The sequence below is a fragment of the Hyperolius riggenbachi genome, chromosome 9 (genome assembly GCF_040937935.1).
Source record: "Hyperolius riggenbachi isolate aHypRig1 chromosome 9, aHypRig1.pri, whole genome shotgun sequence".
Lineage (NCBI taxonomy): Eukaryota > Metazoa > Chordata > Amphibia > Anura > Hyperoliidae > Hyperolius > Hyperolius riggenbachi.
The window spans coordinates 99,442,449-99,698,790 of record NC_090654.1 but is presented as its reverse complement, the minus strand read 5'-3'; the positions used below and the strand labels follow the sequence as shown (position 1 = coordinate 99,698,790).

General features: G+C 45.7%; 1 protein-coding gene across 1 annotated transcript; it reads left to right on the top strand.

Moving 5' to 3' along the window:
- The first annotated feature begins 73,646 nt into the window (after positions 1–73,646).
- LOC137533496 (uncharacterized) lies at positions 73,647–206,106 on the top strand. Its single transcript, XM_068254874.1, has 21 exons — positions 73,647–73,866; positions 88,659–88,718; positions 93,161–93,321; positions 96,457–96,634; positions 98,025–98,090; positions 99,267–100,959; positions 106,602–106,691; positions 109,316–109,486; positions 114,824–114,994; positions 120,839–121,003; positions 126,468–126,550; positions 143,340–143,399; positions 168,916–169,076; positions 170,129–170,306; positions 174,603–174,668; positions 178,002–179,697; positions 186,541–186,630; positions 191,464–191,634; positions 192,673–192,843; positions 196,223–196,387; positions 205,720–206,106. The coding sequence occupies exons 2-21, from the start codon at positions 88,688–88,690 to the stop codon at positions 205,853–205,855; spliced, it is 5,703 nt and encodes a 1,900-aa protein (XP_068110975.1). The 5' UTR covers positions 73,647–73,866; positions 88,659–88,687; the 3' UTR covers positions 205,856–206,106.
- Positions 206,107–256,342: the final 50,236 nt, after the last annotated feature.

Sequence of the window (256,342 nt, the reverse complement as noted above, 5' to 3'; positions counted from 1 at the left end):
CATTACAAGTATACTATATCATCAAATTAATTCAGAAATGTTTGTGAGCAGCTCTATATAAGCACAAGATACAGAGCGTTACTCACCAGAGTCACTGAATCCTGCAGAAAAAAAACTTCTGCTCTGTGTTTGTTCAGTTTTATCTGCTATTACGGTGGCCATACATATATAGATAGATTTGGTGGCCAATCGACCATCCGATTAGATAATTATTATCAAATCGGATGAAAATCGGTACCGCCAAAAGCATGCTCGATTGCCAAATTGACCAAATTTGGCCCAAAATTGGTTGAACGTATTGATCAGATATGCTGCAATATGTCGGGCTGACAAGCTTGATCAGGTGCGCAGCGGTAATGGCGTGCGATAAGCACGAACGCCTGCCGTTGTGTCCAGACGGCAACCACGTGGGGCGAGAACCGGAGAGAGGAGTCCGGAAACAGCAGCGGCGGGCGGAGAAATAAAGCATGTATGCCAGGGCACCGGGGGTGCATGTACATTGTGAGGACAGCAGCCAGGGGCGGCGAGGCAGTGTCACGAGGCCATTTGCCAAAAGATTTCATGTGAAATCGGTCAGGAGTCAGCCTGCAGTTTATGGCAGCCAACAGATCTCTCTCTGATTAGACTTAGATCTGTCTATTGGTCAATCGGCCGCCAAAATCAGTAGGTGTACCTTTAGAACAATGCTGCAGCACATGCAGCATGTAACTGATATGCTCTAGAACAAAGTGAACACAGTCTGTTAAAGGACAACCAAAGTGACATGTGACATGATGAGATATGTGTATGTACACTGCCAAGCACACACATTTTTTTTCTTTCTTTGCTTGAAAAAGTTAAATATCAGTTTCTGCCCGGGCTGGGTCAGACTATAGCATAACCCTAACTGATAAGTAATTACAGCCATAAAACACTTTCCTGTCAGTACATGGTTTCTAAGAGCAGGAGAGAGATAAAAAGGGTCAATATTTCATAGATTTGAGCTCTGACATACTTCAATGAGGGTGTCATTGAGCAGAGACAATGAAACAGTGAAAACTTAAAAATTAGATTTAAATATAAAATAAAACTGTGGCATATCTAAAAAAGACATTTTTAGGAGACTGAGGATAAATAGAATTGTTTTTCTGATTAGTTTATTTTCACCTCGGATGTCCTTTAAGTGTAACTTTTCGTGAAAAAATTGTTTGCCATTGAACGATATCAAAATGTATCTAATCTTTTAGAGCAGAGAAGAAATTTTGATAATTCCACTTTAAATCTGCAGTAGAAGCTACCGGTATTTACTGGATATTTTGAATGAATACAAATGTAAAGTTATGTTCATAAAAGTATTTGTTTTATGATATAGTAAGCTCTAAGAACAAATGATTTAATTACATAACATGGTTTAGTAAAGCTAAGCTAAGTACTGGCTGGTTTATATGTGCGTAATTCAGTGTAAAGCCTTGCTTGCAGACATTTAATAAAGTATCTGTAAATACTATTTTGTAGTGACATTTTCTTCACACAATAAAAATGCATTAAGCGAGTTACTAAGGCCTCTTTCCACGGGCAGCTGAAGGCGGTGAATTGACCACCTGTCAGCTGCTCCTATTTGCCGATTGGGTATTTGCTAGCATTGGAGACACAGGTGGTGGACTGGCAGCCCCCTTTGTGTTGCTGCATCTGAACATGGCGGTTGCTGTGCTCAGACGTGAGTTACGATTTTTTTTGTTTGCTGCTGGGTAATGCTGCTGTGTGTCAATTGCGAGTGACACCTGTGATGTTACTTAACGCTGCCATTCGGCTGCATATAATTGCAGCCACATGGTGCTCATGGCCAGCAGTCGGGTAGCTGAACTGCTCAATAAACCATCAGTTCAGCAATCCATGGAAAAGAGGCCTTATGCTACGCGTATTCACTGCAGCCATATGACAGAGTGTCATCTCAAAGTCCTTTAAAGCAACCCGGCCAAGTGTGTTGGCAAATGTGGCCACTGTGGGAGTGGAGCCGAGTGAAGGGCACAAATGGGGGACAAGCAATGGCCATAACGGCCATCTACTGACGCTTGTTCACTCTGCGTTCAACCTGGTGGAACCAAGTGTTAGTAGACATGTAACAGCCGTCACTTGTGCTCCGCTTGTGCCTGCCACTCACCTCCAGTCCCCCAGCAGCCACATTTGCCAACACACTTGGCTGAAATTTTAAGGGCGATATTCCTGGATGTACCAATACTGTAATGCCAATAAACCTGCACTGATTTTGGATGGATAGTGCGAGTGATTTTTTTTTCTTTCTATATGAAGTAAATAATATAGTCAACAGTAAATAAAAGGGAATAACGTAAAAGAGGCTACTTAATTTTCTGTCCGTCCAGTCTGTAACAGCAGTGGCATGGAAAGCCACACATCTCTGGGGAACACATTGCTTCATTGCTGTATCAATTAAAAAAAACAAAAAACGTACAATTTGTAGAGGGAGGAGAGGATATTCCATAAAACTTTGATGACAATATTGGGAAAATGCATATCCTGTAACTTACAACTGTAGGGGGTCCATGCTGCACATACAGAAGTGGAAATAATTATTTAACCCACTGCTAAACAGCCCAGGCGTGGAGACACGTCTCTGCTCTGTGCTGCCCACTGATTGGCTGTGGCAGGGCCTAATGTACTGCATGGTTACTAGTTGCATTCATCACCATATTACAAATGTAAAGCAATGGGGACAGAGACTAAAAACATGAGATGTGTTAAAGGTAGGGTTGCTCGTAATGAGCGAACTACCATTACGTTTAATTACACGTAATTTTCCGCAATTATGTGTAGCTGAATTACGTGTGTGTAACCAGCTTACACCTATGGTTGTCAACCATAATTACGCATTAAATTACGCAATTACGCGTAAGCCGAGCGTAGTTGGATGTGGACACTTGTGTCGGTACGTGGAAAAATGTCTGCATTAGTTAAATGCACATTTTTGTAAGCGTATATCCATTAATTAGGTCAATGTGTTTGCTTATGTGTGATTTTAAACCCTACGCGTAAAAATGTATGCGTATAGCACATTCGTAAGTGACTTCACAATACACATGTGAACTACGCATAACTGCCGTAATTACGCATAGCGGTAGATTTTTAAGCGTAATTTACAAACTTTGTTTTACAATTACAATGCGTAATTATGAATTACAATGCGTAATTACATTTGGGCATAGTTTCTGCTCACTCCTGGTTAAAGGTGACCCAGAGATAGTATTTCAGGATTAAAGGGGACAGTGGCGGACAAAGCCAACAGTGGGCCCCCTGTGCTGAACAAATAAAGGGGCCCCATGTGAGAGGCCATAATTATTATTATTTATATAGTGCTGACATCTTTCGCACATCTCTGTACAGAGTATATATATTGTCTTGTCATTTAACTGTCCCTCAGAGGTGCTCACAATCTAATTCCTACCATAGTCTTATGTTTATATCATCTAGTGCAGTGATCTGCAAACTTGGCTCTCCAGCTGTTAAGGAACTACAAGTACCACAATGCATTTGCCTTTATGAATCATGACTGTGGCTTTCAGACTCCTGCAATGCATTGTGGGACTTGTAGTTCCTTAACAGCTGGAGATCCAAGTTTGCAGATCACAGGTCTAGTGTATGTACCGTAGTCTAGGGTCAATTTCGAGCCAATCAACTTATCTGTATGTTTTTTGAATGTGGGAGGAAACCGGAGTACCCGGAGAAAACCTACGCAGGCACGGGGAGAACATACAAACTACCACGGACCCTGCATTGCAAGGCGAGAGCGCTAAACACTACAGCACCGTGCTGCCCACATAACAGATGTGTCATAACAGATAATCATAACAGATTACAGTTGGATCCAAATAATATCGATAACATAAAAGTACATGGATCTAGGTTACATTCTGTAGGCATTCTGGTGCAGCTGCATGGGCCCTAGAGGGCATGGGGCTCCTGTGCGGCTGCTCGGCCTGCACAGACCTATGTCCACTTCTGAAAGAGGAATTCCAGGTTGTATTTGTTACGACTAACGTGAGTTGTGTTTTTAAGAACCAGTTATGTTCTTTCAATAATGCCCACTTTGCTGAACCATACTTTCAGAGAAGACTTAAAATCCAGTTTCCTCTTTAGCTATAATTTATAAGGTAATTCCTGTAGAAAGCTCAGATACTGCAGATTTGTATGTCTCCAGTGGATCCTCCACACTGCCCTGAAATGAAAGATAATAGACTTTTGGGGCGACTCAATGAGTTCAAAACGATCAATAATATGCCTAGATATGAGAATTACATCATGTCAGGACCTGAAACAACCTAGATCATAAAAGAATATGTTCATTTTCAATGTTGTCAAACCAATCAGTGTTACTTAATTGAACGTTAGTAGCAGTAGAGTATTGTACTGTGTTAGCCATCACTAAAAGCAAGACGTGATATCATTTATTGGCTAACTTAAAAGAATAAGCGTTAGCTTTCAGCTATTCAGCCTTACGCTTGCTGCTTCTTCTAGCCGCTGCGCTTCACATCGCATTCCATCACTCCAATACTTCCTCATTCAAAGTCGGAAGTAGGAAGTATTGAGGTGATGTGGAAAGTGGTGTGAAGCACAGAGGGCAGAGCCAGCAACAAGGGTGAGTTAACCTCCCCTGCAACGGCCAGCAAGTTTAACTATTTAAGGACCGAGCTAATTGAAATCTACACCTTGTTTTGGTGGGCTCCTGGCTGGCAGGGCGTAGATTTCAATTAGCCGCCGCTGCGTGCATCCGCCGTTTCCGCCGCTCCCCGTCGATCGCGCTGCTCAAACCCGACGAATCTCGCCGCATCTCACAGGCTCTGCCTGTCTCTATGACAGCAGAGCTATGTGAGCCGGTCAGGAGCCGTTTCATTGGCTCCTGGCCGTGTCTATCAATGTAAGCCACTCTCATCGGCTTACATTGATAGACACGGTCAGGAGCCAATGAAAGCGGCTCCTGATCGGCTCACATGGCTCTGCCGGCATAGAGACAGCAGAGTCTATGTCCTGGGGGTCCTGGCGAGTAGCGATGATGGCGGTTGCGGCGGGTGTGTGCGGCGATTCGTCGGTATTTCGTCGGGATTCTGCGTTCCTGTACCAGCGGCCTCTGGTCCTTAAGGGGGCAGAGACCGCTGGTACTTAAGTGGTTAAAGGCTCTTTTTCATTCGGAATCTGGATTGTGGAGCTCCAGCCTACTGATAACCTTTCAGGAGAGGCTAAACACCTCCTCACTTGTTATTTTAAATGAAGCCATGAAACACAGGAGGTAAGGGCCTGTACACACTGCTGCGCTTGCGTTGCGTTTTTAAAAACGCATGCGTTTTTAAAAACGCAAGGTCTTTTGAAAAAGAATGAAAATCGTGATGACTTGTACACACTAGTGCGATGCGTTTTTAGAAAAACGCAATCGCAGTGCCTGCTGCGCTTTTTTAAGCGCAGCGCATGAAAAACGCATTAAAAACGCATGCGTGGCCTATCGCCAGCACACGTGAGTGTGTGGGTGACAGGCCGGCGACAGCTCCTCGCCAGGTCCCTCCGCGTACACACGCGGAAGAGGGACCAGCGGCGCTGTCGCCGACGTTCCTCCTCCCCCCGATGGAAGCTCCGTATACCTCAATGGAGGTTGCTGTCGCTAGTCTGTGTACTCACGCGTACTAGTGACAGTTGCGTCGGAGTTGCGGCGGCGACTGTCGCCAGGCGATTGACCGCGCCAATCGCCTGGTGACATCAGCGACGGACGACAGTTCGGGGTGCACGCCCGTGCGACAGCGCATACTCACGGGCGACAATTGTAGCCCGTGAGTATGGGCCATAACAGCACTTGTACAACCCTCCCCTCCTCGCAAATCTGCAATGGCTAGTGTGGTGTGTGTGTGTGTGTATGGGGGGGGGGGGGGGAATGGGGGGCACAGGTCTCGGCCCATTCCTGGAAGCTCATCTCTTACAACAATAGCTCTCCGTAAAATCTAGATCTCACTTTAGGGCCTGTACACACTGCTGCGCTTGCGTTGCGTTTTTAAAAACGCATGCGTTTTTAAAAACGCAAGGTCTTTTGAAAAAGAATGAAAATCGTGATGACTTGTACACACTAGTGCGATGCGTTTTTAGAAAAACGCAATCGCAGTGCCTGCTGCGCTTTTTTAAGCGCAGCGCATGAAAAACGCATTAAAAACGCATGCGCTTGCGTTTTTGCCTGCGTTTTTCAGAAGTCAGTATCCCAGAAGACTCTGCAATCTCCTGATTCCTGTTGAAATGTAAACTAGAAAAAAAACAAAGGATTCTTTAGCCAATCAGCAATTACAAGAAAAACGCAAACGCACAAAAAACGCAGGCAAAAGCGCATGCGTTTTTAAAACTACAGGCACTTTAAAAACGCATGCGCTTGCGATTTTGCTTGCGTTTTTCAGTGTGTACAGGCCCTTAAGCATCTCCTGAAAGGTTATCAGAAGGCATAAGCTCCACAATTCAGTTTCCAAATGAAACCGAGCCTTACACTTGCAGTCCATGGCAGTGAATCAGTTAATTTTAGCGCATCATTTGGGTGCTGCCATAGGCCGTAATGAGAATTATGGCTATAACTGCAATCAGTGAATAATTTGGGCACCAGCGATAGCCAGAGCTCAAAAGAGGAAAAAAATAAATAAATAAACTTCATTCGGCTGCCTGCAATAGCTGGTTCTCAAATTACGTATTCCCCTGCATTGCAACTACTTGGATGGGGAATAGCATTAAAGGGATACTGTAGGGGGGTCGGGGGAAAATGAGCTGAGCTTACCCGGGGCTTCTAATGGTCGCCCGCAGACATCCTGTACCCGCGCAGCCACTCACCGATGCTCTGGCCCAGCCTCCAGTTCACTTCTGGAATTTCTGACTTTAAAGTCAGAAAACCACTGTGCCTGTGTTGCCATGTCCTCGATCCCGCTGATGTCACCAAGAGTGTATTGTGCAGGCCCAGTATGGTCTGTGTCTGCGCAGTACACTCCTGGTGACATCAGCTGGAGCGAGGACACGGCAACGCAGGCGCAGTGGTTTTCTGACTTTAAAGTCAGAAATTCCAGAAGTGAACTGGAGGCGGGGCCAGAGCATCAGTGACTGGCTGCGCCAACACAGGATGTCTGCGGGGGACCATTAGAAGCCCCGGGTAAGTTCAGCTCATTTTCCCCCGACCCCCCCTACAGTATCCCTTTAAGGCCACCCAGGAGTTTGCCTGCAGCAGGGTGAGCCATCTTTTGGCTTCAACATGCGGCGAAATTTGGCTACGGCCATTTCAAATGTATGCTGTGGCTGGGGAGGTTAAAGCAGAATATAACCCTGGATTTCAACTTTGCTCTAAAACATTATTTACAGCATATTATATGCAACCAGCATTTTTTTTTACTAGACCAGCATTGGAAGGGTAACACACAGAGCTTTAAAGTTCATGGAGAGAACTGCCGAAGTTTAGATAGATACATTTAAGTAAACAAAATGTAGCAAGTGAGGAATGTTACACACTCTTTGGCTGTCCTCCAGCTCCTGCACAGTCAGAGAGAGTGAGTCAAATTCCACAGTTGTTACATTTTGTTTTGCTTAAATGTATCTATGTAAGCTTCGGATGCGGCAGCAGTTCTCTCCAGGAACTTTAAAGCTGTGTGCAGAGGCGAGAAAGGTTCCAGCCTCAGGGCACAGTGTAGGAGGGGGGCGCACAACTCACTCAGCTGTCATTCCCCTATTGTGTTTGAAGCAGAAAGAAATAAGAAAAGGGGATACATGGCAGTGATTGTAAGCCAGATGACTAGAGATTAAGGTATTGGGGGGGGCCTGGGGCGCCTCTTAGTCTAATAGCAATCAGTGTGTGACGGCTGGGGTGGGAGGGATGGAGGGGTGCACTTTGCTGTGTCAGCCTTGGGTGCTGGATGACCTTGTCCTGGCTCTGATCTGTCAACATTGTGGAAAACGAAGTGATATATTTAAATTTAGTCCGTGTTTGACCATTGTGAAATCTTTCCTCTACCTGTTTACATTCTGAAATGTATCACCTGGATGAACCTCTTTAGTCCTGCCAGGTTATCTGTAAGGGGCAAAACAATAGACCCTGCAAGGGCTGCAGGGAGGCCCAGAAGCCACAGGGGGCCCAGTGGGGGGAGAAGTTTCTTTTCCCTGTCCTGAGAGACTGACAAAAAAAACTTTCTGCTCTCTGCGCAATTGTTTTAATGACTGTGTCTGCTCAGCCACTGATAACAAATCAAATCATACAAAGTTTTGCAGACAAAGATTTGTAGACAGACCCTATTCAGTGTGCAGCAGTGTCTTGTGTACAGCGCTGCTCTACCCCCAGCCTTTCTACCCCTCCCCAAGTGCTGTGTACTGTTATGATGCTTGAGGAGGGGGCCCCATCGAAAGTTTTGCAGGGGGGCCCAGTGATTTCTAGTTATGCCCCTGATCTGTACCACCTGGTTTGTGCAGATGTAGGAGGCTGCAGTAGGGCCCGTATTCACAATCACGAGTTGGGACAGCGCATGTTGGGGGGGCGGAGGGGAAGACCAGCTGCCGCTGAGTTTGAGCAGATGCAGAAGGCGGCAGCAGGGTCCGTATTCACAATAAGGAGATGAGGCAGCAAATGCTTATGGAGGGGAAGACTAGCTGCCACCAGGGCCCATATGCAATTAATGTTTTCTCCTGAGTTTTCTCCTAGGTGATATTTTTAAATTTGTCAATAAAATGCCTTTTAAGCCACCAGAAAGGAAGGAAATACTTAATTAATTTTGATAGTACTTTTTCACCTACTTTTTGGTACTTTTTTTAGTTGAAAAGTGCTGGAAAGTTATTTAAAATCGAAGATAAAAAAATATCTCCTAGGAGAAATCTCAGGTGAAAAAGTGAATTGCATATGGCCCCAGGTTTGTACAGATGCAGGAGGCGGCAGCAGGGCCCGTATTCACAATCAGGAGGTGGGGCAGCATATGCTGGGGGGGGGGGGGGGGGGGAGAAGGACTAGCTGCCACCAGGTTTCAGCAGATGCAGGAGGTGGCAGCAGGGCCTGTATTCACAATAAGAAGATGAGGCAGCACATGCCGGGGAGGGGGAAGGGAGCACTAGCTGCCGCCTGGTTTTTGCAGATGCAGGAGGTGGCAGCAGTGCCCGTATTCACAATCAGGAGGTGGGCAGCACATGCTGGGAAGGGGGGGGGGGGAGGGGGGCCAGCTGCTGTCGCGTTTGCACAGAGGCAGAAGGCAGCAGCAGGGCCCGTATTCACAATCAGGAGGTAGGGCAGTGCACGCTGGGGAAAGGATGAGGAAGCCTGGAAGCGCACGCTGAGGCGGAGGGGAAGGCTAGCTGCCGAAAGGTTAGCGCAGATGCAGGAGGCTGCAGCAGGGACCATATTCACAATCAGGAGAAGGGGCAGTGCATGCTGGGGGGGGGGGGGGGGAGGCGAAGGCTAGGTTTTTGCAGATGCAGGAGGTGTCAGCAGGGCTGTATTTACAAGCAGGAGGTGGGGCAGTTCACACTGGGGGGAGAGGAAGACCAGCTGCTGTCGAGTTTGCACAGAGGCAGGAGGCAGCAGCAGTGCACACTGGGTGGAGGGGAAAAATAGCTGCCGCCAGGTTTGCGCAGATGTAGAAGGCGGCAGCAGGCTAGCAGCTCTCTTGTAGTATGTCAGCAGCAGAGAATGTGAGCAAGATCATCTGCTGTACCAGTTTACAGTGCTGCTGCCCCTAGAGGATTCTGCCTTGCAGCATTGTCAAGCCGGTTCTGATAGTGGAGTGAGGACAGCCGTTGCTCAGCAGAACTAGCTGGGCGAAGCACCCAGCTGATAGGGCTTGGGGAGAACACTGGGTTTTAAAAACATAGCCTTTCTAGACATTTTAAAGAGAAGCACTCCTGGAACCCTAAACTAATAAATTGTGTCCCAATAAAACATATTGTCCCAGACATTGTGGGCTACTGATTTCAAAGACTAAGAGCTCAAGAAACATATTGGGTGTTTCTCCTCAGGACTTTGCAACCTGAAGGACTCAATATCTGCCTCGGACACAATTACTGAGCAGACCAAAAATACTTTTGAACCAAAAACCTGGTCACTTATACTGTACAGTAATTTGTATATTTTAGTCTTTAAAATATTTTTTTAGTTTTCGAGTTTTCCCACACTGAACAGAGATTTCCCACACTGAACAGTTTTATGTGGTTGCACTCCTGCAGACCCTTTCCCCTTGGCATTAGGAGTGCCCCTTCCCTAGCTCTTAATGGCTCTGCCTCTTCCCTGCCTCTCTGCTCTCTGTGATGAGACACACAGAGCAATACCTGCAGCGTCGGGACCCCGGGTCGTGACAATTGTTTTTCTTATGTCAGAAAATAGTGAGATAGAAAGGGCAAGTGGGTATGACCCAGTTGAGCACAAATCACAGATAATGAGTGCTATATCAAAAAACTTTATTAATCCAAATATATAGATATCATTAAAAAGACAGTAACATTTAAAAATGTGCCCACCCCGCACCCCCAGCAACCTCCCCAACCTGGATACTCGGCTGACTGACCTAAACCTGCTAACTGATGTATACTTCCATTGTAACTGATCAGTGTAATAATGCTCCAACTATACAGCCCCTATGTTAATTTAATACAGGGTGTCATGCCCATACATTCTCAAAACAAACAAACAAAAAAATATAGCTCGGGTTAGTCCTTGAACAGAATTTGAAACACTGTGGTGGAGGAGCACCCAGTGGTGGTCCTCTGATAGATCACATGCATTGCATTACAGACACCATAATAGCACAATCTCAGCAAATCCAGTATGGTAGGTCTGTATAGTAATGATCTGGTTAGTTGGCAGCAGAAAGCCTAAAGTTCCATGTGAGGCAAGGTTAGTGTAGCAAGAATATTGCATCAGCAGCTGAAACAATCCAGCCCTGCACAGGCTTACAGCAAGCAGGTCTAGTATTCATGCATAGGTATGGTTAGTCTGTGTGACACCAGCCTGATTCACCATCAGTAAAAGAACAGCGTAGTTCCATGCAGAGCCAACAAAGTACAGCAGGATTACTTATCCACAGCCGCCAATCATGCAAAGATGTTAGTCCAGCCAAAGGATAGAGCACATATGCCACAGAACACAGTCTGTATCAGGGCGGCCTGCTCCATGTGGCTGAGATGCAGGCAAGAAGATAGCATCAAGCAGGCATGCTGATCAAAGTTCATGTCCCAGAGGGACTAGCTTACGTGTCCCAAGAGTGGCTACTTCGTGCTGATGATGGACAGTTGTCTATGGGATCAAGCTGGAGTGCTGGTTTAGCCAAAGAATCCAAAGACTAACGCTGAGTCCACGTGTGGGAGGAAGATAGAGGCCGGGACGCAGCACATGCGTCCTCATTTTTTCTTGAAATCCACACTCAGATTACGTCGGTGTGGAAACACCTGAAATCGCAACCAGAGGGGGGCAAATTGGTCATCTCAATTGTTTTTCTTAAATGAAACTTAGGGATTTCTGGCCACAGGAGCGAAAATAAAAAAATTATCTCATAGAAGAAAAAGTTAATTGCATATGGGCCCAGTCTCTAAACTTTCTACTACTCTCTTGCTTTTTCACCCTATCTTTCCTTCCTTTCCTCTTAATATCATCCTCTCTAAAAGAATTCCATTAGTGTGTTACCCTAATAATTATAAGTATGGATATAGCATAGTAATAGCCGAATGTCCTACCATATTATTATTATGCATTTATACAGCACTACCATTTTCTGCAGCACTTTATAGAGTACATAGTCATGTCACTGACTGTCCTCAGAGGAGCTCACAATCTAATCTCCTCCATATTCTAATCATACATCCTACCATTAGAGATGGCTCGAACCTCCGATTTTAGGTTTGCGAACCTCCGCAAAAAGTTTGGTTCGCGTGGACTTTTAAAACCGCAATAGACTTCAATGGGGAGACTAACTTTGAAACTTTCGATGGTACTTTCTCAGTACCATGGTGACCACAGGTAATGGCCGGGAATCAGGGTTCGATTCCGGTCCGGAGTGGAAGCCTGAGAAACGGCTACCACCATACATCCAAGGAAGGACCCATTGTGCTGTATAAGTAATGTACCTGCCCTGACCGTGCTTTGCAGACCTGGCATCTGTGGTCAGATGGACCCTTGACCCAGCACTGTGTGCCAGAGATGACATCATTTGCCTTTAACGAGAAGCTGTTATGGAGGGCAAGTCTGCCATTCATTCAACTGTGTGACTGATAAACAAGTTTCCATATTTCTTTCTCAGTACCATGGTGACTACGGGTAATGGCCGGGGAATCAGGGTTTGATTCCTGTCTGGAGTGGAAGCCTGAGAAACGGCTACCACCACACATCCAAGGAAGGCAGCAGGCATGCTGTGGGCAAAGGAGCAGGAATGGCTACCACCACACATCCAAGGAAGGCAGCAGGCATGGCATGCAAGTCCCAACTCAGGGATGTAGTGATGAAAAATAACAATACAGGAGGACTTTCGAGGCCGTGCTGTATATGAGACAAATCAACTTTAAATCCTTTAACGAGAATCTTTTATGGAGGGCAAGTCTGCCATCCATTCAAGTGAAAGGTATGCACTGACTTGACTAATACAATGTGCAGTCACACAGGTGCAGTGAAAGGTATGCAGTGACTGGTATTACAATACAATGTGCAGCTGTCACACGGGTGCAGTTAACAGGTATGCACGGACTGGTATATTACACAGCGTGCGATCACACAGGTACTGTGAACAATTATGCAATGACTAGTATTACAAATGTGCAGCTGTCACACACACAGGTACCGTGAACAGGTGCAGTGTCTGGTATATAATATAACACTGCTTGCGGTCACGTAGGTAGGTGCACTACTGAACAGGTATGCAGTGATTGGTATTACAAATGTGCAGCTGTCATACGCACACACAGGTACTGTGAACAGGTGCAGTGACTGGTATATAATATAACACTGCGTGCACTCACGTAGGTAGGTAGGTAGGTAGGTGCATTGAACAGGTGGGTATGCAGTGATTGGTATTACAAATGTGCAGCTGTCACACAGGTACCGTGAACAGGTGCAGCGACTGGTGGTATATAACACTGAGTGCGCTCACGTAGGTAGGTAGGTGCACTGAACAGGTGGGAAGGCAGTGATTGGTATTACAAATGTGCAGCTGTCACACACAGGTAGTCACTGAATGTGCTGGGCCTGGCAGTGGCACAGTAGGAATTACCAAGGGGCCAAGGACCAGCAGCTGTAACTGACTGACAGGGCTGTATATGCAACACAAGTGTCTGTGGGACACACACACACAAAACAAATAGATCACAAGAACAACATTAGCTCTCAAAAGAGCTGTTGAGGATGAGGAGTGCTTTTTAGCTATAAGTATCAGTAAGAAGGAGCAACCTAACAAGCCTAACACAAGAGCCTAACTAAGCTTTCCCTGTGTCAGCAGGTTCTCTCCCTTCTCTAATTACTGCAGCCACACGAGTGAGTAAAAAGGCTGACGCTGCCTGCGTTTTATAAGGGGGGGGGGGGGGCTCCAGGAGGGAGTGTTGCCTGATTGGCTACCCTGTGTCTGCTGACTGTGATGTAGACGGTCAAAGTTGACCCTAATGATGTAGTATAGGGGGCGGGTCGAACTCGCATATAGTTTGAGGTTCACCGCGAACCACTGAAGTTCGCGCAAATAAGTTTGCGGTTGAACTGTTCGGGCCATCTCTACCTACCATATTATTATTATTATGTATTTATATAGCACTAACATCACTCAATTCCTGAGGGCTGCACTGCTCACAGCTTAAAGGAGTTAACAGCCAAAATTAAAAAAAAATGAGCTTTACTCACCTGGGGCTTTCTTTTGCTGCCGACTGACCCACGCCGACCTCTCCGCCACCGTCCCGGGCTCCCCACACGGTGCAGAGGCTGACCGTGGGGTTGGCCTTACTGCACCTGTGCGAACCGCCGATGTCAATCATCGCCACGTGGTCCGCGGCGCACTGCACCTGTGCAGTAGTTCTGCGCCTGCGCAGTGCGCCGTGGCGATGATTGACAGCGGCGGTTCGCGCAGGCGCAGTAAGGTCGGCCTCTGCACCATGCAGGGAGCCTGGGACGGCGGCGGAGAGCACAGAGGTCGGCATCGAACAGTCGGCAGCAAGGAGCTGGAGAAAGCCAGGTGAGTAAAGCTCAGTTTTTTTAATTTCGGCTGGTAACTCCTTTAAGGTTAAGAATATTCATCTGCTCCTTAGTAACATTCCATCTGCACATTCTGGAAAGCCTTGTACACACACTAGAGGGTTTTCAGCTGAGGCAACTGGTCAGGGCTATCTCAGGCGAGAATCTAGTGTGGCTATGAAAGCCCCAATGCACCACTGAGAGATCTGGAATGTTAGATCATCTCTGCTGAAAGCATTGTTCTCCTCCTTACTACTTCCGCTTGAAACAAAGTATGAAAAAGTATGCAAATTGAAGGTCTACATCTCCCAGCATGCACTGCAGTCGGGAATGCCGGGCCAAGGGCAATTCAAAGTGCGGCACCTGTGGGTTTACATCTCCTAATATGCACGGCCTTAAAGTGTACCAGAGCTGACGCAATCTAAAAAATCGATACTTACCTGGGACTTCCTCCAGCCCCATAAGCACGTGTGAGTCCCTCGCTGTCCTTCCCCGTCTCCCGCGCATGCGCAGAAGACCCAGACTGGACCCGACTGAGCCTGTTACTGGGGCTGATCGTGGCTGAACAGGCGACCCCGGGAGGACGGCAAGGGACTCGCACTTGCTTATGGGGCTGGAGGAAGCCTCAGGTAAGTATTGATTCTTTAAATTGCGTCAGCTCTGGTTAAACGCTTGACCATGGGCACTTCAAATTGCGGTACCTGTGGATCTGGCTGAACAATATGGCAAAGGCGGTGGCCTAGGGACCAGCCCCCTGAAGCTAAGTAATGGCTGGCACCCCTTAACGGTCCATATTATTGATGAACCTCCCTTAGGGGGTAGTATTGTTTACAGTATCTCTCATACAGTGGGTTGCAAAATTATTTGGCCCCCTTGAAGTTTTCCACATTTTGTCACATTACTGCCACAAACATGCATCCATTTTATTGGAATTCCACGTAAAAGACCAATACAAAGTGGTGTACATGTGAGAAGTGCATCTAGAGACTGAAATCCTTGCCCATTCTTCTTTGCAAAACAGCTCCAGCTCAGTCAGATTAGATGGACAGCGTTTGTGAACAGCAGTTTTCAGATCTTGCCACAGATTCTCGATTGGATTTAGATCTGGACTTTGACTGGGCCATTCTAACACATAGACATGTTTTGTTTTAAACCATTCCATTGTTGCCCTGGCTGTATGTTTAGGGTCGTTGTCCTGCTGGAAGGTGAACTTCCGCCACAGTCTCAAGTCTTTTGCAGTCTCCAAGAGGTTTTCTTCCAAGTTTGCCCTGTATCTGGCTCCATCCATCTTCCCATCAACTCTGACCAGCTTCCCTGTCCCTGCTGAAGAGATGCAACCCCCGAGCATGATGCTGCCACCACCATATTTGACAGTGGGGATGGTGTGTTCAGAGTGATGTGCAGTGTTAGTTTTCTGCCACACATAGCGTTCTGCATTTTGGCCAAAAAGTTCCATTTTGGTCTCATCTGACCAGAGCACCTTCTTCCACATGGCTGCTGTGTCCCCCACATGGCTTGTGGCAAACTGCAAACGGGACTTCTCATGCTTTCTGTTAACAATGCCTTTCTTCTTGCCACTCTTCCATAAAGGCCAACTTTGTACAGTGCATGACTAATAGTTGTCCTATGGACAGAGTCTCCCACCTGAGCTGTAGATATCTGCAGCTCGTCCAGAGTCACCATGGGCCTCTTGACTGCATTTCTGATCAGCGCTCTCCTTGTTCGGCCTGTGAGTTTAGGTGGATGGCCTTGTCTTGGTAGGTTTACAGTTGTGCCATACTCCTTCCATTTCTAAATGAGCGCTTGAACAGTGCTCCGTGGGATGTTCAAGGCTTTGGAAATCTTTTTGTAGCCTAAGCTTGCTTTAAATTTCTCAATAACTTTATACCTGACCTGTCTTGGACCTGTCTTGTGTGTTCTTTGGACTTCATGGTGTTGTTGCTCCCTATATTCTCTTAGACAACCTCTGAGGCCCTCACAGAGCAGCTATATTTGTACTGGCATTAGATTACACACAGGTGCACTCTATTTAGTCATTAGCACTCATCAGGCAATGTCTATAGGCAACTGAATGCACTCAGATCAAAGGGGGCCGAATAATTATGCACACACCATTTTGCAGTTATTTATTTGTAAAAAATGTTTGGAATCATGTATGATTTTCATTCCACTTCTCATGTGTACACCACTTTGTGTTGGTCTTTCATGTGGAATTGCAATAAAATTGATTCATGTTTGTGGCAGTAATGTGACAAAATGTGGAAAACTTCAAGGGGGCCGAATACTTTTGCAACCCACTGTAAGTGACTACACCACCCACAGTTTTGTAAATATTTTGTATCTTTTTATGGGACAACACTGAAGACATGACACTTTTATACAATGTAAAGTAGTCAGTGTACAGATTGTATAACTGTAAACACACAGCTCTTAAAGGGACTCCGAGCAGTGCAAAAACTATGGAAAGATGCATATAATTTTAAAGCTCTCTTTCTCCTCTTTCCAATGATATACAAACCGCCATCCTACGCCTTTTAGTTTTCGCTATTTTCGCGATTGAAATTGCCGCGGCCGCGATTTCAATCGCAAAAATAGAGAAAACTAAAAGTCGTAGGGCGGCGATTTAGGGGTCGTCAGAAAGAGGAGAAAGAGAGCTTTAAAATGATATCCATCTTTCCATAGTTACATTGTGTTACACAGGGCGACTTTTTCTCAAAGTCAGCAGCTCCATTCAGCAGAAAAAGTCGCCCAGTGTAATACAATGTAACTATGGAAAGATGGATATCATTTTAAAGCTCTCTTTCTCCTCTTTCAGACGACCCCTAAATCGTCGCCCTACGCCTTTTAGTTTTCTCTATTTTCGCGATCGAAATCGCGGCCACGGCAATTTCAATCGCGAAAATAGCGGAAAAAAGGCGTAGGGCGGCAATTTATATATCATTGGAAAGAGGAGAAAGAGAGCTTTAAAATGATATGCATCTTTTCATAGTTTCTGCACTGCTCGGAGTCCCTTTAACGTTTAAACCCCTGGCAACAAAAGTGAGTACCCCCTAAGTGAAGAATTTCAAAATTCCTCCCAGTGGTCATGCTACTCATTAGTGTTACAAGGTATCAGATGTTATCACCCTCATACTGGCCACTGGAAGCTCAACATGGCACCTCATGGCAGAGAACTCTGAAGATCTTAAAAAATTGGTGCTTTACATTCAACAACAACGAAACATTTGTAAAGCGCTGAAAAGTGCTGAAAAAGGAAACATTTTTAAAGTAGTGCATGATGTACGCAACTATTAATGTTGTAACAGCACCATCTAGTGGACATCATTCCACACAAAACGCAACAAAATCTGATAATAACAACAACATTTCTATAGCGTTTTTCTCCCATAGGACTCAAAGCGCTCAGGCTCTCTCAGATTCAGTAGTTGGTGGTAGGATGAAGTATTCACACAACAAAAGTTATATTTCTGCAAATGCCAAACTGAACAGGTGGGTTAAAGAGAACCAGAACTGAATAAAAGAAAAAGATTTATACATACCTGGGGCTTCCTCCAGCCTCATCCGCTTGGGTCGCTCCAATGCCACCGTCCTCCGCTGTCTGCAGCTCCAGTACCAGGTCCCTTCACTTCAGCCAGTCGGGGCCAGTCTACACAGGAGAAGTGCGTCCTCTATGTATCTGTCCAGCGGCTGCTGGAGAGTTACGCAAAGAGCGCACTTCTCTTACGTCAGACTGGCCCCATCTGACAGAAGTGACTGGACCCGATTCCGGAGCTGCAGACAGCAGAGGACGGCAGCATTGAAGCATTCATTCAGCTCTGGTACACTTTAAACACATCCAGAGATGGAGCTGTCCTGATCTGCTGAAGTAAGGAGTTCCATAACATAGGAGCAGCATGACAGAAGGCTCTGGGACGTAAGTAAGTAAGTAGTTATAGAAAAGTGCAAGGGCCTGTTTTTATTATCCCTGTATTTATTTCAAACAACAACTCTGATCCACAGATTGCAGCACTACTGACTCCACTTCTTTTGCCTGATCCAAAATCTTGCACTTGCATGCCTAGTATCTGAATGGAACAAGTCAGAGAAGTGCCCCTCTAGATTCACTGTTCTTGTCCCCCCCCCCCCAACAATTCTATTTTTATAATGTGTAAATGTAACTTTTCCCTTTAAAAATTTGCATTCCCTCTTACACAGAGCCGAATTCTAACTTCATAAACCTAACCAAGAAAACAACATTCCTCCTGCCCTACCTTCTAAACCAGGGGACCCCAAACGTTTTTGGCCGGGTCAACATACTTCAGACTGCTGGGGGGCCGGAGTATACATAAAATGATGTAGAAGACTTTGCGGCCAGACAGCGAAGCATACCCAGGTGACAACCTGCAGTCCAATTGGACAGCAGTGTCACCTGACATGGAATTTGATTGGAAACCAGCAAATTACTGCTTTCTGGCTTCCATGTGGATCGGTGGTGCCAGCACTGCTATTCTATATGCGGACCACTAATATTTAAAGATGTAGCAGACCGCATCTATAAGTAATACATTTTGTGCGTGGGGGCCGATTAAAAACACCTCAGGGGGCCTCATTCGACCCGCGGGCCTTAGTTTGAGGACCACTGTTCTAAACTAACCACCCTTATAAATGTCTAACCTTGTACTTTCTTTTCATCTACAGTGCCAGCACTCAATCCTCCACGACACCAATGAAGAACCATCACTGTACACACAATAACCATTTTATTGCCAGTGCAGGTGCTTAAACCACTACACTAACACAACTTTCTATGAATGAGCATGTAGTGTTCTCTCCACAAGCAAAAACACACAATGGGATTCCTGGCAGTGCTGTCATTACTCTACGCAAACTGGTGAGAAAGCACCTAAGTGAAATCTAGATTTTACGGAGAGCTATTGTTGTAAGAGATGAGCTTCCAGGAATGGGCCGAGACCTGTGCCCCCCATTTCCCCCCCCCCACCACACACACACACACCACACTAGCCATTTCAGATTTGCGAGGAGGGGAGGGTTGTACAAGTGCTGTTATGGCCCATACTCACGGGCTACAATTGTCGCCCGTGAGTATGCGCCGTCGCACGGGCGCGCACCCCGAACTGTCGTCCGTCACTGATGTCGCTAGGCGATTGGCGCGGTCAATCGCCTGGCGACAGTCGCCGCCGCAACTCCGCCGTAACTGTCGCTAGTCCGCGTGAGTACGCGGACTAGCGACAGCAACCTCCATTGAGGTATACGGAGCTTCCATCGAGGGGAGGAGGAACGTCGGCGACAGCTTCCGTCGCGCCGCTGGTCCCTCTTCCGCGTGTGTACGTGGAGGGACCTGGCGAGGAGCTGTCGCCGGCCTGTCGCCCACACGCTCACGTGTGCTGGCGACAGGCCACTTTTGCAGCCCGTGAGTACGGGCTATTTCTCACCTCATCTCTCGGCGACAGGATCTTTTCAGCCTGTCGCATACTTATAGCCTCTCCTCTCTATGGCTCCCTTTAGTAGTGTTTCTCATTTCATGCACCGCTGGAAAAAGCCATGCTGCGAGCCTCTGACAGGATTAAGAGGACCTGGAGCCTGAGAGTTGAGGTGAGTAACAGCACTTCTACAGCGCGCTGCTCCTCTCACAACTCTGCATGCTGGGTGCTATCTAATACTGGGAGTACAGCTGGCTATCTTACTCGGAAAGGGGGGTTGCCTAATACTGGGTGCACATCTGGTTACCTATCTTGGGCAGGGGGCTACCTAATACTGTGGGAATATCTGGCTATCTAACATGGAGAGGAGGGCTTCCTAATACTGGGGGCACATCTGGCTTCCTATACTGGGGAGGGGCGCTACCTAGTTATGTCAAAGTCGAGGAGAATCCTGGTCTTTATAAATACAGGTAGCCCACCTATTTCAGTCAGTGGTCTAGTTAAGCTTTCTTTACAGTTCTTTGCCTCAAGGAACTCAAACAAACACACACACACATTTTAAACAATTGTTGCGTGTGTTCTTTTCAGATGTGATTTTTTTAAAGAGTAACTGTCAGGCTGCAGAAGCTAATTTAAACCTCTATTCTCCTGTGTTAAACAGTTTAGACGGAAGTTAAAAAGGCAATAGTGAAGATAAAAATCTCTCGTACATTTGATGTGTGCTTATCAGCAAAGCTGTTAGACCCAAGAGGACGCAAGCCGCATACCATACTGCAAAGCATTCTGGGGCCCTCCCCTCGGCTGCTAAGGAGAAGTTACAGTATCAAGTTTCAGCAGCTTGTAACTCAGTCTAGCTCACAGCACTAATAAATCTCGGGCAGAGTACACTGCAGGAGTCCGCTATTGTTCCTAGCCACATGGCTAATTAATATTCACTGCACACTAGTGTTATTCAGTACGAGCTTTTCTGTGATCAGGAAGCAGGCAGGACATGACGACACATTTGGCTTCATAGGAGACAGACAAACATGGAACCTGCCATAGCTGTCAGGAGCATCAATCTCTGCATATACTATATACAAATTCTGTGAAGTACAAACGTGGACAGTGAAATGCATATGTAATGTAAGTACAGACTATATTTAGCTACTGATATATGTGTTTATTTTCTCTGAGACCTTATACCTAACAGCTCCTCTTTAAAGGATACAAAGGGAGCTGAAAAATAAAAGTTTTACTCCCCTGGGGTTCTTCCAGCCCCTAGAAGTCTTTCAGGTCCCATGCCGAAGTTCTGCTCTGCCCAAGGCCACCGCTGTGCCCACCGTAAGATCACGACCCTCAGCCGGATCATGGTCTTCTACACATGTACGCCTCTCGTGATCCGCTTCCGCAGTTCACACTTGAACTGTGCAAGCACTCCTGGCGATGGAAGCATAATTACAAGAGGGGCATGATGTGCATGTGCACAATGTAGACCACAACCCGGCCAAGGGTTGTGATCTTACAGAGGGCACAGTGGTGGCCTGGAGCAGAGCGGAACTTCAGTTTGGGATCAGGTAGACTTCTAGGGGCTGTAAGGAGCACCAGGTGAGCAAAAGTTTTCTTTCTCAGCTCCCCTCCTGTATCATTTAAACCTGTTTCTTTTGGTGAACATATTAGCCTACAGTTCAGCTATAAATAGTCCAAATGAAAAATGCAGCCATCTATAACCCCCATATAACAAATGCAACAGTAGGCCTGTTGTATCCCCTCCACAGTGCAGCATGCACCTCTAACATATAGCCTGTCTATCTGACATGCAGCCATTGGCTCTCATCTTTACCCCCCACATGGAGCTTGTGTGCCCCAGAGCGCAACTACTGCCCCATTCATTGCCACCTGTTCTTCTTAAGGTGCATACACACATCTGACTTTGGTAAATCATTGACCAATTTCACCACCTCCATCTAATATGAGAGCCAACAGACTTTGACTACTATGAATAGATTGTGTAAGTAAGCTATCATACTACTTGGAAGTGGTACAATTGGCTGTGTGTAATAGGCTTTACACGCAGTCTTCATCCCCAAATCATTGGTGTTCAGCTGGGCTGGAACAGCCAGTACAAAATGAGATATCACACATATGCACATGCATGTTTGCATTAAGGCCAGCGTGCAAATGTGTGTTTTTGTGCACAGGAACACACCCAGCGCAAATTAACCTGAGCATGTTCACCATTCACCTGGCGACCCACACCACCAGGTGACATGAGTAGTCCAATGTATTCTGCAAAAGGCCAATACTATATAAATACATACGTGTATTGTGTATAGTGTAGTTCTTGCTGTATTTTTATTGCGTAATATTGCAGTTTTGTCACTAGATGGCAGTCAGTGGTTTCTAAATAATTATAAAAAGGGAAAATGAGTGTGGAACAAAACTAACTTGGGAAGCTGGATGAAAAAAAATCTAATTTTGTGACGTGTGATTGCATTCCCACTTAAAAGTAATTGCAAATGTATTGCTCAACACAACTGTAAGGTGCCACCAAAGAGGTCAGAGCTGTACAGATGCCTTATAATAATTCCTGAAAATAAAGAAAACGTCTTTGAGGAAGGGACAAATAATGGAAGCAACAGATTTGGGCGCATGAGACAAGTGGACAAAAAGGGCGCCCCATTCACTCCCATTATAAATATCGTTTAATGGGCGCCGAACAGGGAAAAAAGGGCGCCAGAGATTATTAACGTTTTACAAACGGCGCCCGGAGATTTTTAATGTTTTATAACTGTGCTTGTGATGATTTACGTTTAGAAAATGAGCCTGTGACGAATAACGTTTATAAAAATACTAAACATATTTATCCTATTTAATTAATTATTTAACATTTTAACCCTTACTGATTGTAAAACATTATTATTCACAAAATAAAGCGATCAGTACGTAACATAAATTGCAATATATTTTTTACAATCACTATTTGTAAAACATTTATAAAACATTATTATCCACCCCAAAAAAATATTTAAATGTTTTTATTTAAATTTTGTATTTATTAATGTTTGTAAAACATTATTATCCATAGAGGGTCTTAGGTTTAACCACCACCAGGGGGGTCTTAGGTTTAGGCACCACCAGGGGGGTCTTAGGTTTAGGCACCCCCAGGGGGGGTCTTAGGTTTAGGCACCACCAGCGGGGTCTTAGGTTTAGGCACCACCAGGGGGGTCTTAGGTTTAGGCACCACCAGGGGGTCTAGGGGTTAGGGATAGGTACAGGGAGGGCTTTGGGGTGTTTAGTTTTAGGCACCACCAGGGGGGTCTTAGGTTTAGGCACCACCAGGAGGGTCTTAGGTTTAGGCACCACCAGGGGGGTCTTAGGTTTAGGCACCACCCCCCCTGGTGGTGCCTAAACCTAAGACCCCCCACTGGTGGTGCCTAAACCTAAGACCCCCCTGGTGGTGCATAAACCTAAGACCCTCCTGGTGGTGCCTAAAACTAAACACCCCAAAGCCCTCCCTGTACCTATCCCTAACCCCTAGACCCCCTGGTGGGTTTAGGTTTAGGCACAACCAGGGGGGGTCTTAGGTTTAGGCACCACCAGGGGGGTCTTAGGTTTAGGCACCTGTGAGGAAACGCGGAAAAGCCGCTGTCTCTCGAGGTGAGGCGGCTGTTTCCGCGTCCAGCATGGCGTCACAACGCGGAAAAAACGCCGCATGCCGCATGGGCAGTGCGGCGGAATCCGCATTGGTAACGGCGGAATCCGCATCAGAGGCGGCCCCCGCACTAGATACATTGCATGACAGTACTGGTGTGGCTGGGACTGATAGTCCACCAGGATTCAGACTTACACGCGCGCGAGCACAGAGGCAGAGTTTAAATAGCAGTTAGAAGGGTGTCGGCTGACCAGCTGGGTCAGCTGACAAATTCCACTGCTCTCATTGGACCAGCAATTAGGGAGGTCCTGGAAAGGTCCTAGAGTATATATACTGCTGGTTGTTCACTTGCTCTTTGTCTGGCGTGCGATCACATATGTGGGAGCACTCAGACCTGTAGTCAGATCCTTAAGTGTGCCGGGACCAGCTGGAGCTGTAATCCTACACTTAGCTAGATTCTGTTGATAGCTAAAGTACTAGTTTGATTGTGATTATATGTTATGACTTTTGCCTGCTTTGACTATCCTCCTGAACTCTGATCTTGTACCTCGATATTTCTGATACTCTGTTGCCGAACCCCGGCTCGTTCCTTGACTCTGTTTCTGCCTCCTGATTTTGTACCCCGATATATCTGATACCTCGTTGCTGAACCCTGCCTGTACTTTGACTCCGCCTTTGCCTCCTGATCTTGTACTTTATCTGTCCGTGTGTGTACGACGTGGCTTGTCCGACCTCGAGAACCGACCTTACCGTTAGAGGCGGTTCCTCGCTCTGTTAGCGATCCTTCCTCCTGAGGGTCACTTTCAGATATACCTTCCTACTGTCAGTCTGACTCCTCCCGTCTTGGAGAGCTCAGGTCTGCGGAAGGAATCTGTGCAGTACTCCTTGCTGCATTGAGGCCTTGTCCTCTAAGTGTTACTGTTACACCAAACACTACACTCTACTCAGGTGAACAGAGGTTAGTTTGTATATCGGATTATCGGTGAGACTGCAGATCACTTATAATCTGGTATATATCTGTATTTCCGGTGATACTGCAGATCACCGGTAATCAGATACTCTCTGCGCCCACCGATCGTTACAGAACGCCAGACCAAAATACAAAATGGACGCAAACACTGATTGTCTGGGTGTACTTGCCGCTTCGGTGGACAACATCAATCAAGTACTGGGCACTCACATAACTCTTATTGATGCCCTATCAGGGTCTGTACAAACCCTCCAGACATCAGTGGATCATGTGCGATCCTCTCCTAGCTCTGACATACGTATGCCTGTACCTGAAAGCTTTTCCGGCCACAGATCTGACTTCCGGAATTTTAGGAGTAGGGCGTTGTCCTATTTTGAGTTGAGACCCCAATCTTCGGGTACTGAGACCCAGAGGGTCACGTTTATTAAAACTTTGTTGTCCGGCGACTCCCAGTCTTGGGCGTATAGCCTGCCCGCCGGAGACAAAGCTCTTACCTCTGTAGAGGAATTTTTTAAAGCTATGGCGGTAATTTACGACGATCCGGACCTTGCCTCGACTTCTGAGCGGAAGCTCAAGCTTTTGCGTCAAGGCGAAGGTCCGGTCGAAGATTACGCGGCCGAGTTTAGGAGGTGGTCAGTTACGGCCAGGTGGGACACCTATGCCCTATTAGATCATTTCTTGTCAGGGCTGTCCGATGAGGTCTCTGATTTGATGTTAAGCCAGCCCGAGCCCAGAACAGTCGATGAGGCCATCTCAGCGGCCATCCGAATCGACCGCAGGTTGCGCTACCAAAAACAGACCAGGGGTAGTTCCCGTCTCAGAGGGGTATCTTACACCACGGTCCCAGTGACTCCACCTACTACTATTTCACCTTCTCCTGTCGTGCCTCCTTCCGAGCCGATGCAGATTGCTCGGTCAAAATTAACCCAGGTAGAGCGAAGACGGAGAATGACCGAACAGCTGTGTTTGTACTGCGGTGAAGGGGGGCATATAGTACAGAACTGCCCCAATAAGCCGGGAAAACGCTGCCGCTTAGGAGTGGTGGGGGGTAACACCCTGGGCGTCCGACTTTTACCCCTAGAAGAAAAACGATTGCTTCTTCCCTGTACCGTTACATGGGAAGATAAGACTGAGGTCACGGAAGCCTTTATCGATTCAGGCTCCGCGGCAAATTTTATGGATTCGGAGTTTGCTAAGAGATTGTGTATTCCGCTCACACCAGTACAACCACCCGTCCAGGTTACGGCAGTGGATGACTCTCCTCTGCAAGGGAATCACCCACTGTCTCAGACACCAGAGGTGGGGGTCACCATAGGGGTACTGCACTGGGAAAAGTTACAGTTCTTTGTGTTGCATATGACAACCTCCACCATTATACTCGGCATGCCATGGTTGCACCTTCATTCTCCACACATTGATTGGGCCACCGGCCAACTAATTTCTTGGTCAGCACACTGCTTTCAGCGATGTTTAGGGAAGGTAACATTGGGCCAAACCAGGGTTCATGTTCAGGGGGTACCTGAGCAATATGTGGAATATTCTGATGTATTCTGTCCCAAGGCTGCAGACAAGTTACCCCCACATCGCTCTTTCGATTGCCCCATTGATATACGTTCAGGTTGTATGCCCCCTCGGGGTCATTTGTACAATTTATCTGGGCCAGAGAAATTGGCTATGAAGGAATATATCCGTGACAATTTAGCCAAAGGCTTCATCCGGCCGTCCCGATCGCCTGCTGGAGCAGGTTTCTTTTTCGTTAAAAAGAAAGACGGGGGCCTGCGGCCCTGTATTGATTACCGGGGACTAAATAAGATCACGGTAAAGAATCGCTATCCGTTACCCCTGATAGACGATTTATTTACGCAGGTCACCGATGCTAAGATCTTCTCAAAGCTGGATTTACGGGGCGCGTACAACCTGGTGCGCATTAGAAAGGGCGATGAGTGGAAAACGGCCTTTAACACGCCAGACGGGCATTACGAGTATCTGGTGATGCCCTTTGGGTTATGTAATGCCCCGGCCGTTTTCCAGGAACTCATCAACGAGGTCTTCAGAGAGGTGTTGGGGAGATTTGTGCTGGTCTATCTAGACGATATACTTGTTTTCTCCAACAACCTCTCTGAGCACAGAATACATGTGAAATTTGTACTCAACAAATTAAGACAAAACTCACTTTATGCTAAGATTGAGAAGTGTATTTTTGAAGTCACATCTGTCGCCTTTCTGGGGTACATAATTTCCACCACGGGCCTGTCTATGGACCCCGCCAAAGTCTCCGCTGTTTTGGAATGGCCTCAGCCGGTTGGGTTGAAGTCTTTACAGCGGTTTTTAGGCTTTGCGAATTATTATAGAAGGTTCATAAAGGGGTATTCCACGGTTATCGCACCCCTCACCTGTCTTACGAAAAAAGGGGCAGATACCACCCACTGGTCTCCTGATGCATTAAGTGCTTTCTCCACTTTAAAAGATTTGTTTTGTTCCGCACCCATCCTGAGACATGTAGACACCTCTTATCCTTTTATTGTTGAGGTAGACGCCTCGGAGGTTGGGGTAGGGGCTGTGCTGTCTCAGCGGTCAGGCTTGCAGGGAAGGCTACACCCTTGTGCGTATTTCTCTCGTAGGTTCTCTCCGGCAGAGAGAAACTACGATATAGGCAACAGAGAGCTCTTAGCCATTAAACTTGCCTTTGAGGAGTGGCGTCACTGGCTGGAAGGAGCAGAACATACAATTACTGTATACACGGATCACAAGAATCTAGAATACATCGAGGGGGCTAAGAGATTAAGTCCCCGTCAGGCTCGATGGTCTTTGTTTTTTTCGAGGTTCAGGTTCATAATTACGTATACCCCGGGTAGCAAGAACATTAAGGCAGATGCCCTGTCCAGATGCTTTGAGTTGGAGACAGCACAGCCTTCTGCCCCAGAGACCATTGTCCCACAAAATTTGGTGCTGGCCGTAACAGAGACTTGGGAAGACTGGACAGAGACCTTGAGTCCTTTTCAGTAGGATGTCCCTGAGGGGAAGCCTGAGGGGGTTTTATTTGTGCCTCTGCCATTCCGTCTCCGGGTGCTACAGATATTCCATTCACACAAGAATGCGGGACATCCTGGGGCATCTAGAACGCAGGATCTTGTGGCCAGGTGCGCTTGGTGGCCGTCTCTGGCAGCCGACTGCAAAGAATTTGTTAAGGATTGTGCGGTATGTGCTAAAAGCAAACCCTCCCGGCTGGCACCTGTAGGGAGGTTGCAGCCTTTACCCACCCCGAATGAACCATGGACCCACTTGTCCATGGATTTTGTGGGTGAGCTTCCCAGATCAGAGGGCATGTCGGTCATTTGGGTGGTAGTCGACCGCTTCAGCAAGATGGCCCATTTTGTGCCCTTGAAAGGACTCCCCTCGGCCCAGGAATTGGCCGACTTGTTTATCACTTGTTCCGGTTACACGGCATTCCGGAAAACATAGTGTCCGATCGGGGAGTCCAATTCGTATCTAAATTCTGGAGGGCATTCTGTCATCAAATGGGCATGAAGCTGTCGTTTTCATCGGGCTACCACCCACAGACCAACGGTCAGACGGAGAGGGTCAACCAGTCGTTAGAGCAATTTTTGAGATGCTACGTTGCAGAGGCGCAGAATGACTGGGTCAAATTTCTGCCCTTTGCAGAATTTGCACAAAACAATTTGAAAAGTTCTTCCACTGGATTTTCTCCGTTCCAGGTTGTGTCTGGAAGATTGCCCAAATTTTCACCGTTACCAGTGGCCTCCACTCCGTTTCCAGCTCTGGAGGCTTGGCAAAGGTCTTTTAAAGACATTTGGCGGACGGTGAGAGACAGTTTGGAAAAGGCGTTTCTGAGTCAGAAGGGTCAAGCTGACAAGAAACGGTCTTTGGAGTGGAGATTCCAACCAGGAGACTTGGTTTGGGTATCCACACGTCACTTGGCCCTGAAACAGCCCTCAGACAAGTTGGGTCCCAGGTTTGTCGGGCCTTTCCCGATAGCCAGAAGGATCAACAACGTCACTTACGCTGTTGATCTTCCCGCTAGCATGCGTGGGGTAAGGTCCTTCCACGTATCCCTGCTTAAGCCAGCAGTCCATGTGGGTCCCACTCCTCCTCCTCCTGTGTTGGTGGATGACCAACCTGAGTACGAGGTAGAAAAGATTTTAGATTCACGCGTTGTACAAAACTCGGTACAATATCTCGTACATTGGAAAGGGTACGGCATTGAGGAGAGACAATGGGTACCGGGGAGTCGCATGCATGCGGACGAATTAAGGAGGGAATTTCACGCCTTACATCCCGAGAAACCTGGTAGGAGTTGTCCGGAGTCCACTCCTCGGGAGGGGGGTACTGTGAGGAAACGCGGAAAAGCCGCCGTCTCTCGAGGTGAGGCGGCTGTTTCCGCGTCCAGCATGGCGTCACAACGCGGAAAAAACGCCGCATGCCGCATGGGCAGTGCGGCGGAATCCGCATTGGTAACGGCGGAATCCGCATCAGAGGCGGCCCCCGCACTAGATACATTGCATGACAGTACTGGTGTGGCTGGGACTGATAGTCCACCAGGATTCAGACTTACACGCGCGCGAGCACAGAGGCAGAGTTTAAATAGCAGTTAGAAGGGTGTCGGCTGACCAGCTGGGTCAGCTGACAAATTCCACTGCTCTCATTGGACCAGCAATTAGGGAGGTCCTGGAAAGGTCCTAGAGTATATATACTGCTGGTTGTTCACTTGCTCTTTGTCTGGCGTGCGATCACATATGTGGGAGCACTCAGACCTGTAGTCAGATCCTTAAGTGTGCCGGGACCAGCTGGAGCTGTAATCCTACACTTAGCTAGATTCTGTTGATAGCTAAAGTACTAGTTTGATTGTGATTATATGTTATGACTTTTGCCTGCTTTGACTATCCTCCTGAACTCTGATCTTGTACCTCGATATTTCTGATACTCTGTTGCCGAACCCCGGCTCGTTCCTTGACTCTGTTTCTGCCTCCTGATTTTGTACCCCGATATATCTGATACCTCGTTGCTGAACCCTGCCTGTACTTTGACTCCGCCTTTGCCTCCTGATCTTGTACTTTATCTGTCCGTGTGTGTACGACGTGGCTTGTCCGACCTCGAGAACCGACCTTACCGTTAGAGGCGGTTCCTCGCTCTGTTAGCGATCCTTCCTCCTGAGGGTCACTTTCAGATATACCTTCCTACTGTCAGTCTGACTCCTCCCGTCTTGGAGAGCTCAGGTCTGCGGAAGGAATCTGTGCAGTACTCCTTGCTGCATTGAGGCCTTGTCCTCTAAGTGTTACTGTTACACCAAACACTACACTCTACTCAGGTGAACAGAGGTTAGTTTGTATATCGGATTATCGGTGAGACTGCAGATCACTTATAATCTGGTATATATCTGTATTTCCGGTGATACTGCAGATCACCGGTAATCAGATACTCTCTGCGCCCACCGATCGTTACAGCACCACCAGGGGGTCTAGGGGTTAGGGATAGGTACAGGGAGGGTTCTGTGTGAGAGTAGGGTTAGGTATAGTTTTAGTACAATTTTAATAATACTAATCAACAGTTATTATGAATGTACTTATATTAATATCATTGTTATAAACAATATTTTCACATTTTATTATAATAATAAACGATAAATCAAGATTATTCATAACAATATATAATTATAATGTTTAAACAAATAATACTGTTTTTTTAACAAACGTAATTATAAGTTTCAGTTTAGAAACAGGGAAGATTAACGTTTTAAGAATTGCCGATTTCATACACATTATTTAATGATTTATAAATTCTTAAAACACTATTTGTAAACGAAATTCTACACAATATTTTTATAAACGATAATACTGCTTATCGTTTACACCACGCGCCCTTTTTTCCCGATGCCCCTTTTTGATGTACGCCAAAAAATGCCCTTGTTTTCATATGGGCATTTTTGGGGTGTGAAGTTCTGTTTTCTTTTTCTGTTTTCCTTATTGAATCATCTGGATTGTGAGCAAAGAGAACATGGGGAGTAGGGGATAGTCAGATGAGACAGGTCAGTACGTCGCAGGGGGAATTTCGGTAAATTCATTGAAATTCGGGTGCCGGCAATGCCTGGAACCCGAATTACGTGGCCAAAAAATACAATTACGTAATCAGTAGAAATGGCTCGAACCTCCGATTTTCGGTTTGCGAACCTTGAACGCAAGCCTCTGCAAAAAAGTTTGGTTCGCGCTAACTTTCCGCAATAGACTTCAATGAGGAGGCGAACTTTGAAAACTAGAAACATTTATGCTGGCCATAAAAGTGATGGGGGTCTAACATCTGAGTTTTTGCATGGCGGAGTGGGATACACGCCAAAAGTCCCTGGGAAAAATCCGGATTTGACGCAAAGCAGCGTTTTAAGGGCAGAAATCACATTGCATGCTTAATTGGAGGCCTAAAGTGCTTTACAACATCTTGCATGTGTATACATCAATCAGGTAGTGTAATTAGTGTACTACTTCACACTGACAGACCAAACTCACTGTGTAACGCTCCACACACAGCTGTTTGTGTAGTGATGGCCGTGCTGGACTGGTGCGCACCATGACGAGAGTGCAGGTGATGGCGGCTTTCCAGCCCGTATGGTCGTCGTGCTTAGGTAGCTCAATGATAGAACAACAGTGACTGTCCAGCTGATCGAATTTGGTTTGTCCACAATGAAGGAACGACCTTATTATCTTGGGTGTGCAACCCCCCCCCCCCCCCCCGTCAGGTACTGTGAACAGGTGCAGCGACTGGTGGTATATAAAACTGTGTGTGCTCACGTAGGTAGGTGGGTGCACTGAACAGGTGGGTATGTAGTGATTGGTATTACAAATGTGCAGCTGTCACACACACAGGTAGTCACTGAATGTGCTGGGCCTGGCAGTGGCACAGTAGGAATTACCAAGGGGCCAAGGACCAACAGCTACGACTGAATGACAGGGCTGTATATGCAATACAAGTGTCTGTGGGACACACACACTCAAAAAAAATGGATCACAAGAACAACATTAGCTCTCAAAAGAGCTGTTGAGGATGAGGAGTGCTTTCTAGCAACAAGTATCAGCAAGAACCTAACTAAGCTTCCCCTATGTCAGCAGGTTCTCTCCCTTCTCTAATTACTGCAGCCACACGAGTGAGTGAAAAGGCTGACACTGCCTGCGTTTCATAAGGGGTTGGGCTCCAGGAGGGAGTGTAGCCTGATTGGCTACCCTGTGTCTGCTGACTGTGATGTATAAAGTTGACCCTAATGATGTAGTATAGGAGGCGGGTCGAACTCGCATATAGTTTGAGGTTTAACGCGAACCACCGAAGTTTGCGCGAATAGGTTCACGTGCGAACCGTTCGGGCCATCTCTAGTAATCAGTAGGGGAATAGGGATTCTCATTCTAATTTTGTGGGAATTACACTTACGCATTTTTGATGGGGAATCGGCATTTCCGACCGTGAACCGCCATTTCTACGTAAATACCTTGGTAATTTTAGCCAGGACTTTAAAGCATTGGACTGATCAGAGAATGCTGAGTCAACTCGGAAGTATTTGGCCAAAAAGAGAATGCAAAAAATGACAAAAAAAAGACTCATAAAACCCACACCCATCAGCATTGGCGTAAATTGAAATATATTTGATATGTTCCCGCAGATTATCTAGCACATGGAGAGCTGTCTCTTGGCTTTTCCCCTGCGGCCAAATTACCTATACCATATGTATGCATGGACTAAAAAAAATTGTTTTAAATGTTTCGGAAATCGCTTTGGAAACTGAGGTTCAAAACGCTAGCAAAATTGTGCGCGATTGCTATAGCGATTTGCAAACGCAAGTGGGCGCCCGGCCTGAAATTGGACTTGGCTAAGCAAAGTTTTCAAGGGCACGGAGACAACTACCACTAATTCAAAACAAAATATCATAAATACTTTTGTGTATATCTGGAGTTTCACAAATATGTTTATCTCACCAAATTCCTATTGCGGTTAATCATTTCTTTATAATGACTGTAATGTAGACTTATTGAAACCTGTGGGTTCACATGCTATAATACAAACATCCATCTAAAGAATGTACATGCAGAAGCAGTCAGCGACCTTAAACTAACCTTGACTGTAGAAGACCTCATGCTGCAAGATAAGGCCTGTGGTATGTTGCACAGATTACCAAGATCTCTATGTAAATCCATGTTCAAACAAGAAAATATTTGCCACGTAAAACATAAAAATTCTATTTATTTTCAATAAACACTTCCGATTGTTTTACAGTCTCTACATGATATCTGTGAAAGATAACGTTGTTTGCCAGAGCAGAAGGCTACTATGACAACACCAGTTTATATCAGCCTTGTGTGTTACTTAGTGTTGCTGACATCAAGTGTCCATTAGCTTGACACGCAAACCTAAGCCTGATTTAGTACCTCAGACATTATTAAGTCATAGTCTGATTCCGTCGCTATGATACATAAATAAATACGAATGGGATTAGTCAGGAACACTGGCAGGCTGATTTACTAAAGCTTAGAATTTGCAAACTGCAGTACTTTAAGGCTTGGTTCCCACTTGTTCTCACTTGTGCCAGACCAGCGGGAGCAGACAGTGTAAGGATCCCTCTGATGGTCCGGCTGCAACCCGGGGCAGATGTATTCTGTCCATAGGCTATATGGGGGAACAATTTTTTTTTAGCGATGTGCAATTGTGTCTGTGATGTCGCGACATGGGTACAGGTGCGATTACATGAACAATGTTTGGCAACGCCCGTGATAATGACTGTCAAGCTAGATCGGATCTTTAAGATCTCCGACGACTCCAGTGCAAAGTACCACAATCGCTTGACTTGAGAAAATCGTTCACATCCATATTGTGCCATCGCATGTTCCCGCGGTTAGGAAGATGGACCGGGGAACCTCATTCGGCGGGAGGTGTTGCTCTGAGTTTCCCCGATCCATCTTCATGTGAGTACATAGCTTAAAAGGGAAATGAAAGGCAGATGGAGGCTGCTATATTTATTTACTTTTAGACAACACTAGTTTACTGGCAGTCCTGCAGGACAGCCAGGTAACGTGCATTGTTTAAAAGGAAATAAATATGTCAGCCTTCATATCCCTCTCACATCAGGTGTCCTTTAACACAAGTAAATAGAGTTGCCCCGAATGGTTCGCACGCGAACGTATTCTCGCAAACAACGCTGATTCGCATTCGCGATCTAACGCGAACTTTATGGCTAGTTCGACCCGCCCATATACTACATCATTGGGCTAAACTTTGACCCTCTACCAGAGCAGGGACAAGGTCCTACAGCACCCAAGGCTGAGACACCAAAGTGCGCCCCTCCACCCCTCCCACCCCAGCTGTCACTCACTGATTGCTATTAGACTAAGAGGGCCACAGGGCCCACAACCTTCCCAACACCTTAATATCTAGTTATCTGGCTTGCAGTCACTGCTATGTATCCCCTTTTCTTATTTATTTCTGCTTCAATCACAATTAGGAATGACAGCTGAATGAGTTGTGCGCCCCCTCCTACACTGCGCCCTGAGGCTGGAGCCTCTCCAGCCTATGCCTCGGCCCGGCCCTGCCCTCTACATCACAGTCAGCAGACACATGGCAGCCAATCAGGCTGCACTCCCTCCTGGAGCCCCCCCTCCCCCCCATATAAGGCAGCAGCGTCGGCCATGAACTCACTCTGTTTGCTGCTGTTAGTGAGAGAAGGGAGAGGAACCTGCTGCAGAGATAGGGAAAGCTTAGTTAGGCTCTTGTAGCTTGCTCCTAGCTGATATTTGTTGTTGAAAAGCACCACAAAAAGAGCTCTTTTCAGAGCTAATGTTCTTGTGAAGTGTTTTTTTTTTTTGTGTGCCACTGACACTGCATTATACAGCCCTGTGTATTGCAGCTGGCCCTTGCTAATTGCTATACTGTGCCAGGCCCAGCACATATATACCTTTCACTGGCACTGGACCTATGTGTGTGACAGCTGCACATTGTATTGTGTAATACCAGTCCGTGCATACCTGTTGTAACTACACCTGTGACCGCACACTGTATTATATACCAGCAGTCAGTGCATTCATTTTCACTGGATTTGTGAGTGTGACAGCTGCACATTGTATTGTGTAATACCAGTCTGTGCATACCTGTAACTGCACCTGTGACTGCACATTGTATTATATACCAGCAGTCACTGCATACCTTTTACTGCACCTGTCTGTGTGACTGCACATTATTATACCAGTTATACCATTGTTATACACATTGTATGTAACCAGGGGTCAGCAGCACACAGGTCCCAAGGTGTGGGTGCAAGCAAACAGCGGGGGTCCCCACCTCCGCACGATTATAGCAATAAACACAAGGGTTTGTAGCACACCAGCTCTTTTATTCAGAGCAAAGAAATAGGATAACAAGCAGCAAGCTTTCGGACACTCCCTGTCCTTTCTCAAGCCAACATACAAATGAAACAGCAAAGGTATATATGCACATAACAGCAGGAAATGACATCACATGGAGTCTTATTGAGCTCAATTAGCCCATGCAATTAACCCTATAGTCACAAAATAAATTAAAAAGGAACATATTCATGTCATCCTGCAGCTCTGTACCCAGGTTGAATAGGGGTGGTGACCGCACACTGTTTTTAAAAAGGAAAGAGGTCTTTTGGATTAACGAATTGGATACGTTAAGCCCACAGGGTTTGAATCATGATTTTGACTTACATCTATTTCTTTAATTTTCTCTTACAGGTGATATATGAACTTTTTTGCTTTCCACAGTTATGAAAGGGAAAGAAGGGTATGGACTATACTACATGCAAGGGAGAGCTGCAGGATGACGTGAATATGTTCCTTTTTAATTTATTTTGTGACTATAGGGTTAATTGCATGGGCTAATTGAGCTCAATAAGACTCCATGTGATGTCATTTCCTGCTGTTATGTGCATATATACCTTTGCTGTTTCATTTGTATGTTGGCTTGAGAAAGGACAGGGAGTGTCCGAAAGCTTGCTGCTTGTTATCCTATTTCTTTGCTCTGAATAAAAGAGCTGGTGTGCTGCAAACCCTTGTGTTTATTGTTATACACATTGTTATACCAGTCCGTTCATACCTGTTAACTGCACCTGTGACCACACATTGTATTATATACCAGCAGTCAGTGCATCCATTTTCACTGCACCTGTGTGACTGCACATTGTTATACCGGCAGTCACTGCATACCTTTTACTGCACCCGTGTGACTGCACATTGTTCTACCAGTAGTCTCTGCATACCTTTTACTGCACCTGTCTGTGTGACTACACATTGTTCTATCAGCAGTCACTGCATACCTTTTACTGCACCTGTCTGTGTGACTGCACATTGTTCTACCAGCAGTCACTGTATACCTTTTACTGCACCTGTCTGTGTGACTGCACATGGTTCTACCAGCAGTCACTGCACCTTTTCACTGCACCTCTGTGACTGCACATTGTATTAGTCAAGTAAGTGCATACTGTAATACGCGAGGCAGCTGCGGCGAGCAGCACCGCCGCCACAGCTGCCTCCATGCGGCCATCCGACCGTGCGGGGTCTAGGACGCCGAGGACGGAACGTTTCCAGCTGCACGGGGTCGCCGTAGCGCGCGGGCGCGCGTACAGACGGAACCTTTATGCGGGGAGGAAGGCCGTCAGCTGACCTGCTGGTCGGCTGATGTCAGAGGAGTCCCACGGCGCCCAGGATTGGCTGATTCTGGAAGGGCGTGCCAGTGGGGTCTCCTCTGCTTCATAAGCCTGCAGGCTTCATTCACACACTGTCGGTTGTCGTGAATACTTGCATGTTAGCGCTCAGACCTTAGGCTAGTTCCCTGGTGTTGATGCTACGGATTTCACACCTGAGGCTTGATTCACAAAAGAGTGCTAACTGTTAGCACGGGCGTTTTCGCGTTGCGCGCGATCGTGAATTTTCGTGCAAAACGATAACATTTTAGCGCGCAAACGCAAATTTTCCCGCAAAATCTATATCGATTTCGCGGGACAATTCCCGTTTGCGCGAAAAAACGTTATCATTTCACGTGAAAATTTGCGATCGCGTGCAATGCGAAAATTCGCGCCAAAACGCCTGTGCTAACAGTTAGCACTCTTTTGTGAATCAAGCCCCTAGACTAGGATATTGTTATCTTGTTATTGTTATTTGTTTAGACTAGTTCCTGGGTGTTGATGCCAAGGATTTCACACCTAGACTAGGATATTGCTTACTGTATTGATCTCCTGTGTATGACTCTTAGCTTTTACCCTGACTCTGATCCTGCTTTCTGCTCCTGTACTTTCGCCTATCTGCCTACCCGTTGCTGAACCTCTGTCTGATTACCGATTACTCTCTTGTCTCACGATTCTGTACCGATACGTACCTTCCTGTTGCTGAACCTCTGCCTGATTACCGATTACTCTCCTGTCTCACGATCCTGTACCGATACTACCTCTCTGTTGCCGATCTTTGCCTGCCTGACCATTCTACTCACCGGTGGGCTCTCGCCACTGGTGAGGTGTTACTACGCCAGCTCCGCTGGTGAAACGGTTCTGCAAGGCAGTAGTACAGCCTTTATTACCTGCTCATTAGGTAATTTGTCATTGTAGTATTCCTGTGTCTCTTAGGCTGCAGTAGAGTCTGACTCACCCGCTCCTCTGGGAATTCAGCCTCTTCAGTATCGTTCCTCCAGCTTGCTGGAGGTTGTACTTTAAGGCACGGCCAGTGTACTGTTTATACCTCACCCGCCCCTCTGGTGAGGTCTCATTATACCATTAAAGTTATTGTTGCACCTAATCACTGCACACCCTGCTCCTCGTCTGCTATACTAGTATTATTGGTGATTCTGCAGATCACCCATAATCAGGTATAGCGTCTGTATTATTGGTGATTCTGCAGATCACCACATAATCAGAAATCTGAGCAACGACACAAGACCATTACAGAACAACAGACCAATAAAGTATAATGGAGGCACTCTGCCAACGGGTCGACGTGTTAACCTCCACCGTTAATGAACTCATTAAAACGGTGAACGCTCAACAGACTCAGATTGATCAAATAGCTGAGTCAGTTAACCGTTTATTGGACCCTAATACTCGAGTGTCTCCCCCTTCTGTGATAGAACTGAGGGTGCCCCCACTTGAGAAATTCTCAGGGCATCGCTCGGATTTTAGTAATTTTAAGCATAGATGCTTATCTTATTTTGAACTACGACCTGTTTCTTCAGGTACAGAAAGTCAGAGGGTCACTTTCATCAAAACCTTATTGTCTGGAGATTCGCAGTCCTGGGCATACAGTCTCCCTACGGGGCATGAGGCCTTGACCTCGGTGCAGGAGTTCTTTAAAGCCATCGCCGTAATTTACGACGATCCCGATTTGGCAGTGACTTCTGAAAGGAAGTTAAAAGTCCTCAGGCAGGGTCAGGGTTCTGTCAAGGCTTATGCTGTTGAGTTCAGGAGATGGGCAGTTTCAGCCAGGTGGTGGCAGTACGCGCTCTTGGACTGTTTTCTATCAGGGTTGTCCGATGCGGTGTCTAATCTTATGTTGGGTCATCCAGAACCCAAGACTTTGGACGAGGCCATTTCATTGGCCATCAAGATTGATAGACGGGTGCGCTATCAAAAGCAAACTCGTGCTAAGCCCTCAAAGAATTTTTCTCCCTGTACTTTCTCAGCTCCTACGCCTTCCTCTCCTGCAGCTGATGAGCCAATGCAAATTGGACAGACCAAGCTCTCGGAGGTAGAGAAGAACAGAAGGCGAGCAGATAAGTTATGCTTGTGTTGCGCTGATAAGGGGCATATGGTTTCTGCTTGCCCTAAGAAGGCGGAAAACTTTATCGCCTAGGAGTAGCTGGAGGTACTACCCTAGGTGATCTTGATATACCTCTAAGTAATAAACGTGTGTTGCTTCCTTGCACTATCACCTGGGAGGGTCAGGTTCACACTACTCAGGCATTTTTAGATTCTGGGTCAGCCGTAAGTGTCATGTCTGCTAGCTTCGCTAAGCAGTTCAGATTTCCTTTGATTCCCGTGGGTGAGCAGATTAAGATTACTGCCGTGGATGACTCTCTTTTGCCACTCAACATTACTCAGACTCCTGTGGTGTATTGCCAGATTGGGGCCCTGCACAGGGAGCAAATGCAGTTTCTGGTCTTAGAAATGTCCACATCCACGGTCATTCTGGGCATGCCGAGGTTAAAGAAGCACTGCCCGGACATCAATTGGAGTACCAGGCAGTTAATAAGCTGGTCTCCATACTGTCATGACCACTGTCTTAAGCAGATCCCTCTTGCAGCTAGTGAAGCCCAAGTAGTGGATACCAATGAACAGGATCTAGAACCCTCTGGGGAACAGGTTGAGTTGGATTGGGCAGCAGAGCTGGGTCCTTTTCAACAAGAAACTCCTGAAGGCAAACCAGAGGGGGTTCTTTTTATTCCCCTTCAGTTGAGATTTAAAGTCTTAGAGGCATTTCACACCCACAAAAATGCTGGTCACCCTGGGGTAGCTCGTACTCTGGAGTTGTTGACTCGGAGTGTATGGTGGCCCTCCATCAACTCCGATTGTAAAGAGTTTGTGGGAAGCTGCACCATTTGTGCCAGGAGTAAGGCTTCTAGGCGAGCTCCTGCCGGCACCTTACAGCCTCTTCCCGTACCCGAGGAACCTTGGACCCATGTGTCCATGGACTTCGTGGGGGAATTGCCCCTCTCTGAGGGTAAGACGATCATATGGGTGGTGGTCGACAGGTTTAGCAAGATGGCACACTTCATTCCCTTGAACGGACTCCCCTTTGCACAGGAATTGGCAGAATTGTTCATACTCCACATCTTCAGACTGCATGGGATTCCTCAGGATGTGGTTTCGGATAGGGGAGTCCAGATTACTTCCCGTTTTTGGAAAGCTTTCTGCCAACAATTAGGGATGAAGTTGTAATTTTCCTCCGGCTACCACCCACAGACCAATGGTCAGACTGAGAGGGTAAATCAGGCCCTCGAGCAGTTTCTCAGGTGTTATGTGGCCGATACTCAGACTGATTGGGTCAGGTTCTTGCCGTATGCCGAGTTCGCCCACAATAACCTGAGGTCTGCATCCTCAGGGTTCTCCCCATTCCAGGTTGTCACGGGGAGGTCGCCCAAGTTTTCACCTCTGCCAGTAGGGGCCTCACCCTTCCCAGCTTTAGAACACTGGTCAGTGACTATGCGAGGCATCTGGAATAAGGTGAAACAAAATTTGAAGTGAGCCTTTTCGTCTCAGAAAAGGCAAGCCGACAAGAGACGTTCGGTGGAGTGGAGGTTCGCACCCGGTGATTTGGTGTGGATTTCAACTCGACACTTGTCTTTGAGGCAGCCCTCTGTCAAATTGGGTCCCAAGTTCATAGGGCCCTATCCTATTGCAAAAAAGGTGAATAACGTTACTTATGTGATATCGCTTCCCCCCAGTTTCAGGGGTGGTAGGACGTTTCATGTTTCACTTTTGAAACCTGCCGTGTATGTAGATGCCACTCCTCCCCCCCCTGTGGTGGTCAATGGGGAACCAGAATACGAAGTATAAAAGATTTTGGATTCTCGGCGAGTGCGAAAATCCTTACAGTATCTGGTTCACTGGCGTGGGTATGGTCCTGAAGAGAGATCCTGGGTACAACTCTCTCGCATGCATGCTGAAGAACTCAGGATGGAGTTCCATAGGTTGCACCCAGATAGGCCAGGTGGTGCGTGTTCGGAGTCCACGCCTAGAGGGGGGCTACTGTAATACGCGAGGCAGCTGCGGAGAGCAGCACCGCCGCCACAGCTGCCTCCATGCGGCCATCCATCCGTGCGGGGTCTAGGAAGCCAAGGACGGAACGTTTCCAGGCGTAACGGGGTCGCCGTAGCGCGCAGGCGCGTGCACAGACGGGACCTTTATGCGGGGAGGAAGGCCGTCAGCTGACCTGCTGGTCGGCTGATGTCAGAGGAGTCCCACGGCGCCCAGGATTGGCTGATTCTGGAAGGGCGTGCCAGTGGGGTCTCCTCTGCTTCATAAGCCTGCAGGCTTCATTCACACGCTGTCTGTTGTCGTGAATACTTGCATGTTAGCACTCAGACCTTAGGCTAGTTCCCTGGTGTTGTTGCTAGGGATTTCACACCTAGACTAGGATATTGTTATCTTGTTATTGTTATTTGTTTAGACTAGTTCCCGGGTGTTGATGCCAAGGATTTCACACCTAGACTAGGATATTGCTTACTGTATTGATCTTCTGTGTATGACTCTCAGCTTTTACCCTGACTCTGATCCTGCTTTCTGCTCCTTGGCTGATGGTGTAATGGTTAAGGGCTCTGCCTCTGACACAGGAGACCAGGGTTCGAATCTCGGCTCTGCCTGTTCAGTAAGCCAGGCCAGCACTAATTCAGTAGGAGACCTTTGGCAAGTCTCCCTTACACTGCTACTGCCAATAGAGTGCGCCCTAGTGGCTGCTGCTCTGCTCTGGCGCTTTGAGTCCGCAAGGAGAAAAGCGCAATATAAATGTTATTTGTCTTGTCTTGTCTCCTGTACCTTCGCCTATCTGCCTACCCGTTGCTGAACCTCTGCTTGATTACCGATTACTCTCCTGTCTCACAATCCTGTACCGATACTACCTCTCTGTTGCCGATCTTTGCCTGCCTGACCATTCTACTCACCGGTGGGCTCGCCTCTCGCCACTGGTGAGGTGTTACTACGCCAGCTCCACTGGTGAAACGGTTCTGCAAGGCAGTAGTACAGCCTTTATTACCTGCTCCTTAGGTAATTTGTCATTGTAGTATTCCTGTGTCTCTTAGGCTGCAGTAGAGTCTGACTCACCCGCTCCTCTGGGAATTCAGCCTCTTCAGTATCGTTCCTCCAGCTTGCTGGAGGTTGTACTTTAAGGCACGGCCAGTGTACTGTTTATACCTCACCCGCCCCTCTGGTGAGGTCTCATTATACCATTAAAGTTACGGTTGCACCTAATCACTACACACCCTGCTCCTCGTCTGCTATACTAGTATTATTGGTGATTCTGCAGATCACCCATAATCAGGTATAGCGTCTGTATTATTGGTAATTCTGCAGATCACCACATAATCAGACATCTGAGCAATGACACAAGACCGTTACACATACCTTTCACTTCATCCCCCCAATATGGACAAAACAACCACCCGGCAGGTCTGTTCGAGGTCATGTTGTCGTGATTTCGTGCAGCCCTGGACTAAAGTACAGTGCTCAGAAGGCACGTGCCATCAACTCCCAAGATTGTCAGGATGTAGTTGACTATTTAACACAGAAAACCTCATGTTCCGCAGCCACCAGCACTACTACAAGCACCACATCCGCTGCATTTGACACTTCGCAGGAGTTATTTGGTGGGGAATGAACTGATTCACAGCCATTATTGTTACAAAAAGATGAAGGCGCTAAGCAAGTTGCACCATCTCATATGTCTGAGTTAGGTGTCACTATGGACGTAGGGTGTGGGGAGGAGGATGAAGTACCTGCTGTTGGTGAAGTTTTGGAAGTGTCTGATACAAGCGAAGCTGTGGAGGATGATTATGATGATGAATATGATGATACTGTCATGGATGTCACGTGGGTTCCAAATAGAGGAGATGAACAGGGGGACAGTTCAGAGGGGGAGTCAGAGAGGAGTAGGAGGAGACAAGTTGCTGAAAGAAGCAGGGGGAGCTCGTCATCAGAAACAGCTGGTGGCAGTGTCAGGCGGCATATATTGCCACCTATGGACAGCCAGCCAACATGCCCTTCAACGTCAGCTGCTGACGCCACCACCAAAGTACCATCATCCCAGGGCTCAGCGGTGTGGAATTTTTTGTGTGTGTTTGCCTCAGATGAGAGCAATGCCATCTGTACTCTCTGCCAGCAAAAATTGAGTCGTGGAAAGACCAAGACCCACGTAGGGACAACTGCCTTACGAAGGCACATGGTGAAAAAGCACAAATGGCAATGGGAAGACCACCTGAGGAAAAGCAGCAAACAAAAGCAAAGCCACCCTCCACCTCCTCTTCCTCCTTCAAGTGCAGCATCTTCTTCAGGCACTTTATCCCTTGCACCTTCACAGCCACCCTCCTCCACTCTGCCTCTCACCTTGAGCGGTTCCTGCTGCTCTGCCCACAGCAGCAGCCAGGTGTCCATGAAGGAAATCTTTGAGTGGAAGAAGCCAATGTCTGCCAGTCACCCCCTTTCCCAGCGTCTTGACAGCTGGCTTTGGCCGGAACTGTTATCTCGCCAGCTGTTACCATACCGGCTGGTTCCAAAAATTTGTGGTGATTGGGACACCGCAATGGAAGATACCAGGCCGCGATTACGTTTCTCAAAAGGCGATACCCAAACTGTACGGTGATGTAGAAAGGCAAGTGGTGTCATCTCTGGCACACAGCATTGGGTCAAGGGTTCATCTGACCATGGATGCCTGGTCTGCCAAGCACGGTCAGGGCAGGTACATTACTTATACTGCACATTGGGTCAACCTGGTGACCGCTGGCAAGCAGGGCATATGTGGCTCTGCAACGGACCTAGTTGTGACACCACCACGGCTTGCAGGCAGGCCTGCTGCCACCTCCTCTCCTTCTCCTCCTACTCCTCCTCTTTGCTGTCATCCCCCTCCTCTTCGGCTGAGTGGCAGTGCTACTCTACTGGTGCTGAGATCTCCTCTCCAACTACACACCCCCAGCTCCCCAGGGCCTATGCTGCATGCCAGGTACGACGGTGTCATGCCATCTTAGATATGTCTTGCCTCAAAGCCGAGAGTCACACTGGAGCAGCTCTCCTGGCTGCTCTGAACAAACAGGTGGATCAATGGCTGACCCTGCACCAACTGGAGATCGGCAACGTGGTGTGTGACAACGGCAGCAATCTCATTTCGGCTTTGAGTTTGGGAAAGTTGACACATGTAACCTGCATGGCACATGTGCTCAATCTTATAATCCAAAGATTTGTGTCTAAGTTCCCAGGCTTACAGGAGGTCCTGAAGCAGTCCTGGAAGGTGTGTGGGCATTTCAGGCGGTCCTACAGGGCCATGGCGCGCTTGGCCGATATTCAGCAGAGAAACAACTTGCCAGGGAGGTGCTTGATTTGCGATAGCCCGACTCGCTGGAATTCAACGCTCCTGATGTTTGACCGCCTGCTACAACAGGAGAAAGCCGTCAAACAGTACCTCTTCAACTACAGTGAAAGGACATGCTCTGGGGAGCTGGGGATGTTATGGCCGAAGTACTGGACACTCATGCGTAATGCCTGCAGGCTCATGCGCAGTGGCGTAGCTAAGGAGCTGTGGGCCCCGATGCAAGTTTTACAATGGGGCCCCCCAAGCACTCTATACATAACAATTGATACGGCGGACCAAAACCTGCCAATGGCAACTACAGTGTCAGAGGTGCAAGAAGGGGATGGGGAATAGCTTGTTAATGATTACCACTGTTCAAAGTATCTATAGAAGTGATTATTATGAGCACAGAACCAATAGAGAGCTAATACTGTAATTGAGGGTGGGCCCTTCGGGGCCCCTCTGCCCCAAGGGCCCCGATGCGGTCGCTACCTCTGCACCCCCTATTGCTACGCCCCTGCTCATGCGTCCATTTGAGGTGGTGACAAACCTGGTGAGTCGCAGAGAAGGCGCCATCAACGACTTGATCCCATATGCTTTATTCCTGGAGCGTGCCGTGTGTAGAGTAGTGGATCAAGCTGTAGAGGAGCGTGACCAAGAACAGGAGGAGGAAGAGTTTTTGGAAACATCACCTGTGGCATCATCAACAACTGCGGCATCACAGAGGAGGGGAGAGGAGGAGGAGGAGTCGTCTGGGAAGAGGAGTCAGATGAGGAAGGTGGTTTTTTTGAGGAGGAGGCAGAAGAACGACCGCAGCTGGCGTCGCAGGGGGCTTGTGCTGCTCACATTTCCCATGGTATTGTTCGTGGCTGGGGGAGGAGGAGAACTTACCTGACATCACTGAGGAAAAACAAGACAAGATGGTTAGTGCGGCAACATCCGAGTTTGTGCAGATGACGTCTTTCGTGCTGTCCAGCCTATTGAGGGACCCCTCTATAAAAAAACTTAAGGGGAATGACCTGTACTGGTTGGTAACACTACTAGATCCTCGGTATAAGCACAAAGTGGCAGAGATGTTACCAAATACCCACAAGGCTGAAAGGATGCAGCACTTGAAACACCATTTGGCAAGTATGCTTTACAGTGTGTTTAAGGGTAATGTCACAACAGAAGCACAACAGAATAAAGGTGCCACTGCCAGTAATCCTCCTCCTCCTCCCATGTCAACGCAGGCAAGGACAGGACGCTCTAGCGATCTCCTGGTGATGTCGGACATGCGGACATTCTTTAGTCCAATGCCTCGCCTTAGCCATTCCGGATCCAACCTCCACCAATGCTTCGACCGGCAGGTAGCCGACTACCTAGCCTTAAGTGTGGATGTAGACACTCTGAGCAGCAATGAACCCCTGGACTACTGGGTGTGCAGGCTTGACCTGTGGCCAGACCTGTCACAATTTGCCATCCAACGTCTGGCTTGCCCTGCCTCAAGCGTCCTGTCAGAAAGGACCTTCAGCGCAGCTGAAGGCATTGTCAGCGAGAAGAGAAGTCGCCTAAGTCACAAAAGTGTTCAGTACCTCACCTTTATCAAAATGAATGAGGCATGGATCCCAGAGGGCTACTGCCTGCCCGAAGACTAAGCCAGTCCCCACACAGCATCTCTGCCTGCACGCCAGCCACTGCTACCTGCCCCAAGACTAAGTCAGTCCCCCCACACAGCATCTCTGCCTGCAGGCCGCTTGACTGCCTTCTCAGCCACCACCAACAGGGTCCAGGACTCCAGGTGGATTCCTGAATTTTTAAGGCTGGCCGCTATAATAATTTTTCTGGTACGTGTACATGCCTGCCTAATTTTTCTGGCTGCACTGCGGCTGCAACAACAAAACAAAAGGCATGTACATGTGTCAATTCCCCTTCGCAATTGCTACCTTGCCACGGTGAAGGGGCTTGTGTATCACAATGAAGCAATGACCGCCGGCTAAATGAGTGTGTTGGGGTTGGGGGGCACACCTGACCCAAGAAAATAATAAGGTTGTTGCTTCATTGTGGACAGACCAAATTCGATCAGCTGGACACTCAGTCACTGCTGTTCTGTCATTCAGCTACCTCAGCCCGACCATATGGGCTGGAAAACCGCCATGGCCTGCACTCTGGCCATGGGGCGCACCAGTCCAGCACGGCCGTCACTACACAAGCAGCTGTTTGCGGTGCGTTACACACTGAGTTTGGTCTGTCAGTGTGAAGCAGTACACTAATTACACTACCTGATTTATGTATACACATGCAAGATGTTTTAAAGCACTTTAGGCCTCCAATTTAGCAACGCAATGTGATTTCTGCCCTTAACCCCTGCTGTGCGTCAAATTCAGATTTTTCCCCTGGACTTTTGGCGTGTATCCCACTCCGCCATGCCCCCTACTAGTGTTGGGCGAACAGTGTTCGCCACTGTTCGGGTTCTGCAGAACATCACCCTGTTCGGGTGATGTTCGAGTTCGGCCGAACACCTGACGGTGCTCGGCCAAACCGTTCGGCCACATGGCCGAACTAAGAGCGCATGGCCGAACGTTCCCCGAACGTTCGGCTAGCGCTGTGATTGGCCGAACGGGTCACGTGGTTCGGACCCGAACGCGCTCTGATTGGCCGAACGGTCACGTGGTTCGGGTAAATAAATACCCGAACCACGTCATATCTCCGCCATTTGTCTGTGGGTTTAGCTTTGGGTAGGCAGGCAGTGTAGTTCGCGCTCCAGCCACGCTAGCCAGGGTCCCCCCCAGTCATTGTGTGTCGCAGCTGGGAACAGTAGTACACCGCTCGCTCAGCCACACTATATATAGCATTGTTTACTGCCACTGTGTACCTCGCTCAGCCACACTATATAGCATTCTGTGTACTGTTCTGTGTCTGCTGGGAACAGTAGTACACCGCTCGTTCAGCCACACTATATAGCATTCTGTGTACTGTTCTGTGTCTGCTGGGAACAGTAGTACACCGCTCGTTCAGCCACACTATATAGCATTCTGTGTACTGTTCTGTGTCTGCTGGGAATAGTGGTACACCGCTCGTTCAGCCACACTATATAGCATTCTGTGTACTGTTCTGTGTCTGCTGGGAACAGTAGTACACCGCTCGTTCAGCCACACTATATAGCATTCTGTGTACTGTTCTGTGTCTGCTGGGAATAGTGGTACACCGCTCGTTCAGCCACACTATATAGCATTCTGTGTACTGTTCTGTGTCTGCTGGGAACAGTAGTACACCGCTCGTTCAGCCACACTATATAGCATTCTGTGTACTGTTCTGTGTCTGCTGGGAACAGTAGTACACCGCTCGTTCAGCCACACTATATAGCATTCTGTGTACTGTTCTGTGTCTGCTGGGAATAGTGGTACACCGCTCGTTCAGCCACACTATATAGCATTCTGTGTACTGTTCTGTGTCTGCTGGGAACAGTAGTACACCGCTCGTTCAGCCACACTATATAGCATTCTGTGTACTGTTCTGTGTCTGCTGGGAATAGTGGTACACCGCTCGTTCAGCCACACTATATAGCATTCTGTGTACTGTTCTGTGTCTGCTGGGAACAGTGGTACACCGCTCGTTCAGCCACACTATATAGCATTCTGTGTACTGTTCTGTGTCTGCTGGGAACAGTAGTACACCGCTCGTTCAGCCACACTATATAGCATTCTGTGTACTGTTCTGTGTCTGCTGGGAACAGTAGTACACCGCTCGTTCAGCCACACTATATAGCATTCTGTGTACTGTTCTGTGTCTGCTGGGAACAGTAGTACACCGCTCGTTCAGCCACACTATATAGCATTCTGTGTACTGTTCTGTGTCTGCTGGGAATAGTGGTACACCGCTCGTTCAGCCACACTATATAGCATTCTGTGTACTGTTCTGTGTCTGCTGGGAACAGTAGTACACCGCTCGTTCAGCCACACTATATAGCATTCTGTGTACTGTTCTGTGTCTGCTGGGAATAGTGGTACACCGCTCGTTCAGCCACACTATATAGCATTCTGTGTACTGTTCTGTGTCTGCTGGGAACAGTAGTACACCGCTCGTTCAGCCACACTATATAGCATTCTGTGTACTGTTCTGTGTCTGCTGGGAACAGTAGTACACCGCTCGTTCAGCCACACTATATAGCATTCTGTGTACTGTTCTGTGTCTGCTGGGAACAGTAGTACACCGCTCGTTCAGCCACACTATATAGCATTCTGTGTACTGTTCTGTGTCTGCTGGGAACAGTAGTACACCGCTCGTTCAGCCACACTATATAGCATTCTGTGTACTGTTCTGTGTCTGCTGGGAATAGTGGTACACCGCTCGTTCAGCCACACTATATAGCATTCTGTGTACTGTTCTGTGTCTGCTGGGAATAGTGGTACACCGCTCGTTCAGCCACACTATATAGCATTCTGTGTACTGTTCTGTGTCTGCTGGGAATAGTGGTACACCGCTCACCCGCCACTGTATAGCATTGTGCACTGTGTCGCTGCTGGGAATAGTGGTACTGTATAGCATTTCTGTACTGCCACTGTACTGCTGCCAGTCAGCGTGTACTGTAAGGATAAGTGAAATGAGGAAGAAATCCGGTGAAAGAGGGAGGGGCAAGGGAAGAGGTGTTTCCCCTGACGGTTCACGTACAGGCCACAGGGGAGCACCCAAGAAAACCCACTCAATACCGCCCATGTTGTCCAGGACAACAACCCTCACAAATCCAAAAGAACAGGACCAGATAATTACTTGGATGACCTCTCAAGCGTCCAGCAGTGGGTTAAGCAGCACCAGCACATCACGCACGAGGTCCGAGTCCTCAGCCAGTTACAAGGAGCCAGTGGGCACAAAGCTGACACAACCGGCAGCGACACCACGCACACAACTGCCAGATAACCAGTCCGATGAATTACCTCAGGACACAATGGGGTATTCGCAGGAGCTATTCCCAGCCCAACAAACTTCCACCTTTCAAAGGTCAATGGAGGAACAGCCAGAAATGTTGTGCCTGGATTCACAACCGTTAACTGTGGGAAATGCACCGCGCACTGAAATACAAGGCGAGTCCGAAGAGGACTCGGAAACCCAAATCCCAGAGCAATTTGGGCAGGAGGGGTTGCCATTGCAGGAGGTCGGCCGACAAGATCTGGAAGACGACGTTGGAGTGTGCTGCGCAGAGGTTGTTGTGGGGAGCTCTACTCCACGGCGGCGGCCCACAATGACATATGACGAGTTTGAGGAGATGGAAGAGGAGGGTATGGACAATGTGGACAGAGACCCAGATTTTGTTTGTGAACGAGAACATCGCCGTCGTAGCAGCAGCACAGATGAGTCTGTTGAAGAACCCACTGCTGCACGAGCTCGCCTTGTGCCACAAGGTAGGCGGCGCGCAATTTCAGGCACCACAAGCGTGGAAGTTCAAGTGAGAGGCAAAAGAGGAGCAAACAGAAATCGCCAGCAAGGAGGCAGGTGCTCCAAAGTCTGGGCTTTCTTTGAAGACTGCACTGAGGATGTTACCATGGCGATTTGCAAGGTGTGCAAGACCCGCCTGAGCAGGGGGAAAAGTATTAACAACCTCTCCACCACCAGCATGAGCCGTCACATGCTATCCAAACATCCCACTCTTTGGGCAAACGCGTCAGGACAGGGTACCAGAAACAACACTGCCTCCCTTGGGTTCACCAGACCCGCCTCAGCAGCAGCAGTAGCCCAGCCATTGCGTGGTTCACAACATTCACAAACATCAGACGACGCTGACACTGTCACTTTCCGGAGTAGTGCTCTTGAGGTCTCCCAGTGTTCTTCAAACACAACAACCAACAGCCCTTCCGTGTGCAGCGCTACGGTTCAGTTGTCTGTGTCGGAGATGTTTGAGCGCAAGAGGAAATTGCCAGCAAATGACCCCCGGGCCGTGGCAGTAACAGCCAGCATAGCCAAGCTTCTGGCCTGCGAAATGCTGCCATATCGATTGGTGGAGACAAACAGCTTCAAGGGCATGATGTCAGTGGCCATCCCACGTTACGTGGTTCCCAGCCGCTACCACTTTGCACGCTCTGCAGTGCCTGAGTTGCATGAGCACGTGGTCAGCAAAATAACCCGAAGCTTGAAGAATGCCGTTGCCTGCAAGGTTCACCTCACCACTGACACCTGGACGAGTGCGTTCGGCCAGGGTCGATACATCTCCCTTACCGCGCACTGGATGAACCTTGTGGAGCCTGGCAGCGATTCCTCACCTGCTACGGCACGGGTGTTGCCCACGCCACAAACAGCTGCACCGCCGTCCCTCACACTGGATAACAGCAGCACCTACCTCTCTGACTCCTTCTCCTCCAACGCATCTCAAAGCTGTACCTCATCCGGAAACGCTAACCCAGCAGCAGTAGGATCGTGGAAGCAGTGCAGCACAGCTGTTGGCATGCGTCAGCAAGCGTTGCTGAAGCTAATCTGCCTTGGGGATAAGCAGCACACAGGGGAGGAAATTTGGAAGGGAATAAAGGAACAGACGGATTTGTGGCTGGCACCGCTGGACCTGAAACCGGGCATGGTTGTGTGTGATAATGGGAGTAATCTCATTCGCGCTTTAAGGTTGGCTAAGCTGACACACATCCCTTGCCTGGCGCACGTGATGAACCTAGTAGTTCAGCGGTTCCTGAGGACATACCCAGGCGTGGCCGATCTTCTGTTGAAGGTGCGTCGAGTGGCCAAACATTGTAGAACTTCCAGTACTGCTTCGGGGGCACTCGCCAAGATGCAGGAGCGCTTCAATCTCCCCCACCATCGCTTGCTGTGTGATGTCCCTACGCGCTGGAATTCTACGCTGCACATGCTAGCCCGCTTTTGCGAGCAGAAGAGTGCAGTGGTCCAGTACATGACGGCGCAGTACCGAGGCGCATCCGGCCAGCTGCCAAGCTTCTGTGGATCCGATTGGGCCAACATGTTGGACCTCTGCCAAGTCCTCCAAAATTTTGAGCAATCCACGTTGCTTGTGAGCAGTGACAACTCTTCAGTCAGCATTACCATACCACTGCTGTGTTTACTGAAGAGGTCGATGTTAAAAATCAAGGAAACAGCTGTCATGATGCAACTGGGGGAATCTGAAGGAGAAAACGATCAGCGTGATGGTACCAACATCAGGCCATCCGCCTCAGGGAACGCTGGCCCCAGCAGCTATGACGAAGAAGAGGAGGAGGAGGAACAGCTGGAGTTGGAGCAGGAGTTTCATGCCACCACTGACGAGGGCCAGAGCGGTGCACGTTGGACTTCCACAATTCAACGCGAATGGTCAGCAGAAGCAGACCAGGAGGAAGGTGACGACTATGATGCATCACAACAACTATCACAACGCTCACAAGAGGATGATGAGGATTCTGGTGGGACTCTGGCACACATGGCTCAATTCATGCTAGACTGCATTGAACGTGACCCACGCATTGTGCGCATTCTGGACAACACCAATTACTGGGTTTATACCCTTCTGGATCCACGGTACAAACACAATGTTCCAAAACTGCTTGAAGAAAGAGTCAGACAGGTCAAAATGGAAGAATACCAGCAGGCCCTTGTGGAGACTTTAGAGAGGAGATTGACATCCTCCCCCTCCTCTAGCCAGTTGTACGCAGACAGACTGACTTCCGCAAACCCAGGACGACCAGGAGGGCAGCAAACAACGCAAGCCGCAGCTAGTACCCAAAAGGGAATGGTATCGGCAGTGTCCTTGGAGTGGGAAAATTTTCTGACACCCATGCAGCAGCAGCCCACTGAACAGCAAGCGTGCAGATCCACCTCCAACACCGATCGCCTGGAGAAGATGGTCAAGGACTACATGTCAGATGACGTAGCTGTGTCTAACAATCCATCTGCACCCTTCAACTATTGGGTATCGAAGCTAGACACCTGGCACGAACTGGCAATGTACGCAATAGAGGTGCTGGCTTGCCCGGCAGCCAGCGTTATGTCGGAACGCTGTTTCAGTGCTGCCGGAGGCATCGTCACAGATCGGCGTATCCGCCTCTCCACAGAAAATGCAGACCGTCTGACTCAAATTAAAATGAATCAATCCTGGATTGGAAACGACTACGCAACACTCCAGGACCCCAACCAAGTAACATGACCAATGAACATCTGGGATGGTTTAGCGTTTCCGGTCCCTGTTTATTGAACCTCTCATCTGTATTACACTTATGACTGCATGGCGGCAAAAAGCATTTCTATATCCGCACGCTTTTTGTCCTCATGCAAGGCCTGTGTTGTTGTGTCTCAAAAAGCTTGGCCTTCTCCTCCTGCGCCTGCTCCTGTTCCATCACGTCTGCTGCTGCTGGGTTAGCATTTCCAGTCCCTGTTTATTGAACCTCTCATCTGTATTACATTTATGACTGCATGGCGGCAAAAAGCATTGCTATATCCGCACGCTTTTTGTCCTCATGCAAGGCCTGGGTTGCGTCTCAAAAAGCGTGGCCTTCTCCTCCTGCGCCTCCTCCTGTTCCATCATGTGTGCTGCTGCTGGGTTAGCGTTTCCAGTCCCTGTTTATTGAACCTCTCATCTGTATTACATTTATGACTGCATGGCGGCAAAAAGCATTGCTATATCCGCACGCTTTTTGTCCTCATGCAAGGCCTGGGTTGCGTCTCAAAAAGCGTGGCCTTCTCCTCCTGCGCCTCCTCCTGTTCCATCATGTGTGCTGCTGCTGGGTTAGCGTTTCCAGTCCCTGTTTATTGAACCTCTCATCTGTATTACATTTATGACTGCATGGCGGCAAAAAGCATTGCTATATCCGCACGCTTTTTGTCCTCATGCAAGGCCTGGGTTGTTGTGTCTCAAAGCGTGGCCTTCTCCTCCTGCGCCTCCTCCTGTTCCATCACGTGTGCTCTGTGCTGCTGCTGGGTTAGCGTTACCGGTCCCTGTTTATGGAACCTCTTCTCTTTATTACATTTATGACTGCATGGCGGCAAAAAGCATTGCTGCTATATCCGCACGCTTCTTGTCCTCATGCAAGGCCTGGGTTGTTGTGTCTCAAAAAGCGTGGCCTTCTCCTCCTGCGCCTCCTCCTGTTCCATCACGTGTGCTGCTGCTGCTGCTGGGTTAGCGTTACCGGTCCCTGTTTATTGAACCTCTTATCTTTATTACATTTATGACTGCATGGCGGTAAAAAGCATGCTATCCGCACGCTTCTTGTCCTCATGCAAGGCCTGGGTTGTTGTGTCTCAAAAAGCGTGGCCTTCTCCTCCTGCGCCTCCTCCTGTTCCATCACGTGTGCTGCTGCTGCTGCTGGGTTAGCGTTACCGGTCCCTGTTTATTGAACCTCTTATCTTTATTACATTTATGACTGCCTGGCGGTAAAAAACATGTTACCTGTGCAAAGAAACATGACATTTTCAGCATTTAAAAGACAATTTTTCCTTTGAAACTTTACAATCAATTTTCTCAAAAACTATAAGCTCTTTTTGCTAAATTTTTTTTCCTCTTGTACCCACTCCCAAGGTGCACATACCCTGTAAATTTGGGGTATGTAGCATGTAAGGAGGCTTTACAAAGCACAAAAGTTCGGGTCCCCATTGACTTCCATTATGTTCGGAGTTCGGGTCGAACACCCGAACATCGCGGCCATGTTCGGCCTGTTCGGCCCGAACCCGAACATCTAGATGTTCGCCCAACACTACCCCCTACAGGTGTTAGACCCCTTGAAACATCTTTTCCATCATTTTTGTGGCCACAATTAGTGTTTGTAGTTTTGAAAGTTCGCCTGCCCATTGAAGTCTATGGCAGTTTGCGAAGTTAGCGTGAACGCAAACGTTTGCGGAAGTTCGCGTTCGAGGTTTGCGAACCTAAAATTGGAGGTTCGAGACAACTCTACAAATAAAGTAGCTGTTGCAAGTATAAAACAACTTACACAAATAATGTTAAGCATTAGGGGATTTTCATAAAGCCCAGTAAGCATGTGTGCTATCAGTGCGCATAGTTGTTTTGAATATATCCCTGTATGTGAGCTAAACAATGGTGTACTAAAGGAATTTGACACCCGGTGCTGATTATTTACAGACAACCCCCCCCCCCCCCACACACACACACACACACAAACACACACACAAAACAACCCATTTTTTGGATGGGAGGATTGACAGGTTGGGGCACCGAGTATGTTGCCGCAAATTTTGGGGAATTTGGGGGGAAAAGGAGTCGTCAGGATGTGGATGGAGCTAACTGTTATGAAACTCTGTACTCCATACAGTGCTGCAGAAGATGTCAGTGCTATATCAATCTATATATGTAAATTCTGGTGTGTGTGTGTGTGCGTGCGTGCGTGCGTGCGTGAACGAAACTTGGTATACAGATCCCTTACTACCTGGGATGATAGGTTCTGGGGGTCTCGCGCCCCCCCCCCCCCCCTGCACACATGGGCGGAGCTACAAACAGCAAATCAGATTTCACCTATTCAAGTCAATGGAAAAATGTAAAAGGCTGCCATTCTCACAGTCATCAAGCCAGAGACCACACACTTGGCACAGTTGGTCTCTTGGTGACTGAGGTTACAAATCCAGGCAAAGTGGGTGGAGCATAAAGCAGCCAATCAAATTTCAGCCATTCATTTTAAATGGGAAAATGTAAACTGCAGCCATTCTTACACTGTTAATCGTAGGGCTCTCAAACTTGCCACAGTTGGTCACTGGGTGAATGAAATTAGGATTCAAGAAAGTGGGTGGAGCCTACAACAGCCAATCAAAATTCACCTATTGATTTTCAAGGGGAATATTTAATTTGCTGCCATTCTTACACTGTTAATGGCAGAGGCTTCAAACGTGCTACAGTCGGTCATTGGGTGACTGGGGTTTAAATTCACTAAAGGGGCGGGGCCATGAACAGTCAATCAGATTTCCTTGGTGGATAAACTGCTTCCATTCACACATTTTTGATGTCAGGAACCTGAAAGCTCACAAACTTGGTCATAGAGTGTCTGTGTGTCAAGGTTACAAAAAGTGGGTGGAGCAAAAAACAAATTTCCCTGGGAAAATATAAACTGCAGCCATTCTTACATCGTTAATGGCAGGGTTTTCAAACTTTGCACAGTTGGTCACTGGGTGAATGAGATTAAGATTTTGGAAGGTGGGTGGAGCCTACAACAGCCAATAAAAATTCACCTTTTGATTTTCAAAGGGAATATTTAAGCTGCTACCATTCTCTTACACTGTTAATAGCAGATGCCTCAAACCTGGTACAATTGGTCACTGGGTAACTGGGGTTCAAATTCAGAAAGGGGGAGGAGCCACAAATAGCCAGATTTGTTTATTTTTCAATGGGAAAATATAAAGTATTGATAGCAAGGACCCCAAAGCTGATAAACTTGATAATTGAGTGACTGTATGTCAAGGTTAGAAAAAGTGGGCGGTGCCAACAACTAAATTTTTAACATGGCAGGGTTCCCAAACTTTACACAATTGGCCACTGAGTGACTGGGGTAAATATTCAGAAATGTGGGTGGAGCCTACAACAGCCAATCAAAATGTACCTATTGATTTTCAAGGGGAATATTCACATTGCTACCATTCTTACACTGTTAATGGCAGAGGCCTCAAACTTGATACAGTCAGTCATTGGGTGACTGGGGTCCAAATTCACTAAAGGGGGTGGAGCCACAAACAGCTAATCAGATTTGTTAGATTGATTTCAGCCATCTTGTTATTGCCACGGTTCTCAAACTGGGTGGGTAGGTGACACAGTTGGCCACTGGATGACTGGGACTTATTTTCAGGAAAGTGGGTGGAGCCTACAGCAGCCAATCAAAATTCACCTTTTGATTTTCAAGGGGAATATTTACATTGCTGCCATTCTTACACTGTTAATGGCAAAGGCCTAAACTCTGCTACAGTCAGTCACTGGGAGACTGGGGTTTACATTCTGAAGGGAGCAGGCCAAAAACAGCCAATCAGATTTGTTTAATTTCAATGGTAAAATGCAACTTATTGATGCCAAGGACCCCAAGGCTCATAAAATTGGTCATTGAGTGACTATGTCAAGATTACAAATAGTGGGCGGAGCCAAAAACAACTAACTTTTTCATGGGAAAATGTAAACTGCAGCGATTTTTACAGTGTTATTGGTAGGGTAAACTTTGCACAGTTGGTCACTGGGTGACTAGGATTAATATTCGGAAAAGTAGGTGGAGCCTACAAGAGCCAATCAAAATTCACCTATTGATTTTCAAGGGGAATATTGAAACTGCAGTAATTCTTACACTGTTAATGGCAGAGGCCTCAATCCTGCTACAGTCGGTCGTTAAGTGTCTGGGGTTCAAATTCAGTAAAGGGGTGGAGCCACAAACAGCCAGATTTCTTTGCTGGATAAACTGTTTCCAGTCACACTATTTTGAGGCCAGGAACCCAAAAGCTCACAAACTTGGTCATTGAGTGACTGTGTGTCAAAGTTACAAAGAGTGAGTGGAGTTAAAAACAGATTTTTCTGGGAAATTGTAAACTGCAGCCTTTCTTCACTGTTAATGGCAGGGTTCTCAAACTTTGCACAGCTGGGTTACTGGGTGACTGGGATTAATATTCAGGAAAGTGGGTGGAGCCTAAAAATGCCAATCAAAAATCACATGTCACATTTCAAGGAGAATTGCTGCCATTCTTGCACTGTTAATAGCACAAGCCTCAAACCTGGTACAGTTGGTAATTGGGTCACTGAGGTTCAAATTCAGAAAAGGAGACAGAGCCACAAACAGTGAATCAGATTTGTTTCAATTCATGGGAAAATACAAATTATTATTATTGATGCCAAGGACCCGAAAGCTCACAAACTTGGTCATTGAGTGACTGTATGTCCAGGTTACAAACAGTGGGCGGAGCCAAAAACAAATTTCACTGGGAAAATGTAAACTGCAGCCATTCTTACACTGTTTATGGCAGGGTTCCCAAACTTTGCCCAGATTAATATTGGGTGGAGTCTATAATAGCCAATCAAAATTCACCTGTTGATTTTCAAGTGGAATATTTACATTTTTACACTGTTAATAGCAGAGGCCTCAAACCTGCTACCGTTGGTCTTTGGGTGACTGGGGTTAAATTGCTAGAGAGGGGGTGAAGCCACAAACAGCCAATCTGATTTGTTTAATTTCTATTGGAATATACAAATTATTGATGCCAAGGATTCCAAAGCTCACAAACTTGGTCATTGAGTGTTTGTGCGTTAGGGTTAGAAAGTGGGCGGAGCCAACACCAGTGAAATACATACCTGGGCAACGCCGGGTCATCATCAGTGGGTGGAGACAAATACAAGAGTGAGTGGAGTTAAAAACAGATTTTTCTGGGAAATTGTAAACTGCAGCCTTTCTTCACTGTTAATGGCAGGGTTCTTAAACTTTGCACAGTTGGTCACTGGGTGACTGGGATTAATATTCAGAAAAGTGGGTGGAGCCTACAAAAGTGAATCAAGCTTCACCTATTGCTTTTAAAGGGGAATATTTAATTGCTGCCATTCTTGCACTGTTAATGGCACAGGCCTCAAACCTGGTACAGTTGGTTATTGGGTGACTGGGGTTCAAATTCAGAAAAGGGGGCGGAGCTACAAACCGCCAATCAGATTTTTTTCATTTTAATGCAAATTATTGGTACCAAAGACCGCAATGCTCACAAACTTGGTCATTGAGTAATTGTGTGTTAGGATTAAAGAAAGTATGCGGCGCCAACACCAGCCAAATACATACCCGCCGGGCAACGCCGGGCAATCAGCTAGTACATAATAATAAGCAGGGCATTAGACTATGAACATGGTACGAGTAGATTGTGAGCTCCTCTAAAGGACAGTCAGAAAAGGGGGACATATGAAAGAGGGGGATGAATGGGGGGGGGGCAGGTAAAGAGGTAGAGGCACAAGACAGAGAGCCTGGTGGGAGAGGAGAAGCTGCAGGAAGGACTCTCATCCGGACTGCAGACATCACCATTGCTGTTTGGCAGGCACATGCTGTTAAAATAAGCCACTAAAATCTGAAAAGAGGAAAGGGTCATGGGGAAGATAACAGGGTGGGAGGGGGAGCTCAAAAAAGATAAGAGTACCTGCAATCAAGCTAATCTAAATTGCCTGGAGCTTGCTTTTCTGCTCACTACAGAAGTTAGCTGTCAGCATTTAGCACTTGTATCACTGGCTTTTGCAACAGCAGACTGCCCTGCATTATTGATTAATTACTCTGATCGGGATAAATAATCAATAGTCCAGGGCACTTAGGTATTACAGCAGCAAGTGCACATGGCTACTAATGACAGGCAACTTCTGAAGTACTAATTGCATCCTGCCACCTCTCCCTACTAATGTCCCAGCTGCAGCACAGCAATCATTCTGTCAGGCTTAACGTTCCGAGCAGTGTTCATGGTGGCAGCTTCTCCTTATGCGTGTGCGGGGGAACTCCCATGGTTTTATCACGAATGCTAGTCCTGATTCCACCTTGCGCAATGGCGTTCGCAAATACGCATGCGTGGCGTCCTTGGCGCCAATTTCAAAGGACAGGGCATTCCTCTTTAATGGACAGTGCTGTTTGTTCTGAAAGCTTAGGCTAGCCCAGTGTTTCTCAAACCTGTCCTCGTGACTCCCCAACGGTGCATGTTTAGCAGGCAACCTCACCTGTGCACATGTGGGGTAATTAGTGTCTCAGCTAGGTGGATTCCATGTAGCTGAGACATTCATTACAACACCAGGGCATAAGTGAGGTTGCCTGCAAAACATGCACCGTTGGAGAGTCACGAGGACGGGTTTGAGAAACACTGGGCTAGCCTGTCCAGTGAGCCTTGCTGATTTCCTGATACCCATATTTGACCCTAGGCTTGTGACCTGACTTCCACTTGAACTCCGCCTGCGCCGACCCTTGGCTTGTTACCCGACTACCGTTAAACTCTGCCTGTACCGACCCTTGGCTTTGTGACCCGACTTCCACTTCTGCCTTGTGTACCTACTCCTGGACATCTACAGAACAGCGTCACCTTTTCTCCTTGGCTACCGATGGGGCAATCCTAAGGGTCATGACCTGGTGGCCACCAGGCAGCAAAGAAGTCCGTTGCCCACTAGGGGTATTGGCCCTTCATCCCTTGCGGGGTGCTCTGGTGAAGACCCGTGGCCACTTAGACTCCATGCCCTGGAAGAGCCCACGCCAACCACCTGTAGCTGGGTCAACAGGCCTGACCCATGTACTCAGCCTAACATATTCTCTCTACCCACCCTGTGCGTGACCCGGGGAGGGGGGAGGTAAAGTTGATATAATGATCATTTATACTAGGCTAATTTTTTCAGAGTTAATTGTCTACTGTACGCTCTGAATGCTCTTACTTAACCACTTGAGGACCCACCCTTTACCCCCCCTTAAGGACCAGCGCTGGTTTGATTGATCTGTGCTGGGTGGGCTCTGCAGCCCCCAGCACAGATCAGGGTGCAGGCAGGGAGATCAGATTGCCCCCCTTTTTTCCCCCCTATGGGGATGATGTGCTGGGGGGGTCTGATCTCTCCTGCCTGCTGTGGGTGGCGGGGGGGGGCACCTCAAAGCCCCCCTCCGCGGCGAAATTCCCCCCTCCCTCTCCTACCTGCTGCCTCCCCTGGAGATCCGGGCTGCACAGGACGCTATCCGTCCTGTGCAGCCAGTGACAGGACGTCCCCTGTCACATGGCGGCGATCCCCGGCCGCTGATTGGCCGGGGATCGCCGATCTGCCTTACGGCGCTGCTGCGCAGCAGCGCCGTACAAATGTAAACAAAGCGGATTATTTCCGCTTGTGTTTACATCTAGCCTGCGAGCCGCCATCGGCGGCCCGCAGGCTATTCACGGAGCCCCCCGCCGTGATTTGACAGGAAGCAGCCGCTCGTACGAGCGGCTGCTTCCTGATTAATTAGGCTGTAGCTGGCGACGCAGTACTGCGTCGCTGGTCCTGCAGCTGCCACTTTGCCGACGCACGTTATGAGTGTGCGGTCGGCAAGTGGTTAAGATGTTGGTCCAGAGCACCTTGACGGAGACCACATCATCGGTTTTTGTTCTTGATAGAATAATACCTACCTCCTTTTCCCATTGTTCCAACGACTATGGAAGACAACATAATGGTCCGTACACACGCCGGACTTTAGGCAACGACGGGTCCGTCGTTGCCTCCCGCTGGGTGGGCGTGCCAGCGACAGTCCGGCGTGTGTACGCTCTGTCGTCAGACTGATACGGCTGTTTCTGAGCGATCCGCCCGGCGTGTGTACGGACCTTAAGAGTCACTGGTTGGTCCATTCGTTTGTGTTGCATCAAGTATGGCACTGGATGAGAGGAGGTTTCCAAATCAGATTCCAGCAAAGGAGCACCACAGGGAGTTTTCTTTTTACAGACCATTTATTATTTGTGCTAGTAAATCTGTGAGAGGAATATGTAGGATATAGTTATGGTCATGTCTAGGAGAGCTCATAGAGAAGCATGTGATCAGTTTGGTCCAGTGATAGATATGTAAGTCTCTGATTTGCTAGTCATGATCATATGCTAAAGCTGGATATGTTCACAGCAAATCAGAGCTTTGAAAATCAAACAAATCACATGCTTCTCCATGGGTTCTCCTAGACATGACCATGTAGGATACTAATGTAAACATCCTTTTAACAATTTGCTGTTTTCCTGATCTATCCTGTGCTTTTGAAGTGTACCAGAGACGAATAACTTTAAAAGTTTTATACATACCTGGGGCTTCCTCCAGCCCTATCCACACGGATCACTCCCACGGTGCTGTCCTCAGTCTTCTCCCTCCTCGGTACCAGGTCCCGTAACTTTGGCCAGTCGACACCTGTGCAGTGTGCTCTCTCTGTTTCTCAGGTGGCAGGGAACTCAGAACGCTCCCAGCCGCCGGAGAGACAGAGGGAGCGCACTGCGCATACGTCAACTGGCAGCGACTGGACAAAATTACGGGACCTGGTACCGAAAAGGGAGAAGACTGAGGACAGCGGCGTGAAAGTGATTCGCGTGGATAGGGCTGGAGGAAGCCTCAGGTATGTATAAAACTTTCAAAGTTTCTCATCTCTGGTTTACTTTAAAGGCTCATACTTTTCCACACGATCAACCTGACGACTTGACCGACCGCATGACCAAGCAATTGCACAACTTGTAATTTCAGGGCACCAACCAAATGAACGACCCACTCATTTGCATACTGAGCACTCAAGTGAACGACGGACTGCACGATATGACCGCATTCAAAACAAGTACAAGTCATGCAAATTACGTGTACACACGTGGCCAACCACACACTATCAGTGCAACAGTCATGTGAGTTGAGCCGCCTGTTGGACTGGGCACACCTGGCTGCTGTTATCAGTCGCTCGTCTAGTCATTTCTTACAAGTTCACTCGCCCGACTATTGTCCAACAGACCAAGTTTGAACATTAGTTGGGCGGAAAAGTTGCATGTGTGTTCGAGCTTTAATACTGTTTTTTCTGTCAAGAAAAAAATTACTCTGTAGTCTTCTGAGAGATGCAGAGAAGTGATTTGGATTGGGCCCTATAAGTTTGAATAGAAGAAGGAGAAACAGAGAACACTATAATGCATTATCTTTGTGCAAAATTATTATTCTGATTGGAATGTGGAGGGTGTAGACAGATACATTAAATAAAATCAGGATCAGCTGTTACTGTATGAGATGGGAATCATTGTGTACTGGGGGAACATGCTGAGTAAGCGCTTTCATGGGACAAACATCTTATGTAATGTGGATTGAGCTGTGTTTGTACTTGCAGGCTCATGTGAAAGATACGAATGCAACAACAACATGCAAGAAACAACAAAGAAAAAAAGACATGGTTAGTCATGCTAGTCACAAATGCATTCCGTGTGTCTGGGAAAATCATCATTTATGAATAAAACTGCCTCTAGGCATAGGTGTGCAATGGGACATGCAGGCACGATCTGCCTGGACTCAAGTTTTGCATGCCATCTCTGTGAGGTGGGCACCATTAATTGGTGAAAGGACAACTATCAATAACACATGAGCCTGCAAGTACAAACACAGCTCAATCCACATTACATAAGATGTTTGTCCCATGAAAGCGCTTACTCAGCATGTTCCCCCAGTACACAATGATTCCCATCTCATACAGTAACAGCTGATCCTGATTTTATTTAATGTATCTGTCTACACCCTCCACATTCCAATCAGAATAATAATTTTGCACAAAGGGAATGCATTATAGTGTTCTCTGTTTCTCCTTCTTCTATTCAAACTTATAGGGCCCAATCCAATTCACTTTTTATCCCAAGTTTTCTTCTAGGATTTTCATCTTCTGTTTAAAATAACTTTCCAGCACTCTGCAATCAAAAAAGTGAAAAAAAATACTGTCAAATGATTGCTTGCTGGCATTTTATTGATTAGATGGGAACATATCATCTAGGAGAAAACTTGGAGAAAAAGTGGATTGGATCAAGCTCATAATTTATTCCTGTACTAGTGACCTAAGCCTGTTTAAAAATGGGCTCTAGGTCTGTCACCGCCGTCACATGTCAGCGCGCATACGTGCGCACCCTCTCTCCCGCATGCTCCCGCTGCGCGCGTGCGCATACACGCCCACTCCCAGGCCGGCCCCCTGGCCTGTCCTGCTCCTGTCCCAACGGCTGTCCATGCAGGATATACGCAGACACACACAGGGACAGGACACAGAGACACTTAGGTATTATTATATAGTATTTATTGAATGCTGATATACTGCATAGCCCTTCATTCTGATGAAAGGGGCTTTAACAATCTAATGTTCTTGAGACGTGGGCCACACTATGCTGGATGCACAAAGGTGCATACACTGCCTGAATATGCTGTGTCTATCACAGTGTCCGTCACCTCATTGACACTTTGCACAACTGTGCATCCACTCAGATCTGCTGCTGTCATGACTGTTTGGGTCCATTGCTGCCTCCACTGGGGACAAGTTTAGCAATATCGATGGGAGGCTCACCATACACCAGGTGGTTCCAGGTGCATTGTAGAGAACATATAGAAAAGAAAAGCGCCTCTATAGTGCATTAAAAGTTATCTTTAATCCAGGTCACAACAAACATTACACTTACTAAATGCAAGGGTTCAAAAAGCATGTAAGAGGCCGTCCACGTCAACTCCTCCTTCCCAGAATCTGGCCAGGACCTGGGATTGCTGAAGGAAAACTCCGGTGTGTGTAGTAGAAGATACGAAGGACACTTCCTGGGCACATGGGAGCCCGACATTACTACCGATTTCGGCGTGGTCCATGCCTTCCTCGGGTCCTGGCTAGATTCTGGGAAGGAGGAGTTGATGTGGGCGGCCTCTTACACACTTTTTAAACCCTTACATTTAGTAAGTGTAATGTTTGTTGCCTCCTGGATTAAAGATTTTTAATGCACTATAGAGGCGCTTTTCTTTTCTATATGTTCTTGTAACATATGCTGAATAGGCAGCTGCAGTGAACAGCGCTACCACCGCAGCTGCCTCCAGTGCTCTGACCAGCAGCGTTTCTGGGCCTCAGGCGTCTAGCATGCCGAGGACGGAACTGTCAGTTGCACATAGGGTTGCCCTGTCGCGCGCGCGTAGACAGGACCTTTATGCGGGAAGGAGGCGCGTCAGCTGACCGGCTGGTCGGCTGACATCAGAGGGGACGCTCGCCGCTTCCCATTGGTTGATCGCTGGGGGCGTGCCTGGAGGGTCTCCCTCTGCTTCATAAGCCTTGCCATGTCACTCACAACTTGTCTGCTGTTGCGAATACTTGGTGTTAGCGCTCAGACCCTTAGATAGTTCCGGTATGCTTTGATCCTGGAGGAAACCTGGGATTTCACACAAGATAGGAATTGTTTGATAACCTTAAGCATTACCTTACTGTTATTATTTGTATATGACTCTGGCTCGTTCTGACTACTCTCTTGCTCAGTGATTCTGTACCTTTGCACATCTGATCTTGTTGCCTACCCTGCCTGATTATATCTTCCTGACTCTGCCTTCCGATTTTGTACTGCATCTGTCTGTCTGTTGCCGAACCCGATCTGTCTGACTTCTCTACTCTCACCAGAGGGCCCTTGTCTCTGGAGAGAGGCTCTACACTGATAGTACCCACCAGCTCCTCTGGTGAGGTACAGCTCTTATCAGTAATACTGTTGCACCAAACACTATCTGTATTTGTTGTCACATCAGCTTCTGATATACCAGCATTATAGGTGATTCTGCAGATCACCTTATAATCAGGTATATATCTGCATTATAGGTGATACTGCAAATCACCTAACAATCAGAATTCTGACGATTGCTGACACAAATCGTTACAGTTTTCTAGTATTATATGTTCCTAGGTTAATACTTTAAGTTATGCCTGGATAGGGTAAGCAATAGTAGAATAACTTCATCATGCAAATATTCTGAAACTTTTTACAAAATATTTCTCCTTGCATGTATCTGGACACCAAAAAAAAAAAATAGATGGAGACTGGGTGTCACCACAAGAGATCATGGGCAGGGCCAACTATTGGTCATAACATAGAAGTATGCTGCAGTCACTGTATCAATGTGCCACGTTCCCTTTACCCATACATTAAAGTCCAATCGTAGCAGCGCGTCCGGAGTTTTCTTTCAATGTTGTCACCTGTTCACATACCTAGGTCAAGGAAAATTGGCACATAGCGTGTAATCTTTTAGCACTAGTACACCCTGTGTAAACACACACACTGTGCAAGGGAGTTCTATCACCACATACAGGCTGGGGGTCACACTCCCCCCCACGTTTCCCTGCTCACCAAAGATATGCTTTAATTCAGGCACATTAATATACACCAGCAATATGGTCTAGAAAACATAAAAACAACTGCCTCTCATGGCATAAAATCTTCTTTAATACAGCTAAAGGCCCACAAACATACTAGCAGTCAGTGCGTACCTTTCACTGCATCTGTGACTGCACATTGTGTTAGTCCAGTCAGTGCATACCTTTCACTTCATGCCCCCCAATATGAACAAAATAACAGGCAGAGGTAGAGCCAGAGGCTGGCCACCCGGCATGTCTGTTTGAGGTCATGCTGGCGTGATTTTGTGCCGCCCTCGACCAAAATACCGTGTTCGAAGGCACATACCATCAACTCCCAAGATTGTCAGGACGTAGTTGCCTATTTAACACAGAACACCTCATCTTCCTCAGCTTCCGCATGGAACCGGGATATATCTTCCTCCTCCTGCTCTGATTCTGACACCCCTCTTGACACTCAGCCAGCAGCCACCACTGCTAATACTAGCACCACATCCGCTCCATTTGAGAGTTCGCAGGAGTTATTTGGTGGGGAATTAACTTTAACTGATTCACCATTATTGTTACAATGGATATAAGGTGTGAGGATGATGAAGTACCTGTTGTTGGGGCAGTTCTGGAGGTGTCTGATACAAGTGAAGCAGTGCAGGATGATTATGATGATGATGATCCTGCTATGGATGTCATGTGGGTTCTCAATAGACAAGATGAACAGGGGGACAGTTCAGAGGGGCAGTCAGAGAGGAGTAGGAGGAGACGAGTTCCTGAAAGAAGCAGGGGGAGCTCATCGTCAGAAACAGCTCGTGGCAGTGTCCGGTGGCATGTATCGCCACCTATGGACAGCCACCCAACATGCCATTCAAGGTCAGCTGCTGCCGCCACCACCAAAGTGCCATTATCCCAGGGCTCAGCGGTGTGGAATTTTTTTTGATGACAGCAATGCCATCTGTACACTCTACCACCAAAAATTGAAATCGTGAAAAGACTAAGACCCATGTAGGGACAAGTGCCTTATGAAGGCACATGATGAACAAGCACAAACAGCAATGAGATGACCACCTGAGGAAAAGCAGCACACAAATGCAAAGCCACCCTCCACCTCCTCTTCCTCCTTCAAGTGCAGCATCTTCAGTTGCTTTATCCCTTGCACTTCCACAGCCACCCTTCTCCACTCTGCCTCTCACCTTGAGCGGTTCCTGCTCCTCTGCCCACAGCAGCCAGGTGTCCATTAAGGAAATCTTTGAGCAGAAGAAGCCAATGTCTGCCAGTCACCCCCTTGCCCGGCGTCTGACAGCTGGCTTGGCGGAACTGTTAGCTCGCCAGCTGTTACCATACCAGCGGGTGGACTCTGAGGCCTTCTGAAAATTTGTGGCAATTGGGACACCGCAGTGGAAGATACCAGGCCGCAATTATTTCTCAAAAAAGGTGATACCCAAATTGTACCGTGAAGTTGAAAGGCAAGTGGTGTAATCTCTGGCACACAGCGTTGGGTCAAGGGTCCATCTGACAATGGATACCGGTCTGCAAAGCACGGTCAGGGCAGGTACATTACTTATACAGCACATTGGGTCAACCTGGTGACCGCTGGCGGCAAGCAGGGAGTACATGGCTGTGCAGAGGACCTAGTTGTGACACCTCCACGGGTTGCAGGCAGGCCTGCTGCCACCTCCTCTCCTTCTCCTCCTACTCCTCCTGCTACACCTTCTTCGCTGTCATCCTCCTCCTCCTCAGCTGAGTGGAAGTGCTACTCTACTGGTGCTGTGATCTCCTCTCCAACTACACACCCCCAGCTCCCCCGGGCCTATGCTGCATGCCAGGTACGACGGTGTCACGCCATCTTGGACATGTCTTGTCTCAAAGCCGCGAGCCACACTAGTGCAGCTCTCCTGGCTGCTTTGAACAAACAGGTGGATCAGTGACTGACCCCGCACCAACTGGAGGTCGGCAACGTGGTGTGTGACAATGGCAGCAATCTCATTTCGGCTTTGAGTTTGGGAACATTGACACATGTACTCTGCATGGCACATGTGCTGAATCTTATAATCCAAAGATTTGTGTGTAAGTACCCAGGCTTACAGGAGGTCCTGAAGCAGTCCAGGAAGGTGTGTGGGCATTTCAGATGTTCCTAAGCGGCCATGGAGTGCTTGGCCGATATTCAGCAGAGAAACAACTTGCCGGTGAGGCACTTGATTTGTGATAGCCTGATTCACTGGAATTCAACGCTCCTCATGTTTGCTTGACCACCTGCTACAATAAGAGAAAGCCGTCAATGAGTATCTGTACAGCTACGGCGCTAGGTTAGGCTCTGGGGAGCTGGGGATTTTCTTGCTGAGGTACTGGGCAGGCACTCATGCGTTATGCCTGCGGCTCATGCGTCCATTTGAGGAGGTGACAAACCTGGTGAGACGCAGTGAAGGCACCATCAGCGGCTTGATCCCATATGCTTTCTTCCTGGAGAGTGTCGTGCATAGAGTGGTAGATCAAGATGTAGAGGAGCGTGAACAGGAAGAGGAGGAAGAGTGGGAACAATCATCAGCAGAACCAAATTTGTCATCAACACCTGCGGCAGCACAGGGGAGGGAGGAGGAGGAGGAGTCGTCTGGGGAAGAGGAGTCAGATGAGGAAGGTGTTTTTTTAGGAGGATGCGGAAGAACAATCGCAGCAGGTGTAGCAGGGGGCTTGTGCTGCTCAACTTTCTCGTGGTATTTTTCGTGGCTGGGGGAGGAGGAGAACTTACCTGATATCACTGAGGAAGAGCAAGAGGAGATGGCTAGTAGGTCGGCATCCAACTTTGTGCAGATGGCGTCTTTTATGCTGTCCAGCCTGTTGAGGGACCCCCGTATAAATTCACTCAAGGGGAATGAGCTGTACTGGGTGGCCACGCTACTAGACCCTCGGTATAGGCACAAAAGGGCGGAGATGTTTCCAAATCACCAGAAGGCAGAAAGGATGCAGCACATGCAGAACAAGCTGGCAACTATGCTTTACAGTGCGTTTAAGGGTGATGGCACAGCACAACGGAATAAAGGTGCCACTGCCAGTAATCTTCCTCCTCCTCCTATGTCCACGCAGGCAAGGACAGGACACTCTAGCGATCTCATGGTGATGTCGGACATGCGAACATTCTATAGTCTATATCCGCACTAAAGGCCAGGTAGCCGACTACCTGGCCTTTAGTGCGGATATAGACACTCTGAGCAGTGATGAACCCCTGGACTACTGGGTGCGCAGGCTTGACCTGAGGCAATTTGCCATACAACTTCTGGCTTGCCCTGCCTCAAGCATCCTGTCAGAAAGGACCTTCAGCACAGCTGGAGGCATTGTCAGTGAGAAGAGAAGTCGCCTAAGTCAAAAAGTGTTCAGTACCTCACCTTTATCAAAATGAATAAGGCATGGATCCCGGAGGGCTACTGCCTGCCTGAAGACTAAGTCAATCCCCACACACAGCATCTCTGAATGCATGCCGTGTGACTGCCTGCCCAAAGACTAAGTCAGTCCCCACACAGCATCTCTGCCTGCCTGCCGGCCGCTGCTGCCTGCCCCAAGACTAAGTCAGTTCCCACACACAGCATCTCGGCCTGCCTGCCTGCCGGCCGCTGCTGCCTGCCCCAAGACTAAGTCAGTCCCCACACAGCATCTCTGCCTGCAGGCCGCTTGACTGTCTTCTCTGCCACCACCAACAGAAACTAGGACTCCAGGTGGATTCCTGAATTTTTAAGGCCGCTGCTAGCAGCGGCCGCTAACAAGAATAATAATAATTTTTCTGGTGCGTGTACATGCCTGCCTTATTTTTCTGGCTGCACTGCGGCTGCAACAACAAAACAAAAGGCATGTACATGTGTCAATTCCCCTTCGTGATCGTTACCTTGCCGCGGTGAAGGGGCTTGCATATCACAATGAAGCAATGACCGGCTATATGAGTGTGTTGGGGGGCACACCCAAGATAATAAGGTTGTTGCTTCATTGTGGACAGACCAAATTCGATCAGCTGGACAGTCACTGTTGTTCTGTCATTGAGCTACCTCAGCCCGACCATATGGGCTTGAAAACCGCCATCATCTGCACTCTCGCCATCGTGTGCACCAGATCAGCACGGCCATCACTACACAAACACCGTTGTTTGCCTAGGCATACAACGGTGTCACACTCTCTCCCTCTCCTCTACCTGTAAGTACTGAGCCTTCACTTACTGCACCTTTTTTCACTCATTGTAGGTGTCCCAGCCAATTTATCATTGGTTAGACGTTTATTCCTTCTTTCCGTGTTTGAAAGGAACCTTTTGGGCATTAGTGCAATATAGTTCCCCTATATACCACTTCACTATGTACTTCAGATTGTGTTTCTATACATGATATTGGGCTCCCTGGGGTTTTTTGCGGTTATACACCTCTGTGATTTGTTTTATTTTTTAGGGCTCATCAGTGATAGAGTTATATATTTATTTATTATTTTTTACTTCATTGAGGATTGGGAGATTATGATATTTACTTATAGCTATTGATTATACAATTGTGAACGCTGTTGTCATCACATTTAGTGATTTTTAATATGGTTTTAATCATGTTTACTATTTACCAATAAAATCTTTTTTACTATTATACTAGTTATTTGGAATTATATTATTTATTTGGAGTGGTTGGTGCTATTTTTATTGGGTACTTCTTCTTTATATGGTTACAAATTTCAAAATGCCCAATCAGCACATCCCTTCCTAGTGATTACAAATTGTAGTATTTTCCGCATATTTTTTGCTTGTTTATTGTTGATGGTGCTTGTCCATATTGGTTGTTTACAATAAGGTAGTTATTGGTAGACTTAAATTCTTGTGGTATGCATGTAGTGATTGTAATGAAACGACAAACAGAAGGTGGCAAGTATTGACACGTAATAGGTAGTAGTTACAGGTAGAGGATGATGAGGATGATGAGCAGTGGCAATATAGGTTAGGGCCCGTTTCCACTCTCGCGGAAACGGCCGCGAATCCGCAGAGTTTCCCCGCAGGCAAATTGCGCGGGGGAAACTCTGCCATAGGGGATAACGGCGCCGCCGGCCGACTCGCTTGCAGTAGCGATTCGGCCGGAACCCCCTACAGAATTCGCGACGGAGGCTGCGATTCCCATAGCCGTGCATGGCACGGCTCATGGGATTCGCCTGCGATCCCGCCCACCAGCTCAGTGCCGGCGTGCGTCTACGAGACGCACGCCGCACTAGTGGAAACGAGCCCTTATGAGTAGCGGCACATAGTAGGTAATTACAAGTGACAGGTATCTTGGATTGAGCAATGGCAGATAGTGGGTAATGAGCAGTGACAGGTGCAAGTGGAAATTGAGAAGTGAAAGGTATTAGTGGTAAGATGAGTACTGTGTGACACGTAATGAGTGAGGAGTCCTGTGTTGCATCCTGGTACAGGGTGAGGGTGACAAGTACTGTACTACAACTCTCTATTGCTGTGTCTACCTCATTGCTTTATCTACAGTATATTTACATTCAACAATGTGTGCTGTAAAACTCATTGTCATCTGTATTGCAGTTTTACAGTTCTTTGTCTATAGAAGTTGCTAGTATTATACTGTATGTGTGTAATGCCAAAGATAATACTGCTCATAATAAAAAATAAAAATTCTCCTAACTATACAGCAGAGCCAACATCAAGATGTTACATGCCTGTGGATTTCCACTTCAGTGTTTTTCCATGACACATACAGTACATTACCTCCACTGAATACATCCCACCTGATCCACTGTCATTTAATTTTACCCATCACAAATGGACCATGCCTTCTCCACTCCCCATGCTTCTGGGGGGTGCCTCCCCATCTCCGCACATAGAAGCTGTATGTATAACGTGAGTTACGCTATTTGCATAGCGCACATTACACAGTTTGCATACAACATGACCTTTTGCACGAGAAACCTTTAACTCTCGAATAGTTCGTCAGGGGGTTCTGATATTGTGGTGAAACCCCTCCCACAGTGTAATGCCATGGCCATGGTTTTGACTGTTTACTGTCTGTAAACCTTATTGCATTGTGGGAAATAACGGCTGTTTCAAACTGCCAAGCAAGCAATATCTCCCTCTGTGCATAAAACTTCGAGCAAATGAACATTCCACAGAGGTCACAATGCAGTGGCGTAGCTAAGGAGCTGTGGGCCCCGATGCGAGTTTTACAATGGGGCCCCCCAGGCACTCTATATATAACAATTGATACGGCGCACCAAAACCTGCCAATGGCAACTACAGTGTTAGAGGTGCAAGAAGGGGATGGGGAAGAGCTTGTTAATGTTTACCACTACTCAATGTATATATAGAAGTGATTATTATGAGCACAGGACCAATAGAGAACTAATACTGTAGTTGAGGGAGGGCCCTTCGGGGCCCCTCTGGCCCAAGGGCCCCGATGCGGTCGCTACCGCTGCACCCCCTATTGCTACGCCTACATTGAGTAAATAATTTATAAGTGAATAGTGTAAAATATAAGCAATTGTATTCATTACGTTGTTTTCACTACAGTTCCTCTTTATAGCAAACCTGAACTGAAAAATAAAAGTCATAACAAAAATACGTACATCATACTTGTCTCCAGAGTAGTCTACTCATCAATCTTTTTCTTCCTCTCTTGCGTCCACTTTGATCCATGGAATTCTCCGTCTTATCAAACTTAGGAAGATCCGTAACAGCTTCGGGTTCAGCATTTCATTAACCACTAATATCGCCCACTTGAGTCATAGGGAACATAAACATTACCTCGCACATCAGTTGTCCATTCATTTATAAATGGTGATGTTCGTAATGGCCGATTTCAACTTTGAGTAGCTTTGACTAAATTTTTCCTAGTTTTGATTACTCATAATTTTGATAACGAGTGGAATGGATTACCATTTCGATTTTGGTTTTGAGTTGCAATTTAGTGTATTATGATAAAATGTGGTCGTAATTTTCAACTTTAATTAAACTTGCATTGTACACTCATATATTAGTCATATACCGTATACAGTACATACATACATTCATTGACATACATGTATTTAAAAAAAAGCATTCAGAGTGTGGGAAATAAAAAAAAAATGACTCGGGGTCCCTTCTCCCAAGCTTCTTTAACCTCCTTGGCGGTTAATTTTTTTTGCCTAATTGGCAAAAATCCTTTTTTAAAATTTTTTTTTTTTTGTTTCATGTAAAGCTACCAGAGTGGTAGCTACATGAAACACCACTAGTGGGCGCATGTGTCCCTCTAGTGCGATCGTCGCCGGCATCTATAGCAAACAGGGGAACGCGTATATAACGCGTTCCCCTGTTTGGCTTCTCCTGTCGCCATGGCGACGATCGGGATGACGTCATGGACGTCAGCCGACGTCCTGACGTCAGGCACACCCGATCCAGCCCATAGCGCTGCCCGGAACTCATTGGTCCGGGCAGCGCAGGGCTCTGGCGGGGGGGGCCCTCTTTCGCCGCTGCGTGCGGCCGATCGGCGATCAAGCTGTGCGCGCGGCTAGCAAAGTGCTGGCTGCGCGCACAGCAATTTACAGATTAAAAATCGCCCCACCAGGGGCTGAGATCTCCCCCTGCGCGGCATAGCCCGAGCTCAGCTCGGGCTTACCGCCAGGGAGGTTAAACCTTTGTCCCCCATGCAGGCTGGGATAGCCAGAATGTGGAGCAGTGGCCGCGTGCATACCAGCCTGCATGGTCCATAAATGGGGGGACTCTGGAAGAGGGGGCAGTCAAATCTCCCCCTCTCCCCCAGAGCCTTTGTCCAGTTCATGGACAAGGGGCTCTTCCCCACCTCCTGTGCCCAGGAGAAGGTGGGGGCCAATGACGCCCTGGGAGGGGGGGTTCATGGGGGCATCTGGGAGTCTCCTTTAAGTAGGGAACCCCCAGATGCCCGCCCCCCTCCCAGGCTGAAATGAGTATAGGGGTATTTATTATCCCTTACCCATTTCCACAAAGAGCTAACGTGAAATACCTCTTGGTCACCAGAAGTGGGGAAGAGACACTTGTCCATGGATTGGACAAGGGCTCTGAGGGAGAGAGGGAGGACTACGCCAATGTGGGTGGACGCGGCGGCAGCCCCAGGACCGCCTAACGACGATTGGCGTAAGGTCTTTGGGGTGTGGTTTGCGGGCGATTGTGTGGAGCTCCACCTTCAGTCTCCCAGCTGCGAGACTGTTAGATGGCGAAACCGACGTCTTTTATTGCTGTACAGCGCGCTGCGATCTGCAGCAGCGCTGTACTCGGGACAGATGTGTGACATGGCTGTCCCCTCCATTGGCTCAAGGGTGACAGCTGATCACAGTAATAGGCTGGCGGGGGGAGGGAGGGGGCGGGGACACAGGGAAAATTAAAAAAAATACAGCATTTTATTTAGGCTGCTTTCACAGTGGGACGTTACAGGCGCACGTTAGAGCAGCCTGTAACGCACCCCACCGCACAGTAATGCAAAATCAATGGGCTGTTCACAGTGCCCACGTTGCATTACATTGTAACGCTGCACCTCAAGATAACGTACTGCATGCAGTACTTTAGACGCGGCTAAGCCACGTTAGACTGCTTGCACATGCTCAGTAACGTTGGGGAGGAGGGGAGAGCGGCCAGGCACATGGCTAATTAATATTCACTGCACGGTGTGACGTGCGTGTTTACTTCCTGGAGCGGCCGCTCTGTGCGGCGATTGGCCGGCGGGACCACGTGATGCCGCATGCGTCCAAGAGTACACATCACGGCATCACGGACGCCAGAGTGAGCTGCACAACGCAGCTCAGTCTGACGTCCACAACCAGCACCACCAGGCGTTGCGTTAGGGGCACGTTATGCGACCATAACGTCCCCTAAAACGCAACGTCCTGGTAGGAAAGTAGCCTTAAAAATAAAACAAATATTTATATAAAAAAAAAAACCATTGAGGGAGCGATCAGACCCCCCTAGAGAGCTCTGTTGGTGGAGAGAAAAGGGGGGGTGGGGGGGGGGGGGGGGGAGGGGAATCACTTGTGTGCTGAAGCCTTAAAGCTGCAGTGGCTTTTTTGTGAAAAATGGCCTGGTCTTTAGGGGGGTTTAACACTGCGGTCCTCAAGTGGTTAAAGCTGACAGCAACTGATATAGTGGAAAAGGGCTCTAAGGCTTCCAGTTCTGACTAGATCTAGTCGGAAATGGAAGGGATTGATATTAGAAGAGAATGGTGAGCTTCTAAGAGGAACCGACGGCGAGGTAAGTATGTTATATTAATTTGCATTTGTTCATTTTAAATAATGTTACTTGGTTCAGGTTCCCTTTCAGGTGCGCTACCTGTGCACATAAACTGTACTGACATTTAGTTAACATACCTCATTGACCATTGTATATCACCTAGATTTGCCAGGCACACCAGTAATTTCTATTTATTATATGTAAACATAACAACAGATTGTTGACAGGATACATTTATCACCCTCCACAGATCTCTTCATCAAGACTTCAGATGCTGCTGCCCTATAAGTAACCCTACAGTTACATAGTACTAAAATATTGCCCAGCGAGTTGTGTAAGCTACAGGCCAGCACTGAGCACAGTACCTGACAGACTGCATTCTTGGCTTTCTCTTGGAGGCTATCCCAGGGCTGAGTCAGGATGTCAGCTGACGCAGATGCACAGTGATGCAGAGGGAGGAGGTACTTACTGTCACTAAGCTACAGTGTAAGAAATATCTTTCCATAAGCTTTGTATATTAAAAAAGGTCTCTATTGCTTTATGACAGGAAATCACATTGCCTTTTCACTCCTCAGTATTAAAGCAAATACAGTACGTCACAGCAAGATAGGAGGATTAACAGTAGGGTGTGTGATGAGAGATCAGAGTTCAACCAGGAAGCTGAGCACAAGGAATAGAGACCAGCACGTGTGCATTGCTACGGCATAAGATTTAACTCAAAGGTAAGGCAAAAATTCACCAGGAAAGAAACTTCACTTTCTCTGAGAGACAAATCTCCCATAATACTGCGTAAAGAGTTAACAACTGTTAATTAAGCCAAAGTTGACTCCAGGTAGTCTCGGGGAACACAGAAAACATGGAGTGCCTGAGCAATTAAAGGGAAAGCCTATAGTCGTAAGCTACCTAATCCAGCCTTAAGCTAAATAAACACACTAGAATTCAATTACCTAAAAAGATTGTTCGTAGTTGTAGCAGGAGAAATTGTAGTGTGTGTACGGACGTAACATGACGCAGCTGACAGCGTGGTTAGTGATCCACCATGATGGATCCTTAAAGCAAACCTGCAGTGAAAATGTGAATAGAAAAAAGAACCCAAGGTGAAAATAACCGACGAGATAAACAATTATAAATATCCTCCTACTCCTGAAAATGACTTTTTTAATTATCCTAGAGTTTTCTTTTATATTTAAACATTTACAAAGTAGGTTGAATGTTTTATAGTCTCTAATCAGTGGCAGCCTATTAAGTGTCCCAGTTAGAAAAAGGTCAATAGTTCATGTATTTTATCTCTCCCTGCCCTCAGAAGTTGTATTCTGCCAGGAAAACGTTTATGGCTGTAATTTGCTTATCAGTGATGTTTACTGTATTCCCAACAAGGTACCGACAAGACAGAAGCGGTCACTGCCATGCCTAGAAATGAATTCTTTCAGGCAGCAAAATAAAACAAGTAAACAGCCTGGTTAATATGTTTTGTACTGTACACACAAAAGTTTATCTCATCATGTCACATATCGCTAGAGATGCCCGAACGGTTCGCCCGCGAACTTATTCACACAAACTTCGATGGTTCGCATTTGCGGTGAACTGCGAACTATATGCGAGTTCGACCCGTCCCCTATACTACATCATAAGGGTTAACTTTGACCCTTTACATCATAGTCAGCAGTCACAGGGTAGCCAATCAGGCTACACTCCTTCCTGGAGCCCCCCCCCCCCCTTATATTAGCTCTTTTGAGAGCTAATGTTGTTCTTGTGATCTATTTTTTTTGTGTGTGTGTGTGTGTGTGTGTCCCACAGCCCTGTCAGTCAGTCGCAGCTGCTGGTGGGACCTTGGCCCCTTGGTAATTCCTACTGTGTCACTGCCAGGCCCAGCACATTCAGTGACTACCTGTGTGTGTGACAGCTGCACATTTGTAATACCAATCACTGCATACCCACCTGTTCAGTGCACCTACCTACATATGTGAGCGCATGCAGTGTCACTGCACCTGTTCACGGTACCTGTGTGTGTGACAGCTGCAAATTTGTAATACCAATCACTGCATACCCACTTGTTCAGTGCACCTACCTACCTACGTGAGCGCACACAGTGTCACTGCACCTGTTCATGGTACCTGTGTGTGTGACAGCTGCACATTTGTAATACCAATCACTGCATACCCACTTGTTCAGTGCACCTACCTACCTACGTGAGCGCACACAGTGCCACCGCACCTGTTCATGGTACCTGTGTGTGTGACAGCTGCACATTTGTAATACCAATCACTGCATACCCACCTGTTCAGTGCACCTACCTACCTACATGACCGCAAGCAGTGTTTTATACCATTTACTGCACCTGTTCACGGTACCTGTGTGTGTGACAGCTGCAAATTTGTAATACTAGTCATTACATAATTGTTTACAGTACCTGTGTGACCGCACACTGTGTAATATACCAGTCCATGCATACCTGTTAACTGCACCTGTGTGACAGCTGCACATTGTATTGTAATACCAGTCAGTGCATACCTTTCACTTTACCCCCCCCCCCGATATGGACAAAACAACAGGCAGAGTTAGAGCCAGCGGCAGACCCAGAGGCAGGCCACCCGGCAGGTCTGTGCGAGGTCGCGCTGATGTGATTTTGTGCGGCCCTGGCCCAAAGTATAGTGCTCAGAAGAAAGCACGTCCCATCAACTCCCAAGATTGTCAGGACGTGGTTGACTATTGAACACAGAACACCTTATCTTCCGCAGCCACCAGCGCTACTACAAGCACCACAACTGCTGCATTTGACACTTCGCAGGAGTTATTTGATGGGGAATTAACTGAATCACAGACATTATTGTTACAACAAGATGAAGGCGCTAAGCAAGTTACACCACCTCATATGTCTGAGTTAGGCGACACTATGGACGTAACGTGTGAGGAGGAGGATGATGAAGTACCTGCTGTTGGTGAAGTTTATGAGGTGTCTGAGGCAAGCGAAGCTGGGGAGGATGACAGAGGCGTAGCTAGGGTTTTCAGCGCCCGGGGACAAAGACTATTAATGCGCCCCCTAAGGTGAAGGCGCGTGGCCAAATGTGGGCATGGTTATGGGTGGAGCCAAATGTACATGGAGGTTAGCAGGCTCACGCTCACCCACCCTCCCTCAGTATGTACCTTCCAGCATGTTCCAAGACAAATTCAGCAATCATGAGCCCCCCCCCCCCCATCAAGACAAATTCTGCAATCATGAGCAAACATGAGACCCCCAACATGACCAACTCAGCAATCATGAGGCCCCCAACAAGACAAATTTAGCAATCATAAGGCCCCCAACAAGACAAATTCAGCAATCATGAGGCCCCCAACAAGACAAATTCAGCAATCATGAGGCCCCCAACAAATCATGAGGCCCCCAATAAGACAAATTCAGTAACCATGAGGCCCCCAACAAGACAAATTCAGCAGTCATGAGGCACATAAATAGACAGCATTTCACATAAATAGGCAGAATGCCCCCTTAATATGGTAGACACCTCTCACCTGGCAGCAGTTCCCCAAAATACACTCAATCTGACAGCAGTGGTTCCCCAAAAATAGGTCCCCCCAGGTCTATAGGTGTCCCCAGAATAGGTGGCCAGCAGTATAGATGTCCCCAGAACTAGTAGCCAGGGGTAGAGATGTCCACAGAACAGGTAGCCAGGGGTATATGTGCCCAGTATATGTAGGCAGGGGTATGTGTCCCCAGTATATGTAGCCAGAGGTATATGTGCCCAGTATATGTAGCCAGGGGTATAATATGTGCCCAGTATATATAGTCAGGGGTATATGTGCCCAGTATATATAGTCAGGGGTATATGTGCCCAGTATATGTAGCCAGGGGTATATGTGCCCAGTATATGTAGTCAGGGTTCTATGTGCCCAATATATGTAGCCAGGGGTATAATATGTGCCCAGTATATATAGTCAGGGGTATATGTGCCCAGTATATGTAGCCAGGGGTATATGTGCCCAGTATATGTAGCCAGTGCATACCTTTCACTTTACCCCCCCCCCCCCCCCCGATATGGACAAAACAACAGGCAGAGTTAGAGCCAGCGGCAGACCCAGAGGCAGGCCACCCGGCAGGTCTGTGCGAGGTCGTGCTGATGTGATTTTGTGCGGCCCTGGCCCAAAGTATAGTGCTCAGAAGAAAGCACGTCCCATCAACTCCCAAGATTGTCAGGACGTGGTTGACTATTGAACACAGAACACCTTATCTTCCGCAGCCACCAGCGCTACTACAAGCACCACATCTGCTGCATTGGACACTTCGCAGGAGTTATTTGATGGGGAATTAACTGAATCACAGACATTATTGTTACAACAAGATGAAGGCGCTAAGCAAGTTACACCACCTCATATGTCTGAGTTAGGCGACACTATGGACGTAACGTGTGAGGAGGAGGATGATCAACTGAGCGCGCCCAGACTGGTGCTGCTGCTCTCTAAGTCTGCTCCAGACATTACATCTCATTTCTGCTACTTTAAACCTCTTAATGAAAAGACTGGACCGAAATTTCAGTGGATTCTAATGTAGCACTTCTCCAGCAACACCTATAACCTTTCAGAACACCTGGATTACTTGGGATGGCAAAGATTTAAGCTGGATTGGATCTTCCTTGGTATCACACACGGCTGAACACTGCACACCTTCCTTGGAATTGACCTGAGACCTTAAAGACTTTCTGCCTCTTTGTGCCTGCCCTCTCCCATCCTGTGAGTAACTTTCATCGATTATCTACAGCATCTATGCTCAATAGACTATATTTTTCTACATATATTATACATTATATCTTCAAATTCCTGAACAAAGAACTGTGTTTTCAAATTCATGCTGTCCATCCATACATCTCTGTGTAAGGACAATTCAGTCTATACAGGCCCTTTGATCTCTGCAGGATACCAGCCACAGCTGACAAACTTCACACCTTGACTCTAAATAGGACCTATCTCAGCAGGAGCCCTGAGCTGTCTCTTGTCCATCCTAATGTGTAAACATCAATATTCAGCAGAGAGACTTCTAGCTGTATACCAACCAAGAAATATCTATCCAATTGACAAATCCACAATAATTCTACTGAAGTCTGTTGGAATCTTCAGAAAGACAAAGAGAGGCTCGAGAGGACGTGGGAAAAGATATTCTTCACCGCAGAACCAAAATAACTCTGTGACAAAATCTGCAGAGTACACCCAGCCAACAACCCTAATAGCTCCAGCACAATCCAGCAGAGATGACAGCCACACATCTGGAGACTGTTCTGTCTTGGAGTCATCAATCTCAGACCTCAGCTCCAAGGGTAGCCCCATCAAGGCTGTCCTCTGTAATGTCAGATCGATAAACAACAAAACAGCAATCATACATGATCTAATAGAGTCTTCTGATCTGGCCTGCCTGACTGAAACCTGGCTTTCTGAACCAGTTGGCCCCACCCTGGAGGCTGCCGTGCCAACAAACTATTCCGTGATATACTGCAACAGAAAGGAACGCAGGGGAGGAGGGGTTGCACTTTGCTTTAGATCAGCTTTGAAAATCAGACCACTTACTGTAGGTCCTACCAACTCGTTTGAATGCTTGGGGGTGCAACTTTCAGCTGAGAAAAACATTAACATATTGCTGATCTACCGCCCACCAGAAAAATACTCAGACTTCCTTGAGGAACTTGTAGACCTCCTATGCAACCTAACAATGGAACACCCCAGATGGATTGTTCTTGGAGATTTCAATACATGGGTGGATGACTCTTCTTCAAAACTTGGAATAGAGCTACCTCGTGCCTTACATGAACTGGGCTTCCTCCAATCAATCAGCTCTGCTACTCACAGGAAAGGCCACACTCTGGACCTTATATTCCATACTGGGCTGTCAATAGCCAATGTGGAAATTAATCCTGTTGCCTGGTCAGACCATCACACTATCCACTTCTCCCTCTCAATACCAGCTGTCAAACACCAGGTCAAGAATCAAATAAAATATCGCCGCTTAAAAGGGCTAACACCTCAACATATCCGAGATAACCTTAGCTTTGATGAATTGACTGACTCCAGCTTGGACCCTGATACTCTGGTGTTTAAATACAACAAATGTGTGTCCTCCACCTTTGAGACCATTGCTCCTCTGCGCACCAAATATCTTACTCCACACCATCATGCACAGTGGTTTGATAACGCTATAAAAGAGCTGAAAAGACAAGGCCGAAAACTTGAGAGACTGTGGCGCAAATCTCAGTCCCCAGAAGACAAACATGCCTTAATCCTCCACTTGAAGAGCTACCAAAAGGTAATCACGGGAAAAAAATCATCCTTTCTATCACAAGAGATTGCAAATGCAGTTAACAAACCAGCCCAACTGTTCCGCACAGTGGAAAAACTCTGCAACCCGGCATGTCAAAAACTTAACATCGAGTCTTCAAAGGACCTCTGTGACCAATTTGCCCATTTCTTCACAGACAAAGTCTCCGCTATAAGGTCCGCCATCCAACTTACAGCATCTGAGCCTAATATAGCGCCGAAGACCATTAGCAGAGACAATGTAACACCTTGGTCAAACTTCAAAGAAATTGATGAAGAAGTCACATCAAGCATCCTCCTTCACGTCCGCCTAACTACCTGTGACCTAGATCCTGGCCCAACACAGTTCATGTTGAACTGCCCCGACCTGTTCGTACCGGTATTCCTAAAAATTGTTAACTGTTCCTTAAAATCAGGGATATTTCCTGCTTTACTGAAGGAAGCAATCATCAGGCCTCTCCTCAAAAAACCCTCCCTGGACCCAGATGCAATGACCAGCTACAGACCTGTCTCTAACCTTCCCTTTCTGGGCAAGCTAATTGAAAAAGCTGTTTACCTCCAGCTAGAAGCCAAAATCCTACAAAACAGTTATGACCCATTCCACTCTGGCTTCAGGAAACACCACAGCACTGAAACGGCCCTCATCCAAATATGCAACCACCTGCTCATGGCAAGAGACAGAGGAGAGTGCTCCATCCTCATACTGCTAGACCTTTCTGCAGCCTTTGATACAGTTGACCATGACATCTTGATAAACAGGCTACAGGAATACTGCGGCATTGATGGCATAGTTCTTCAGTGGTTCCAATCCTTCTTGAGTGGCAGAACCCACAAAGTGTCTATGGGGCCCTTCCTGTCCACCCCTGTATCACTTAGGTATGGGGTGCCCCAGGGCTCAATCCTCTCTCCCCTGCTTTTCACGATTTACATGTTACCGCTGGGAAAACTAATCCAAAAACATGGCCTGACATACCACTGCTATGCAGACGACACTCAACTATATCTTTCCTTCAAGCCTGGTGTGACAGACCCAACTCTAACTATAAACGCCTGCTTACGTGAACTACAGCAATGGATGAATGACAACTGGCTGAAACTAAATGCAGACAAAACTGAAGTCCTTCTGATAGGAGGGCAGAGCATGATAACAAAACAACTTAACTTGCAGTCTTCACCACTGGGAATAGGAGGCACGGATCTGCGCGGCTCTGATCATGTGCGTAGCCTGGGAGTTCTAATTGATTGGGATTTAAACTTCAGAACTCAAATCTCTGCTGTGGTGAAATCATCCTATTTTCACCTGAAGAACATTGCAAAAATCAAGCACCTCATACCCCCAGAAGATCTGCCAACCTTAGTCCATGCCTTCATCACATCCCGACTGGACTACTGCAATGCTCTCTACACTGGCCTTCCAAAAAAGGTCTTGTACCGACTACAGCTGATACAGAATACTGCTGCCAGACTGCTAACCAACCAACCCCGTCACTGCCACATAATGCCAGTCCTGCACTCCCTTCACTGGCTACCTATAGAATGGAGGGTCCTATTCAAGATCGGCCTACTGACATTTAAATCCCTGAATAATTTAGGCCCTGGATATATGAAAGATATGTTGCAGCTGCGTAGCAATCCCCGCATTCTCAGATCAACAGGTTCTAATAATCTAGTCATACCCAGAGTCCACTTGGAAACTTTTGGTCCCAGAGCCTTCTGTCATGCTGCCCCTACGTTTTGGAACTCCTTACCTCAACAGATCAGGACAGCTCCATCCCTGGACGTGTTTAAATCCAGACTGAAAACCCACCTGTTCAGTTTGGCATTTGCAGAAATATAACTTTTGTTGTGTGAATACTTCATCCTACTAATTACTGAATCTGAGAGAGCCTAAGCGCTTTGAGTCCTATGGGAGAAAAGCGCTATAGAAATGTTATTGTATTCTATTGTATTGTACCTGCTGTTGGTGAAGTTTATGAGGTGTCTGAGGCAAGCGAAGCTGGGGAGGATGACAGAGGCGTAGCTAGGGTTTTCAGCGCCCGGGGACAAAGACTATTAATGCGCCCCCTAAGGTGAAGGGGCGTGGCCAAATGTGGGCATGGTTATGGGTGGAGCCAAATGTACATGGAGGTTAGCAGGCTCACGCTCACCCACCCTCCCTCAGTATGTACCTTCCAGCATGTTCCAAGACAAATTCAGCAATCATGAGCCCCCCCCCATCAAGACAAATTCTGCAATCATGAGCAAACATGAGACCCCCAACATGACCAACTCAGCAATCATGAGGCCCCCAACAAGACAAATTTAGCAATCATAAGGCCCCCAACAAGACAAATTTAGCAATCATGAGGCCCCCAACAAGACAAATTCAGCAATCATGAGGCCCCCAACAAATCATGAGGCCCCCAATAAGACAAATTCAGTAACCATGAGGCCCCCAACAAGACAAATTCAGCAGTCATGAGGCACATAAATAGACAGCATTTCACATAAATAGGCAGAATGCCCCCTTAATATGGTAGACACCTCTCACCTGGCAGCAGTTCCCCAAAATACACTCAATCTGACAGCAGTGGTTCCCCAAAAATAGGTCCCCCCAGGTCTATAGGTGTCCCCAGAATAGGTGGCCAGCAGTATAGATGTCCCCAGAACTGGTAGCCAGGGGTAGAGATGTCCACAGAACAGGTAGCCAGGGGTATATGTGCCCAGTATATGTAGGCAGGGGTATGTGTCCCCAGTATATGTAGCCAGAGGTATATGTGCCCAGTATATGTAGCCAGGGGTATAATATGTGCCCAGTATATATAGTCAGGGGTATATGTGCCCAGTATATATAGTCAGGGGTATATGTGCCCAGTATATGTAGCCAGGGGTATATGTGCCCAGTATATGTAGTCAGTTTTCTATGTGCTCAATATATGTAGCCAGGGGTATAATATGTGCCCAGTATATATAGTCAGGGGTATATGTGCCCAGTATATGTAGCCAGGGGTATATATGCCCAGTATATATAGTCACGGGTATATGTGCCCAGTATATGTAGCCAGGGGTATATATGCCCAGTATATGTAGCCAGGGGTATATGTGCCCAGTATATGTAGCCAGGGGTATATATGCCCAGTATATGTAGCCAGGGGTATAAATGCCCAGTATATGTAGCCAGGGGTATATGTGCCCAGTATATGTAGCCAGGGGTATAATATGTGCCCAGTATATATAGTCAGGGGTATATGTGCCCAGTATATATAGTCAGGGGTATATGTGCCCAGTATATGTAGCCAGGGATATATGTGCCCAGTATATGTAGCCAATGGTATATGTGCCCAGTATATGTAGCCAGGGGTATAATATGTGCCCAGTATATATAGTCAGGGGTATATGTGCCCAGTATATATAGTCAGGGGTATATATGCCCAGTATATGTAGCCAGGGGTATATGTGCCCAGTATATGTAGCCAGGGGTATAATATGTGCCCAGTATATATAGTCAGGGGTATATGTGCCCAGTATATATAGTCAGGGGTATATGTGCCCAGTATATGTAGCCAGGGGTATATGCACCCAGTATATGTAGTTAGGGGTATATGTGCCCAGTATATATAGTCAGGGGTATATGTGCCCAGTATATATAGTCAGGGGTATATGTGCCCAGTATATGTAGCCAGGGATATATGTGCCCAGTATATGTAGCCAAGGGTATATGTGGCCAGTATATGTAGCCAGGGGTATAATATGTGCCCAGTATATATAGTCAGGGGTATATGTGCCCAGTATATATAGTCAGGGTATATGTGCCCAGTATATGTAGCCAGGGGTATATGTGCCAAGTATATGTAGCCAGGGGTATAATATGTGCCCAGTATATATAGTCAAGGGTATATGTGCCCAGTATATATAGTCAGTGGTATATGTGCCCAGTATATGTAGCCAGGGGTATATGCACCCAGTATATGTAGTTAGGGGTATATGTGCCCAGTATATGTAGTTAGGGGTATATGTGCCCAGTATATGTAGGCAGGGGTATATGTGCCCAGAGTAGGTAGCCAGGGGTATATGTGCCCAGTATATGTAGTTAGGGGTATATGTGCCCAGTATATGTAGGCAGGGGTATATGTGCCCAGAGTAGGTAGCCAGGGGTATATGTGCCCAGTATATGTAGTTAGGGGTATATGTGCCCAATATATGTAGGCAGGGGTATATGTGCCCAGAGTAGGTAGCCAGGGGTATATGTGCCCAGTATATGTAGTTAGGGGTATATGTGCCCAGTATATGTAGGCAGGGGTATATGTGCCCAGAGTAGGTAGCCGGGGGTATATGTGCCCAGTATATGTAGTTAGGGGTATATGTGCCCAATATATGTAGGCAGGGGTATATGTGCCCAGAGTAGGTAGCCAGGGGTATATGTGCCCAGTATATGTAGTTAGGGGTATATGTGCCCAGTATATGTAGGCAGGGGTATATGTGCCCAGAGTAGGTAGCCGGGGGTATATGTGCCCAGTATATGTAGTTAGGGGTATATGTGCCCAATATATGTAGGCAGGGGTATATGTGCCCAGTATATGTAGGCAGGGGTATATGTGCCCAGTATATGTAGGCAGGGGTATATGTGCCCAGGATAGGTAGCCAGGGGTATATGTGCCCAGTATATGTAGTTAGGGGTATATGTGCCCAATATATGTAGGTAGGGGTATATGTGCCCAGAGTAGGTAGCCAGGTGTATATGTGCCCAGTATATGTAGTTAAGGGTATATGTGCCCAATATATGTAGGCAGGGGTATAGGTGCCCAGAGTAGGTAGCCAGGTGTCCCCCTCCCCAGCAGGAGGGGAGCAGCGCAGAGAAGAGGGAAGCTGTGAGCAGCGGTAGGGAAGGGGAGCAATCTACCCCCTTCTTCCCTCACCTTAGGTGCTCTCCCTCCCTCGCTCTCCCCTCCATTACTGTCCGGGTGGCTGGCAGCGGCGGGCGGAACTTACCTTCGTCTCGTCGCAGCGCCGGATGGATCTGCCCGCTGCTCTGGTCTGGTCCAGAGCAGCGGCTGCGGGACCCGAACTTCCGGCCGGCACCGGAGCGAGACGGAGGTGAGTTCCGCCCGCCGCTGCCAGCCACCCGGACAGTAATGGAGGGGAGAGCGAGGGAGGGAGAGCACCTAAGGTGAGGGAAGGAGGGGGGTGATTGCCCCCCTTCCCCACCGTTTGCACAGCTCTACCTCTTCTCTGCGCTGCTCCCCCCCCCCCCCCCCCAAAAGAAAAAAAAAACCCTGCAGCTCAGCTAGGCGGAGGGCGCCCTTGGGGACCCGGCGCCCCGGGGCACTTGTCCTACCCCGACCCCCCCTAGCTCCACTCCTGGAGGATGATTATGATGATTATGATGATACGGATGCCACGTGGGATTCTAAGAGACAAGATGACCAAGGGGACAGTTAAGAGGGGGAGTCAGAGAGGAGTAGGAGGAGACGAGTTGCTGAAAGAAGCAGGGGGAGCTTGTCTTCAGAAACAGCTGGTGGCACACATTGGCGTGTCTGGCGCCATGTATCGCCACCTATGCACAGCCAGCTAACATGCCCTCAACGTCAGCTGCTGATGCCACCATAGTGCTATCACCCCAGGGGGGCTCAGCGGTTTGGAAATTTTTTTATGTGTCTGCCTTAGATCTGCATAATGCCATCTTTTCTCTGTGCTGCCAAAAATTGAGCCGTGGAAAGGCCAACAGCCGCGTAGGGACAACTGCCCTATGAAGGCACATGGAGAAAAGGCACAAACTGCAATGGGAAGAGCACCAGAGGATAAGCAGCACACAAAAGCAAAGCCACCCTCCTTCTCCTCTTCCTCCTTCAGGTGTATCAGCTTTCTCCCTTCCACCTTCACAATCACAGCCACCCTCCTCCACTCCACCTCTCACCTTGGCGGTTCCTGCTCTTCTGCACACAGCAGCAGCCAGGTGTCCATGAGGGAAATCTTTGAGCGGAAGAAGCCAATGTCTGCCAGTCACCCCCTTGCCCGGCGTCTGACAGCTGGCTTGGCGGAACTGCTAGCTCGCCAGCTGTTACCATACCAGCTGGTGGACTCTGAGGCCTTCCGAAAATTTGAGGCCATTGGGACACTGCAGTGGAAGATACCAGGCTGCAATTATTTCTCCAAAAAGGCGATACCCAAACTGTACCGTGAAGTTGAAAGGCAAGTGGTGTCATCCCTGGCACACAGCATTGGGTCAAGGGTCCAGCTGACCACGGATGCCTGGTCTGCCAAGCACAGTCAGGGCAGGTACATTACTTACACAGCCCATTGGGTCAACCTGGTGACCGCTGGCAAGCAGGGAGCAGGCCTGGCCCTAGACTTTTTGCCGCCTGATGCAATCTTTAAAGAAATCGCCGCTCCCCCCCCCCCAAGCCGTGGGTGTAAGGGGCCGCCGAGCTGGAGGGGATAGCGGGCAGGAAGGGGGTATTGGGTCTAGCGGCGGGGAGGGGGGTCGGACCCCCCCTCCCTCGCCTGGGTCCCCCGTCCTCCGCTCCCCTCCAGCTTTAAAAAGTTACGTTGCTGCAGCTATTGTAAGAGGCACGGGCGGGGATCACTCACCTTTTCCGCGTTCCAACGTAGCTCCACTGACGCTCTGAACAAACAGGTGGATCAGTGACTGACCCCGCACCAACTGGAGATCGGCAACGTGGTGTGTGACAACGGTAGCAATCTCATTTCGGCTTTGAATTTGGGAAAGTTGACACGTGAACCTTGCATGGCACATGTGCTGAATCTAATAATGCAGAGATTTGTGCCTAAGTACCCAGGCTTACAGGACGTCCTGAAGCAGCCTAGGAAGGTGTGTGGGCATTTCAGGCGGTCTTACATGGCCATGGCACGCTTTGCCAATATTCAGCGGAGAAACAAATTGCTGGTGAGATGCTTGATTTGCAATAGCCCGACTCGCTGGGATTCAATGCTCCTGATGTTCAACCGCCTGCTACAACAGGAGAAAGCAGTCAAACAGTATCTCTGCAACTACAGTCAAAGGACATGCTCTGGGGAGATGGGGCTGTTCTGGCCGAAGTACTGGACAGTGGACACTCATGCAAAATGCCTGCAGGCTCATGCGGCGGTTTGAGGAAGTGACAAACCTGGTGAGTTGCAGTGAAGGTGCCATCAGCGACTAGATTCCATATGTTTTCTTCCTGGAGCATGCCATGCTTAGAGTGGTGGATCAAGCTGTGGAGGAGCGTGGACAGGAACAGGAACAGGAGGAAGCGTTGTGGGATCAATTCTCATCAGAACCAGATGTTTCCTTAACACCTGCGGCAGCACAGAGGGGGGAGGAGGAAGAGTTGTGTGGGGAAGAGGAGTCAGATGAGGAAGGTGTTTTTTTTTTTGGAGGAGGAGGAGGCGGAAGAACAACCGCAGCAGGCGTCGCAGGGGGCTTGTGCTGCTCAACTTTCCTGTGGTATTGTTCGTGGCTGGGGGGAGGAGGAGAACTTATCTGACATCACTGAGGAAGAGCAAGAGGAGATGGTTAGTACGTCTGCATCCAACTTTGTGTAGATGGCGTCTTTCATGCTGTCCAGCCTGTTGAGGGACCCCCGTATAAAAAAACTCAAGGGGAATGAGCTGTACTGGGTGGCCACGCTACTAGACCCTTGGTATAGGCACAAAGTGGCGCAGATGTTTCCAAATCAGAAGGTAGAAAGGATGAAGCACTTGTAGAACAAGCTGGCAACTATGCTTTACTGTGCGTTTGAGGGTGATGTCACAGCACAACGGAATAATGGTATCACTGCCAGTAATCCTCCTCCCATGTCCACGCAGGCAAGGACAGGACGCTCTAGCGAATCGATCTCATGGTGATGTCGGACATGCGGACATTCTTTAGTACAACATCTCGCCTTAGCCCTTCCGGAATCTACCCTCCACCAACGCTTTGACCGGCAGGTAGCCGACTACCTGGCCTTAAGTGTGGATGTAGACACTGTGAGCAGCGATGATCCCTTAGACTACAGGTGCGCAGGCTTGACCTGTGGCCAGAGCTGTCCCAATTTGCCATCCAACTTCTGTCTTGCCCTGCCTCAAGCGTCCTGTCAGAAAGGACCTTCAGCGCAGCTGGAGGCATTGTCACAGAGAAGAGAAGTCACCTAGGTCACAAAAGTGTTCAGTACCTCACCTTTATCAAAATGAATGAGGCATGGATCCCGAAGGGCCCAAAGTCAGTCCCCACACACAGCATCTCTGCTTGCACGCCGTGTGACTGCCTGCCCCATGACTAAGTCGCTCCCCACACAACATCTGTGCCTGCAGGCCGCTTGACTGCCTACTCCGCCACCACCAACAGGGTCCAGGACTCCAGGCGGATTCCTGAATTTTTAAGGCCGCTGCTAGCAGCGGCCTCTATAATAATTTTTATGGTGCATGTACATGCCTGCCTAATTTTTCTGGCTGCACTGCAGCTGCAACAGCAAAACAAAAGGCATGTACATGTGTCAATTCCCCTTCATGATCATTACCTTGCTGCGGTGAAGGGGCTTGAATATCACAATGAAGCAATGACTGACGACTATATGAGTGTCGGAGGGGGGGGGGGGGGGGGCTCACCAAAGATAATAAGGTCGTTGCTTCATTGTGGACAGACCAAATTCGATCAGCTGGACAGTCACTGTTCTGTCATTGAGCTACCTCAGCCTGGCGACCATATGGGCTGAAAAGCCGCCATCACCTGCACTCTCGTCATGGTGCGCACCAGTCCAGCATGGCCGTCCCTACACAAACAGCTGTGTGCGGTGCGTTACACAGTGAGTTTGGTCTGTCAGTGTGAAGCAGTACTCTAATTACACTCCCTGATTGATGTATACACATGCAAGATGTTTTAAAGCACTTTAGGCCTCCAATTTAGCATGCAATGTGATTTCTGCTCTTAAAATGCTGCTGTGCATCAAATCCCGGGACTTTTGGCGTGTATCCCACTCCCCCATGCAAAAACTCAGATGTTAGACCCCTTGAAACACCCCTTTCATCACTTTTGTGGCCAACATAAATGTTTCTAATTTTCGAAGTTTGCCACCCCATTGAAGTCTATTGCGGTACGAAAGGTTAGCGTGAACCTAACTTTTTGCGGAGGTTCGCGTTCGAGGTTTGCGAACTGAAAATCGGTGGTTTGAGCCATCTCTACATATCACCTCAGGTACACTTTAAACATTACAATGCTCTGTACAATAAATTAGTCATTACCATCATTTTTGTCTTCAAGGTTACTTGCTTTCTCCACAAGTGTACAAGATGGGTCAGATCCCTGCAAGATATTCTGAAAGTGAGTTTTATTGTAATTTTATAAATAAATGCGTAAAAATCATTCAGTTTGTGTACTTAATAAAATATTGGATTATTTGTTACAATTTTATTTGAATCCCCAATCTCTTTTTTTAGACATGTCTATGTAGTACCATTGAGGCATCTGATAGATTTTGTGCCTGATTTATTATTACTGTGCTAAGCATCAATAAGAAACAAACCCTGATGGCGGATTTAAAGGACAACTATTACGTAAAATGCACTATAAATGACTTTTCTCTTTGTCACTAATAGAAGGTAGTAAAAATCTGTCAGGTTTTAGACTAGTTCATCTCTTCATGGGGGATTCTAAGGTATTTCCTTATTCACAAAAGCACTTACTGCGCTGCAGTTCCTCAGTTCATCTGCCAAAATAATGTGCAAACTAGAAGGGAGGTTGGCTGACAACTCTGTATAGATGCTTTATATGGGCTGCTTTTATTACCAATAAAGCTAATGCTGCTAAACTCCCATGAGGAGATGGACTAGTCAAAAATTGTCAGATCTGTTAGCATATTTAAGTAATTTACAGGGCATTTTACTGTAGGAGAAATGTACATATTACATGTATGCATTGTAAATTTTTTTCTATGATAGTTGTCATTTAAGAAAGAAAGGATGCTGCACTCAGGTGTGTTTGTGTGTGTGTGTGGGGGGGGGGGGGGGGAGGAGGGGGCATGCACATATGTCACTGATGTGTCACTGACGGTGACTCATTGGGAATTTAAAAAAAATGAGTCCCAGTCAACGTTAAGGAGCTTTATGTTTGAGGCAATGGTTACAGTGATGATGCTTAGCATTGTTAAAACATGACTTTTCTTAATCATCTCTTCAAGAACAAATAAGTGCATATAAGTATAATGTTAATATTTTGTAATATATACAGGATCTTCTCAAAAAATTAGCATATTGTGATAAAGTTCATTATTTTCTGTAATGTACTGATAAACATTAGACTTTCATATATTTTAGATTCATTACACACAACTGAAGTAGTTCCAGCCTTTTATTGTTTTAATATTGATGATTTTGGCATACAGCTCAAAAAAACCCAAATTTCCTATCTCAAAAAATTAGCATATTTCATCCGACCAATAAAAGAAAAGTGTTTTTAAAACAAAAAAAGTCAACCTTCAAATAATTATGTTCAGTTATGTACTCAATACTTGGTCGGGAATCCTTTTGCAGAAATGACTGCTTCAATGCGGCGTGGCATGGAGGCAATCAGCCTGTGGCACTGCTCAGGTGTTATGGAGGCCCAGGATGCTTCGATAGCGGCCTTAAGCTCATCCAGAGTGTTGGGTCTTGCGTCTCTCAACCTTCTCTTCACAATATCCCACAGATTCTCTATGGGGTTCAGGTCAGGAGAGTTGGCAGGCCAATTGAGCACAGTAATACCATGGTCAGTAAACCATTTACCAGTGGTTTTGGCACTGTGAGCAGGTGCCAGGTCGTGCTGAACAATGAAATCTTCATCTCCATAAAGCTTTTCAGCAGATGGAAGCATGAAGTGCTCCAAAATCTCCTGATAGCTAGCTGCATTGACCCTGCCCTTGATAAAACACAGTGGACCAACACCAGTAGCTGACATGGCACCCCAGACCATCACTGACTGTGGGTACTTGACACTGGACTTCAGGCATTTTGGCATTTCCCTATTCCCAGTCTTCCTCCAGACTCGGGCACCTTGATTTCCAAATGACATGTAAAAGTTGCTTTAATCTGAAAAAAGTACTATGGACCACTGAGCAACAGTCCAGTGCTGCTTCTCTGTAGCCCAGGTCAGGCGCTTCTGCCTCTGTTTCTGGTTCATGCTTCCATCTGCTGAAAAGCTTTATGGAGATGAAGATTTCATTTTTCAGCACGACCTGGCACCTGCTCACAGTACCAAAACCACTGGTAAATGGTTTACTGACCATGGTATTACTGTGCTCAATTGGCTTGCCAACTCTCCTGACCTGAACCCCATAGAGAATCTGTGGGATATTGTGAAGAGAAAGTTGAGAGACGCAAGACCCAACACTCTGGATGAGCTTAAAGGGATACTTAAGTCAAAAATAAAAAATGATTTTTACTCACCTGGGGCATCCCTCAGCCCCCTGAAGCTGTATGGTGCCCTCGCAGCCTCGCTCCGATCCTCCTGTCCCCGCCGGCAGCTACTTCCGGGTTCAGCAACAGCTGCTGACAGGCTGGGAACGCGAGTGATTCTCCGCGTTCCCAGCCGCTATATCACCCTCTATGCTGCTATAGCGTATATGTTATACGTTATAGCAACATAGAGGGTGATATAGCAGCTGAGAACGCGGAGAATCACTCGCGTTCCCAGCCTGTCAGCGGCTGTCGCCGAACCCGGAAGTAGCCGCCGGCGGGGACAGGAGGATCGGAGCGAGGCTGCGAGGGCACCATACAGCTTCAGGGGGCTGAGGGATGCCCCAGGTGAGTAAAAATCATTTTTTATTTTTGACTTAAGTATCCCTTTAAGGCCGCTATCGAAGCATCCTGGGCCTCCATAACACCTGAGCACTGGCACAGGCTGATTGCCTCCGTGCCACGCCACATTGAAGCAGTCATTTCTGCAAAAGGATTCCCGACCAAGTATTGAGTGCATAACTGAACATAATTATTTGAAGGTTGACTTTTTTTGTTTTAAAAACACTTTTCTTTTATTGGTCGGATGAAATATGCTAATTTTTTGAGATAGGAAATTTGGGTTTTCTTGAGCTGTATGCCAAAATCATCAATATTAAAACAATAAAAGGCTTGAACTACTTCAGTTGTGTGTATTTGAATCTAAAATATATGAAAGTCTAATGTTTATCAGTACATTAAAGAAAATAATGAACTTTATCACAATATGCTATTTTTTTTAGAAGATCCTGTATATATATATATATATATATATATATATATATATATATATATATATATATTCTCCCTCTCTAGCTTTCTTAACATCTCAATCCATTGTGTAGGTTGGGCGGCCAATGCTTTCTGGACAATATCATCTGATATTACTTTAAAACTTGGGAAGTACCCTGGTCACAATGTTATTTTGTTAGAAGACTTCATCTACATTATTGTCTGAAGCCTGTTCCTATGAGCCTTCTTTGTAGCTTATAGAAATGCTGCCCGCAGTGCTTGTCCTCTTCAAGTTCTGGTCTGGAACGCAATTGATATAATCCTCTTGTTTTCAACTCTGTTTGTAGACTTTGTACGATGATGTGACAGGATGACAGGATGATACCACTGGGTTACTTCAGTGGTGGTGGCAAATTCAAATAAGTCCTAGTGAGCTCATTTGAAATTCTCATTACCCCTTATGTGATCCAGCTGCTGCATCATTCTGCAGAGTCTATAAATAGAGGTGGGGCTGGTAGGGTTACGTCTGTGGGGTTCTGGAGCTCAAAGAGAACAGACACTGGGAACAGCATCTTTGCAATTAACATAGAAGACGTCAAACCACACGTAGTAGCACTAGATGCAAGCAAGCCGACAAGATTCTTCAAGTACTATGGAGAGAACTTATAGCAATCAAAATAATTGGCAGACCAAGATGGAGTTATGGAAGAAGAAGAACCTTGAAGACTGTTAGCCACACACAGAAGATATAAAATAATGCAAATGTTTGGTTTATTGAGCTTGGAAACCCCCAACTAGTTGACCTCCCTTTTGTCTGATACAGGGGCTTCACCCTCCAGACCAGGTGTTGTTGTGGCCACACTTTTTATGGGTGAGGAAAGGCCATGATGGCCATACTTGTTATACGATCTCACTTATGAGACCGCTGGCAGATGGTCCCCAGTCCTACAGGCTATGGAGACAGAGAAAAGGTGTAAACGTTGGGGGCGACCATAAGAATTGTTGAGGAGCCCCTTGATGCATAATTACACCCCTGTGTTCAGATTATATAATAGACTGGTTATTCATCTCATGTCATTGGATTGGCTTCCATACAGAGCTATACTGTTAATAATGACAAATACCAGCCCCAAAGACAGTATTAGAAACAGTGCAAGCATTACAGAATCCTCATGTCTTGCAGTACAGTCTGTATGACATAAATAGATGACAACACCATATAGTGGGGGCTTAATGTACATAGGCAGGAATTACAATGACTGCCTCCCTACCAATGCATCAAATGCTTAACTGAGATGAATGCGGTAACAGAGTCAGTTTATCCTAAGACAGTGAGGCAGGTGTCTAAGGCCTTGTAGGGTTCAGGGTCTTATTGCCACCATTTCTGATCCCCATTCCTCATCTTACCTTACCAAGGAAGCCAGGTGAACAGCAGGGGAGACAAATAAGCTATCTTGCCTAGGGCCCAATTTGATGTTAATCTTTCTTTGGGTGGTAATGCACTCATTTAATACAGCTTGTACTTCTTTTACCATAAAAAATAACCTTCATTCCATTATTCAGATGCCACTGAACAGTTCCATCAACAAATGTCTCAACATGACATTGATGAACTTAGACTGATCTTCGACTATTTCAAGTCTGACCTGATCTGCATGTTGACCTCCATCGATACAAAACGCCTCCTGGAGGAACTGAGCTCTCGAATTATACTCGACAATGAGGTAACTAGGAAATCTAGTAGGAGGATCAATAAAAGCATGGGAAGTTTTAAGTAGATGAAAATTTTTTTTTCAGATTCCTACTGTCAATCTTTCGGTAGCTCACAATGCCCTCTACAATATAACAAAGAAAAGATGTGTAGTGGGGCATAATAACAAATAAAATAAGAAAAATAAATAAAAATAAGGGACTGCAGGATACCCAGTTGCTTAAAGAGTACGTGAAATGTATGTATATTTGAGGAGATAAAGTTGTGTACATACCGTACAGTCCCAATCCTACTTAGAAGTATTTTTTTTGTGGGTTTTTTTTTCCTCTTTTCTCACTGTAAAGCCTCATACACACTTAGGCCTGGTGCACACCAAAAACCGCTAGCAGATCCGCAAAATGCTAGCAGATTTTGAAACGCTTTTTCTTCTTTTTCTGCAGCGTTTCAGCTAGCATTTTGCAGTTTTTTGAAGCATTTTTGGTGTAGTAGATTTCATGTATTGTTACAGTAAAGCTGTTACTGAACAGCTACTGTAACAAAAAGCGCCTGGCAAACCACTCTGAAGTGCAGTTTTTCAGAGCGGTTTGCGTTTTTCCTATACTTAACATTGAGGCAGAAACGCATCCGCAATCCAAAATCTGCAGCAGCCCGGGAGTATGCGTTTCTGCAAAACGCCTCCCGCTCTGGTGTGCACCAGCCCATTGAAATACATTACCCTAGCGGATCCGCACCCGCAAGCGGATCGCAAACCGCAGCCGAACCGCTCTGGTGTGCACTAGGCCATACAAGGACTGTCAAGAACAGCGGGGACTCAATCCCTCAGGTGACTGTTTGGGATTGGGTACCGTACAAACGCATCACTAGCCTGACACATTCTGTTGCTATGGAGAGGGAAACAACGGCACAGCACACAACAAAGTGGGAAGAGTAAAGAGGAGAACAATTGCCTTTGTCTACACTTAGATGACATGATCCAGCAAGCCGGATCTCTTGCCGATGTATTAGAGCAAAAGTCTCAATGGAAATAAACTTCCAGGGTACCATGAACACCAAAGGGGTTTCTAGTGGTCATGGGCCCCAGTGCAACTTTTTCACTGGGCCTTCCCAACACTGTATGCATAACAATTGTTTGATTCAGACCAACAAAACTAGCTTTTCAAGCATGGGCAGTGTGTGAGAAAGCTGTAAGCAGAGAAAAAGGGTTTGTTAATGATTACCACTATTCAAAGCTCATATAGGGGTTATCACTACCAATAAAAATTAAACAAATCTATACAGTGACTGGATGAGCATCCTATGCGGGCCCCTCAGGTCCAAGGGTCTTGGTGTGGTCACAACCCCTGCATCCCCTACTGCTCTGCCACTGATTTTGCACAGAGTTACACAATTACCCAAATGTTGGCAACTGCAATACAATGCATATCGACTACAGATCGCATGCGCAGATGTGTTGCATCCCAATCCATGGGAATGCAGACTGTACTTTGATCGCACAACATGTGCAGTGCGCAAGGGCGTAACAAGTCCCCGTGACCTCTGGCGCTAGATGGGCCCGATTCTGGGGTGCAGATTAGCAAGGCAGTGGATCTTTATACTTTACCAGCAGGACTGGTCCTCTTCCCTTCCTCTTCAGTGTAGCCGTGCAGCCAATCACTTTGCAGCTCCCGATGTCACAAGACATGCAGTGTCTACACTGAAGCTACACTGAAGAGGAAGGGAAGAGGACCTGTCCCGCTGCTGGATGAGGTAAAGTTAAAGGACAACTGTAGGGAGAAAAATATGGAGGCTGCCATATTTATTTCCTTTTACGCAACACCAGTTGCCTGGCTTTATTGCTGATCCTCTGCCTCTAGTATTTTTTGCCATAGACCCTGGACAAGCATGCAGCAGATTAGATGTTTCTGACATTATTGTCAGCTCTGACAAGATTATTGCATGCTTGTTTCTGCTGTGATTCAGACACTACTGCAGCCAAATAGATCAGCAGGGTAGCCAGACAACTGGTATTTTTAAAAGGAAATACATATGGCAGCCTTCTCACTTCAGTTGTCCTTTAAGTATGAAAGCTCCACTCCAGCTGCTCTGCTCCTGGTCGGGTGGAAAGGGAGTATATTTTGTTCTGCCATCCGGTTAGGTGGACGCAGGATGAGCCGAATGGTGGCTCACCTGCTGCCACTGAAAGTGTGGGCGGCATTAAAGAGAAACTCCAACCAAGAATTGAACTTCCCAATCAGTAGCTGATACCTCCTTTTACATGAGAAATATATTCCTTTTCTCAAGCAGACCATCAGGGGGTGCTGTATAACTGATATTGTGGTGAAACCCCTCCCACAAGAAACTCTGAGGACCGTGGTACTCCTGGCAGTTTCCTGTCTGTGAACCTTGTTGCATTGTGGGAAATAACTGTTTACAGCTGTTTCCAACTGCCAAAAAAGCATGCAGCAGCTACATCACCTGCCAAAAGTAAAAATGTCACCATGTAATAAATGTCATAATGTAAATCAGGGATTTAAAAGATTTTACAATGGGCAAACACTGACTAAATCATTTATACATAATTATTGTAAAAATAAAGCACTTTTTTATTACATTATTTTCACTGGAGTTCCTCTTTAAATACTATTCTTTCTTTGAGTCACTCGGAGGGAAAAGAAAATCGTGGCAATCGAATTACACTGAGAATTTCGCTGTGCTGCTATAGACGTAATAACATTACATCTATAATGGTGCCCAGTTCAGGTGCAGCTCATCATGAACGTGCCCTGAAATGACCTGCTTTGGGGGAAGCTGGAGAGCGTTTGGGAGCTGCACACACAGGGGTGTTTGAAGGGTGTGGGCATGGGGGGAACACACAAAATGCACTATTTTTTATATTACAGATAGCAGAAGGGGGGGGGAGCCCTGCCAAATTTTGCTGGGCAGCCCAGGATATCTAAATTACATCCTCTGCAGTGCGTTATAAGACACAGCACTATACATAATATGATATGAATGAGCCATTAAAGATCAAATAAATAAAAGGTCTGTTTCATTACATTAATATCTGAATTAAAAATATTCCTTTGTAGATTTAAAAACAAAATCCATATTTTTAAGACATGCGATTTGTGTTATTATTATTTTTTTCATTCTTGCAAATTTCTTGTAGTTCTATCTGGAAGTAAAGAGAGACTTGGGAGCCTTCGCATTTGCTGAGAAGTTGTTACAGAACATTGTGGACAGTGGAAAAGGAGCTATAGTGAGATTCTCCGAAATCCTGTATGTCCTACAGGATGATTTCTGTTGTTCTAATTTTTACACCGTCCAGAAGGAAGTCAACGAATTAGGTAAGAGTAAGTTGTCACAAGAAACAAATGTAAGATGCTGCATGTGTCACAGTTTCATATAACAGACAAAAAAACCACCAGAGATGTGTTATATAACATGAGGAGATATAACCATTGTGGTTGCAGGGGTGTAGCAGTAAGCAAAATTATTAGTACAACAAGGAAAATGTGTGCATCAACCAAGTTAAAACCTGATAAATCTGGCTTTGCAAATTTGGCCTAATTGGCTTATCACTAGACATAGCTCATGCAAACCGCTTTGCGGTGTTAGTTTTAGACCCTGCATATTTTGGCATGCAAAAGCAAATGCATATTTGAATGAGCAATGTCTCGTGATAAGCCAATCAGGCCAAATTTGCAAAGCTAGATTTATCAGGTTTTAACTTGGTTGATGCACACATTTTCCTTGTTGTACTAACAGTAAGCAAAATTACTATTACTACTATATCTGACTATAAATTTCAAGTTTTAGTTAGGCCAAAAGTCATCGGTATCAACTTAGACAATACCAAGACATGTCCAGTTGTCCGTAAATTACGGATAAGATCCAGAAGTACCCATTTTGAAGTTTATAAACCCGAAATCTGCAATTCCCACTACTTGCCTGGTAACCACTTCTAAATGTTGGCTTATTTATCTTTGTGTCACATAATTATGATATAAGTGAATCGAAGGCACAATTATACAAATACTAAGGCTCTGTAGAGAATATTCTGATATGGCCCTCTGGCTCAGCCGACCTTGAGCAATTATGTTCCCCCTTTCCCTGAATATATGAGTGAGTGTGATGCAACCCCCTTTTATAGGGAACCTAAACTGAGAAGGATATTGATTTTTGCTTTTAAAAAAATACCGGTTGCCTGGCTCTCCTGCTGATCCTGTGTCTCTAATACTTTCAGTCAAAGCCCCTCAACTAGCATGCAGATCAGGCGCTCTGACTGAAGTCAGACTGGATTAGCTGCATGCTTGTTGCAGGTCTGTGATTCAGCCACTGGCTTCCTCCAGCCCCATGAGCATAGATGCGTCCCACACCGTCCTCCTGAGTGCCACTGTTCAGCCACAATCACTCCCGGTAATCTGGCTCAGTCGCGCCAGTTAGCTCTTCTGTGCATGTGCGGCCACTCAGGGCGTGTTCAGAAGAGCCGACTGACGCGACTGAGCCAGATTACTGTTTGGGAGTAATTACGGCTGAACAGAGGGATTCAGGAGGACGGTGTGGGACGCATCCGTGAACATGGGGCTGGAGGAAGCCGCAGGTAAGTAACAAATCATTTACTTCCGATGTCTCAGGTACACTTCAAGTACTAGAAAAGTTTACAGATGATGGGGCCTAATTTCATAATGACACATCATTATAATTACTGTTTATTCTATTCTTTTTACCTCCTAGGTGACAATCTGTTGCAACAAATCTTACTGGACACACATGGACATTCTCTGTCTCCAGAGCTGAAAGGTAGGTATTAGCCACTGGACTAACAGTAGTCTAAGATTGGCTAGGCCTAGGTTTCTAATAGGTACAAGACATAACCACAGTCAGCCAGGCAGTCAGCACATGACAACCTGGTGTAAAAAGAGGTGGGAAATTGCTCAGAGGTAGACATGCACTATTAGATAATTTTAATAGGTTAGACTTTAGAACCGATTACAGTAGAATATCGAGTTGAATATAAAAATTATTAAAAAATAATGAAACATGTCCAGTCTCTTTTTTAAAACAAACTGTCAACTGAATGTTGATTTTACATGTCTGTGCTGTACCTGATCCATTTGGGTGAGGGCAGTATGCAGTTGATATAGAGCAGTACAAAGCTAGCAGCTACAGTAGTGTGATCGATAATAGACAAGATTTCTGCTTAAAGGAAGCCCAAGGCAAGGTGAAAAAGTTGGCTTTTACCTTTTAGTCCTCCATGGTCTTGAAGGTCCCTCTGTGTCTCTCGTGGCCAGGAGTGTTCTGTGCAGGCGGCAAGACTCGTAACTGTGCATGAGCAGCATGTTTCCAGCCATGGGGTTACGATCAAGGAGGTTCATCACCGGACCAGTGCATAAGTTGTAATGCGCAACCCAGCCAACTTGCAGACTTTACTGGGGCTGACATCAGAACAACGAAGGGGACTGGGATGATACGGAGGGAGCTTCAAGACTATAGGAGGATGGAAGAAGCCCCGGGCAAGTAAAAGCCAATTTTTTCACCCCTCCTCTGGCTTCCTTTACATCTCAAATATCTACTGCTGCAAGGGGGAGACCAACTACATATAATCACTATTGGGAAGACATAGCTTACCCGTCTCCCAAAAATTATGCAGTGTATAAACATCTTTAAAATTATAACAGTTTGGAAGGTAGACTGAGCTTTGTATACCATAATATTGATGAATAAACTATTCTCCAGATGTTTTCAAACCTAAAAATAAAATACACTATTACTTAAAACTTTGAGTTTAATGCTACTTTTCTTGCCTACTTTTTAACAGTTTATCAGTTGCTCAGTGCTGAGAATAGGTTTTTGTAGATCAGATGAAAAAACATCTCCTATGAGACAACTCAGGAGAAAAGTTTATAGAATCAGTACCAATGTTACAAATGTCTCCTTTTTTGTTGTTTTCACAATTATTCCAATTTGCTTTGGCAGAAATGCAGGAGCAGCACAAGAATTGTCTGCTAGAGAAGACTATAGCAAAGGACAGGACCACAGAATCTGCAGAAGAGAACCAACACAACTACGTTCCTGACCGATACATGGATATGATCATTTCATCTGTCCGCCCCTTTCACCGTAGATCACAGCACAAGCTTATTGATACAGTAATAAAACATGAACATTTCTTACAAGGCAGACAAAACGATGTGGCATACATTTCTCCTAAAAGATTGTTCTGCTGGACCAGTCATCTAAAATGTGTACCACATGCAGCGATGGTAACTGGTGTGCCAGGAATCGGGAAGACCACACTGCTCCAGAAGTTTGTTTGCAAATGGGTGAATGGCAAACTTTGGCAAAGATTTGCTTTCATTTTTTTCTTCAGATTCCAGGATCTCAACAGGATTGATAATATCAGCGTCAAGTCAATGATCCTTCAAGAATATCCATATCTAGAGGATAAACTGGGAGACATTTTACAAGATCCCAAAAAGCTGCTCTTTATCTTTGATGGCTTAGATGAAAGCATTCATGGAATCGACTTTAAAGCAAAAAGGTTGTGTAGTGCCATAACAAAGGAAGCAAGTACTGGGACAATTGTGGTTAGTTTGGTGAGGCAGTCTTTACTTAAGGGTTGTTCTGTGCTTCTAACTAGCCGACCAGATAGATTAGCTGCAATGGACATCAGTGTATTCAAGAGAATATTGGAGATCATTGGGTTCTTAACCAAAGACAAGCAGACGTATTTTGAAAAATTCTTTAAAAACAAAATCTTATCGGATAAAGCATTTAGCTATGTAAGGCAAAACAGCGTACTCTACGCTTTCTGTTATATCCCATCATACTGCTGGATCATATGTACAGTTCTGTCAGCTTGCTTCACATCCCAACCAACAAGTGATGAACAAAAAATGTTGTCACTTCCAAGGACATTAACGGAACTCTTTGTGTCTTTAGTTGCCAATATCCTTTCCATGCAAAATGTAGATAAAGCTACTGCTCGGAATCTGTTGACTTCTATTGGGTGGATGGCAGAATATGGTGTCATGAAGCGCATCACCAGATTTGATAAGCAAACCTTGTCTTTACATAAGGTAGACAGCACATCAACAGCACTGTCATGTTTTATGAAGGAGTCCCAAAGCTCTCCCAAGTCCTATTCCTTTATACATCCCATCACCCAGGAGTTTTTTGCAGCCTTAGTTCATTACATAAATTATTCTCCTGAAAAACTACACGAATCGCTTGAAGAAGCCACGTCACATAAAGATAACCGGGCTCAGCTCTTCCTCTCGTTTCTATGTGGCCTCTCGGATATTTCTACTAGATCAGTTTTAGAGCCTTATGTGGGTGACTTGTCCTCCGATACAGCCAGAGATACTGCAACTTGGATCCAAAAATATGTCCAAACCTTGGAGACAGATGATGATATAAGCAGAACGTTTCTAAATGTGTTTTTTATACTCTTTGAGATGAAGGATAAAGATTTTGCTTTAGAGTGCCTTGGATCTGGTAGACAATTTAACTTTTACAGTGTCCATCTGACACCACTGGACTGCACTTTGTTGGCTTTTGTGCTTGAATCCTGCAGAGAGACGGAGGAACTGTCCCTTAGTATGTGTAATCTTCAGATTGAACACATGGAGAAACTTGGTCCTTCTCTGCACACGTTGTGTTCCCTCAGGTACAAGCAAAATGCTTATTTTTATTTCTCTCTTTGATCAAGTAAATGTTTTAACTCCCAGCACTAAAAGGAATCCAACGTTAGAGCATATTATTATTGTTACCGTATATACTCGCATACAAGCCAAATTTTTGACCCCCAAAAAGTGGGTCAAAAGTTGGGGGTCGGCTTGTATGCGAGTCATGTGGTGGAGGTCCGCGCCCCCCCCCCCCCGCCTGGTCATCCACCAACCCCCCAGTGGCCGCCGCTACCGCTGCATTTACCTTACCCGGCGCCGCTTCTTCTATTCCCCTCCTGTCCGGCTCCGTAATTCACAGCAGCGCTCTTCACGGCGGCTGCAGCAGAGGGAGAGCGGTTCCCATAGTAACCGCCGCTACAGGAAGTCGCGCTCTCTACTGCTTCCTGCCTTATCACAGCAGCCCCTGCTGTGAATTACAGAGCCAGACAGGAGGGGAATAGAAGAAGCGGCGCCGCCTCAGGTAAAAGCAGCGACGGCCGCGGTGGAGATGGGAGGCGGGGGGCACTACCTAGCAATACTGGGGCACTATACTAGCTATACTGGGGCACTATACTAGCGATACTGGGGCACTATACTAGCTATACTGGGGCACTATACTAGCTATACTGGGCACTATACTAGCTATACTGGGGCTCTTTACTAGCGATACTGGGCACTATACTAGCTATACTGGGCACTATACTAGCTATACCGAGCACTATGCAAGCTATACTGGGGCACTATACTAGCTATACTGGGCACTATACTAGTTATACTGGGGCACTTTACTAGCGATACTGGGGCACTTTACTAGTGATACTGGGCACTATACTAGCTATACTGGGGCATTATACTAGCTATACTGGGCACTATACTAGCTATACTGGGGCACTATACTAGCTATACTGGGGCACTTTACTAGCGATACTGGGCACTATACTAGCTATACTGGGGCATTATACTAGCTATACTGGGCACTATACTAGCTATACTGGGGCACTTTACTAGCTATACTGGGCACTATACTAGCTATACTGGGCATTATACTAGCTATACTGGGGCACTATACTGGCTATACTGGGAACTATACTAGCTATACTGGGACACACTAGGGGAATAAGGCGGCCAGCATTTCCTACCCCCGGCTTATATGGGGGTCAATCATTTTTACTATTTTTTTTAGGTAAAAGTGTGTGTGTGTGTGTGTGTGTGTGTGGGGGGGGGGGGGGGGTCGGCTTATATGCGGGTCGGCTTATATGCGAGTATATACGGTATTATTTTTTATTTACTGTTTATAGCGCCAACATCTTCTGTAGCGCTGTAAATAGACCAAAACAAATAATGGGGAACAACTATACATAAGACATACAAGGCATCACAATGTACAGTCATGGCATTAAATTACAAGTGCATACATAGTTAATGTGTAGTTGGTACATGTGCCGATGCTGAATTACATCAGTATGAGAAACACTAGGAGGAGGTCCCTGCCCTTGCGAGCTTACAATCTAGAGAGCATATGGAGGCTATCATAATTACTTCCTTTTAAACAATAACAGTTGCCTGGCATCCTGTGCTCATATTTTTGGTCAGCAGCGTCTTAATCACACACCAGAAACAAGTATGCAGCTAATCTTCTCAGATTGTTGTTAGAAACATCTGATCTGCATATGCTTGTTCAGGGACTATGGCTAAAAATATTAGAGGCAGGGGATCAGCAGGACAGCCAGGCAATGTGCATTTGCTAAAAGCAAATACATCTGTCAGACTCCATATGTCTCTCACCTGGGGTTCCCTTTAAAAGAAATAAAAGCATTTCAATCTAAATCTAATCCACATGAATCGAAATGCATCCATCTTATTTAATGTTCTTAAAAATCATTCCATGCTTTCATCCATTTGTATTGATTCTACAGAATAATTATTAAGCAGAGGTGGCAGCTGAACAAACCTTAGTAAATAATCTGCTGGATTTGGTCATTTCAAGTAGACCAGGCAGTTTGCCACATGTGAAGGTTTAGAGACACTTGGAGATAGCACTCACAATATGCAGGGCCGGATTTACCACAAGGCACTGTAGGCACATGCCTACAGGCACCTGATGATGGAAAGGCGTCTCACTTCCCTCCCCTAATGTCTCTTTCCCTATGCAGAGTCCCGAGCATAGTATAAATGAGAGGTTACTCACCCTGCATTCCATTGAGGAGATCTCCCTTCAGTCGGGGCACCGCTAGCTACTTAATACTGAGGGTACCTCTGGCTACCTAATGCTAAGGGACACCTGTAACTACCTATAATGGGCAACGGAAGTAAGGGAGAAGTGACAGCTGGGACAGCCAGCACATTTGCAGTGCGGTTTGCTGGGGTTTGTAAGTTCATGGAGGGCAAAGTCTAGGGTGCCAGGACATCTGTGCCTATAGGTTCCAGTGATGTAAATCCGGGCCTGACAATATGGCAGCATTTGACCTGGTATTTAACATTTCTTTTAGCAAGGGCAGGGCAGGGCCAAGGCAGAGGCAAGAGAGGCTCCAGCCTCAGGGCATAGTGTAGGAGTGGGAGCACAACTCACACACATAGATATCATTCCCCTATTATGTTTGAAGCAGAGAGGAATAAGAAAAGGGGATACATGGCAGTGACTGCATTCCAGATAACTAAAGATTAAGGTGTTGGGGAGGTCAGGGGCCCTGGGGTGCCTCTTAGGCTCAACACACACCATACAATCTTGGTTGTTCAATCTTACCACTTTCATGTAGTATAAGAGCTTATCCAATCAATCATTCAAGGTATTTTCAATCTGTTGGCCCTTATACTACAAAGATTTGGTAAATCTGTACAACCAAGATTGTATGGTGTGTGTTGAGCTTAAGTCTAATAGCAATCAGAGTGTGATGCCTGGGGTGGGAGGGATGGAGGGGCGCATTTTGGTGTCTCAGCCTTGGATGCTGGAGGACCTTGTCCCTGTTCTGAGCAACGGAATAACAAAAAGCATGCATTTTATAAGAGCCATGTGTTGAGTAGGTCAATGGTAGACTGGGATAGCAAACAATAGGAAAAGGACACCAAAAGTAACCTTTAAACAGATTCTTAATGAGCATTGTAATATCTGTACACCTTATACAAACCACATTTGTAGGCATTTAACCACCCTGGCGTTCTATTAAGATCGCCAGGGCGGCTGCATGAGGGTTTTTTGTAAATAAAAAAAAAACTATTTCATGCAGCCAACTGAAAGTTGGCTGCATGAAAGCCCACTAGATGGCGCTCCGGAGGCGTTCTTCCGATCGCCTCCGGCGGCCAAAATTAACACGGAAGGCCGCAATGAGCAGCCTTCCGTGTTTGGCTTCTCCTGTCGCCATGGCGATGAGCGGAGTGACGTCATGGACGTCAGCCGACGTCCTGACGTCCGCCGCCTCCGATCCAGCCCTCAGCGCTGGCCGGAACTATTTGTTCCGGCTGCGCAGGGCTCAGGCGGCTGGGGGGACCCTCTTTCGCCGCTGCTCGCGGCGGATCGCCGCAGAGTGGCGGCGATCGGGCAGCACACGCGGCTGGCAAAGTGCCGGCTGCGTGTGCTGCTCTTTATTTCGTCAAAATCGGCCCAGCAGGGCCTGAGCGGCAGCCATCGGCGGTGATGGACGAGCTGAGCTCGTCCATACCGCTAAGATGGTTAAAAGGTCCCTATGGATTAATAAATCATCTTAGACATGATTAAGTATAAAAGGGAGTCATTGATGGGACTGAAAATGATGGGGGAACTGAATCTGCATTAAAGAAATATAAAGATTGTAATAAAAATTGTAAAAAGGTAATCAGACTGGCAAAACTTAAAGCTGAAAATAGATGTAAACTAGTACAAAAAAAAAAAAAAGATAAAAAATTACAAATATGTTAATTTCTAAAAAGTGAAGGTTGAGACCATAGGTATTGTATAAGACTAAACTTGGTTTTGGACAATCAAACTAAAGCTGAGATATTATATGCCAGTTGCCTGACTTATGTGCTGATGCACAGTCTCTTAAAGCAAACCTGTGAGTTCAGTAAAAGAAAAAAAAACAGGATACTTAACTGGGAAGAGGGAAGCTTCTGGATCCTCTAGAGCACAGTTCCCCAACACTGTCCTCAAGGCCTGGCAACAGTACATGTTTTGCAGAAAACCACATACATTCACAGGTGAGGTAATTAGTTTCTCACTCTCAGCAGAGCTGATAAACTACCTCTGTGGATCTCCACAAAACATGCACTGTTGGTGGGCCTTGAGGACAGGGTTGGGGAACACTGCAGAGGGTTCCCACATAATCCTCTAGACCAGTGTATCCAGTGTATCTCAACATTTTATTGGTATGTACCCCTTTTAAAACCCTGTACTCACCAAGTACCCCTTAGCATAGTAACCATTATCACGAGTATCCCTTGACAAATATATATTTAGGCTTCTTTCACAGTGGGACCTTGCGTTTTGATGCAACGTTAAAGTCGCAACGCAAACAACGCAACGTCCCAAAAATGTCACAACCCAACTCTATGCCCTGTTATTGTTGCATACAGTAGGGCATACAGGCAATGAAAAGTATGCTTCCAGGTCATTACTGAGCATGTGCAAACAGTCCACCGCAGTTAACGTGCATAACGCACAGCATGCAGCACTTCCTAATAATGCTACATGTACCACACAAAAGCAACGTGTGCACTGTGAATGTTGCACAGACTTAATATTGCTGTGCGTTAGTCCACGTTAAAACTTTTTCTAACATGCGACTTTAACGTCGCACTGTGAAAGCGGCCTTAATCGTTGTACATGATAATTGGTTCTAAACAATTTCCAAGCATTTACTATTGCTTTAAATTAGCTAAAATACTAATTTGGTGTTTAAATAAGAATTATAATTTTCTAAAACTCTAAATGTGTTATTCTTGGCTAAGTATATCAAGCCCGAGTAACCCCTGGAACCATCAGAAGTACCCCCTGGGGTACATGTACCACACGTTGAGAACCTAGGCTCTAGACCACTGCTGCTGCCCAGGATCCTCTAAAAGTTTGCAGACGTGCTCTAATCTGTGAACAAGCATGGCCGCACTGCGCAGGTGAACTGACGGCCCATGCCTGTGCAGTAGCTCAAACGGGTGCGAACCTGTTCGAAAAGCACTTGTCAGATAGGTTCAGAGGGTCCTAACGCTGGAACAGCGAGCTTGAAGGGGGCAAGGGAAGCCACTGGATTATCCGGAGGCTTCCCTCTACTGAGGTGAGTATCTGCTTTGGACACTTTTTTCCTTACTAGTACTTTTTATTTATACTTTAAAGGATTTCCGATGCTAGGGGGATTAAACAGATTGTGGCCAGCGGGACAACGAGGAGGATGTGGGCTGCGGTGAAGGACTGAGATGGCTGTTAGGGGCTGGAAGAAGTCCCAGGTGATTGAAATCTGTATAATCCCCCTCGCATCGGAAGTCCTTTAAGTCACTGGCCGAGAATGAGCATGCATATCAAATGCTTTGACTCTGGTCTGAGTCTACTGGCTGCCTGCTTGTTGCAGGTGTGGGACTCAAAACCAACTGAAGCCAAAAGTTAAGCATCCAGGCAAACTTTTTTAAAGACCTAAACTTTTTGTGTGCTTTTTAAGTAAATTATTGTATTCATTCTTAACAGAGTCACTGACAACCGCATGATTGGTAATGATGGAGTCCAGGTAATATGTTCCGCATTAACTCATCCTGAGTGCAGGATCCATACGCTGTGGTAAGTTGTCCTCTCACACCAGGCTATACGAGTTTATTCTGATGCATAATTTGTTTTAAATCTATCACAGCTTTAGTACTAGTAACATGATCTTAGAAATAAAATTTGTTTTATTTTATCAGAAAAATGGGATAGTGGCTCAAGTTCTCTCTCACCTCTTGATTGACCTCTCACCTAGCTCTCTTGATATAATACATACTAAGTGGTAGGATGATCTTAATGGACATCTTTTGTAACAGAAGTGGTCAAAATCTCTGATCCTCACCCAAAAGTCTTCACTTTCTAAGCATGCTCAAGAGAGGAACTATAAGATTCTTACTACCATTTTTTTTCAGAATATAAGACGCTCCTGACCATAAGACGCACCTAGGTTTAGAGGACAAAAACCAGGGGAAATACACACACACACACACACACACACACACACACACACACACACACACACACACACACACACACACACACACATATATATATATATATATATATATATATATATATATACTAAACCTGGTGCATCCATAGTGAAGGGGCATCTTGTGGATTATGCTCCCTCTGTACCTCATGCCTCTTTGTGCCTCCTGTGTCCTACATGTGTCCACCTTTGTCCTCCTTGTGTCCTCCTCTATGCCCCTTTGTGTCCCCCTGTGTCCTCCATTTGTCCCCCTGTGTCCTCTTCTGCATGGCCACAGTACAGGGAGTCCCGACATTGCGGCAGGCTGGATGTTCGTATTGGCAAGTGTTCACAAGTCAGGAATGGCCTGCATTTGGACTATAAGACACAGTTACAGTTGAACCCCCCCAATAAAAATTCTCATCACTATTTATTTATGTGAGATCTAGGGGTTTGCCTCCCTTGCAGGATGTTTATGCTTTTGAATGCTCTCACCAGCCTTTGATAATCTTCCAGCTTGTTGTGGTCTTTGGTTGACTCATCTACCCCAGCAGCGTTCTTCTTATCTCTACTGACTTCTCTCTCTCTGCTCATCTTTTTTCATTTTCTGTTCTTTCTTTGGGGTTTTCTCCCCTCTGCATATTTCTTTATGAATGGCTCTTGTTCCTAATAGGCATCCACCATCTTTGGATTCCGTTTATTTATTTATTTTTATTGTTTTTACTGGTTGACATCTACATTATGATGTATATTTGCCATGTAATGATACTGTACATACTTATTGCCATATTTCTGGTTGTTATATTATTATTATTCCTTTTTGATGTCTTTGAGCCAATAAATCTTGTTTTACAAAAAAAAAAAAAGTTTCCTCTCACCTCTGACAAGGGCAATAATTTTCATGTTAGAGGAACTTGTTTCCTATAAATCTGATGTTATATTATCAACACCTTCCCATTGGAAAGCTGTAAGTTTGCAACGCTAAGAACAGTTATACCTCGTTATTTCTACAGTATATTGTTTTCATTCTATAGTGTATCTTCTGGCTAAACAAACCTTAGACTCCCTAACCAGTTAGTAATAGTATATCTCATGGACCTCCAAGCCTGGTTTCCTGCTTTGAGGCTTTATTGCGGCAGTGTCCCTTGCCTTGATCTGTTGTGGGCTGGAGAAAACTGCACTCCATGCTAGAATCTGGCCTTTACAAATTATTTTTAAAACATAAATGAACTTATTAAATCTAAAGTGATAAAAAGGCTAATTCCCACAGGTTGCTGAACTGCCCCGATGAATCAATAATAGTATTTAGCTTAGGGGCATAACTAGAGGGGAGCAGCTCCTGCAAAAGCGGGAGGCCCAGAGCTGTGGGGAGGCCCAACTACTAACCTTCCCTTCCTCCGATACAGGGGACTATACTTCAGATCAGGTGTTTTTGTGGCTACACCTGTTATGGGTGTGAAGATCATGATGGCCACACTTGTTTTATGACCCTTGTGAGATGGGCCCCAAGGCCGTCAAGGGAAGCAAGGTAAAGTGTGTGAACATTAGAGGGCTCCATCAAAGTTCCACTGGGGGTGCGTGAGGGGGCATGAATTGTAGTTACTCCACGGTCTCTGCTGTATATAAAGGAAAGTTTAATACTTTTTTATGTTCAGACAGAGCAAAACTGTTAAGCTACATATGCTTAAAGTGAATGGGAACCGCATTTTTTAAAAAATGAAGCAAATACTTACCTAAGGAGAGGGAAGGCTCTGGGTTGTATAGAGCCTTCCGTCGCCTCTCTTGGTACTCTCTATCCTGTGCTGGCTCCCCCCATTTCAATCCCCCGCCAAAAGGGTATTTGGAAGTCTTCGGGAGCCGTGTCCTACCGAAGACATGCGGCTCCATACTGCACACACGTGAGCGTGCAAGAGAGCGTGCTTGTGCAGGTGCAGTACAGGGCCGCCCTTCTTCAGGAGCACTCGGGCTCCCTGAAGACTTCTGAAGCCGGCCGGGTAAAGCAGTATTTGACTAATTTAGTCAAATACCGCTACCAGGCGAGCCAGCACTGGAACGAGGGGACCAGGAGAGGAGCGGGAGGGCTCTATAGGACCCAGAGCCTTCCCTCACCTTGGGTAAGTATCTGTCTGTCTCATTTTTTAAAATGCGGTTCCCATTCACTTTAACTCATAAGAAATTGTGGACAATGGTTTGCCACTCACCTCTGTATTATACTCTGTTTTATTGGTAGGTTGTCCGGCATTGGGCTAACAGACCTGGCTTGCTCCTATTTAGGGTCTGCAATAAGCAATAATCAATCCTTAAGAATACTATACCTGGATTATAACAGTATGGAAGGCCCTCACTTCTGTGACCTCATGACGGCCCTGTCCAGTCCAACCTGCAAACTAGAGGCGTTGCAGTAAGTATAGCAGATGAATATGGGCTGACATTAGATGGGTTAGTAGTTCTTTCATACATGTGCCCAAATGGAAATGCAATGCTGCTGAACTGAATCTACACAAATTGATTAATATTTCAATAAACTGCATGACAATTTACTATTAAAGCAAACCTTTGTATTCTAGTTCTAATCCTAAATAAGATTTTCCTGAAATCTCATAGTCTTATTTTGTTTTAAAAGGGATTGCAAACCATAGCTCTGTGTGTTTTAATTTGCCTCACTAAGAAGGGGGTATGTGACAGTCTATGTTTAAAGGATACCACAACCGAATGGTTGTGGTAAAATTGATTCCTGCACTGTGTAGGGGGTGATGAGCGCATACCTGCATTTCCTCCCGCCCCCCTCCGTCTGCCGCCGTTCATACGTTATACACTCCGGTGTGCGGCGACTTGCTTGACCTCTGCCCCGGACATACTGCGCCCTGTGTGCGCAGTATGTCCTTCCCCCTTCGCTTCTGGCCTGCGCATAGTGCCAGGCTCAGAAGCACGCTGTCCCCTTTTTGCTGCGTGTGCGCTCCATCACACCGAGCGTCACATGATTAGCATGTGACGCTCGGTGTAATGGAGCGCATCGCAGCAAAAAGGGGACAGCGTGCTTCTGAGCCTGGCACTATGCGCCGGCCAGAAGCGAAGGGGGAAGGACATACTGCGCACACAGGGCGCAGTATGTCCGGGGCAGAGGTCAAGCAAGTCGCCGCACACCGGAGTGTATAACGTATGAACGGCGGCAGACGGAGGGGGGCGGGAGGAAATGCAGGTATGCGCTCATCACCCCCTACACAGTGCAGCAATCAATTTTACCACAACCATTCGGTTGTGGTATCCTTTAACCCAATGGTAAATCTGCACAGCAATCAAATTACAAAAAATGGCAAAAAGAAAGCTGTTTATCTAGCTGTAGAAATCCCTGTAGACGTCCATCTTACTTCTTCTCCAGAACCTGTCCAGGGCTCAAATTTGACCCATAAAAACCTGATCTGTACTAATTAGAAATATTTAGAAAACATTGATTAGAGTTAGAGGTGGGAAGACAAATCCGTTGAATCCATGAATCCCTCGAATCTTGTAAAACAGGGGTCCCCAACCACCGCGCCCACTGCCGGTCCGTGGGCAGTTTCTGGCTGGGCCGCAGGCCTCTCGCTATCCCTCCCCCCGCGGCTGCCACTACTGATACCTTAGCTGGCGGCCGCTTCCTCTTTCATATTGCGCTGATTTTTCCCTGTCCTCCATGCCTGTGTTTTTCATTCACAGCAGCGCGTCTCCCGGCTGCTGTGAACAAGCAGGAAGCAGGACAGCGGTTCCCCTGGTAACTGCAATATACATCGCTGTTACAGGAAGCTGCTTCCTGCTTGTTCACAGCAGGGGGGTAACTGCCTATACTGGGGCAACTATAAGCCCCATACTGGGGCAACTATACTAGCTATACTGGGGCATCTACTACCTATACTGGGGTAACTATACTGGGGAAGCTATACTCCCTATACTGGGGTAACTATACTCTCTATGCTGGGGCAGCTATACTAATGCAGCTATACTCCCTATACTGGGGTAACTATACTCCCTATACTGGGGTAATTATTCTCCCTATACTGGGGAAGCTATACTCCCTAAAAGATTGAAGATTCATGGAATCGAATCCCGGTGCCATTTACTGCTAGCCGAATCAGCTGAATCCCGATGCTGCGTCCCCGCGCAACTGCTGCATTCCGCTGCATCCCGCCGCTCTCTTTCGCTAGCCAGCCAACCACCCCCCCTAACCTCCTCCGCTGGAAGGCACCTTTACGTTTACCTAGCTACCTACAGTGGTAAGGCACCTTTACCTAGCTACCTACAGTGGGATGCGAAAGTTTGGGCAACCTTGTTAATCGGCATGATTTTCCTGTATAAATTGTTGGTTGTTGCAATAAAAAATATCAGTTAAATATATCATATAGGAGACACACACAGTGATATTTGAGAAGTGAAATGAAGTTTATTGGGTTTACAGATAGTGTGCAATAATTGTTTAAACAAAATTAGGCAGGTGCATACATTTGGGCACCACAAAAAAAAGAAATGAAATCAATATTTAGTAGATCCTCCTTTTGCAGAAATTATAGCCTCTAAATGCTTCCTGTAGGTTACAATGAAGGTCTGGATTCTGGTTGAAGGTATTATGGACCATTCCTCTTTACAAAACATCTGTAGTTCATTCAGGTTTGATGGCTTCCTAGCATGGACAGCTCTCTTTAACTCACACCACATATTTTCAATTATATTTAGGTCTGGGGACTGAGATGGCCATTCCAGAACATAGAACTTTGATGAACAGAGGCGCCAGCAGAATAAAAACAATAATTAAAAGTTTTAAAATATGCTGGGGAGGCAGTGGTGGACTTACCTCCGAAAGCAGACTAGACTACTTGTCTGACATAAATAAACACTTTATTAGTACCCCAATAGATGCAACGCATTTCGCAGGACCAAGCCCGCTTCATCAGGCAATAAAACAGGGGACAAAACAGTAGCTCTCAGGTAGCACATATAGCGCCTCTGGGACACAGAGGCGCTATATATGTGCTACCTGAGAGCTACTGTTTTGTCCATTGTTTTATTGCCTGATAAAGCGGGCTTGGTCCTGCGAAACGCGATTGCATCTATTGGGGTAATAATAAAGTGTTTATTTATGTCAGACAAGTAGTCTAGTCTGCTTTTGGAGGTAAGTCCACCACTGCCTCCCCAGCATATTTTAAAACTTTTAATTATTGTTTTTATTCTGCTGGCGCCTCTGTTCACCAAAGTCATTATAGTGTCCATCCTTGGTGGAAGGGGGACCCACCCCTACCTTTCTTCTATCTACGGAGAGCGACTTCTTAAAGGGAAGGTTCAGGGAGGGTGGGTAAAAAATAAAAATCAATTTCCACTTACCTGGGGCTTCCTCCAGCCCGTGGCAGGCAGGAGGTGCCCTCGCCGCCACTCCGCAGGCTCCCGGTGGCCGACCCGACCTGGCCAGGCCGGCTGCCAGGTCGGGCTCTTCTGCGCTCCAAGGCCCGGAACTTCTGCGTCCCACGCCGGCGCTCTGACGTCATCGGACGTCCTCCGGGCTCTACTGTGCAGGCGCAGAACTACTGCGCATGCGCAGTAGAGCCCGGAGGACGTCCGATGACGTCAGCGCACCGGCGTGGGACGCAGAAGTTCCGGGCCTTGGAGCGCAGAAGAGCCCGACCTGGCAGCCGGCCTGGCCAGGTCGGGTCGGCCACCGGAGACCACCGGGAGCCTGCGGAGCGGCGGCGAGGGCACCTCCTGCCTGCCACGGGCTGGAGGAAGCCCCAGGTAAGTGGAAATTGATTTTTATTTTTTACCCACCCTCCCTGAACCTTCCCTTTAACCCTGAGTGAGGACAGGTCTAATCTCCTCACCTGCATTCACAGTGGTTGCCTCAGCGGTAACCCTTGTTTGTCAGTATAACCTTCTCACATTACATTATTCACTATTGTCCTGAGCATACTACACCATATTGGGCTCTCGGTGTCTTTTTCTTAGAACATAGAACTTGTTCCTCTGCATGAATGCCTTAGTGGATTTTGAGCAGTGTTTAGGGTCATTGTCTTGTTTAAAGATCAAACCACGGCACAGCTTCAGCTTTGTCACTGATTCCTGGACATTGGTCTCCAGAATCTGCTGCTACTGAGTGGAATCCATGCATCCCGCATCCCTCAACTTTGACAAGATTCCCAGTCCCTGCACTGGCCACACAGCCCCACAGCATGATGGAACCACCACCATATTTTACTGTAGGTAGCAGGTGTTTTATCTTGGAATGCTGTGTTCTTTTTCCTCCATGCATAATGCCCAAATAACTCAATACTAGTTTCATCACTCCACAGCACCTTATTCCAAAATAAAGCTGGCTTGTCCAAATGTGCTTTAGCATACCTCACCTCAAGCGGCTCTATTTGTGCTGTGGGCAGAGTGCTTCCTCTGCATCACTCTCGCATACAACATCTCCTTGTGTAAAGTGCGCGGAATGGTTGAACGATGCACAGTGACTCCATCTGCAGCAAAATTATGTTGTAGGTCTTTGGTGCTGGTCTGTGGGATGACTCTGACTGTTTTTACCATTCATCACTACTGCCTATGCGAGATTTTTCTTGGGCTGCCCCTTCAAACCTTAACTTGAACTGAGCCTGTGGTCTTCCATTTCCTCAATACGTTCCTAAATGTGGAAAGTGACAGCTGAAATATCTGAGGCAGCTTTCTGTATCCTTCCACTAAACCATGATGGTGAACAATCTTTGTATTCAGGTCATTTGAGAGTTGTTTTGAGACCCCCATGTTGCTACTCTTTAGAGAAAATTAAAAGAGGATGGGAACTTACAATTGAACCCCTTTAATACTCTGTCTCATAATTGGATTCACCTGTCTATGTAGGTCAGGGGTCACTGAGCTTACCAAGCCAATTTGAGTTCCAATAATTAGTTCTAAAGGTTTTGGAATCAATAAAATGACACAAATTTATGCACCTGCCTAATTTTGTTTAAACAATTATTGCACATTTTCTATAAATCCAATAAACTTCATTTCACTTCTCAAATATCACTGTGTGTGTCTCCTATATGATATATTTTACTGACATTTTTTATCGTAACAACCAACGATTTATACAGGAAAATCATTACGATTAACAAGGTTGCTCAAACGTTCGCATCCCACTGTATACTGAAGGCACCTATATCTAGCTACCTATACTGAAGGCACCTATACCTAGCTACCTATACTGAAGGCACCTATACCTAGCTACCTATACTGAAGGCACCTATAGCTAGCTATCTATACTGTAGACACCTATACCTAGCTACCTTTACTGAAGGCACCTATACCTAGCTACCTGAACTGAAGGCACCTATACCTAGCTACCTATAATGAAGGCACCTATACCATGCTACCTATACTGAAGGGAGGCACCTATTCCTAGCTACCTATACTGAAGGCATCTATACCTAGCTACCTATACTGAAGGCACCTTTTCCTAACTACCTATACTGAAGGCATCTATACCTAGCTACCTATACTGAAGGCACCTTTACCTAGCTGCCTACAGGATTTGTGAGATTTGAGATTTTGAGAGGTTTGAGATATTGTGGATTCGTCCCACCTCTAATTAGGGCTGCAAAAGAGTAAAGGAATATTTAATACACTCAACACTGAATCTCTCCAAGAGAATAGTTGTTCAGCAATTGATTAGTCTATAGCTACAATAAGAGATTTTTATGTAATCCCACCTGCTTTTTTTGTTCAGTCTGTTCCTTTCTTCCAGTTTGCAGAGCACAAGGCTGAGCGACAGCTCCTGCCCCCACCTGGCATCGGCCATAAGAAATAACACATCTCTGAAGACACTGGACATATCTTTCAATGAACTGATCGGTCCTCACTTTGGTGACCTGATGGAAGCACTGTCCAGTCCAACATGCATAGTAGAGAACTTGCTGTAAGTGAATCATCAGTATACAGAACTGTAGAGGTTGTAGGGCTGAGGTGAATATCCAGCATTTATTACTCCTAGTATTTTATTTTGAACAAATAATTTTAGTAAATAGGGTAACATTTTCTAAACATAATACCTAATCCAGTTAATTATTGAAATTAGTACTTCTACTATTACTACCATTGCCGTTTTAGGGGCAGCGGAGCCGGGTCGCTGCCTGGAGGGGTAAGAAGCACGGCCTATGCAGACAGAGAGAGGAGAGCTAGTGGTAAGTGACTCACTGTCCGGCAACGGGATCTGTCTTCCCCTTCGGCGTCCTGGCTACCACAGCTGTTGACTGATACCGCTATAGCTTTTGGAGACCAGGAGGCCTAAAATGGAAGACAGATCCCTTGTGTCTCTCCCATTGCTGGACGGCGAGTCACATGCTTCTCACTCCGCTGTGCTCTCTGTCCCGATATTGCTCTCCATTACCAATGCGCACTCCACCTTCTACGACTGCCCGACATCTTGCAGCATGTCTGACCGATTAATGCGACCAAATTCGGCCCGAAATTGGTCGCATTGTCGATCGGGCATGCACTTGGCGGCACCGATTTTCATCCAATTTGATTATTTTCATCCGATTTGATTATAATAATGGAATCGGATGGTCGATCAACCACCAAGTCGCCTGATGTATGGCCACTTTAAGGAAAGCTAATTCATGAGATAACTGCATAAAGAGATGTAAGTCATGAATAAGGTCAGATAAGGAGAGATTAATCATGAGTATGGTCAGATAGGAGCAGGGCCGGTTCTCTCATGAAGCAAGGTGAAACATTTGCATCAGGGGCAGCATGTTTGTGCTGTGTTTACACTAACTGCATGCAGACAGAGCAGGAGGAGAAGCGAGAGGAGAGTGAGGTGTAGAGGTCATCATTGGGGAAAAGCAGCTTGTTGTGCTCTGTGGGGAGTCTGACAGTGAGTGATGAGGGGGGAGGCAGGAGAACAGCAGTGTTTCATTTGACTTGCACAGCAGAAGGGAGGAGGTGGCACTGCTGTCCTGACTGAGGATGAATGAAGGATAGCTTACTGGCTGAGGGTGAGCAGTTTGTCACAAACTCAGCCAGCCAGTGTGCTATAGTGTTGAGCTGCAGCATGTCATGTGAGAATATTAAATGAAGCAAAGTGAATTGTTGGGTGCCGTGCCATCATTCCAAATCGGGAGGGGTGGGGGGCATCCTCACAAGTTTGCCTCAGGCACCAAAAAGTCTAGAACCGGCCCTGGATAGAAGTGATAATTCATTGGTTATTCAGTATGGGGAGATAATACGTGAGATACGTTTTGTGAATCAACCCCTTTTTCACCAGCATAGGATATTAGTTGGCCAAAGAGGACTTGTGAAGAAGCACATTTTAGCTCGCTTTTCAAGCAGAGATGCTGAATGACATGCTAGTTTCCTAAAATGGGAGTAAAATCAGTAATGCATTGATCAGTGGCTTATTTTAACATAGTTTTGAAAAGTATAAGTATGTAGCCCATTAAAGGATGATTTAAGGACATATCATTGAATGGGGCATACATAGAAACAACACCTTCTATACCATTTTTATTTTTAAAAGTCCTTTACGAGATATCAGCTGCAGAAATGAAACACTCTCTCTAGTCATATAAATGACATCACCAGAGACATATCAAATTAAAATGGCACAATAGCAACTTGCGCCCTTCCCTGATGGCCACCTGGCTTTTTTTGGTAATATGTGCAGGGGAGTAGCATCAACCAGGCCCCTGGTCTACCTCCAGTCGCCAGGCACCTGCCTTAGTTGCCTTGAGGATGATCTGGCTCTGGACATCTCTACTTATAGGAGTTTGGAAATAACAGAAGCACTGTAAGAACAAGTAAGCAAGCATTTCACTTAACCACTTCAGCCTGGATGGACGAGTATAGTCGTCCAGATAGGCACCGCTTAAGTCTAACTGGACGCGTATACAATTCCAGTGTTTAATCGTCAGGTGCACAACCGCCACTCGTTCCCAGCTTTACTTCCGTGTCGGTGGTTGGGGAAGGGAAGCAAGGCTTCCCCGAAGCAATCGTAGTGCCTGTAATGAATGGATATGACCACGATCAGGGGGCCATGTTAATTCCTAAAAACGAAAGAACCAAAAGTGTAAAAAAATAAATAATAAAATGAAAAAAAAAATGAAACAATTCCTGGTAAATCAGGATAGTGTTTCTAGTGCCATCTAGTGGTGGAAAGGTAAGTTGCAGACACCACACACCAATAAAATAAATAATAACATGAATCCCTTCCAAAGCCCCCACCCCCCACCCTTGTAACTAAGCAAACATGTAGCAAAAAAATAGTTGCCTTAGGGACTCACCTTTTTAAAAAAATATGTATGTCATGAGGGTAGATTACTGTTATATCAGAATATGGACCTGCAATTGACAGGGGACACACCAAAAAAAACCCCAAAACAGAAAAAATACACCTTTATTTCCAAATAATATATCAGCGCTATACATTGTACTAGGGACATAATTTAAACTATAGGGGAGGGGGTTATAACTATATGGGTGGGGGGGGGGGGGGTTCATGCCGGCATCTGGGAGTCCCCTTTATGAAGGAGACCCCAGATGCCCACCCCCCTCCCAAGAGAAATGAGTATAGGGGAGCAAAGTACCCCTTACCCATTTCCACAAAGGGTTAAATAAAATACAAACACAACCACGAGCAAAGTATTTTAATATTCTTAATTAACCAGAAATACTTACCTGTACCTTTAACAGGACACATTCTAAGCTATACTAACCGGCTCATGAATGAGCCGGTTCTTTTTGTATTGAATCGAATGAGATGGTTCTTTTTGTATTGAATCGAATGAATCGGCTCTGAGCCGATTCATTCGATTCAATACAAAAAGAACCGGCTCACTGGACGCATTCTAAGCTATACTAACCGGCTCATGAATGAGCCGGTTCTTTTTGTATTGAATCAAATGAATCGGCTCTGTATAGCTTAGAATGCATCCTGTGTGGATGCGTAGCTACTGGTTCCCGGCTCTCCTCCCCACCTGGCTGCACCTGTCACACCTCACCTAGCAGCACCCATGGGTGCTGCTAGGTGCCAGGCTAGGTGAGGTGACAGGTGAGGAGGTGGGAAGGACAGTGGGAGCCTGCAGCTATGTGTCCCACAGGACGCATTCTCTGCTATGTGGGGGGTGACGGAGATCTTCAATCAACTGTAACAGAAGATCGCAAGATTGGAGGATACTGTATTCGCTGGATCATTACCGAGGATAATGGCTTGGGAATTTTTCTTTTAAAGGTACAGGTAAGTATTTCTGGTTAACGAAGAATATTAAAATACTTTGCTCGTGGTTGTGTTTTTATTTTATTTAACCCTTTGTGGAAATGGGTAAGGGGTACTTTGCACCCCTATACTCATTTCTCCTGGGAGGGGGGTGGGCATCTGGGGTCCCCTTCTTAAAGGGGACTCCCAGGTGCCACCATGAACCCCCCCAGGGAGTCGTCGCCCCCACCTCCTCCTGGGATTGGACAAGGGCTCGGGGGGAGAGGGGAAGGCTTGACTGCCCCTCGCCCCCAGAGCCCCCCCCCCCCATACCATGGACCATGCGGGCTGGTATAGCTCAGGGTGCAAAGCCCCATTTGGCCGGGGCTCCGCATTCTGGCTATCCCAGCCTGCATGGGGGACAAGGTGTTACAGAGCCTCCAGAGGGGGGACCCCACATCGTTTTTTTTTTAATTTCCCACCATCTGAACATTACAAAAAAGTTGATAGCAAATAAAAAAAAAACAATGTGGGGTCCCCCCTCTGGAGGCCCTGTAACCCCTTGTCCCCCATGCAGGCTGGAAACTTTTTCTTAAAGGTACAGGTATTTCTGGTTAATTAGGAACATTAAACTTTTCTTGTGGTTGCGTTTTTATTTCACTTAACCCTTTATGGAAATGGGTAAGGGGTAATTTGTACCCCTATACTCATTTCTCCTGGGAGGGGGGCATGCATCTGGGTTTCCCTTCTTAAAGGGGACTCCAGATGCCACCATGAACCCCCCCGAAAGTCGTCGCCCCACCTCCTTCTGGGGCACCGGAGGTGGGGAAGAGCCCCTTGTCCATGGATTGGACAAGGGCTCGGGGGAAGAGGGGAAGGCTTGGCTGCCCCTCTCCCCCGGAGCCCCCCCAAACCATGGACCATGCGGGCTGGAATAGCTCAGGGTGCGAAGCCCCAGTCGGCCGGGGCTCCGCATTCTGGCTATCGCAGCCTGCATGGGGGACAAGGGGTTACAGAGGCTCGGGAGGGGGGACCCCACGCCATTTTTTTCCGATTTCCCACACTCAGACAGAACATTCCCCAAAATTAAAAATGTTTAATTTTATTTTAAATATTATTTCCCACTATTTTTTTAACATATCCTGCAAATTTGGTGTTGCTAGGATGTAAGGGGCCTTTACTATCAACTGCTGGGACATATTTCCCATACTCTGTCTTTGACCGGCGGTATTTAAATGTATCGGTTTCTTTGAACTTTTAAAATCAATTTTCTCAAAAAGAATAAGGTCTTTTTGAAAAAAAATGTCCTCTTGTTCCCACTGTTCTTCTTAATATTCCCATCAAATTTGGTGTTTCTAGCATTTAAGGGGGCTTTGCTATTAACTGCTAAAGTCGGCGGGCATTTAATTTTCCCACGGTCAGAAGGAGAATTTCAAAATCGATTTTCTCAAAAACTATAAGGTCTTTTTGACATTTTTTTTCCTCTTGTTCCCAATTTTCTTCTTAACATAACCTGGTTGGTGTTTCTATCTTTTAAGGGGCTGTGTTATTAAACATTAAAGTCGGCGGCCAGACATTTTCCAAATGGCAGCAAAGCAGGGCTTAAAACGATAAATATCGTTCAGGCAGGACAAAAAAAGCAGGTTTTAAAACGATAAATAACATTTTGACGGTCTGCGCCATTTTTTAACTTTATAAAACGCTAATTATTGTTTAATAATGATTTTCAATGAGGCACCATTTTTATAGCGCCCGCGCCTGGCGCCATTTTTCACTGCTTCCGTAAAAATGGCTTTTGGCGTTAAGGTAAAATGTCCTGTAGGCTGAAGTGGTTAATATATCATGATTGCTTGCACCACAGTTCAAGGACAAAAATGTTGTCTTGGAAAACAAAAGGATACCTGAGGAAAACTGCTTACCGGTATTAAAGCTCATCAAAGCATATTTATTCGTTAAAGAAACAAAATGTCATAAATGATCATTTAACTGAAAAAAACGAGAAACAAAGCTATCGGTGTTAACAGAAAAAAATATGAAAAGGTTCCAATTACGTCACAATGGGATTACACTGTGATAAGGTAGGGCGAGTGAGCGGCGGTGGTCAGAGAGCGACGAGATTGTCGGAAGTGGCAAGAACGTGCGTCGGCGGTAAAGTGACATCTATGCCCTGGCAGGTAGGGAATCAAAACAGGGCATAGATTTCAATCACCACCGTCTGTAAAACGGTTTATAACTCTGTGAAGCTGCTTTTTCTCTGCTACTGTGTAGCTTGAAAATCTGATGTGATCTGATGTCACAGCACACTGGGAACTACCATTAGAGAGGCAGTGGAGAGCACAGCTTCCACTGCACCTCAAAGTCCAGCCATCACCTGCTGTCACCTAATGCCATGACTCCCCTGCTTTGCTCCCAGTTTCACAACAAATGCTTGGCAACTGTAAATAGGAGAACATGCCATAGAGAAAAATGTGCTACAATTGGCAATGGTCCTCAATGGTGTGATTGGAAATTTGTGTATGATTATGAGATACTGACTGTTCCCTGCCTAACCTCTCTGTCCTCTGCCAGGCTACGGGGTATTTTGCTGAGAGATGAGCATCTCCCATTGCTGATGCCGCTGAGTAATAACAAGAACCTCACTCGTCTGGAATTGTGTCACAACTATATCACAAGTGCCGGAGTCAGATACATTAAGGAGCTCATACTGAAGTCCCCAAGCCTTATTGAATTAATGTACGTACAACAAAAGCCAGGCAATCAATGTTTCTTAATAGATTTTCATTGCTAATTTACTTAGTGCTGATGTATGTTGTAATGCTTTGAAGAGAACACTGTACCATAGACACACACACCCCCACACACACACACGTCCACGTCCACACACACTCACACACACGTCCACACACACACACACACACACACACACACACATCCACACACTCACACACACGTCCACACACACACACACACACACACACATCCACACACACACACACGTCCACACACACACACACGTCCACACACACACACGTACACACACACACACACACACACACACGTACACACACACACACACACACACGTACACACACACACACACACACACACACACACACACACACACACACACACACACACACACACACACACACACACACACACACACACCATTTAATAGCTGTTGTGTGGCTATAGAGCTATGAGCCCCAGTGCATATTATAAACTGTCCTTATAACCACCACCCCCTCCACAGCATAGTGTGAATAATATTTGCATGACAGACTTTCTAAGGGTAGCTGCTGTATGAGAGGGGTGTAAGCATAGGAAAAGGAATGGTTTGGTGATGTCCACCTTTATTCAGCACACATAGTGCCATTGTGCAATTTTCAATTTTAATTGGTGGCGCACCCAGGCTATGCATATGCATAGGTTAGGTTTAGTTAGTGTTAGGTCCCCTCCCATCGAGGATGACTTCTCCGCAGTGGGAGGGACGAGTACTTTACAAGTTGCATGCAAGCTGTGAGGGCCCGTTTCCACTATCGCGAATTCGCATGCGTTTGCTGCATGCGAATTCGCATAGCCAATACAAGTGGATGGGAGTCTGTTTCCACTTGTCAGGATTTCTAAGCGTTTTCGTCCGCGTGAAAAATCGAAGAATTCGCATACCGCTATGCGGTTCACATACAATGTATTTAATAGGAAATTCGCATGCGGTTTTGTTATGCGAATATTCATGCAAATTCGCATACTATTTCACATGGAATCAATGGAAAAGCACACAGACACTGCCATGGTTAAATTCACATACATCGTCATCCATGCAAAATCGTATGCAAATTTGCATGAAAAATGTGCATATATCCGCATGCAAATTTTTACCACGCGATTCCCACCGCACAAGTGAAAATGGGCCCTGACAGGAAACCAACATCCTCCAGTGGTAGACAGGTCATGTGTATGCTAGGTGTGTATTTTACCCTACAATTGGGGCTTGCACTCTCTTGCAGGTAGGCACTTATCTGTTTTTAAGTAGCGCTGCTCATTTCCTTGCCATGCACATAGGGCCATATGCAATTGATTTTTTTCTCCTGAGTTCTCCTAGGAGATCATTTTTATCTTCAGTTTAGATGAACTTTATAGCACTTTGCAATGGAAAAAGTACCAAAAAGTAGGTGAAAAAGTACTGTCAAAATTATTTTGTATATGTGTTTGCTTGCTGGGGGTGTAAAAGTAATTTTATTTACAAGTTGTGAAAATATCACCTTGTAGAAAACTCAGGTGAAAAAATGAATTGCATATGGCCCATAGGGGCTTATGCAATTCACCTTTTCTCCTGAGTTTTCTCCTATGTGATATTTCAAACCAGTCTATAAAATGCCTTTTAACCCACCAGCAAGCAAGACAATAATCAAAATAATGTTGACAGTACTTTTTTACTTACCTTTTGATACTTTTATTAATTGCAAAGTGCTGAAAAGTTGAAAAATTATCTCCTAGGAGAAAACTAAGGAGAAAAATGAATTGCGTTTGGGCCATACAGGTATTGTCAGCACCAATAAAGAGCCAGGTGGAAGAACTGGAGGAGGGTTCCATATGCGCCCTCTGGTCCAACCTCTGCACACAATCTCTGCCACTGTTTATTACCTTGTTGAAGGTAATGGAAGCAGCCAGCAAATAACCAAGATAGGGGCCTGTGTGCAGCCTCTACACAAATACTGTCCCTGGAGCAAAACTTAGCAGCCCAAAACTGAAAGGCATTAGGGCACCACCATGAGACAAACCTAGTACAGTGTTAGGTAAGAAATAGTACAACTTATACAGTATTCAGTTTTGTTTATTTCACATTTTCTAAAAACATAAGCCTGACCCGAGCATGGATGTGCTGCAAAAGTAAAAAAAAAAAAAAAATCTAAAGTAAGCACTGCAAATGCACAGGCAGAAGAAGTAAGATGAAATCTCACTTGTGTCTAAAAGGTGAACAACATACACCATATGATTTATTTTTTCTTTTTGATTTAGATGTTTTAAATGCAAACAATTTTCTTGATTAATTGTAGTGTTTTAGGCAGCGTTTGTTTCCATCTGTGCGCTTCTGTCCACTTATCAATCTGTAACATTGATGTACTGATAAAAAGCGCACTGAGTGGAAATGAGGCTTGAAGAAACAGAACAATCCATCATACACTGTTCATTTTTTTTTTCTAAAAATTAATCAGAATTTTCCAGAATAAACTAGGGGACTGGCACTACTCTTCTTCTTCTCTCCTCCTTTCTCTTTTTCTTGCTGTTGATACTTTATTTCTTCTTCTCCTCTGGAGTTTTCACTCCTTTCCTTATGTTAAGGTGATAATATTGCCTCCAAATTTGGTCTTATATATGCTACTATGTTAGCAGGGTGTCAGGATCTTCAGCTATTGAGGCCCTTGAAAGCCTATGTAGGTGTGAGAAAACGCGGAAAAGCCGCCGCGTGTACTCAGAACAGGGCGGCTGATTCCGCGTCCCACGCGGCGGTTTGCACGCATAGGCCTACATCCAGTAATATGGCCGAACGCGGAGGAACCGCCGCATGCCTTGATAGTGGTGCGGCGGATTCCGCGTCCATCGCGGCGGGTGATTTGCAAAACATGTCTGGTGTGGCTGGGACTGATAGTCCACACAGGTTCAGAAGGACGCGCGCGCGAGCCAAGAGGCAGAACTTTCATGACAGCCAGAAGGTAGTCAGCTGACCAAGCCGGTCAGCTGACGATTCTACCAGTTCCCATTGGTCCAGCACTTAGGGGAGGCGCTGGTGAGCGCTTTGCTATATATACTGGGTGCTGGTAATTCTCTGGTTGTCTGCCGTTGCGATCACTTCGTGGTAGCACTCAGACCTTGTCTGTATCTGTGTTATTAGACCAGTTTTCAAAGGTGTTGATGGCCAAGGATCTCACACCTTAGTCTAGGAATTCTGTTATCATCTGTATATTTGTATTATCTAGTCTAGTTCCTGGAGTGTGAGAATCTTGGAGCTCACACTCAAGTCATTGTTGATTATTTGTTATGACCTTTTGCTTTCCTGACCATTCTTCTGATCTCTGATTGTGTACCTTTGTCATTCTGATACTCTGTTGCTGAACTCGGCTAGTCTCTGGAATCCGCATCTGCCTCCTGTCTCTGTACCTTGTCTGTCTGTTGCCGACCTGGCCTGTCTGACCTCGAGAACTATCTTCCCTGTCTGGAGATAGTTCACAGACCTGTCAGTGACACTTCACCATTGGTGTCACTCACCTTCTGTCCTTCTCTCTCTCTCAGCCTTGCTCCTCCCCTTGGGGAGCTTTAGGCCTGTAGAAGGAATCTGATCCCTAGCAGTATCCCTTACTGTCTAGCACCCATCTTACGGGTGCGTTCCTCAAAGTATTACTGTTGCACCAATACACTCTCATCTCTCAGGTGTCCAGAGGTTAGAGATATATCTGATTATCGGTGATACTGCAGATCATCAATAATCGGGTATATTCTGTATTCTCGGTGATACTGCAGATCACCGGTAATCAGATCCTCTCTGTGTTACACCGATCGTTACAGTAGGTTTGATATATTTACTTTACTCTTTATGCTACGGTTCCTAGATGTACAGTCCAGCCTCCTATTATATTATGGCTCATATTTTTATTCTGATTGGATGTCATTTTATACTACAGAATGACTTGCATTATACAGTATTTCTGACTGTATTTTATATGCTTTTAGAAATAAAAAAAAATTAAATACAAAAAAAAAGAATTTTCCACAATAAACGATAAATCAAGTGATCGAAAAATTCAGGAAATTCAATTGAATTTTCTTGATTGCAAAAAAAAAAATACATTTATAAGTTTCTATGCAACCAATCTTTTTCATCAAAAAGACAGGAAACTAGAATGTTTTGGATGAAATGTGTATGGCCACCTATAGGGGGTCAGCTCCATTCTACTCATAAGATTTTCCAGACTACACAGTCTAATCCTTTTGCCTAGGCTCCTCTTTAACTGTCACTCAAGATCTTAAAAAGTACAGACAAGTCCCAGTTATTTGGAACTCAGCTAACCAGCAGACTCAACCAACCAGCGCAAATCGTACTCACAATGGTGAAAGCCAACTTGCTGGGAATGCACGATGAGATTTTTCAGTCGATTTACTGTCCGATCTCGATTTTCTGATCGATTTTCTGATCTTTTCTTATCAATTTCCATTCACTTCTATGAGAAATTGATCAGAAAAACAATCGAAAATAGGATCGGATATGTCGGAAATGATCTATTGAACCATCTATCTGCTGAAAAAAGTTATTGTGTATTCCCAGCATTAGGCTGTTTGTGGGCTCTGCTGTGCTTCAAGACTGGGTTCCAATTCTTTTCCAAGGCTAATACACTTTCAATTACCATATTTTAACATTTAATACAGAGTTCATGGTATGTATATAGAGTGTGGTAAAGTACTGTATTAGCTAGGCCTATTTTTAACATTCAGTCTCAAACAACCAGAAAGCACACTTATCTGGCATCAGCCAATCCCCATTGGTGCCGGATAATAAAGATTCTACTGTTTATAGGTTAACAAAAAATCTTTGTTTTTTTCCTCAAAAAATAAAATTCTTCTGAAGGTGAACAAAATTAGTTATATTCGCTAAAAATTGGTAGTGGAATTTTGTTTCCTAATACCAGTAAATTATTTCAAAGTCCAATTTCAACAAATTGTCAATGTAATAAATACCTCCCAGCATCAACAGATAAATAATATTTGTTGAATGTGAAAATAAAATCTATACAGTACTCATTTAATCCTCTGCTGAAAATACGGCATACGGAAAATACGACCCTGACTGAGCTTTGTGATATCAGAAGTCTGGGTGTTGTCTCACTGCTGTGCCCTACTCTAGCAGTGTTTGAGGAAGGGGCGTGGCCCATGCTGTCACCCACCCTCCCTCGCACATTTTTTATTGGACAGGCTGCTCGCCCTCTTCCTCTATCAGGGGATTTGGAGAGGGCACACAGTAGCTTCCAGGGATGCGTATGGGCAGAATCACCTGACTACTAGAGTGACTCAATCTGAATCCTGAAGAGTTAGATTTTTTTTCACTTTTTCACTAATACTGTATTTATCTACTGGGGTGGAGGCATAAGAAACAGTAGATCATTTTTTTAAATGGGTTTTTACTCATTTTTTTTCTTCCTTCCAGCATGTTTCTTAGGAACAGACTGCCTGATGAAGACATAACAGCTCTGTTTGAACTGGAAGCTCAGAAACCAGGCCTGCGAGTGCATACATGAATGTACTAACTAGACCAAGGACCCTCCGGGATATAGTATTCCAGAAGCACTGCAAGAAGAGATCTATCAGCTGTGTTTCTTGCTGTAAAAGGCATGTTTCCCAGCACATGCATGAGAAGGGGAGACCATCTTTTTAGACAGGAATGTGAAAAAATCTTGCAATTGGGTCTCAAGTGTAGCCATGAGAAATTGTGATTACACATTTACACACACATACTCACCAAAAAGCAAACAAGTTGACACTCACGCCTTGACTCCAATCACCAGCAATGAGAGGGCTAAGTGATGTGAGCACTACGCCTCCTCCCAGAGGTGATTCTGGGAAGCCAGTCCACTTAATGACATAGCAGCCTGACTCCAAATACTGACAGAAATCAAGCTCGAGTTAATATTGTTTCTGAAAATGTTGGAGGCCCAGGTGAGGAGGGGGGGGGGGGGGGGGGTACCATGATTTAGTTGAATAAACATTACATAGTTACCTTACCATCAGTTCCTCTCAGAAGCTCACCATTTTCTTCTGACAATAATCCCTTCCAGTTCTGACAATCTTTTGTCAGATCTGAAATATATCAGTTGCTGTCAGTAAAATATCAGTTGCTGTCAGTTATAGCTGAGAGGAAAACTGATGTACCAGGTAATGTCCATGTTTCCCTATGGCTCAAGTGGGCGATGTTACAGTTTAACTGTGTGCTGACCAGAAAGCTGTTATGGGTAATGGCCAATTTCAAAATGGAGGACGGAAAATTCCCTTGATCACAGTGAACAAACAGGACGCGGGACAGGAGAAAGACACTGAGGAGTAGACTACATGGAAGGTTTGTATGACTTGAGTATGCTTATTTTGACTTTTAATTTTCAGTTCAGGTTTTCTTTAACTGGGTCCTCATTCATGTCAAGTTGTCAAGTGATCAGGCCCAAGCAAGTCTAAATAAAAAGAAGCTAAATAGAACACATCCTGATGCGTTTTATGGCCAATGGCTGACTTCCTCAGAGGACCTGTAAATTAACAAGGTAGCACTGCTAAGAATACTGAGGGCCCGGAGCAATATTAACACAGAAATGGTCAAAGCAGTTAATTTGGATGTCCAGCTCATTCGTTTACTCAGGTGCCACCATGGACTGCAATGTAAGGTAGTTGAACTCAGCTGTAGTGCGGTACTTGGCTACAGCAGTTAGTGTTAGGTTTAGTTATAGGATGGTTAGAGATGAGGTTAGTGTTAGGCTTAGTTATAGGAGGGTTAGTTTTATGGGATAGACTTAGAGGTTAGGGTTAGGCATAGTTATGGGGGGGTTAGTGTTAGGGGAAAATGTAAGGTAAAGTTAGATTTGATCATGTTAGCGGCACACACATTACTGACGCAAATCCGTTTTTAGAATAATGTTAATGATATTCAAAATGATGTCAATCCAGCCCCTTAAATTAAAATGCACCTCTATTAAGTGTATGCTAAATGGTTACTATTGAATAACATACTAATGATTTAAACATTGCTATAAATAAGTTAATTAGCAGCTGGAATTGCCTTAGATTTGGTCTGTACTGCTTGTGGCAACTCTGCTAGATTTCTAAAGTAATACTAAGGATACCACAGACCCAGGCTACACATAGAAACTATAATGCTTTGCTTTTCCATTGCTTTAAATAAAGGAGCAGTGCACTGCTATAATAATACAGAAAGGGGCTGTTATACGGTTTAGTGAATATGATGTTTATCTGGAAAGTTAATAGCTTGCACATCTTTTATTTGATGACTTCATTTTGGAAACTCTGTTTCCGTTGTTAGCTACAACCTGTCCCAAAGAAAATTTGTAACTACTATAGACTTCCATTGTAGCGATATATATATTTCTGTTACAAGCCATAAATCATTACTAGCAGAGACCTATAGTTGGTAGATAACATGGGGCCCTGGGCAAAAGTTAAAGTGAATCTGAAGCGCCCCCACCCACCCCTCAAAAAAAATCAAAAGACTCCAATATTCTCTAAGAGAACAGAAGGCTCATGATCCCATAGTGCCTTGCTTGCTGTACCTCACTTCGTGCCCTCATTCCACCGCTGTCCCCAGGTGAAGTTATTTGACCAGCTCTGTCGTATTACTCTTTGGGACACCTCGTGCCTGAGTACTTCCAAATATGAGCAAATAGATATTGCACATACACAAGTCTGTGCTCATGCATGCACAGTACAGATGTGCTCATCTTCAGAAACACTTGGGGACGTTAGTGCTTCCGGATCTTCATGAGGAGTCCCAGAGAGCAGTGTTAAGTGCCCTTCACTCTCCTCCCTCCCACCACCCAGATAGCATCATTAGATTGCCTTTGCCTCACTCAGGAAGCAGCATGAGGCGGCCATTGTTTACCCTCCCCCATATAACAGCATTAGGATACCTTTTTCCCCCCCTCCCAGATAGCAGCATCCATTTGTCCCCCGCCCCCAGATGGTATTAAGTTGTCCCTCCTGGGTCTCGATATGCTGCAGAGTGCAAACTTCAGAGTGTTCTCAATTGTCTGGCCAATGGGCTACCTCCTTCTCTCTTCAGTGTATTTCTGGGTCTATCCTCGTTGGCACCCTTCTCCATTCCCCTCAGGCATGTATGAACTTGCATAACATGTCAGACATGCTGCAGGGATGAAGACGGAAGGACACCAAAGGAAGAAAGGGGGAGAGCACCGGCCAGACAAGTGAGAACCACTGGCATAACTATAGCCTCTGCAGTCCCTGCAGAGCCCTGATCTACATACACAGGTGAATCCAATTGTAAGAAAGAGTTTTTAAGGGGGTCAATTGTACGTTTCCTGTCTCTTTTAATTTTTTCTGAAGAGTGGAAACCTGGGGGTCTCAAAACAACTCTCAAAACCTGAAGACAAAGATTGTTCACCATCATGGTTTAGGGAAAGGATACAGAAAGCTGTCTCAGAGATTTCGGCTTTCTGTTTCCACAGTTAGGAACACATTGAGGAAATGGAAGACCACAGGTTCAGTTCAAGTTAAGGCTCAAAGTGGCAGCCCAAGAAAAATCTCAGATAAACAGAAGCGATGAATGATGAGAACAGTTAGAGTCAACCCACAGACCAGCACCAAAGACCTACAACATAATCTTGCTGCAGATGGAGTCACTGTGCATCGTTCAACGATTCGGCGCACTATACACAAGAAGATGCTGTATGTAGAAGAAGCCTTTTCTCCACCCACAGCACAAACAGAGCCACTTGAGGTATGCTTAAAGGATCTCTGTCGCGAAAATCTTAAAATTTAAAATATATGTAAACATATACAATTAATAAGTATGTTTCTTCCAGAGTAAACTGAGCCATAAATTACTTTTCTCCTATGTTGCTGTCACTTACAGTAGGTAGTAGAAATCTGACAGAACCGACAGGTTTAGGACTAGCTCATTTTATTCAGGAAGAAACTTACTTCTTATTTGTATGTGTTTTCGCGACAGTTCCTCTTTAAGCACATTTGGACAAGCCAGCTTAATTTTGGAATAAGGTGATGTGGACTGATGAAACTAAAATTGAGTTATTTGGGCATAACAAGGGGCGTTATTCATGGAGGAAAAAGAACACAGCATTCCAAGAAAAACACCTGCTACCTACAGTTAAATATTGTGGTGGTTCCATCATGCTGAGGGGCTGTGTGGCCAGTGCAGGGACTGGATATCTTGTCAAAGTTGAGGAACGCATGGATTCCACTCAGTATCCGCAAATTCTGGAGACCAATGTCCAGGAATCAGTGACAAAGCTGAAGCTGCACCAGGGCTGGATCTTTCAACAAGACAACGAACCTAAACACTGCTCAAAATCCACTAAGGCATTAATGCAGAGGAACAAGTACAATGTTCTGGAATGGCCATCTCAGTCCCCAGACCTGAATATAATTGAAAATCTGTGGTGTGAGTTAAAGAGAGCTGTCCATGCTCAGAAGCTATCAAACCTGAATAAACTAGAGATGTTTTGTAAAGAGCAATAGTCCAAAATATCTTCACCCAGAATCCAGACTCTCATTGGAACCTACAGGAAGTGTTTAGAGGCTGCCTGCCATTTCTGCAAAAGGAGGATCTACTAAATATTGATTTCATTTCTTTTTTGTGGTGCCCAAATTTATACACCTGCCTAATTTTGTTTAAACAATTATTGCACACTTTCTGTAAACTCAATAAACTTAATTTTACTTCTCAAATATCACTGTGTGTGTCTCCTATATGATACATTTAACTGACATTTTTTATCGTAACAACCAACGATTTATACAGGAAAATCATGACAATTAACAAGATTGCCCAAACTTTCGCATCCCACTGTAGTTACGGCCCTGGTGAGAATGCTCCACTTTGTGCACTCTTCAATGAGTTAGCGCTGCGTAATATGTTTGCGCTTTATAAATACAATAGATAATAATGAAAATAATGAGTCGTAACATAAGGAGGGAGACCTGGGGCTGGGGAGCCCATACACCCAGCTCTGGAGCGGTGGACAATTACCCAGTTTGCCCCTATGGAAGCACCGGCCCTGACTGCTATCAATCTCTGCTGCTGATTGTGTGCTGTCCCCTTGAAAATGAACTTTTCTTTTTAGTTATCAAACCTTCCATTAGAAAATATGTTGTGTAGTTTCATTTGCTGCTGATATGAAACTTTGAAAATTGCTAAAGAGAATTAAAATGGTAAATAAACTGGATGAGTCGTCATATTAGTGGCCTTTTTTTGTTAGCATGGAGAACTCTGATCTTCATGAAGGTAGAGGAACCCTTTTTCAGGCTTTCATGTCATCGGACTGCTTGTTTTCTTTTACGGAATTGGGGAGTTCCTTCTCTCCTACGCTTCAATGTTCTCAGCAGAAACCATCAAACAATAAGGTGGTCAGACACAAAGTGGACACACTCTTTCACTGTTAACAGTGTGCTATTGTCCGGACAGAAATAACACAACCACACTATAAATATAATACGGTATTGCCCCATGTTCTAAACACAGCAAATTGGCATGAAGTCAATGAAGTCTGAGGTTGAGGATAGGGCTGAGGGGGAAGGGATAACAATAGACCTTCATGTTTTTAAAGGGAAAGTCTATCAGAAAATTCATGTTTAAAATACAGTGTTGGAGTAATTATGTTTTCAAAATGTTATTGGAAGGTACAGCAGTGTACAATGTTATGCAATAAACTGTACGGTATCGCAAAACCTTCAGTTTTCAAAAAAGTATGTAACTAACCATCCAATACAGTGTGCTCTACTCACCCAACTTAGTACTAAGCACTATGGTGAGCAGAATAGACTACACCATCATATTAGAAAGTAAATTAACATAAAACAGGTAAAATAATGAATAAAAGAAAAATAATGTAAAAAGTAAATTGGCCTAATTAAGGCCAAACAACCAGTATAGAACAGAAATAATCAACTTGACCATTACTTTTTAGGTTGTGAAATTATGACAATTTTCAATTACGGTACTCTATTCTTATCCACTTATCACCTTATTGATAATAAATCATAACAAATCCTCATCTCTTTAGTCCCATAATTCCCAATGAAGGTCAAATCTGACAGATAAATTATGGTTGGCAAACATTCGTTCATATGCTCCTGAAGGAGGTTTTTCCAGATATAGAGATGTCGCGAACATTAGATTTTGGGTTCGCGAATGTCGAATCTGAACTTCTGGGAAAAGTTCAAATTTGCGTGAACCGGGCGAACCTCCATAGGCAGGCAAATTTCACAAACTAATAAGACTGTTTGATGGAAAACGAGTTTCAAAAGCTCTAACGCCTGGACATGGGCATGGCGGAGGGGGATCTATGCCAAAAGTTCCACCATAAATTATGTAGTTGACACAGAGTCGGGTTTTAATTCCTAAAAAGCAGAAATCACAGTACATTCCTACATTTGAGGAATAAAGGGCTGCTTTAAAATGTCCAGAGTGGTAATGTAAGTGTTATGCCCGCTTCACACTGACAGACCACACACCACGTTTACCGAGATTGAGCACTAAGAGGTCTGTAAGGCCCTTAGGTGTGTGGGCGCTGCATGCACGCTCAATTGAAGCAGAGTGGCTCAGTGTACAGCTGAATTTGTATTGTAATTTCTTCTTGGGCCTATTTGTGAAAGTATTTGTGTGTATTGATAAAAAATTATGTTGGAGGTTATTTATGTATAGAAAAGTTATTTATAACAAATTAAAAAATACAAATGCATTTGTAGAAAATAAAATTTTTTAAGGTAATATGTAATTTCAATGATAATTTTCAAAAAATGCTAAGTCAGCAGGTGTCAGGCTGGCAGCAGGCATGCCTGCCAATTCGTGGTGGGGGTGGTGGGGTCACCCAACTCCACTGCAGAGCCACACAGTGGAGGCTTGCCATCGGTGTTCAGCAGGTGTCAGGCTGGCAGCAGGCATGTCTGCTATTCGTGGTGGTGGTGTCAGCACCAACTCCACTGCAGAGCCACACAGTGGAGGCTTGCCATCGGTGTTCAGCAGGTGTCGGGCTGGCAGCAGGCATGTCTGCTATTCGTGGTGGTGGTGTCAGCACCAACTCCAATGCAGAGCCATGCAGTGGAGGCTTGCAAGCAATGAAATGCAGGCTACCTGAAACTCCATCATGATGTCTGAAGAATGAGAAGGGAGGGTGGTGGTATGCGTTAACTGGCACCCTCCTTTTTTTAGTTTACCTTGTTTGACAAAGTTAATTATGACTAATTAAAAAAATACAATTTTTGTTTTTTACAAATTGAAAAGTTTACAAATGGAAAATTGAAAAATTATTTATAAAAAGAAATTTTGAAATGTTAAGTCAGCAGGAGTCAGGCTGGCATCAGGTCTGCCTGCATTCGTGATGGTGGTGGTGGTGGTGTCTCCCAACTCCACTGCAGTGGAGGCTTGCAGTGTTGGACTGGGAGCTGGAAAAGCTGAGGAAATCCACTTGCTGGCCAAGCAGCAGTAGTCAAGTGTTGCTGCTCACAGTCAAAATTTGCTGCAGGTGTCTATTGGGAGTGATAACACAGGGTTACTGCTGCTTAGCCAGCAGGTGGATTTCCTCAGTTTTTCCACCTCCCAGTTTAACACTAGAGGCTTGCCAATTGCCATTGGTGTTCAGTGGGGTGGAAGGCTGACAGCAGGCCTGCCTGCCATTCGTGCTGGTGGTGTGGTGTCACCACTAACTCCAATGCAGGGCCACGCAGTGGAGGCTTGCAAGCGATGAAATGCAGGCTACCTGAAACTCCATCATGGTGTCTGAAGAATGAAGAATGAGATGGGAGGGTGGTGGTGTTATGCATGAACTGGCACTCTCCTTTTTTTAGTTTACCTTTTTTGACAAAGTTAATTATGACTAATTAAAAAATACAATGTTTGTTTTTTACAAATTGAAAATTGAAAAGTTTACAAATTGAAAAGTTATTTATAAAATTCCACAATGTTTTTTTTTTTAGAAATGTTAAGTCAGCAGGTGTCAGGCTGGCAGCAGGTCTGCCTGCCATTTGTGGTGGTGGTAGCACCAACTCCACTGCAGAGCCATGCAGTGGAGGCTTGCCAGTTGCCATTGGTGTGTTCAGTGGGTGGCAGGTTGGCAGCAGGCATCAAAAGTACCAAGTCACTAGTAGAAGGGGAGGCAACGGTTGGTGCAACTGCTCTTGATCATAATATCAGGAACCAGAGACGACCCGTACGGTGCCATAAAGAAGTTGTGCTGTGTACAAACACCTGTGCCTTCTCAAGTTGCGAATGTAAAAACTATCTCTAATCCACAAAAACTGAGAAGCATCACACAGAAAATGTTGCTTCAGATAAATTGCAAGCTTGGAGGAGAGCTGTGGGGAGTGGACATTCCTCTGAAAAATCTGATGGTGATTCGGAATGAATGTCTACCATGACCCTCATTGTGGTGGGCTGTGCCTTCCCCATTTCCATGCATAGAAGCTGTATGTATAACATGAGTTTCACTATTTGTGTTGTGCACGTTACGCAGGTTGCTTGCATGACAGTAAACTTGAAGAGGAACTTTAACTCAAGATTGAACTTCATACCCCCTTTCCCCTAGAAATCTATACCTTTTCTTGAATAGATCATTAGAGGGGTCTGTATGGCTGATATTGTGGTTAAACCCCTCCCACAGTGTGATGCCATGGCCCTGACAGTTTATTCACTGTGAAGCTCATTGCATTATGGGAGATAACGGCTGTTTCAGACTGCCAAGCAAGCAGTATCTACCTCTATGCATAAAACTCTCAGTGAAGGGACATTCCGCAGAGGTCACCTGGCAGGACTAAAGATGTTGCCACCTGTAATACATTTCAGAATGTAAATTGGGGTGTGGAAAGATTTTACAATGGGCATACACTAAATCATTTATAAGTTAGTATTGTAAAATATAAGCAAAGTTATTCATTATGTTATTTTCACCACAGTTACTCTTTAAAGCAAACCTGAATTGAAAAATAAACATACTTTGTCATATTTATAGCCCACGTAGTCTGCTCATCATTCCCTTTCTCCTCTCTCACGTCCTATTTGTCCCCTGTAATTCTTGGAATTTTCCATCCTTCATTTTAAAAATGGCAATGAACCTGTAACTGCTTCTGGGTCAGTGCTCTGTTAACTAGTAATATCACCCACTTGAGCCATAGGGAAACATGAGCATTACCTTGCACATCAGTTTTCCTTTCAGTTAGAACTGACAGCAACTGATATAGTGGAAAGGGCCCAAAGGCTTCTAGTTCTGACTAGATCTACTCGGAAATGAAAGGAATCATTGTTAGAAGAAAATGGTGAACTTCTGTGAGGAACTGATGGTGAAATAAGTATGTTATATTCATCTGCAGGTACATCATATGTTTATTTAAAAAAAAATGGACTTGGTCAGGTTCTCTTTAAGGTGCGCTGTGGGTGCACATAAAATATACTGGCGTTTAGTGAACATACCTCATTGTGCATTGCCTATTGCCCAGATTTGTCAGGTGCATCAGTAACTTCTATGTTTTATATGTAAACTTAGCAACAGATTGTTGACGGAATAGATTTGTAATGTTATCCTCCACAGATCTCTTCATCAAGACTTCGGAATACTGCTGCCCTCCAATGCTAGGTACACACGATACAATTTGCTGTTAGATTTACCTGGCAGATCGATTTTTTTCAACATGTCCGATCTTAATTTCGATCAATGCTCTGATCGATTTTTCAATCGATTTCCATAAAAGTGAATGGAAATTGATTGGAAAATCAACCAAAATAAGATCGGATATGTTGAAAAAAATCGATCTGGCAGGTAATTATAACAGAAAATTGTATTATTATTCTTTAGTATTATTTATATAGCGCTGACATCTTCCACAGCACTGTACAGAGTATATTGTCTTGTCTCTAACTGTCCCTCAGAGGAGCTCACAATCTAATCCCTACCATAGTCCTATGTCTATATTGTATAGTGTATGTGTTGCAGTCTAGGGCCAATTTAGGGCGGAGCCAATTAGCCTATATGTTTGTTTTTGGGATGTGGGAGGAAACAGGAATGCCCAGAGGAAACCTACGCAGACACGGGGAGAACATACAAACTCCTTGCAGATCTGGACCTGGCTGGGACTCGAACCGGGGACCCAGCGCTGCAAGGCGATAGCACTAACCACTACACCAGCGTGCTGCCCTGTATTGTGTATACCTAGCATTAGGAACCACATAGTACTAAAATATTGACCAGAGAGTGAGTTGTGTAATCTACAGGCCAGCGCTGAGCACAGTGCCTGACAGACTGCATTCTTAGCTTTCTCTTGGAAGCTGTCCATGGGCGGTGTCAGAATGTCAGCTGATGCAGATGCACAGTGATGCAGAGGGAGGAAGTACTTTACTGTCACTAAGTTACAGTCAGTGTAAAATATCTTTCCATAAGCTTTGTAGGTTAAAAAAAAATCTCTATTTTATGACAGGAAATCATCTTGCCTGTTTACTCCTCAGTATTAAAGCATACAACGTACAATACAGTATGTCACAGCAAGATAGGAGGATTAACAGTAGGGTGTGTGATGAGAGATCAGAGTTCAACCAGGAAGCTGAGCACAAGGAATAGAGACCAGCACATGTGCATTGCTACGGCATAAGATTTAACTCAAAGGTAAGGCAAAAATTCACAAGGAAAGAAGCTTCACTTTCTTTGGCCCAGTGCACACCAAAACCCGCTAGCAGATCCGCAAAATGCTAGCAGATTTTGAAACGCTTTTTCTTATTTTTCTGTAGCGTTTCAGCTAGCATTTTGCGGTTTTGGGAAGCGTTTTTGGTGTAGTAGATTTCATATATTGTTACAGTAAAGCTGTTACTGAACAGCTTCTGTAACAAAAACGCCTGCAAAACCGCTCTAAACTGCCACTTTTTAGGGCGGTTTGCGTTTTTCCTATACTTTACATTGGATGCAGAAACGCCTCCGCAATCCAAAAAAATGCCTCACCCCGGCAGTATGCGTTTCAGCAAAACGCCTCCAGCTCTGGTGTGAACCACCCCATTGAGATACATTGACCAAGCGTATCTGCAGCCGCAAGCGGCTGCAAAAACGCCAAAAAACCCGCTCGTTGTGCACCAGCCCTTAGAGAGACAAATCTCTCATGATACTGCGCAAAGAATTAATAACAACTGTTAATTAAACCAAAGCTGACTCCAGGTAGTCTCGGGAGCACAGGAAACATGGAGTGCCTGAGCAATTAAAGGGAAAGCCTACAGTCGTTAGATATAAACACACTATAAAAGGGAGACACAGAGAGCCCAATATAGTGTAGTATGTACAGGATAACGTGTAAATGATAAACAGTGAAGTATATACACTCACAAACAAGGATTATCAGGCAACCACTGTAAATGCAGGTGAGGAGATTAGACCTGTCCTCACTCAGGATTAAGATGTCGCTCTCTGTAGATCAGAAAGGTAGGGGTAGGTCACCCTGTATGGACACAGTGTATTTGCTAGAGAACAGAGGTGCCAACAGAATAAAAAGTGATAAAAACGTTAAAATTGCTAGGGAGGCAGTGGTGGACTTACCTCCAGAAAGCAGACACGAACAACTGTCTGAATCAAACAATTGAATTTATTTAGCGTACCCCAAGAAATGCAACACGTTTCGCAGGCACAACCCGCTTCATCAGGCAATAGAATAGGGGACAAAAGACAGTGGCTCGGTAGAAACACAAATAGCACTATTCATGTTTCTACCGAGCGACTGTTTTTTGTCCCCTATCCTATTGCCTGATGAAGTGGGCTGTGCCTGCGAAACGCATTGCATTTCTTGGAGTACTCTTAATAAATTCAATTGTTTGATTCAGACAGTTGTTCGTGTCTGCTTTCCGGAGGTAAGTCCACCACTGCCTCCCTAGCAATTTTAAAGTTTTTATCACTTTTTATCCGGTTGGCGCCTCTGTTCTCTAGCAAATACATAAACATACTAGAATTAAATTGCCTAAAAAGATTGTTCGTAGTTCAGGAGAAATTGTAGTGTGCGTATGGGCGTAACATGACGCAGCTGACAACGCAGTTAGTGATCCACCATGATGGATCCTTAAAGCAAACCTGAAGTGAAAATGTGAAGAGAAAAAAAGATTGTATCTAAAGTCCTTATCCTTAATAGATCTTTACTCCCCATAGCTTATTTTGATTTATAGGTTGAAATCTACCTTTAAACATTTTTAAGTGTTTTTTCAGCTTCTACATAGACAAATCTTGAATGTTTGAACTTATTGGAATTTTCACTTAGATCCCCAAATAAGTAACCCATACAGGGACAAAAATACACTGTACTAGGACTGCACATACACATGTTTATCTCATCACGTCACTTCATTTTTCCACCACTTATAGTCCATGGACCCTCTATGGCTTTTTGTAATTATTCTGGAGCTCCTGAGAAGAGAAAATGAGAGGCAGCATTAAATAGGTAACTTGGGTTCTAACTGTTCTCCATTCTTAAGGTGGCCATACATCTGTAGACTTGGCGGCCGATCAACCATCAGAGTTGATAACTATTATCAAATCTTATGAAAATCCATGCTGCCTAGAGCCTGCCAATCAACAATTCGACGAATTTCGAGATTAAATTGGTCACATGCTAGAAAATACTGGGCCGACATGCTTGATCAGGTGTGCAGGGGTAATAGTCGATCAAAGTATTAATGCATGGGCACCGGAAGGGGGTACATGTACATTTGGGATGGGGCTGGCGAGGTGATGTCACTAGGCCAATTTCCGAAAGATTTCATTCTGAAAACGACAGAGAATCGGCCTGCGGTTTATGGAGGCCGACAAATCTCTCCGATCAAAGGGAGAGATCTATCTCTTTGTCAATTGGCCGCGAAAAACAAATTGGTCTATGGCCACCTTAAACCTTTTAGCAGCCCAACTCGAGTTATCTCATTTTGGATAATGCAGGGCAGCTGTAGCCGGCAAAACTTGGGCTCCCTGATGCAGCCTAATGCAAAGCGTCAGGGAGCACTTCACATTTACTTGTTCCGGCTACTGGATCGGCTCTCCTCTTCCTCCACTGAGCGGGCGCTGTAATGTTGGCATCCTCTTTTGGGTCCCGATCACATGATATCACATGTGATTTGGACCCAGAGGATGATGTCAGCATAGCAGCGCAATTCGGTGGTGGAAGATGGGCGATGGAAGAAACTCTTGACCAACCGGGTGGCGCTGTAACGCTGACATCATCCTCTGGGTCTCAATCACATGTTATGCCATGTGATCGGGGACCCCGAAGAGGATGTCTGCATTACAGCGCCCCACTCGGTGGAGGAAGAGGAGAGCCCATCCAGCATCTGGAACAGGTAAATGTGAAAGCGCTCCCTACCTCCTAACGGAGGCACAATGGGGGAGGAAGAAGAAACACAGTGTGAATACAGTAACAAAAGTTTGAATTAGGCAAGGGAAAGTTTAAAATAACTTTTTCCACTGTCTCTGTTCCTGTTGGGAAGGTACACCTACTTCCTGTCAGTACAGAAAAGTGAAAAAAATTATCCTTTATGGAGACCGAGTAAAACACACTAAAGAGGTTCTAACCATGGATGAGCAGGAACATTTGCATTGCTTAAGTTTCAGGATTTCCACAGATCCCTTTAAAAATTGTTGGGCAATATTACACTAGTAGTAGTACTGGTAAAAAAAAAAGTTTTCTATAAGATAGTGCTGCCCCATGTACCTGGATTATGCAGTGTTTTTTTCTCTGAAGAGGCAGCTCAGGTAATGTTGCATTGCATTCTGGGTATGGGCACTGAACGAGGACAAACTGCTTCAAGTATCCTAAAGATCCTTCAACATTGTGCAGCAAGATTTCTTGTGTACGGGGTGCACCCAGGGGGATCCGAAGGGTCCTAGATGTGTGTACTTTGCTTTAGTTCTATTGCTGGTGGCCCTCCTGTGGTGTTAATACATTTGGCCTGTAGATGGCACTGTTCTACTTGTAAAACTGTAAGACTATATGTACTCTTGTGGGTTGTTGGTTCCTGTTTTCCTGCTAGCTAGGAACATGGCGTGAAATGCTGCTTCATGTATAGGGCTGCTGAAGCCTGTAAACCTGGTACCAGTTATTCTGCATCCGTGACTATCGAACACAACACCTCCCTTCCTAAGCAGTGACCTATGGGACACAAGTTGTAATACAACATTATAGATGGTGTACTTGGTTATACCTCATTATTATTATAATTATTATTATTTTTTGTATTTATAAAGCGCCAACATATTAGGCAGCGCTGGACAATAAATATATACAATGATACAAGGATGACAGACATAACAAGGTTATGCAACATAGGACAAAGTTATACAAGGCAAATTGTACAAAATACATGATCATGTGATATGGGCTGGATTGGTAGGCCAGTTATACAAGTACAGGCTGTCATAGGACAGGAGCACATGATCCTGTAGATTACACTAGGGAAGGGTATACCTGTGAACAAGCTCCGAGATGTAGGTAGGGCAGCTTTTGTGCACAGATTTTATGATATGATTCATGTACACAGTCAGCTAGTATGAGTTGACTTTAATACTGGACCTTCTTGTTGATTCAGTGGCATTATTTTCCTAAGACTGCTTAAAGTGAACCCAAGGTGAAAATAAACCGATGAGAGAAAAGAGAAAAGACGCCTTAGAGGGGATCTAATTAACATGTATAAATACATCAGAGGGCAATATAATAGCTTGGCGTATGAGCTTTTTGTTCCTAGGCCTTCTCAAAGGACTAGAGGACATGATCTGCGCATGGAGGAAAAACGTTTTAGCCATTTATTTAGGAAAGGGTTCTTTACAGTAAGAGTGATTAAGATGTGGAATGCATTGCCACAGGAAGTCGTTATGGCAAACTCTATGTGACGAACAGCCCCGCAATCTCGTCTAACTTACTCCAGTACCATCAGGGATTAATCGCCTCTGATGGCTTGTAAGACTGTGAGCAAGTTGACGTTAAAATAGCGGTTGCTGGGTCGTCAGGTAATAATGCGACAACGCGCGCCAATCTTGTCTAATCTGACACCGTTACCATTCGGGAAATAGACACATCCGATGGTTTGTAATATGGTGAACAGAGTCACGCCAAAGATTGGTCGCACCGCTGCCGTTAATGTGACTTATTTGCAGTAACACACCAATTCCTGTTCCCTTTGCTGCAGTTTACCATAAAGCCTCAGACCCTGAGGGAATCCTGAAGACAGTCAGAACTGCAGGCAAAGTAACCTTTTGGATTGGTTGGTGAGTCCACACACAGTCCAATTTCGATTGTATATACAATCGATACAATCTGTGTTCTCATATAGAGGCCAGGTCGCTGCCACCAATCCGCAATAAAAGCGTACGAATGCGCTAATTCTAACTCTAGCTAAATACTGTAGGAAAAAGGGTTAATTAGACAACCTTTCTAGAGATAGCAAAACTAACAATATTTAATATCAAAACAGTTATGGTAACATGTCTCTCTGAAGATGTGAATTCTTTTGGCGGAGATTTGTTTCAGAACAGCACTTAGACGAACGATTTTTAAATTATTTATTTAAAGAAATAATGCAGAACAAAATATAGCAATAGAAACAAATGGATACAGAAATAATAAGGGTTCAATATGAAAATAATAGCTGATTACAGTCTGAGCAGTTTGTCAAGTTACCGTGTCCTTTGCAGTAAGTCCCACAGAAGATTTGTACTCCAATTCTGGAAAGTTCTGAGGAATAGGTATTAATCCTTTTATCATCCAGCCCAAATCCGTGATGGTACAGGATGGCTGGGCAAAAGACTTCCTTCTCTGTCCAGCATTGTTGGTTTTAATTCTTCCTCTGCCAGAGGGCGGAGTTGTAAAAGGAGATGGGTGTTGTATACCTTCTCCCGCCCTTTGTCATGACAAGCAGAAAGAATAGGAAATAACTGGAATGATCATAGCTCGGCAACAGCCGACCAAAACCAGCAGCGAGTGACACGGGCGCGCTTCTAGCGTTCTCTGTGGCACGCAGATACCAAACATGTGCATCTTGGGGTATCCCGAGGCAAATCACACTGTTGCTTGTTTTCGGATAATGGTAGGAACGTTCTGATTGGTTCTACCACACACAAATCATTACTAATTATGGTCTGCTAATTTTGTAATGGCTAGCCTCGACAGAAAACTGATTAATTTAGTAAAATGTCTGAATGACTTATTCCTTCATATCCAGGTGAATTAAAAGTCATTTTCTCTAACCCTCTAACTCCCCTCAGGCTAGATGCAGGAATGTGAATGGGTCCTAATGAGTTTACAACCCGGCCTGTTTGTCCAGGCCTAGCTAGTATCGCCTTTGAAGAAGATTTGTGTGCTATGTGAATGGCTCTGGTTTTAGGGTTTTATTGGGGATCTTCAGGAAGTGTAAACAAGCACTCACATTCCCCCAGTGCAGGGGTTGTGAGATGGGAAAACATTAATTTTCTAACAGCAGGCTAATGAATTTAAAGGGGTACTCCAGAACCGATTTTGTGCGCAATTTACATGCGCTTGCCGCAATGGTGTTCGCGAAATCGTGACACTCTATACCTGCATTTAAAGGGGGCTTAGATGCATTCCTTGCATTGAAAGACATCCATGGCTACAATTACTAGGTAATGCCTAATGATGTTGATCCAGGGATTTTATCTGATTGCCATCTGGAGTCGGGAAGGAATTTTTCCCTTTAGGGGCTAATTGGACCATGCCTTGTAAGGGTTTTTTCGCCTGCCTCTGGATCAACAGGGATATGTGAGGGAGTAGGCTGGTGTTGTACTTTATACTGGTTGAACTCGATGGACGTATGTCTTTTTTCAACCAAAATAACTATGTAACTATGTAAGATAAACAATTATAATTATCCTTCTACTCCTAAAAATGACTTTTTTTTAAGTATCCTAGAGTTTTCATTTATATTTAAACATTTACAAAGTAGGTTGAATGTTTTTCAGTCTCTAATCAGTAGCAGCCCAATAAGTGTCCCAGAGCTAGAAAAAGGTCAATAGTTCATGTATTTTATCTCTCCCTGCCCTCAGAAGTTGGATTCTGCCAGGAAAACTTTTATGGCTGTATTTGCTTATCGGTGATGTTTACTATATTCTGTCAAGACAGAAGCTGTCACTTCCATGTCTAGAAATTAATTCTTTCAGGCAGTAAAATCAAACAAGTAAAACAGCCTGGTTATCAATATGTTTTGTACTGTAAACACACGTTTATCTCATCATGTCACATATCGCCTCAGGTACACTTTAAACATTACAATGTTCTGTACAATAGATAAGCCATTGCCATCATTTTTGTCTTCAAGGTTACTTGCTTTCTCCACAAGTGTACAAGATGGGTCAGATCCCTGAAAGATATGCTGAAAGTGAGTTTTATTGTAATTTCATAAATAAGTGCATAAAAATCATTCAGTTTGTGTAATTGCTTAAAGGGACTCCGAGCAGTGTAGAAACTATGGAAAGATGCATATCATTTTAAAGCTCTCTTTCTCCACTTTCAATGATATATAAACCGCCGCCCTGCGCCTTTTAGTTTTCGCTATTTTCGTGATTGAAATTGCCGCGGCTGTGATTTCAATCGCGAAGATAGAGAAAACTAAAAGGCGTAGGGCGACGATTTAGGTGTCGACAGAAAGAGGAGAAAGAGAGCTTTAAAATGATATCCATCTTTCCATAGTTACTTGTAATACACAGGACGACACTTTCCAAAGTGTCAGCAGCTCCATTCAGCAGAAAAAGTCACCCTGTGTAATACAATGTAACTATGGAAAGATGGATATCATTTTAAAGCTCTCTTCCTCCTTTTTCTAGCGACACCTAAATCGTCGCCCTACGCCTTTTAGTTTTCTCTATTTTCGCGATTGAAATCGCGGCCGCGGCAATTTCAATCGTGAAAATAGCGAAAACTAAAAGGCGTAGGGTGGCGGTTTATATATCATTGGAAAGAGGAGAAAGAGAGCTTTAAAATGATATGCATCTTTCCATAGTTTTTGCACTGCTCGGAGTCCCTTTAACCACTTGAGGACCACAGTCTTTCTACCCCTTAAGGACCAGAGCCTTTTTCTCCATTCAGACCACTGCAGCTTTCACAGTTTATTGCTCGGTCATACAACCTACCACCTAAATGAATTTTACCTCCTTTTCTTGTCACTAATACAGCTTTCTTTTGGTGCTATTTGATTGCTGCTGCGAGTTTTAGTTTTTATTATATTCATCAAAAAAGACATGAATTTTGTCAAAAAAAATGATTTTTTTTTTTATTTTCTGTGCTGACATTTTTCAAATAAAGTAAAATTTCTGTATATATTTTTGTCCAAATTTATTCTGCTACATGTCTTTGATAAAAAAAAATCCATTCAGTGCATATTTATTGGTTTGGGTAAAAGTTATAGCGTTTAAAAACTATGGTGCCAAAAGTGAACTTTCCCATTTTGAAGCATCTCTGACTTTTCTGACCACCTGTCATATTTCATGAGGTGCTAGAATTCCAGGATAGTATAAATACGCCCCAAATGACCCCATTTTGGAAAGAAGACATCCCAAAGTATTCACTGAGAGGCATGGTGAGTTCATAGAAGATTTTATTTTTTGTCACAAGTTAGCGGAAAATGACACTTTGTGACAAAAAAAAAAAGTTTCCATTTCTTCTAACTTGCGACAAAAAAAAAATGAAATCTGCCACAGACTCACTATGCTCCTCTCTGAATACCTTGAAGTGTCTACTTTCCAAAATGGGGTCATTTGTGGGGTGTGTTTACTGTCCTGGCATTTTGAGGGGGTGCTAAATTGTAAGCACCCCTGTAAAGCCTAAGGCTTCTTGCACACAGGGACGTTACAGGCGCACGTTAGTGCAGCCTGTAATGCTCCCCCAATGCACAGCAATGTAACACAAGTGGGCTGTTCACACTGCCCACGTTGCGTTACATTGTAACGCAGCAAAGTGCTGCATGCTGTGCGTTCTACGCGGCTAAGCCGCGTTAGACTGTTTGCACATGCTCAGTCATGTTGGGGAGGAGGTGAGAGCGGCCGGGCACATGGCTAATTAATATTCACTGCACTCAGTGACGTGCAGTGTTTACCTCCTGGAGCGGCCGCTCTATGCGGCGATTGGCCGGGCGGGACCATGTGATGCCGCATGCATCCAAGAGTATGCATCACGGACGCCAGAGTGCGCTGCACAACGCGGCTCACTCCGAGGTCCACACCAGAGAGCACCAGGCGTTGCGTTAGGGGCACTTTATGTGCCCTATAACGTCCGCTAAACGCAACGTTCTGGTGTGTAACTAGCCTAAAGGTGCTCATTGGACTTTGGGCCCCTTAGCGCAGTTAGGCTGCAAAAAAGTGCCATACATGTGGTATTGCCGTACTCAGGAGAAGTAGTATAATGTGTTTTGGGGTGTATTTTTACACATACCCATGCTGGGTGGGAGAAATATCTCTGTAAATTACAATTTTTTGATTTTTTTTACACACTATTGTCAATTTACAGAGATATTTCTCCCACTCAGCATGGCTATGTGTAAAAATACACCACAAAACACATTATACTACTTCTCCTGAGTACAGTGGTACCATATGTGTGGCACTTTTTTGCACCCTAAGTGCGCTAAGGGGCCCAAAGTACAATGAGTACCTTTAGGATTTTACAGGTCATTTTGCGACATTTGGTTTCAAGACTACTCCTCACGGTTTAGGGCCCCTAAAATGCCAGGGCAGTATAGGAACCCCACAAATGACCCCATTTTAGAAAGAAGACACCCCAAGGTATTCCGTTAGGTGTATGGTTAGTTCATAGAAGATTTTATTTTTTGTCACAAGTAAGCGGAAATTGATTTTAATTGTTTTTTTTCACAAAGTGTCATTTTCCGCTAACTTGTGACAAAAAATAAAATCTTCTATGAACTCACCATACTCCTAACGGAATACCTTTGGGTGTATTCTTTCTAAAATGGGGTCATTTGTGGGGTTCCTATACTGCCCTGGCATTTTAGGGGCCCTAAACCGTGAGGAGTAGTCTTGAAACCAAATGTCGCAAAATGACCTGTGAAATCCTAAAGATACTCATTGGACTTTGGGCCCCTTAGCGCACTTAGGGTGCAAAAAAGTGCCACACATATGGTACCGCTGTACTCAGGAGAAGTAGTATAATGTGTTTTGTGGTGTATTTTTACACATACCCATGCTGGGTGGGAGAAATATCTCTCTAAATGACAGTTTTTTGATTTTTTTTACACACAATTGTCCATTTACAGAGATATGTCTCCCACCCAGCATGGGTATGTGTAAAAATACACCCCAAAACACATTATACTACTTCTTCTGAGTACGGTGATACCACATGTGTGACACTTTTTTGCAACCTAGGAGCGCTAAGGGGCCTAACGTCCTATTCACAGGTCATTTTGGATTCTAGACTGCTTCTCACGGTTTAGGTCCCCTAAAATGCCAGGGCAGTATAGGAACCTCACAAGTGACCCCATTTTAGAAAGAAGACACCCCAAGGTATTCTGTTAGGAGTATGGTGAGTTCATAGAAGATTTTTTTTTTGTCATAAGTTAGCAGAAATTGACACTTTGTGAAAAAAAAAACAATGCAAATCAATTTCCGCTAACTTGTGACAAAAAAATAAAATCTTCTATGAACTCGTCATACAGCTAACAGAATACCTTGGGGTGTCTTCTTTCTAAAATGGGGTCACTTGTGGGGTTCCTATACTGCCCTGGCATTTTAGGGGCCCTAAACCGTGAGGAGTAGTCTTGAACCCAAATGTCTCAAAATGACCTGTGAAATTCTAAAGGTACTCATTGGACTTTGGGCCCCTTAGCGCAGTTAGGCTGCAAAAAGGTGCCACACATGTGGTACTGCCGTGCTCAGAAGAAGTAGTATAATGTGTTTTGTGGTGTATTTTTACATATACCGATGCTGGGTGGGAGAAATATCTCTGTAAATGACAAAATATTGATTTTTTTTTTACACACAATTGTCCATTTACAGAGAGATTTCTCCCACCCAGCATGGGTATGTGTAAAAATACACCACAAAACACATTATACTACTTCTCCTGAGTACGGCGATACGACATGTGTGACACTTTTTTGCAGCCTAGGTGCGCTAAGGGGCCCAACGTCCTATTCACAGGTCATTTTGAGGCATTTGTTTTCTAGACTACTCCTCACGGTTTAGGGCCCCTAAAATGCCAGGGCAGTATAGGAACCCCACAAGTGACCCCATTTTAGAAAGAAGACACCCCAAAGTATTCCGTTAGGTGTATGGTGAGTTCATAGAAGATTTTATTTTTTGTCACAAGTTAGTGAAAAATGACACTTTGTGAAAAAACAATAAAAATCAATTTCCGCTAACTCTTGACAAAAAATAAAATCTTCTATGAACTCGTCATTCACCTAACAGAATACCTTGGGGTGTCTTTTTTTCTAAAAAGGGGTCACTTGTGGGGTTCCTATACTGCACTGGCATTTTACAGGCCCAAAACCGTGAGTAGTCTGGAAACCAAATGTCTCAAAATGACCGTTCAAGGGTATAAGCATCTGCAAATTTTGATGACAGGTGGTCTATGAGGGGGCAAATTTTGTGGAACCGGTCATAAGCAGGGTGGCCTTTTAGATGACAGGTTGTATTGGGCCTGATCTGATGGATAGGAGTGCTAGGGGGGTGACAGGAGGTGATTGATGGGTGTCTCAGGGGGTGGTTAGAGGGGAAAATAGATGTAATCAATGCACTGGGGAGGTGATCAGAAGGGGGTCTGAGGGGGATCTGAGGGTTTGGCCGAGTTATCAGGAGCCCACACGGGGCAAATTAGGGCCTGATCTGATGGGTAGGTGTGCTAGGGGGTGACAGGTGGTGACAGGAGGTGATTGATGGGTGTCTCAAGGTGTGATTAGTGGGGGGAATAGATGCAAGCAATGCACTGGTGAGGTGATCAGGACTGGGGTCTGAGGGCGTTCTGAGGGTGTGGGCGGGTGATTGGGTGCCCTAGCGGCAGATAGAGGTCTATTCTGATGGGTAGCAGTGACAGGTGGTGACAGGGGGTGATTGATGGGTAATTAGTGGGTGTTTAGAGGAGAGAACAGATGTAAACAATGCACTTGGGAGGTGATCTGACGGCGGGTCTGCAGGCGATCTGATGGTGTGGGTGGGTGATCAGATTGCCCGCAAGGGGCAGGTTAGGGGCTGATTGATGGGTGGCAGTGACAGGGGGTGATTGATGGGTGGCAGTGACAGGGGGTGATTGATGGGTGATTGATAGGTGATTGACAGGTGATCAGTGGGTTATTACAGGGAAGAACAGATGTAAATAATGCACTGGTGAATTGATAAGGGGGGGGGGTCTGAGGGCAATCTGAGCATGTGGGGCGGGTGATTGGGTGCCCGCAAGGGGCAGATTAAGGTCTGATCTGATGGGTAACAGTGACAGGTGGTGATAGGGGGTAATTGATGGGTGATTGATGGGTAGTTAGTGGGTGTTTAGAGGAGAGAACAGATGTAAACAATCAGGGGGCAGGGGGGGGAGATCAGTGTGTTTGGGTGCAGACTAGGGTGGCAGCTTCTGAACGGCCAGCGGGTTGTCGTCGTGAGTGGGCGGAGCAGTTGCCGGGGGAAGCGCGCGTCATCAATGACGCGATCGCTCCCCCGGCATGCCGAAAGGACGCAACGCCCTTGGGCGTATTGCGGTCCTTTCGGCGTCCACTTTGCCGCCGCCCATCGGCTGTGGGCGGTCGGTAAGTGGTTAAACATTGGACTATTTGTTACAATTTATTTGAATCCCCAAATTCTTTTTTATATATGTCTATGTAGTACCATTGAGGCATCTGAGAGATTCTGTGCCTGATTTATTATTACTGTGCTAAGCATCAATAAGAAACAAACCCTGATGGCAGATTTAAAGGACAACTATTAACCAAAACGCACTATAAATTACTTTTTTTCTTTGTCACTAATAGGTAGTAAAAATCAGTCAGGTTTTGGACTAGTTCATCTCTTCATGGGGGATTCTAAGTTATTTTCTTATTCACAAAAGCACTTACTGCACTGCAGTTTCTCAGTTCATCTGCCAAAATAATGTGCAAGCGAGAAGGGAGGCTGGCTGGCATCTCAGTATAGATCCTTTACATGGGCTGCTTTCATTAACAATAAAGTTAATACTGATAAACTCCCATGAGGAGATGGACTAGTCACATATGTCACTGATGTGTCACCGACGATGACTCATTGGGAATTTAAAAAAAAAATGAGGCAATGGTTACAGTGATGATGCTTAGCATTGTTAAAACATGACTTTTCTTAAACATCTCTTCAAGAACAAAATAAGTACAAATAAGTATAATGTTAATATTTTGTAATAAACTATATATATAAATTATGTACAAACTATTGCAGCGCTTTCTCTATCAAATATATTTCAAGCAGCAAATAGTATATTGCAAGGACTCCCTTCTCACAATGAACATACAAAGACAAAACAATAATAAAACTCCTGCACTAAAAAGCAATATAGCTTTAACTTTAATAAATGTCAACCATAACATTAAAACCACCATCTGGCAGCCATAAGAGCAATATTCAAACCCCTCAGTGCAAATGTGAAATGAGACCTCAATCACTCACCACAGTCATACCCCACACATACACTGATCCCATGGGATGAGTGTCGGGTTTCCGTTCCACTAATTGCAGTTAGGGAAACACTCTAACTGCAATTAGTGGAACGGAAACCTGATACTCATCACATGCGATCAGTGTGGGGTATGATTGTGGTGAGTGATTGAGGTCTGAGTTCACATTTGCATTGAGGGGTTTGAATATTGCTCTTATGGCTGCCAGATGGTGGTTTTAATGTTATGGTTGACATTTATTAAAGTTAAAGCTATTTTGCTTTTTAGCGCAGGAGTTTATATATATATATATATTTTTTTATATATATATATATATATATATATATATATATATATATATATATATATATATATATACACAGTGGGATGCGAGAGTTTGGGCAACCTTGTTAATCGTCATGATTTTCCTGTATAAATCGTAGGTTGTTACAATAAAAAATGTCAGTTAAATATATCATATAGGAGACACACACAGTGAGATTTGAGAAGTGATATGAAGTTTATAGGATTTACAGAAAGTGTGCAATAATTGTTTAAATAAAATTAGGCAGGTGCATAAATTTGGGCACTGTTGTCAGGCTAATATAACCAGTTCGGCCTATCTGGACGAGCTTCCTCATCCAGATAGGCACTGCTGCTCCCGCCGCATGGTGCACGTGATCGGGCGCGCTCCTGCGCGTGCTCCCGCCGCTAGCCCCCCGATCAGTGAATGGGAATAAAATTCCCATTCACCGATCTAACTTCCCCGCACAAATACCGACGCTTTCTATCCAGAGAGAGCAGTATTTCTGCCCCCAGGAAACTTCTCCTCTGCTTTTTAGTTCCTGGATGCGAGATCGTTCGCATCCAGGACTTTTTTCACTGTGGCCATCTTGTGGCCAAATAGTAAACTGCACCCACATACATTTTTAATCAAACAATAATATTATTTTACATTTAAAATTAGCAGTTTCCCTCCCACACCAAAAATTACCCACATACATTTTTTATTAAAAAATAAGTAAATAAAAAAATACAATAAAAAAACAACATAAATAGTTACCCAAGAGTCTGAACTTTTTAAAGAGGAGCTGTTAGGTATAGGGTCTCAGAGAAAATAAACACATATATCAGTAGCTAAGCATTGGCTGTAATTACATTACATATGCATCTCACTGTCCATGTTTGGATTTCACAGAATCTTTATATAGTATTTGCAGAGAATGATGCTCCTGACAGCTCACGGCAGGTTCCATGTTTGTCTATCTCCTATGAAGCCAAATGTGTCGTCATATCCTGCCTGCTTCCTGATGATTAGACTCACACAAAAGATCGGTAATGTAAAACACTACTGTGCAGTGAATATTAATTAGCCATGTGGCTAGGAACAATAGCGGACTCCTGCAGTGTACTCTGCCGGGAGTTTTTTCAGTGCTGTGCGCTGCTGTTGTTGTAACAGGAGCCCTGTAACTTATCACTAGCAGCCGAGGGGAGGGCCCCAGAATGCTTTGCTGTATGGTATGCGGCTCTCGGCTTCTTAAGAGCTTGGGTCTAACATCCTTGCAGTTCAGCACACATCAAAACTAAGAGAGATTTTTAACTTCAGTATTGCCTTTTTGACTTCATTCTAAACTGTTTAACACAGGAGAATAGAGGTTTAAATTAGCTTTTGCAGCCTGACAGTTACTCTTTAAATATGCATGTCAAGAGAGTATGTTATTATATTATTTAAAATTATAAGCTTATAAATAGTGATGGACGCAAATTGAAAAAATGCACCTTTATTTCTAAATGAAATATCGGCACCATAAATTGTGATAGGGACATCGTTTAAACGGTGTAATAACCAGGACAGATGGGCAAATAAAATACATGAGTTTTAATTATGGTAGTGTAACGATTGTGGAATTCTCTCCGTGATCAGCTGACACTGCGGAAATCCTCCACAAACGTATAATTTGCGGGAACCCAGCAGAAGGTGCAATGCACCTGTAGAGGGAAATTCCTGTCGGCAGGTGGAGCTGTGGAGTGCAGAGGAACAGCTCCTCTGCCCTACCACACACGCCAGACAGGAATTGTACGAAGGGAAGAAACGCAATCGCAAGAGAGGCGATTGAGAATGAGCACAGAGACAGATTGTATGTGTGTGCACCAAACTAGTTGCCAACCCGCGACGGTGCACACACCACAGCAGATATGAAGTAGGAACGCGATCGCGAGAGGTGCGATCGCCAGACGTGACACAAGGCTACAGCAAGGCGGAGCACGAGAGTAGCAAAGGCACAGCAAATCATACAATGAGGAGATAAGGAAAATAACAAACGCTAACTGAACGCGAACACCGCACTCATTCGCAACAGTGCACGCGTTCATGCGCGGTCTCCAAGTGATAAGCACGATAGAGACAAGCACGCCTAACTAACCACTGACAGACAAACATGAAACAGAGGACGCGAGCGCTTGCTTAACGGTTACCTCACCGAGCCTCCAGCAAGCGTTCGTAGCTGACAAGACAGACACACGAAAACAGGGACAAGCGAGAGATAGGATCCACAGCACTAGCGAAAAGAGGCCAGTGCGATCCAGGGAGACAGAGAGATGGAGATCAGACGGATCCACAGCACTAGCGCTAGGCGAGTGCGATCCAGGCAGACAGAACAGAAGGATCCACAGCGCTAGCGCAAGATGCTAGTGCGATCTAAGTACAGAGTAGCAGACCAGAAGGATCCACAGCACTAGCGCAAGAGGCTGGTGCAATCCAGGAAGACAGAACAGAAGGATCCACAGCACTAGCGCAAGAGGCTGGTGCGATCCAGGAAGACAGAACAGAAGGATCCACAGCACTAGCGCAAGAGGCTGGTGCGATCCAGGAAGACAGAACAGAAGGATCCACAGCGCTAGCGCAAGATGCTAGTGCGATCCAAGTACAGAGTAGCAGACCAGAAGGATCCACAGCACCAGCGAAGAGAGGCCAGTGCGATCCAGGAAGACAGATCAGAAGGGGCTACCAGTAACAACCGCTGTTCTGGTTAGCACCCAGACACACAGAACGATTTCCTGTCGACCACCGCTGGGACAGGACAATCGCAACAGACAAACAAAACAGATAAACAATCCTAACTGCACTAGGGAACCTGCCGAGTGCAGTCCCAGGAATTACTCTAAGCTGATATTCAAACAATGAGCAAGGCTGACACTCTCCAGATACAAAGGTAGAAAGTAACCTGCGCTGTGCTGGTACTCAGAAGGTGTAAGTGTGCTGCTCCTTTTAGCTGGGTGGCGCCAGTAATCCTAGGTAACAGAAGAAGAAACAACGGAGCGCTCCTTGGTGCATTAACTTTTTAATCTTGAAAAACACGCAACATAAATACACTTACAGTGTGTTGATGAAAAGTGCGCTTGTCAGGCCTGCGGGCGGTCCTTTCCCTGCTCCTATGCCTGGCCGGGACAGCAGGAGCGGCGTAACCACGCCTGACGAAGGTGTGGTTACGCCGAAACGCGTCATGACGTCATACGGCTCCAGCGCACCAGGCTTCGCCCACCGCGTGTCACTCCCGCCGATACCACCGCTCCTGCTGTCCCGGCCAGGCATAGGAGCAGGGAAAGGACCGCCCGCAGGCCTGACAAGCGCACTTTTCATCAACACACTGTAAGTGTATTTATGTTGCGTGTTTTTCAAGATTAAAAAGTTAATGCACCAAGGAGCGCTCCGTTGTTTCTTCTTCTGACACTCTCCAGAGTGTTTCACAGGAAGAATCCTTATGACCAGCCAAGGTCTGTGATATCACATGGAATATATAGAGCAGGCCTACAAGGGATGTGGCTAGGCAATTTGCATGACAAACGTATGCAAATTCTTCAGCAGCAGCAAGCTGGAAAACTGACAAAAGGTCTCTCTTCCAGAGACCTGCAGAATGCAGACCTGAACAATGGTCAAAAAGCTGCCTGCCTGCGCAGGCAGCTGAGCAGATCATTACAGTACCCCCCCTCTAGGGTCGAATTCCAGATGACCCTCAAAACTGCTATTAGCAAAAGACTCTAACTGAAGACTCATGAAGGTCGGGACAGCCCGACAAGGTCCAATTCCAGAGTCAGTCCACCCGAAACCGACCTCATCGGAAGCAAACGCCACCGAAACATGCCCATCAGTACTACCAGTCTCAGTATAACACCCATCAGAACTGTGAACGCCATCGACACCCTCCAGACCATACCCACCACCTTCCAAGGAGCGTCCGAAAATACCAAACCTGCCACAATACCTGTTCAAAGTGTCCCTTACAACACAAAAGCCACTGTTGATCTTATCCAGGGTACCAAGCAAAATTTCTCCTGGAATCTCCCAGAACCTTTTGAAGCTCCACAGAGATCCCAAGAGGGCAGAACAATCACCAGGCTCACATGCAGAACTATCAAGAACCCCTATGGAACCAATGACAATCCCGGATTCAGAATTACGAGGACACCCATCAAGATCAAGACTTTCAGGGACCACTTCTGGGCATGCAAGCAGGCAGGCCATATCAGAGCATGTCTCCACCGAGGAAGCATCTGAGCATGCTGGTAACCGAGGCACACTTGGGCTTTCTGGGTCACAGAGCACATTGGGGTACACCAGCACAGGAGAAACCTCAGGACATGTCGGGGAACTGCCAACCTCAGAGTCCGATATGAGAAAACCAAAACCAGGACCGGGCATAAATTCATCACGAGTAGGGGCCACAGGCACTGGTCTTTCAAAAGAAGACTCGGACTCAAATTCAGAAATTTCTGTGACTGCAATATCATCATTGACTACACATGCGTGAAGCTCCATCAGAGCTGCAAAGGTAGTCAGCACAACAGCAATGCCTACTGAAGTGGGCAACACCTCAGAAGGACTTGGGGGGCAGGAGACATCTCCTACAAGTTCTGCACCCTTTGGGAGGAACTCGGAGGTCTCCAGGACATCCGACAAGACCTCAGGAACATCATTTTTCAAGTTTTCTGAGAAGGATTCTGAACTATCCATGTTACAGGGCAAAACTGGAACTTTATTTTGTGAACAGGGCAGATGTCCCAGGGAAGGTTCCACCATAAACTGGGACTGAATTTCATCATCATGAGCGGAACGTACAGTAATATTTACTGGAACACACACTGACTCCCTAACTTTAATCTCGCTGCACCCAGAATTCTGCGTAGCAGTCAAACTAGCTTGCAACTCCAAAATTGCAGAAAAACAGGTGAGTATAGTGGCAATACCTAGACGAGCCTCTAGGGACACTGCAGGAGACTCTAAACAAGGCCATCTTAACTCATCCAGAGTACAGGGTGCAGAATCAGCATTTACCTCAGAACAAGAAAGGGACTCACAAATGTCAGTGTGATTGGACATCATATTGTTATTCATGGTACAGGGCAGGCTCAGAGAAACTTTCTCTGGACCCAGCAAAGATGTTTCAGAGTCAGATTCGCAAACCGAAGCGCTGTCTCACTCTTAGATTCGGCTAACAATGTCAAATCCGAGGAGCCAGAACGCAAAACCTGCGAATCAAAAATCACTTTAGGTTGTGAAACTGACGCTTCCATAGCGCAAACCTCCGCGATCTGCGGGGCAGACTGTAAGGTGTTCAGGACAGAAACACTGGAGCAACTGTCACCAGGCAACGGGCCCTTACAGGTGTGAACAGGGTGAGACAAAGAGGCATCTGCAGTAGAAATAGCGACAACATCAGGAAAAACTTTATTAGACATATTAATTTTACTTTTGATGCTGCAAAATTTAGGAATTTTCCCCATGGCAGAATCACAGATGGAAGATCTTAAAGGTCTGTCTCTAAATGATAAAGGGTCCCACACATCCTTGAGAAAACTGGCACATTCATGCTGATCACAATCTGCAGGAACATCAGAGAAACAGACATCAGATCGCACAGATTTAAACTGCACGCAGTCAGGAGCGAATCCTCCAGGATTCGCACAGGAATCAACCACAGTGGCACACCCACTTATTTCAGATCGCACAATGTCACGACCCACATGCTTTACCCCAGAAAGGCAGGAACAATCATCCGACACTGATGTCTCTTTATTGGAATCAATTGATTGGTGTGGGTGCAACTCATCCAAAATCGTCTGCCACACACACATCACTGGATCCACAAAACACCTGTCACACTCATCGGAATCAATCAAAAGGTACACAGAATCGAGACATTCATTCAAGACATCTTCGCTTTTTGCGATGTAAAAATCGCAAAAGGCTTTCCAATCAAAATCAAATTCCTCCATCAAGGCCCCAATGTCCCATGAGGCAAATGGAGGTTCAAACAGGCCAGTATCCAGATAATCTCCATATGGGTGGAGTTCAGGAACAAGAACAGATTTTTTAACTGCTTTAATATAGTGGGCGATCCTACCTATAGTAGGATCCACACAAGCTTTGGATTGAGGCAAAAAACCCGGAGACAGATCAACATCATGGTAAACATCATTATCATACTGAATGGTTTTGCACATTTCAGACTTGACAGAAACAACCTCTTTATTTGTGGTTGCTAGGGGCAACGGATCTTTCCGCTGGGAAGCCTTCCTAGATTTTTTACGTTTAGACTTAGAGGCTTTGGATGGCTGTTTTTTGGATGAGGATGAGCTGTTAATGCAAATCTTTGCAGGCTGAGAGATTTTGCACTGAATAGATGGAACAGCTGATTGAGCTGCCGACAACAACTCGTTAAGGGGATATGGTAACTGAGGTAGTCTCAGCCAATTATGAATTGTATAGGCCAAGAATTCCAGGGGTCTTTGACTCAGGGTGGTATGATCTAACACATCATAAGCCCACTTTAACATTTCGCCCCCAAACAGAAGATAGGCCATTTGGGGGGCCCGGGTAGACACTGGGGTGCATTGGAATTCAGGATTCATTAACAGTTTAGTGCACTCAGACAAAAATTCATCCGCTGTTTCAGGTTTAAGATTTTTAAATCTCTTAAAGGTACAGGAGCCATACTCGACAAAATCATACAAATCGGAAATTCCCTCTACACTGGGAATTTTGGTTGGGCTGGTCATACTGTGACGATTATGGAATTCTCTCCATGATCAGCGCACAGGATGTGCGCTGACACTGCGGAAATCCTCCACAAACGTATAATTTGCGGGAACCCAGCAGAAGGTGCAATGCACCTGTACAGGGAAATTCCTGTCGGCAGGTGGAGCTGTGGAGTGCAGAGGAACAGCTCCTCTGCCCTACCACACACGCCAGACAGGAATTGTACGAAGGAAAGAAACGCAATCGCAAGAGAGGCGATTGAGAATGAGCACAGAGACAGATTGTATGTGTGTGCACCAAACTCGTCGCCAACCCGCGACAGTGCACACACCACAGCAGATATGAAGTAGGAATGCGATCGCGAGAGGTGCGATCGGTAGACGTGACACAAGGCTACAGCAAGAGTAGCAAAGGCACAGCAAATCATACAATGAGGAGATAAGGAAAATAACAAACGCTAACTGAACGCGAACACCGCACTCATTCGCAACAGTGCACGCGTTCATGCGCGGTCTCCAAGTGATAAGCACAATAGAGACAAGCACGCCTAACTAACCACTGACAGACAAACATGAAACAGAGGACGCGAGCGCTTGCTTAACGGTTACCTCACCGAGCCTCCAGCAAGCGTTTGTAGCTGACAAGACAGACACACGAAAACAGGGACAAGCGAGAGATAGGATCCACAGCACTAGCGAAAAGAGGCCAGTGCGGTCCAGGGAGACAGAGAGATGGAGATCAGACGGATCCACAGCACTACCGCTAGGCGAGTGCGATCCAGGCAGACAGAACAGAAGGATCCACAGCGCTAGCGCAAGATGCTAGTGCGATCCAAGTACAGAGTAGCAGACCAGAAGGATCCACAGCACCAGCGAAGAGAGGCCAGTGCGATCCAAGAAGACAGATCAGAAGGGGCTACCAGTAACAACCGCTGTTCTGGTTAGCACCCAGACACACAGAACGATTTCCTGTCGACCACCGCTGGGACAGGACAATCACAACAGACAAACAAAACAGATAAACAATCCTAACTGCACTAGGGAACCTGCCGAGTGCAGTCCCAGGAATTACTCTAAGCTGATATTCAAACAATGAGCAAGGCTGACACTCTCCAGAGTGTTTCACAGGAAGAATCCTTATGACCAGCCAAGGTCTGTGATATCACATGGAATATATAGAGCAGGCCTACAAGGGATGTGGCTAGGCAATTTGCATGACAAACGTATGCAAATTCTTCAGCAGCAGCAAGCTGAAAAACTGACAAAAGGTCTCTCTTCCAGAGACCTGCAGAATGCAGACCTGAACAATGGTCAAAAAGCTACCTGCCTGCGCAGGCAGCTGAGCAGATCATTACAGGTAGCGTATATTAATTTCAAACTATAATGGCCAAAAACTGAGAAATAATGAATTTTTTTTCTTTCTTTCTTAATCTTCCTGTTAAAATGGATTTAGAAAAAAATAATTCTTAGCAAAATGTACTACCTAAAGAAAGCCTAATTAGTGGCGGAAAAAACAAGATATAGATCAATTAATTGTGATAAGTAGCAATAAAGTTATAGGCAAATGAATGGGAGGTGAACGTTGCTCGGATGCATGAGATTTTCGGCACTGCGGTGCTGAACCGGTTAAAGAAAATAAGTGCTACTTACCCGGGGCTTCCTCCAGCCCCAATCTCCCAGCATGTTGCTCGCCGCAGCTCTGCCACCAGCCGTTCACCGCCGCTGCTTCCCACTCCCCGGCGATGACGTCAGGCCGACCTCCAGGTCAGCCTGTACTGTGCCTGTGCGAGCGGCGCTGTCAATCACCGCCACGTGGTGATTTCACTTCTCAGATATCACTGTGTGTGCAGGGCCGGATTTAGGCCAAGGCCACCTAGGCCATGGCCTAGGGCACCACAGGGGGAAGGGCACCAAAGCAGCAGGCTAAACTGGTGCAGCATTTGCAAGCTTGAAAATGCTGCAATGCAGGAAGATCAGGCGAGCGCCTGACTGCGGCACACTGCTGCTAGCCGCAATCAGGCTACCTATACTAGAGGGGGGGGAGGGTTCATCTGGCAATCTATACTGGAGGGAGGAAGGGAGGGGTTCTCTCGCTACCTATACTGAAGGGGGGGGGGAGCTGGTGACAGTGGCCTTGGGCGGTAAAGAGTACAAATCCGGCCATGAGTTTATTACTCGGCCATACAACTTAGCAGCCAAATTAATATTGCCTCCTTCTCTTCCCACCAACAGTGCTTGCAGTTGGTGGTATCTGATTGCTGCTGCGATATAAAAAAAAAATTAAATTTTTTTCCTCCCTCCCTCCATATATGCCCCATATATGCGCCGTAAGGCAGATCGGCGATCCCCGGCCAATCAGCGGCCGGGGATCGCCGCCATGTGACAGGAGACAGCCTGTCACTGGCTGCACAGGACGGATAGCGTCCTGTGCAGCCCGGTTCACCAGGGGGGGCCAGGTAAAAGAGGGAGGGGGAGGATTTCGCCGCGGAGGGGGGCTTTGAGGTGCCCCCCCCCCCGCAACACCCGGCAGGCAGGAGCGATCAGTTCCCCCCAGCACATCATCCCCCTAGTGGGGAAAAAAGGGGGGCGATCTGGTCGCTCTGCCTGCACGCTGATCTGTGCTGGGGGCTGCAGAGCCCACCCAGCACAGATCAGCTAAAACAGCGCTGGTCCTTAAGGGGGGGTAAAGGGTGGGTCCTCAAGTGGTTAAGAGCAGGGAACACGTGCGCATGTGCGCTTGCGTTCTCTGCTAATCTCCGCCCTCCAGGACTTGACACCAATCGGTGTTCGGCAGTCCTGGGAGAGCCACTCTGCGGCGTAAGGCTTCATACACACTTGAGATAAAAGTCTTTGGAAAAGGCAAGATCACAGACCAATTTTACCCCCTTCCATGTAGTATGAGAGCCATACTCTACACAGTCTACTCTATTGAGCTGAACTCGCCATCAGATAAAAATCTTCGCAAGATGCTGCACACAAAAATGCTGTTCCTGCAAAAGACCCGTTACTGCAAAATGCATTCATAGGGCTCAGTTCTGTTAGCGTTTAGTAGATAATTACCTCATGGAATTTGATTTACCTCATGAGGAAAATAAACTTTTGAATTCTGGTAGTTTAAGTAAAGTTTTACCTCATGTAATTTCATGAGGTAATTCATGTGGTAATTTTCGACTAAAAATGTGTGGTATTTAGAAGTGAAATACCTCACACTTGAATTCTGAAGAGAAATAGGGGCGTGTTTGCATGTCTTTTACCTCACATAATTAGACCTACCTCTACCACATGATAAATGTAGTGGTGTGACAGAATTGTGATATCTGTCACATAACATGGAGCCTTTTCAGCTTGTTCTGTGTTCAGGACCCCCATATTTTGCTGAAACAAGTAAAAGTGACCTGACCAACGAATCCCCCCCCCCCCCCAGCTTCCATTTTGTTTTAAAAAAGAAAACGTGCTCCAAAGCCTGTACAATCCTTCATCTGCCGCACCCCTCCTCAACATTAAACATTACCATTCCTCAACCTTTGGTTGGAAAAAAAAGTAAAAATGCTCCAACCCACAGCTAGTGTTGGGCGAACACCTAGATGTTCGGGTTCACGAACGTTCGCCGAACATCGCCGCGATGTTCGGGTGTTCGCGCCGAACTCCGAACATAATGGAAGTCAATGGGGACCCGAACTTTCGTGCTTTGTATAGCTTCCTTACATGCTACATACCCCAAATTTACAGGGTATGTGCACATTGGGAGTGGGTACAAGAGGAAATTTTTTTTAGCAAAAAGAGCTTATAGTTTTTGAGAAAATCGATTTTAAAGTTTCAAAGGGAAAACTGTCTTTTAAATGCGGGAAATGTCTGTTTTCTTTGCACAGGTAACATGCTTTTTGTCGGCATGCAGTCATAAATGTAATACATATAAGAGGTTCCAGGAAAAGGGACCGGTAACGCTAACCCAGCAGCAGCACACGTGATGGAACAGGAGGAGAGTGGCGCAGGAGGAGAAGGCCACGCTTTGAGACACAACAACCCAGGCCTTGCATGAGGACAAGAAGCGTGCGGATAGCAATTTGCATTTTGTCGCCATGCAGTCATAAATGTAATACAGATGAGAGGTTCAATAAACAGGGACCGGAAACGCTAACCCATCACAGATGTTCATTGTTCATGTTACTTGGTTGGGGTCCGGGAGTGTTGCGTAGTCGTTTCCAATCCAGGATTGATTCATTTTAATTTGAGTCAGACGGTCTGCATTTTCTGTGGAGAGGCGGATACGCCGATCTGTGATGATGCCTCTGGCAGCACTGAAACAGCGTTCCGACATAACGCTGGCTGCCGGGCAAGCCAGCACCTCTATTGCGTACATTGCCAGTTTGTGCCAGGTGTCTAGCTTCGATACCCAATAGTTGAAGGGTGCAGATGGATTGTTCAACACAGCTATGCCATCTGACATGTAGTCCTTGACCATCTTCTCCAGGCGATCGGTGTTGGAGGTGGATCTGCACGCTTGCTGTTCTGTGTGCTGCTGCATGGGTGTCAGAAAATTTTCCCACTCCAAGGACACTGCCGATACCATTCCCTTTTGGGCACTAGCTGCGGCTTGTGTTGTTTGCTGCCCTCCTGGTCGTCCTGGGTTTGCGGAAGTCAGTCTGTCGGCGTACAACTGGCTAAATGAGACATTTCATGAAATTCAGACGTTGCTAACGGCCATGGCTGAGATTTATGTACGTCAGCATCACTACCATTGAAATTGCCCAAATAAACAGGTTTTTGTGACCCTAGGCTATGACCTCTTCGGCCTAGGGGCCCGAAACTCACCAGTCATGTTCCCCCTAAGGGTCCCTACAATGCTAGAAAATTTGCCACTGCTGAGCAATTGCCCTTTGAAAAGATGTGAGATTTTGGAAAGTGAAATAGGGAGGCAATGAAAGCCTATGGGGGATTTTACGTCAGCATCACTACCATTGAAATTGCCCAAATAAACAGGTTTTTGTGACCCTAGGCTATGACCTCTTCGGCCTAGGACTGCATTGAACACGACCCACGCATTGTGCGCATTGTGGACAACACCAATTACTGGGTTTATACCCTTCTGGATCCACGGTACAAACACAATGTTCCAAAACTGCTTGAAGAAAGAGTCAGACAGGTCAAAATGGAAGAATACCAGCAGGCCCTTGTGGAGACTTTAGACAGGAGATTGACATCCTCCCCCTCCTCTAGCCAGTTGTACGCCGACAGACTGACTTCCGCAAACCCAGGACGACCAGGAGGGCAGCAAACAACACAAGCCGCAGCTAGTGCCCAAAAGAGAATGGTATCGGCAGTGTCCTTGGAGTGGGAAAATTGTCTGACACCCATGCAGCAGCACACAGAACAGCAAGCGTGCAGATCCACCTCCAACACCGATCGCCTGGAGAAGATGGTCAAGGACTACATGTCAGATGGCATAGCTGTGTTGAACAATCCAACTGAACCCTTCAACTATTGGGTATCAAAGCTAGACACCTGGCACAAACTGGCAATGTACGCAATAGAGGTGCTGGCTTGCCCGGCAGCCAGCGTTATGTCGGAACGCTGTATCAGTGCTGCCGGAGGCATCGTCACAGATCGGCGTATCCGCCTCTCCACAGAAAATGCAGACCATCTGACTCAAATTAAAATGAATCAATCCTGGATTGGAAATGACTACGCAACACTCCCGGACCCCAACCAAGTAACATGAACAATGAACATCTGTGATGGGTTAGCGTTTCCGGTCCCTGTTTATTGAACCTCTCATCTGTATTACATTTATGACTGCATGGCGACAAAATGCAAATTGCTATCCGCACGCTTCTTGTCCTCATGCAAGGCCTGGGTTGTTGTGTCTCAAAGCGTGGCCTTCTCCTCCTGCGCCGCCCTCCTCCTGTTCCATCACGTGTGCTGCTGCTGGGTTAGCGTTACCGGTCCCTTTTCCTGGAACCTCTTATCTGTATTACATTTATGACTGCATGCCGACAAAATGCAAATTGCTATCCGCACGCTTCTTGTCCTCATGCAAGGCCTGGGTTGTTGTGTCTCAAAGCGTGGCCTTCTCCTCCTGCGCCGCCCTCCTCCTGTTCCATCACGTGTGCTGCTGCTGGGTTAGCGTTACTGGTCCCTTTTCCTGGAACCTCTTATCTGTATTACATTTATGACTGCATGCCGACAAAAAGCATGTTACCTGTGCAAAGAAAACAGACATTTCCCGCATTTAAAAGACAGTTTTCCCTTTGAAACTTTAAAATCGATTTTCTCAAAAACTATAAGCTCTTTTTGCTAATTTTTTCCCCACTTGTACCCACTCCCAAGGTGCACATACCCTGTAAATTTGGGGTATGTAGCATGTAAGGAGGCTTTACAAAGCACGAAAGTTCGGGTCCCCATTGACTTCCATTATGTTCGGAGTTCGGCTCGAACACCAGAACATCGCGGCCATGTTCGGCCCGAACCCGAACATCTAGATGTTCGCCCAACACTACACGTGACCCGTTCGGCCAATCACAGCGCTAGCCGAACGTTCGGGTAACGTTCGGCCATGCGCTCTTAGTTCGGCCATATGGCCGAACAGTTTGGCCGAACACCATCAGGTGTTCGGCCGAACTCGAACATCACCCGAACAGGGTGATGTTCTGCAGAACCCGAACAGTGGCGAACACTGTTCGCCCAACACTACCCACAGCCTCTATTTTTTAAAAAAATAGGTAAAACTGCGGCAAGCACCGATTTCCCTCCCCCCTCCTCCTCTGGTTAAAAGTGCTCCAAGCCCCCCCCCCCCCCCCCAGCAGCCTCTAAAAGTAAAAGTGCTTTAACCCCCCCCCCCCTCCAGACCCCCAGCCTCTAAAAGTAAAAGTGCTGATCCCTCCCCCAGCTTTTAAAAGAGCTCCGACCCCCCCCCCCTCCTCCCAGCCTCTAAAAGTGCTCCTACCTCCACCCCCAGCCTCTAAAGGTAAATGAGCTGGATTATTTTTTTTTCCTTTTTATAATGGATACCTATACATTTACTTTTCATGGGTTGCTACATAATCAAATACACCTTCCCTCCTCAAAAAACAAACATCTTCCAAAGACTATCCTAACTTATGGAAGACAATTAAAGACTATTACTTATTTGCTGCAGGCTTCCCACTGAAATACCTCATGTTTTACCTCACTCTATGCATTTACCTCATGTTTTACCTCATGTTCGGAAATGGAGAAAAATCTTTCAGAATTGATAAAAGAAGAGGAAAATACCTCATGAGGTATTTTACCTACAAAAATGTATTTACCTCACATAGCTAACAGAATTGAGCCCATAGTCTGATATCTGCAGATCCTCATACACACCTTGTTTAACAGACATTCATCTGCAGATCATCTGCAGATCAGATCCACCAGGATGGATTTTCAGATCTGAAGTCTGTTAAACAAGGTGTGTATGAGGATCTGCAGATATCATAGACTATGAATGTATTTTGCAGGAGCGGATCTTTTGCAGATACTGATCTTTTGAATGTATACAGCATCTTTGTGTGCATCTTGCAAAGAAATTTGATTGGTTGGTGGCTCCACCCACTTGCTAACCCTGAGGGCATGTTTCCACTAACGCGAATTTGCATGCGTTGTCTCCATGCAAATTTGCATAACCAATACAAGTGGATGGGCCTGTTTCCACTTGTCAGGAATTCTGTGCGGTTTGCTGTGCAGAAAAAATCTGTACGGCAGACCCGTCAGAATTCGCATGCCGCACACCCGCACGCGAATCGCCGGTAATGTAATTTAATAGGAAAACCGCAAGCGTTTTTTGTCTTGCAGTTTTCCATGCGTTTTCGAATGCGTCGTCGCATAAAAAATGCTTACCAGCATTGACATGGTTAAAATCGCATAGCGCAAACCGCGAGCGATTCCGCGTGAAAAACCGCATGGAAACGCAAACGAATCCTCACCCGCATGCAGATTCGTTGGCGCAATTTTCGTGTCAAAAACGCAACGCACAAGTGGAAACGTACCCTAAAACAAAGTCACCCAATAACCAACTGTGTTAACTTTGGGGTTCTTGGCATCAGTAATGTAAAAATGGGAGCAGTTTGAATCTCTCCATTGAAAACAATAGGTGAAATTTGATTGGGTGTTGTTCGTCCAACACACAGTTTCAACATTTTACACACACCCCTCCCCTTCCCCTGTGACATTGTGATTAACTATACAAAGTATTTGGACTCTGACATTAATACTTTCATGAATGGCAGCATTTTTTTAATTATCCCACTGAGTAGAAATTCAAAGATATGAGAGTGACAGCAGTTGGAAAATGTAAACTGTCGCTTTCAACTGCCATAAGGCAGTTTAGGTGCTGATGATGTCAGGTGGATGAGATGGTCCAGAGGGTAAATGTCACTGCCTGCTAATCACAAGGTTAGCGGTTCAAGTACCACCCAGGACATGGGCAGATGGCAAAAAAAAAAAAAAAAAAAAAAAGAAACTCTCTGAGCCAAGGACACCAGTGTTTTTAGGTCACTGGTTTTTTTTTTGACACAGCATAGCACAGACTATTTTACACTACAAGGTGAATGACCCTTTACTGAGCCCCAGCATGTCCTCACACTTTAACCACTTCACAACTGAGGGGTTTTACCCCTGTAGCACCAGAGCAATTTTCACCTTTCATCACTCCTTCCATTCATTCGTCTATAACTTTGTCATTATTTATCGCAATGAAATGAACTATATCTTGTTTTTTTCGCCACCAATTAGGCTTTCTTTAGGTGGGACATTATGCCAAGAATTATTTTATTCTAAATGTGTTTTAATGGGAAAATAGGAAAAAATGTGGGGAAAAAAATCACTATTTTTCAGTTTTCGGCCATTATAGTTTTTAAATAATGTATGCTACTGTAATTAAAATCCATGAAATGTACTTGCCCATTTGTCCCCTTTATTACACTGTTTAAATTATGTCCCTATCACAATGTTTGGTGCCAATATTTTATTTGGAAATAAAGGTGCATTTTTTTCAGTTTTGAGGCCATCCCTAATTACAAGCCCATCATTTATAAAGTAACAGTGTTATACCCTTTTGACATAAATATTTAAAGAGTGCAGTCCCTAAGGTAACTATTTGTGTGTTTTTTTTTATTCAAATTTTTTTTTATTACCCCAACAAAAAAAAAAAAAGTGGAGTGTGGGAGGTAATGAGTTAATGTAAAACTATATACAGTGATGTGAAAAACTATTTGCCCCTTACTGATTTCTTATTCTTTTGCATGTTTGTCACACTTAAATGTTTCTGCTCATCAAAAACCGTTAACTATTAGTCAAAAATAACATAATTAAACACACAATGCAGTTTTAAATGATGGTTTTTATTATTTAGTGAGAAAAAAACTCCAAACCTACATGGCCCTGTGTGAAAAAGTGATTGCCCCCTGAACCTAATAACTGGTTGGGCCACCCTTAGCAGCAATAACTGCAATCAAGCGTTTGCGATAACTTGCAACTAGTCTTTTACAGCGCTCTGGAGGAACTTTGGCCCACTCATCTTTGCAGAATTGTTGTAATTCAGTTTTATTTGAGGGTTTTCTAGTATGAACCGCCTTTTTAAGGTCATGCCACAACAGCTCAATAGGATTCAGGTCAGGACTTTGACTAGGCCACTCCAAAGTCTTCATTTTGTTTTTCTTCAGCCATTCAGAGGTGGATTTGCTGGTGTGTTTTGGGTCATTGTCCTGCTGCAGCACCCAAGATCGCTTCAGCTTGAGTTGACAAACAAATGGCCGGACATTTTCCTTCAGGATTTTTTGGTAGACAGTAAATTCATGGTTCCATCTATCACAGCAAGCCTTCCAGGTCCTGAAGCAGCAAAACAACCAAACACTCTGCAGCTTTAACAGTTTATTGAGGGCCGGATTTAGGCCAAGGCCACCTAGGCCATGGCCTAGGGCACCACAGGGGGAAGGGCACCAAAGCAGCAGGCTAAACTAGTGCAGCATTTGCAAGCTTGAAAATGCTGCAATGCAGGAAGATCAGGCGAGCGACTGACTGCGGCACACTGCTGCTAGCCGCAATCAGGCTACCTATACTAGAGGGGGGGAGGGTTCATCTGGCAATCTATACTGGAGGGAGGAAGGGAGGGGTTCTCTCGCTACCTATACTGAAGGAGGGGGGAGCTGGTGACAGTGGCCCTGGGCGGTAAAGAGTACAAATTCGGCCATGTGTGTGTGTCTCCTATATGATATATTTAACGGCGCGTGAGCCGGTGGCTTGGTGTTCGGCGGGTACACGATTGCTGCGGGTGCGAATGCGCGTGGCGGTTGCGCGCTCTCGTGCACTAACATGCGGCGGGGCAGCGAGAAACACAGACCTAGAGCCCATTTTTAAACGGGCTTGGGTCTTCTAGTATATATATACTGTATATATACAATATATATTTATATATATATATATATATATATATATATATATATATATATATACACACACACACACACACACACACACAGGTATATATATTCTCCCTCTCCAGCCTTCTTAAGCCTTCTTAACCTCTCAATCCATTGTGTAGGTTGGGCAGCCAATGCACTCTGGCCAATACTATCCGATATTACTTTAAAACTTGGGAAGTACCCTGATCACAATGTTATTTTGTTATGCTGGGACTACACGATGCGTTTTTACAATCGATTTTCCATCCAATCAATTTTCTATTTGTTTTTCCTGCTTGACCTCCCACTCAATTCTCTCATCTTTTGTTATCTTTCCCATTCACTTCTATGAGAAATCGATCAGAAAAACCATCGAAAATAAGATCGGACATGGCAGAAATTATCTATCGAACCATCAACGCTGCGTAATATGTTGGTGCTTTATAAATACAATAAATAAAAATAAATAAATAAATCTATCTGCCGAAAAAACGTATGGTGTATTCCCAGCATTAGAAGACTTCATCTACGTTATGTTGCCTGAAGCCTGTGCTCTTATGAGTCTTCTTTGTAACTTATAGAAATGCTGCCCCCAGTGTTTGTCCTCTGGAACGCAATTGATACAATCCTCTTGGTTTCAACTCTGTTTGTAGACTTTGTACAATGATGTGACAGGATGATACCACTGGGTTACTTTAGTGGTGGTGGCAAAAAGTCCTAGTGAGCTTATTCTCATTGCCCCGTATGTGATCCTGCTGCATCATGCTGCAGAGTCTATAAATAGAGGTGGGGCTGGTAGGGTTACGTCTGTGGGGTTCTGGAGCTCAAAGAGAACAGACGCTGGGAACAGTATCTCTGCAGTTAACATAGAAGACGTCAACCCACACGTAGTAGCACTAGCTGCAACTGCAAGCAAGCCGACAAGATTCTTCAAGCACTATGGAGAGGACTTATAGATGGAGTTATGGAAGAAGAAGAACCTTGAAGACTGTTAGCCACACACAGGAGATATTAAATATTGCAAATGTTTGGTTTATTGAGCTTGGGAAGCCCCAACCAGTTGACCTCCCTTTGTCAGATAAAGGGGGTTCACCCTCCAGACCAAGTGCTGTTGTGGCCACACTTTTTATGGGTGGGGAAAGGACATGATGGCCATACTTGTTATATGATCTCACTTATGAGAACGCTGACAGATGGTCCCCACAGGCTATGGAGACAAAGAAAAGGTGGAAACGTTGGGGGCGACCATCCGATTTGGTGGTAAGCCCCTTGATGTATAATTACACCCCTGTGTTCAGATTATATAATAGACTGGTTATTCATCTCATGTCATTGGATTGGCTTCCATACAGAGCTATACTGTTAATAATCCCAAACACCAGCCCCAAATATTGTATTAGAAACAGTGCCAGCATTACAGAAGCCTCACGTCTTGCAGTACAGTCTGTATGACATAAATAGATTACAACACCATATAGTGGGGGGCTTAATGTACAGGCAGGAATTACAATGACTGCCTCCCTACCAATGCATCAAATGCTTAACTGAGATGAATGCGGTAACAGAGTCAGATTATCCTAAGACAGTGAGGCAGGTGTCTAAGGCCTTGTAGGGTTCAGGGTCCTATTGCCACCATTTCTGATCCCCATTCCTCATCTTACCTTACCAAGGAAGCTAGGTGAACAGCAGGGGAGACAAATAAGCTATCTTGCCTAGGGCCCCATTTCATGTAATCTTTCTTTGGGTGGTAATGCTCTTTTTTTAATACAACTTATTGTACTTCTTTTACCATAAAAAATAACCTTCATTTCATTATTCAGATGCCACTGAACAGTTCCATCAACAGATGTCTCAACATGACATTGATGAACTTAGACTGATCTTCGAGTATTTCAAGTCTGACCTGATCTGCATGTTGATGTCCATCGATACAAAACGCCTCCTGGAGGAAATGAGCTCTCGAATTATCCTTAATAGCAAGGTAACTAGGAAGTCTATAGGAGGATCAATAAAAGCAAGTAGATGAAATAATCTTTTCAGATTCCTACTGTCAATCTTTCGGTAGCTCACAATGCCCTCTACAATATAACAAAGAAAAGATGTGTAGTGGGGCATAATAACTAATAAAATAATAAAAAGAAATAAAAATAAGGGACTACAGGATATGATACCCAGATGGAAGTGACTACAGTGTGACCCTCACTGATAAGACATTCCAACTATAAAACATTCCTAGCAGAAAATGGCTTCTGAGAGCAGGAAGGAGATAAAAGGGTCAATAGTTCATAGATTTTAGCTCTGGCACACTTTAATAAATGTGTCATTGAGCAAAAAAAATAAAACAGTTAAAACTTAATTTAAATATAAAATAAAACTGTGGAATATCTTAAAAAGTAATTTTTAGGAGAAGGAAGATAGATACATTCGTTTATTTCATTAGTTTATTTTGGCCTTGGGTGTCCTTTAAGTATGAAGCTCCACTCCAGCTGCAAGATCTTGGTCGGGGCGGGAGGGGAGTGCATGCTGGTCTGCCATCCAGTTAGTTGGGTGAAGAATGAGCTGAATGGAGGCTCACCTGCTGCAACTAAAAGTGTGAGCGGCATTAAATACTATTCCTCCTCTGAGTAACTCGGAGGGAGAAGTAAATCGTGTCAACCGTATTACACTGAGCATCCCGCTGTGCCGCAATAGACGTAACACCATTACATCTATAATGGTGCCCAGGTCAGGTGCAGCTCAGCATGAGCGTGCCCCCAAATGACCTGCTTTGGGGGAGCCTGGAGAGAGTTCGGGAGCTGCACACACAGGGGTGTTTGAAGGGTGGAGCCATGGGGGGCAGCACACAAAGTGCACCTTTTTTATATTACAGATATGTGTGTGGGGGGGGGGGGAGGAGCCCTGCCAAATTTTGCAAATAAATGAAAGGTCTTTTTCATTACATCTCCTTTGTAGATTTAAAAACAAGATCCATATTTTTTAGACATAGGATTTACTGTATGTTGTTTTTTTTTCATTCTTGCAAATTTCTTGTAGTTCTATCTGGAAGTAAAGAGAGACCTGGGAGCCTTCGCATTTGCTGATAAGTTGTTGCAGAACATTGTGGACAGTGGAAAAGGAGTCATAGTAAGATTCTCCGAAATCATGTATGTCCTAGAGATGGATTTCCGTTGTTATAATTTTTACACGGTCCAGCAGGAAGTCAACGAATTAGGTAAGAGTAAGTTGTCACAATAAACAAATGCAAGATGCTTCATGTCTCACAGCTTCACATGATAACAAACAAACACCAGAGATGAACTAATAAAGTTCTTTTGAAGGTGGGTGTTTACCATTTATCCATAGACCAAACAGCTATAAACAAGATGATGCTATATCTGAATCAGCGGCGTAGCAATAGGGGGTGCAGAGGTAGCGACTGCATCGGGGCTCTTGGGCCAGAGGGGCCCCAAAGGGCCCTCACTCAACTTCAGTATTAGCTCTCTATTGGTCCTGTGCTCATAATAATCACTTCTATAGATACTTTGAATAGTGATAATCATTAACAAACTGTTTCCCATCCCCTTCTTGCACCTCTGACACTGTCGTTGCCATGCAGGTTTTAGTGCGCCGTATCAATTGTTATGTATAGAGCACTAGGGGGGCCCCATTGTAAAACTTGCATCGGGGCCCACAGCTCCTTAGCTACGCCACTGATCTGAATATAGGAACCCTTTACATTTCAAGCTTTAGTCAGGCTAAAAGTCATCAGTATCAACTTAGAAAATACCAAGACATGTCCACTTGTGTCTAAATTACGTGTCATTCAATTAACGTGTCATCGAGCAAAGGCAATAAAACAATAACAACTTGAAAAGTAGATTTAAATATAAAATAAAACTGTGGAATATCTTAAAAAGTCATTTTTAGGAGAAGGAAGGAAGATAGATACAATTGTTTATTTAATTACTAAATTTTTCACCTCGGTGTTCTTTAAACTGCACTCAAAGTGAACCTCGGGTACAAAAACACATACTTACCTAAGAAGAGGTAAGCCTCTGGATTCTAAAGAGAGGCTTCCCACACCGTCCTTTCATCTGTCATTGCAGAGCATGGACCTCCCAAAGATTACCAACAAAGGCTTGCCGGTAAGATGTGTGGGGGCCGCGCTCCTCTTCAGGCATGAGCGCAGTCATACTTAACCTGCAGAAGTACGGCTGTGCCTGCGCAGTAAGCCGAAGCCTCTTGGGCACACAGCCATGCTTTTGCCAGATGAGACGCGTGGCCCAATGATTGGGAGGGTCCTGGGCAGTGGCAGAGGTCCGTTTTTTTTATTTCAGGCTTGCAATGTAAACACTATAAACTATATAAGCAAATGTTTATGGACACCATGTGAACTGAAATGTCAAATGCAAACTAGATCACATTTCCTAAATACTGTATCAGTGCCTAACTAACATCACATCACAGACATCGTAATGTCTGAAAGCCCTGCAAACCCAAAATTTAGAGTGGGGTGCGTTATACCAATAAAGGGAGACAAACTCCATATTAGTGCTTTGAAATTAAATACTAGATATGGATGTGGTTGTCATGCGGCCATGTAGTATATCTCTGTACAGGGTCTGAGTAGTAAGAACAGTATGATATAAATAAACAGTAACTCAATTTTAGTTTCATCAGTCGACAGCACCTTATTCCAAAATGAAGCGGGCTTGTCCAAATGTGTTTTAGCATACCTCAAGCGGCTCTGTTTGTGCTGTGGGCGGAGAAAAAGCTTCCTCTGCATCACTCTCGCATACAGCATCTCCTTGTGTAAAGTGCGCCGAATGGTTGAACGATGCACAGTGACTCCATCTGCAGCAAGATGATGTTGTAGGTCTTTGCTGCTGGTCTATGGGTTGACTCTGACTGTACTCACTATTCATCACTTCTGTTTATCCGAGATTTTTCTTGGTCTGCCACTTCGAGCCTTAACTTGAACTGAGCCTGTGGTCTTCCATTTCCTCAATATGTTCCTAACTGTGGAAACAGATAGCTGAAATCTCTGAGACATCTTTCTGTGTCCTTCCCCTAAACCATGATGTTGAACAATTTTTGTCTTCAGGTCATTTGAGAGTTGTTTTGAGACCCCCATGTTGCTACTCTTCAGAGAACATTAAAAGAGAAGGGAAACTTACAATTGACCCCCTTAAATACTCTTTCTCATAATTGGATTCACCTGTGTATGTAGGTCAGGGGTCACTGAGCTTACCAAGCCAATTTGAGTTCCAATAATTAGTTCTAAAGGTTTTGGAATCAATAAAATGACCAAATTTATGCACCTGCCTAATTTTTATTTAAACAATTATTGCACACTTTCTGTAAATCCAATAACCTTCATTTCACTTCTCAAATATCACTGTGTATGTCTCCTATATGATATATTTAACTGACATTTTTTACTATAATAACCAACGATTTATACAGGAAAATCATGACGATTAACCAGGTTGCCCAAACTTTCGTATCCCACTGTATGTTTCTAAATGTTTTTTCATCACTGCAACACTAGAGCTCCAAAAAAGGGATAAAGTGACCATGTAGTGAGAGGATTATGGAGGTTTCCGTATTTATTTCCTTTTAAACAATGCAAGCTGCCTGGCTGTCCTGCTAATCCTTCTGGCTTCCGTAATGCCAGCTGCCTGGCTGTCCTGCTAATTTTCTGGCTTCAGTAGTATCTAAATCACACACCCGAAACAAGCATGTAGCAAGCTTGGTCAACTACAGATCATGATCCCCCCCACCCCCCATTCACACCCCTTCCTTTAACTCCCCTTTTTGACCCGCACAGCCAGCCCGTCTTGCAACACAGGTCACAAAATAAGTGAGGCCATTATGATCTGCACACTCATAGCTAATTAGCTACAAAAACACGTAATCCGGAGGATCAACCCCTGTATCAGAGGAAAGATTAAGTTACTAGTTGGTGGCCCCCCAGACCACTGCGCCCCCATGCAGTTGCTCTCGCATAGTTACACCCTAGAAGCTAGCCAATCATCATTAAATTATTCATCATTAAATAAATAAATATGGCAGCCTCTTTTTTATTTCGCACAGTAGGGTTGCTTTAAATAACATAGTAGTGAGAAAAAGCTATTCATTGCAGACATTACAGGGAGGTGACAGGTACACATGCCTTTTAGCAAATTATAGTACTGACTACAAACAGCAGTAGATTGGCTCTAGGGATCCTCTTTGTGCTGGGGAAGGAACGTCCACTATTCTGTGTAATAAGGAGCTACTGGATACAGCCTGCCAGAAGCCAGATGGAACCTTTTAATATTTTTATGACAAAAAGTGCAGGCAAGCATTACACTAAGCCTTGTGCACTGCCAATCAATGCAAATTTACTCATGTGCATAAAAATAGGAGGCTGAACTAGAGCTTAGAGCTTTAAAATTAAAAAACAATAATCACCTAAGGAAAGGGAAGGTTCTGGGTCCTATAGAGAGCCTTCCTGGTCTCCTCATGGTCCCCGTGTTCCAGCGCTGGATCTCCAGTTAGCAGTGTCCGGCCGATCGATCAGAGACTGCTCTCTTCCATCACTTCTGTCGCTGAGGGTCTCTTCGGTAATCGTTGGAAGCCGGAGTGCTCCCAAAGACTGACGCTCCGTACCAGGGCCGGGCCGAGGCATAGGCTGGAGAGGCTCCAGCCTCAGGGCGCAGTGTAGGAGGGGGCGCAGAATTCATTCAGCTATCATTCCTAATTGTGTTTGAAGCAGAAAGAAATAAGAAAAGGGGATACATGGCAGTGAGTGCAAGCCAGATAACTAGATATTAAGGTGTTGGGGAGGATGTGGGCCCTGTGGCGCCTCTTAGTCTAGTAGCAATCAGTGAGTGACGGCTGGGTGGGAGGGATGGAGGGGCCTCTTAGTCTAATAGCAATCAGTGTGTGACGGCTGGGGTGGGAGGGATGGGGGAGGGGCCTCTTAGTCTAATAGCAATCAGTGTGTGACGGCTGTGGTGGGAGGGATGGGGAGGGGCCTCTTAGTCTAATAGCAATCAGTGTGTGATGGCTGGTGTGGCAGGGATGGAGGGGCCTCTTAGTGTAATAGCAATCAGTGTGTGATGGCTGGGGTGGCAGGGATGGAGGGGCGCACTTTGGTGTTTCAGCCTTGGGTGCTGGAGGACCTTGTCCCGGCTCTGCTCCGTACTAAGCATGCTCAAGCACACAATCTTCCACATGTGCAGTACAGAGCGGCCGTCTCCGGGAGCACTCGCACTCCCAAAGATTGCCGAAAAGTGCCTCAGCGGCGGAAGTGACGGAAGAGAGCAATCTCCGACCAAGACTGCTAACAGTGGAAGCATCACTGGAACACAAGCACCGGGAGGAGAACAGAAAGACTCTATAGGACCTAGAGCCTTCCCCCTCCTTAGGTATTTTTTTTTTCATTTTCGCTTCGGACTTTAAGTAATAGAAACATTTACAGATTATGAGGCATAATTACATAAGTATAATTACTGTTTATACTATTGTATTTACCTCTTAGGTGACAATCTGTTGCAACAAATCATACTGGACGCACATGGACATCCTCTGTCTTCAGAGCTGAAAGGTAGGCATTAGCCACTGGACGAACAGTAGTCTGTGATTAGCTAGGTTTCTAATAGGTACAAGACAGAACCACAGTCAGCCAAGCAGTCAGCACATGACAACCTGGTGTAAAAAAAGACAGGGAATTGCTCAGAGGTAGACATACGCTATTAGACATCTTTAATAGGTTAGACATTAGAACCGATTAGAATATCAACTTGAATGAACATTTATTAAAAACTAAAGAAACACATCCAATCTCTCTCTCTTTTTTTAAACTAACTGTCAACTGAATGTTGATTTTACATGTCCAGCCTCGGACAGGCCCACCGAACCACCGATGGTCCCATCGGTGGGCCCCGGCCGTCCCGCCTCCTGGGGGCCCCAGTGCTAAAAAGGAGGGGGGCTACGCGCAGGAAGGGGGGACATTGTGCACAGATCGGCGGGGAGGGGCGGAAGCCTCCCCCCCCCTCCCTCACCTATGGGCCCCCCTTCCGCGCTCCCCCCCTCTCCAGAATTGCAGCCAGCGGCAGCAGCGGGGATGAATCACTTAACGGCATGACACGGAGATCCATAGCTCTGCGTGCCGCTGGCTGGTCTGGTCTCTCTCTGGCTCCTGAACTGACTGTCCAATCACGCTCTCGCAGGAAGTACTGCGAGAGCGTGATTGGACAGTCAGTTCAGGAAACAGAGAGAGGCCAGACCAGCCAGCGGCACGCAGAGCTATGGATCTCCAGTCGTCATGCTGGTAAGTGATTCATCCCCGCTGCTGCCGCTGGCTACAATTCTGGAGGGGGGGCCCCTAGGTGAGGGAGGGGGGTTTCTGGTGCCTGCTGCCCACATTACGATTTTCAGGTGTCTGCTGCCCACATTACGATTTTCAGGTGTCTGCTGCCCACATTACGATTTTCAGGTGTCTGCTGCCCACATTACGATTTTCTGGTGACTGCTGCCCTCATTGCGATTTTCAGGTGTCTGCTGCCCACATTACGATTTTCTGGTCACTGCTGCCCACATTACGATTTTCTGATCACTGCTGCCCACATTGCGATTTTCTGATCACTGCTGCCCACATTGCGATTTTCTGGTGACTGCTGCCCACATTACGATTTTCAGGTGTCTGCTGCCCACATTGCGATTTTCAGGTGTCTGCTGCCCACATTACGATTTTCTGGTCACTGCTGCCCACATTACGATTTTCTGATCACTGCTGCCCACATTGCGATTTTCAGGTGTCTGCTGCCCACATTACGATTTTCTGGTCACTGCTGCCCACATTACGATTTTCAGGTGTCTGCTGCCCACATTGCGATTTTCAGGTGTCTGCTGCCCACATTACGATTTTCTGGTCACTGCTGCCCACATTACGATTTTCTGATCACTGCTGCCCACATTGCGATTTTCAGGTGTCTGCTGCCCACATTACGATTTTCTGGTCACTGCTGCCCACATTACGATTTTCAGGTGTCTGCTGCCCACATTGCGATTTTCAGGTGTCTGCTGCCCACATTGTGATTTTCAGGTGTCTGCTGCCCACATTACGATTTTCTGGTGACTGCTGCCCACATTGCGATTTTCTGGTGCCTGCTGCCCACATTGCGATTTTCTGGTGCCTGCTGCCCACATTGCGATTTTCTGGTGTCTGCTGCCCACATTGCGATTTTCTGGTAACTGCTGCCCACATTGCGATTTTCTGGTGTCTGCTGCCCACATTGTGATTTTCAGGTGTCTGCTGCACACATTGTGATTTTCAGGTCTCTGCTGCCCACATTACGATTTTCTGGTCACTGCTGCCCACATTGCGATTTTCAGGTGTCTGCTGCCCACATTACGATTTTCTGGTCACTGCTGCCCACTTTTGGGAGGGGGGTATCTGCCACCAACCTGATTGCATTTTGGGGGGGTATCTGCCGCCAATTTGATTGCATTTTGTGGGGGTATCTGCCGCCAACCTGATTGCATTTTGTGGGGGTATCTGCCGCCTACCTGATTGCATGTTGTGGGGGTATCTGCCGCCAACCTGATTGCATTTTGTCGGAAAATCTGCTGCGATTTGACTACTTGATGAATTATCATGAGGCATGTAACTACTTGAATATTTTATCTAAAATGTATCTGGTCGGACCTAATCTCTGTGAATAACACCGCTACTTATGTTGTGTTTTTTTTTTTTTAAGTCTGCCCATGACTCATCGTGACCACGCCGATGTTCCAGTGCGTGGTGACACCCATTTACTTTCGCTGCGGCGCGCTGCGCGCGCCGCATGTGGACATATCCCTATTGGAGACTGTCCTCAGAAGTGCTCACAATCTTTTCCCTACCATAAACTCATGCAAAATTTCTAGAGTACATGTGTATGTGAGCCCAAAATGGGGGGGGGGGGGCGAGGAGGAGGGGATCGGGGGGGGGCCCGGGCTGAAACTTCCTTGGTGGGCCCTTAGTGTCCCAGTCCGACCCTGTACATGTCTGTGGCTGTACATGATCCATATGGGTAAGGGCAGTATGCAGTTGTTATAGGGCAGTACAAAGATAGCAGCTACAGTAGTGTGATCGATAATAGACAAGATTTCTATTTTAAGGCAGCCCAAGGCCGGGTGAAAAAGTTGACTTTTACCTTCTAGTCCTCCATGGTCTTGAAGGTCCCTCTGTGTCTCCCATGGCCAGGAGTGTTCTGCGCAAGCAGCAAGACTCGTAACTGTGCATGAGCAATATGTGTCCAGCCATGGGACCACGATCAAGGAGGTGCATCACTGGACCAGTGCATGAGTTGTACTGCGCCACCCAGTCAACTGGCAGACTGGGGCCGACATCAGAACAATAAAGGAGACTGGATTGATACAGAGGGAGCTTCAAGACTACAGGAGGATGGATGAAGCCCCAGATAAGTAAAAGCCAAATTATTCACCCCTCCTCTGGCTTCCTTTACATCGTGTCTAATATCTACCGCTGCAAGGAGGGGGGAGACCAGCTAAATATGATCACTATCGGGAAAATATAGCTTACCTGTCTCTCCCAAAAATTGTTCAGTGTATAACTATCTTTAAAATTATAACAGTTTAGAAGGTAGAGTGAGCTTTGGATACCATAATTTTGATTAATAAACTATACTCCTGATTTTTTCACACCTAAAAATAAAATACACTATTACTTGATATGTTGAGTTTGATGCTACTTTTCTTTACTTTCATTTATAACACTTTTTCCGTTGCTCGGTGCTGAAAGTAGGTTTTGTAGATCAGATGAAAACACATCTCCTGTGAGAAAACTAAAGAGAAAAGTTTATAGAATCAGGACCTATGTTACAAATGTCTCCTTTTTTGTTGTTTTCACAATTATTCCAATTTGCTTTGGCAGAAATGCAGGAGCAGCATAAGAATTGGCTGCTAGAGAAGACTATAGCAAAGGACAGGACCACAGAATCTGCAGAAGGGAACCAACACAACTACTTTCCTGACCGATACATGGATATGATAATTTCCTCTGTCCGCCCATTTCACCGTAGATCACAGCACAAGCTTATTGATACAGTAATAAAACATGAATATTTCTTACAAGGCAACCAAAATGATGGGGCATACATTTCTCCTAAAAGATTTTTCTGCTGGACCAGTCATCTAAAATGTGTACCACATGCAGTGATGGTGACTGGTGTGCCAGGAATCGGGAAGACCACACTGCTACAGAACTTTGTTTGCAAATGGGTGAATGGCAAACTTTGGCAAAGATTTGCTTTCATTTTTTTCTTTAGATTCCAGGATCTCAACAGGTTTGATAATATCAGCGTCAAGTCAATGATCCTTCAAGGATATCCATATCTAGAGGATAAACTGGGAGACATTTTACAAGATCCCACAAAGCTGCTCTTCATCTTTGATGGCTTAGATGAAAGCATTCATGGAATCGACTTTAAAGCAAAAGGGTTGTGTAGTTCCATAATAAAGGAAGCAAGTACTGGGACAATTGTGGTTAGTTTGGTGAGGCAGTCTTTACTTAAGGGTTGTTCTGTGCTTCTAACTAGCCGACCAGATAGATTAGCTGCAATGGACATCCGTGTTTTCAGGAGAATATTGGAGATCATTGGGTTCTTAACCGAAGACAAGCAGATGTATTTTGAAGAATTCTTCAAAAACAAAATCTTATCGGATAAAGCATTTAGCTATGTAAGGCAAAACAGCGTACTCTACGCTTTCTGTTATATCCCATCATACTGCTGGATCATATGTACAGTTCTGTCAGCTTGCTTCAAATCCCAACCAACAAGTGATGAACAAAAAATGTTGTCACTTCCAAGGACATTAACGGAACTCTTTGTGGCTTTAGTTGCCAATATCCTTTCCATGCAAAATGTAGATAAAGCTACTGCTCGGAATCTGTTGACTTCTATTGGGTGGATGGCAGAATATGGTGTCATGAAGCGCATCACCAGATTTGATAAGCAAACCTTGTCTTTACATAAGGTAGACAGCACATCAACAGCACTGTCATGTTTTATGAAGGAGTCCCAAAGCTCTCCCAAGTCCTATTCCTTTATACATCCCATCACCCAGGAGTTTTTTGCAGCCTTAGTTCATTACATAAATTATTCTCCTGAAAAGCTACACGAATCGCTTGAAGAAGCCACGTCACATAAAGATAACTGGGCTCAGCTCTTCCTCTCTTTTCTATGTGGCCTCTCGGATATTTCTACTAGATCAGTTTTAGAGCCTTATGTGGGTGACTTGTCCTCTGATACAGCCAGAGATACTGCAACTTGGATCCAACAATATGTCCAAACCTTGGAGACAGATGATGATGATATAAGCAGAACGTTTCTAAATGTGTTTTTTATACTCTTTGAGATGAAGGATAAAGATTTTGCTTTAGAGTGCCTTGGATCTGGTAGACAATTTAACTTTTCCAGTGTCCATCTGACACCACTGGACTGCACTTCGTTGGCATTTGTGCTTGAATCCTGCAGAGAGACGGAGGACCTGTGCCTTAGTATGTGTAATCTTCAGATTGAGCACATGGAGAAACTTGGTCCTTCTCTGCACACCTTGTGGTCCTTCAGGTATAAGCAAAATGCTTTTTTTTTATTTTGAACAAAGTAAATGTTTTAACTGCCAGCACTAAAAGGAATCCAAGGTTAGAGCATATTATTATTATTTTTTATTTACTGTATATAGCGCCAACATCTTCTGTAGCGCTGTAAATTGTACAAAACAAATAATGGGGAACACATATCTATAAGACATACAAAACATCAAACATCATATTGTACAGTCATGACATTGAATAGTAGAAATACAAGTGCATACATGGTTAATGTATAGTTTTTACATGCGCATATGTTAAATTACAGCAGTATGAGAAACACTAGCAGGAGGTCCCTGCACTTGTGAGCTTAAAATCTAGAGAGCATATGGAGCCTATCATAATTATTTACTTTTAAACAATTATGTATTTATTTATTGTATTTATAAAGTGCCAACATATTACGCAGCGCTGGACATTAGTTTAGGTTACAGACAATATTTAGGGGTGACATACAGCAATATGACAATACAGGAATACAAGAAAACCAGTTCACGCAGTACAGTATGAGTACAAGGTAATGCTTAGTCAGTCACTGGATGGGAGCATGTAAAATAGGCAAGTCGAGTTCACTCACATCCATAGGATGGGTGTACGGTAATGGAGGTGCATGATCAGGTAAGAGACACAAAAGAAGGAGGACCCTGCCCAAAGGCTTACAATCTAGAGGGAGAGGTAGGGACACGAAAGGTAGGGGACCAGAGTTCAGCTGTGGGTTTAGAGCACTTGTGAGGGGTGGTAGGCCAGAGTGAAAAGGTGAGTTTTGAGGGCCTTCTTGAAGATGTTGAAGGAGGAAGGAGGGGGCTGCCCTAATGGGTGGAGGTACGGAGTTCCATAGTGTTGGAGCAGCTCTTGAGAAGTCCTGGAGGAGTGCATGGGACTGGGTGATGCGGGGGGCAGTTAGGCAAAGTTCATTGGAGGAGCGGAGTGAGTGGCTAGGTGTGTGGAGAGATTTGTAGGTCAGACACAGTATCTTGAATTTGATTCTGGACTGGATAGGAAGACAGTGGAGGGATTCACGGAGGGGAGCCGCCATGGTGGAGCAGTGGGAGGAGTGGATAATTCTGGCTGCCACATTCATGATGAATTGCAGTGGGACTAGCGCTGCTCGGATACCCCTTTTCAAAATCCGGATTAACCCGGATCTGGATACCCAGAATTTCGATCCGGGTCGGATATCCGAGTACAAAATTTTCCGATCCGAATCCGAATCGGATATCCGACCCTAGTATTCGGCGGATTCGGAAAATTGCTTTAAAAACATTTTTTAGGGTATATGAGGCATGTAGCATCATTATTTTGTAAAGAGGAACACTAATTGATGATGTGGGGACTTAAAATCCCCCTCCCCCCCAAAAAAAATGGCTGTCAATTAACATTAGGCCTAGGTTCCAGACAGCGGTCGTGCAGCCCACATTGTGTCCAAAGTCCAACCGCACAACTGGGACATGACAGTTTTCAGCCAAGACACCTCCAAAAAATTACGCAGCAATTGTGTTTTGGGTTAAATATAGGTGGTATCAGTGGCCTGTGGCACCCTGGCCTGGCGGTGCTAGCTGCACAGGAAGCAGGAGCAGGGCAATGCAGCAGCAACAGGTGTAATGTGTGCCAGGAGCATGCCGGACATGTCACATTGCATTTGGCACTTAGCATGTGTCACTTGGCACGTGTCACGTCGCACGTGTCACTTGCCAAGTGTCACGTAGCACTTGGCATGAGGCACTTGGCAAGTGCCGCGTGACACTTGGCAAGTGCCACGTGACACTGACTGCAGTACTACAGTACTAACTGCACAATAACACAGTATTCCTATCTCCTAATCCCTAACCTATACCTAAAGCTAATAGCTGGCCAGCAGGCAGCAGCTGGCCTGGTCTGTGCACAGCACACACACAGACACATAGCAGCTGCCTGCAGCACACACTTTGATTGTCACACAAATGGCTTCAAGCTAATTAATGATTTAACAATATTGTAGTGATAGTGAAGGGGTTAATCACTGAACAGCTTATCACTGTGTACACCCCTTGGCCCAGCAGCACTGGAGCACACATTCTGACTGTCACACTATGACATCAATCAAGCTAATTAATGATTTAACAATAGTGTAGTGATAGTAGTGAAGGGGTTAATCACTGAACAGCTTTAGGTTTGTAACTGTGTACAGCCCCTTTTCTAGGTCACCAGCACTGGAGCATGTCTCTCAGTGAGCATCCAGCAAGCTAAGACGATATGTCTCATCATGGCAGGAGGACATTTCATATTTTCTTTAACTACTTGCCGATCGCTCCACGCCAATTGGCGTAAACGCGGCAGCAGCCCCAGGACCACTCCACGCCGATTGGCGTGAATGGCTTTCAATGGGGTTTGTAGGAGATTGCGCGCAGCATGAATGATGGAGCTCCCCCCGCCATCAGTCTCCCAGCAACGATTGCCGCTCGGAGACTGTTAGATGGTGAAACAGCCACCTATTTACTATGTACAGCGCTGCGATCTACAGCAGCGCTGTACTGGGGACAGCCATGTGATACAGCTTTCCCCCTGGGGGAGACAGGAGCGATCCGCTGTGATAGGCTGACGCCTGTGATAGGCTGATGGAGGGAGGGAGGGTTATTAAATTAATTTAAAAAAATTGAAAAATTAAAAAATATATATATTTATAATAAATAAATAAACAGTCCTGGGACGATCTGACCCCACCAACAGAAATCTCTGTTGGTGAGGAGAAAAAGGGAGGGGGATCACTTGTGTGCTGAGTTGTGCAGCCTTGCAACGAACCCTTAACCTCCTTGCCGGTCTAAAAAATCCGGCAAGGAGGCAGCGCCGCACATTTTTTAAATTTTTTTTTTTTTTAAATCATGTAGCGAGCCAAGGGCTCGCTACATGATAGCCGCTAAGCGGCGGCATCCCCCCACCCACTCCGATCGCCTTCGGCGATCAGAGTATGCAGGGAATCCCGTTGAGAACGGGATTTCCTGCAGGGCTTCCCCGGTCGCCATGGCGACGGGGCGGGATGACGTCACCGACGTCATGGACGTCGGGACGTCATAGGGAATCCCGATCCGCCCCTCAACGCTGCCTGGCACTGATTGGCCAGGCAGCGCAGGGCTCTGGGGCGGAGCGACTCGGCGCGGCGGATTGCGGCGGATCGGCGGCGAGCGGCGGCGATCGAAAGTTACAAGCAGCTAGCAAAGTGCTAGCTGCTTGTAACAAAAAAAAAATTATGCAAATCGGCCCAGCGGGGCCTGAGATATCCTCCTGCGCAGGTTACCCCGAGCTGAGCTCGGGATAACCGGCAAGGAGGTTAAAGCTGCAGTGGCCTATTTTTTAAAAAATGGCCTGGTCACTAGGGGGGTTTAACACCGTGGTCCTTAAGAGGTTAAGATAACTTTTAAGCATTTTACAATTGAAAAAGTAACCGAAAGTTGGTAAAAAAAGTACTATCAAAATTATTTTGAGTATTTTCTTGCTTTCAGTTGGTTTATGGCAAGGTGTAAAAATATCAACTAGGAGAAAACTCAGGAGAAAAAGGGAATAGCATATGGGTTCCCTTTAAAGGGAAGGTTCAGGGAGGGTGGAGAAAAAATAAAAATCAATTTCCACTTACCTGGGGCTTCCTCCAGCCCGTGGCAGGCAGGAGGTGCCCTCGCCGCCGCTCCGCAGGCTCCCGGTGGTCTCCGGTGGCCGACCTGACCTGGCCAGGCCGGCTGCCAGGTCGGGCTCTTCTGCGCTCCAAGTCCTGGCACTTCTGCGTCCCACGCCGGCGCTCTGACGTCATCGGACGTCCGCCGGGCTGTACTGCGCATGCGCAGTAGTTCTGCTGGGGTGGGAGGGATGGAGGGGCGCATTTTGGTGTCTCAGCCTTGGGTGCTGGAGGACCTTGTCCCTGCTCTGAGCAAGGGAATAACAAAAAGCATGAATTTTAGTAGAGCCAAGTTTGAGTAGGTCAATGGTAGATTGGGATAGCAAACAATAGGAAAAGGACACCAAAAGTAACTTTTTAACAGATTCTTAATGAGCATTGTAATATCTGTACATGTTATAGAAACCAAATTTGTAGGCATTTAAAAGGTCCCTATGGATTAATAAATCATCTTAGACATGATTAAGTATAAAAGGGAGTCATTAATGGGACTTAAAATGATGGGGGAACTGAATCTGCGTTAAAGAAATATACAGATTGTAATAAAAATAGTAAAAAGGTAATCAGACTGGCAAAACTGAAAGCTGAAAATAGATGTAAACTAGTGAAATACAACAAAAAAAATTATGTTAATTTCTTCTATAAGATTGAACTTGGTTTTGGACAATCAAACAAAAGCTGAGATATTATATGCCAGTTGCCTGACTTATGTGCTGATGCACAGACTCTTATAGCAAACCTGCATGTTCAGTAAAAGAAAAAAATCAGCATGGGCATAGCAATAGGGGTTGCAGTGGTTGCGACCACATCGGGGCCCTTGGGCCAGAGGGGCCCCAAAGGGCCCTCCCTCAACTGCAGTATTAGCTCTCTACTGGTCCTGTGCTCATAATAATCACTTCTATAGATACTTCGAATAGTGGTAATCATTAACAAAGTGCTCCCCATTCCCTTCTTGCACCTCTGACACAGTAGTTGCCATTGGCAGGTTTTAGTGTGCTGTATCAATTGTTATTTATAGAATGCTTGGGGGGGGGGGGGCATTTTAAAACTTGCATCAGGGCCCACAGCTCCATAGCTACACCACTGAAAATCAGGATACTTACCTAGGTAGAGGGAAGCTTCTGGAGTCTCCAGTGGGTTCCCACGTCATCCTCTACACCACCGCTGCTGCCCAGGATCCTCTAAAAGTTTGCAGACGTGCTCTAATCTGTGAACAAGCATGGCTGCGCTGCGCAGGTGAACTGATGGCCCACGCCTGTGCAGTAGTAAAAATGGGTGAAACCTATTCGAAAAACACTTGTCAAATAGGTTCATAGGGTCGTAACGCTGGAACAGTGAGCTTAATGGGGGCAGGGGAAGCCATGGGATTATCTGGAGGCTTCCCTCTACTGAGGTGAGTATTTGCTTTGGGCACTTTTCCCTACTAGTACTTTTTTATACTTTAACCACTTAATGACAAGCTGACTTATAAAGATGTCCTGCTAGAGCCTCTTAATGGCTCCAGGACGTTTTTATAAGTCAGACAGTGCTGCTGCCGCTGTGCGCGTGCACTTGAAAATAGTGGAAAAAAAAAACCCACCAAAGAAAAAATACACCATTATTTCCAAGTAATATATTGTCACCATACTTTGTACTAGGGACATAATTTAAATCTTGTGATTACCAGGACACAAATAGGTAGATAAAATGTGTGGGTTTTATATACAGTAGCAGTGTTTATATTAAAACCATAGGGGATGAAATTGGAGAAATACTGTAGTGTATTTTTCATTTTATTTCCTTGTATTTCCCTTTAAAATGCATAGAAAATAAAGTAATTACTGAAAACAAATATCAACCCCAAAAAGCCCAATTGGTGGTGAAAAAACTAAACAAGATATAGATCATTTCATTGTGATTAGTAGTGATTAAGCTATTGGCAAATGAAAGGGATGAGCACGGAAAGGTGAAATTCGCTCCTGTCCATTAGGGTAAAAACCGCCTTGGGGAGAAGTGGTTAAAGGACTTACGATGTGAGGGAGATTAAACAGATTTTACTCACCTAGGGCTTCTTCCAACCCCTAGCAGCCGTCTCAGTGCCTCGCCGCAGCCCCAGTACTCCTCGTTTTCCCGCTGGCCACCCGTAATGATTGCGACCCCGCCGGCGGGTCGGTTCTTCTGCACCTGCAATCGTGCCCGCGCATCCACGTCACCTCGCGCATACTGCGCCTGCGTGCAACTACTGCACAGGTTCAGTATGCACCAGATGATGTGGACGCGTGGGCATGAGTGCCAATCCGCCGTTGGGATCTCATTCACTACGGGCGGCCTGTGGGACAACGAGGAGGTCGAGGGACTGAGACGGCTGCTAGGAGCTGGAAGAAGCACTAGGTGAGTAAATTCTGTTTAATCCCCCTTGCATCGGAAGTCCTTTAAAGAGACTCAGAGCTGATAAAATAAAATATTGTATACATACCTGGGGCTTCCTCCAGCCCCATCCGCTCGCATCGCTCCCATGCCTTCCTCCCCTGCTGTCTGCAGCTTCGGTATCGAGTCCCGTTACTTCCATCTGTCGGAACCAGTGTGACATAAGTGAAGTGCACTGTTTGCGTATCTCTCCAGCAGCTGCCAGAGAGATACGTAGAGGGTGCATTCCTCCTGCGTAGACAGACTCAAACTGACGTAAGTGATGGGGGCCCGGTTCCCGAAGTTGCAGACAGGGGAGGACAGCGTCGTAGGAGGGATCCGGGCGGATGGGGCTGGAGGAAGCCCCAGGTATGTATAAACGGTTTCTTTTAATCAGCTCTGGTACACTTAAAGTCACTGGCCCAGAATGAGCATGCAGATCAGATGCTTTGAATCTGGTCTGAGTCCACTGGCTGCCGGCTTGTTGCAAGTGTAGGACTCAAAACCAACTGAAGCCTAAAGTTCAGCATCCAGGCAAACTGAGGATGGCCAACTATATCCCTTTAACTGGGTGGCTATTTTTTTTTTTAAGACCTTATTATTATTATTATTATTATTATTATTATGATTTATTGTATTTATAAAGCGCCAACATATTACGCAGCGCTGGACAATAAATAGGGATACATACATTGCAACAAGGGGTGACAGACAGAGAGGTAGCAAACGGTTATACAACATAGCACTTTTTGTTTGCTTTTTGAGTGAATTCATTGTATTCATTCTTGGCAGAATCAGTGAAAACCGCATGATTGGTGATGATGGAGTCCAGGTAATATGTTCCGCATTAACTCATCCTGAGTGCAGGATCCATACGCTGTGGTAAGTCGTCCTCTCATACCAGGCTATTAGAGTTTATTCTGATGCATAATTCGTTTGAAATCTATCACAGCCTTTGGTACTAGTAATATGATCTTCGAAATAAAATTTGTTTTATTTTATCTGAAAAAATGGGATAGTGACTCAAGTTCTCTCTCATCTTTTGATTGACCTCTCACCTAGCTCTCTTGATATAATACATACTAAGTGGTAGGATGACCTCAACAGACATCTTTCGCAGCAGAAGTGGTCAAAATCTCTGATCCTCACCCAAAAGTCTTCCCTTTCTAAGCATGCTATAAGATTATTACTAAATGACATAAATGGTATCCTGCCAAATTATGTTGGAAATGTGGTCGGGCTTTGGGTTATTATCTCCAAAAGTGGTGGGTATGTGATAAAATCCGGGGTCCGTTAAAAATGGTGCCAGTTATCGTAGTTAAAAAACGGCACCCCATAGAGAACCACTATCACTAGTTATTTTTCGTTTTTGACAGCTAAGAAACGGTGCCGGCTTTAAAAACGATATTTATCGTTTATATTTATATTTGTATTGCTCACAAACGATATTTTTCGTTTTAACCCTTGCTTTGCTGCCGTTTGGAAAATATCTGCCCGCCGGCTTTAATGTTTAATAGCAAAGCCCCCTTAAAAGCTAAAAACACCAAATTTGCAGGGAATGTCAAGAAGAAAATTGTGAACAAGAGGAATTTTTTTTTTTCAAAAAGACCTTATAGTTTTTGAGAAAATCAATTTTGAATATTCTTCTTCTGACTGTGGGAAAATGAAACGCCCGCCGACTTTAGCGGTTAATAGCAAAGCCCCTTTAAATGCCAGAAACACCAAATGTGTAGGGAATGTTAAGAAGAATAGTGGGAACATGAAGAAAAAAAAATGTTCAAAAAGACCTTATCGTTTTTGAGAAAATCGATTTTAAATCTTCAAAGAGGAAAATGTATCTATTTAAATTGCATACTGACATTTCCGCGGCGGAAACAATTCCCGCCGACTTTAGCAGTTAATAGCAAAGTCCCCTTAAATCCTAGCAACACCAAATTTGCAGGATATGTTCAAAAGATACTGGGAAACAATATTTAAAAAAAAATTGAAAAATTTTATTTATTTATTTTTTTAAATTAAAAATTTTGGGTTATGTTCAGTGTGGGAAATTTTTTAAAAAAAATGACGTGGGGTCCCCCCTCCCGAGCCTCTGTAACCCCTTGTCTCCCATGCAGGCTGGGATAGCCAGAATGCGGAGCCCCGGCCAACTGGGGCTTTGCACCCTGAGCTATACCAGCCCGCATGGTCCATGGTATGGGGGGGGGGCTCTGGGGGGGAGGGGCGGCCAAGCCTCCCCCTCCCCCCCGTAGCCCTTGTCCAATCCATGGACAAGGGGCTCTTCCCCACCTCCGGTGCCCCAGGAGGAGGTGGGGGCGACGACTCCCTGGGGGGGGGTTCATGGTGGCATCTGGGAGTCCCCTTTAAGAAGGGGACCCCCAGATGCCCACCCCCCTCCCAGGATAAATGAGTATAGGGGTACAAAGTACCCCTTCCCCATTTCAACCAAGGGTTAAATGAAATAAAAACACAACCACGAGAAAAGTATTTTAATAATCTTAATTAACCACAAATACTTACCTGTACCTTTAAAAAAATGTTCCCACGACAATATATCCTCGGAAATGATCCAACGAATAACAATATCCTCTTATCTTGCGATCTTCAATTAACTTGATTGAAGATCTCCCACGCCAATTAGAATACTATACCTTACAATGCGTCCTGCGTAGGGACGCATAGCACGGCTCCCGCTGTCCTTCCCCGCCTCCTCACCTGTCACCCTCACCTAGCCTGGCACCTGGTGCACCCATGGGTCCTAGGTGGAGGGAGAGGTGTTTGCCACACTAGGATTCCTGTCTGGGCCTCTTCACTTGAAAATGTCCCAGGCGGGGGACGGAGCTTCCAGTGGGTGGGCGGGGCTTATAGCGAGTGGGGCCTTTTTTGAAGATTTTAAAAAGGGGGGATGCCTGGGCACCCAGAGCACTCCCCTGTGCACGTGCCTGCTCAGCAGGGTTCTTCTTATCTCTACTGACTTTACTCTCTCTTCTCATCTTTATTCTTATTTCATTTTCTGTTCTTTCTTTGGGGTTATCTCCCCTCTGCATATTTATTTATGAATGGCTCTAGTTCCTAATAGGCATCCACCATCTTTGGATTCAGTTTATTTTATTTTTTATTGTTTTAACTGGTTGACATCTACAGTATCCTATATAATAAAACCCTACTGTCTCTGCGTCCCGTGTCCCTGTGAGTGTCCCATCTGCGCTCTGCGCATGTGCAGGGACGCAGAGATAGTGAGGGGAGTGACGTGAGCTGCACGGCCAAGGGGCTGTCAGGTGGGCGTGTGCGCGTGACGGGGGCGCGCGGCATGTTTGAGCGGGCACACGTGGCTCGGGTGTGTGCGCAGCGGGCGCATGTGCAATGAAAACCTAGCCCATTTTTAAACGGGCTTAGGTCCAGTAATGATGTATATTTGCCAAGTAAAGATACTTTACATACGTATTGCCATATTTCTGGCTGTTCTTATTATTATTATTCCTTTTTGATGTCTCTGAGCCAATAAATCTTGATTTACAAAAGAAAAAAAAAAGTTTTCTCTCACCGCTGACAAATGCAATCATTTTCATGTTAGAGGAACTTGTTTCCTAACTGATGTTATATATTTAACACCCTCCTATTGGAAAGCAATAAGTTTACAACGCTAAGAGGTTATACCTCGTTATTTCTACAGTGTATTATTTTCATTCTATAGTGTATCTTCTGGCTAAAAACCTTAGACTCCTCAACCAGTTAGTATACTTCATGGACTTCCCAGCCTGGTTTCCTGCCTTGAGGCTTTATTGCAGCAGTGTCCCTTGCCTTCATCTGTTGTGGGCTGGAGAAAACTGCACTCCATGCTAGAATCTTTCATGTAAAAATTATTTTTAAAACATAAAAGAACTTATCCAATCTAAGGGGCTCGATTCACAAAGCGGTGCTAACCCAGTTAGAGACTTTAGGCGTGATAACCATTTTTATTATGCCTAAACTCAGTTTAGGCATGATAAGTTTAGGCATGATAAGTTTAGGCATGCTAAGTTTAGATAAGTTTAGATCGCATGCAAAGTCCCGCACGCAAAGCAGCGCCGTTAAACTCTATGCAAAGTGCACCAGACTTTGCTAGCGCAAAACTTTTGATCAGCTGTGCACTGCGGTGCTAACCCAGTTGGCGCTTAAACTTATCACGCCTAAAAACTTATCACACCTAAACTTATCACACCTAAACTTATCATGCCTAAACAGAGTTTAGGCGTGATAAAGGGCTTTTCACCAGGGTGCTAGCACCGCTTTGTGAATCAGGCCCAAAGTGTGAAAATGACCAATTCACACAGGTTGCTGAAGTTCCCGGATGTATCAATAATGGTACTTAGCTTAGGGGCGTAACTAGAGAGGAGCAGCTCCTGCAATAGCGGGAGGAGGCTGGGGGAGCAGAGTTGCTTTGGGGACTCAACTACTAATCTTCCCTTCCTCCAATGCAGAGGACTATGCTTCAGATCAGAAGCCATTTGCAATTAACTTTTTCACCTGAGTTATCTCCTAGGAAATAATTTTCAACATCTCTTTAAACTAACTTTGTAGGCATTTTATAATTGAAAAAGTACCCCAAAATTGGTGGAAAAGCACTATTACTTTTATTTTGAGTATTTTCTTGCTTGCCGGTGGCTTAAAAGACATTTTATGACAATTTGTGAAAATATCACCTAGGAGAAAAGTCAGGATAAAAAGTTGATTGTATATGGCCCATATGCAATTAACTTTTTATCCTGACTTTTCTCCTAGGTGATATTTTCATAATTGGTTAGTTAAATGCCTTTTAAGCCCCCAGCAAGCAAGTAAACACTCAAAATAATTTCTATAGGACCTTTTCATCTACTTTTTGGTGCTTTTTCAATTGCAAAGTGGTAACAAATTACTTTAAAGAGAAGATGAAAAAATTATCTCCTAGGAGAAAACTCAGGAGAAAAAGTGAATTGCATATGGCCCGAGTTGTATTTGTGGCTACATCTGTTATGGGTGTGAAGATCACGATTGCCATACTTGTTTTATGACCCTTGTGAGATGGGCCCCAAGGCCATCAAGGGAAGCAAGGGAAGGTGTGTGAACATTAGGGGGCTCCATCAACGTTCCACTGGGGGTGTGTGGGGGACTCATGAATTGTAGTTACTCCACTGTCTCTGCTGTATATAATGGAAAGTTTAATACTTTTTTTTAATGTTCAGACAGAGCAAAACTGTTAAGCTACATATGCTTAAAGAGAACCCGTGACCAAGAATTAAACTTTATCCCAATCAGTAGCTGATACCCCCTTTCCCATGAGAAATCTATTCCTTTTCATAAACAGACCACCAGGGGGCTCTATATGACTGATATTGTAGTGAAACCCCTCCCACAAGAAACTGAGGACTATGGTCCTGGCAGTTTCCTGTCTGTGAACCTTGTTGCATTGTGGGAAATAGCTGTTTACAGCTGTTTCCAACTGCCAAAAAAAGCAAGCAGCATCTACATTACCTGCCAGCAGTAAAAATGTCATCATGTGATAAATGTCAGAATTTAAATCAGGGATTTAAAATATTTTACAATGGGCAAACACTGACTAAATCATTTATACATAATTATTGTAAAAATGAAGCACTTTTTTATTACATTATTTTCGCTGGAGTTCCTCTTAAACACATAAGAAATTAAGGACAATGGTTTCCCACTCACCTCTGTATTGTACTCTGTTTTATTCTGTAGGTTGTCACGTATTGGGCTAACAGACCTGGCTTGCTCTTATTTAGGGTCTGCAGTAAGCAATAATCAATCCTTAAGAATACTAAACCTGGATAATAACAATATGGAAGGCCCCCTCTTCTGTGACCTCATGATGGCCCTGTCCAGTCCAACCTGCAAACTAGAGGAGTTACAGTAAGTATAGCAGATGAATATGGTATGACATTAGAGTCATTTTTTCGTACATTTGACCAAATGGAAATGCAATGCTGCTGAACTGAATCTACACAAATTTAATATTTAAATAAACTGCATGTAAATTTCATATTAAAGCAAACCTTTGCATTTGTAGTCCTAATTCTAAATAAGATTGTCCTGGAATCCCATAGACTTATTTTGTTTTAAAGGGGGTTGTACCCATAACTCTGCGTGTTTCAATTTGCCTCACTAAGAAGGGTGTGTGGGACAGTCTATGTTTAAAATTCGAATGTTTATTCTGTTCCGATACAGACAAATCTTAAACTTTTCATCTGTTCCCAATGCTCCCAAACACGTTTTACTCAGGCACACATGAGTTTTACAACTTATTTATCATTGAGAGCACAGTTCCAACATAAGCAGAACTGCAGAGAAATTTACTAAATTGTCAGTAAACTTAAAATGCTGTACTTTGAAGTTCTCTGTACTTTGTTAGGAGTACAGTTGCCATGATGACACTATGCAGAAATTGTAAAAGATTTGTGAATTCACATCCCGATGCCATTTACTGTTGCCGAAGCCACCGTAAGCCCAACGCTGCTCCCCCTGCCCTCCTACGTTCACCACCTGTCCTCCTCCGCACCTCCTCCTCCGCCTCCTGCATAGATAAAAGCATCAGCTCACCTATCCAGTGTTGAGCGCAAAGCCGCAGACCTCTCTCTTACTCCTTTGTTCCCCAGTAAAAGCCGCTCGTTAGGGAAACAGAGGAGTACTCCACTCTACTCTGTGAGTCTGTGGCTCTAGGCTCCATGCTAGATAGGTGAGCCGATGCTTTTATTTATGAGAGGGGGGTGGGCAGAGGATGCAGGGTGGGAAGTGATGAACAGAGGGATGGTGCACAGGAGCAGGGGGGCTACCTATACTGAAGGCCCCTGTACCTTGCTAGCTATACTGAAGGCACCTATACCTACCTACCTATACTGAAGGCACCTTTCCCACCTGCTTTTCTTTGATCAGTCTGTTCCTTTCTTCCAGTTTGCAGAGCACAAGGCTGAGTGACAGCTCCTGTCCCTACCTGGCATCGGCCATAAGGAATAACACATCTCTGAAGACACTGGACATATCTTTCAATGATCTGATCGGTCCTCACTTTGGTGACCTGATGGAAGCTCTGTCCAGTCCAACATGCACAGTAGAGAACTTGCTGTAAGTGAATCATCAGTATACAGAACTGTAGAGGTTGTAGGGCTGAGGTGAATATCCAGAATTAATTACTTTTAGTCTTTTATTTTGAGCAAATATTTTTTAGTAAATAGGGTAACATTTTCTAAACATAATACCTAATCCAGTTAATTATTAAAATTAGTACTTCTACTCCTACTACCATTTCCGTTTTAGGGGTTGCGGAGACGGGTCGCCACCCGGAGGGGTAGGAAGCGCGGCCTATGCAGAGAGAGGAGAGCTAGTAGTAAGTGACTCACTGTCCGGCAACGGATCTGTCTTCCACTTCGGCGTCCTTATTACCACAGCTGTTGACTGATGCTGCTATAACTTTTGGAGACCAGGAGGCCTAAAATGAAAGACAGATCCCTTGTGTCTCTCCCATTGCTGGATGGCGAGTCACATGCTTCTAACTCCGCTGTGCTCTCTGCATGATGGAGGGCTCTGGTTGCCTAACACCTAGAGTCATATCTGGCTACCTATACTGGTGGGAAGAAATCTGTAACTGGCTAGAGCTAATACTGGGACACCTCTGGCTACCTATTCTTGAGGGGGGGGGGGGGCTACATCTGGCTACTTATTCTGCATGGAGGGTACATCTGGCTACGTACACTGGGGGGGCTACATCTGGATACCTATCCTCGAGGGGGCTGCATCTGGCTAACTAATATTGGGGGCTCCTCTACCTCTGTCTATCAATAATGTGGGTCCAGGATGGCAACCTATAATGGGGGAGGGGGAGCTACATCTTGCTACCTAATACTGTAGGGCTCCTCTCGCTACCTATACAGGGTATCACAGCTGGCTACTTATACTGTGGGTGTCCTCTGTTGACCCGACATCTTGCAGCATGTGGGCAGCACGGTGGCGTAGTGGTTAGCGATCTCGCCTTGCAGCGCTGGGTCCAACCGATTAAAATGTGACTAAAATGATCGAGCATGCACTTGGTGGCACCGAATTTCATCCGATTTGAGTGTAATAATCTAATTGGATGTTCGATCAACCACCAAGTCACCTGATGTATGGCCACTTTAAGGAAAGCTAATTCATGAGAAAACTGCATAAGGAGATATAAGTAATGAATAAGTTCAGATAAGGGCCCATATGCAATTCACTTTTTCTCCTGACTTTTCTCCTAAGAGGTAATTTTTCATCTTCGATTTAAAATAACTTTTTAGCACTTTGCAATGGAAAAGGTACAAACAAGTAGGTGGAAAGTACTATCAAAAGTATTTTTAGTATTTGCTTGCTGGTGGTTTAAAAGGCATTTTATTTACAAGTTGTGAAAATATCACCTAGAAGAAAACTCAGGTGACAAAGTGAATTGCATATGGGCCAAGGAGAGATTAATCATGCGTATGGTCAGACAGAAGTGATAACTCATTGATTATTCAGTATGGTGAGATAATACATTAGATACGTTTTGGGAATCAACCCCTTTTTCACCAGCATCGGATATCAGGTCCCATATGCAATTCACTTTTTCTCCAGAGTTTTCTCCTAGGTGATATTTTTAAACCTGTCAATAAATTGCCTTTTAAGCCACCAGCAAGCAAGAAAATACTCAAAATAAGTTTGATAGTACTTTTTCACCTACTTTTTGGTACTTTTTTAGTTGAAAAGTGCTGGAAAGTTATTTTAAATCAAAGATGAAAAATTATCTCCAAGGAGAAAACTCGGGTGAAAAAGTGAATTGCATATGGCCCCAGGTGCCTACTTGGCAGCCTTTTTGTGAATTGGACTTCTGAATAGTGTCTACAGCTTGTACCCGCAACCTAGAAGACTTGTGATTGAACAATAAAGAGTGAAATTGTTCCTTTAAAACAGGGGTGTCAAACTCAATCAGAGAAGGGGCCGAAATCTAAAACCCAGCCTAAATCGCGGGCCGAATGGTTTACTGAACAGTCATAAACTGACAATGTTAACCAGAAATGTGAATTTAAAATGAGTGGAACAATCTTTTTCCTTAACAGGGTTGTCAAATCAACTCACATGCTATCAAGCAAAACAGTAATATTGGTATCAAGCAAAACAGTAATATTGGAATGTACCTGAAATGTTCATTGTTTTGTTTTTTGGCTAGATGTCTGACACCATTGGCTGGGTACAGATGGCAGCTTCTGCTGTGTATTTGTATGCCCGCACTGTAGGCCAGGAACTGGCAGCTTCTGCTGTGTATTTTTATGCCCGCACTGTAGGCCAGGAACTGGCAGCTTCTGCTGTGTATTTTGATGCCCGCACACTGACACTCTCCCCTCTGCTCTGCCACCCGCACAACCACCTACTTGCTCACCCTTTGATGCCCGCACAGTCACTCTGCTCTGCCACCCGCACAACCACCTTCTTCTTCCTCACCCTTTGATGCCCGCACACTGACACTCTCCCCTCTGCTCTACAACCCACACAAACACCTTCTTCTTCCTTACCCTTTGATGCCCGCACACTGACACTCTCCCCTCTGCTCTGCCACCCGCACAAACACCTTCTTCTTCCTCACCCTTTGATGCCCGCACACTGACCCTCTCCCCTCTGCTCTGCCACCCGCACAACCACCTTCTTCTTCCTCACCCTTTGATGCCCGCACACTGACACTCTCCCCTCTGCTCTACAACCCACACAAACACCTTCTTCTTCCTTACCCTTTGATGCCCGCACACTGACACTCTCCCCTCTGCTCTGCCACCCGCACAAACACCTTCTTCTTCCTCACCCTTTGATGCCCGCACACTGACCCTCTCCCCTCTGCTCTGCCACCCGCACAAACACCTTCTTCTTCCTCACCCTTTGATGCCCGCACATTGACACTCTCCCCTCTGCTCTGCCACCCGCACAAACACCTTCTTCTTCCTCACCCGTGCAGCCACATCGGATGTCGGGCTATAGGTCACGCCTTCCGAATCTCGCGCGACTGGATATCTGCGCGTGCGAGAGATCACAAGCCACCGCGCGTCATCCTGCTGGAACGCAGCACGTGCAGTGATGACAGCGCGATGTGGGCCAAATTGCGCGGCGGCGCTGTGTTATGTTTACTGCGCGGTTTGGGCCAAATTGCGTGGCGGCGATGCGTAGTCAGGACAGCACGGTGCGGGCCACATTGCAAGGCCTCGCGGGCCGGATTTGGCCCGCGGGCCTTGTGTTTGACACCTGTGCTTTAAAACCACACAGTCCAGCCATCACCTGCTGTCACCTCATGCCATGACTCCACTGCTTGGCTCCCAGTTTCACAGCAAATGTTTGGCAACTGTTGATGGGAGAGAGAAGAACGTGCTACTGATGGCAATGGTCCTCAATGGTATGACTAGGAATTTCTGTATGTTTATGAGATACTGACTGTTACCTGCCTAACCTCTCTGTCCTCTGCCAGGCTGCAGAGTATTTTGCTGAGAGATGAGCATCTCCCATTGCTGATGCCGCTGAGTAGTAACAAGAACCTCACTCGTCTACAGCTGTGTTACAACGATATCACAAGTGCCGGAATCAGATACATCAAGGATCTCATACTGCAGTCCCCAAGCCTTATTGAATTCATGTACGTACAACAAAAGACTAACAATCAGTTTTTATTATTGGTTTTCATTGCTAATTTACTTAGTGCTGATGTATGTTGCAGTGCTTTGAAGAGAACATTGTACCAAAGAGAGAGAGAGAGAGAGAGTCACACACACACACTACATGCTGTTCATAGCTGTTGTGTGGCTATAGAGCTATGATATTAGGTGCACATTATAAACTGTCCCCATAACCACCACCACCCCCTCCAGGGCCAGATTTAGGCCATTGCCTAGGATGCCACAGGAGCAAGTGCACCAAAGCAGCAGGTTAAACTGGTGCAGTGTTTGCAAGCTTGAAAATGCTGCAATGCAGGGAGATCAAGCAAGCGCCTGACTGTGGTGCTAGCTGCCTGTGCAGCAGCCACCTTGCTCTCTGTGCACGTTTGCATTGTGGCCAGCCGCTATGGACTTGGGCAGCATTGGAGACAGAGGGGAAGAGGAAGCTTCTGCACTGGAGATGAGAGGAGAAATGAGTGACACTGAAGGCTGCTGCGGTGTGATGGCTACCTATACTGAAGGGGAGGTGGGAAAAGGAGGGATTAAGGGAGTCATCTGGATACCTATACTGGAGGGAAAGAGGGGAGGGGTCATGTGGCTACCTATACTGGGGGGGTCATCAGGCTACCTATACTAGAGGGAGGGGGGGGGGTAATTTGGCTACCTATACTGGAGGGAAGTGGGAGGCGTCATCTCGCTACCTATACCAAAGGGGGGCAGCTGGTGACAGTGGCCTTGGGTGGTAAAGAGTACAAATCTGGCCCTGACCCCCTCCACACATCCACTGCATGGTGTGAATAATATTTGCATGATGCAGATTTTCTAAGGATAGCTGTTGTATGAGAGGGCTGTAAGCATAGGAAAAGGAATAGTTTGGAAATGTTCACCTTAACCACTTGCCGACGGCACGCTTATACCGTGCGTCGGCAAAGTGGCAGCTGCAGGACCAGCGACGCAGTATTGCGTCGCCAGCTGCAGCCTAATTAATCAGGAAGCAGCCGCTCGTACGAGCGGCTGCTTCCTGTCAATTCACGGCGGGGGGCTCCGTGAATAGCCTGCGGGCCGCCGATGGCGGCTCGCAGGCTAAATGTAAACACAAGCGGAAATAATCCGCTTTGTTTACATTTGTACGGCGCTGCTGCGCAGCAGCGCCGTAAGGCAGATCGGCGATCCCTCGGCCAATCAGCGGCCGGGGATCGCCGCCATGTGACAGGGGACGTCCTGTCACTGGCTGCACAGGACGGATAGCGTCCTGTGCAGCCCAGATCTCCCGGGGGTGGCAGGTAGGAGAGGGAGGGGGAGGATTTCGCCGCGGAGGGGGGCTTTGAGGTGCCCCCCCCGCAAAATGCCAGCCAGGAGGAGCGATCAGACCCCCCCTGCACATCATCCCCCTAGTGGGGAAAAAAGGGGGGCGATCTGATCGCTCTGAGTGCCCTTTGATCTGTGCTGGGGGCTGCAGAGCCCACCCAGCACAGATCACCTAAAACAGCGCTGGTCCTTAAGGGGGGGTAAAGGGTGGGTCCTCAAGTGGTTAATTCAGAACACATACAGAGATTGTCATTACCACTTCAGCACCAATAAAGAGCTAGGTGGAAGAACTGGAGGAGGGTTTCATATATGCCCTCCGGTCCAGGCCCCTGGTGCGGTCACAACCTCTGCACTCTGTATTGCTATATACCACTGCTTGTTACCTTGTTGAAGGTAATGGAAGCAGCCCGCATATAACCAAGATAAGGGCCTGTGTGCAGCCTCTACACAAATACTATCCCTGGAGCAAAATTTAGCAGCCCAAAACTGAAAGGCATGAGGGCATCACCATTAGACCAACCTATTAAGGCTGGTTCAGATGGACGTCTGTGTGGCATCGCGTTTGGGGGTGTTGCGGCGGCTGCGCGTTCAGGTTTTCAGTAGCCTTTGCGTCGCATTCCGATGCGGTCATGTTTTTTCTTCCCCTAGGGGGACATTAGCTGTCACGGTTGGCCGCCCCCTGGAAGCTACATGTCGCTTCCAGGGGCAGCTCGAACGCTAGCGAAAATCGGGATCAGAACGCCACGATCGTGCAAACACGCGCAAAAGCTCGGTGTAAACGATCCCATTCACTTGAATGGGAGAGTTTAACGCGACGTTCCGAACGATTGCGGTAAAAGCTCTGCTAGCGTCCGTCTGAACCAGCCCTTACAGTGTGAGGTGAAAAAATAGTACAACTTATTATCAGTTTGTTTATTTCGCATTTTCTACAAACATAAGCCTGACCCCAGCTTCGATATGCTACAAAAGTGAAAAACAAACAAACAACAAAAATCTAAGTAAACACTGCAAAAAAAAGTAAACACTGCAAATGTTCAGGCGGAAGAAGTAAGATGAAATCTCACTTTCTATTTATTTATTTAAGTATTTATATAGCACTGACATATTACGCAGTGCTGTACAGAGTATATTGTCTTGTCACTAACTGTCTCTCAGATGGGCTCACAATCTAGTCCCACTTGTGTCTAAAAGGTGAACATACACACCATATGATTTTTTTCTTTCTTCCTTTAGATGTTTTAAGTGCAATCAATTTTCTTGGTTGATTGTAGTGTTTGAAAAAAAAAATAGAACAATCCACCAAACACTATTCATTTTTTTTTCTAAAAATTACCGGTAATCAGAATTTTCCACAATGAACTAGGTGACTAGCACTTCTCTTCTTCTTTCTCTTATATCTTTTTCTTGCCGTTGATATTTCTTCTCCTCTGGAGTTTTCTCATCTTTCCTTATGTTAAGGTGATAATATTGCCTCCCAAGTTGGCCTCATATACATTAGCATGGTGTCAGGATCTACAGCTATTGAGGCCCTTGGAAGACTATGTAGGTTTGATATCTACTTTACTCTTTATGCTACGGTTCCTAGATGTACAGTCCAGCCCCCTCTTATATTAGGGTTCATATTTTTTATTCTGATTGGATGTCATGTTATACTACAGAATGATATGTATTATATTTGTGACTGTATTTTCTATGCTTTTGGAACAAAACAAAAAAAAAAGAATTGTCCACAATAAACAATAAATCAAGTGACCAAAACAATTCTGGAAATCCAATTGAATTTTCTTGATCGCAAAAAAAAATTACATTCATGTGTTTCTATGAAACCAATCTTTTTCATCAAAAAGGCAGGAAACTAGAATATTTTGGATGAAATGTGTATGGTGACGTTTAGGGGGTCATCTCCATTCTTCCACTCATAATATTTTCCAGACTGCACCCAGAGGCGTATCCACAGACGTGCAGACGTGGCTAATGCCCTGGGCGCCGCCTCCTTCCAGCTAATAGGGGGGCGCAATTCCCTCTTCCTCCTTCCTGTGCTGTGTGTTGATGCCACTCATGCTGTGTAAATAGCAGGTGAATGTATCACAGTGAGGGGATGGAGCATTACAGCTAAAAGCTCCCCCTTGCCTTCAGCTGAGTAACAGTGTTACTAGAGGTCCTGCAGGCTGCAGCCATCACCCCTGCCTGAGCACGGAAGATCAGTGATGGCTGCTCAGGGCTTCTAGACTAGGGAATGCTGCAGCTCCGCTCCGTATTGTCTGCTTTCCCTCCCTGCTCAACTCCTGGGGACAGATTACATTCTTGCAGCTTTTTCCCCACCACGGATGATGCAGAAAAGTTCAGTGACAGGCAGATCTGCATCTCTCCCCTTCTACAGCTGCTCTACAATCGCTTGGCTCTGTCTTCCTGCTTCTCTGAACAGACCCAGCCGGACGATTACAGAGTGGCTGCAGGAAGGGGAGAGATGCCGATCTGCCTGTCTCAGAACTTATGTGCTACAGGTGGTGGGGCAATGAGTGCTGGAACACTGTACCCACCCACCCCAAACAGATACTACCACCCACCCCAGCCAGATTCTGCCACCCACCCCAGCCAGATTCTGCCATCCAGCAGCCAGATGCTGCCACCCACCCCAGCCAGATTCTGTCACCCACCTGCCCCAGCCAGCAGCCAGATGCTGTCACCCACCCCAGCCAGATTCTGCCAACCAGCAGCCAGATGCTGCCACCCACCCCAGCCAGATTCTGCCATCCAGCAGCCAGATGCTGCCACCCACCCCAGCCAGATACTGCCACCCACCTGTCCCAGCTAGCAGCCAGATGCTGCCACCCACCCCAGCCAGATTCTACCACCCACCCACCCTCAGCAGCCAGATGCTGTCACCAACCCTAGCCAGATTCTGCCATCCAGCAGCCAGATGCTGCCACCCACCCCAGCCAGATTCTGCCACCCACCTGCCCAAGCCAGCAGCCAGATGCTGCCACCCACCCCAGCCAGATTCTGCCACCCACCTGCCCCAGCCAGCAGCCAGATGCTGCCACCCACCCCAGCCAGATTCTGCCACCCAGCAGCCAGATGCTGCCACCCACCCCAGCCAGAGTCTGTCACCCAGCAGCCAGATGCTGCCACCCACCTGCCCCAGCCAGCATCCAGATGCTGCCACCCACCCCAGCCAGATTCTGCCACCCACCCTCCCCAGCCAGCAGCCAGATGCTGCCACCCACCCCAGCCAGATGCTTCCACCCACCCTCCCCAGCCAGCAGCCAGATGCTGCTACCCACCCCAGCCAGATTCTGCCACCCGTCTGCCCCAGCCAGCAGCCAGATGCTGCCGCCCACCCCAGCTAGATACTATAACCCACCCGCCCCAGCCAGCAGCCAGATGCTGCCACCCACCCACCCCAGCCTGCAGCCAGATGCTGTCATCACCCAAAACCCACCTCAGCCAGATGCTGCCACCCCAGCAATCAGCCAGATGCTGCCACCCACCCCAGCCAGATTCTGACACCCACCTACCCCAGCATAAAGCCAGATGCTGCCACCCACCCCAGCATGCAGCCAGAGTCTATAATCACCCGAAACCCACCCCAGCCAGATGCTGCCACCCCAGCAAGCAGCCAGATGCTGCCACCCATCCCAGCAAGCAGCCAGATTATTTATTTAAATTTGAGGCACATGGCTACTTAAATCTAATATATCGGGGACCATGGCTACTCAATTTATGTTACAGGGGCATTTTAAACTAGTATTGGGGGGGGCGCAAATTCAGTGTTTGCCATAGGTGCCTTATTACCCAGATACGCCTCTGCACCCAGTCTAATCCTTTTGGCCTAGGCTCCTCTTTATCTGTCACTCAAGATCGTAAAAAGTACAGTAGAGTCCCAGTTATTTGGAACTCAGCTAACCAGCAGACTCAACCAACCAGCTCAAATCGCCGGCATCTAGTGCTCACAATGGTGAAAGCCAACTTTTTATGCTGGCTGTGGGCTCTGCTGTGCTTAAAAACTGGGTTCCATGGCTCCTCCGAGGTTGATATACTTTCAAGTACTGTATTTTAACATTTAATGCATGGTACGTACAGTATTAGAGTGGGGTAGAGTACTGTATTAGCTAGGCCTATTTTTTAACATTGAGTCTCAAGCAACCAGAAACCACACTTATCCGGCATCAGCCTATTTCCATAACCAAGATTCTACTGTTCATAGGTTAACCAAAAATCTTTGTTGTTTTCCTAGCAGGGCTTGAGGGAGGGGGTGTTGCCCATGCTGTCACCCACCCTCCCTCGCACAGTTTTTATTGGGCAGGCTGTCCCGCCCTCTTCTTCTATCAGGGGATTTGGAGAGGGGGCACAGCAGCTTCCAGGGATGCTTATGAGCAGGTTGTCAGTCATCTGACTACTAGAGAGACTCAATCTGAATCCTGCAGAATTTAGATTTTTTTTCACCTTTTCACTAATACTGTAATTATCTACTGGGGTGGAGGCATAAGAAACATTAGATAATCTTTTTAACTCAGTTATTACTCATTTTTTTCTTCCTTCCAGCATGATTCTTAGGAACGGACTGCCTAATGATGACAGAACAGCTCTGTTTGAACTAAAAGCTCAGAAACCAGGCCTGCGGGTGCATATAGGAATGTACTAACTAGACCAAGGACCCTCCGGGACATAGTATTCCAGCAGCACAGCAAGAAGAGATCAGCTGTGTTTCTTGCTGCAAAAGGCATGTTTCCCAGCACATGCATGAGAAGGGGAGGCAATATCTTTTCAGACAGCATGGTGAAAAAATCTCGCAATTGGGCCTCAAATGTAGCCATGAGAATTCTGATTACACATTTACACACACATACTCACCAAAAAGCAAACAAGCTGAAACTCACGTCTTCCCTCCAATCATCAGCAAGGGGAGGGCTAGGTGATGCGACCATCATGCCTCCTCCAAGAGGTCACTCTGTGAATCCAGTCCACTTGGTGACATAGCAGCCCACCTCCAAAAACTGACAGAAACCAAGCTCCAGCAAAATGTTATTTCTGGAAATTTTGGAGGCCCAGGTGAGTGGGAGGGCAACATAATTTAGTTGGGAGGAGAGAGGGTAGAGAAATATTTTTAAAGTGTAGGGGTCCTCATCAAAGTGTAACTGGGTCCTCATTTATATCAAGTTGTCAAGTGATCAGGACCAAGCAAATCTAAATAAGAAGAGGCTACACATAACACATCCTGATGTGTTTTATGGCCAATGGCTGACTTCCTCAGAGGACCTGTAAGTTAACAAGGTAGCACTGCTAAGAATTCTGAGAGCCCCGAAGCAATATTAACTCCTAAATGGGCAAAGCAGTTAATTTGGATGTCCAGCTCATTCGTTAACTCAGGCGCCACCATAGACTGCAATGTAAGATCGCTGAACTCAGCTGTGGTGCAGGTTAGTGTTGGGCGAACACCTAGATGTTCGGGTTCGCGAACGTTCGCCGAACATCGCCGCGATGTTCGGGTGTTCGCGCCGAACTCCGAACATAATGGAAGTCAATAGGGACCCGAACTTTCATGCTTTGTAAAGCTTCCTTACATGCTACATACCCCAAATTTGCAAGGTATGTGCACCTTGGGAGTGGGTACAAGAGAAAAAAATTTGGAAAAGAGCTTATAGTTTTTGAGAAAATTGATTGTAAAGTTTCAAAGGAAAAACTGTCTTTTAAATGTGGAAAATGTCATGTTTCTTTGCAGACACAGAGTGGCAGTAAACAGAATGCTATATAGTGTGGCTGAGCGAGGTACACAGAGTGGCAGTAAACACAATGCTATATAGTGTGGCTGAGCGAGCGGTGTACTACTATTCCCAGCAGACACAAAGTGGCAGTAAACAGAATGCTATATAGTGCTGGGTGAGCGAGGTACACAGAGTGGCAGTAAACACAATGCTATATAGTGTGGCTGAGCGAGCGGTGTACTACTATTCCCAGCAGACACAGAGTGGCAGTAAACAGAATGCTATATAGTGTGGCTGAGCGAGGTACACAGAGTGGCAGTAAACACAATGCTATATAGTGTGGCTGAGCGAGTGGTGTACTACTATTCCCAGCAAACACAAAGTGGCAGTAAACACAATGCTATATAGTGTGGCTGAGCGAGGTACACAGAGTGGCAGTAAACAGAATGCTATATAGTGTGGCTGAGCGAGCGGTGTACTACTATTCCCAGCAGACACAGAGTGGCAGTAAACAGAATGCTATATAGTGTGGCTGAGCGAGGTACACAGAGTGGCAGTAAACAGAATGCTATATAGTGTGGCTGAGCGAGCAGTGTACTACTATTCCCAGCAGACACAGAGTGGCAGTAAACAGAATGCTATATAGTGTGGCTGAGCGAGGTACACAGAGTGGCAGTAAACAGAATGCTATATAGTGTGGCTGAGCGAGGTACACAGAGTGGCAGTAAACACAATGCTATATAGTGTGGCTGAGCGAGCGGTGTACTACTATTCCCAGCAGACACAGAGTGGCAGTAAACAGAATGCTATATAGTGTGGCTGAGCGAGGTACACAGAGTGGCAGTAAACAGAATGCTATATAGTGTGGCTGAGCGAGCAGTGTACTACTATTCCCAGCAGACACAGAGTGGCAGTAAACAGAATGCTATATAGTGTGGCTGAGCGAGGTACACAGAGTGGCAGTAAACAGAATGCTATATAGTGTGGCTGAGCGAGCGGTGTACTACTATTCCCAGCAGACACAGAACAGTAAACAGAATGCTATATAGTGTGGCTGAGCGAGGTACACAGAGTGGCAGTAAACAGAATGCTATATAGTGTGGCTGAGCGAGCGGTGTACTACTATTCCCAGCAGCGACACAATGGGCTCGATTCACAAAGCGGTGATAACCCAGTTAAAGACTTTAGGCGTGATAACCATTTTTATCATGCCTAAACTCAGTTTAGGCATGATAAGTTTAGGCATGCTAAGTTTAGGCATGATAAGTTTAGGTGTGATAAGTTTAGGCATGCTAAGTTTAGATAAGTTTATTACGCGCGCAAAGTCCCGCACGCAAAGCAGCGCCATTAAACTCTATGCAAAGTGCACCAGACTTTGCTAGCGCAAAACTTTTGATCAGCTGTGCACTGCGGTGCTAACCCAGTTGGTGCTTAAACTTATCACGCCTAAAAACTTATCACACCTAAACTTATCATGCCTAAACTTATCACACCTAAACTTATCACACCTAAACTTATCATGCCTAAACAGAGTTTAGGCGTGATAAACGGCTTTTCACCACGGTGCTAACTGTTAGCACCGCTTTGTGAATCAGGCCCAATGACTGGGGGGACCCTGGCTAGCGTGGCTGGAGCGCGAACTACCCTGCCTGCCTACCCAAAGCTAAACCCACAGACAAATAGCGGAGATATGATGTGGTTCGGGTATTTATTTACCCGAACCACGTGACAGTTCGGCCATCAGAGCGCGTTCGGGTCCGAACCACGTGACCCGTTCGGCCAATCACAGCGCTAGCCGAACGTTCGGGGAACGTTCGGCCATGCGCTCTTAGTTCGGCCATGTGGCCGAACGGTTTGGCCGAACACCATCAGGTGAAGTTATTTGACCAGCTCCGTTCCTTCCAAAGATGAGCAAATAGATATTGCACATGCGCAAGTCTGCGCTCATGCATTGCACAGTACAGATGTGCTCATCTTCAGAAGCACTTGGGGACATTAGTGCTTTCGGATCTTCACGAGGAGTTCCAGAGAGCAGTGTTAAGTGCCCTTCACTCTCCTCCCTCCCACCACTCAGATAGCATCATTAGATTGCCTTTGCCTCCCTCAGGAAGAAGCATGAGGTGGCCATTGTTTACCCCCCCCCAGGTAACAGCATTAGGATACCTTTGTCCACCCCCCCCCCCCCCCCCCTCCAATACACCTCAGAGTGTTCTCAATTGTCTGGCCAATGGGCTGCCTTCTTCTCTGTTCAGTTTATTTCTGGATCTATGCTCATTGGCACCCTTCTCCATTCCCCTTAGGTATGTACGTACTTACATAACATGTCATAGACACCGCAGGGATGGAGACGGAAGGACACTGAAGGAAGAACGGGGTAGAGCACAAGCCGGTCAAGGAGAATGCTCCACTGCGTGTAATCTGCAACAAATCGTATAGTAAGGAGGGAGGGGGCCCATACAGCCTGCTCTGGGGCGGTGAACAAATATCCAGTTTGCCCCTACGGAAACGCCGGCCCTGGCTGCTATAGATCTCTGCTGCTGGTTGTGTGCCGTCGCCTTAAAAGCTAACTTTTTTTTTTTTAGTTAATCAAACCTTCCATTAGAAAATGTATTGTGTCGTTTCCTTTGCAGTTGATATCATGCAACTTTAAAAATTGATAACGAGAATGTAAATGGTAAATAAATAAAATGGATGAGTCTTCTTATTGTGGCTTTTTTGTTTTTTGTTAGCACATAGAGAACTCAGATCTTCATGGAGGTAGGGGGCCCCTTTCTCAGGCTTTCATGTCATCAGACTGCTTGTTTTCTTCCATGGAATCACTGAGCAGAGAGAGAACATTGGGGAGTTCCTTCACTCCTACGCTTGGTATGCCAGGAATGTTCTCAGCAGAAACCATCAAACAATGAGGAGGTCAGACACAAAGGACACACTTCCTTGAGAACTCTTTCACTGTTAACAGTGTGCTATTGTCAGAACAGAAATAAGACAACCACACTGTAAATATAAGACTGTATTGCCCCATGTTCTAAACACAGCAAATTGGCATGAAGTCAATAAAGTCTGAGGTGGAGGATAGGGCTGAGAGGGAAGGGATAGCAAAGGGAAAGTCTACCAAAAAATGTATGTTTAAAATACAGTACTGGAGTAATTATGTTTATAGCGACCCTAAAGCTATAGAGATATGGAGGATGCAATATTACAGTATTTCCTGCGGTGAACCTTGAGTCAAAAAGCACATACTTACCTAAGAATAGGGAAGCCTGTGGATCCTGTAGAGGCTCTGGTTTCCTCCTCGCCACTGCCACCACTTCGCTGGGACCCTTTGGAAGATTCAGGCCATGCTCCTCTACATGCAGGAGCGCAACCATGCTGCAGCCATGCGAGCACAGCCGCACCTGCGCAGTAGCACAAAAGTGGGTGAGGCTTACTGTACAGGCATGACTGTACTCATGCAGGTGCAGTATGGCCGTACTTGTGCATGAAGAGGAGTGCGGCCCAGTTCCTCAATCCGACAAGCTCATCTTGGATTTATTAGGGGGGTCTGCAAATGTCAACGGAGGTCTAGAGGACGGTGTAAGAAGCCTCTACAGGATACCGAGGCCTTCTTCTTCTTAGGAGAGTATGTGTATTTTGACCTGAGGTTCATGAACACTAAACAGCGTGATGGTTAGCACTCTCGCCTCACAGCATTAAAGCCTTGGGTTCAGTTCCTGGCCTGGACAAAATCTACATGGTGTTTGTATGTACTTCCCACCTTTGCTTGGGCTTTCTCCAGGAACTCTTGTTTCCTCCAACATCCCACAAATATAATCATAAGTTACCAAATTAACTAACCAATGAGCAAGTTGAGCTAATGCATTTTTGAGCCTGAGGTACATCCTTTGTTTCCCTACATTCTCTTTTAAAACATATAGGGAATGAGCTGAATTTTGGGTAGAATGGGCCTGCATGGAGTAAATGTAGCAGGGATGTCAAATTCCAAAATTCCTTAGTTCCTTAGTTATTCCAGAGTCATCCGATGACTTGAGCCTGCAATGAAAAGCCTTTCTAGACACTGGGGTTGGTCAGGGTGGCCAGTGTGTGCTTCTTGCATTTGTGTACATTGCTCACAATGAAAGGGAATGAGAGGACAAACACAGGGAAATTGGCTTATGAATAAGTGAAAAGAGGAGTGCTGTTTAAACATTACAACCTTAATTTAAATATTACAACATCAGTGTGTCAGTAGAATGCTTTACATTCAGTATTGCGGAAAGGAAATCCCAGTGAATACTTGCATTCCCGCACACACACAGATGTAAGGAGTATTGTAAGACGTATAGCAACACATGACAGCCCAGCCGGTCACTTGTTTGAGTGGTGTATATACCAGTACTCATGTCCAGCTGTAGATTTAGAATTTAGGCTCATGACACTGGAAAATGACAAGGATCATACTGAGATCATAATCATGTTTGCAGAAAACACCTGCTTGTGCAGTAGAAGCAGAGCAGGATCATCCACCAGGCAATCTAGGCAGGTTCCTTGGGCCTAGTGGGTGTCAAGTTGCCCACCTTAGCTTACTAAAAGGACCACAAAGGGGCACCAAATCTACTACCTTGCTACCTACCTAAGTGTGTCTGTCTCACTACCGAAATAACTGTACAGGTAATAAAATGTCTATCACACGTTGCCCATTAGGCTTGACCACTATGTACATAAATAAAGTTGATTAAACTTTTCCCTATTTAGCAGTTTATGTAAAGTGAACAAACTGTATAAGGGATTTGCTTACAACCTGTTGGTGGTCAGAGACACCATTCAGAGTTGTTTGTACAGAAAAAATACTGATAGCTTGTCAGCTAGGTAAATGATCCTGTAGGGGTCTTTGCTGATCCCCCCCAGATATCTTTATCATGGGGTGTAGCTATCCCACATCATCATCACCATCAGTATATGTACAAACATCTGGGGTTCCACACACAACTGTTGGTGTATGGCCAGCCAACTGACAGTGTAAAACGAAGGCTTATAAAATGCAGCCTATCTCATGTATTGATTACACCATAATCGTGATCCCCATAGGGGATAGAAATGCCTTCATAGAAGGAAGCTGGGTGAATTAGTAGCCACCATTAGGGTGCATGAGCCGTGCAAATAGTTAAATGCCCAGAAGTGTAACTCAACAATTGTTTCACCTCCTCAAACAGAGGCGTCGTCAGGAGTGTATAGTACACAGCACAAACAATATTTACATTATATACATTCAAAACCCTCCACCCAACCAGCAGAGATTCCCCCAACAACACGCTCAGGTTAGAGCTGATTGTGTCAGAATGCGGAAGGCTTAAATAGCGCTGATCCACTCCGCCCTTTTAGGTGGGTGCCTCCCCTCCTGTATATGTCTATCCTCGTTTCTCCCTCACCTTCATTTCAATGTATGTCGGCGCGCTGTCTTGGCCAATACTCTATCCCATCTCCGCATCCACGCTATGCCCATCACTGGTCTGTGACGTCTGTTCCTGTGACGTCACATCCGCCGGCTACAATCCCCGCTGATAGGCTGGTAGGGAGAGGTTGGGCAGCATGATTCACCTAGGTTGCTATAGCAACCTGTAAATAATGTGCGGAGCATTTGTTTACTATTCATCCTCACAAGGAAACCACTGTTTACATCATCTTGTGGACTAATTAGAAAACGTATGGCCAGACCATATAACGCATCCATAGCATCGTCCTAATGTACCATTGGTAGCTAATTTTAGCGCTTCATTAGGACGTATCTGCATAGATGCTTTGCGCTGTGTATATGTGGTGTATGTCCATGTATGCGGTCACTGTTCCTGGACCTTTCATTCTCTAGATCCTAGGGCACAATTGACAGGGACAAATAGAAAGGGAGGGACAAATAGAGAGACAAGAGGGGGATCATAGGGGGGGGGAGGTGGGACGTACATGTCCGCAGACCAAAATGATGGCATTTGTGTCTGTTTAGAAACAGAAAACAGGGTGCCTCAACCCATATTATACAATAAGTTTAATCAAACCTAAAAACAAGAGGGTTTATCATGAGGGACTGCATAGACAATTCAGATAAAGCCTTTTACAGAGAACTCCTCATTGAGGCCCCTAGGGGCCACACAATCAAAACGATAAATCCATGCCAATTCCAACTGTAATAGTTTTTTATCAAGGTCACCTCCTCTTTTGCCTTGTTTCCATTGCTGAACCCCCCAAAACGATATACCTAATGGGTTCAAAACATGGTGTTCATTCATGTGTTTGGCAATTGAGGTGTCTCTTTTATGTTTTATGTCGCCCAAGTGTTCCAGCACCCTATCTTTCAAGGCTCTTGTCGTCTTTCCTACATATAAAAGATCGCATTCACATGTTGCTGCATACACTAAACCCTGTGTATTGCAATTTATAAAGGACTTGATTGTAAAAGTCCTATTCACGGTTCTCACCCAAAACTCTTTCTTTTTTGCTACATTTGGGCAGGCTTTGCAGTGACCACATTTAAAACAGCCATTCGGCTTTGGTGGAAGCCAATTTAAATGCGTCTTTTCATCTTTCTTTCTAGAGAAGGTGCTATGGACCAAAATGTCTTTTAAATTCTCAGTACGCTTATATGTGATAGACGGTTTTACTGATAGATGTTTGGTCAGCTCCTTGTCCTGATGCAGGACTGGCCAATACTTTTCCATTATTTCATAGATTTGGTGCGACTGTTTAGAAAAAGAGCCTATGAGTCTGACTTTGGATGTTTCTTTTGGCCCTGGAAATCGTTTTTTGTCCTTGAGGGTGTCCTCTCTCCTACTGCCCTTTGCTCTCATATAGGCCCTCTCAATTACCTTTTCTGGAAAACCCCTTTGCTCAAATCTATTTTTCAGAAGAATGCTCTCCTCTTCAAAACTCTCCTCTGTGGAACAATTTCTTTTTGCCCTTAAGAATTGGCCAACTGGGATGCCTGCCTTTAAAGATCTAGGGTGGGCGCTCTCCCAATGGAGTAAGGAATTAGTTGCTGTTTCCTTCCTAAAAAATTTTGTATTAAGAGCCCCATCTGTATTTTTTGTAATTTCCAGATCTAAAAATGCAATTTTCCTGGCATCGATTTCATATGTAAAGTGCATTCCTATGGCGTTGGTGTTTAGAAGTTCCACAAAACTGACAAAGAGATCTTTGGGCCCCTCCCACAACAATAGTACGTCGTCAATAAATCTCCCCCAAAAGGAGATGTGGGATGTGAAAAATAGAAGGTCCTCATTGAAAACACATGTGTCCTCCCAGCAGCCCAGGAACAGATTAGCATATGAGGGGGCACATGCCGTCCCCATAGCACTGCCCCTGAGCTGGTGGTACCACCTGTCATCAAACATGAATGTATTGTGGGTGAGGATAAAGTTGAGGGCCTTCAGGAGGAATTCAGAGTGGGCATTAAGATGTACGCCTCTAGATCTGAGAAAATACTGGACTGCCTGGATGCCAAGATCATGTCTGATGTTACTATATAGTGCCTCTACATCCAGGCTTGCCAGTAAAGTCGTCTCAGATACCTGTAAATCCTGTAGTCTCACCAGTACATCCTTTGTATCGCGTAGATATGATGGCAAAGACTCCACAAAGGGTCTCAGAAAGGAATCTACATATTGGCTGAGGGTGTCAGTCAAATTCCCTCTGCCTGACACAATCGGTCTACCAGGGGGATCAGTCTTGTGCTTATGTATCTTTGGTAATGTGTAGAAAACTATTACAGTTGGAATTGACATGGATTTATCGTTTTGATTGTGTGGCCCCTAGGGGCCTCAATGAGGAGTTCTCTGTAAAAGGCTTTATCTGAATTGTCTATGCAGTCCCTCATGATAAACCCTCTTGTTTTTAGGTTTGATTAAACTTATTGTATAATATGGGTTGAGGCACCCTGTTTTCTGTTTCTAAACAGACACAAATGCCATCATTTTGGTCTGCGGACATGTACGTCCCACCTCCCCCCCCCCCCTATGATCCCCCTCTTGTCTCTCTATTTGTCCCTCCCTTTCTATTTGTCCCTGTCAATTGTGCCCTAGGATCTAGAGAATGAAAGGTCCAGGAACAGTGACCGCATACATGGACATACACCACGTATACACAGCGCAAAGCATCTATGCAGATACGTCCTAATGAAGCGCTAAAATTAGCTACCAATGGTACATTAGGACGATGCTATGGATGCGTTATATGGTCTGGCCATACGTTTTCTAATTAGTCCACAAGATGATGTAAACAGTGGTTTCCTTGTGAGGATGAATAGTAAACAAATGCTCCGCACATTATTTACAGGTTGCTATAGCAACCTAGGTGAATCACGCTGCCCAACCTCTCCCTACCAGCCTATCAGCGGGGATTGTAGCCGGCGGATGTGACGTCACAGGAACAGACGTCACAGCACCAGTGATGGGCATAGCGTGGATGCGGAGATGGGATAGAGTATTGGCCAAGACAGCGCGCCGACATACATTGAAATGAAGGTGAGGGAGAAACGAGGATAGACATATACAGGAGGGGAGGCACCCACCTAAAAGGGCGGAGTGGATCAGCGCTATTTAAGCCTTCCGCATTCTGACACAATCAGCTCTAACCTGAGCGTGTTGCTGGGGGAATCTCTGCTGGTTGGGTGGAGGGTTTTGAATGTATATAATGTAAATATTGTTTGTGCTGTGTACTATACACTCCTGATGACGCCTCTGTTTGAGGAGGTGAAACAATTGTTGAGTTACACTTCTGGGCATTTAACTATTTGCACGGCTCATGCACCCTAATGGTGGCTACTAATTCACCCAGCTTCCTTCTATGAAGGCATTTCTATCCCCTATGGGGATCACGATTATGGTGTAATCAATACATGAGATAGGCTGCATTTTATAAGCCTTCGTTTTACACTGTCAGTTGGCTGGCCATACACCAACAGTTGTGTGTGGAACCCCAGATGTTTGTACATATACTGATGGTGATGATGATGTGGGATAGCTACACCCCATGATAAAGATATCTGGGGGGGATCAGCAAAGACCCCTACAGGATCATTTACCTAGCTGACAAGCTATCAGTATTTTTTTCTGTACAAACAACTCTGAATGGTGTCTCTGACCACCAACAGGTTGTAAGCAAATCCCTTATACAGTTTGTTCACTTTACATAAACTGCTAAATAGGGAAAAGTTTAATCAACTTTATTTATGTACATAGTGGTCAAGCCTAATGGGCAACGTGTGATAGACATTTTATTACCTGTTATAAAATTTCGGTAGTGAGACAGTAATTAATTGCATTGTGGGTGTACCGAACACCAGCAATCTTTTCAACGGCTAGGGAATGGCATATCTTTCAGCCGATCTCCCAACCGTTGATGCCCTCACAAAAGAAGTGAGAGACACTTTATGCATGTCTGAGACAGGAACAGAAGATGAATCTATAACAAAGAGAGTTGATATTGAACCAGGTTTCCGAGAAATTTTCAAAACATATAAAGAATATACAAGATCAGTCTGGGAGGTGGCCAGCTTCGATGTTTATTTAAATGAGAAAATTACAGTCAGGGGTTTGAGAAATCTTACGAAGCCCCACTCACATACTGAGGATAACGAATTCATGAGAGGGTGGGAGGAACTTAAGACCAGGCAAACCTTGGAACAAATGAAATTTCTAAGGGATTATGAGAGTAAGTTTTTAGATAAGACAAGAAATAAATTACAACAGCAACAAAAACTTATCTTGGAAGCTTCTGGACACCCAGACTTTGAGAGATTTGAGGCAAAGCTAGAATCTCGTATAAACTTGTATAAAGAAGATATTAAGAGACGGAAACAACGCAAATTTACAAGAGATAGTGAGGATTTTAAAAACAATAAAGTCTATTCGTGGGTAGAGAAAAAGGTACCTACACAAAACAGTGAAGAGACTCAGGGAGAGAGTGACTCCCAGTCAGAAATTGAATCAGACTCATCAGCAGGAACAGACAGATCACATACTAAACGACCAAAGAACCCCAAAGGGAAACCTTCACCTACCTATAGGGGTAAGAAACCCAAAAAGAACCCTCAAGACAATAGGGATAAAAGGGGGGGAAGTGGTTTTTTAGGGCAGACCATAGAGACCCCACAAGGTATCCCAACCAGACCTTCACCGAAACAAACACCGACTCTCAGAAACAGGGAGAAATGGGGGTACACTGGTCAGCGAAAGGGCAAGACTTTACACCAGTGGTAAACACACCACTCAAGGTAGTGAATCTGTCCAGTGTAGTACTGACAGAGGATCAATTGTCTGTTCTACAGAGAGGTCTGACATTTGTCCCTTCAAATAATTTCTCAGCTTTCAAGTGGACAAAAGACATCCATCTCTTTGCGAGAAAACTGGCCCTTATCAAATTACATGAATCACAGAGAGGGAGAGAGAAGAATTCCGATCGGTTAGAAGTGTTAGCTCTTGAAGCTTTTAATGATTTACAGGCTGAAAACGAGGGGTCTAGAGAGATGACTCCATCCAGTAGTCTACACCTGAAAAGCACATACTGTCCCCCCTTCTCCCAGTACACCCATATTCAAACCTTTGTAAGTATGGTAGTGAGGGATCTGCGTAAATTGGAAAAACAAACCTCACAAAGAAAAGATAGGCAGACTAACCTCACTGACAGAGAGGTCACAGCACTGAAACACCTCTCAGGCAACAAAGAAATTGTAATAAAACCAGCGGACAAAGGGGGGAATGTTGTTGTTATGGATGAATACATGTACATCCGAATGTGTGAAAAAATATTAAGTCAGAGGGACCAGTATGGTGTGCTTAAAAGTAATCCCATAAAAGAACACAAAACAGCCTTAAACAATCTTTTAATGGAAGGTCTAAGCTCTGGTGCCTTGGATAAAAAAGACTATGAACACCTTAAACTGTCGATTAAACATCCATTAGCATCAGTCTTCTACACATTACCAAAGATACATAAGCACAAGACTGATCCCCCTGGTAGACCGATTGTGTCAGGCAGAGGGAATTTGACTGACACCCTCAGCCAATATGTAGATTCCTTTCTGAGACCCTTTGTGGAGTCTTTGCCATCATATCTACGCGATACAAAGGATGTACTGGTGAGACTACAGGATTTACAGGTATCTGAGACGACTTTACTGGCAAGCCTGGATGTAGAGGCACTATATAGTAACATCAGACATGATCTTGGCATCCAGGCAGTCCAGTATTTTCTCAGATCTAGAGGCGTACATCTTAATGCCCACTCTGAATTCCTCCTGAAGGCCCTCAACTTTATCCTCACCCACAATACATCAACAGGTACCACATGAGTTTGATGACAGGTGGTACCACCAGCTCAGGGGCAGTGCTATGGGGATGGCATGTGCCCCCTCATATGCTAATCTGTTCCTGGGCTGGTGGGAGAACACATGTGTTTTCAATGAGGACCTTCTATTTTTCACATCCCACATCTCCTTTTGGGGGAGATTTATTGACGACGTACTATTGTTGTGGGAGGGGCCCAAAGATCTCTTTGTCAGTTTTGTGGAACTTCTAAACACCAACGCCATAGGAATGCACTTTACATATGAAATCGATGCCAGGAAAATTGCATTTTTAGATCTGGAAATTACAAAAAATACAGATGGGGCTCTTAATACAAAATTTTTTAGGAAGGAAACAGCAACTAATTCCTTACTCCATTGGGAGAGCGCCCACCCTAGATCTTTAAAGGCAGGCATCCCAGTTGGCCAATTCTTAAGGGCAAAAAGAAATTGTTCCACAGAGGAGAGTTTTGAAGAGGAGAGCATTCTTCTGAAAAATAGATTTGAGCAGAGGGGTTTTCCAGAAAAGGTAATTGAGAGGGCCTATATGAGAGCAAAGGGCAGTAGGAGAGAGGACACCCTCAAGGACAAAAAACGATTTCCAGGGCCAAAAGAAACATCCAAAGTCAGACTCATAGGCTCTTTTTCTAAACAGTCGCACCAAATCTATGAAATAATGGAAAAGTATTGGCAAGTCCTGCATCAGGAAAAGGAGCTGACCAAACATCTATCAGTAAAACCGTCTATCACATATAAGCGTACTGAGAATTTAAAAGACATTTTGGTCCATAGCACCTTCTCTAGAAAGAAAGATGAAAAGACGCATTTAAATTGGCTTCCACCAAAGCCGAATGGCTGTTTTAAATGTGGTCACTGCAAAGCCTGCCCAAATGTAGCAAAAAAGAAAGAGTTTTGGGTGAGAACCGTGAATAGGACTTTTACAATCAAGTCCTTTATAAATTGCAATACACAGGGTTTAGTGTATGCAGCAACATGTGAATGCGATCTTTTATATGTAGGAAAGACGACAAGAGCCTTGAAAGATAGGGTGCTGGAACACTTGGGCGACATAAAACATAAAAGAGACACCTCAATTGCCAAACACATGAATGAACACCATGTTTTGAACCCATTAGGTATATCGTTTTGGGGGGTTCAGCAATGGAAACAAGGCAAAAGAGGAGGTGACCTTGATAAAAAACTATTACAGTTGGAATTGGCATGGATTTATCGTTTTGATTGTGTGGCCCCTAGGGGCCTCAATGAGGAGTTCTCTGTAAAAGGCTTTATCTGAATCGTCTATGCAGTCCCTCATGATAAACCCTCTTGTTTTTAGGTTTGATTAAACTTATTGTATAATATGGGTTGAGGCACCCTGTTTTCTGTTTCTAAACAGACACAAATGCCATCATTTTGGTCTGCGGACATGTACGTCCCACCTCCCCCCCCCCCCCCCCCTATGATCCCCCTCTTGTCTCTCTATTTGTCCCTCCCTTTCTATTTGTCCCTGTCAATTGTGCCCTAGGATCTAGAGAATGAAAGGTCCAGGAACAGTGACCGCATACATGGACATACACCACGTATACACAGCGCAAAGCATCTATGCAGATACGTCCTAATGAAGCGCTAAAATTAGCTACCAATGGTACATTAGGACGATGCTATGGATGCGTTATATGGTCTGGCCATACGTTTTCTAATTAGTCCACAAGATGATGTAAACAGTGGTTTCCTTGTGAGGATGAATAGTAAACAAATGCTCCGCACATTATTTACAGGTTGCTATAGCAACCTAGGTGAATCACGCTGCCCAACCTCTCCCTACCAGCCTATCAGCGGGGATTGTAGCCGGCGGATGTGACGTCACAGGAACAGACGTCACAGCACCAGTGATGGGCATAGCGTGGATGCGGAGATGGGATAGAGTATTGGCCAAGACAGCGCGCCGACATACATTGAAATGAAGGTGAGGGAGAAACGAGGATAGACATATACAGGAGGGGAGGCACCCACCTAAAAGGGCGGAGTGGATCAGCGCTATTTAAGCCTTCCGCATTCTGACACAATCAGCTCTAACCTGAGCGTGTTGCTGGGGGAATCTCTGCTGGTTGGGTGGAGGGTTTTGAATGTATATAATGTAAATATTGTTTGTGCTGTGTACTATACACTCCTGATGACGCCTCTGTTTGAGGAGGTGAAACAATTGTTGAGTTACACTTCTGGGCATTTAACTATTTGCACGGCTCATGCACCCTAATGGTGGCTACTAATTCACCCAGCTTCCTTCTATGAAGGCATTTCTATCCCCTATGGGGATCACGATTATGGTGTAATCAATACATGAGATAGGCTGCATTTTATAAGCCTTCGTTTTACACTGTCAGTTGGCTGGCCATACACCAACAGTTGTGTGTGGAACCCCAGATGTTTGTACATATACTGATGGTGATGATGATGTGGGATAGCTACACCCCATGATAAAGATATCTGGGGGGGATCAGCAAAGACCCCTACAGGATCATTCACCTAGCTGACAAGCTATCAGTATTTTTTCTGTACAAACAACTCTGAATGGTGTCTCTGACCACCAACAGGTTGTAAGCAAATCCCTTATACAGTTTGTTCACTTTACATAAACTGCTAAATAGGGAAAAGTCTAATCAACTTTATTTATGTACATAGTGGTCAAGCCTAATGGGCAATGTGTGATAGACCTACCTAAGTGTACCAGAGATGTCCGTAATACAAAGATTTTATTCTCACCCGGGGCTTCCTCAAGCCCCATGAGCACGGATGTGTCTTTTACTGTCCTCCTTGGTGCCTCAGTTCAGCGGCAATCAGCCCCGGTAAATGGCTCAGCTGCGCCAGTAGGGCTCTTCTGCACATGCGCGGAGGGACTGCGCATTCGCAAAAGAGCCGACTGGCGCAACTGAGCAGGATTGCCTGGACTGATTGCAGCAATATGGAGGCACCCGGGAGGACGATGAGGGATACATTCCTGCTCATGGGGCTGGAGGAAGCCCCGATTGAGAATAAAATCTTTGCATAAGGACATCTCAGGTTTCCTTTAAGTGACAGGACAATATACTCTGTACAGCGCTGCAGAAGATGTCAGAGCTATATAAATACTAGATTAACAATGAGAAAACTCACAGCTTAGGAGAACTAGCCCCAAACCCTCAAATGTGAGTAAAGCGCCTGGACCAGGCCAGCATGGTCCCATAAATCAAAGGCTTGTTCTTTTATCTATTGAGTTAACCAGTAAATTCACCTTACTAAAAAACTTTATACTTAAAGGACAACTGAGGTGAGAAAGATACGGAGGCTGCCATATTTATTTCCTTTTGAGCAATACCAGTTGCCTGGCAACCCTGCAGATCTATATGGCTGCAGCAGTGGATCAGCAGGATAGTCAGGAAACTAGTATTGCTTAAAGAGGACCTTCAGCCTAAACAAACATATTGGCCTCGATTCATAAAAATGTGTTCGGTGAAGTAAATCAGTGCGGGGAAACTCCGCGCTCGGTATTTCTGACTTCTGGGTGGGCATTCATAAAATGTTGCTAGATGCGATAGCAGAGTGGAGATTTCCTGCTGTAGGCTGGCGGTAGGCTTGCGAAAAAAACAGGAGCTGGCTGAGTTCCTCAGTGCACTGCTCTCTCAGCTGCTGCTTGGGAGGTCTGTCCCATTCACTGCAATGTATTCCGCACGCTTCTCGCCACATCCGAGGTAGCGGTAATCCCCGTCTGCATACCGCTTCCTCCAATCTTTATGAATTGACATTTTGTTACTTTTGTTAAGCTAATCACCGCACAAGGCAGTGATTTATCGTTCTTCTCAGGAATGTCGGCTTTTCATGCGGAAAAAGCCTTTATGAATACAAATTTTGCTATGTGGTCGGTAAAGTGAGCTGTTTTCAGCATTTCCGCATGCGGGACTGCTTTATGAATCGAGGCCATTGTCATTACATTAGTTATGTTAATTAAAATAGATAGGTAATATAATCTCTTACCCACCCTGCTGGACAGGGCAAATGTTTGTGATTTCATGGGGGCAGCCATCTTGACAGGGAGCATGAGACACAGTTCCAACTGTCCTGTGTCTTGATCACCCATCCCAGCTGCGCTTGCTAGGCTTCAAATCTCAAATTCAAAATTAAAAAATTAAAAAATATGCTCCAAAACAGCAGAACAAGAACAACAACATCAGAAATGTCATCAGGCTTTGCAACAGCATCAGGGGAAAAATGCCCAGGCAGATTTCTTTGATGGGCGGAGCTTAGCATCTGTGCAGCTAAAAATGAGGCTTGGGTAAGAAAAACAAAGATCTGATTTATTTATTTATTGTATTTATAAAGCGCCAACATATTACGCAGCGCTGGACAATAAATAGGGATACATACAATATTTAGGGGTGACACACAGCAAAATGACAATACCTGAATACAAGAAAGATCAGATCATGCAGCACAGTATGAGTACAAGGTAATGCTTAGTCAGTCACTGGATGGAGCATGGAGATTAGGCAAGTTAGGTTCACTCAGATGCCTAGCATGGGTGCACAGTAATGGAGGTGCAAGATCAGGTTGGACACAAAAGGAGGAGGACCCTGCCCAAAGGCTTACAATCTAAATGTTAAATGCTGTGCTGTTGATGCTGTGAAACTGTTAAAGAAACACCAAGCCTTTTCAGTGCTGCTGAGTAGATTTTTAGTCTAGAGGTTCACTTTAAATGGAAATAAATATGGCAGCCTCCATATTCTTCTCACTTCAGTTGTTCTTTACCAGGAAAATACTTTATTTCAGTTTGGAAGCCTGAAATATTTTAAACAGCCAGCAGGTGGGGGTATTGTCCGCACTATTCTGTTTGGAAGAAGCACTTTGCATTGTGAAGATTGCTATTGTACAAATGACATTTCCAGGTTCTGGTTAGTATTTCTGCATATACTAAAATAGTAAATAAAAGACTAAAAATCATATCAACATAATTATGTAAAAGGAAAAGAGCTCTAAACTTACAATTTGTATTTTCATCTGGAATATTTCTAAGACAATAGAGATAAGCCAAGATTCACAGATATGTAGAACCTGACTCCTCTTTATAACTACGGGTCTTTTTATAGTAAATGGAATATGAGTTTCCTGAACCCAGTTTTTTTTAAAATCCAGAGTTCTAATAGTAAATCCTGCTAATGTGCAACTGATATCATTTTGTAACACTATAGATCCCATTTGCTTTAGAACAATAGCTCTTTCTTAAGGTGGCCATACACTCGTCAGATTGGCAGCAGATAGATCATCAGATGAATTTCTTATCTATCTGATGTGTTTTTAGAACATTTTTCACTAGGATAGAATTCCAATAGATTTCAGTTTAAAATCTATTGAAATTCGATCTGATGGCATTTTTTTGCCATCAGATTTCCATTAGGGCCAATGCAAAATGATAAGCAATCTCATCAGATCGACCTAGATTTTCCACCCTGCCAGTTCGATGGAAATCCATCGAAATCCATCGAAATCGGCCGTCGATTGGTCGATTGGCCAACCGATTTGCAATCGATCAATCGATCGATCGATTTTGATCGATTGGTCGGCCAGAAAATCGGCTGAGTGTTTGGGCCCCTTTACTCTCAAACACCTGATTTCTTACAGTAATCTATGGGAGGCAGAATCCTGAACGGATCAGTTAAGCGGGCCGTTGGCTTGTATGGTACGGATGCAGTAGCTGCCGACGGAAACAATGAAAGCCTATGGGAAGGACAGCGTCTGTTCTCACTAAGTTCCATGCTGTGCATGTTCCATCATTTCTGCAACTCTTCTACCTTCTGTCACCTTCTGCCAGAAAATGATAAAAAATGACAAAGATGTTTTCTGTGCAGGCATTGATTGCTCTAAATACATATGGTCAATATTGACATTAGGAACAGTGTTGCAAAGGCATTCACTATTCAATCATCACACCATTTTTTTTAATCAATATTACGATCAATATAATAAATCAATTATTAACGGTTTTATTTTTTTTTAGGTCTTAATATTAATTCTACAATTGATTGTAAATGTTTCAATCTACTTCAATTTTTGATTGATTAAACATTTTAACAAATCGAGTGTCTGATTAGGCAGTGTATGGCTACCATTACATTGAGCATTTTTTAATTGTTCCTTCAGTTATGCTTTGATGTATACAGCTGAAGGGCTCGTTCACACTATGAGCGTTTCCGTTTTTTTTAAGCGCTGGCGATTTTAGAAACCGCCCTAAAAGTGCTTGTCCAGTGTTTTCCTATGAGAGTGTTCACATGTGAGCGTTTCGATTCCTTTGAAATCGCAAACGCACTACATGTACCATTTTCTGAGCGCTTTGGCTTAATGGAAGGTATAAGGAAATTGCAAAGCACTTGAAAAAGTGCTTTGTATAGTGATTTCCCGAGCGCTCTTATAATAAATACATTGTATTTGTTTATTTCTGGGTCAAAGAGTTCACTTCCTGACTGACAACAGGAAGTGAAAAAAACGAATCACTCAGCAAAAGCACTTAATCGCTCAGCACTTGCGATAGCGCTGGCGATTTATAATGTGAACAAGGCCTAATAGTTTCTCACAAGAAATACAACGTGGAAACAAATAACCTGGGCCGGACGCTCCATGAGGCATAGTATGCACTCACCTAGAGGAGCCATTATTAGAGTCGGCTGCTGGGATCAGATATTTTATTGTTAGCTTTTATTTTTAACTCCCCAATATATTATGCAGCTCTTGCATTTTATAATTCATTTTATATGTTTAAAATGCTGATAGAAGCTCATAATGCATTTAACACATTTAACACATGCAGTTTGTCAGCTAAATAAAAGAGGTGTGGCCTGCACTGTGGTGTGCACTTATGGGTAGAGTTCAGACATTTTACTGAGTCATAATGCATTTTGACACAGCAAAACTCCACATGCAGTTTGTCAGCTGTATAAAAGGGGTGTGGCCTGCGTTGTGGTGTGCTATTATGGGTAAAGCTCAGGCCAGTGTTCTGTGCCTATAGGCTCTGAAAATGTAAATCTAGACCGTGTTTATAATGTGACTGACTGCAGGGGCGTTTCTAGGGTCCTTGGAGATCAGTGGCACCTGTGGGCACCAGGCGGGGAGGTGCGCCGCGGCAAAAAATGGGCGTGGCCATGCGGTGAGTGGGCGTGGCCATGGGTGGGGCCAAATGTACATGAACTTAGCAGCGGTGTAAGCTACGGATAACGGGCCTGCCCATCGAAATATTGGACGGAGCCCCCTGTCCTTTATTTCGATCATTTACAATCAGTATAGGCATAGATCAAAGATGTATACGCACATACAATTTTGATTGGTCAATCACTGACCCCCAATTTCCCACCCCCGTGCAGTAAGTGGGCCAACAGACAATGAATTTTATGAACAGAGCTAAAATTGGCTAATCAAAATTGTATGTGTGTACCAAGCTTTACAGCTAATACTGTACATACTGAAAGTAGCAGGGATCAGCATACAATACAGCTGATTTACAATCAATAAAGGCACAGAGTAGCACCTTACACTGTACACACTGGAGGTAAATCAGCACACAGTGCAAGCACTAGAGAACAGCGTATACTGTACATACTGTAGGCAGCAGAATTCAGCACACTGCAGCTAGCGTGCCAAAAATATGACGATCACGTTGTGCGGCGTGCTTATCGCGCCGCACCAAAAAATGGGTGGGCCATGGACCAGAATATAGGTGTGGTAACGGGTGAAGACAAATTTACATGAACCTAGCAATGGTGGGACATCAGATTAGGACAGTGGTGGCGAACCTTTTGGAGGCCGAGTGCCCAAACTGCAACCCAAAAGTCACTTACCGGTATCTATCGCAAAGTGGCAACAGCAATTTAAACTAAATACTGTACAAACGTTTTAACTCATACATGAACATTATGGAAAATCCAAGTTGAAAATAAACTGTGAAGATAAACAATTTCATCCATCCTACTCCTGAAAAATGTATTCAATTTTTTAGAACCTCCCAGTTTTATTTTCTGTTTTAAAACGCTAAAAAAGTAGGTTTAATGCTATTGTCTCATATGATAAGGATTCAGCTTTTCCCATAGTCTCGCAGTTAGCAATCATGTGACCCCCAACAAGACATATTCAGCAATCATGAGGCCCCCAACAAATCAGGAGGCCCCCAACAAGACAAATTCAGCAATCATGAGGCCTCCAACAAATCATGAGGCCCCCAACAAGACAAATTCAGCAATCATGAGGCCCCCAACAAGACAAATTCAGCAATCATAAGGGCCCCCAACAAATCATGAGGCCCCCAACAAGACAAATTCAGCAATCATGAGGCCCCCAACAAATCATAAGGCTCCCAACAAGACACATTCAGCAGTCATGAGGCACATAAATAGACAGCATTTCACATAAATAGGCAGAATGCCCCCTTAATATGGTAGCCCCCCAAGTTAGGTAGTGAGTGACAGGGACCCCCAGGTTAGCTAGTGAGTGACAGGCGCCTCCGAATAGGTAGTGAGTGACAGGGACCCCGATAGTGAGTGACAGGGAGCACCTTTAGGTAGTGAGTGAGTGCCAGGGAGCCCCTTTAGGCAGTGAGTGAGTGACAGGAAGCCCCTTTAGGCAGTGAGTGAGTGCCAGGGAGCCCCTTTAGGCAGTGAGTGAGTGACAGGAAGCCCCTTTAGGCAGTGAGTGAGTGACAGGAAGCCCCTTTAGGCAGTGAGTGAGTGACAGGGAGCCCCTTTAGGGAGTGAGTGACAGGGAGCCCCTTTAGGCAGTGAGTGAGTGACAGGGAGCCCCTTTAGGGAGTGAGTTAGTGACAGGGAGCCCCTTTAGGGAGTGAGTGAGTGAGTGACAGGGAGGCCCTTTAGGGAGTGAGTGAGTGACAGGGAGGCCCTTTAGGGAGTGAGTGAGTGCCAGGGAGCCCCTTTAGGAAGTGAGTGAGTGCCAGGGAGCCCCTTTAGTGAGTGAGTGCGTGCCAGGGAGCCCCTTTAGGGAGTGAGTGAGTGACAGGGAGGCCCTTTAGGGAGTGAGTGCGTGCCAGGGAGCCCCTTTTATGGAGTGATTGAGTGACAGGGAGGCCCTTTAGGGAGTGAGTGAGTGCCAGGGAGCCCCTTTAGGAAGTGAGTGAGTGCCAGGGAGCCCCTTTAGGAAGTGAGTGAGTGCCAGGGAGCCCCTTTAGGAAGTGAGTGAGTGACAGGGAGCCCCTTTAGGAAGTGAGTGAGTGACAGGGAGCCCCTTTAGGCAGTGAGTGAGTGACAGGGAGCCCCTTTAGGCAGTGAGTGAGTGACAGGGAGCCCCTTTAGGGAGTGAGTGAGTGACAGGGAGGCCCTTTAGGTAGTGAGTGAGTGACAGGGAGGCCCTTTAGGTAGTGAGTGAGTGCCAGGGAGCCCCTTTAGGGAGTGAGTGCGTGCCAGGGAGCCCCTTTAGGGAGTGAGTGCGTGCCAGGGAGCCCCTTTAGGGAGTGAGTGCGTGCCAGGGAGCCCCTTTAGGGAGTGAGTGCGTGCCAGGGAGCCCCTTTAGGGAGTGAGTGCGTGCCAGGGAGCCCCTTTAGGGAGTGAGTGCGTGACAGGGAGCCCCTTTAGGGAGTGAGTGAGTGACAGGGAGCCCCTTTAGGGAGTGACTGAGTGACAGGGAGCCCCTTTAGGGAGTGAGTGACAGGGAGCCCCTTTAGGGAGTGAGTGCGTGCCAGGGAGCCCCTTTAGGGAGTGAGTGCGTGCCAGGGAGCCCCTTTAGGGAGTGGGTGCGTGCCAGGGAGCCCCTTTAGGGAGTGGGTGCGTGCCAGGGAGCCCCTTTAGGGAGTGGGTGCGTGCCAGGGAGCCCCTTTAGGGAGTGGGTGCGTGCCAGGGAGCCCCTTTAGGGAGTGGGTGCGTGCCAGGGAGCCCCTTTAGGGAGTGGGTGCGTGCCAGGGAGCCCCTTTAGGGAGTGAGTGAGTGACAGGGAGCCCCTTTAGGGAGTAAGTGAGTGACAGGGAGCCCCTTTAGGGAGTGAGTGAGTGACAGGGAGCCCCTTTAGGGAGTGAGTGAGTGACAGGGAGCCCCTTTAGGCAGTGAGTGAGTGACAGGGAGCCCCTTTAGGGAGTGAGTGAGTGCGTGCCAGGGAGCCCCTTTAGGGAGTGAGTGAGTGACAGGGAGCCCCTTTAGGGAGTGAGTGAGTGACAGGGAGCCCCTTTAGGGAGTGAGTGAGTGACAGGGAGCCCCTTTAGGGAGTGAGTGAGTGACAGGGAGCCCCTTTAGGCAGTGAGTGAGTGACAGGGAGCCCCTTTAGGGAGTGAGTGAGTGCGTGCCAGGGAGCCCCTTTAGGAAGTGAGTGAGTGCCAGGGAGCCCCTTTAGTGAGTGAGTGCGTGCCAGGGAGCCCCTTTAGGGAGTGAGTGAGTGACAGGGAGGCCCTTTAGGGAGTGAGTGCGTGCCAGGGAGCCCCTTTTATGGAGTGATTGAGTGACAGGGAGGCCCTTTAGGGAGTGAGTGAGTGCCAGGGAGCCCCTTTAGGAAGTGAGTGAGTGCCAGGGAGCCCCTTTAGGAAGTGAGTGAGTGACAGGGAGCCCCTTTAGGAAGTGAGTGAGTGACAGGGAGCCCCTTTAGGCAGTGAGTCATTGACAGGGAGCCCCTTTAGGCAGTGAGTGAGTGACAGGGAGCCCCTTTAGGGAGTGAGTGAGTGACAGGGAGGCCCTTTAGGTAGTGAGTGAGTGACAGGGAGGCCCTTTAGGTAGTGAGTGAGTGCCAGGGAGCCCCTTTAGGGAGTGAGTGCGTGCCAGGGAGCCCCTTTAGGGAGTGAGTGCGTGCCAGGGAGCCCCTTTAGGGAGTGAGTGCGTGCCAGGGAGCCCCTTTAGGGAGTGAGTGAGTGACAGGGAGCCCCTTTAGGGAGTGAGTGAGTGACAGGGAGCCCCTTTAGGCAGTGAGTGAGTGACAGGGAGCCCCTTTAGGGAGTGAGTGAGTGCGTGCCAGGGAGCCCCTTTAGGAAGTGAGTGAGTGCCAGGGAGCCCCTTTAGTGAGTGAGTGCGTGCCAGGGAGCCCCTTTAGGGAGTGAGTGAGTGACAGGGAGGCCCTTTAGGGAGTGAGTGTGTGCCAGGGAGCCCCTTTTATGGAGTGATTGAGTGACAGGGAGGCCCTTTAGGGAGTGAGTGAGTGAGTGAGTGCCAGGGAGCCCCTTTAGGAAGTGAGTGAGTGCCAGGGAGCCCCTTTAGGAAGTGAGTGAGTGCCAGGGAGCCCCTTTAGGAAGTGAGTGAGTGACAGGGAGCCCCTTTAGGAAGTGAGTGAGTGACAGGGAGCCCCTTTAGGCAGTGAGTGAGTGACAGGGAGCCCCTTTAGGCAGTGAGTGAGTGACAGGGAGCCCCTTTAGGGAGTGAGTGAGTGACAGGGAGGCCCTTTAGGTAGTGAGTGAGTGACAGGGAGGCCCTTTAGGTAGTGAGTGAGTGCCAGGGAGCCCCTTTAGGGAGTGAGTGCGTGCCAGGGAGCCCCTTTAGGGAGTGAGTGCGTGCCAGGGAGCCCCTTTAGGGAGTGAGTGCGTGCCAGGGAGCCCCTTTAGGGAGTGAGTGCGTGCCAGGGAGCCCCTTTAGGGAGTGAGTGCGTGCCAGGGAGCCCCTTTAGGGAGTGAGTGCGTGACAGGGAGCCCCTTTAGGGAGTGAGTGAGTGACAGGGAGCCCCTTTAGGGAGTGACTGAGTGACAGGGAGCCCCTTTAGGGAGTGAGTGACAGGGAGCCCCTTTAGGGAGTGAGTGCGTGCCAGGGAGCCCCTTTAGGGAGTGAGTGCGTGCCAGGGAGCCCCTTTAGGGAGTGGGTGCGTGCCAGGGAGCCCCTTTAGGGAGTGGGTGCGTGCCAGGGAGCCCCTTTAGGGAGTGGGTGCGTGCCAGGGAGCCCCTTTAGGGAGTGGGTGCGTGCCAGGGAGCCCCTTTAGGGAGTGAGTGAGTGACAGGGAGCCCCTTTAGGGAGTAAGTGAGTGACAGGGAGCCCCTTAAGGGAGTAAGTGAGTGACAGGGAGCCCCTTTAGGGAGTGAGTGAGTGACAGGGAGCCCCTTTAGGGAGTGAGTGAGTGACAGGGAGCCCCTTTAGGGAGTGAGTGAGTGACAGGGAGCCCCTTTAGGGAGTGAGTGAGTGACAGGGAGCCCCTTTAGGCAGTGAGTGAGTGACAGGGAGCCCCTTTAGGGAGTGAGTGAGTGCGTGCCAGGGAGCCCCTTTAGGGAGTGAGTGAGTGACAGGGAGCCCCTTTAGGGAGTGAGTGAGTGACAGGGAGCCCCTTTAGGGAGTGAGTGAGTGACAGGGAGCCCCTTTAGGGAGTGAGTGAGTGACAGGGAGCCCCTTTAGGCAGTGAGTGAGTGACAGGGAGCCCCTTTAGGGAGTGAGTGAGTGCGTGCCAGGGAGCCCCTTTAGGGAGTGAGTGCGTGCCAGGGAGCCCCTTTAGGGAGTGAGTGAGTGAGTGAGTGAGTGACAGGGAGGCCCCCCCTCTAGCCGCCGCCGCTCCCCCCCTACCTCTCAGCAGACCTCAGGATCAGCGGCGACCCGACTAGATGTACGAGCGGGCGCTGGACGCACCCGCTCGATATGCGGAAGTGATGTCACTTCCGCATATCAGTGCGGGCGCTGGGTCCTAGCGCCCGCAAAATTGGTCGCCGGCTCGCCGCCTGATCCTGAGGTCTGAGACTGTCAGTGACGCGGCGGCTGGAGGGAGCCGCTGAGTCTTGACAGAGGGGGCGGCCGGGCGGAGATCCGTGGCACCCCAGGAAAGATTGGGGGCACGTGCCCCCCTAAAACAGGGCTAGCGACGCCCCTGACTGACTGACATTTTAGAAGGCTAAGTATGAAATACAGTTTGAGGGGCATTTTCCGCAGAAAATTGGAACCGCAATCACAAACGCGTTTGTATCTGTGAAAAACTCGAACAACAACAGCGGCAGTGGAAACGGCACAATTTCTATTGCTCAAGTGATGGTGCGATCGGCTAAACCCATTACATCGAGACACATGCAATAGAAATCAATCAAAAGAGAGGAGAAAACGAAAGCCGGCCCAGCACTGGTGTCCAAAGGCAGTGGAGGCAGGGGCATAAAAACAGGGGGTGCAGAGGTAGCGACTACATCGGGGCCCTTGTGCCAGAGGGGCCCCGAAGGGCCCTTCCTCAACTACAGTATTAGCTCTCTAATAGTCCTGTGGTAATGATAATCACTTCTATAGATACTTTGAACAGTGGTAATCATTAACAAGCTGTTCCCCACCCCCTTATTGCACCTTTGACACTGTAGCTGCCATTGGCAGGTTTTGGTGCGCCGTATGAATTGTTATGCATAGAGTGCTTGGGGGGCCCCATTGTAAAACTTGCATCGGGGCCCACAGCATCTTAGCTATGCCACTGAGTGGAGGAGATCAGGGTGCCGTGACAGCTGTGCCTCCAGAATTAAGGCTCCCTGCCCACTGCATGCGATTCCGATACCGCTTTTTAATCGTTTTTTACATCCGATTCCGATTTTTAATCTTTACTGCATGATGCATTTGTTTTTCTGTTGAATGAATTCAGGGAAAATCAGAATTGAAAATCGGAATCGGAAAACAGATTTGCAGTGTGCAAGAAGCCTCAGACATATCTCATGCACAGTAAAGAAATCAGAAGGATCCAGGCACCAGTTGCAGATTAAAAAAGTCACCTGTTTATTTAAACTTCCCCAGCCTTCCCCCGTACATACATAAAGGCTGGAGGAGTTTAAATAAACAGGTGACTTGTTTAATCTGCAACTGGTGCCCGGATCCTTCTGATTTCTTTTGTGTACATGCAGTGGAAAAGTGACCTGAATATATATTTCCATCCAATGGTTAAATATGTGTCACCCTATAGCTTTGTAGATATTGTGTCCGATATATAAACAGGCTTAGATCAGCAGCAAAGCTATTACTGAAAGTGAAATGTACAGTTTGCATTTCCATATTGTTCAGTGTGTTCTTCTATACATCCAGTGATTAATATTTAGGAGGGCAAAGGTGAGCTCTGCTTGTGATTGCTTTGATGCTCTTATGTCAGAAGGTATTACTGACACATTTTAGCAGGGATGGTGTGATGGGATTACAATGAGTTGCAGGTTATTGTGCTCTTTGCACAGTGCTGGTGACTCAGCATGAGTGACTCAGATGAACCAGTAGCCTGACTGGGGCACAGGCTATGAACCCATCCACAGTGTGACATGCTTTACAGTCTTGTCATACCAAATCTGTCATGTCACATCCTCTTTCCCACAAGACCCTTACCCTACTTATCTTCATTTTTGTGATAGCGTTTCACGTGACACCTATGCTTGTCACCAATATCTCACATTTTCTGATATCACTGGGAAGGGGAACAGGAAATACAAGTAGAAGATCTGGCAGTTGGGAGGTATTTTTGAAATATTATTATTATTATTAATAACTTATAAAGCACCAACATATTCTGTGTGTCTGTACAAAGTAAGAAACAACATGGGGTACATATTACAGACAATGGTACATCAATATACACCAATACAGAACTGGTACAAAATACAGAATTGGTAATTACAGTGACAAAAGTAACATGATGAATAAAATGCATAACGAAATCCAAGACACAAAAGAGTGAGAGAGCCGTGCCCTTGTGAGCTTACAATCTAAAGGAATAGTGGGGAACAAGAGGTAGGATGGTATACAATAATCATACCTACAGGTAGTGAGTTTTTAGGATATCTAGTAGGAGTGCAACTTGACCTTAGGGCAAAGGGAGAATGGTCTAAGGTAGAGCGTATGCTTGTCTGAGAGAGTTTGGAGGGAGCATTTAAAGATATACTGAAAAAGGTTGAAGAGTGACGGATGTGTTGTGGAAGGGTATTCCAGAGGAGGGGTGAAGCATGAGCAAGATATGTATGTATTGCAATATTTGTGTATATATACTGTATATATATATATATATATATATATATATATATATATATATATTTGTATTTATATGTACTGTATATATGCAGCACGTGTACATATATGTGTGTGTGTGTGTGTATACAGTGGGATGTGCAAGTTTGGGCAACCTTGTTAATTGTCATGATTTTCCTATATAAATCGTTGGTTGTTACGATAAAAAATATCAGTTAAATATATCATATAAGAGACACACATAGTGATATTTGAGAAGTGAAATGAAGTTTATTGGATTTGGATTTACAGAAAGTGTGCAATAATTGTTTAAACAAAATTAGGCAAGTGCATACATTTAGGCACCACAAAAAAGAAATGAAATCAATATTTAGTAGATACTCATTTTGCAGAAATTACAGCATCTAAACGCTTCCAATGAGAGTCTGGATTCTGGTTGAAGGTATTTTGGACCGTTCCTCTTTATAAAACATCTCCAGTTCATTCAGGTTTGATGGCTTCTGAGCATGGACATCTCTCTTTAACTGACACCACAGATTTTCAGTTATATTCATGTCTGGGGACTGAGATGTCCATTCCAAAACATTGTACTTGTTCCTCTGCATTAATGCCTTAGTGGATTTTGAGCAGTGTTTAGGGTTGTTGTCTTATTGAAAGATCCATCCCCAGCGCAGCTTCAGCTTTGTCACCGATTCCTGGACATTGGTCTCCAGAATCTGCTGATACTGAGTGGAATCCATGCGTACCTCAACTTTGACAAGATTCCAAGTCCCTGCACTGGCCACACAGCCCCACAGCATGATGGAACCACCACCATATTTTACTGTAGGTAGCAGGTGTTTTTCTTGGAATGCTGTGTTGTTTTTCCTCCATGCATAACGCCGCTTGTTATGCCCAAATAACTAAATTTTATTTTCATCAGTCCACAGCACCTTATTCCAAAATGAAGCTGGCTTGTCCAAATGTGCTTTAGCATAACTCAAGTGGCTCTGTTTGTGCTGTGGGCGGAGAAAAGGCTTCCTCTGCATCACTTTCGCATACAGCATCTCCTTGTGTAAAGTGTGCCCAATGGTTGAACGATGCACAGTGACTCTGTAACGGTTGGGTGTAGCAACTCAGATGTCTGATTATATGGTGATCTGCAGAATCACCAATAACACAGACGCTATACCTAATTATGTGGTGATCTGCAGAATCACCAATAATACTAGTATAGCTAAAAGGGTGCTAAGAGTGTAGTGCTTGGTGCAACCGTAACTTTATTAGTTTTGCAAGACCTTACCAGAGGTACTATAATACACAGACTGTAACCTAGTAATTAGGCGAGACCTCACCAGAGGGGCTGGTGAGGTACTATCAGTACACAGACAATGTGACAGAGAACAAGCCCCAGCAACTGGTGATGCTGAGGGAATCTCCCGAGGAGCGGGTGATTCAGACTATACTGCAACCTAGTGATCACCTGATGAGCAGGTGATTAAGCCTATACTGCAGTCTAGTGGACACCTGAAGAGCAGGTGTACAAACAATACTGCAACAACTGATCACCTGAGGAGCAGGTGATTAAGACTATACTGTAGTCTAGTGGACACCTGAGGAGCAGGTGTACAAACAATACTGCAACTACTGATCACCTGAGGAGCAGGTGTTACGATACTAAGAATCCTTCACCAGAGGCTAGCCCACTGGTGAGGACAGAGTGGTCAGACAGGCAAGGTTCGGCAACAGGGAGGTAAGTAACAGTACAGAATCGTGAGGCAAAGGGATAATGGGTTGTTACCCATTATCCCTTTGCCTCACGATTCTGTACTGTTACTTACCTCCCTGTTGCAGAGGTTCAGCAACTGGTCAGATAGGCAGAAGTACAGAAACGTTACACAGGAAGCAAGGTCAGAATTATAGCCAGAATCATACACAGGCAATCAATAACAATATAACAATTCCTAGTCTAGGTGTGAAGTCCTTGGTTTCAAGGTCTGAGCGCTAACACGTAAGTATTCACGACAGCAGACGAGGACCGAATGACAAGTGAAGGCTTATGAGGAAGAGGGAGACTCTCAGCCACTCCCACCTCATATTTCCGCCAATCCGAGCGGCGAGAGTCATCCTTGAAGTCAGCCGACCGGCAGGTCAGCTGACGCGCCTTCTGCAAGCATAAAGGTCCCGTCTCCACGCGCGCCCGCGCGAGACAGACCTCCTGTGAGTCAGAGAACCAACCGTTCCCGGCATGCCAGACGCCGAGGGAACGGAGAATGCTTGTGAGCCAGGGAAGGAAGCGGCTGCAGACACCCCCTGCGTGTCGGCAGCCGCTGAGCTACTAGTTGTTACAGACTCCATCTGCAGCAAGATGATGTTGTAGGTCTTTCTGTGAGAAAATGCGGAAAAGCCGCCGCGAGTACTCAGAGTAAGGCGGCTAATTCCGCGTCCAACATGGCATCCACTAGCCTGACGGAGCGCGGAGAAACCGCCGCATGCCCAGTGAACAGGGCGGCGGATTCCGCGTCCGACGCAGCGGTTTGCACGCATGGGCCTACCATTAGCAGTATGGCTGAACGCGGGGAAACCGCCACATGCTCTGACAGCAGTGGGGCTGGCCCCACGTTCAAACCAGCAGATACATTACAACACATGTCTGGTGTGGCTGGGACTGTTAGTCCACACAGGTTCAGAAGGACGCGCGCGCGCGCTGAGAGGAGAGGCAGAGCCTTTATGACAGTCAGAAGGGTGTCAGCTGATCCAGCCGATCAGCTGACAATTCTATCAGGTTTCATTGGTCCAGCACTTAGGGGAGGCGCCGGAGAGCGCTTGTGTATATATACTGGGTGCTGGTCATTTCTCTGGTGTCTGGCGTTGCGATCACTACGTGGTAGCACTCAGACCTTGTCAGAATCTGTGATATTTTCTGTGTTATTATTCAGACTAGTTCCAGGGTGTTGATGATCAAGGAACTTACACCCAAGACTAGGGAACTGTATTACCATTCTGTTATTATTCAGACTAGTTCCAGGGTGTTGATGATCAAGGAACTCACACCCAAGACTAGGGAACTGTATTATCACTCTGTTATATATCAGACTAGTTCCAGGGTGTTGATGATCACGGAGCTCACACCTAAGACTAGGCATTGTTATTATCTGTTATGACCTTCTGCTTTCCTGACCACTCTCTTGATCTCTGATTTGGTACTTCGCTATATCTGATACTCTGTTGCTGAACCCTGCTTGTCTTAAGACTCCGTATCTGTCTCCTGTCTCTGTACCTGATCTGTCTGTCTGTTGCCGACCTGGCCTGTCCGACCTCGAGAACTATCTTCCCTGTTTGGAGATAGTTCACAGACCTGTCAGTGACACTTCACCATTGGTGTCACTCACTCTCTGGTCCTTCCCACTCTCAGCCTGGCTCCGCCCCTTGGGGAGCATCAGGCCATTGGAAGGAATCTGTTCTCTGAGCAGTATCTCTTACTGCCTTGCACCCTCTATACGGGTGCTCTCCTCAAAGTATTACTGTTGCACCAAACACTCATATCACTCAGGTGTCCAGAGGTTAGAAATATATCTGATTATCGGTGATACTGCAGATCATCAATAATCGGGTATATATCTGTATTTTCGGTGATACTGCAGATCACCGATGATCAGATCCTCTCTGTGTTACACTGATCGTTACACTTTCGAGCCGGTCTGTGGGTTAACTCTGACTGCTCTCACCATTCGTCGCTTCTGTTTATTCGAGATCTTTCTTGGTCTGCCACTTCGAGCCTTAACTTGAACTGAGCCTGTTGTCTTCCATTTCCTCACAAATGCTGATGACAGGTCAAGAAGGATGAGTATGGAAAATTGACCTTTGGATTTGGCTGTAAGAAGTTCATTGGCCACTTTGATAAGGGCCGTTTCCGTGGAGTGGTTAGAGCGGAAGCCAGACTGGAACTGATCAAGTAGGGAGTTAGCAGATAAATAATGGCTTAATTCTGCATGTATATGGCGTTGGCGTTCAAGTAGTTTGTATGCAAATGGGAGAAGTGACACTGGGTGGTAGTTGGTGAGTGTGGCTGGATCTAGAGATGGTTTTTTTAAGTAGTGGTGTCACTACAGCCTTTTTGAGTGGGGACGGAAAGATGCCAGTGGAGAGGGACAGGTTAAATAGCGATGTTAGTGCAGGCAAGAGAGATGAGGGTAGCTGCGGAATGAAATGGGAGGGAATAGGATCCATAGAACAGGTGGTTAGATTAGCTTTGGAAATTATAGAGGAGAGAGAATTTTCAGAGAGTGGAGAGAAGGCAGTTAGAGAGCAGTCAATGAGAGGTGTGGAGGTGGGATTTGAGGGCTGCATGGAGAATTCACTTCGGATTTTTTCAATTTTATCAGTGTAGTATGTTTCAAATTCTTCAGCTGATAAGCAAGATGAAGGAGGAGGGGTGGAGAATGGAGTTGAAGGTGCTGAATAAGCGTTTTGGATTGTGTAAATGGGCGGATATTAGGGACGAAAAATAGGACTGTTTAGCCACAGAGAGTGCGTTTCTGAAGTTGTTCAAGGATATTTTATATGAGATGAAGTCCTCACTTGTGTTACTTTTCCTCCAACACGTTCAGCTGCTCTAGAGCATCTTTTTAACTGTTTAGTGGTTTTGGTCATCCAGGGTTGGTGGCTGACATGGTGAGGGTGGACATTGATGAGGGAGGCGAAGTCATCCATGACATTTGCAATGGAGCTGTTGTAGTGTATAGCAGCTGAGTCTGGGTCAGTGAAGGATTGTGTGAGGAGAGGTGCCAGGGCATCAGAGACAGTTTGAATGTCTAGATTGCGATAGATTGAAATAAATCCACATGCAGTCAAATTGCCCTCCCCTATGACGAGTGTAGCCACTCCTTCCCCGCCAATAAATTGTGTGGCCACCTTCTTGTCCTCTTTAATACCATATGCAGGCACCACTCCCTTTAACTCCCACTATGTGACTGGATACAGCAGTGGACAATTCTAAATTGGACGGGGGGAGGGGCCACTGGTGATTGACAGCTGCATAGCGTTTTATTACATTGAGCAGCACATAGCTATCCAGTGGTAGCACTTTTTGAAATCTGATTGAAATGGAGTGGGGAAGACTAGTACTGTGTCCACTACTACTATACTATAGATGTTATGTATGGCAAGATTAAAGAGGAACTTTAACCAAGGTTTGAACTTCATTCCAATCAGTAGCTGATATCCTCTTTCCTACGTGAAATTTTTTCCTTTTCCCAAATTGTAAAAATGTAAATGAGGGAGAGGAAAGATTTTACAATGGGCAAACACTGGCTAAATAATTTATAAATGAATATTGTAAAACAATAAACCATTTACAGTTCCTCTTTAAAAAGGGTCCCTGACTTCCAACATTTCAGAGGAAGTCAGAACTATGATTTGCATATGCCCTCATCTGGCAGAAGTGATGCATTATGGGAGTATCTTGTTGCTCACATAGTTGGATAAATACAAAAACGTTTTGTAATAATATCAAGAAATACCCCTCGGGGAATAGCTTGGGACACAATCTTTACTATAGTACATAAATGCACACTATACTCCAATATTCAGGAACTTAATTATAAAACTATGACTAGGGTAGTATAAAACCGCAGAGAGAATACATATATTTTTCCCAGACTAGTCGGATAGATGCTAGAGATTTCACGTTGATCTAGGCACTCTCAACCATATCTGGTGGGACTGTCCCTTGTTACAATTCCATCAATGGACCACTCTCTGGCATCCATGTTCCATATGATGGGGAATGCTTCCTTCTCATCTCCAACAACAGACCAATCAGAACATGCAAAAAAAACCCTCAATCCTGATCCACCTAGTCAATGCTACAAAAACAGGGATCCCGATTCCCTAGATAGTGGAAACTGACACATACTCTTCCTGTAGAGGAATGGCTCAAGAAAGTGGCTTTTATCTCTGAGATGGAGGAGATCAGACTGACAAAACAGGAAAAATCACAAATATGTGGACATTTGGGCTGCCTAGAAAACACTGCTTGACTATTGCAAAGGAATAGAGTGGAGCACAGACCTGATATTTCGCATGACAATTACAAGAAACTATGCTATGACATAGATTTTTTTCTATTCTCTTCTGCTCTTCTGCTTGATCCCCCTTTTTTTCCTACCCCAAGGTGTATACCTAATGTCGTAATTAGTGTGCTAGAGTGAACTAGCAATTGATGCCTATATGCAACATATATAGATGATAATGAGGCCAAGGGCCAACTAGCTACACTTTTCCACAATTGGTCCATCTACACCAGGACCTCAAGGCACAGTAACAGCTTCTTCCCCTTAGCGGTCAAATCACTGAACTCGCTTTGACCCACTCCCATTTCCCACCACCACCATCATCCCCTCTCCTTAGGCCGATCCTCCCCTACTAGCTGGAATCGTCCTTTAAGCGTGTCTGCACTGCTGAACAGCATATTTTTTCTTTTTTTTTATGTGGAGATGTCTTTCGTTATGTAACTATTGTATTGCTTTTGCTGTTGTATGTTACCCTGTTATCTATATTGTATGACCTTTCCTGTACTTAAAGGAAACCAGAGAGGAATAATTAAAAGTTATTTATACATATCTGGGGCTTCCCGCAGCAGCAGAAACCCTAATCGCTCCCACGCCGCGGTCCTCAGCTTCCTCCGTTCGCCGGTGCGGGTCCCGTCCTTCCAGGGGGCGTGGCCAGCCTATGCCAGTGAAGTGCGCTGTTTGCGTATCTCTCCAGCAGCCGCTGGAGAGGTACGCAAGGAGCGCACTTCAGCTACGATCGACTGGCCAGTCAGGCTGAAGTGACGGGACCCGCACCGGCGAATGGAGGAAGCTGAGGACCGCGGCGTGGGAGCGATTAGGGTTTCTGCAGCTGTGGGAAGCCCCAGGTATGTATAAATAACTTTTAATTATTCCTCTCTGGTTCTCTTTAAGCCCTGTTTTGTTGCCAAGACCAATTCCGGGCATGACCCAGTCGTGCTTGGCGAAAATAAAGATGATTCTGATTCTGAATCACAAACACTAGGGTTTACAATTAAAGTAAATACTGCGATTTTCAGCAAGATTCTCAGAGTAATCTTGAAGGAGTGTGATTTGCTCCTGCAGAATCGCTGTAAAAATGCTACATGCAGCGCTTTCGCAAACGAACCACCCTTAAAGGGTTTCACGGTTGCAGAGTTTGCAGTAGGCCCTAGTCTTAAGCATATTAGAGAAACTTCTATTTGGGATGAGATGGTATTCATAGCTATTAGATAGCTGTTATGCTGGATTTGACTAATTCACATGATGCTCATATGACTTACGTAATGTTCTGTTTATGAATATACAGTCACTTGTTACTGGTATGACTATATTGAAATGAACAAGCTTTTTCTTGGATAATAACAACGTTATACTTTAGCTATACATCCTGCGAGAGGATCACTGACATGTTAATTTATTGTTATGCATAGTTCTTTTAAAAAACTTTCTTGAAACTTAAAGAGAACCCGAGGTGTGTTTAAAGAATGTTATCTTCATACAGAGGCTGGATCTGCCTATACAGCCCAGCCTTTGTTGCTATCCCAAACCCCACTAAGGTCCCCCTGCACTCTGCAATCCCTCATAAATCACAGCCGTGCTGTGAGGCTGTGTTTACATCTGTAGTGTCAGTCTCAGCTGCTCCCACGCCTCCTGCATAGCTCCGGTCCCTGCCCCCGTCTCTTCCCTCCAATCAGCAGGGAGGGAAGGGATGCAGGCGGGGACTGGAGTTCTGCAGGAGGCGGGGAGAGCAGCAGACTGACACTATAGAGATAAACACAGCCAGCTCTGACAAGCTGTTTGTCAGCAGCGTGGCTGTGATTTATGAGGGATTGCAGAGTGCAGGGGGACCTTAGGGGGGTTTGGGATAGCAACAGAGGCTGGGCTGTATAGGCAGATCCAGCCTCTGTATGCAGATAATATTCTTCAAACCCACCTCGGGTTCTCTTTAAAAAAAAAAAAATGTATTCAGAAAGCAAAATTATATTTAGCATAACCTTTTAAGGAATGAGCTTTAAGGTGGCCACACACACCATACATTTTTTTAAATATCTGTTTAATTTAAGAATTGCAATAAAATTTTCTGACTGATTGTAACATTTCAAAAATATGACCAATGTACCACACACATATGTTCAATTTTTCCCCAATTATGATAAAAATGATTGCAAACTCTGAGAAAATTGCTCGGGTGTGTATATAAATAAATTGACAATCTAACACACACCATACAATCTTTAGAGAAATTGAAGAAAAATATCTGGCACTCCGGATAGATAAAAATCGAAAAAAGCGGGAAATCTGCCCACATTTTTCAGTCGAATGAAAAAAAAGCTTTCGATTTTTTTCGGGAGAGTAGATAGTTTTTATCGAATTGCCGTAAAATCTGATCATTTTATTGTATTGTGTGCGGCCCTTTAAGGTTTCATTTTTAGCCTCCTCTTCTAAAAAGCTAGTGGTTCTGGTATGCCATAACTAAAATAAGTGCCCCGTAAAACTCCTACATTACAAGCTATTACCAATGACTTGCACTTATGAAAAACAAATTAGCCTGAAGCACCTGTCTGCAAGTTGGATTAGTATGGCTGTGTAGGATGAATAGGCTATAGGCACGCTGTGCACCAGTAGGTATATGCCTGTTTTTGTCTTTTTTCAGGGACAAAAACATGAATGATTTGCATATTCACTCACTGAGCAGAAGTGAAGCACCGTGGGAGATCCTTCTTGCTTACAAAAAGTTGGGGAAATGCAAATGAATTCTATTTTAAGAAGACAACATTGCACTTAGCATAGGTTTTTTTTTAAGGTAGAGGCTCTTTAGACTCTTTTTATTACCTTGTTTTTATTACCTTATTTTACTACCTTAATTTTTTACCTAAATTTCTAGTGCCTTTGATTCACCTTGACTTAACTGGGAACTTTGTAAAACTCTGACAATTCCAGTAACCCTTATTAATTATTATGAAACCATCTCTGGGGCATGTCTGGGCAATACAGGTGTTATTGGTGAAATTCGAGATAAAAACAAATCTAATATAGGTCATTCAATACAGTGTTTGTTATCAAAACAGGGTATAGAAATCTAGCTATAAATTATTTCAGTCATAAACTGCTGGCTGTAGCATCACCCCACCACCTCCCTGTGATCTCACAAAGCGTTACTGTACATGGCATTCTTTCCTTTGTCTTAGGCGGAAATCATTCCCAGCTGATAGAATGTGACGTCAATGTTACATAATTCTGGACCTGCTCCAAGACAAAGGACCTGCCCAGAGGTTTATATAATACACTGTCCTTCATGAAAAGGAAATATCTAGAAGAGAACACTATGTACAGCCGAATATGCTCACATTCCAGACCTCTGCCTCACCCTCCTCTTTGCTATTTTCTGTCACATTCCTGCTTTGCAGCTCATCTGAGGTACAATCTCAGAAAACATGTTACAACATGAACACAGACTGGAGAACAAATATGCTTATTTTAGATGTAAATATCTTTACATAATAAAACACAAGATTCTTCAGTTTAAAAAAATGTGCTTAAATTCAAGCATAAGTGGTTACCTGTGTCCTTACCCGAAATGTTACATCAAAAGTTGGGCATTACCTCAAATGACACATCAAAATTTAGGCTTTAACATATCTCAGTTTTAACTTTTTGTGACAAAGCTTTTATTGAGTTTTCATCAGAAAAAAATAAAAGTAAAACATTACAAACTTGATCCAATCTTAATACGGACCTGAACTCTAGCACAGCACACAATGAAAAATCTTTATTACCCATATAGTTGCGGAAGAAATTCACTGCTCTGTGTTCTGTGTGTGTTTAGCCAGATAAAGTTTCTAATTAGTTCTTATCAGCCGCTGTGAATAAAATGCAGGCGCTCTCTCCATACAGTAAACACTGAGTGTCATGGACGAACTGTGAGGAAACGCAATTGATTCGGGAAGAAACACAATCAATCGGTTTTCTGATTGTTTCCACTTTCCATTGCCTGTCTAGGGACCCACAGTGCATAAAGCTGGGGTCTGGTCTTGTCCAGCTGGGAACAGCTGTTATTCTGGGAGGCCAGTGTTTGTCTTTAATTAACTAGAACCACCATTAGGTATGAAAATACAATCTGAAAAGAAACATTTGGCTTATACTGCTATAGAGGTCTTTTGACTCAGCAGTATATGAGACAGGCAGGCTCAGCTGTGAGAATATCTAAAATGAATGTATTGTATGATTTTTGCCTTTTTAAGAGATACCGTACTTATGATAGGTATGAAAATTATATATTTTTGTTGGTCAGGATCAATCGAGTATTCTCATATTAAATTTATGCTGCTGAGGATTATACATTTGTTATTATTATTAGTGTGCGATGAACGGGGTCTGCTATATGAAAATGCCAGATATTTTGGACGTAAAATTCCCGCCAAAATAAAACCCCAGCCTAGAAGGAGGGCTCTGAAATCCGCCCTGAGAGGCCAATCTGTATAAGAAGGACAGAGCATTCTCAGCAGGCAGTTCTCCATTTTACCATCATATAAAGATTGCAAGCAGCCAGCATGAGAACCTAGGCTGGCTGCCATTTTGTCTGACTTTTATTCTGGAACAAAGGACCCTTCCATTTTGCTTGGAGTTTCCACAACGGACATATTTCTTCCAAAACTTTAAGTATCCATTTTCTTTTGTTTTTCCTTTTATTTTACACTGGGTTATCATTGTCTCTATAATTGTTACTTTCAATAAGTTTCTGTATATATTAATTATCTATATTGCATTTTCAATACAGGGGTTCAAGCCAGTTTCTCAGCTGCAAACCTGTTTTCAGCCAAACAGAAAGAATCCTAGCCTTTTTGAATATTCGCTACCTGAAATTCTATCGTTAGCCAGAGCAGAGTGTTTTAACAATTTTCATTTGCAGGTTTGGAATAGGCAGTAGGCTCTCTGTCCTTCACAGAACAGTTTTCCCTTTTCCCGGATAAAAGGGATGGTGGCAACCTTGTACCTGAAATATTGTAGTGTAAAGAGTTTTGTCACTCGCATGCTCTTTTCTACCCTGTCTGCTGCCCAATTCCAGCGGTTTCAGTACACCAATTGGATCCACTAGGTTGGGCAGTCTGTGGGTTGAAATAGATTGGAAGGCATTGAGCGGTCCAGCCAACCACGGGGCGTGTGACAGTGAGGTTTAACCATATCAGTGCTCCCGGCAAAGGGAAAACAAGTTAAAACTTCAGGGTGTTTTTTTGGGGGGGGGGGGGAGAGGGGGGGAGGGAAAGGGGGATATCCATAATTTGCATTGAAAATTTTTTCCCATAAAGGTTATCATGCTGTGGGTAATCTTTTAAAGCAGAGAGGAAGTTTTGATTTTAGTTCCACTTTAAGTATCTGGCATCCTTGACAGGACTTATCAAGCTAGAAGCATAGGTTTGGTAACTACCAAAAGAACAAAGGTATAATAAACGCATTCAACGATAAATTTATTGCTAGTTAGGGAAAGGAGCACGGTGGAAAATAAAGCAGACTAGAATAAACTCAGGGCCCAAGAGAAGAGAAGAAGGAGTGGAGAAATGGAGTTTGCTCCTGTCTATAAGGTCTATAGTTCGGTCAAGGCTGGTTATCCTAACCCTGGCAGTGCGTAATTGCCATATTTTGAGGAATTTGGGGTGAGTATCGCTTTTTTTTTTAAATTTCCAAATTTTCAAAAAAGCTGGATGATGTGCTGTTTTCATGCAGCAGTGGGCAAAACTTCCTAATTGGGTGTACAAAAAAGCCGCAAAAACAATATTTTAATTTTTACAATAGTAAATTACTTTAAAGTCAATGTAAAAAAAAATACAATATTTAAAGAAGATCTGTGGTGAATTTACAGCACATTAAAATAAACATATTACTGTTTCCCCCATTATTCCCCCTCTTCATTTCTCCTATTTTCACCACTCCCTGCTGCCAATAAATAACTTAATAAAATAGAATTTGTAAACCTTTGGGCAAGATGGCTGCAATGTAAAGTGCTTCCAGGTCAGTACACAGTCTCCCTGTACTGCTGTGCACAAGAGCTAAGCTGAAGCCACACGAGGCAGATCTCCCTCCCCCTGCTGTCTGGAGCTTGCAGAAAGGTCATGGATGACTCATCAGATGACATGCAGCAGGGGGAGGGGGAGGCCAATAGCAGGGAGGAACATCTGCTAGACTGTCTGCCTCTTCCTTGCAGCACAATATACGTCTAACTAGACAAATAATTAGAAAGGAGCAGAAGAGAGAGAGCACAGCTGTTTCTACATGAGACAGGGAGAAAAAGATTAGTACTTATGAAAGGAACATATCTCTTCATTTAAATTGCATTTGGAAAAAGGGCCACAGAACCCCTTTAAGGCACTTTCAAGGGATGTTTAGCCCTTTTGATACTCCATAACTGCACATTACCTCATTTTTGCTGGCCAGGAAACTGGCACCCTCTTAGCTGATATCCAGTTCTAGTGGCACTTTAAAGGGACACCGACACCTGCTTCAAAAAAAAATCTTTTAACAAAAGTAGGATTTTTTTATTGCATTACTGACTACATTTCTCAGACTTGAAAAGGGGACCTGTAAGGCCTGGCAACCTATCCACCCACGAATCAGCCTCAATGTCCCAATCTACCTCCGCCGTCTTCGCCTTGTGTGGCGCGTCCCCGCTTGAACGGGAGGTGAGAGACAACACCTACCCGACTTCGGTTACACCCAGGCCTTTAGGGCGCAAGATATTGAGGCTGAATGCAGGGTGGGTATAGATAGATCACCAACACCAAACAAGAAACAAAAGCAGAGTCCAATAACAGTCCGGGGTCAAACACAGGTATCCGAGATTCGCAGTACAAAAGGAGCAGGCAAGAGAGTAGTCGAGAGTTTCCGGGGTCAGTTCAGGCAGCGAGCAAGGAAGGTCCAAAATCAGGCAGAGGTCAAAAAGCCAAGTAATCCAACAAAGAATAGTTTTCCAACCAGGATACACGCACCCAGCAGCTAGACTAGCTAACGCTATCACGGGCAATGACAGGAAGCACTCAGCAGACTTATATACTACATGCAACCAATCAGTGGCCGGCCACATGCATACAGCAGCCAATCACACGCAGGCATAAATCAGCTGACAGTGAGATCAGCTGAAACAGATGACCACAACAGGTCAGCTGACCCACCCAATGCTGACCAGCAAAGCTTTCTGAGTGTATTAACCATAGCACAGTGGTCAAGCTCACCACCTCTGATGTGGGAGACCAGGGTTCAATCCTAGGCACGGTCACAAACTATAATTTTATATCATTAAAATAAACCCCTGCTAAGTGTTAGCTGACTCTACCTCAATCGTCGCCTCAGACCATACTGCGGCCGAGAGGAGCGGATCCTTACAGGACCAATAGAGACCAAAAAGCCCTCCTACTAAAAAAAAAACAAAACAATGCTTAGTGTGCAAACCACACTAAGCATTGCTTTTTTTAGTAGGAGGGATTTTTGGTCTCTTTTGGTCCCCTATACTTTCCTTGTGGTTTTGGGTCACCCAGAACTGCAAAGGTATTCTGTTGTTCTGGTCAATGTCCTGTCCCATAGAGCCATATCAATCCTTGCTATGCACTGAGGAGGACCAGTAGTCCGAAACAGGCTATCTGCATGTGGGATTGATGTGGCTTTGCAAAATTGAAAGCTATAAGATTGTTATGCACCAGTGGTTCTGAATGCTAGCCTGGCTTCAGGGGCATAAAGAGATAATTTGCATATTCAGCAGTGGTGCATTGTGGGTAACCACTGTTACACACTTAAATCTGAATTATCGCAAATACCTTCTGTTTTAAAGAGAGTCTGAAGCGAGAATAAATCTCGCTTCAGACCTCATAGTTAGCAGGGGCATGTGTGCCCCTGCTAAAACGCCGCTATCCCGCGGCTTAACGGGGATCCCTTAACCCCCAAATCCCCTCCGTGCAGCCGGGGTGCGCTTCCGCATTGGGGCAGGGCTAACCGCCGCAGCCCTGCCTCATGCGCGTCTATCAGACGCGAACCTCCGCCTCTCTCCCGCCCCTCTCAGTCTTCCTTCACTGAGAGGGGCGGGGAGAGGCGGCGATGCGCATTTGATAGACGCGCTGTGAGGCAGGGCTGCAGCCGTTAGCCCTGCCTCCAGGAAGAAAGAAATCTACGACCAAGTTTACGACTAAGTTTTGCGGCGGTGGGTTTGGGGGTGAAGGGACCCCCGTTTAGCCGCGGGATAGCGGCGTTTTAGCAGGGGCACACATGCCCCTGCTAACTATGAGCTCTGAAGCGAGATTTATTCTCGCTTCAGAGTCTCTTTAAGAAGGCAAACTACACTGATACTTGAAAGTAATGCAGTTGTTGCTGTTAATAGTCCCACCATAAACAATGTGAATGCAGGAGGATGTTGTTTCTGGTGGTCTTGCAGTGGGCAGTGATTAACTAATTAGTGCACATTTATTAAACCTCAGACTGGCCAGCTCTGACTGCTTGGTAGGCACTGTTGAATCAATGCCTTTATTTACATCAGAGCTGGTCAATGAGAGGATTGTTTAACGCTAATGGGCCTTCTCCCATTTGTAAATAGGCATAGATTACCTGCCGATCAGCACTGTCAGAAGAGCGGTTTGGAGGCAAGGGCTGCTGTATTCGCTCTAAGTGCAAGAGCCCCTGTACAGACACAGACTGCTTTTATATTTACATTTCATTTCAGGCATGTGAATATTCATCACTTTTTCACACAGACCAGTCTTCCAATTTCCTCCCACACTTGTTTTCCTGCCAGAGCCAAATTATGGTAGGTCAAATGTTGTGTCCCACCATCCCCCTCCCATGTGCAGCCCTCCACTCCCTCCACCGATTGTAACAGGCTCTCTGTTATTCCATAGGCCTCCATACATTTCTATCTCAGTGTGGATGTTTCATTATTATTATTATTATTATTATTTTAATACAGGTGATCTGGAAGGGCCTTTCTTTATCTAAGCAAATGGAGAGGGAGATTGGGGGGGGGGGGGGTTTCCTAGTGGAGGCATATCAGGAAAATGATCGACAAGCTTCTTAGCTTTGTACTAACCGAGCAGCACAACTCCAGCAGTAGCAATGGAACCCTTGATACTAAATGAGATTCCTGCTGAGATCATCCAATATTAACCCTGATTCACAAAAGGCTGGGAAAATTACACATATAGCGCATGCAGATTTTACCAGCATGTATGCAAGCAACTTAACAGTGTTGTACAGATAGCGCTGTTTGTGGCGCACAGGTTTTGCCGCCGGTGTAAACACTTGTAAGTAAAATTTACATGCGCAATGTGCGCAGGGCCATCTTTTCTAGGCAGTGGCCTAGCTAAGGAGCTATGGTCCCCGGTGCAAGTTTTACATGGGCCCCTCCCCAAGCACTCTATAAACAACAATTGATACAGTGCACCAAAACCTGCTAAGAACAACCACAGTGTCAGAGGTGCAAGAAGGGGTAGGGAAACAGACTGTTAATAATTACTACTATTTAAAGCACCCGTAGAAGTGATTATTACCAGTACAGGACCAAATAAGAGCAAATACTGAGGCTGAAGGAGGGCCCTACGGGGCCCCTCTGGCCCAAGGGCCTTGGTGCTGTCGCAGCCTCTGCACCCCCTATTACTACTGTTTCTAGGCCCAACTGATTTCCTGGTTTATACTAGTCAGAACATCTTGCAGTGATTTGTTACAAGTTGGCTCTTGTTACTTGTATTTTCTGTGACTGTTTGTTCTACACAGGCTGGGCAAACAAGGCTCACTAAGGGCATTGTGCACTCACCTCTCCTCTGTGGTCACATTCACCATACAGATGAAGCCAAGTGCTGGAGTGGATTTACAGAAGATTTATAAATGCAAGCAGTCATGTCTAAAGCTATGTACACACTTTCAGCATTTGTCAACCAGAAACATAATTCTGGGAACATTGTGCTGGCATGCTGTAGCCTGTTCTGTTACATGGAGAGAGGGAGGTGAAGGGAGCCCCGCCATGGTGTAACATATGTGGAAAAGGCAGCTGCGGTGAATAGTTCTACCACCGCAGCTGCCTCCAGCGCTCATACCAGCAGAGTTTCCGGGCCTCAGGCGTCTAGCACGCCGAGGACGGAACTGTCAGTTGCACATAGGGTTGCCCTGTCGCGTAGACAGGACCTTTATGCGGGGAGGAGGCGCGTCAGCTGACCAGCTGGTCGGCTGACGTCAGAGGGGCCACTCGCCGCTCCCCATTGGTTGATCGTTGGGGGCGTGCCTGGAGGGTTTCCCTCTGCTTCATAAGCCTTGGCATGTCACTCGCAACTCGTCTGCTGTTGCGAATACTTTGTGTTAGCGCTCAGACCCTTAGATAGTTCCGGTGTGCTTTGTTCCGGGAGGAAATCGGGGATTTCACACAAGATAGGAATTGTTTGATTATATTTAGCATTATCTTACTGTTATTATTTGTATATGACTCTGGCTTGTTCTGACTACTCTCTTGCTCAGTGATTCTGAACCTTTGCACATCTGATCTCGTTGCCTACCCTGCCTGATTATATCTTCCTGACTCTGCCTTCCGATTTTGTACTGCATCTGTCTGTCTGTTGCCGAACCCGATCTGTCTGACTAATCTACTCTCACCAGAGGGCACTTGTCTCTGGTGAGAGGCTCTCACTGATAGTACCCACCAGCTCCTCTGGTGAGGAACAGCTCTAATCAGTATTACTGTTGCACCAAGCACCATCAAGTATTTGTTGTCACATCAGTTTCTGATATACCAGCATTATAGGTGATTCTGCAGATCACCTTATAATCCGGTATATTTCTGCATTATAGGTGATACTGCAGATCATCACCTAATAATCAGAATTCTGACGATTGCTGACACAAATCGTTACACATGGAGAGTAAAATAGAAAAACCATGGCGGTGAGCAATTGGTTATTCAACATGTTGGCGGTGACAACGGGGGTGTATTCAATAAATAGCAACAAACTTTATGTGTCTAGATAGCGTACTTAAAGGTAACCAGCATTTATACATAATGCATGTTATGCAGATAGCGTAGGCGCCCTTTTCCGCTACACAGCTGAATCGCAAAATCGCAAATCGCTAGTGATTTGTAAATTGCTAGGGTTGTTACTTTATCATAGAAATCATGAGAAGTATTTTCCACTATAGTGATTCGATTTGGAAATCGCAAATCGCAATCGCTTCTGGAGCGATTTTTAGAGTGATGTTGCAATGCAAATGAAAAATTGCAATTGCATAACAGAATTAATGAAAAATCACAATCGCTGGCGTTTGTGATTGCGATTGCTAGTGAAAAAGGGTTCTAACTTCTATTATACAAACAGTGTATATGTTGCCCGTATGACATATGTTACTGGCTGGCTAACTAACCAAGTCATCCATTATCATACATTACACTCAGTTTGCATAAATGCCGGTAAACTTTATCTGCACCAACTGCCCACATAAATTGTACTGCTGTTTTGAGAATACACCCCAATGTGTAATAAAGGATTTATTTACTGTACACATTACTGAAGACATTCCACCCAAAAGTATTCCCATGGTGTTCTACTGACGCAATGCATCCCATAAACCTGATCTTTATGTTAAAGGATACTGTATGAGGTAGGAGGAGGTGCCTAAAAATCAGGTGCCTAATTGAAGTCCTTGATGCAACTCGAGACACTTTTACTATTGACCTGAAGAAGTGGGCAAGCCCTGCGAAACATGTTGTCTTTTACTTGTGTCCAATAAACTTAATTTTCTGAATCTCTATATTTCCTGTCCTTAGAATAATTTTTGGGGTGCCTCCTCCCATCTCAAATAGTATCACTTCTACTAGGGGTATCCCCTGTCACGTAATATCCACCGAAGAGGACGTTTTATAGGCGTGGAGATGGAATTCTCCACATGCTTGATATTGTAGTTGCCTATTAGCAACCTACTTTTGTAAGCAGAATTATACTTAAAATTGTATCTCTATGCCTATAAATACTGCACTATATTGACGCTCCTGGTATTCCCTGTTTCTTTTTTTCTCCCTAGTCCCTGGAGTTCAACATCTGAATTTCACCAACAGGACATTCTGCACTTTATGTTAGAGGCCCTCATACCACAGTGCGATTGGACACAGACCTGTGACATGCCTTGTTAATGTGGTAATAAAACCCCATTTATTAGGAAATTGTCTCAGACACTTCTGTGAGCTAGGTGTGATGCTTACTTCTAATCTGAATTTTATACTATTTATTACCTATTTGGATGCCTTCATCACAATTGTTCCCAGTCTATATTGGGAGGCATTTGGTAGACCCAGGCTTTTATAAAGTGGTACATACCAAAATCATGTTGAGAAGCACTAATATACTGGGCATAAAATTAAAAACTCAAGCCATTCTGGTGGCTGATCCTTAGTTAATCAGACCCTTAAGCCGATTTCCCACTGTGTACCGGCGGTAGTGGTGCGATGCAATCAGATTATCGCATCACACTGCAACGCTAAAATTAGCCTTTGGGGATTTCCGTGTTAATATGTGGTAATCCCCTTTCCAGCCGAAACCAAGCAGGAAGTGAGGCTCTTTAGCGCTTACTTCCTGTGGCGGAAATACGAATTGCACAGAAGTGTATTGAAAAAATACGCTTACACACATAAGTGCCGCAACAAGGATTTTTTTTTTTTTTTTAAAAAGGCTGTGTAGCCATAGACTTACATGACTTCCGGTCAGGTCATGACAGCCAGCCACCAAAGCACAAAATCCCCTAGCGTTGGACGTGTGGCAAAAACGTCACTTCCGGCACATCACATTGCACCGGTCAGGTATGAAAGGTCCCATAGACCTTTCATTGCCTTAGCGTTACATTGTGGTAATGCAAAGCAAAGAAAACACCCCAGTATGAAAGGGGCCTAAGATAAAGTTACCAAGTCTCAAAGCTCAAAGTCTAGCACTTTCCAGACATATGTTTTAGGTTAGGTTGTTTTCAATAAAACCTTAGAACAAGGCAGGTCATTTCGGCGCACACTCTTCCCTTTGCTGCGCCTGTATAAGCTCAATAGAGTAATTAGCGCTGCAGAGAAGAAGATGTTAGGTTCGCCCCTGCCATCTCTAGACCTACTCCACACAGCCAGAATGATGTTGAAGGCCACCAGGATTTCACATAATTCAAGCTCCTCCCATCCGACCACCATTTCCGAGTCATCTCCTCCAGGACCACCAGGCGTAGAAACACTTTCTTCCTCCAGGCAGTCCTTCTATTGTACTTCAGCCACCCCCCTGCCAGGTGGGTCAGTTTCATTTCAACAGACGCCCATCCCAAACTTCTAACCACTCCTGTGCAGAACTTGCCCCACTCCCTATTAGATTTCTTGCTTGCCCCCTTTGCTCTGACCTGGGCGCCATCATAGACATAATATTATGTCTATGTTCGCACAGCAGGGTAATTTGGGTGTCGGTGATAGCCGGACTCCGAATTACTTCTTCCTTCAAGTTGCTCAAAGGGGGAATAGTAAGAAAGCCACCCAGAATTTCAGCGGCAGCAGGGTGAGCTGTCATTTAGCTCACCCTGCGCCAAAGTGACAGGGCAACGAAACTCCATGCATGTACTTTAGAAAAAAGAGAATATACATTTCCGCCTCCTTGTGGATTAAACTGAAACAAAGTGAAAAAGAAGGGAAGGACAAAGAAGCCCAATCCTAACTGTATTCTAAAGTTCACCATAAAAATACTGCATACTAAGCTGAAACAAAAACCAAACATGTGTGGACCTTGCATGAAGGACACTTTGACGTCTGTTTGTCTAGAGATCAGTGATGACCTTGTGAATCTACCAGCAATTATTAGATAAATCGCTGACATAGTCTACAGAACATGCCGCCAAACAAGTTTTGTAAACTTCTGGTAAATTCTGTTTGCCATTGCAGTCTCTGGTGTTTGTTTTCCTGGGTCACCTTATCCTTCGAGGTCAAAAAATGATCATAATGGTGACAGTTCAGCATGTGAGGCTGTGTGTTAGGGCATGTTTTTGTCTCCTGTCCTGTCCTTTGTTTCAGGCACAATACAACCACAGAATAGATGCTAATGGACAGCAAAGTCTAGTCTACATATTCTTGGCTGTTTCTGTTTTCATAATTACAAAAACAAATATTGCACATGTGGCCTGGAAAAGGCTAAGAAAAATAAAATGTGTTGCTGAACTTATGTAAGGCCTGGTCAGCTGTCCTGTTTTAAGAGTGAATTCACTTCTTTTTAGTAGAATGTTTTTCCCTATTCTCAATTTGAACTCCAAAAAATGTTAAACATATAATCTGTAGAATATGTACCAGAATACTTTACTGACCGCCAGTCTTACTTAAAAGGGGCAATCTATATATATAATAGACTAAGTGCCTCAACCTTCAAACAAGAAGAAGAAGTACTTTGCATGAGAAAATTTATGCATGCTCAAACACCAAGTTTAAGGCCTCTTTTCCACGGACTGTTGAGCTGTGTGCTCAGCAAGCAGTTACCAGGCAGCAGCGAGCAGTTATCAGTCAGCAGTGAGCAGATACCAGGCAGCAACAAGCAGTTACCAGGCAGCAGCAAGCAGTTACCAGGCAGCAACAAGCAGTTACCAGGCAGCAACAAGCAGTTACCAGGCAGCAACAAGCAGTTACCAGGCAGCAACAAGCAGTTACCAGGCATCAGTGAGCAGATACCAGGCAGCAGCAAGCAGTTACCAGGCAGCAGCAAGCAGTTACCAGGCAGCAGCAAGCAGTTACCAGGCAGCAGCAAGCAGTTACCAGGCAGCAGCAAGCAGTTACCAGGCAGCAGTGAGCAGTTACCAGGCAGCAGTGAGCAGTTGTGAGAGTTTGAGAGCCATTTCACTGCCTATTCACAGTCCATGGAAAAGAGTCCTTACCCTAGCAAGTCTGACATTGCAAATTTGGCCTAATTGGCTATTTATGAGGCAATGCTCATGCAAATGCATGCACAAACCAATACCACAAAGCAGTCACCCTGCTACATGCTACATTAGCACTATCCGGCTTAGTGCACACCAGAGCGGTTCGGCAGCATTTTGCAATCCACTTGCGGCTGCGGATACGCTTGGGTAATGTATTTCAATGGACTGGTGCACACCAGAGCGGGAGGCGTTTTGCTGAAACGCATACTCCCAAGGTGAGGCATTTTTTGGATTGCGGAGGCGTTTCTGACTCCAATGTAAAGTATAGGAAAAACGCAAACCGCTCTGAAAAACGGCAGTTCAGAGAGGTTTTGCAGGCGTTTTTGTTACAGAAGCTGTTCAGTAACAGCTTTACTGTAACAATATATGAAATCTACTACACCAAAAACGCTTTACAAAACCGCAAAATGCTAGATGAAATGCTACAGAAAAATAAGAAAAAGCGTTTCAAAATCTGCTAGCATTTTGCGGATCTGCTAGCAGTTTTTGGTGTGCTCCAGGCCTCCAGGAGCGCCACGGGGAGGATTCCCAATGCCCCCTTTTTATACAACTGGGGGGACCGCAGGGTCCCAGGCTCTCTCACTGCCTGGAAACCACAGCGGCACCCTGGAGGGGGAGGCTGGGTGGCATGGACGACCCCCCCCCAAGTGTGGCCAGCGCCGGGGAGAGCCGTCTGCACCCACCTCCCAATATTAAAAGCAGGCACTTACCTTAACGTCCATTGCGTTCTGCTACATGCCCATTAATTTGGGGGCACCACATGAGAAAGGAGAGAAGCATGGGTCACCCCGAGCTTTAGAGCTCAGGGCTGGCTCACATACAGCACTCCAGAGGGGGGGGGGGGAGGACAGGCGCACTCACTCCAGGGTTCGCACCACCGGAGCAAGCCATCCACCACCTGCCTCCAAAGGATACAAACTGCACAAAATGCTTTCCATGAGAAAATTAATGCGCATGTAGCAGAACCCAATGGACGTTAAGGTAAGTGGCTGTTTTTAATATTAGGAGGTGGGTGCGGACGGCTCTCCCCAGCGCTGGCCACGCTTGGGGGGGGGGGGGCGGCTGCGCCACCCAGCCTCCCACTCCGGGGTGCCGCTGTGGTTCCCAGGCAGCGAGAGAGCACTTTGCAGTATTGGTTTTTTGACCCTGCATAGTTTGGCATGCGAAAGCAAATGCATATTTGCATGAGCATTGCCTCATGAATAGCCAATTAGGCCGGATTTGCAAAGCCAGACTTGCTAGGGTTAAACTTGGTGTTTGAGCACGCATACATTTTCTCATGGAAAGCCTACTTCTTCTTGCTTCAAGGTTGAGGCACGTACTCTATTAGATAGATAGATAGATGCGGCGTATGCTACGACGCGGGTTGGCTAGTTTTGTTTATAATATATAAAGTATTTTATTTTTCTAACTGTCAGGTAGGTAAATTTGAATTATTACAGACTTGTGCAGTTACATACAGAAGCTGACACTATGAAATAGGCCTCAAAGAGCAGAAAGATCAGATCAACTAAAGGTGTACACATGCATGAAAAATATCGCCCCTGGGATTGGGACTCCATCACTAGGGCAACAGTTCAGGACCGACGCGTTGCTAGTCTGCTACTTCATGATGAATTCTGTTACTATGGAGATGGGAGGAGGAAGGAGGGTGGAGGGTGTCGCGTCTGGAATGGCTTTGAGCAAAAGGGGTAAGGCAGAGAGCAATGAACCCCACCAAGATAAACTGATAAAACTCTGAGTCTCTTGGGGATGCATTGGGTAGGCTGGGCTCATGCTAGATTTTTGGCCCCACCCCTCTAGCATGTGTATGAGGCTTGAACAGTTATTCCAATTTTTTATGCATAGCGTATTTTCCGGACTATAAGACACACTTTTTCTCCCCTAAAAGTGGGGAGAAAAAGTCCCTGCGTCTTATAGTGCGAATGTAGCAATTTTCACATACTGAAAAAAAATGTGTTCCTTACTGTGCGGTCTCTGTGTTTGCTCTCTTGCTCCTGCCTCCTTGCCTGGTGTCCCTGCTGCATGCCAATCACCCCTACTCCTCACTCTGCCGCCAATCGTGCCCCGCTGAAGCCATGTGCCCGGTTCTGATGCGGCCAATCATCACTGATCTTTGCTAGTTCGGTACCCCCACTGCAGCCATGTCTCCTTGCCCAGTGTGCCCAATACAACTCAGACCAGCAACTCAGCAGCCAATCACCCCTGCTCTACGCCACCGTCAATCAGCCTGGCTTCTTGCCTGCAGACTTGCCTCTGTGTATTAAGAAGTCTGCGGCCACTCAGCCCAGCTCTGATGTGACCAATCCTCTGTCCTCTACGCTACCACTCATCCTCGCTACTTTGCCTCTGTGCCCGGTGATTGTAAGTACTGTACGGGACCTCCGTACAGGATACGTGCACTGAAACTCTGCCCACCGCGATGCCCGGGATGTCCTGCTTAATGGCTGGTGATCTCCGATCACCGCGGGATGCCTTGGATGTCCTGCTTAATAGCTTGATGGCTGATAATCTACAGCCGGGTGGCCACCACTCTACCATCTTGCAGGACTGGTGCAGCAAGGTCCTTGAGCCGGGCATCAGTGATCGCATCCGCGGCTGAAGTCTCTGCTCCCTGAGGAAGTATTGCAGAACTGGAGCAGCAAGGTCCTTGAACCGGCACCGGCGGTTACCAGTGGCGGCTATTAGTCTCTGCCCCCCGAGCATGGAGGAAGAAGAACATGGTAAGGGAGATCTGCTGCGGGCAGTGCTGACCAAAGTCCCTGGGGAGATGAGTACCATGAGGCTGCTGGCCTTTACTCATTTAAGTCATACTGCTAGACAGCCTGATAAAGTCTAGTTGTAAAGAACTACAAGTCCCAGCATGCCTTTAGCTGACAAAAGGCTGCTGCAGCATGCTGGTTGTGATGTGGGTATACAGAGTGGATAGCAGTATGAAGGGCACAGGTGTTAGAGTTTAGGGTAGTTAGTGTAGCTGGTGAGGCAGGAGAAGTTAGTTTAGGGTAGTTATTGTAGCTAGTGGGGCAGCTTAGATGAGACAGTTTGGGGAAAAAGGTCCCTAAGACGCCCCTGCACCATGGACGCACCAGGTTTAGTATGTTTTTTTTCCTGGTCTGGTTTTTGCCCTTTAAACTTTGGTGTGTCTTATAGTCCGCTCCGCCTTATAGTCCGAAAAATACGGTCAGGCGCGGAGCTAGGGGGGGTCGGGGTAGGTCAAGTGCCCCCGGGCGCCGGGTCCCTAAGGGCGCCCAGCTGAGCTGATTTTTTTTTTTCTGCGGAGGGGAGCAGCGCAGAGAAGAGAAGAGGGAGAGCTATGCGGACGGTGGAGAAGGGGGCCATCTCCCCCCCTTCTCTCACCTTAGGGCTCTCCCTCCCTCCATCGCTGTCCCCTCCGTTATTGTCCGGGTGCTGGCGCAGCGGGCGGGACTCACCTCCGTCTCGCTCCAGCGCCGGCCGGAAGTTCGGATCCCGCAGCCGCTGCTCTGGTCTGGACTAGACCAGAGTAGCGGCAGATCCATCCGCGCTGCGACGAGACGGAGGTAAGTTCCGCCCGCCGCTGCCAGCACCGGGACATTAATGGAGGGGACAGCGAGGGAGAGAGAGCAGCTCTCCCTCTTCTCTGCGCTGCTCCCCTCATGCTGGGGAGGCAGGGAGGGGGACACCTGGCTTACTTCTCTGGGCATATATACCCCTGGCTACATCTACTGGTCATATATACCCCCTGGCTACATCTACTGGGCATATATACCCCTGGCTACATCTACTGGGCATATATACCCCTGGCTACATCTACTGGGCACAAATACCCCTGGCTACATCTACTGGGCACATATACCCCTGGCTACATCTACTGGGCATATATACCCCTGGCTACATCTACTGGGCATATATACCCCTGGCTACATCTACTGGGCATATATACCCCTGGCTACATATACTGGGCATATATACCCCCTGGCTACATCTACTGGGCATATATACCCCTGGCTACATCTACTGGGCATATATACCCCTGGCTACATCTACTGGGCATATATACCCCTGGCTACATCTACTGGGCATATATACCCCTGGCTACATCTACTGGGCATATATACCCCTGGCTACATCTACTGGGCATATATACCCCTGGCTACATCTACTGGGCATATATACCCCTGGCTACATCTACTGGGCATATATACCCCTGGCTACATCTACTGGGCATATATACCCCCTGGCTACATCTACTGGGCATATATACCCCTGGCTACATCTACTGGGCATATATACCCCTGGCTACATCTACTGGGCATATATACCCCTGGCTACATCTACTGGGCATATATACCCCCTGGCTACATATACTGGGCATATATACACCTGGCTACATATACTGGGCATATATACCCCTGGCTACATATACTGGGCATATATACCCCCTGGCTACATATACTGGGCATATATACCCCCTGGCTACATATACTGGGCATATATACCCCCTGGCTACATATACTGGGCATATATACCCCCTGGCTACATGGACTGGGCATATATACCCCTGGCTACATATACTGGGCACATATACGCCTGACTATATATACTGGGCACATATACGCCTGACTATATATACTGGGCACATATTATTCTCCTGGCTACATATACTGGGCATATATACCCCTGGCTACATATACTGGGCACATATACCTCTGGCTACATATACTGGGCACACATATCCCTGCCTACATATACTGGGCACATATACCCCTGGCTACCTGTTCTGTGGACATCTCTACCCCTGGCTACCTGTTCTGGGGACATCTATACCGCTGGCCACCTATTCTGGGGACATCTATACCGCTGGCCACCTATTCTGGGGACATCTATACTGCTGGCCACCTATTCTGGGGACAACTATAGACCTGGGGCTACCTATTTTTGGGGAACCACGTCAGATTGAGTGTATTTTGGAGAACTGCTGCCAGGTGAGAGGTGTCTACCATATTAAGGGGGCATTCTACCTATTTATGTGAAATGCTGTCTATTTATGTGACTCATGACTGCTGAATTTGTCTTGTTGGGGGCCTCATGGTTACTGAATTTGTCTTGTTGGGGGCCTCATGATTTGTTGGGGGCCTCAAGATCGCTGAATTTGTCTTGTTGGGGGCCTCATGATTGCTGAATTTGTCTTGTTGGGGGCCTCATGATTGCTAAATTTGTCTTGTTGGAGGCCTCATGATTGCTGAGTTGGTTATGTTGGGGGTCTCATGATTGCTGAATTTGTCTTGATGGGGGGGGCTCATGATTGCTGAATTTGTCTTGGAACATGCTGGAAGGTACATACTGAGGGAGGGTGGGTGAGCGTGAGCCTGCTAACCTCCATATACATTTGGCTCCACCCATAACCACGCCCACATTTATTATGTGACCACGCCCCTTTTTGGCGCGGCGCAACCTTGACTTTGGGGGGCGCATTAATAGTCTTTGTCCCCGGGCGCTGAAAACCCTAGCTACGCCTCTGAATACGGTATATGTTCTGAAATTGCCCTTTTTCTTATGTGTATGGAGTAAGACTCAGGCCCATAATTGTGCCTGCCCATTGCTGTCTTACTAAGCTTCTCCCACTGCACTGACCAACCACTATTACCTCCAGCCATGTTATATTGTTGACAAGCTTAGTGGGCACCAGGCTTCAATTAATTTAGATCAGGCTTTCCTGTGAGAGGCATAAAACTGCTTCCAGGACCTCATATAAGAGAAGTATTTTGCATGTCGCCCAGAGCAACCAATCAGTCAT

Excerpts from the sequence above, each read along its gene's own strand:
- LOC137533496 (XM_068254874.1), top strand. The coding sequence starts at position 88,688 with ATGGGTCAGATCCCTGCAAGATATTCTGAAA. Across the intron at positions 114,995-120,838 it reads TGCATAGTAGAGAACTTGCT|GCTACGGGGTATTTTGCTGA; the intron begins GTAAGTGAATCA and ends GTCCTCTGCCAG. Across the intron at positions 191,635-192,672 it reads TGCAAACTAGAGGAGTTACA|TTTGCAGAGCACAAGGCTGA; the intron begins GTAAGTATAGCA and ends CCTTTCTTCCAG.